This window comes from Vulpes vulpes, chromosome 13, assembly GCF_048418805.1.
Source record: "Vulpes vulpes isolate BD-2025 chromosome 13, VulVul3, whole genome shotgun sequence".
Lineage (NCBI taxonomy): Eukaryota > Metazoa > Chordata > Mammalia > Carnivora > Canidae > Vulpes > Vulpes vulpes.
In genome coordinates, this window is record NC_132792.1 from 124767678 (window position 1) to 125056035 (window position 288358).

Here is a 288358-nt window from a genome sequence, read left to right on the forward strand (position 1 = left end):
ATAAATAAGCCCTGGAGGGCTACTGCACAGCATAGTGATTATAGTCAACAATACCACATCATAAATTTCACAGTTGCTGAGAGATTAGATCTTAATTGTTGCCATCACAAAAAGTGAGATGATTATTATGTGACATGATAGAGGTTAGCTAATGCCACAATGGTGATCATATTGTAACACATAAATTTAGCAAATCAGCACATTGTACATCTTAAACAATTACACAATGTTATACGTCAATTATATTTCAATTTAAAAAATACATAATTTAAGGCACCTGGGTGGCTCAGTTGGCTAAGCATCTGCCTTCAGCTCAGGTCATGATCCCAAGGTCCTGGGATCAAGCCCCACATGGGGCTCCCACAGAGCAGGGAGTCTGCTTCTCCCACTCCCTCTGCCCCTTCCCCTCACCCCCTGCTTGTTCTCTTGCTCTCTCTCTCAAATCTTTAAAATACATACATATGTATATGTATGTATTTTATATATATTATATATATACAACTTAGCTGTAACCCACAGACTTTGCTGTCTTTGTCAGCCAATGTTTTTCAAACACTTGCTTCATTGCACCTGCTAGCACTCCCCTTCACCAGGACATTTACCCAAGTCACTACCAATGAAAAACTTTAGAAACTGAACCACCAGCTTGAGCCAGAAACTATTGGGGCCCCTCATATTCTCCAGGATGGTGCTGTCTCTGCCTGCTGGATGCTGGATGCTGGATGCTGGATCAGTCTCAAATGCCCTGTGACCGCCTGTTTTCTCAAACCACTTTTGTCACCACTGTGTTACTCCAGGTCCTCTGAGAAACAGTCACCAACATGGAATTAAATATGCAGTGATTTTATCATAGGAAGTACTTGAATGAAAGGAAATAGGAAGCTGTGGAGGGTTGGGAGAATGGGGGAGAGAAAGGGTGAAAGATGGGGATTGGATGGATGTGTCCCATATCACCATGCAACGGCCATTCAATATACAGAAGGTTTGGGAAAGCCTTGAGGAGTCATTGAGACAGGGTGGCAGGAGTCCTGGTCTACCTAGGATCTAGTCTGCTGAAATAACCCCACTGTGCTCAGTTACTGGAGGGGAGCAGCCTGGGGGTAGGTATGTGGTCTTGGGCAAATGTGATGGTGGATGCTAGAGCTCAGCTGCCAATGCCCTCCGACAATTGCACTCTTGCAGCAGGGGGCCTGTGAGGAGCATTCTCAAGGCTACCACAAACCACTAATCTTCCTACCACCCCACCTACATCAGCACCCCAGAATTCTGGCTTCCCTCCTGCAACAGTGAGGAAGATGTTCCATTCTTAGTCTCAGCTCTGGATCTCAGCTATCTTGCCTGCTCAAGGATTTTGGCCCAATAGTTACCCCTTTCTCTCCCAAAGATCAATTTTCCCCAGCTACTGGATTATTCCTGTCAATATTTGATAACATCTTCCTGGCCTCAACTCTGCCTCTGGTTGGACTTCATTTCTTTGCTTCTTGCCACAGAAAGAAAGTAATTCCCTGAAAGAGTGATCTCCACTTACTGTCTGTACTTCTTCATTTCCCATTCTTTTGTTCACAATGAAAAGATTTTTTTTTAATAAATAAAAATCATATAAGTTTGGGCATCTGAGTAGCTCAGTTGGTGAAACATCTGCCTTTGGCTCAGGTCATGATCCCAGGGTCCTGAGACAACTGAGCTTCACATTGGGCTCCCTGCTAAGCAGGGAGTCTGCTTCTTCCTCTCCCTCTACCCCTCCTCCTGCTTATGCTCTCTCTCTCTCTCAAATAAGCAAAGTCTTTCAAAAAACGGTATAAGTTCAATGTGGTGGGAAACAATAGCAAGAAAGCAAGTATCACCTGTAATTACATCATATTAAGTTGGGTGATGATGATTGTTTCATTTGCTTTGTGCACAGACACCCTGTTCTACGTTAAGGAGAAAGTTTTACGTGCTGTTCCTCTTTTGTTTCCCTCTTCCATGGTTTTCAGGGTTTGGTTTATAACTTCCTCTCTACATCTCTTGGTATATCCCCACTCCCCCTCCCACAGTGACATACATGTGTGCATGCACACAATGTTAACAAAATGATAAGTATCTTTCCACACATTTCTTCACACCCTTGTAAACAGAGCTCTTCTTTTGTTTATAAAGTCATACTGTAACTACTTCTCTGCAGCTTGCTCTTCTCAACAAAAACTGTGGAAAATCTTTTAAATCAACTAGTACAGATTGATCTATGTGATCAATGTACAATCATTTATTTAACTATTCACTTATTAATAGGCTAATTCTTTGTTCGTAGAGTTTTGTCATGACAACCAATGATACAGCATGTATATATATAGGTCCTCCCCATCCCCTCTCATTCCATAAATAGATTACTAAGAGTGAAATTTCTGGGTCCAAGAGCATGTATATTTTTAATACTTACCGGATTACTTTCCATAAAAGCTGAAATAATTTGCTTTTCTTTCTGAAGTGTGAGAGAATTTCCTTCCTGGGGCACCTGGGTGTCTCAGTTGATTGAGCATCAGGCTCTTGGTTTGGGTTCAGGTCACATTCTCAGGATCATGGAATCAGCCCCATGTCAGGCTTCAAACTCAGTACAGAGTCTGCTTGGAATTCTTTCCCTCTCCCTCCCTCCCACTGTTCCCCCCCCCCCATATGCACACTCTTAAATAAATAAATAAATAAATAAATAAATAAATAAATAAATAAATAAATCTGAAAAGGGGAATTTCCTTCCCATCCCTGACTCTCATTCCTTCCTAAGGGTATTATTCTTCTAAGTTTGTGCCCCCAGGCGAAGAGTATAAGCTTCCCTGTAACTTTAGTTTGCATCTTTTTTTTTTTAATTTTTTAATTTTTAAATTTTTTTTTTTTTTTTAGTTTGCATCTTTCTGACTGCTGGTGAGGCCGAGCATTCTCAGAGGATAAATGTGGGATTTGGAGCCAGTGTGCCCAAGTATGAATTCCATCTCTTATCAGTTGTGTGACCTTACTAAAATTATTTACCCTTTTTGTACCAGTTTCCTCATCTCTATAATGGAATAATAATACTCCCATCTGAGAGCATTGTTGAAGAAGGTTAGGTAAATTATTAGAACAATTCCTGGCACATAGTAAGCACTAGAAAACAATTGTTTTAAATATGTTAATTGGATATTTGGGTATGCTCCTTTGTAAAATGACTATATTCTTAGCTCTCACTTCTATTAAATGGTTTTGCTTTTTTTTTCTATCAAATATTTTTATCGGATTTTGTCTCACCTCCTTCGATAAATATTTTACAGATTTTTTCCTGTATGTCATACACATTTTATATTAAATTTAATTCTATATAATTTGTCACTACAATTAATAAATTACTTTTTATTATTTCTATTGCTGTTATATAACCTTTTAGAGAAAAGTTTCTTTCTTTCTTTCTTTCTTTCTTTCTTTCTTTCTTTCTTTCTTTCTTTCTTTCTTTTTTTTTCTTTTCTTAGAAAGAGAGCACAAGCAGGGGGAGGGACAGAGGGAGAAGCAGGGATCCCGTGGAGCTTGATCATGACCTGAGCAGAAGGCAGACAGTTAACTGAGCCACCCAGACACCCCTAGAAAAAGTATTAAGTTTTAAATATTTATCTCATATTGAACCATCAAATTATTTTAATCTAGTATTTCTTTTGGGTTTCCTAGGCATATGATCTTATTAGTGAAAGAGAGGATTTTATCTCCTTTATCCCAGTATTTATAGTGGTTATTTTATTTTCCTCACGTAATGTCAGAACTTTCAAAACAGTGATGAGTAGCAGGTATGCTTGTCTTGTTCTTGATTTTAGTAAAATAAGAAATTCAAGTTATGGACAACAGCTTTGATCTGTGTCCATGGAGTTCCATCTTGCTCTTATATTTTTTGTGATCTATTCTGGATTTCTGTCCTATAGATTTCAGACTAGTTTAGCTAGTCTCAACAATCACATAAGCCAGTTCTTTTAAATAAATCTCTTTACACACACATATGCATTTCCCACAAATTCTGCTTCTCTAGTTGAACTCTGACTGTTACAAACACTAATTGTTTGAAAGCTGTGGTAATATTTGGACAAGTTAAGAAGCTTATGTTGAACATGAAAATCGTATTTTATTTTATTTATTTTTTTTGAAAATCGTATTTTAAAACTTAAAATTAAAACTTAGAGCATCAGCTTCTCATTTTCAATATAATTTGTACATTTCATGTGTGAATCTACTAAAAAAAACTTCTGAAATATATTTCAGACTATTTAGGACACATTAAGTTTTTTATACATAAATTAGCTATAGCCATATAAGGTTTAAGACACATTAAGCTTCTTTCATAAGGTTTCATATGAAAAGTTTCGTGCAAAATAATAATATTTCAGGGGCACTTGGGTGGCTCAGTTGGTTAAGCGTTCAACTCTTGATTTTGGGTCATGTCAAGATCAGGTCTTGAGATCCAGCCTTTCCCTGTATCCCTCCCCCACCCCACTCAAAAAATATTTGACACACTTATACACTTTCAAAAATTTACATTCATTCTTAGGAAGTATTTTAATAGCTAAATTTAGTTTTCTTTTAATTTGTAAAAAGCCATGTAAGAATATATAGAATATGTTAAGGTAAGGGCAAACACCTTAAAATTAATTTTATAACACACAATAGATCTGAGAATATTTGTCTTGAGGTAATTTAAAAACATTTTTCAGGGGCTTGAGTGTGTTGATAAGCTTGTTTTGTTGATAAGCACATACTATCTGTTTATTCTTAGTATTTCTTGGTCACATACACACTCGTAATATAAACATATATACACACACTCTATATATATATATCCATACTAAACAAACTTCCATTTTTCCTAATTATTCTTTTGTTTTCTTTCATATCTGTTAATTGGTTCATAAATCTGTTGTTTATAAATCCTCATATAATGGAAATAGCTCAGAACTAGAATACTGAAGAACAGTAGCATCAGGACAAAGAGGAAAGCAGCAACCAGGTAGCCACTTGGACTGAAATAAGAAAAAAAAGTCATTAGAAGTTATCATTCACTTTGTTAATTTATTTAGTCAAACAACGTTTGAATGGCTAGCTCTTATGCCACTGACAAAGTTGCATAAAGGTAAAGTGTAAGGGTAAGACATCCTGTCTACCCTCGGGATGTTTGCCTCTTAGTGTTTGAGGTCAACTAGGGAGGGAAATAGTGTGATCAATAGAATTAGAGAAAAAATAAAATTCATGGGGGCCAGACATCAAGGAAGACCTTCCAGTGCACATGACCTTTGAACTGGGAATTGGTAGGAGTTGGATGGGTAGGAGTAGGATTAGGGGCATTAAAATGGCTTCGCTAGATAAAAATACCTGGAAATAGAGGAAGAAACAGGTGGGCATAGAGTTTTAGGCTAAGGGAGATGCACACACAAAGTCACAGAGGTGTGGGAAAACCTTAAGATCACTCTAGATATTCTGGAACTAAAGCGAATTCAGCATGATTAGAACTCAGGTGGTAGGCAGAGTAGTAGAGATGAAGAATGAGAGGTGGTTAGAGACGAGAGAGACAGCTTTTTTTTTTTAATATTTATTTATTCATGATAGATGTAGAGAGAGAGAGAGGCAGAGACACAGGAGGAGGGAGAAGCAGGCTCCACACCGGGAGCCCGACACGGGACTCCATCCCGGGACTCCAGGATTGCGCCCTGGGCCAAAGGCAGGCGCCAAACCACTGAGCAACCCAGGGATCCCCGAGAGACAGCTTTTATTAAACTACAAGGTGTGGATTTTGGAAGGATGATTCTGATTGTAGGGTGAAGAATGGATGAATGGGAAGTATGTATGTAGAGGGAGGAAAACCAGTTATGAGGTTTTTGTAATAATGCAATTATGATGGTGATCTTTAGTAAATTAGTGGCTGAGGAAATGGAGAGAAGCAGACAGATTTAGAAGTTAGACTGGATTGATCTTGGATTTTTGAGATGTGGGGTTTGCAAGTAACGGATGTCTCCCAAGTTTTGGAATGAGGTGACTATGATGCTATCCATCACCATTCACTGATAAAATTCAGAGGGAAGAACACAATAGTGAGAGTGTGTAAATACATATGGTTGGTTTACTTTAGGGTATATTGAATTGGAGGTGCCTGAGGGTCAACCAGGGTTGTGTGTGTGTGTGTGTGTCTGTGTATACAACTTATTAGATGCTATCTTAAGCTGGGTGCCAGACATCTCCCTCTTCACCTGGCACTCTGCGTGGGTGCCTCCCCATTTATTTATTTATTTATTGCTTGAGCCAAACATTGTGGTACTTTCTATTTGGTGTCCTGGTATCTGACTTTAGTTTTTGGTTCCCTTTTAAGCCATAGTTATTTATTTGCAGTGTTACAGTTTCCTAAGATCCCTAGTCCTCTTACTCTGACCTTTCTCCTGTGGGAATACATGCTTAGCCTGGTTCCAGTGAATGGTTTCCTTCTTGCAAGTTAATTAACTAACTCAACAAATCATCTGATATAAGCCAGGTTTGCTTGAAAAAACAATGTGTAATAATTGACATGGTCCCCATCCTTAGAAAGCTTGCATTTTAGTGGAGACATAATTATTAATCAATGATGAGAAAAGTAATATAAACTTACACTTGTCATAAGAACTAAGTAGGAGAGATATACAACACAATGAAAACTTACTGTAGGAAGGATTTAACCTGGTGATACAGTCAAGAAATGCCTCCATGGGGGAAAAGATGATTATCCTAAAATTTGACGAATTAAGTAGAAATGTGGTTCATGAAGTTAAGTAGATAAAGAAGGGAAGGAAGAGTTGCCAGATAGAAGAAATAGCATGTGCAAAGGTCCTGCTGTGGGACAGAGTATGGAGTATGGGACCTTCTGAAAGAAGGTTGGTGAGTCTAGAGCAGAAAAGATTAGGGGAATATAATATGAGATTAGAGAAACAGGTCAGGGCCAGATCATGGAAGGTCTTGTAGGCCATGTTGAAGAGTTAATCATTTTATGGGAAGAAACTTAAAGATTTCAAGTTATAAAATTAGCATTTGAGAAGATCACTTTGGCTCCAGTGAAGAAAGTGGACCAGAAGAAATAGAAATGAATGAGGGGAAATCTGTCAGGTGTCTACTGCAGTAGTTCCCATCTGAGACTATGGTAGCTTGGATTGGAGTGGTGGTGATGGGGCTGGTAAGAAGTGGATTTGTTCAAGGGCAATTCAGGAGATTAAATGAATGGGAGCCAATGACTGTTTGGATGAGCTGGAGATAGAGAAATGAACACAACCCCAGGTTTTGTTTGTTTGGGTTTTTTTTCTTTGACTCATAGGTGTTTGGCTTGTATGGTTCAATATGCTCTTTCCTGAGATAAGGAAATCTGAAAAATGGGTTGCCACACAATGTTCATCATCAGAAGGCATCATTCTTATTATAGCCCATGTGAATGGATTCTCTTGGAGCTGTGCAATGACGACCCATAGGGCTGTATGCAATTACCTAGATGGATTCCTTTTAGAGTGGGAGAAATAAGGGGGAAGGGAGTGGGTGATAAGATCATGAGATCATTTTTGGACATGTGCAGTTTGACTAGTCTTTGAACCATCTAAGAGAAGAAGTTAATAGACGGTGGGATGTATGGCTCTGGATGGGTTAGAGATATGATTCAGGAGTCATGTGTATATAGATGCTTACTGAAACCATGAGTATGGATGAGCTTGCCAAAGTGAGAAGCTCCCAAGACCAATGCTGAGCCCTGAGGGAAATCAATATTTATTGGATGGTGAAGGAGGTCAAGCCTCTCTTTACTTGAGAAGGAGTGGCTATAGAAGTTTAGGAAAACCCATAAAGCAATACAGCAGTCAAAGGAAAAGTAAAAAACAAAACAAAACAAAACAAAAAAACAAAGGAAAAGTCAACACCAATGAAACATGAGATAAGATGAGGACAGGAAAATATCTATCAGGTTCAGTGTAGGCCAGTTCCAGTTCAAGATGGTGACATAGGAGGTTCCTGAACTCATCTCCTTCCATGGTCACACCCATGCCAAAGCTACCTACGGAACAGTTCATTCAAAAGAAATCCAGAAACTAGCTGAGCAACATCTACACATTGGGCAAATGAGAAAAAAATCTACCCACATCAAAATGGGTAGAAGAAACTAGGATAGTCTCACTGTAAATCCCACACCCAGCATAGCAACATACAACTGGGAGGGAACTCTCAACTCCAGCTTCTCCTGAAGAGTAAAGAGTTTGGACTCAATGTTTAGAGGCCCAACTTACACGAGTTCCACCTGAGGGACGGGTGCCTCAAACACTTAGCTCTGAAAGCCAACTGGGCTTGTGTCTATGAGACCCACAAGGTTATAGCAAATAAAAAGGGTCCCATGGACTTGCAGTGGCTAAGCCCCCCTTTTGCCCCTCAGCACAGAGACAGCAGACTGAAATGCCCATCTCTGTCTTTCCATGAAAGAGGACTATTTGTTTATGTTAAAAGGTTGCAGCTTTAAACCTGAAGTTTAGGTTCCTGATTTAACACAAATCAAGGGACTGGCTACAATCCTCTCCAGAGACTGGGGACTGTGGCAGGTGCCATCTTGATGTTCCCTCTCTGCTTCTACCTAGGTCACCGGTATCTTTCTGAAAGGAGCTGTGAACACGTCTGGTGCCCCAACTGCTATGGCTGCTGGCTAGGGGACATACCCTTTATTGCGTGGCTCTGGTGGCTGGCAGAGCTCACATTCTCTAGTAGTATAGGATTAACAAACAAACTCAGTTTAACTGGCTATTAACCCAAGACTTGGTGCAGGGGGAGCAGATAAAAACACTCATCTCCTAGTCTTTTCCTGAAAGAGCTCTATTTGCATACTTTAAAGGCTGCTGCCTGAGGGTCCAGCTTCCAATTAGCTTGCATCTAGGTGCTGATTGAGGGTCTTCTTTGGGACACTGACAGGTCTTGGCACACCTTCAACTACTAGGGGACCCTAAGAACTAAGAAGGTATCTTGGACAAGCAAAGGTTTGAGAGACACTAAACAGCTAGGGCCAGGCTGAATAAGAAGGTTCATCTCCTTTCTTGAGACCAGTGCTTCAAGACTGGGAAAGGGGGCTGTTTTATTTAATTCAGAAACCAACGGCAGGCAGGTCATTGGTGGAGTAGTAAGACAAAGAGCTGAGTGAGTGGATTAGGGAAAAAGGAATAAAATATAGGGGAAAAATAAGTTATGTAGACAAGCATTTGGAGAACTTTGTCTCACAAAAGAGGAGGGAGAGAGAATGGCAGCTGGAGGGGGATAGGAGGTTGCGGTTTTATTTATTTATTTAAATTTAAAACATGGGGGGTGGGGGCACCTGGGTGGCTTAGTGATTGAGCATCTGCCTTTGGCTCAGGGAGTGATCCCGGGGTCCTGGGATCAAGTGCTGCATCGGGTTCCCTGCAGGGAGCCTGCTTCTCCCTCTGCCTATGTCTCTGCCTCTCTCTCTGTGTCTCTCATGAATGAATAAAATCTTAAAAAAAAAAACTTGGGGGGTGATTAAAAGCCTGTGGGGAGGATCTTATTGAGAGGGAAAGTTGAATATATAAAAGAGAAAAGAAGTAATTGCTTTGAAGTTTCCTTAGAAAGTGGAAAGTAAGAGGGTTCAAAGCATAAGTAGAAGAATTATATTTAAAGAGGAGGAATAATCTTTAATTGTAACAGGATGGAAAAAAGAGAATGGATATAGATGATAGTAGGTTTATGAGTTTGGAATCAGGAATCAGGAGTGTTCCTGCCTGCAGCCTCCTAATGTCTTTGTAATGGCGAACAAGCTCACCTGATGTTTGTTAAGGAAAGATGGTCCAAGGAGGAAGCTGATTCGATAAGGTCTGAGGTAGTTATGGAGAGTGGGGATATTGGTTGACCAGAGAGAGACTCAGGTATTGCTGGCAACCTATATGAAGTTGGTGATTAATCTGCCCTGTTGTGTAACTTTCTTTACCAATCCTTGGCTGCTCAGGTGTAATCAGAGAAAGTAGGTAGTTGGAGGTTGGCGGTGGGGAGCAAATCCCAGAGGGGTAAAGAAGTACTAGTAAGTATTGAAGTAATACACTTTGAAATGTAAGGAAATAGTAAGTAAAAAAAAAAAGGTGTGTGTTTAAAAAAAATTTTTTTTGGTTTTGTTTTAATAGACCCAGAATAGATAATGGTCGGGAGGTGGTAATGGCACCCTGAGGCACCCAGGGATCAATGGAAAATAAACAGCTATTACTCTAGAGGGCTAAAGGTGAAGCAGTGCCCTCTGGGGTTAGAGGGACCTAGAAGGAGAGTTCAGAGGATGGTTGAAGATTTAGGTGAGTTGGTTGGTTATATGCTAACAACTCCAAAGGACACAGTGAAAAATTTGGGGAAGTGTTTGAGTACTGGACTAGAGGACAAGGAAGTACCAAGATCTTTGCCTCCTACAGCTTGATCTCCAGTCTCTGTTTGCTCATGAAAAGGGCTTTCTCCGTAGGAAAGTGGTCACCACTAGCTAACCCTTGCTCTGCTTCTGTTCCCACTTCAAGGCTCAGGTGTAACGGAGACCAAGCTGCAGTCACTAACCTATGGAAGACCCCTAGGCTGCACTATATTCCCTGGAGCTGCTGGAATCCAGCTCCAGGAGATGAGTTGGGGCAAACAGGTGAAATCCTCCTTCACTGTCCTCTCTCCAACTCATCAAGTCCCCTTCTGGTGGGGGGTACTTGGATGCACGTATGTTCTTAATACTCATCTAAATCAAACATAGCAATCTAGTGAGGAAGAGAAGTCACTGCCAAAGGCCACAGATGTTTCCCAAAGTCACTTAGAAATAACAAGTGGCTTATCTCATTTGTAGATTATTTACACTATTAATCTTCCACTGGCACAAAACATCAAGGAGTCAGTAATATTTAAAGTAGGGCCATGCATAACTTCATTGTTTGTCTTTCATTTTGTTTAATATTTTACAAAAGGGCAAAAACAAAAAAACAGGCGTAGGACAGAGAAGCAAAGTCATTTGTGATCCCAGTGTTAGCATTACGACCTTTTACTCTGCTCTCCAAGGAAACTGGAATCCAGGAAAGTGCCTTTACTACCTGATTCCTGGATGCATTGGAATGATGGCTCAACATCCAAAAAACAAATAATCCAGTCAAGAAATGGACAGAAGACATGAACAGATATTTCTCCAAAGAAGACATACAAATGGCCAACAGACACATGAAAAATGCTCCACATCACTTGGCATCAGGGAAATACAAATCAAGACCACAATGAGATACTACCTCACATCAGTCAGAATGGCTAAAATTAACAAGTAAGGAAATGATGGATGTTGGCAAGGATGCAGAGAAAGGGGAACTCTCTTACACTGTTGGTGGGAATACAAACTGATGCAGCCACTCTGGAAAACAGTATAGAGGTTCCTCAAAAAGTTAAAAATACAGCTACCCTATGACCCAGCAATCACACTACTGGTTATTTACCCCAAAGATACAAATGTAGTGATCTGAAGGGGCACCTGCACCCCAATGTTTATAGCAGCAATGTCCATAACAGCCAAACTATGGAAAGAGCCCAGATGTCCATTGACAGATGAATGGATAAAGATGATGTGGTCTATATACAATGGAATATTACTTAGCCATCAGAAAGAATAAAATGCTGCCATTTCAATGACATGTTTGGAACTAGAGGATATTATGCTAAGTGAAATAGAGAAAGACAATGATCATCTGATCTCATTCACATGTGGAATTTAAGAAACAAAATGGGATCATAAAGGAAGAGAGGAAAAAATAAAACAAGATGAAATCAGAGAAGGGGACTAATCATAAGAGACTTAATCATAGGAAACAAACTGAGGGTCACTGGAGGGGAGGGGGGTAGGAGGAAGGGGTTACTGGGTGATGGGCATTAAGGAGGGCATATGATGTAATGAGCACTGGGTGTTATATAGACTGGTGGATCACTGACCTCTACCTCTGAAACTAGTAATACATTATATGTTAATTAAATTTAATAATAATAATAATAAAAAGAATGATGGTCAGTGGTTGAGGACTGACTCAGGGTCAATGGGGCACGGCTACTGTCTCCTCACAGTCCTCCCTTCTGTAGCCTATGATCTGCAGCCTATCATCTCCTTAAGGAGAGGTTAGACCTGTGTGATGGGAAGACAGTGGCGGCTAAGGGGATGGGACCCCAGCTGTACAAACAATTCTCAGAAATTCCTTCCTGCTGTATCCCTGGGATAATTGATACATACAATTTGAGGATGTCACACATAGGGTCCCAGATAAATGGGGGACAGGTGCCTTTGCTGTTTTGGCTGTCACCCCTTGTTTTACAACTTCCCTCACAAAAGTCTGATTAGGCAGCAGACATTACCTGGGAATCATTCCAAAGGTCTCTATTGCAAATATAGTTGTCAGGTTACAAAAACTGCAAATGAGAAAAATAATATTAAAGATTAAATTAAGTTCAACATATTAAAAGACTCCCTCCAAATCTTAATGGTAATGATCTATCATTAATCAAGATAATCTTAATGAAGATGTCAGTTTCTCAGTAATGAAGAGAATAGTGACATCATAGCTGTGGTGATTTTTCCATACGTGTGACCTGTTGGTGGGAATACAAACTGATGCAGCCACTCTGGAAAACAGTATAGAGGTTCCTCAAAAAGTTAAAAATACAGCTACCCTATGACCCATAGGTAACATTGGGCAGCTTGCTGCACGATTTCTGAGTTTGTCAGGGTAAACTCACTGCTCTTCTAATATCTTCACATCGTTTTGATAGTGGGTCCCAAGGGGACAGCAATAATAATAATAATAATAATAATAATAATAATAATAATAATGTTTTTCTGAGCATTAGTACTTATTGAAAATGAATACTAACTGAGCATTTGCTGTGTACCAGGCAGCGTACCAAATGCTCTACATGAATTATCTGCTTAATCCTCATAGCAACCCTTTCTTTTGGATGAAGAAACAGAGGCTCAGGTAGATTAACCTACTTGCAAAAGTTTGCACAGTTGTTAGTAGCAGAGCTGGGATTTGAATTTAGGTTGTTCTAATCAAAGAGCCTGTGACATTTACCTGATATAGGCTGACTCAGGAAGCTAAGAGTGTTGGGAACTTGATATAGGGCACCGTGTATTATTTCTAAAGTTACTGAGTATCTTTCATGATTTAGCAGATTGCTTGGGATGAGACAAGACAGAGCTAAATAAACATTAATGATAACATTTCACCTATTTTCATGTGGAGGAGAGAGAAGAAAGAATTTTAACTTGATTGAGCAAAATTAGGGATTTTTACCTGGGTACTTTAATTCTCAGAATATTATGAGATAAGTTTTATAGACTCATTTTACAAATAAAGAAAGAAGCTCAGAGACTAGGCAAGTTGCTTATGATGGCATATCTGCCAATGGCAAAATTAGGATTCAAACCAAAGTAGACTCTAGAATAATGCCTTCAAGGTCCATCCATGTTGTAGCAAATGACAAGATTTCCTTCTTTTTATGGCTGAATAATATTCCATTATATATTTAGATATAATGGAATCTTTTTTTTTTTTTTTGATATAATGGAATCTATCTCACATCTGCTTTATCCATTCATCATTGATGGACACATACATCGTTTCCATATCTTGGCTGCCATTAATAATGCTGCAATAAGCATGAGGATGCATCTTTTCAAGTTAGTGTTTTCATTTTCTTTCATTTTCTTATCTAGGGGAGGAGTTGCTGGATCATATGGTATTCTATTTTTAGCTTTTTGAGGAAACTCCATAGTGATTTCCATAGTGGCTGTGCCAATTTACATTCCCACCGAGAGTGCACAGGATTCTCTTTTTTCCACATCTTTGCCAATACTTGTTATCTCTTGTCTTTTTGAGAATAGCTATTCTAACTGGTATGAGGTGATATCTTACTGATAATACCTTAGCTTTTGATTTGCATTTCCCTGATGGTTAGTGATGTTGAGTATCTTTTCATATGCCTGTTGGCCATCTGTATGTCTTGGAAAAAGGTCTATTCAGATCTTCGCCTATTTTATAACTGGATTATTTGTTTTTGTATTGTATTGTAGGAGTTCTTTGTATATTTGGTATACTAACCCCTTTTTGGATGTGTGATTTCCATAGGTTGACTTTTCTTTTTGTTGATGGTTTCCTTTGCTGTACAGTAGTTTTTTTTTTATTTTTATTTTTATTTTTTTTTTTAAATTTTTTTTTTAAATTTTTTATTTATTTATGATAGTCACACACAGAGAGAGAGAGGCAGAGACACAGGCGGAGGGAGAAGCAGGCTCCATGCACCGGGAGCCCGATGTGGGATTCGATCCTGGGTCTCCAGGATCGCGCCCTGGGCCAAAGGCAGGCGCCAAACCGCTGCGCCACCCAGGGATCCCAGTTTTTTTTTTTAATATATATACAAAAGCTTTTTCATTTATTTAGCTTATTTTCATTTTTGTTGCCTTTGCTTTTGGTGTCAAGTCCAAAAAATCATGGCTAAGACTGAAGTCAAAGGGCTTACTCCCTATGTTTTCTTCCAAGAGTTTTATGGTCTAAGGTCTTACATTCAAGTCTTTAATCCATTTTAAGTTAATTTTTGTGTATGGTGTGAGACGGTGGTCTAGTTTCATTCTTTTACATGTGGCTTTCCAGTTTCCCCTACACCACTCATCGAAGAGATTGTCCTTTCCTTGCTATATATGTATTCCTGTCTCCTTTGTAATGAATAGATACATAAGAATGGTTTATTTCTGGGCTTTCTATTCTATTCCATTGATGTATGTGTCAGTTTTTCTGCCAGTACCATACTGTTTTGATTACTATAGCTTTGTAGTATAATTTGAAATCAAGTAGTGTGATGCCTCTCCTTGTGTTCTTTCTCAAGATGGTTTTGGCTGTTTCGGTTTTTATTTTGTCTTCCATACAAATTTTAGGATTGTTCTAATTCTGTGAAGATTGCCATTGCAATTTTGATAGGGATTGCATTGAGTCTGTATTGTAGATTGCTTTGGGTAGTATGAACATTTTAACAATATTTGTTCTTCTAATCCATGAGCATGAAATATCTTTCCATTCATTAGTGTCTTCTACAATTTCTTTTATCATGTCTAGGTCTTTATTTGTCTAGGTTTCTCATCTCCTTGGTTAAATTTATACCCAAGCATTTTATTCTTTTTGCTGTAGTCATAGATGAGGCTGTTGATGAGAACAGGTTTTTTGTGGAGTCTTTAGTGTTTTCCGAATATAATGCCATATCATCTGCAAATAGTGAAAATTTTGCTCCTTCCTTTCTGATTTGTATGCTTAAAACATTTTTTTTCTTGCCTAATTGTTTTGGATAGGACTTCCAATTCTATGTGGAATAAAAATAAAAGGGGGCATCTTTGTTTCTCATCTTTGTTCCTGATCTTAGAGGAAAGGCTTTCACCTTTTCATCATTAAGTATGATGTTAGCTGTGGACTTGTCATGTATAGCTTTTATTATGTTGAGGTATGTTCCCTCAAACTCACTTTGTTGAGAGTTTTTATAATAAATGAATGTTGAATTTTGTCAAAAGCTTTTTACATCTATTGAGATGATCATATGGTTTTTTAAAATTTTATTTATTTATTCATGAGAGACACAGAAAGAGGGGCAGAGACATTTCTCAGAGAGGCACAGGGAGAAGCTCCATGCAGGGAGCCTGATGCAGAACTTGATCCCAGGTACCCCAATCATATGATTTTTATCCTTTATTTTGTTAAGATGGCATATCACAGTGATTAATTTGCAGATGTTGAATCATCCTTGCATCCCTAGAATAAATCCCACTTGATTATAGCATATGATCCTTTTTAATGCATTGTTGAATTTAGTTTGCTAATATTTCATTGAGGATTTTTATATCTATGGTCATCAAGGATATTGACCTGTAATTTTCTTTTCTTGTGGTATCCTTGTCTGGCTTTTGTATTAGTAATGTTGGCCTCATAGAATAAGTTTATAAATATTCTTTCCTCTTGTATTTTTGGAAGGGTTTGAGAAGGATATTGTTCTTTAAATGTTTGGTAGAATTTACCAGTGAAGCCATCTTGTCTTGGACTTTTGTTTGTTGAGAGGTTTTATTTATTTATTTATTTATTTATTTATTTATTTATTTATTTATTTATTTATTTTCTTACTGATTTGCTCTCCTTACTAGTAATCAGTCTGATCAGGTTTTCCTTTTTTTTTTTTTTTTTTTTTTTATGATTCAGTCTTGGTAGGTTGTATGTTTCTAAGAATTTACCCATTCTTTTTAGGTTGTCTAATTTATTGGTATATAGTTGCTCATAGTAGTCTTTTATCCTATATATTCTTTTGGTATCAGTTGTAACTTCTCTTTATTTTCTGATTTTGAGTCCTCTCTCTTTTTTTCTTATTAGGGCTACCTAAAATTTTGTCTATTTTATTTATCTTTTCAAAAACCAACTCTTAGTTTCATTGATCTTTCCTATTATCTTTTTAGTCTCTATTCAAATTTATTTCCTCTCTGATCTTTGTTATTTCCTTCCTTTTACTAACTCTGGCTTTGTTTGTTCTTTTTCTAGTTCTATGAAGAGTTGTTCATAGTCATTCATCTTTGTTCCTGATCTTAGAGGGAAGGTTTTCAGCCTTGCTAGTTCAAAGTTGAGTTGTTTGAGATATTTCTTCTTTCTTGAGATAAAGGATTTCCTTCTTCTTTATGGCTGAATAATACTCCATTGTATACTTATATATATACCACCTTTATCATTTATTCATTAGTGGACACTAAGATTGCTTCCATGTCTTGGCTATTGTAATAATGTTGTGATGAACATGGGGATGCAGATATTTTTTTGAGTTGGTCAACCTCTTCTAGTAATGGTGACCCCAGATTCTATGGCATTTTAATTTTTCCTACTAGGCATTTTCTTCCCTCTTGCCTTATGTAATGTTGCCATGTTTTAGTGTAATACATTTTTTGGACTTTGTAGAGTAGAGCAGAAATTTCATTTGATCTCATCATTATCCCTTTAAATAAATGTTAAAACTATAACAATAAAATATTTATATTCACCTATAGTTTGGATCCAGGATCTTCACACGAAACACATACATTCCAGAATGGTCCTCGGGCCAAACTAAATGGTTATAGTTAGACTTGTTGATTATCTCATATGGTTGATTTAAGTCTCCTGGTTTTCCAATAGCATAAGAGAAACAGTGCTTATAGTTCTGAATGGGAAACAAAGACAAAAACCTTGAGGTCCTTCTGTAGGGGAAGAGGTGTTGGAGATTGTAGAGAGGAGAAGGTATGGAATATCTAGAAAGGAAAAGGGAATGAACTGGAGAAATACTTTTATGTTTGTTGGGCAGTATTACAGAACTGTTTTAATCATGAAATCAAGGTGAAATAAATCAATATTCCTCTGACCACAGTCAGCTGCCAAGGCAGATAGTTGAGATTTAACTAGGGCTGTGACTTAGCCACACAAGTCTGAAGAACTGAGATGGAGGAAGGAATTGAGGGCACACATTAATAGAGTGATATAATTATTGACCATGGAATTTCAGCTGCATAAAAAGCAAGGAGAGAACCTGGGGCTGGGGCGAGATGGGCAGGGTCATTTTGAAGGATTGTTGAAAGGATTGTTAGAGTCAAGGTTCTAGGGTTATGTTGCCGGAAGGATAGGGAGTGGTGGATGGAAAGTGGGATGTTTGGAGCTAGGACTACAGAGGATAGTACAATTGTATGTATCTCTGTCTTGACATGCACAGATTCTGATGAAGAAGCAAAGTAACATTCCTATTGTAGGGTTTAGATTTTATAGGCTAGGTATCATAGAGGTCACTTTTATTTATGAGATATTATTATGAGATACTGATTCTCCAAATAACATAAATTAATTTCAATTCAAGAAAGTTTGATTGCAAAAAATTGAAAGCAGTATAGGAATAATAGCTGGCATTCATAAATGATCTTTCAGTTGTATAAGAATTGAAAGTTCGGGTGTTTACTTTACAGTCAATGCTTCAATATGTTTGTCAGATATTTAGTAAATCTGTAAACACAGATTTTCAACAGAAAAAGATTAATACAAAATTGTTAGTAACACAGGAGCACTGGAAACTCAAACAGAAATTAAGGTGATGCATTTTTGAAATTACAGTATTAATCCAATAGAAAAGTTGGATTTGATTTGCAAAATCAAAAAAATTAAATCCAAAATGTTTCCATCAAACTTTTGTTAATGCTGAAATGCCAAATTAGTTATTGTAAATAAGATTTGCTAGGTAATATTTTCCTTACCTCAGGTCCCCAGGCTTCTTCTAGTGGGAGGTGCTTGTTAAGCTCAGTCATTGACTTCCACGTCTGGGCTTCATTTAAACAGCCACTCTGCCAAAAAAAAAAATTGTACAAATAGGAATATAAGAAACAAACCATCAAAGGAAAAAAAAAGAGAGACAAACCAAGAAACAAACTCTGTAGAGAGCTGTAGAGAACAAACTGGTGGTTGCCAGAAAGGAGGTGGGTGAGGGATGGGTGAAACAAGTGATGGGGATTAAGGAGTGCACCTGTTGTGATGAGCACTAGCTGTTGTATGGAAGTGTTGAATCACTATATTGTATACCTGAAACTAACATTACACTGTATGTTAACCAACTGGAGTTAACAAAAATGTAATAAAAAATTGCACGCACATTTAAGTATATAAATTTATTCCTAAGTATTCATTTAATGTCATTGAAAAATATATATTTCTTTTCATTATTAAATGTTTGCTGATATACAGGGGATATATTGTATATTGACCTTGTATGAAAAGAATTTCTTAAACTCACTTATTAATTTTAAGTGTTTCACATGAGGTCATGTTATTTGTGAATATGGCAGTCTTATTGCTTCCTTTCCAATTCTTATACTTTTAACTGTTTATTGTTTGCTTATTACAGGGATCAGAAACAATGTTGTAACAAAAGTGGTGATAGCTGGCACCCTTGTTTCACTCCTGACTTCAGAGAGAAAGCTTTCAAATTTTCACTATTAATTAAGATGCTTTATAAGGGTTTTTTTTTTTTTTTGTACTTACGTACTATTAGGTCAAGGAAGTTACCATATACTTATAGTTTTCTAAGAGTTATTTTTGGTGTTATTCTCTTTTCCTTTCTTTCTTTCTTTCTTTCTTTCTTTCTTTCTCTCTCTCTCTCTCTCTCTCTCTCTCTCTCTCTCTCGTAGGCTCCATGCCCAATGTTGGGCTTAAACTCAAGACCCTGAGAATTCCAAGACTTATTTTAAAAGTAATGTTATGTATAAATAATTTTTAGTAGAATGACTTTTCAACTACTATAATAATCCATGCCTATTCTTCTTTATTCTGTTAGTATAGTGGATTTTTTAAACTTTCAAATGATATTCCAACTCTTCATTTATGAAATAAAACTTGTCTGGATGTGTGATTTTTAAATATATTGCTGAGTTTGATTTGCTAGTGTTTTGGTTAGGTGCTTTGAATCTGTGGTCATAGGTGAGATTAGCTCATAATTTCCTTTTCTTTTAAGGTCCTCATCAGGTCCTCCTAGATTCACAAAATGAGTTGGAAAGTGCTCTTCCCACCCAAATACTCTGGAAGAATTTTTAGAAAGCGGAAGGAAAATTTTCCTTAAATGTTTGGTGGATGGGAAAGCCATCTGAGAGTAGAGATGTCTATTTCTTTCTTAGTATATAAGAAACTTTGGGAAAAAAAGAAGAATATAAGAAACTTTGGTAAATTCTTTTTTTTCAAGGCATTTGTCTATTTTATCCATTTCTTCATTGTCAAATTTGTTAAATCTGTTTATAGTAACCTTTATTATTTGGGTTTAAAATGGGTATATTCTAATTCTATCTTTTTTTTTATTCAACTAGAAACGTAAAGAGATGCCTCCCCTTTTCTACAATTTGGTTACCCTCTGGTATAGTTCATTTGAGGATAAGTATTGGTGACTTTCTCTTTATTTGACAGTTTTAAAAATAAAGAGTTGATTTCCTATCATTTTCCAAAGGTGATCTTTTTGAAAAAATCATTATGAACTCATAGGTTTAACATATTTAATGGATTTTAGCAATATTGCAATAACTACCCTTAAGAAAGCTCATCTTAATTGTCCCATCTTTGGCCAACCTCTTCATGTTAACTTCTGATTACTTTTGACAAGGCCCTAGTAGTCTTTGAAACTTCCTTGCTATTGGATATGTCAAAGTATTCCAAACTCATTGTGTACATTTCCTCTCCCAGGCTTGGAATCAACTATCTATTTAAGAGTCCCCAGTTATTTTAGCCGGAAATGATATTTCAAGACAACGATCTGGGAACTGAGAACACTCACTGCTATTGATTAGTTATGTTTCTAGGGATTTTAATGGACAGTGTAGGAAAATTTGTCTCTATCTCTCTGAACAATATATTTATGTATTTATATCCAGATCACATAAGTTTCCAATACCTCATGAGTTTACATTGAGTCCTAATCAAATTCAGGATGTTTTGTCTAACTTCTTCTATATTTCATGCATATCTCCCTGCTTTTATGCCAAAAACATTTGGTGAAGAGTGATAGTATTAGAATATCTCACATTACATACCTTACAAGATCAGAATAACTAATACAAATACTACTCCCACTATTGTGATTGCTGAAAAACAGTTATATTTCCCCCAGGTAGCTGTATTATACCCATACTGTCAGAGAATACATCTACTATATACTATCCTCTTTCCCTTTCCATCCTCACTTTGCTTCAGTTTTGTAACTCTATACTCCATTATGCTTCCTCTGGTTCTTATGTTGATATCTCTTTAGTGATTTTGGTGGTTTGAAGGTTATTATTTAGCCTTGGGCTCATGGGAACAATATCATCTGAGCTTTTACATATTAATAGCAGTTTGTGCCTTTTCTAGAGTCATTGGTTTTGCTGAATATAAAATCCTTAGCTTATGCTTATTTTCCTTTAGTATCAAACATTATACTCCATCTTTTCCTGGCATAAAGCATTGCTATAAAAATTAGAGTTTTATTTTCTTTATATGTAAGTTGCTTTCTTTCTTTCTTTCTTTTTTATTTTTTGCCTACATGGTCACTTGGGTTGGCTGTTCTGATCTGATATTCTTGATTATCTGCTATGGTCTTTCAATATGAAGCTTCAAGCCTTTTTTTTACTTACAGCAGGTAGAGATGTTTTCTTGAATATAAGCAATGGTTTGGTTCCTTTGTTCTGGTTTTCTTTTTCAGGGCATCCATTTACTTATGTATTGGATCTTCTTTGGCTGTCTTCAGTATTTGTCACTTTCTCTTGAATCTTTTTTATCTCATTGTTTCTTTTAACTTTAAATTTTTTCCTCTTCTAATTTCGTATGTCTTTTAGAGCATTATCTGTTGTTCATTTTCATCTTTATTGTTTTTTGTTTTTTTTGAAATTCGATTTGCCAACATATAGTATAACACCCAGTGCTCATCCCATCAAGTGCCCTCCTCAATGCCTGTCACTCAGTTACCCCACCCTCCCACCCACCTCCCCTTCTGCAACCCTTTGTTTGTTTCCCAGAGTTAGGAGTCTCTCATGGTTTGTCTCTCTCTCTAATTTTTCCCACTCATTTTCCCTCCTTTCCCTTATAATCCCTTTCACTATTTCTTATATTCCCCATATGAGTGAAACCATATGATGATTGTCCTTCTCCAGTTGACTTACTTCACTCAGCATAATACCCTCCAATTCCATCCACGTCAAAGCAAATGTTGGGTATTCGTCCTTTCTGATGGCTGAGTAATATTCCATTGTATATATACACCACAGCTTCTTTATCCATTCATCTTTCAGTGGACATTGAGGCTCCTTTCACAGTTTGGCTATTGTGGACATTGCTGCTATGAACATTGGGATGCAGGTGTCCTGGCGTTTCACTACATCTGTATCTTTGGGGTAAATCCCCAGCAGTGCAATTGTTGGGTCATAGGGTAGCTCTATTTTTAACTCTTTGATGAAACTCCTCACTGTTTTCCAGAGTGGCTGTACCAGTTCACATTCCCACCAACAGTGCAAGAGGCTTCCCCTTTCTCCACATCCTCCCCAACATTTGTTGTTTCCTGTCTTGTTAATTTTCGCCATTCTCAGTGGTGTGAGGTAGTATCTCATTGTGGTTTTGATTTGTATTTCCCTGATGGCAAGTGATGCAGAGCATTTTCTCATGTGCTTGTTGGCCATGTCTATGTCTTCTTTGGTGAAATTTCTGTTCATGTCTTCTGCCCATTTCATGATTGGATTTTTTTGTTTCTTGGGTGTTTCATTTTCATCTTTAAAAGGCTATTTTCAAAAAAAGGGCTATTTTCAATGCATATAGAATTTTAGATTTGGGATTTCTTTCAGTAATTTATTTTTATGCAGGGGCACCTGGGTAGTTCAGTGGGTTAAGCATCTGACTTTTGATTTTGGTCAGGTCATGATCTCAGGGTCATGAGATCATAGCCCTGTGTTGGGTTCCATGCTGGGTATTGAGACTGCTTCAGATTCTCTCTCTCACTCTCCATCTGCCCTTCCCCACTAAAAAAGAGGGGGAGGAAAAGAAAAAAAATTTGTTCAAAGTTTTCTGGTTTGCATTATTTCTATAGAGAAACCAGCTTTAAGTCTTATAGCTACTCTTTTGAGGGTAACTTCTTTTTTTTTGTTTTGGCCACTTTTAAGGTTTTTCTTTTTAGAAATTTTACTGTAGTGTTTCTGGATCCAGGTTACTTTTTCTGTGCCTTGATGTCTTTTATCTTTTGGGAAAATATTGCTTCTGGCCAATACTCTCTCCCCTTTCTCTTTAGGACTCCAGTCCTTAGATGTAGGCAGTGAATCTACATTATGTTCTTGTCTATATTTTCAATCAGTTTATCTCCTTATGCATAATTTTGGGCATTTCCTTCTGACCCCTCTTCCAGTTGACTAATTCTGTGTTAAGTCATCACTCCCAATAGTTGAGTTCCTAATTCCAGTTATTGCAGTTTTGATTTGTTTTTTTTTTTTTCTAGAAGTGATTGGCAGCTCAGACAGAGGCATGGATAAGGCAGGATGATTTGATGCTTAAAGTTGCCATTTGGTGCATAGGAGCAACACCAGGGAAGGTGACTTGCAGGTGATGGCAAGATGGTAGCTGGAGGGCTGACCCATGGAGCTAAAGTTAGACAGGAAAAGGAGAGAGAAGATGGGCTGGCAGGGAGGGAAAGAGCAAAGGGCTCAATGTTGAGGATATCTAGACAGTGTGAGGAAAAGAGGAAGAGCTAGAGAATGGGAGGTTGAAGTCAGAGACCAGAGTGTTTGAATTTAAATGTAATTATAACAGGGGGCACTGCATTGATCAAGGCAGCCTCTGCTATACTGCAGTAAACCCCACCCCTCAAGGCCTTAACACATTGCAGTTGAATTCCTGATCACACATAGTCCAGTGCAGATGGCCCTGCTGAGATGGCTCTTATGGATGACTCTCCTCAGAACAATGGATTTGGCTTTTCTGTCTAATGGCTCCTTGAAGAGTCCCCTGACTGGACACTTCTCATCCAGCTTGCATCTATGCCATCTCTAATTGTTGCTGGGATAGACTGATTCTGGAGGAAGACAGGAAGCATGGGGTTCATATGATCCCTTCTTCAGCACTTAATCCTGGAAGGGACACATATCGTTTCTGCTCATTCTCTGGCATGAGCGCCAGTCACATGGCCCCACCTAGATGCAAACAGGGCTGGGAAAGGTCATCCCTGTGTAGAAAGCTTCTTAGCAATAGCCCTACTTGATGGCTTCAGAACTGAGGAGTCAACTGTAATTGTTTTCAGGGCAGGAGGAGAACTCATCAAGTTCTCAGTATGTGACAGCAGTAGGTAGGGTTGAGGTACATGGCACCTGGATGACAGGGGCTGCAAACAAATGACACTGTGATTAGGGTGAGGAGATAGTAGTCTGGAGATGATACTGTGGGTTAGGGAGCACTTCAATTCCACAGCTCATCCCTACATACACGGGGTGAGAGAAAGAGTACCCTTGATTTGAGAGAAAAACGGAGAAAATTATATTCTCTTTGGAATGTTTGCTGAATAAGGGTCTAGGATCATTTAACCCTAGAGTATATTAGAAAAGTTTGAGAAGATGGAGAGTAATGGGAATCTGGGCCCAGGTGTGAGAAGGATTGAGACTATGAAGAGAGAGTAGACTGGAAGGACTCACACTCTGGATGTGACTTTTGGGTGTGACTGGACAATTGTACGAGGAATGTGGTGGGGTGGATTTGTTTGACCACCCGATTGAAAGACAGTTAGTTCTTGCACATTCTGGAGAGGGTATCAGGTGGAACTTACTGCCTCTTGGCTGCTATCAGAGTGGGTTCTCCTTGGAGAATTAAGGTCTCTGATAGATGAGAAAATTCCTTTGGAAGGAGTTATCTCTAACTTTATTTAAGCATGAGATTTCTGGGGAAAAGCAGGAATCAATGCTGGTAACTTTGGAGAAGCTCTGCCAAGATGGAAGGCCCTTAGGCCAGAACACCACACATGGGAATGAAATCTGGTGGCTGGGAGTGGTAGGGCTTTTCTGCCAAAGTGGAAAGAGTTGTCAGTGAGGAGGCCGAGATCAACCGGTCAGAGGATGGAGGGAGACCAGGCGAGTGTGGGGACAGTGAAGCCAAGGTCAGTGGGTCAAATGATGCAAGGAAGTCAAGTGAGATGAAGCCTAGAGAGTGTGCTTTTAATGTAGCACAAGTGTGATGAATGTGGAAGCTAGAGGAAGATCTATAAATAATCAAACACTGAATACACTGTGGAGAAAAAGGAAAATGTTCACCTATAATTGCGTCACCCTACTATAAACATTATTTTATTTTTCTGACTCCTTTAAGTCTGTTTTATATGACCAAGGCTTCTTTTGTCATAAATGAATTTCAGTAGTCACAAAATTTAATACACAGGGCATTTTTTTTCCTACCCACATGTAACTGGTTCTATTTTCCTCAGATAATTTACATATAGATTTAAAATAGAACAGCAGGTCTAATTGCATACTAAGTTCTGTTTCAATTCAAAGACGCCATACCTTCTTCATAGTATTATTAAAGCTGTAGTCATTCCGGCCATGTATTTCCCACACAATGAAATTGACTTCTACATCTTCAACATAGCCATTGTTGTCGTATCTGAACGAGACAGCAAACACAACAACAGTAGTTTAGAGTAGAAGAGAGAGGGTAAGAGCTGTAGCCCTCCAGTTTGGTGGGCTTCTCTGAACAGCGCTGCCACCCTGGTGAAGTGACTTAATGTTCTTGAAGCCTTGATATTGTCACTTACCTGTGAAATAACAACAGAACCTCTTGTATAGTTTCCTTCAGCTCTCAAAATCAACCTCATAGTAATAAAGCAGGAAATGTTCACCTTTTTAATAGTGGGAACCTCAAGTGCTCTTCACTTTGACAGGAACAACGTGTTGACAAGGTGAGGGTAGCGGAGGCCCTGCTTTGTCACCTGGTAGCAGGGAGAAAGAATTGAGGGGGGAGGAAGGGCACAGCAAGGGGCCCCTGGTGTCATTTAATCAACAAATATTCATTGGGTGACTATTGTGTGCCAGGGAATTAAAACACAACATCATTGTGATGAGAATGGAGATGTTCCAGAACTCCCGGAGGACCCTGCTGGAAGATGGGAATGAGTGTCAGGGGATTGGTAGCAGCAGTGAGAGCTGAGGTGGGGCTGGAGAAGTATAAGTGGTCACCAACTCCCAGGAACCACAGTCATGAACAGCTCATGCCCAGAGAACTTGTGATGACTTTCACCCACAGCAGACCTCAGCAGACAGTCCTGCATGGACAGGGTGCCCAATCCCTGGATGGTAGCATGGGAGACAGAAGCCCCATTGAGCTTATTCACCCCAAAGTCAGTGAGTTTCAAAAGAGATGCTACTTAATTGTTAAGATCATTTTCTTTTCTTGCTACCATATGAAAATAGAGGCTTGAGACCAAAGCTAAAATTCAGTTAGTGGCAAAGTTACACCTGTGCATAGCAGCACCTGCAGTTGTTTTAAACATGGTCACATCTTCCTTCTCTGTCACTGCCAGTTTTTTTTGGATGGGATTGTCCCCCCCCCCCATAGATGGAAATCTCACTTAGGACTTCGGTCTCAGGCACTTGCTCCTGGGCTCTGACTCTTGGACTGTTACCCCAGGGTCTGATACATTCTCTTGCTTTGCATCTCTGAGTCTATCTGTAAGATCAGGGGTCCTTACCCACTGCCCACGTCTCTGCCTGACCTCAGAGTCCCTCCCCCTGGCTTTCCACGTCTGCTATAACTTGGGACTGACCATCCATTCCTGCTGATAAAAACCAGCTCTTGCCTCATTCACAAACTGGGCAGGAAATTTGTACACATCAGAAAGTGGTATCTGAGAAGGTATTTTATTTTCATCTTAATTCATTTTTAGAAATCATAAAGACATGAACTCAGGTGTGAGTAACTAGGGATTAGAATTGCAGTAGTCCACTTTCTAAATGGCTCAGGAGGAGGGTCAGAGGAAACTCTAAACTCTAATTAAAATTCTTCCCACAGGAAAATGCACACACGTGTGTGACACACTCGATTTTGTATGCACTTTCGGAGCTTTGGGCCAGCTTTAGCAAAGCTTTCATTCTAGGAACTTTGGAAGGTGCACCATCTTCTGAACGCCATCAGAGTCTTGAATTATTAAGAACTAGTTGTAAAGCCATATGTTTTATTTAAATTTAAAAAAGATCTTCCTTGAACTAGGAGCTGACTTTGGGTGACACTCACAAAAGCAATAAGCTATAGTGTCATCTAGTGGCAATAAGGATAAATTACATGACCCATACTTCCTGGGTTTATTTTTATTTATTTATTTTTAAATAAATTTTTATTGGTGTTCAATTTACCAACATACAGAAAAACACCCAGTGCTCATCCCGTCAAGTGCCCCCCTCAGTGCCCGTCACCCATTCCCCCCCACCCTCCGCCCTCCTCCCCTTCCACCACCCCTAGTTTGTTTCCCAGAGTTGGGAGTCTTTATGTTCTGTCTCCCTTCCTGATATTTCCCACACATTTCTTCTCCCTTCCTTTATATTCCCTTTCACTATTATTTATATTCCCCAAGTGAATGAGAACATACACTGTTTGTCCTTCTCCGATTGACTTACTTCCTGGGTTTATAATGACGTTTGATGCTGCTTTATTTATTTCATCGAGAATACGGACAAAAATGCTTGCCTGTGTAAGCATGGCTTATTTTCATTAATGTTAACAGGATGTGATACCAATAAAACCTGAGAAATTCAGAAATGTCACCAGCTGGCACCTAGCTTCCCTATAATTTGTAACTTCTCCATTGTGACAGTTCCACTGTTAATCTGTTGGACACACATGTTTTCACTTCTGTGTGACCACTCAGCTAGCCCATGGCATCAGCCATGTCTCTTACTTTGTTTGGTGATGCTTTAATTGCTGAGTTAATTGTCCCAGGAAAATTGGAAGCAATGTGGTTCATTGAATGAATTCTGGTAGCAGAGACATAGTAAGTTACCCTGAGAAGAGAAGGACATGCTGCCACGTGGCTCAAACTAGTGCTGCCACTGGCCCCTTTGACCCCTACCCACCTCCTGCACCACCACAGCCTCTCACCTGCCCCTTGACCTCACCACACATTGGGCCCTGACTCTCTCTGCTTTCCTCCTATAGGCGGATCCCTCCTTGCCCAACATCCTGGATTTACCCAGGTGCTCTCGCCCGGCCTCCAGCATCTCACCCCAACCCTGGATGTCACGTGATGCCTTCTACATTAGTGCATATACTACCTGAGAAGCTCAAATATGTGGCACTGGACCTGCTTGTGGTGTCTTAAGTTGATTGAGCCTTTGGTGTTGCCTGATAATCCTTGCAAGGGTCCTTAGCCAGCCCTTCTCATGTTGCCCTCAGTGAGCCCTTGACCCCCTCCTCAAACACTGTGCTTCCAGTGTAGATGTGGCCCTTTCTGCTTCATGTAAGTACATGGAGGCTGTCAGACACGACTGCTTTTAACTCCTTCACTCCTGTTTCCAAACCAGTCACTTCCTACATTTAGTTTTACTCTCCTCTAAGCACCCTCTACTCCCCCCATCCCAAGTCTCAGAGGATCAACTCTTCTTTTGTTAACGTTGCCACCTGGACCTTTGATCCTACTTCTCTAGTTTTCTTCACCTGGTTCCTATAGCTTATTTTATTTTAATTAGGAAATATTTCAAATATGCAGAAAAAAACAGGGAATAATGTGAAATTGTTATATATCCTTTCCACCCAGGTTTTATACTTTACTTATCCATAAATCATATATAGTATTGCTTTATATATTTTCAAATATACATACATGATATTATACTGTAAGTACATTTGGCAACTTTATTTCTCCACTCAACATTTGCTTTTGAGATGGATTCTTAGAAGTTTCCAGTTTCTTGGTCTCTGTTTTCCTCATCAGCAGCTCCCTCCTGGCTATGCTTCCTTCCCTATCCAACCTGAACTTCCTGGAGGACCTCCTGATTCCTTGTTAACAAGCATTTTAACTGCTGTGCAGTATTGCATTGACTAGCTATACAATGTATATATCCAAATTTTCACTATGTTTCATTATGTATATTTCACCACCATTAATAAAATCTATACTTAAAGACAACACAAACAAACATTTCAGCCACCTGTCTTTTTCACTTGGTTTATGGTAAGATACCATGAGGTAGCAGGAAAAGTGGAAGGGTGTAATATCCTGGAAGCCAAGTGAAGAAAATATTTCAGGTAGAAGAGAATGATCCGCTGTGTAATTCTGCTTAACGAGATCAGATAGGCTGAGTCCTGAGGACTGGCTACTGGATGTAACGATACGGAAGCCACTGGTCACACTGGCTGTCAGTGCCAGTGGAGTGGTGGCAGTAAAAGCCTGTTGGGAGGGATTGAGGAAGAGCAGGAGGAGAGTTGGTGATAGTGTGTAGGAGTGAGACGGGTAGAGGGTTTTTTCCTGGTTTTGTTTTTGGTGAGAGAACTGCGGATTTCTTGACGATCCAGTAGACAAGGGAAATCTGATGATGCAGGAGAAGGAGGGGGGAGTTTCAGGAGCAAATATTCTTAATTAGGACATTTAGCAGGTGGGGATCCAGTTCACACACACACACACACACACACACAGAAGCCTTAGATATACATATGTTCACCTATGATCATAAGACAGGGTTCGTGGGGACAGTTCAGGTGGTGAAGTTTGAGGAAGATCTCTTCTGACTGATGTCACTTGGACTCATTCATCTTCCTCATCCTCTCTTCTCATCTATCAGTTTTCAATTATCTATCAATTATCAAGCCTTGCCTATTATAATCACTAATTTTTCTCATAAAGGATTCCTCTCTTTTGTCTGTGCTGCTATTTCAATCATTTGGTTTCTTTCCTCCATGGACTACCAATACAGTTTACTACCTGTCTTCCTAGTTAGACTTGTTGCCCTGAAGTTCATCTGCTCACTGCTCCCAGAGAGGACTAATTAAAGCAATTATTTAATCATGCCACTCTACCATAATATGGACAGAAAGTCCTCCATGACCTAGACTCCACTGAGCTAGTTTCCCACTCTCTTGTCCTGACACTTCATGCCTCATTTTATGCCCCAACAGCTTTACACTGAACATTTCCCTCCTCAAACCATCATTCTTGCTTGAAAGACTTGCCCCATGGAGTTCATTCCTACCTCCCCATTTCTCTTCTTCTCTCTCTGCCTTTATCTAAATATTTATTCTCCTTTGAGACTCAGTGGCTCAAATCAAATGCAAGTTTTCTGGAAATATTTCTCAAAGCGCCTCTCCCTTCTGCAGCTAGGTTGGATTCTTTTCTTTTGACTTTCCTTTTTATTATTCCATGTCAGCTCATATGTTTATCTAATTCATCAGACTCTTGAGCCCTTGAGAAAAGAAATCCTGTTTTGTTTTTGAATTCCCAGTGCCTAGCATAGTAAAAGGTTCAAAGGTGTTTAATAATAATGAATTGAAAAGGAGAATACACTTCTCTGGGAGGGAACATTAAGATTATTTATCCCTGGAAGATTAAGACACTACATAAAATAAAAACAAAGTAACAAGAAGCCTGGGATGATGGTGGAGTAGGAGGACTCTGAGCTCACGTCCCATGTTTTCAACTTCACTAGTCCCAAGTCAATAAACAGCAATCCAAAGACTGGAGGAACAAACTAAATATAGAGAAGAAGAGATGTAGGAAACACAAAAATGAGTATTTCTGTAAAAAAAAATAAGACAAAGAACTCACAAAAGAGGGTATAAAATATAATAAAATATACCTAAAACATGGGGAGGAGAAAAGAATGGGTTCGAACTTAAACAACCACAAACTTAATTTAGACTGCTATATGCAGAAGAGGTTATATACAAACCTGATGGCAACCATATATCAAAAACCACTAATAAAAATGTGGAGAATAAAGAGAAAGAACTCCAAATATGTCACTAAAGAAAATCAACAAAACTTGAAAGAGAGAAAGACAAGAAAGGACTAGAGAAAATCTTCAGAAACAACCACAAAACAAGTAACAAAATGGCAATAATGACATATCTATCAATAATTCATTTGAATGTAAATGACTAAATGCTCCAATCAAAGGACACAGGGTGTCAGAATGAATAAAAAAACCCAAGATCCTTCTATATGTTGCCTACAAGGGAACTCATTTTAGAACTAAAGACACTTGCATATTGAAAATGAGGGGATGAGGACACCTGGGTGGCTCAGTGGTTGAATGTCTGCCTTTTGCTCAGGTCATGATCCTGGGGTCCTGGTCCTGGGATGGAGTCCTGCACTGGGTTCCCCACAGGGATCCTGCTTCTCTCTCTGCCTATGTCTCTGCCTCTCTCTATGTCTCTCTCATGAATAAATAAATAAAATATTAAGAAAAAGAAGGAAAGTGAGGGGATGGAGAGATATTTATCATTGCAAATGGAAGTCAAAAGAAAGCTGGAGTCACAATACTTATATCAGACAAAATAGACTTTAAAACAAAGACTGTTATAAGAGACAGGGAAGGACCCTATATAATATTAAAGGGGACAATCCAACAAGGAGATAAAAATTGTAAATATTTATGAACCCAATATAGGAGCACCCAAAAACATAAAACACTTAATAACAAACATTAAGGAACTATTCAGTGATATACAATACTAGTAGGGAACTTTAACACCCCACTTGAATCAATGGTTAGGTCTTCCAAACAGAAAACACATAAATAATGGCTTTGAATGGCACAGTGGACCACATGAGTTTAACAGATATGTTGAGAACATTCCATCCTAAAACAGCAGAATACACATTCCTTTCAAGTGCACATGGAACATTCTCCAGGATAGATTACATATTAGCCCAGAAATCAAAGCTCAACAAATTTATGAAGACTGAAATCAAACCATGCACCTTTTCTGACCATGATGCTCTGAAGCTAGAAGTCAACCATACACACACACACACACACACACACACACACACACACACACACACACAAAATCTGGGAAGAGCACAAGTACATGGAAGTTAAATAACATGTTAGTAAACAATGAATGGGTCAACTAGGAAATACAAGAAGAAATAAAAAAGTACACAGAAATGAAAATGAGAACACAACAACCCCAGACCTCTGGGATGCAGCAAAAAGAGTTTTTTTTTTTTTTAAATCTTATTTATTTATTTGTGAGAGACACACAGAGAGAGGCAGAGACACAGGCAGAGGGAGAAGCAGGCTCCATGCAGGGAGCCCGACGTGGGACTCAATCTGGGGTCTCCAGGATCACGCCCTGGGCTGAAGGTGGTACTAAACTACTGAGCCACCCAGGCTGCTTACAAAAAGAGTTTTAAGTGGGAAGATTATAGTAATACAGGTCTACCTCAAGAAGCAAGAAAAATCTCAAATAACCTAATCTTACACCTAAAGGAACTAGAAGAACAACAATAAATAAAACCTAAAGCCAGTAGAAGGAAGGAAGTAGTAAAGATTAGAACAGAAATAAATGATATAGAAACTAAAAAAATGATAGAAGAGCTCGATGAAACCAGGCGCTGGTTCTTAGAAAAGATCAACAAAATTGATAGACCTCTAGCCAGAATCATCAATGGGAGAGAAAAAGAAGAGAGAGAGAAAGGTTTCAAAAATCACAAAAGAAAGAGGAGAAATCACAACCAACACCACCTAAATACAATTTTTTTTCCTAAATACAATTTTAAGAGAATATTATGAAAAAACAAAATGCCAATGAATTGGACAACCTAGAATAAATGGATAAATACTTAGAAACATATAAAATACCAAAATGGAAACAGGAGGAAACAGAAAATTTGAACAGATCAATAAGCAGCAAAGAAATGAAGTCAGTACTCAAAAACTTTTCGAAAACAGAAGTCCAGGAACACATGACTACACAGGTGAATTCTACCAAACATTTAAAGAAAAGTTAATATCTATTCTTCTCAAACTGTTCCAAAAAAAAAAAAAACAGAAAAGGAAGGAAAACCTCCAAATTCATTCTTTTTTTTTTTAATTTTTATTTATTTATGATAGAGAGAGAGAGAGGGAGAGGCAGAGACACAGGCAGAGGGAGAAGCAGGCTCCATGCACCGGGAGCCCGACGTGGGACTCAATCCCGGGTCTCCAGGATTGCGCCCTGGGCCAAAGGCAGGCACTAAACCGCTGCGCCACCCAGGGATCCCTCCAAATTCATTCTATGAGGCCAGCATTACTCTGATACCAAAACCAGATAAAGAAAGCACAAAAAAGAGAACTACAGGCCAATATCCTTGATAAACACAGATGCAGAAATCCTCAACAAAATACTAGTAAACCAAATCCAATAATACACTAAAAAAAGTATTTACCACGATCAAGTGGGATTTATTTTTGGGTTGAAAGTCTGGTTAAATATTCACAAGTCAATCAATATGATACATCATATCAATTAGAGAAAGGATAAGAACCATATGATCATGAAGAGACACAGAAAAAGCATTTGACAAAGTACAACATCCATTCATGATAAAAACCCTCAAGAAAGTAGATTTAGGGGAACATACCCTCAACAAAGTAAGGTTAGATGGAACATACACTCAACAAATAAGTTTAGATGGAACATACCTCAACAGAAAAGCCATATATGAAAAACCTTTAGGTAGCATCATCCTTAATGGGAAAAAACTGAGCACTTAACCCCTAAGGTCAGGAACAAAACAAGGATGTTCACTCTCACTTTTATTCAACATAGTACTGGAAGCCACAGCAATCAGACAACAAAAAGACATAAAAATCAGTAAGGAAGAAGTAAAACATGCACTATTTGCAGATGACATGATATTATATATATAGAAAAGTTGAAAGACTCCACCAAAAACTGCTAGAAATGATAAACAAATTCAGTCAAGTCACAGGATACAAAATCAATATACAGAAATCTGTTGCATTTCTATACACCAATAATGAAGCAGCAGAAAGAAAATTTAAGAACAATCCCATTTATAATTGTACCCAATATAATAAGATAATTAGGAATAAACCTAACCTAAGAGGTGAAAGACCTGTACTCTGAAATAAAACACTGATGAAAGAAATTGAAGATGACACAAAGAAATGGAAGGACATTCCAAGCTCATGGTTTGGAAGAACAAATATTGTGAAAATGTCCCTATTACCCAAAGCAATCTACACATGTAATGCCATCCCTATCGAAACATCAACACTTTTCACAAAGCTAAAACAAAAATCCTATAATTTGTTTGGATCCACAAAAGATCCCAAGTAGCCAAAGTAATCTTGAAAAAGAAAATTGTAATTCTGGATTGCAAGTTAATATTACAAATCTGTAGTAATCAGAACAGTATGGTACTGGCACAAAAATAGACGTATAGGGACGCCTCAGTGACTCAGTGGTTGAGCATCTGCCTTTGGCTTAGGTAGTGATCCTGGAGTCCTGGGATCGAGTTCTGCATTGGGTTCCCCACAGGGAGCCTGCTTTTCCCTCTGCCTATGTCTCTGCTTCTCCCTCTGTCTCTCATGAATAGGTAAATAAAATCTTTTAAAAATAGACATATAGATCAATAGGATAGAATAGAAAACCCAGAAATAAACTCACAATCATATGGTTAATTAATCTTTGACAGAGCAGGAAAGAACATCCAAAGGGAAAAAGACAGCCTTTTCAACAAATGATGTTGGGAAAATTGGTCAGCTACATGTAAAAGAATGAAACTGGACCACTTTCTTACACCATACACAAAAATAAATTCAAAATGGATTAAAAACCTAAATGTGAGGCCTGAAACCTTAAAAATCCTAGAAGATTGCACAGGCAGTAACTTCTTTCACATCAACTGTAGCAACTTTTTTCTTTTTAAGATTTTATTTATTTATTCATGAGAAACACACAGAGAGAGGCAGAGACATAGGCAGAGGGAGAAGCAGACTCTCTGCAGGGACCCCGGGACCCCGGGATCATGACCTGAGCCAAAGGCAGACGCTCAACCACTGAGCCACCTAGGTGCCCTGTAGCAACTTTTTTCTAGATATGTTTCCTGAGGCAAGGGAAACCAGAAACAAAAAAAAACACAAAAAAATAACAACTATTGGGACTACATCAAGATAAAAAACCTCTGCACAATGAAGGAAACAGTGAACAAAGCTAAAAGGCAACCTATGGAATGGGAGAAAATATGTGCAAATGATGTATCTGATAAAAGGCTAGTATCCAAAATATAAAAGGACTTATAAAACTCAACACCCAAAGAACAAATCATCCATTTAGGAAATAGGCAATAGATATGAATAGATATTTTTCTAAAGAAGACATACAGATGGCCAATAGATACATGATAATATGCTCAACATCACTTATCGTTAGAGAAATGCAAATCAAAACTATGATGAGATTTTATCTCATACCTGGCTAAAATCAACAACACAAGAAGAGGTTGTGTTCACAGGTGTTCACAAGGTTGTGTTCACAGGTGTTCACAACAACACCAACAGGTGTTGGTGAATATGTGGAGAAAAAGGAACATTCATGCACTGCTGGTGGGAATGCAAAATGATGCAGCCACTGTGGAAAGCAGTATGGGGTTTCCTCAAAAAGTTAAAAATAGAAGTACCTTATGATCCAGCAATTTCACTACTGGGTATTTACCCAAAGAATACAAGAACATTAATTCAAAGGGATACATGTACCCCTATGTTTACAGCAGCATTATCTACAATAGCCAAGATATGGAAGCTGCCCCAGTGTCCATGGATTGATGAATGGATAAAAATATGGTGTGTGTGTGTGTATGAAAATATTCCATTATATATTATATATCCCATAGTAAATTGTTTTCCATTATATATACACATATGTACATACACATATACACATATATAAGATATATATATATATATAATAGAATACTATTCAAGTATAAAAAAGAATGAAATCTTGCCATTTGCAAAGACATGGATGGAGCTGTAGAGTATAATGCTAAGCAAAATAATTCTGTCAGAGAAGACAAACGCCACATGATTTCATCCATTTGTGGAATTTAAGAAACAAAACAAAAGAGCAAAGGAGAAAAAAGAGAGAGACAAATCAAGAAACAGTCTCTTAATTATAGAGTACCATCTGATGGTTATCAGAGGGGAGGTGGGCAGGGGAATGGGTGAAATAGGTGATAGGGATTTAAGAGTGCACTTGTGATGAGCACAGGGTGATGTATGGAACTATTGAATTACTATATTGTACACCCGAAACTAATATAACATTGTATGTTAACTAGCTGGACTTAAAGACTTAAAACAAAACAAACAAAGGAAAAAATGAGGCTGCGGTGGGGGAAGAAGTATCCAGGGCTGCCAGGAAAAATAGTGGCATCATTAGATGTCTAGAAAAAGATCAAAACTTAAGAAGACAGCAGATTAGCCTGCTAGCCCAGATGACCCAGGACAGAGGGACTGTAGGACAGTGATGTAGGGAGCACAGCACAGAATCTCAGAACTGCGGTGGGTGAGGAGTGGTAGGAAGGACATGATGGCAGAGACCTTCTGGGTCCCAACAGGGAAAGCTCCCATAGCAAAACTAAATTGGAGCACCGGAATCATTATGCCTGAGAGATCTAGAAGTTGTATCTAGCCTAAGAGATCCCCAAAAGCTGAAAGCCTTGACTAAAATACTGATATTTTATGCATAGGAATTTCACTTCCAATAATTTATCCTAATGGCATATCTGGACTATTGTCCAAATGTGTATATAAGTGGATTTTCATTACCATTTTGTTTATAATAGTAAAAGATTTTAGAAAATTGGTTGTCTCTTATTTTTTCTATATTTTAAATTTTCTAATATTCCGTATAACTTTTATAATCATAAATCAAAACTAAAATTAAAAATGCAGATAAAGTAATTGAAAATTACTTGAAAAAGCCTTCCTCAGAGCATTTTATTCCTATTATTATAAAATATTGTTTGTAAGACTTAAGTCTTAAGTGAGAGATAAAATTTTTGAAATCTCCCTGATGTACCATTCCTGTTAGTAATCTAGTTTCTTTTCCATGCAAGCTTTCAGTTATTGTTGGTCCATGGAAAGAAAAGTCTTAGGTCACCTGGGGAAGGTAGTTCCTATCAAACAGGCAGAGGTGCTGGTAGGAACCTGAGGAGAGATTAGAAAGAATAAAGTAAGGGTGAAGAGATCACCTGTGTTCCTGAGAACAGCCTCAGTTCTCAGGAGAGAAATTATAACCTCCCTCAATCTGCAGGCACCATGAGTAGTCCAACTTTGTAAAACTAGTACTGAAAACTTAGAGATGCATATATCAGGTGCTCAAAAATGTGTATTATTGAGCGCATGATTAATTAGCTTTGTTTTCATACCTTCATTGGAAACTTTCAAAGTAAGTTAAAAATTTTAGTGCGAATATACTTACAGCTGAAGCAAAGGGTGAAACTTTTCTCCAAAATCAAGTCTCAATGGGCAGCCATATTTTTTCCAATTATATTTTACTCTCTAGAAAAGGAAAAATGCTGTAGTTATTTTCTGTATTTGGCTGATTGATAAAATTATAGCTTTCTTACCAAGTTTTTAGATGTTTGATTCCTCAGATATGACCTATAAAAAAGACATTTTTCATTACTTCTTCTTTTCACACTTAAAAATTAAAACCACTACTCTGTTCGGGTAAGGAGGTATCATGAAAGTTAAAAAAGTAAGTTTAATTTAAAAATACTCTCCAATTGTGTGGAGGTTAAACACACACTTCTAAACACACACTTCTTTCTAAAGAAGAAAGAGAAATTTAAAAAGATTTTGAACTAAATGAAAATGAAAACACAACTTATCAAAACTTGTGAGATGCAGCAAAAGCAGTACCTAGAGGTAAATTTGTAGCAATGAATGTATATACTAAAAAAGATTGATGTTAATAGGAATAAAAGCTAGCTGATTCTAAATTATTGGTACTAATCATATAAAACAATTATGTTAAAAATCTTTCTTACTTTTCAATAACGTAAAAGAAATCATGCTGAAGACAGTCCTTTTTATTAAATCTACAAAAAATAAAACACAATGAAGTTGTAATATCATTCCTTATGTACTTGCACAAACATTTAATAATTTAACTCATGATTCTCAAACTTGAGACTATCACAGAATCATCACTTACTGAATTAGAATTCTGGGGTTAATGTGTGACCCTAGCATTTCTTTCTTTTTTTTTTTAAAGAAGTATTTATTTATTTTAGAGAAGGAGACAAGAAGAGAGAATGAGTGGGGGTAGGAGCAGATGGAGAGGGAGCGTGGAGCCCAACACAGGGCTTGAACTCACAACCCTGAGATCATGACCTGAGCCAAAATCGAGAGTCAGACATTTAACCAACTGAGCCACCTAGGTACACAATGGCCCTAGCATTTCCATGTTAAAAAATAAATGTTTCTGAGGACATCAGAATTTGAAATATATTGATTTATCTGTATTTAATATATGTGAAGAATTCAATGAAAATCTATCAAAATAAAGATAAATTTCTTTGAACCATTTTATTCCTTATAATTTTTTAACACACATTTCTAATTGCTACTGGAGACTGCTGTGCAGGTAAGGAGTTACTTTAAGGATGCACATAATTTCTGGTTAGTGTTTATGCAAACATAAAGCTATCATGATCTATACATTGATAAAGTTTTCACTGAGTTAAATTATTCATTTGACCACTTTGCTGGCTGGTTTCAGTGTAACTCAGAAGGAACCACTACTGTGGTTAGATAGATATTGGAAGTCTGGACCATTTCCCACCCTGAAATCCAAAATAGACCCCATGAGATGTTCTCCATCATGAAAATCTTTCCTGTCACAGTTATCTTGGACCCTATAGATCTTCTTTTGTGACTGTGAACCTGAGGCCCACCACAACCTGAACTCAAGATATTAGGGCCATTTTTAGGGTTGCAGAACAGTGGGTCATTGATTAAGAGGCCTAGAGTAAGGTTCTGAAATTTGTGTCTTTCAAACATGCTCTCCAGGTGGGTTTAATGAACAACCAGCTTTGACAGTTGCTATCTGGATCCTCCCAGAAACACACTGATTTAACTGCTTTACATTTCCCTCAAGAAGGAAATCTAGACTCAGTGGTCCTGCTTGTGGTGGTACTGGGAACTAATTGGGTAACATTGCTTAGAGCAGTTGTTTTCAAATTTTAATGCTTATGCTAATCTCCTGGAAATTTAGTTAAAATAGATGTTTTGAATCAGCAGGTGTGGGATAAAGCCCGAGATCCTTCATTTCTAATCAACCCCCAGCGATGCCAGGGCTGGTCTACAGACCATTCCCTAAGAAACAAGGATATAGATAATTCCAGAAGCAGGTTGCCATGCACCATATAAATCAAAAAATTACCTTTTGTGTGTCCTGGAAAAGGAGTTATGGTAAATGCAAATTCCTTGCTGAATGAAATGGGAAAGCTTGATTGTCAGCCCAGCAACTGATTATTACAATTTCATACTCAAATGATTATTAGAATGGCAGGTGAGTAGACATTTATTTAGGATGAGAGCAAGTCATTTCATAAATAGGCTCAGATAAGAGTCACTGCTCCGCTGCTCACTCCCACTCCTAACCACAGGAGGGGAGTTGTGGTACATTGCTGTCTGGAGAATGCACTCCACCTGCATTGAAGGGATTGTGCATGCTGACCTTGATTCTCCCCTTATAGGAGAGAGAGAGCTGTGGCAAGTAGATGACAACATCCAGTGTGCTTCACTGTGAACCACGGTAAGATCAATGAAAGTCATACCTTGGGGTTTTTTGGAGGAAGCCCTGGTGGTTCTGTGAGGTTTGCTCTAAAAAAATTTCCCATGAGAAATGGTGCAGAAAATGGAGGCTTCTCTGTCATGAGGTAAGCAATTCGCTGACAGAAATGATATTATAATTGGTTTGAATTGGGTGGAAAGTAGGTATAAGTGTTTCTGCCTCCCATTTCTCTGGGAATGAGGTGCAGTCCGAGGAGCCAAGAGAGGGAATGGTGATAGATGGAAATGGGATTATTAAAAGGGGAGGTGGAAAAAAATGCTGGCAATAGGGAAAGAGGTTAATCCTTTTTGCCTATTAGTATAATTCAGATGTAAGATTTGACTTGGCAAAAAAGTTCAAACAAATTCGGTTTTGACAAACTGTCAATGCAGTTTTTGGATGCCAATGTCAGTTCAATTTTCAGATTTCATTATGAACAGGTCAGTCATTAGGCTAATAGTACCACCAGTAATTACCATGTAGTTCCCCATTTGTTTTAAAATGTAAAGAATAATACAGGTCCAATGCAAATATACTTGCCCTTTAACAGTAATGAATTTATTAGAATCACAGCCAACGGCTATTTGGAACACCTAAAATGAAGTAATTTAAGTGGTTAGATGAGTGATTCTGATTCACATGATCTAAAATGCTGCTACAGCTAAAAGCAATTACATTTTAGATTTGAAATAGTAACCTTTTAAATCTAGAGGTTTGTTATACTCTTCTGTGCTGTTTTACTCCTTTCTGATCATGTTTTTTCTTTGTTTTTGCTTCTTGTTGCCCTTATTGCTCACAGAGCCCAGAGGTTATTTCTCTGCTTTTTGACATCAGTATCTTAGAGAACTAAACCAATCTCATCTTTTATTGGCACTTCTACAACCATGATCATCAGCTCTGTTCTTCCAGCTTGCATCTGATTCAGATGCAGCTGAGTAGGTATGCAATAAACTCAAATTTCAATTTTTTAATGAAGAAATTATTAATACAGACATGATTAGCTATCTTCTCTGACAAACCATATCCAGCTTTATTAATATCTAACTATTAATTTAACTTCTTTTAACCAGAGATCTGGTTCTTCCCTAAGCTGCCTATTTCTATTTCAACCTGGCTCCAGGGCACTTACTGCTGTCTACCCTGCCACCCCATCCCCAGGCTTCCTAAATGGGATCTAGACATTTCTGTCTTAAACATGTCCTGTATGTTGCATTTTTCTACATGGTAAATCTGGAAAAAGCTCTAATACTCCCCACCCTGGAGAAAGACATGGGGATCAGGAGGGTTGGGATATCCAGACAAGCTTAATGGATTTTAAGAGTTATACCTGCTAAACCCAGACCTTTCAGCCTTCATTTGAAAGGCATGCTCCATAGCAGAAGCTCAGGGATTTTATTGCCTGAACCACCTGACCTTGGTCACAGGACCTGATTTGTTCTGTCAGCAACTCTACCCACAGTCCTTGGTATCCATCATCATGCACCAAATGTTTGTTTGGTTTTCCCACCAAATGTGTTCAGAAGCATGAGCCTGCCCTTCATCTTTACTAAACTATCCATATGACACACTTGGTTGACCAAGGTCCTCAAATCTTTCTGTCAAGACTCACCATCACTTGATCCCTTCTCTTTGGGCACCCAGTTGGCAAAAATCAACAACCATGCCTAGGATTAAAAATCTGAGTTGACCTGCAGGTGAATCTTGAACAGAAGCATGGGTAAAGAATATGAAAAGCATTAATCAGGCTGTTTTCTAGGTTACCCACTACTATGGGGCGGACAATATTCTCAGGACTGGATACCTAATTAGAAAAATCTGACATACAGCCCAAATGAAAACAATGAGTGTACTAGTCTTTTTCTTGTTATACTTACTAATAATTGTTAGTATTAACAATAATCAATATATTTATTAATTTTTAAAAATTATTATTCTCTGAAGTGTGGAGACAGGCAGGACTGCTCTTCACCTAGCTCAGAATCAGACATAGTACATTCCCTCTAACTGGACAGAACAATTGAACTGAGACAGGAATTCTAAAGGCCCTCAACACAGAAATGTTGTCAGATAATGCACTAGAGTGTAGTCACCTCTCTCTGGGAAAATTCTTGCTGGAAGGAATTACTACAGCTTTCTGGGGACTGGCCCATTAGGGTGGCTTCACTGCACTCCACACAAACTACCTGCAGTGGACACAGAGTGGGGCTAGATTTGAGCTGCCCACGTTTTGGAGTGTGGTGAGAAGGAAAGAGAAGAAACAAACTGGTATTATTAGATAGTTATTTTGAGACAGGCACTGTGCTGGGCACTTTACTTTTTTTTTTTTTTTTTTTTAAATTTTTTATTTATTTATGATAGTCACAGAGAGAGAGAGAGGCAGAGACACAGGCAGAGGGAGAAGCAGGCTCCATGCACCGGGAGCCCGACGTGGGATTCGATCCCGGGTCTCCAGGATCGTGCCCTGGGCCAAAGGCAGGCACCAAACCGCTGCGCCACCCAGGGATCCCCTACTTTTTTTTTTTTTAACTTAAATTCAATTTGCCAACATAGAATAACACCCAGTACTCATCACATCGTGTGGCCTCCTTAATGCTGGTCACGCAGTTACCCCATCCCTCCACCTACCTTCCCTCCAGTGACCCTCAGTTTGTTTCCCAGAGTCAGGAGCCTCTCACGATTTGTCTTCCTCTCTAATTTTTCCTCCCTCAGTTTCCTCCCCTGCCCTTATGGTCCTTTTCACTATTTCTTATGTTCCATATATAAGGGAAACTATATGATAATTGTCTTTCTCCAATCAACTTATTTCACTTAGCATAATACCCTCCAGTTCCATCCACCTCATTGTAAATGGTAGGCATTCATCCTTTCTGATGACTGAGTAGTATTCCATTGTATATATATATATATACCACATCTTCTTTATTCATTCATCTGTCTACACATGGCCAACAGGCACAAGAAAAAGTGCTCCATATCGCATGTCATCAGGGAAATAGAAATCAAAACCACAATGGGTACTTTATTTTAATGATCTCATTTAATACTCTCAATGGTAATAGATGTTACATTTCCCTTTTATGGAGGCCCTTGAGAGTCAGTGTTTAGTGGCTTGTCCCAGCCAGCAGGTGGCAAAGCTTGGATCCAAACTCAGGTTCCATTAACCTGCTTTTGGAATGTGGGGGGGGGGGGCTTGGCGGAATGGTGTGGGTGGCATCCCTAAGAGATCTATTGATTAGACAGGAGAAGGGATGGAGGAAAGCTTCAGGAAGGTGCTTTAGGAAGGCATCTTGTGTGGAACATGCAGCTGATGATGGAAAAGCACAGGCCAGGGCTGGGGAAGAACTAGCCACATTGCTGTTTCTTGCTTTCTGGGCAGGTGAGGTGGGGTGGAAGGCAGGGTAGGCAGACAGGGGAGGGGTTGGTATGCACCTGCTGGCAGTTTCCTGGGGAAGCCATGTATTATCAGCAGTGCTCAAGCTTGCCTCACCCTGGCCTCACAGTTCAGGGTTCCCTCCAAATTCATGGAAGCTTGCCCTGGTAGGAACAGCCTCCTTGTGCTGGGATCCTGAAGTGCAGGGACTGTGTATCATGTACCTTTGAATTCTTCTTGTAGGTACTCCTCATTGGTTTATGCTTGGTATACAGTAGGTGCTCAATGTATACTTATTGGTTGTTAGTTAGGCTGAGAAGGAATAAAGAGAGAGGGCATCCCTCAGAGTAGAACAGACTCAGGAGAGGTGGTGGCAGTAAAGTATCTGTGTTCAATTTCCTGGCACTTGAGGGTACCTGGACACCCCTTGCTCTTTCATGGTGCTGTGCTTTTTGTAAATGCATTTTCCTGGAATTCTCTTTCTTTGTATCAGCCTGCTCAACTTCCACTTACTTATCAATGGTCATTTTATGCTTCCCCTACCCCTCCTAGTCAAAATTGCCCACTCTTTTGGGCTGATAACGCTGTATTTCACACTCCCTTATGCTAGCTTTTGTTTGCCCCTAGGGAAGAGGCTGTCTTTTCACCTTTGTAACTTCCATTGCCTAGAATACAGGCTGAAACAAAGAAACACAGTAGGTATGCAATAAACTTTAAATTTCAATTTTTTTGATGAAGAAATGATAAGTGCAGATATAACTAGCTATCTTCTCTGACAAACCATATTCAATTTTAGTTCCCATTCATTTCAGTTTTCCTTTATACAGTTTTATCTCCAGAAACTAATCATTTTACATTTTTGTATGCATTTATATATCTCACTTTCGATGGTAAACCCAGGGAGGGCAGAACTGTGATCTGTCTCCAAAGTAAAATAATGCCATCCCTACAGTGAGACATTACCCACGCTGCCATGCATGAGGGGAGTGCTATTGCTTGGAGGTCTTGTAACAATTATCTAGCTTACACTTGTCAAGTTACTGAAGTAAAGGTGTTGACCCACCTATGTCACTTACCTTTTGGGCTATTGGACATGCTCTTGCATATTCATTAGGCCGAACCTGCACAAGCACAAGCCCTGTGTTCTGGTGTCTAGGAGAAACAGCACATGCAGGTGATTACAGAATCACAAGGGAGGCAGGCACGAGTCCGCCCTCCTACTCTAGAACTCGTGGAAAGTCCCATGTACACAGGGTGATAGAACCCTGGGACGAATTCTAGAGGCCTGGGAGGCAATGGTGGTGGTGACTGCTCCTTGCTTCTGCTAAAGCAGCTGTGCACTGTGGTCCCCCCTTGAAGTCACTCCCATCTCACTGTGGGCCAGTGTAGGGTCAGCCCAGTGGGAAACAGAGATGGGTATGTATCAACATTTCCACCCTTCTGCCCATTTCATTAACACCCTCTGTCCCTGGAGGAGGAGGCTGTGCTGCTAACATCTTGTCCTGCTTTCTAATGATCTTAGAAGGCCACAGCTGCTCTATTTGTTCTTTCTCTAGCCTCTACGGATCTTTTCCTCCTATTGATAACACTTTTGGAACAATAAAGAGCAAGTTAGGAGATTAGTTTTCCAAACCACATTATCTGGCATACCATGATCTGACTGAAGCAAAAGTGAGATCAAATTTCTAGGTTCTGAAGTGCACAAGAATAGTTTTGTGCTCAGAAACATCATAGAAAAAAATTTGAAAGCATTATGTATACTCTGCCCCCACTTAGGTTTTTATTTTTTGAAAAAACTGGGAAAAACAAACTAACCACAAACAAATGCTCTTTTTTCCCCAGTATTCAACATTTTAATATTTATTTATTTATTTGTCATGTCTTAGGTATAAAATGTAGTAAATGAGGATACAAATAGCACATTTTTATATTTTTAAATCACTGTACCATATTTCCTCAGTTCTCAGATATTTTTTCTCATTTAACACCTTAAAAATCAGGAAGCATCTTATAATTATACCAGTTATGGTTTGTTTTCCAGTGCAATGGAATCTTTGCTTTGATAAATACAGTAATACAGTATAGATCCATGAAGGACACTATAGTAAATATTGCATCTACAATTTCCATACAATTTTTCTTATAGGTAGGTGTTTTCCCCCCTACCACAGCTGGCTTCAAAGCTTTTGGTATGTTTTCTCAAGCCTTGGACTGATCTGAAATATCCTGGACAATTTGATGTGTATTCTACAGCAACAGAATTTTGAGTAAATATTCACAAAACCAAAAATACCCCAAGGAACCCACAACATTAGAAGCATCAAGAGAAAAGTTGATGGGTGAAGGGGTGAGGGATGAATTAATAAGCCTCCCTTGACTACAATCTCTAGAGTACCCTTTTCTCTCTCCCCTTCCTGGTCACTTTCTGCCACTTCGTTCTGTTTTATCATCATTCTTTTGTTCTAGATTTATTTATTTATTTTAAAGAGAGAGAGCAGGGGAGGAGGGGCAGAGGAAGAGGGAGAGAGAGAAAATCTCAAGCAGACTCCCTGCTGAGCATGGAGCCTGACAAGGGGCTCAATCTCATGACCCTGAGATCATGATCTGAGCTGAAATCAAGAGTCTGATGCTCAACTGACTGAATCACTCAGGTGCCTCTCTGTTTTCTTTTCTTTTTTTAAATTTTTATTTATTTATGATAGTCACACAGAGAGAGAGAGATGCAGAGACACAGGCAGAGGGAGAAGCAGGCTCCATGCACTGGGAGCCCGATGTGGGATTCGATCCCGGGTCTCCAGGATCGCGCCCTGGTCCAAAGGCAGGCGCCAAACCGCTGCGCCACCCAGGGATCCCTCTGTTTTATTTTCTTAACTGCACTTATAACTATTTGATTACTTCATTTATTTGATTACTTGTTCTTCATCTCCTCCCACTAGAATACATCCCATGACAGCAGTACTTCATCCTACTTGTTCACCATGTATTTTGAATATGCAGGAAGTGCTTGGCATAAAGTGAGTGTTCAAACTCACTTGGATGAGCAGCAGACTAAGGAAAAAATGATCCTTTTCCTAGAAAAACTGCTGTTTTTCCAGAAAAACCGCTGTTTTTCCAGAAAAACCTATGGAGTCAGGACATAATGACAGCCATAGATGTCTCAAGACCAATTCCAGATAAGTTGCTACCTCCAGAAATTATGAGCTCAAGTGCTACTGATTCTGAGTCAAAGATGGTGTTTTCTCTGATATACTCATAGTTAAGGATTTTCTTATATTAGAGGTCTAGTCTGCCTAACGACAGTATGCAAATACTTTGGGATGGGAATGAATGGTAATACATGGTTAAAAATTATTGAATTAAGAAATAGTCCATTTTTCACTTGATGTAACAAGCCCTAGGTCTTATATGCAACTGATGAATCACTAAACTCTACCTCAGAAACTAATAATACACTATATGTTAATTAGTTGGTTTTAAATTTAAAAAATAGCCCAATTTTTACATCTTTTGGTGGACGAATGGAAACCTCCAGATATATTTCATTTAATTACAAGGAGTATTTTACATTTTTATACAGAATATTAATTTCACATCTAACCAGACATTTAAAGAAATTTGAAATCTAGATATTTAAAATGATATGAGGCCATTTAAGTAAAAGAATACCTGCAAATCAATATTCTCAATAGCACAGTTCACATCGAGTAGGTTCTTTTAAAAGCCATACTTACTGCAACTTGAAGTAGTCATCTACTGCCTCATAATTTATATTCTGAAAAAATGTTACTGTCTGGAAAAGAAAATGAAAGTTTATGTAAAATAGGAAAACCAGGAATGGGGAAAATGAATACTTTCGACAGATTTAAACCTTTCTCTAGGTAAGAAAAAGAATAGATTTAGCATTTTTTCCAGTTTCTTTTCTATCTTACGAACTCCAATTATGTACATATTAGATTTCCTTTGTTACATTTTCCTCATTTTCTCTGCTAATTGTATCTTATCAAGTCCTTTTATTTATATTGCTTCTCTCTCCCCCTTCATTTTCTTTTGTCATTGCGATATTCCTATTTTCATTTTTCACTTATGTCCTGATGTGTAGCCAGCTCTCTCTTGTTTCCTAATCACCTTGTCTCTGGACCTTTTCATTTCTTCTTTGAGGTTTTTAAATAATTACAGATATCATGTTGTCAGTAATTTTTGAGACTTTGAGAAATTATTTGCCTGAACCTTCTTCTCTTGTTTTTGAGTAATTAGATAAATAATCTATTTGCTTTTTTATATATTTTCCTTGCTATTTTCTTCTATCTGGGGCATGTTTCACCTCAATTTTCAGCATTTGAGAAGGTTTGTATCTTTTCAGGATAAAGCCATTTACTGAACACATATAATATTAGAGGCAAAAATGATAAGCTTCACATTTTTAAAGCATTGAAACTATAATCATTATATCCCCCAAAGTGCTTTTTTGGTGGTAGTTCCTTGATAGATAGATAGATAGATAGATAGACATAGATCTCTTCAGAGAGACAGCAATTTGGTCCTGGCTAATCTGGTGAGATTAGAACAGAAACATTGGACCTCTAAAAACAACCTTTGCAAAAAATCTTACTTCTGAGACAAGGTTTATTTATTCATATGTTAGATGCTAAGTGGCACAAAATATACAATCTTTTGTGATAAAGTTGAAGGCTGTGGAGGTGATTACATTAAAAATAAATCTAGTTCATGTTCAAGGAAAGGAACTAATTGTCAAATTTATACTTGTATTCTATTGCATACCATATTTTTCTTCATATGTAATCATAAAAATAATTTTATAAAAAGGTTCTTGCACATAATTAGGCTGGAAGATTTTAATATTATCTTTCATGAAATGTTAGCATATTCTCCAAGTTTTGTTTAACAATTGTCACTTAAGTGATACTCAAACCTGGGTCTGTAACTCAACCAACATATTATGTATATTATTTTGGATTATAATCTCTGAAAATATTTACCCAGTGGAATGATTTAAAAAATATATTTTGTGAATGTGATCATCTCTTTAAAAACCATTTCATTATAAATAATTAAGAAATGATTTGGAGACTTTCGTTTCTATGGACAAACTTTTGCTCTTAAAAACAACAAGCATATGAGCACTGGGTGTTATATACAACTGATGAATCACTGACTTCTACCTCTAAAACTAATAATACACTATATGTTAATTAATTGAATGTAAATAAAATTAAACTTAAAAAACAAAACAACATATCACAAAACCTACAAACAGCAGCCTTTTAAGAAGTCACTTTAAAAGCACCAAATAACAAGAGAGTAGGGAACTACTAGCCCAAAGACTGAGGGAAATTAGGAATCTTAGGAATAAAGCAGAACACCAGAGCCCATAGTCTACTTTCAGCCTAAAGGTGTTTATCAACCTAGTCAGGAGTGGGGGAATTCAAGATAGAGAATCAAATTGGATAGCCTCCCTACCTTGACCTATGTTATCAGAAGAGTAGTATGTTCTTAGGGTGAGAGTAAGCCAGAATTAAATGTGTGCCTTCCTTAACCCCACAGTGACATTGGTAACTAAGTGATCAGAAAAAGCAAGAAAAGGAAAAGTTTGTCCTAACAATTGGTGGCTATGGGTAGGTTCACATATGGTGTTATATCCTAGAATTGTTTGCCTGGAAGACTCGGGTTTTAAAGAAGTTTCAAGGTAGTAGTGGCCCTAGACAAACCCTTGACAGTGGCAAACACAGATCATTTTAAGATCAGAACATATAGGACTTCAGGGAATTCTTATAAATACTGTTACAAATGGGGTGCTTGGGTGGCATAGTTAGTTAAGCATCCAACTCTTGGTTTCAGTTCAGATCATGATCTCTGGGTCCTGAGATTGAGCCCTGTGTGGGGCTTCATGCACAGCAGGGAGTCTGCTTCCTCTCTCTCTCCCTCTGCCCCTCCCCTGCTCGCGCGCGCACGCACACAAACACTCTCTAAAATAAATAAATAGATCTTTTAAATAAATGAATGAATAAATATTTTTACAAATGTAACAGCACACAGCCAAGAATAATCAAGCACACAAGGAAATAAGGTATGTGTGAATAATAACCAGCATAAACAATGATGAGGGAGGAGAAATAGATGAAATACACATGCTTAGACTCCAGTAATAGGTGCAGATTATAAGATAGATATGTTTACTAGTTGTGTGGGAATAAATGGCAAGTGGAAATCTCTGTAGTGTAAAAGAAACTATAAATGTGTCAGGGTATTTTTAAAGGAACAAATCAAATCTCTAAAAATTAAAAAAAATACAACAGTCAAATTAAACACACAATGTATAATTTTGGCATCAGATTAGGCATGACAGAAGAAGTGAAGTGAAAGACACATCAGAAGAAATTATAAGAATGTATCCCAGACATAAAAGGAGAAATGATAAAGAAGAATGTTAAAAGATATGTGGGGAATAGATGGAAGTTTAGTTTTGTTTAATCAGGGTTTCAGAAGAAATGACAGAAAAAGAGGCAAAGAGAATATCTGACAAGATACCTGATGAAGATGAAGACAGTGATCCACAGATTCAAGAGGCCCAAGAAATCCCAAAGAGTATGAAAGTAAACATCTAGACACATTCACAGTAAAAGTGTAGAAAGCAAATAATAAAATTGTAAGAGCAGCAAATTGGAAAAGTAGGAGTTAAAATTACATGTGACTTCTCAACAGCAACAACAGAAGGCAAAAAATAATGACATAATATTTTTAATGTGCTTTAAGAAAATTATCACTAAACCAGAGTTCCGTATCTGGAGAAAATGATTTTCAAGAATGAGAGTAAAATAAAATATTTTTCAGACAAAAAAACAGTTCTTTTTTCATGAAAAGAAATGTAAAAGGATGCATCTAAATCGGAAGGAAAGATGGGGATCCCTGGGTGGCTCAGTGGTTTAGCACTGCCTTCAGCCCAGGGCGTGATCCTGGAGACCCAGGATCGAGTCCCACATCAGGCTCCCTGCTTGGAGCCTGCTTCTCCCTGTGTCTCTGCTTCTCTCTCTCTCTCTCATGAATAAATCAATAAAATCTTAAAAAAAAAAAAAAAAAAAAAGAAGGGAAGAGATACAAGATGGAAGCACTCAAAAGAAAAAAGGTCAGGATAGGGCAAACACATTGCTGTATAAAATAATGATAATACTAATAGTGTAAAAACAAGGTGAAATTAAAATGTAAATTCAATATGAATTAAAATATGAATTCAATGATATCAATTGTAAGAGAATGAAATAATTAAATTTAGTCTTGCATAAATTAAATATTCATGTTATAGTTTCCAAGAAAAACTGAATAGAAATACAAACAGAATGTATAGGAGTCCCCATTTATCCATAGTTTCATGTTCTATGTTATCAGTTACCTACGGTCAAGTTCCAGAAGCAAATTATTGTCAGACCTAATGCTACACGACAATGCATACACCATTTCCCTCACTTCATCTCATCATGTAGATAGGCATTTCATCAACTTACATCATCACAAGAAGAAGGGTGAGTACAGTACAACAAGACTTTTAGAGTGAGCGAGCAGGAAATGGCATTTACATAATTTTTATTACAGTATATTGTTATAATTATTTTATTATTGCTAATTTCTTACTGTGCCTAATTTATAAATTATCATAGGTATGTACGTATAGGAAAAACAGTATATACAGGGTTCAGTACTATTTTTTGGTTTTAGACATCCGTGGGGGTCTTGGGAGATACCCCTGTGAATGGGGAGGGCCTACATATAACTGCTAAATAAGTAAAAGGGGAAAAATGGATTGACAAAAGATATGCAACTAAACATAAAAAGGCAAGAAATAGAAGGGAAAATATAGAGAAGATGGGAAAAAATAAAATCACAAAATAAGATGGAAAGCAAGACCTCAAATATCATTAATTATAATAAATGGAAATAGACTGAAAGCTCCAAATAAAAGACAAAGATTTTCAGACTGGTCAAAATAACAACAACAACAAAAAAATTAAAATGCAAATATATGGTGCTTATAGGAAACAAGGCAATAGAGAGGTTGAAATATAAAGTATAGGAAGAGTATAGAAATACTAAGGAAAAGAAAGCTGATATAGCTATATCAAATATGAAACAAAATAGACTTCAAGGCAAAGGTATTACTACAGAGAAAGATGATCACTTCATAATGTTTAAGTTTCAGTTCACCAAGAAGAGATTTCAAAACCTGAATTCGTTTAATAGCATATTTTCAAATATACAAAGTAAAAGTTGATAATCACAAGGAAAATGATACAAGATGGAAACTTAGAGCTACACAAAATAATGAATAGCACTAAAAATGACAAATATGTGTATAAATATAAGATTTTGTCTTTTAAAAATCTCCTTTAAAAGATGACTATTTAAAGCAAAACTAATAGCAATGCATTGTGAAGTTTATGAAATATTCAGAAATAAAATGCATAGAATCCATAGCACAAAGGCTATTGAGGAAAATTGGAAGTTTTCTGGTGCAGCATTGTAAGGTTATTATACTCTACATTAACTGATGTAATGTCATTTTGCGGGAAAAGGAGATAACTTAAAGATGTGTACCACAAACCCTAAAGCCTTGTTAGAAGCCAAAACAAATAACCAACAAAGAAGATATAATGGAATCATATAAAAATAAGCAAAAAAGGACAGCTCGCGTGGCTCAGCGGTTTAGTGCCTCCTTCTGCCCAGGGCGTGGTCCTGGGGACCCAGGATCGAGTCCTGAGTCGGGTCCCTGCATGGAGCCTGCTTCTCCCTCTTCCTGTCTCTGCCTCTGTCTCTCTATGTCTCTCATGAATAAATAAATAAAATCTTTTTTTAAATTTTATTTATTTATTTATTTATTTTTCTTATTAATGATAGTCACACACAGAGAGAGAGAAAGAGAGGCAGAGACATAGGCAGAGGGAGAAGCAGGCTCCATGCACCGGGAGCCCAACGTGGGATTCGATCCAGGGTCTCCAGGATCGCCCCCTGGGCCAAGGGCAGCCGTTAAACCGCTGCGCCACCCAGGGATCCCAATAAATAAAATCTTTAAAGAAAGAAAAAAAAAAGCAAAAAAGAAGTCAGAAAAAGTAAAAAAAAAAAAAATTGTTAAAACCAGAGAGCACAAATAGAAAACAAGTGTCAAATGGCAGATTTAAACTCAGCCATATAAAAAAATTACATAAGTGCACCCAATGAGAGGGCAAAAATGTTCAGATTGGATAAATAAATAAAATCCAACTTAAAAAAATACCTTAAAGACACAGATGGTTAATTTTAAAAGAATATTAAATATTAAAAGAAAAGATATGTTGTGCTAACATTATTCTAAAGAAGGCTGGAGTGGTTCTATAAATATACAAAGTAGATTTAAGGCAAAAATTATCACCAGAGAAAAAGGGGTCATTTCACAGTGATGAAGGAGTTCTAAATGACTATGCTGAGTGAAAGAAGGCAGATAAAACAGAGTACATACCCTATGTTTCCATTTATATAAAAGTCTAGAAAAAGCAAACCAACGTATAATGACAGCAAGCAGATCAGAGGTCGTCTTGAGTGATGGGGAATGGAAGGAGAGATGGTTCATAAAGGAGCATGAAGAAACTTGGAGGGGTGGATGTGGACATTATCTTGGGTGTAGTTACAATTTCATGGGTATATACATATATCAAATTTTATCAAACTATACACATTAAGTATATGCAATTTATTGTATGCCAATTATACACAAATAAAATACTTTAAAAAGACAATTTTTGAAATGCAAAAAAATTCAGTAAGAAAAGGCACACAACCCTATAGAAAAAGTGACAAAAACTTGAATTTCACAGAAGTGGGACTCCAAATAGCCAATAAACATTGGAAAATTGTTTAACCTCATCAATAAGAAGGGAATACCACATAAAAAACTTAACATGCAAACATTAGTTGGGCAAATATTAAAGTCTGACTATACCAATTATTGGCATGAATATCAAAACTTTGAGATGACATCATGGGAGAACATTTCCATGACTTAGAGATAGGCAAAGATATCTTAGGACAAAAAAACTCAACAGTCATAAATCAAAAATCTTTATCAAACTTTTAAATTCTACTTATTAAAATTCACCATTAAGAAAATGAACAGGTAGGGTCTGGTTCAGGATGGTGACCTAGGAGGATCCTGAAATCACCTCCTCCCATGGACACACCAAATTTACAGCTACATATGGAGCAATATCCTCTGAAAGAAACCCAAAGACTAGTTGAGCAATGCCTACACATTAGGTGAATAAGGGAAAAAAACCCACACACATAGAAATAGGTAGGACAGGCCAAGACATAGCTTCACTACAAACCCCACCCCCAGCACAGCTACCCACAGTTGGGAGGGAACTCAAATTCCTGAGATCTACTGAGGGGAATGAAGGGTTGAAACCATCTGGCATTATTTTTGTTTTGTTTTGTTTGTATATTTTTTTTTTAAATTTTTTTTTTTAATTTTTATTTATTTATGATAGTCACAGAGAGAGAGAGAGAGAGGCAGAGACACAGGCAGAGGGAGAAGCAGGCTCCATGCACCGGTAGCCTGATGTGGGATTCGATCCCGGGTCTCCAGGATCGCGCCCTGGGCCAAAGACAAGCGCCAAACTGCTGCGCCACCCAGGGATCCCTGTTTGTATATTTTTATTGGGGTTCGATTTGCCAACATATAGTATCACACCCAGTGCTTCTCCTGTCAAGTGCCCCCCTCAGTGCCCGTCACCCAGTCACTCCATCCCCCCGCCCACCTCCCCTTCCACTATCCCTTGTTCGTTTCCCAGAGTTAGGAGTCTCTCATGTTCTGTCATCCTCTCTGATATTTCCCACTGATTTTCTCTCCTTTCCCCTATAATGCCTTTCACTATTTTTTATATTCCCCGTATGAGTGAAACCATATGTTTGTCCTTCTCCGATTGACTTACTTCACTCAGTATAATACCCTCAAGTTCCATCCACATTGAAGCAAATGGTGGATATTCATCTCTTCTAATGGCTAATATTCCATTGTATACATATACCACAGCTTCTTTATTCATTCATCTTTCAGTGGACATTGAGGCTCCTTCCACAGTTTGGCTATTGTGGACATTGCTGCTATAAACATTGGGGTGCAGGTGTCCCCGTGTTGCACTGCATCTGTATCTTTGGAGTAAATCCCCAGCAGTGAAATTGCTGGGTCATAGGGCAGATCTATTTTTAACTCTTTGAGGAACCTCCACACAGTTTTCCAGAGTGGCTGCACCAGTTCACATTCCCACCAACAGTGTAAGAGGGTTCCCCTTTCTCCACATCCTCTCCAACATTTGTTGTTTCCTGTCTTGTTAATTTTCCCCATTCTCACTGGTGTGAGGTGGTATCTCATTGTGGTTTTGATTTGTATTTCCCTGATGGCAAGTGATGCGGAGCATTTTCTCATGTGCTTGTTGGCCATGTCTATGTCTTCTTTGGTGAAATTTCTATTCATGTCTTTTTCCCATTTCATGATTGGATTGTTTGTTTCTTTGCTGTTGAGATTAATAAGTTCTTTATAGATCTTGGATACTAGCCCTTTATCTGATACGTCATTTGCAAATATCTTCTCCCATTCTGTAGGTTGTCTTTTAGTTTTGTGGACTGTTGCTGTGCAGAAGCTTTTTATCGTAAGTCCCAATAGTTCATTTTTGCTACTTTTAAGACCTTTCCTGAGAGACAAGCTCCCCACACATCTGGCTTTGAAAGCCAATGGGGCTCACTGCCACAAGACCCAGAAGGCTATTTTGAACTAAGAAGCAGTTCCTAAAGGGTTCCTATGTATGATTCATCCACCCCAGGGTCCAGTGCAAAGCAGCTGACTGTGAGAGACTGTGAGTGGCCAGGCTTTCTGTGAGAGAGGCTTACATGCTTATCAGGCATTGAATTAAACACATCTAGGGAGGAACCTACCAAAATGCTCCAAAGGGGAGAGGCCAGAGATGCCATATTTCTTATTTCCCTCTCCCTCACTCTGGGCTCTTATATGTCTCAGAAACGAGCTTCTACACTTTTGTGGCACCTTGATTTTTGTGGTTGCTGCCCAGAGGACACCTCTAGGTCACCTGGCTCTGGTGGCCAGTGGGGCTTGTGCCCATGAGTTCTATAATGGATGTAATGGTTGTAGGGGGAAGTCGTCTTAACTGGCTGTAACCCCAAGGCACAGCAGAGGCAATAGATTAAAATACTCAAGTCTTTCTGTGCAAGAGAGCTAGTAGCTTATCTTCAAAACTGTGGCCTGAGGGGTGGGCTTCATTTAAAGTGATATCTAAAAAAAAAAAATAAAAAAAAAAAAATAAAGTGATATCTAGGAGCCAATTATAATTTTCCCAGAGACTTCAGAGGGGTGGCACTATCTTTGCAGTCTTCCTCTGCTTTTTTCTAGGTCACTGGTATCTCCCTAAAAGCAGTTTGTACATACATCTGGTGCCCTAATTTTTGTGGCTGCTGCTTAGAGGACACCCTTGGATGCCTGGATTTGGGAACCAGAGGGGCTTATGTTTGGATTCATGGGACTGTTACAAATGGAGAAACAGTTCTTAACTGATTATTTACCCCTCCCAGGGTGCAGTGCAGTGATGGTAGACTGAAATGTACTCCAAACCTTTCTGTGAAAGAGGTCTATTAGCTTATCTTTAGGCTGTGGCCTGAGGGGTAGGCTTCTAATTTGACACACATTTTAGAGGCTAACTACAATCCTCTGTAGGGACCAGAGAAGCCAGGAGGTACACTATAATTGTGTTTTCCCTCTGCCTTGCCTTAGGTTGTTGGTACCTTTGAGAAAAGAGCTTATATATAGGTTTGGTTCCTCAGTTTTTGTGTCTGCCACCCAAAGAACATGTTTCTTGATACCATGGCTCTGGTGAACAGGAGGACTTGTGTTCACAGGTTTGACAAGATGGTAGCAAGCAAAGAGTAATTCTTACCTGACTATTAACCCAGGGCTCAACACTGAGGGAGCAGACAAAAATGTCAATCTCACCGTCTTCTTCAGATAGAGGTATGTTTGCATATTTTATTTTATTTATTTTTATTTTTAAAAAGATTTTATTTATTTATTCATGACACACACACACACACACACACACACAGAGAGAAAGAGAGAGAGAGAGAGAGAGAGAGAGAGGCAGAGACACAGGCAGAGAGAGAAGCAGGCTCCATGCAGGGAGCCTGATGTGGGACTTGATCCTGGGTCTCCAGGATCAGGCCCTGGGCCGAAGGCAGTGCTAAGCCACTAAGCCACCCGGACTGCCCTGTTTGCATATTTTAAAAGCTGCTTCCAGTCAGCCTGCATCTAGATGCTGACTGAGACATTCCTCTTTGAGATGCTGATAGGTCTTGACATACCATCAAATACTGGGAGCCACTAAGGATAAAGTAGGCTGATTGGACAATCACAGAGATTTGAGAGGGTAGGGTTCAATGATAAGGTTAATCTCCTACATGAGACCACTCCTTTAAGATTGGGAGACATGGCTATTTTATCAACTGCATAGAAACCAACACAGTCAAGAAAAAGAAAAAAGAAGAAACAGAGGACTATGCTATAAATGAAAGAACAAGATAAAACTTCAGAAAAAAAAAACCCACCTTAATGAAATGGAGATAAGTGATTTACCTGATAAAGTGATTAAAATTATGGTCATAAAGATGCTTACTGAGCTCTTATGAACCATGTGAAAATTTCAACTAAGAAAATACAAGAAAGTACCAAGTAGAAGTCACGGAATGGAAAAATACAATAATTGAACTGAAAAATATAATAGAGAACTTGAAGACAGGGCAGTAGAACTCACCTCTTTATAGTTAGAGTAACAAAAAGAAAAAAGAATGCAAAAATGTGAAGAGCTTAAGAGATTTATGGGACAACATCACGCAGATCAACATTTGCATTAGAGGGGTCTCAGAAAGAGAAGAGAGAGAATACAGGGCAGAAAACTTATTTTTAAAAAATATTTTATTTATTTATTCATGAGAGAGGCAGAGACAGGCAGAGGGAGAAGTAGGCTCCGTGCAGGGAGCCCAATGTGGGACTCTATCCCTGGACTCCAGGATCATGCCCTGAACCAAAGGCAGACGCTTAACTGCTGAGCCACCCAGGCGTCTTGCAGAAAACTTATTTGAAGAATAACCAAAAAGTTCCCTAATCTGGGGAAGGAAACAGACATCCAGATGCAGGAAGTCCAGAGTTTTAAGCACAATGAATCCAAAGACAGCCACATCAAGACACGTTATAATCAACATATCAAAATTTAAAGAAGCTCTTAAGAGCATTAACAAAAAAACAACTTGTGTACAAGGGAGTCCCCATAAGAGTAAAAGCAGATTTTTAGCAGAAATATTGCAGGCCACAAGAAAGTGGCACAATACATTCAAAGTGCTAAGAGAAAAAACTGCTATGCAAGAATACTGTCCTTGGAAAAATTGTCCTTCAGAATTGAAAGAGAGATAGTTTTCCAGATAAGCAAAAGCTAAAGAAGTTCATCATCACTAAGCCAACCTTACCACAAATGTGAAAGGGACTTTGAAAGTTGAAATGAAAGCGTACTATTAGTAACAGTAAAACATAGGAAAGTACAAATCCAACTGATAAACATGAATGGTGAAATTAAGAACTATCTAATATTGTAAATGTGGTGGATTAATAACTTATAAAGCTAGTGTGAAAGTTAAATGACAAAAGTAGAAAAAATTACTCTGACTACAATAGTTTATTACTGAAGATACAAAGATACATAAGATAAAAAGATGTAAATTGTGACATCAAAACACAGAACATGTGAGGAGACTAAGACTTATACTGTGCTTTATCAACCTGAAATAGACTATTATGAACATACGTTGTTTTATGTAAGCCTTATGGTAACTGCAAAGCATAACTTACAGTATATATATGAAAGGGAAAAAAAGGAATCTAAGCATATCACTACAGAAAAATATCAAATCACAAAGGAAGAGAGCAAAAGAAGAAGGAACAAAGGAATTATAAAACAGCTGGAAAACAATGAGCAATAAGTAGATACCTATCAATAATTACTCTAAATATAAATGGACTGAATTCTCTACTAAAAAGACAGAATGGTTCAATGGGTAAAAAAGAAGACCCATTTATATGCTGCCTCCAAAGACTCATCAGATATAAGGACACACCCAGGCAAAGTGAAGGGATGGAAAAGATATTCCGTGCAAATGGAAATAAAATGAATACTGGCATAGCTATACTTACATCTAACAAGATATATTTTACAACTTTATTTTTTTTAATTTATGATAGGCACACAGTGAGAGAGAGAGGCAGAGACATAGGCAGAGGGAGAAGCAGGCTCCATGCACCGGGAGCCCGACGTGGGATTCGATCCCAGGTCTCCAGGATCGCGCCCTGGGCCAAAGGCAGGCGCTAAACCGCTGCGCCACCCAGGGATCCCCAAGATATATTTTAAAACAAAGACTGTAATAGAGACAAATAAGGTTATTATATAATGAAAAGGGGGTAATCTAACAAGAGGATATAATATTTATGCACCCAACAAAGGAGCACCTGAATATATAAAGCAAATATTTACAGACCTAAAGAGAAAAATAGACAGCAATACAATAATAGTAGGTAACTTTAGTAACCCACTTTATCAATGGATAGATCATCCAGACAGAAAATCAATAAGGAAACATTAGCCTTAAACAACACAGTAGATCAGATTGGCTTAATAGACATAGCCAGAACTTTCCATCCAATAGCAAAAAAAAAAAAAAAAAACCAAAAACAAAAAATCCCACATTTCCCTCAAGTGCACACAGAACATTCTCAAGGAGAAATCACATGTTAAACTACAAAACAAATCTTAATATGCTTGAAAATTAAAATCAAGTATCTTTTTTAACTATAATGGTATGAAACTAGAAATCAATTATGAGAGGAAAACTGGAAAATTCACAAATATGTGAAGATTAAACAATATGTTACTGAACAAACAATGAATAAGTCAAAGAAGAAACCAAAAGAGAAATAAAAAATACCTTGAGACAAGTAAAAACAGAAATATAACCACCAAAATTTATGGGATACAGCAAAAGCAGTTTTAAGAGGGAACCTCATAGTGAGAAATGCCTACATAAGTAAACAAGAAAGAATCAAATAACAAAATAACTTTACATCTCAAGAAACTAGAAGAATAAATAAAGCCCAATGTTAGTAAAAGGAAGGAAATAACAAAGATCAGAGAGGAAAGAAATGAAATAGAGACTAAAAGAACAAAAGAGATCAATGTAACTACGAGCTGGTTTTTGAAAAGATAAACAAAATTGAGAAGCCTGTAGCTAGACTCACCAATTAAAAAAAGGAACTCGAAGAAATTAAATCAGAAATAAGAGGAGATGTTACAGCTGATACTATAGAAAAACCAAATATCATAAGGTACAATTAAACACCAGCAAATTGTCCAACCTAGAAGAAATGGATAAACTTCAAGAAACATGCAACCTACCAAGATTGAATCAGGAAGAAAGAGAAAATCTGAACAGACTGAATACTAATAAGGAGATTGAATCTGTAATCAAAAACTTCCCAACAAACAGAAGTGCAAGACCAGATGGCTTCACTGGTGAATTCTACCAAACACTTAAAAAAGAATTAATACAAATCCTCAAACTCTTCCAAAAAATTAAAAAGGGAACACTTCCAAACTCATTTTACAATGCCAGCATAAGCCTGATACTGAAATCAGACAGGAATGCCACAAAGAAAATAAAATTATGTCCATTGCAGCATTATTAACAGTAACCTAGACGTGAAAGCAACCTATCTCTCTCTCTCTTTCTCTCTCCATACACACAGAGGAACATTATTCAGTCATAAAGAACAAGGAAATCTTGCTTTCTCTCCCCAAATCAATCAATCAATCTTTATTTATTTTTTAAAAGATTTTATTTATTTATTCATGAGAGACACAGAGAGAGAGAGAGAGGCAGAGGGAGAAGCAGGCTCCATGCAGGGAGCCCAACATGGGACTCAATCCCAGGTCTCCAGGATCACACCCAGGGCCGAAGGTGGCGCTAAACCGCTAAGCCACCATGGCTGTCCTCAATCAATCGTTAAAAAGAAAAAAGAACAAGGAAATCCTGCCATTTGCAACAACATGGGTGAATCTTGAAGGCATTATGCTAAGTGAAATGAGCTAGGCACAGAAAAATAAATACCATATGATCTCACTTATATGTGGAATCTAAACACTCCTCCTACCAACAGAAACTCCAACTCCCTGCCACTGAAACTCAAAGGTACAGAGACCAATTTCATTATTGCCAAAGATGAAAATGGTGGGTATACAAATTGAAGATAGTCAAAAGGTACAAACTCCCACATATAAAATAAATCATGGTAATATAATGTACAGCATGGTGACTATAATACTGTGTCGTATATTTGAAAGTTGCTAAGAGAATAGACATTAAAAGTTCTCATCACAAGAGATAATTTGTGATTATATGTAGTGATGGATGTTAAATAGATTTATTGTGAAAAAAAATGAAAAAAAAGATTTATTGTGGTGATCATTTCACAACATGTGCAAATATCAAATCATCATGTTGCATGCCTGAAACTAAACTAATGTTATATGTCAATTATAAAAAATATACCTCAATTTTTTTAAAAAAAGGACTAGGTCACTTAAGATGTTTGAATCATTTTTAAAATTTCAAAACTAACTTTTGGTGTAAATATCACTATGAAACCAGCTGGTAGCTCTTAAAAACTTTTCAAAATTAAAGTTATTCACTTTTATATATATTCACCTTTGTATATAGGTGTTATATTATTTTTTTTCAAAATCGAATAATTAGTTATGATACTTGGCAAATGTAATAGTACATGCAACGATTAGTTTGTGAAGTTACATTGACTCAATCTGCACAAAATAAACAAAGTTATATTACTACTATAATTCATCAAATCAAGATGCCCCAGGATGTAAGACTCATCCTGATTTCATAGATGTTAAAAAAATATGCTTTAGGATTGATGAAATGTGAGGTAGGGACAGCAGTAGCAGCAACAACAGTTGTGACTATAGTTGTAATACAAACATGGTGTTTGCTATGTACCAGATGCATCTCTATGTCCTTTATGTATATAAACTCATTTAATCCTAATAACTTTATGAAGTATATATTATGATAATAATTATATTATATAATACATAGATTAACTATATAAAATTATATTAACATGTTAACATAGTTGTATTTTAACTATATATTATATATGATATATTGTTATTATATCATCATTATGCAGATGAAAATACTTAGGCATGGAAAGATAAACTTGTTTATCCCTTTGAATTAGTGTTTTTGTGTTTCTTGGGTAAATGGTAGTGTGATTACTGGATCATAGGGTAGCTCCATTTTTAGCTTTTTGAGGAAATTTCATACTGTTCATAAAGTGGTTGCACCAGTTTGCATTCCCACCAACAGAGCAAGAGGGTTCCCCTTTCTCTACATCCTTGCCAACACCTGTTGTTGCTTGTGTTTTTTATTTTAGCCATCTGACAGCTGCGATACATGCACCCCTATGTTTATAGCAGCATTATTTACAATAGCCAATTATAGAAGAAGCCCAAGTGTCCATCGATAGATGAGTGGATAAAGACGTGGTGTATGTGTATATTATATATATATATATATATATGTATATTATATATATTCCATTATATATATATAATGGAATATTATTCAGCCATAAAAAAGAATGAAATCTTGCCATTTGCAATGACTTTTTGGACCTAGAGAGTATAATGCTAAGTGAAATGAGTCAGAGAAAAACAAATATTGTATAATTTTCCTCATACATGGAATGTAAGAAACAAATGAGCAAAGAGAAAAAAAAGAGAGACAAACCAGAAAACAGACTCTTAACTCCAGAGAATACACTGATAGTTACTGGAGAGGGAGGCAGGGGGATGGGTGAAACAGGTGATGGGGATTGAGGAGTGCACTTGTAGAGATGAGCACTGGGTGATGTATAGAATTGTTGAATCACTATATTGTACACTCAAAACTAACAAAGCACTATATGTTAACTATACTGAAATTAAAATAACTTAATACAAATTAGATGTAAAGCAACCTTAATAAAGTAAGACTTTTATGGAATCAAATTTTTAAAAACTTGCTTAATGTCATCTGCTGATAAATGACAGTATTTTATCAAAACACACAAATTTTAATGTTTCATTGTCCTTGGTCATTTGTATATTTTGATTATTAACTATTATTTTGAAGTTCTGAATTGCAAAAGGGCAAATGTACATTTTACAGCCCATTTCTGGAAAGAAAACTTATGAGAGCTTATGCAGATATTGGGGCTACATAATCAAAGAAAACTTTCCTGGACTGAAGGAGAGTGTAAATCTCTTCTGTTCTTGTTCTGGAAGAAGCAGGTATCTCAGTTTCAGAAAAATGAGCTAAATATACTCCTTGTTTCTTGAACCATGATACATCCAGTCTCATTTTATTATATTTTACTTTTTCTTTGTATCTTTTTCTCCCATTCCCTTCCCCCATAGTAGACCCCCATAATATATATCAAACAAGTATGATGTAATCATACTCGATGATGTCATATTGTCTGATATCTGTCCTTGGGTATTTTTGTGCCTGTGGAAAATGAATAGTGCTTTTCTTTTTGTTGCTTGTGATTTGTGTGTAGGTGTTTGCAGTTTTCATAAATGTTACTATGTGATGGATCTCATTCTCTTACTCAACACTATTTTCCACTTAACACTGAAGAACTATCCATATGTCTGTATGCAAATCTAAATCAGCTTTCTTTGTTTCTAAACCTATTTTTTTGCCAGATTGTGCTATTACTGTAGTTGCAGAATTAAATATTATGGATTGATGAAATTGAGTGTAAAAGAAAAGTACAGTTACTATTTCCCTGAGAATAAAAGTGATTGCTTTGGAAAGTTTTATTTGTTTATTTTTTTTAATTTTTTTTTTAATCTATGATAGTCATCAGAGAGAGAGAGAGAGGCAGAGACATAGGCAGAGTGAGAAGCAGGCTCCATGCACCGGGAGCCCGACGTGGGATTCGATCCTGGGTCTCCAGGATCGCGCCCTGGGCCAAAGGCAGGCGCCAAACCGCTGCGCCACCCAGGGATCCCTGCTTTGGAAAGTTTTAATAAAGCAAGTCCCTGAATAAATTGCTGAATTAGGGATGAGCAAGATAATAGTAAAAAGTTGGGGAAAAAAAGAAAAAAATATAGAACTTTTGTAGCTTTGCCAGTGTCATTCATTTTTCCCCCTCCTCTCCTTTATTTATTTTTTAAATAGATTTTATTTGAGAGAGAGAGAGAGAGAGAGAGAGAGAGAAAGAGCGCACAAGCGGGGGAGGGTGGGGGGAGAGGAAGAAGCAGACTCCCTGCTGAGCAGGGAGCTCCATGCCCAGATGCTGGCTGATCCCCAGGGTCCTGAGATCATAATTTGAACCAAAGGCAGAGGCTTCACCAACTGAGCCACCCAGGCGCCCCTCCCACTTCGCTCCCTTTAAAGAAACAGAAATGGGAACTCAGAGATAATGTATTATGAATAAGGTTATGGAAAAAAGGAGAGGAGATGCTCCAATAATTTGACTTATTTCAAAGAAAAGTCTGTGGTCCTATATTAAAAGGTTGACCAATGAGTATACATTCATTCATTTAAATTGAAGTACAATGTTTCATTCACATCAGTTTCATTTTTTATGATTCTCTGCTTTAACTGACTTTGGAATTAACTGGACATTTCATTCTATTGCATCTATTTTTCATGATAGGATAAAAATATGTAAACATTATAATTTTACATTTATTACAATCAAATGAAGAAACTTTAAAATATTAACTTACCATCGTTTTTGTGCAGTATCCTAGGGCAATTTCATAGTGAGTTTGATCTTTCTCTTGTAATATATTTGGGCCATATGATTCCACAACAATATACAGACCTATATTTTCTGGATAGACTACTTGAGTCCAAATGGACAGGTTCTGTCCCTTGTCCAAAAAGTAAAATATACTAAAAATATTATTATGAAATGCCACATAGGGGCATTTTTCATTTGTATTGAAGTTTACACTTAGTGATTCCAGTTTTAAAGGATATTCCCGTGGATATATTGTGCCATTTTCAAAAACATATATGAGAGATATTTGACCAGAGGAATTCAATAAAATTAATGACTTCATTGTGCTATTTGTCCATAAATGTAGTTTTATTGCATCTCTGATATTGATCTTGAAATAAAACATTATGTTGTTTTCCATTTTTACCACAACATTTCCATAATAATCTGGAAAAGAAGGGGAAAAGTTAGTGTTATCCTAAGTATAAATCCATGGACTTTTAACCAAAATAATTTCTTTTGTAATAATGAAGGATTTATCTATTTTGAGAAAAATTGGAGTGTGCAGGCACAAATCTGCAACTTTACATGATGCTGGAGAACTTCTCTCCCACTTCAGAGTAGAGATTTTTTTTTTCCTGGATATATGTCTTTTATATAATTTTATATATATATGATATCACTTTTAGATATGACATTATTTATATAAAAAAACTGGCATTAGTGCAATAAATAATAGGCCTGCTTCTCCCTCTGCCTATGTCTCTGCCTCTCTCTCTCTGTGTCTCTTGTGAATGAATAAATAAAATCTTTAAAAAAAAATTCCCATCCTGACCATTGTTCTAATTTTTCTAGTATGTACCATTTTTCTGTTCTCAGTTTAGAACGCATTTCCTCTGTGCAGACTTTCCTTATCTCATATATTTGGATTAGATGTCCCTCCCATGTGCTTTCCAGCATTCTCTCTTCTGCCTATCATGCTGCTTATTCAAACATTATTTTTTTTAATTAATTTATTTATTTTAGAGAGAGTGTGAGAAGGTCAGGGGTAAAGAGAGAGGGAGACAAGCAGACTGCTTGCTGGGGAGGGAGCCTGCCATGAGGCTGGATCCTAGGACCCTGAAATTATGACCTAAGCCCAAATCAGGAGTCAGATGCTTAACTGACTGAGTCACCTAGGCACCCTGTTTATTAAAACATGATTAAATGAATTTAGGATTAAATATGAAAATGAAATTTAGGGATGATTTTAAAATAATGAGATTAAAAACACTATATATAAAGGTTTGTGGATGCAGCTAATGCCATAGTGAGAAAAAATTATAGCTTTATGCTTCTTTGTAGTTTTAAATCCTTGGAAACAAGACTGAAAATAAATGAACTAATCATTTACCATTAGAAGCAGGCAACAAACAATAAAGTCACAAAAGGAAAGCACAAGTGAAGAATCAAGAATGACAAAAGCAGAAATTAAGGAATTAAATAGAAAGATTTGATAAACAGTTATTTTCAAAGGAAAACGAAACCAAAAAAATAATTAAAAAAAGAAGCAATATCTTTAAAAGTGGTGGGGTACAGAGAACGTTATAAATGAGAAGGAGAATACTATTACAGATAACAAGCAATCTAAAAATTAAAGTGGGAAGCTTTGCCAATAAGGTTTATTAGAAAATCCAGATAAAATGAGTGATTCTCCAAGGAAACACAAACTTCTAAAATTGACTAAAGAAGAGATGGAAGATTTGAATAGACCAATTAGAGAAAATAAAAATAATGAAGCACACAACATTCCTGGTTGAGAAGACCTAATATTACACACATGTAATCACCTATTCAATAAATATATATGGAATGCCTGGGCTACACAGTGTTCTAGATACCTGGGGGTGGGGAGATTTCACTAATGTATCTCTCCTGGGGGGAGATACATTAGTGAAAAACCCAGAAAGATCTCTTTCTTATGTAGCTTACATTCCTGTAGGAAAGGCAGTCAACAGACATAAAAATAAGTGAATTGTATGATATATTAGAAGATTAAGGCCATCATCATCGAAACAACATAGAGCTAGTGCAGATAGAGAGTGGAACAAAATAGCCTAGAAAATGAACCTGGTTAACTTGAGTTAACCCTCTCCCCCTGCCCTTCTCTTTCAGAAGTCCAGATAAATTCATAGCAACATTTTTTTTTAGGATCTTATTTTTAAAGAATCTCTATATCCAGTGTGGGTATAGAGGAACTCATGGCCCTGAGATCAAAAGTCGCATATGCTTCTGAGCCAGCCAGGCACTCCATGGAAACTTTTTAATAGTGGGTTATTTGAGTAATGGAAATGCTGCAGGCCGAAAGCTTTTTTTTTTTTAAAGATTTAAAAAAAATTTTTTTTTATTTATTCATGAGAGACAGAGCGAGAGGAGAGAGAGAGGCAGAGACACAGGCAGAGGGAGAAGCAGGCTCCATGCAGGAAGCCCGACATGAGACTCGATTCAGGGTCTCCAGGATCAGCCCTGGGCTGCAGGCAGCGCTAAACTGCTGCGCCACCGGGCCTCCCTGGCCAAAGGCTTTTAACATTGTCTTTCATATGCTTATGGACTGTTTAGACTTTTTATTTCAGTGTTTCCAAATGGCCTTCAGTGCAACATTCAGCTTTTAAGGTCCCTCTAAAATCTATTCCCAGTTGATTATTCTAACCTTATCTCCTTATCACTATGGCCAGTGGCCTTTTAAAAACACAAATATGATTCTGCTTCTCTTTTGCTCAAAACTCTTTAGAACTCCCTATACAAGCCTTAGGAGAAGGTCCAATTTCTTGACATGGCTTATGAGGACTTTTATAACCTGAACTTTATTTCTCCAGGAGAGATTTCTCCTTTTTCTCTCTGGAGAATTCTGTTTCACCAATGGATTCTTTCTTTCTTTCTTCTTTCTTTCTTTCTTTCTTTCTTTCTTTCTTTCTTTCTTCCTTTCTTTCTTCCTTTCTTCCTTTCTTCCTTTCTTTTTCTTTCTTTCAAAGATTTTATTTATTCATGACAGACACACACACACACACACACAGAGAGAGAGAGAGAGAGAGAGAGAGAGAGATATGCAGAGACACAGGCAGAGGGAGAAGCAGGCTCCATGCAGGGAGCCTGATGTTGGACTCGATCCCGGATCTCCAGGATCACACCCCGGGCTGAAGGCAGCGCTAAACCTCTGGGCCACGGGGGCTGCCCCTGGATTGTCTTTCAAGGCCTGGATTGTACCCTGTTGTCTCTGAGTCATTGGGCACACCATCCCCACTGTTGTTTTCACTGCCTAACTAACCTCTACCCATTCAGTAGGCCTCAGCTTAGACAGCACTTTTTCAAGAAAGCCTTTTGTTCCCCTCTGTTCCCCAGGTTTGGGTAAGGTACTCCATCTGTGTGCCTCTGTGGCACCTGATATTAGCTCTGTCATAGCATTAGCCATGTTGCTTTATGTGTTTGTCTTTATCCTCTGCAATTTTGTAAACTCTTAAGGGGTAGAAGTTCCTGGACACCTGGGTGGCTCAGCCAGTTAAGGGTCTAATTCTTGGTTTCAGTTCAGGTTGTGATTTTGGGGTTGTGAGATCAGCCCCATGTGGGGCTCCATGCTCAGTATAGAGTTTGCTTTAGAGTCTCCTGCCCTTTCCCCTGTGCTCATGTAAGCACATATACTCTCTCTCAAGTAAATAAATAAATCTTAAAAAAAAAAAAGAAGAAGAAAGAGTGGGAATTATGTCCAATTTCCATGCTATCTCCACCTCCCAGCAGAGCATGTTCAATGAATAGTTGCTCGTTCATTTATTAAAAAAAGGGCCTATTATATGTTATTCTAGACACTGTGGGTAAAGCAGCAAATATAACAAAGTCACACAGAGCTTGTTTTTTTGGTGGAAAATCTGGCTACTGAATAAGCACACATGTAGTTTGTTGGGTAATGAGAAGCATTGTGAACAAAATAAGGAAGTGTAAGGAACAGAGCATGGGAGCTAGAGCAGAGTCAGGTAAGAGCTCTCTGATCAGGTGGCAATTGGACTTAAACCTGAATTAAGAGTAGGAGTCTTGTAGACATCAAAGTGAAGAATGTTTCTGGCATATGTAACAGTAGATATCCAAGGAACAGCAGAGCCCAGTCTGCAGCTAGGTAAACAGTGAACAGAGGGTTAAGTGATGAGAGATGACATCAGAGTCTGGAGCCACACCACATACTGTTTTTCAGGCCATGGTAAGTGTTTTGAATTTTATCCTGAGTGATAAAGTGAGCCAAGTGAGGTTTTCAGCAGAGATACAAAGTGATTTTGCATACTTTCAAAAGCTCACTCTAGCAGCTAGGTGGACTCTAAACTGGTGGGGCTGGGAGTTTAAGGGTGGAGGCAGAGCATGTAAAAGGCTCTTGCATGTATGGGCTGGAGAGGACACTGGCTTGGACTAGAGTGGGAATGGTGGAAAGGGGTTAGGTTTTAGGTAGACTTTTTAGACAGAGCCAATAGGAACTGCCTATGGACTAGTTGTGGGATGTGGAAGGGAAGGATTCAAGGATGAGATCAAGGTTTTTGTAGCTGGAAAGACTGGAAGAGGTGATATTTACTTATTAGGAAAGGACTAGGCAAGGAGCAGACGAATGGTCATGGCCAGAGGGCAGAGTGCATGTAAACAGAGCTCAGATGTCTGAAAACCAAACCCTGAGGTGCTTCTCTAGGAATCAGGAAGATGAAGGATCAGGAAAATAGGCTTAGAAGGAACAGCTAGCAAAGTGGCAGGAAGGGCAAAAAAGAGACACGCTAGAAATCAGGTGAAAAAAAAAAGTATTTCAAGAGTCAGGCATGCTAAATGCCAGTTCATGGAAGATGGCTGAAAATAGGCCACTGTGTTACCAAAGTGGAGGTCCTTAAAACCTTGACAAGAGCACTTCTTATGGAATATTTGATTAGAGTGGCTTCAAGAGAAAGGGAGGAAAGAGGAAAAAGTGAAACTAGGCAATATTTTTTAGAGTTTTATTGTAAAGGGGAGCATAAAAATCAACTGTTTGGGAATTGCTGGGTGATAGGTGTCAAGAAAGACATTATGCAGGGTGCCTGGGTAGCTCAGTTGTTTAAGTGTCCAACTCTTGATTTCAGCTCAGGTCTTGATCTCAGGGTCCTGGAATCAAGTCCTGAGTTGGGCTCTGGGCTCAGTGTGGACTCTGCTTGTCCCTCTCTCTCTGTTCCTCCCCCTGCTCATGCTCTTTCTTTGTAATTAGTAACAAATAGATAAACAAAATCTTAAAAAGACATTATGAATTACAGTGACATTTCTTTTAAATTCCATGATTAGGACTATCTCCTAACCAGACTTTTTGAGGATCAAACTTCCTATTTCTTTGCATTGCCTATAATGTTTAGTATACTACCTTGGAAATAACAAGATCAAGAATAACTACTGTTAGCTGAAGGGTTACCATGCGCCCAGTTTAATCTAAGCATTTTACATACAATCCTTTATCCAATCGACACAGCCACCTTAATTCTAGATTAAGACTTGGAAAGATTCAATGACTTCCTCATGGATGTGAATATGGGTCCACTCAACTTGACAATACCTGCTATAGGTTGAATTGTGTCCCCTTAGAAAAGATGTTGGTGTTCTAATTCCTAGTACTACTTCAGAATGTGAACTTACTTGGAAATAGAATCATTACAGAGATAATTAGTTAAGATGTGGTCCCACTGGAGTAGGGTAGGCCCTCTGTCCTTGCAACAAGATGGCATGTGAGGACACAAAGAGAATGTTACATCGTGATGAAGGCAGAAGTTGGAATGAGGCAGCTGTAAGCCAAGGAATGGCAAGGTTTGCCAGCAAGCCACCAAAGGCTAGGAAGAAGCAATGAAAGACACCCCCTTTGGGTTTCAGAGGGAGTATGGCATTGCTGACACCTTGAATTCTAATCTCCAAAACTGAGACAATAGATTTCTGTTGTTTTAAGCCACCTAGTTTGTGGGTAGCCCTAGGAAGCCCTAGGAAATGAAGACAACATCCTATCACCTTCTTTGCTGAAAATGTACATGTAGGTTGCTTAGTTGGTATCTGCTGACAAACCAAAATGAATCTATGGGAAAAAACTAAAACTTGAGTTTGCCATTTCACTATGTGAGATCATAGTTAACCTTAGTAAAACTTAAAAGATATCCATTTTTAGGTGGTAAACAGTGCACCTTTACCTACCAAAAGCATCATATATTAGTGCATTTATAAATGTTACATCTTCATAAGGAAGATGTCTACTATAAACTCAAGAATAATTTTTGCAGAATGAGAATGGCTCACCCATGAAAATGTCATGAACAATGCTGTTATTTGACAATCTTGATAGATTTCCAAATTCTGTAGGTGTTTGTATAACTCCAGTCTCAGTGAAGTTGTGATAACAATAGTAGATCCTATGTTTATCCCGCAGTATTAATTCTGGCATTGCTGCATATATGAAATGCGGAGTTAAAAAACTGTCAATAGAGACGTCTAAGGCAAAGTCTTGGTACACCCACTGTTCTGTATCTTCATTGTACATTACCACATAAATTGTTTTGTTGACTCTACATGTAGTGCAGTAATTTAATAATAAGGCGAGTTCCAATGGGTGTCCTGGATACTCAACATTGTGTATAGTCAGCGTAGCAGCTGGTGATATATTTAGAAGGTTTTTAAGTTTTTTGGTAGTTATTATTTTAACAAACTTAAGGAAAGTGTATCCAAGATAAACTTCATTTTCTGTCCAGATTGCCATGCTACTTCTTCTTTTGGCCTGTAACAAAATTGAACATAATTAGAAAATCTTTGGTTTTAGGGATAGTTCTAACAATTCCAGTCTTCTCTATATTTAAAATGTAGTAATTACTAAGGTCTAACTTTTAGTGTATTTCTGAATAATACTCCAGGCATTGAAATATACTACATAGAGATATATTCATAAATATAAATTATTTCAATAATTTTATTCTTTGATAAATTGTTTCCATCTGTAGAAATAATTCCCTTTTAAAGCCTCAGAGAATATCAGCCTTTTCTTTTCTCTCTTTTCTTTTCTTTTTTTTTCTTTTCTTCTCTATTTATCCACTCTGGTCAGGAGTGCGCCTTTGATGTTAACTATGGTCAAGATACACTTCAAACACTGAGTTAATTTTGGAATTATAGTTTCCTTGGATATGAGATTATCCAAGGAAGACAGAACTGAAAACCTTAGATAACTCGATACCACCCTTTTATGAACATAGGCTGTTAGAGTGGAAGGCCACTGAAAGACTGCTATGTCTGAAATTCAGTGGGCCTAATTTCACTGAGAGAGCCAAGGTTCCCCCTGTCTCCCCTTCCCAACTGATTCTAATACTTAGAGATTTTTACTTATTATATAACTTCTATGTTCACAGCAATTAAAAGGAATCTCTTCGGCACATCTTGTCTCCTTAAGTTTATGTGATGTACAAATATTTAGTATTGGATATACTCAGGATGTAGACAGGTATCAAACCGGTAACCAGAGAAACAGACTATTTGCTAAAGAGTCATTTCAGCAAAAAGCCATTTTATCAAATGAAGATTCAATTTTTCTTTAAGATTTTTTAATTTATTCATGAGAGACACAGAGAGAGACACAGGCAGAGGGAGAAGCAGGATCCCTGCAGGAGCCTGAAGAGGGACTCCATCCCGGGACTCGATCCCGAGACTTGATCCTGGGACTCGATCCTGGGATTCCAGGATCATGCCCTGGGCTGAAGGCAGGTGCTGAACGACTGAGCCACCCAGGGACCCCCTGAAGATTCAATTTAAAATTTAGAGCTTATGTTGCTTTAAATGAGTGTGAAACAATCCTGGAAGAGGAAATATATAAGAAACAAAATGATGAGCCCTTCATAGAAAAGATTCATAGTTATTCCCATTCTTGGCAGAGGGATGAGAATCCATCATAAATAGGACAGATGGGAATTCCAAGGAATGAATTTTTACCCACCCACAAACTTTCCCAGAGATCTTCACTTAGTGCTTGGGTATAGTAAGCCAAATATTTTTGGGACAAGGTGGGAAGCTAATAGAACCTCCTGAAACATTTGGGGCCTCTGCCAAATATAAAGCAGTAATCCTCTGAAGACAGGGAGGGGAGCAGGCAGCAAGGCAGCAAAGTTGAGAGAAATCCAAATGCATTCTTGATTCTCAGCTACCATAGGCTGGGAGTGGGTAAGAGAGCTGAGAGAAACTCTCCCTCTGACACATGGTTGGCCTTTACAGAGTGTAAAGAGTCTCCCTGCCATGACTTGGGGCAGGGAAGCAGGAGAGAGAGATAGAGAGATCTCCCAATGCAGAAAAATCCAGAGCAAGATGAGAGAGGAAAGAGAATCCCTTAGTAATCAAAAAGCTGGTGGTGAGGCTGTAGAGCAGAGACAACTCTCCTTGGGTTTGGAAAGGTGGTGGCCAGTTGTAAAGTATGAAGAGATCTCTGGAATCTTGTCAGTGCTAAGAGCCCAGCACGGCTAAAGAAAAAACAACTCATAAAAATGCTGAAGGACTTAATAGAAAAGATGAGCAACATGAGGGCAGACATGGGAAATTTCAGCTGAGATAAATGATAAAAAAGAACAAAGTGAAAATGCAACATATGAAAAAGTATGATATCAGGAATAAAAAATTATTCAATGGATTCAAGAGTAAAGTAGGAAAAGCCTCGGAGTAGAGAACTTAAAGACAGGTTAATATATAAACTAAAATACAAAGAAAGAAGTAGGGTAAAAAAAATGAACAGATTGCCTGAGATCTGTGGGACAATATTAAAGGGCACCACGTATGTGTCTTTAAACTCTTAGAAGGAGAAGAAAAACAGAATGGTGCAGAAGAAATATTTGAAGAGATAATGTCCAAGAACACCCCTAAATTAATGAATGACATAATCCCAGAACCCAAGAAGCTCAGCTGAACTACAAACAGGATACATACAAAGGAAATCATACCTAATCACATAATAAAAGTGCTGAAAACCAAAGATAAAGAGCAAATTCAGAAGGTGGCTACAGATAAAAAGACATATTGTATATATGAGAACAATGGCATGAATAGTGGCTGACTTCTTACCAAAAATGATGAGGCTATGGCCTCTTAGATAATGGAATGATGTTTTTATAAATTGCTTTACAAACAACAAAAAACATCTGTCAACCTATCATTCTGTATTCAGTGAAAAATGTCCTTCAAAAATGAAGGTAAAAATAAAGACACTTTTATGCAGATGAATGCTGAGAAAACTAGTTATACAAGAAAATTCAAAGACCCTGTTCAGGCTGAAGGGAAAGGAGTTCAGGAAGAACTCTGGATATGCAAACAGAAATAAAGCATACCCAGGAGGATACATATATATATATATACACATATATATACACACAATGTATATACATATATATGCTTGTATATATATGTATATATATGACTTAATTTGTATATGTATATATGACTTATTTTGGTATCAGTTGATATTTACATGCCTATATATCTTTATGACAATTGATATTTTTTTAAAAAGATTTATTTATTTATTTATTTGAGAGAGAGAGAATGAGTGAGAGTGACAGAGGAAGAGGGAGAGAGAATTTCAAGCAGATTCCTCACTAAGCAGGGAGCCTGACACAGGTCTCAATCTCATGATACTGAGATTACAACCTGAGGTGAAACCAAGGGTTGGACACTTAACTGACTGCACCACCCAGGTGCCCCATATAACAACTGACCTTTTAAAGCAAAAATATTAACAACACATTTTGATATTTATAGCCTATTTAGAAGTAAAATATGAGAGAAGAGTACAAAGGGTGGGTGGGTATAAATGAAATCACACAGATAAAAGTTTCTTAACACTGTTGAGATGTATGTATTATTTGAAATTAGACTCTGATAAGTTAATGATTATGGTATAGCCAAGTGCAACCAATAAAAAATAGTTTGGAATAAAAAAGAATCATCACAGTAAAAAACACAGAGATACTGAAAAATATATGATTATTTCAGAAGACAAGAAAAGAGAAACAAAACAAGTGAGGTTAATAGAAAACAATTGCCAAGAGGGTAGACCTAACTCCATCCATAGCAATAGTTATGTTGAATCTAAATGGACAGAAAGCTTTAATTTTAAGGCACATGTTGTCATCCAGGAGAAGAAGCAAGACTCTGCAGTTTATAAGAAACATAAAGTCACAGACATATTGATAGTAAAAGGATCAAAAACAACCATGCACCATAAGGCATGAAACAAGACAGCCTAGTGCATACCCTCTAAAAAAGTTCAGATAGTAAAAGATTGAACATTGGGTGACGGGCACTTAGGAGGGCCCTTGATGGGATGAGCACTGGGTGTTATACTACATGTTGGCAAATCAACTTCAATAAAAAAATTAAAAAGATTGAACACACCCCAAATTGGTGAGATATGGAACTAAATGAAAAAAGCCGCTTTAAATATTTTATGCCTAGCTTTATAATAAATTCTGATACATGATAGAAGAAATACTTTGCTACTCCATCTGCTTCCAACCCTCATCTCTTTACTCTTTCATATATTTTAGTATCAGCATATTGAACTCCACAAAGTAACGTTGTGATTTTGATTGGAATTGCAACAAGTCTATAGATAAATCTGGGAAGAATTGAAAAGCTTATAATATTCTGTATTATAATCCATGAACATGATATAGCTATTTATTTATTCAGATCTTCATTAATATATTTTTTAAAGATTTTATTTATTTATTCATGAGAGACACACAGAGAGAGAGGCAGAGACACAGGCAGAGGGAGAAGCAAGCTCCCTGCAGGGAGCCTGATGTGGGACTTGATCCCAGGTCTCCAGGATCAGACCCAGGGCTGAAGGCAAACGCTAAACCGCTGAGCCACCTGGGCTGCCCTTCTTTAATATTTTTGATAATTATTTTTTATCTCAAACAAGATCTCAGGCGTTTTTAGTGGCATTTATTTTTAGGTATCTGTAATTTTTTTGTTCTATCTTGAATTTCCATATGACTTTTAGAATCAGCTTCTCAATTTCTTTTGTATAATGGCTGCCCATTGGGATTTTAACTGATGTGTGCTGAATTTCTCAAGCATAGACATCTCACCATTAACAGATCTCTCCATTTAAGTCTTTTATTTCACTCAGTAATGTTTTGTGGCCTCTGTATGTGTGTGTGTGTGCACGTGTGAAGTATATGTGTGATGTCTGTGGTATGTGTGTGTGATATGATTTCTTTTAAGTTTTAATTTAAATTCCAGTTAGCTTCAGGTGTATGATATCTTCCATGCATCATCTGGTGCTCATCATGACAAGTGCACTTCTCAGTCCTCATCATTTATTTCCCCCACTCCCCCTCCCAACTCCCCTCTGGTGACCATCAATATATTCCCTGTAGTTAGGAGTCTGCTCCTTGGTTTACCTCTCTTTTCTTCCCCACTTTACTCTCCCAGTATCTGGTACTTTTGATTGGATAAGAGAAATTGTGACTATTACCTTGTTGAGTGCTGAATATTCTTAATAAATACTCGAGTTTTTTTCTGAGATTTAATTAAGTTACTGGGAAACAGTTGGATCCCTTTGGGTCTTGTTTTTAAGATTTGTTCAATAGGACCAGAGAAGCATTTGGTTTGATGAAATTTATTCCTCAGTACTGAGGCCAGACCTTTAGAGCACTCTACCCGACCTCCCATGAATCACTATGAGCATTTTCAATTTGGCTGGTTAGAAGACGTACCATTCCTATCCCTGTGTAAGTTATAAATTCTATTGCCTAGTCCCTTCAGCTATCTCCCAGATTGGACAGTTTCCCCCAGATTGGACAGTTTCCTCACATACATACACTTATTAGTACTCTGCTGAATACACAAGGGGAACCCTTTGCACATATCTGGAATTCTATGTGCAGTTCTTTCATCTCTGATATTCTGCTTTGCAAACTCTGGCCACCTTGTTCTCGCCTCTCAGTTCCACTTCCCGAACTCAGGGAATCTGCTAGACTCTGCCTGAGTTTCCTGTGTCCTCGTTCCATGATCTGGGAACTTTCTTAGGACTTTAATCTGGGACAATTGCAGGGCTCATCTTGATATACAATGTCTTGAGAGGCACCGTTTCATACATTCTGTTCAGTTTTTTTGTTTTTATATATTATTCAGGAAGGTAAATATATAGTCCCTGCTTTTTAACTTCATCTTGACCAGAAGTGGAAGTTTCTAATATAATCATTTAACGCTATAAATTTCCCTCTAAGAACTGCTTTAGCAGCATCCCATAAAATTGGATACCTTATACTCTTATTTATATTCAGTTAAAAGACTTTCTAATTTCCCTTGAAATATCTTATTTAACACAAATTATTTAGAGGTGTATTGTTTAATTTCCAAGGATTGGGGTATTTCCAGATAGAGTTCTGTTTTTGACTTCTAGTTTAATTCCATTGTGTTTAGAGAACATTCTTTCAAATTTGCTGAGGTTTACTCAATGACTCTGTATATGGTCTATCTTGATAAATGTTCCATGAACACTTGCCAAGAAATGTATTCTGCTGCTGTTGGGTAGACTGTTCTATACATTTTAATTAGATTCAGTGAGCTGCTCAGTTCTTCTACACCCCTGCCTATTTTCTGCTATTCTATTTTCAACTGTAATTACAGACTTGTTCATTTCAACTTCAATTCCATCAGTTTTGATATAGTTTTAAAATGTTGTATTTGTATTTTGATTTTCAGTTAAATATTATTTCTAATTCCCTTAAAACTGTCTTTGTTCAGAGTTATTTAGATGTGTATTTGTGAATTTTCAAATACCTGAGGGCTTTGTACATATCTTTTTTTTAAAAATTGATTTCTAGTTTAATTCTGTTAAGATCAGAGAACATACTTTGACTTCTATTCTTTTAAATATGTTAAAGTTTGTTTTAGGTTCCAAAATATCGTCTATCTTAGTTAATAGTCCCTGTCTACTTGAAAAGTATGTACTTTCTGCAGTTGATAGGTAGAGTATGTTTTACAAATGTACTATTAGGTCAAGTTTGTTGATAGTATTACTTAGGAGTCAGCAAACTTTTTCTGGAAAGGGCCATACAGCAAATACTTTAGGTTTGGGGCCATATAACCTCTGTTGGAAATTTTCATCAGTGCTGTTGTAGTGCAAAAGCAGGCAGATATTATACATAAACAAATGAGAATGACTGTGTTTCAATACCATTTACAAAACCATTTACAAAAAAGGTGGCAAAGTGGATTTGACTGATGAGCAATAATTTTCTGATCCCTGCTGTAGTTTCTTTGTACATCCTTGTGATTTTGTCTTTACTTGTATGTTTTATCTATTCCTGAAGGAGTGTGGACATCTTCCAAAAAATTTGTAGACTTATCTATTTCTTTTTTCCATTCAATTAATTTTGGTTCTTGTGTTTTGAAGATTTGTTGTTAGGTATGTCACATTTAGGATTTTTATGTCTTCTTGATGAATTGATCCTTTTATCATTATATAATGCCCCTTTTTATCCTGATTGTTTTCCTAGTTTGATACTAACAAGCCATTCTATCTTTCCTGTAATTAGTGTTTTCTTGATATATCTTTTCTAATATTTTACTTTTAATTCAACAGCATCATTTTAAGTGGACCTCTCATAGAATGCATACAGTTTGATCTTTTTTAAAAAATCCAATTTATCCATTCTTCAGTAGATGGACACTTGAGCTTGTTTCCATAATTTGGCTATTGTAGATAATTCTGCTATAAACATTGGGGTGCATATATCCCTTTGAGTTAGTGTTCTTGTATTCTTTGGGTAAACAGTAGTGTAATTGCTGGATTATTAGATTTTTAACTTTTTGAGAAACCTCCATACTGTTTTCCAGATTGGCTGTACCAGTTTGTATTCCCACCAACAGTACAAGAGGGTTCCCTTTTCTCCACATCCTTGCCAATACCTGTTGTATCTTGTGTTGTTGACTTTACCCATTCTGATGGGTGTGAGATGCCACCTAATTGTAGTTTTGATTTGTATTTACCTGGTGATGAGTGATGTTTAGCATCTTTTCCTGTGTCTGTTGGCCATCTGCACGTGTTCTTTGGAAAAATGTTTATTTATGTCTTCTGCCTATTTTAAAATTGGATTATGCATTTTTGGGGTGTTGAGTTTTATGATTGATGAATGGATAAAGAAGTTGTCACACACACACACACACACACACACACACACACATTGGAAATGGAACATTACTCAGCCATAAAAAAGGAATGAAACCTTGCCATTTGCAACAATGTAGATGTAGCTAGAGAGTATTAGGCTAAGTGAAATTAGTCAGAGGAAGACAAGAACCATATAATTTCATTCATGTGTGGAATTTAAGAAACAAAACAAGTGAGCAAAGGGAAAGAAAAGAGAGAGAGAGAGGCAAACCACGAAATGGATTCTTACCTATAGAGAACTGATGGTTACCAGAGGGGAAGTGGGCGAAGTAAGTGATGAAGCTTAAGAAATGCACTTGTGATGAGCACCAGGTGTTGTATGGAAGGGCTGAATCACTATACTGCACACCTGTAACTAATATCACACTATATGTTAACTACTTGGAACTTAAGTAGGCTCCACATCTGTCCACAGTCTGGGGCTGGAACTCAGGACTCTGAGATCAAGACCTGAGCCAAGATCAAGAGTTGGAAGCTCAACTCACTGAGTCATCCAGGTGCCCCCAACTAACTGGAACTTCAAAAACTTAAAAAAAATCCAATTTGACAATTGATGCCTTTTAATTAGTGCTCTGGCCATTTAAATTTAATGAAATTATTGATATTTTTCTATATATCTCTATTTTATTGTTTAAATTGTATCCTCTGTTTTTGTTCCACTGTTTCCCTTTCTGCTTTCTTTTGGATTATTTGAAAAAAAATTTTAGTATTCCATTTTAATTTATATATTGGGTTGTTTTTTATTCTATCAGTTAAATTTTGTTAGTGGTTGCAGCCCCTAGTGCTCTAGGGGTTGCAATTTATGCCCTTACTTTTCACCTACTTAGAATTAATACTTTAACATTCTAAGTGCTATAAAGACACATCACTACTCCATAGGTTCCTTTATCCTTCCCCATTACGTTGTAATTATCCTATATATCAAGATACATTAAAAGCTCCACCAGAAAATATGTTTTAAATTTTGATTTTGGGCAGCCCGGGTGGCATCTGCCTTTGGCCCAGGGCGTGATCCTGGAGACCCGGGATCCGGTCCCATGTCGGGCTCCCTGCATGGAGCCTGCTTCTCCCTCTGCCTGTGTCACTGCCTCTCTGTGTGTGTGTGTCTCTCATGAATACATTTTTAAAAATCTTTAAAAAAAATAAAATAAATTCTGCTTTTATACATTTTTTGTCATATCTATTTTAAGGAACTTAAGGGGATAAAAATAATCTACTATATTTACTCATATATCTACCATTTCTGTTGTTCTTTATTGATCTGATGTTTTAAATTTTCCATTTCATTTCTTCCTGAGCTTCATTAGGCATCTATTTCTTTTAGAACAGATCTGTTGGTAACAATTCTCTTAGTTTTCTTTTTTTTTTTCTTAGTTTTCTTTCATCTAAAAATGTCTTTTTCTCCTTAATTCCTGAAAGATATTTTTGTCTAGAAATAGAACTCTAAGTTGATATTTCTTTTCTTTCAGCATTTAACATTGTTTCATTGCCCCCTGTCATCTATGGCTCCAAATGAGAAATCTGCCATCATTTGAATCATTGTTTTCCTATATATGATATGTCATTTTTCTATGGGTGCTTTCCAGTTTTTTTCCTTTAGTTTTTAGTAGTTTGATTGTGAATTTCTTTGCAGTTACCTTGTTTGGAGTTTGCTGAGATTCATGACCCCATACATTTATATTTTTTGCCAAATACAGGAACCTTCTAACCATTAGTCATTCTAATCTTTTTTCTACATGATACTCTTTCTCCTCTCTTTCTTGAGACTTCAATGACATGAATGTTAGACCTTTTGGTATCAAACCATGGGTCTCTAAGACTTGGTTCAATTTTTTAAAAAAGATTTATTTATTTTAGAGAGAGAGAGCACACACAGTGGCAGAGGGAGTGGAGAGAGTGTCTCAGGCAGATGCTCCACGGAACAGGGAGCCTGACATGAGGCTCGATTTTATGACTCTGAGATTAGACTTGTGCCAAAACCGAGAGTTCGAGACTTGATCAACTGCACTCCCAGGTAATCCAGACTCGGTTGAGTTTGACAATTTTTTCTACTGTTTAGATTGGAAAGTTTCTATTGATGTCACTTGAGTTTTGCTGACTGTTTCCTCTATCATATCATTTCCATTTTGCTATTGAGCACGTCTAATATGTTTTCATTGCAGTTATTCTATTCATATTCTAAAATATCTGGTTTTGATTCTCTAAAATAGTTTTAAGCATTCTTCTTCTCAAGGATAGTTTTACTGAATGTATATAATTTCAGGTTGACAATAATTTTATTTCAGTTGAGTGTTTTACTCTTTTCTGGCTTCCACTGGTCCTAATTATTTTATTGCCTTGCTTATGATTTGTCTTCTCTGAATGGATACTTTTAATATCTTATTAGTCTTTGATACCATGCAATTTGATTATTTTGTGCTAAGTGGGCCATATTTTTTATCATATCAATTGGCATTTCTTAGTACTTCTGGACTGAGGATTGGTATCTTTAAATCTGAAAAATTCTCAGTTCTTTCTCATCTCTCTAATCTTTCTTTTTTTCCCTATTAAGCATATGAGGTTTTTTTACATTTTAAAAATTTAAATTCAATTTGTCAACATGTAGTATAACACCCAGTGCTCATCCCATCAAGTGCCCTCCTCAGTGCCTGTCACCCAGTTACCCCATCCCCCCACCCACCTCCCCTTCTGCAACTCTTTTTTTGTTTCCCAGAGTTAAGAGTCTCTCATGATTTGTCTCCCTCTCTAATTTTTCCCACTCAGTTCCCACTCATTATCCTTTATAATCCCTTTCACTATTTCTTATATTCCATGTATGAGTGAAACCATATGATGATTGTCCTTCTTCAACTGACTTATTTCACTCAGCATAATACCCCCCAGTTCCATCCACATTGAAGCAAATGGTGGGTATTCATCTCTTCCAATGGCTGAGTAATATTCCATTGTGCGTGTGTGTATATATACATATACATACATACCACATCTTCTTTATCCATTCATCTTTCGATGGACACCGAGGCTCCTTCCACAGTTTGGCTACTGTGGACATTGCTGCTATGAACATTGGGGTGCAGGTATCCCAGCATTTCACTACATCTGTATCTTTGGGGTAAATACCCGATAATGCAATTGCTGGATCATAGGGTAGCTCTATTTTTAACTTCTTGAGGAACTTTCACACTGTTTTCCAGAGTGGCTGCACCAGCTTGCATTCCCACAGACAGTACAAGAGGGTTCCCCTTTCTCCACATCCTCTCCAACATTTGTTGTTTCCTGTCTTGTTAATTTTTGCCATTCTCACTGGTGTGAGGTGGTATCTCATTGTTGTTTTGATTTGTATTTCCCTGATGGCAAGTGATGCGGGCACTTCCTCATGTGCTTGTTGGCCATGTGTGTCTTCTTTGGGGAAATTTTTGTTCATGTTTTCTGCTCATTTCATGATTGTAATTTTTTGTTTCTTGGGTGTTGAGTTTGATAAGTTCTTTATAGATCTTTGATACTAGTCCTTTATCTGATATGTCATTGGCAAATATCTTCTCCCATTCTGTAGGTTGTCTTTTTGTTTTGTTGGCTGTTTCTTTTGCTAGGCAGAAAGAAGCTTTTTATCTTGATTAAGTCCCAATAATTCATTTTTGCTTTTGTTTCCCTTGCCTTCATAGATGCATCTTGCAAGAAATTACTGTGGCCAAGTTCAAAAAGGGTGTTGCCTGTGTTCTCCTCTAGGATTTTGATGGAATCTTGTCTCACATTTAGATCTTTCAAGCATTTTGAGTTGATCTTTGTGTATAGTGTAAGAGAGTGGTCTAGTTTCATTCTTCTGTACATGGCTGTCCAATTTTACACCACGTTTTGAAGACACTGTCCCTTTTCCAGTGGATATTCTTTCCTGCTTCATCAAATATTAGTTGACCATAGAGTTGAGGGCCCATTTCTGGGTTCTCTATTTGGTTCCATTGATCTATGTGTCTATTTTTGTGCCAGTACCATCCTGTCTTGATGATCACAGCTTTGTAATACCGCTTGAAATCTGGCATTGTGATGCCCCTGGCATTGTTTTTTTTTTTTTCAATATTCATCTGGCTATTTGGGGTCTTTTCTGATTCCATACAAATCTTAAGGTTATTTGTTCCAACTCTGTGAAGAAAGTCCATGGTATTTTGATAAGGATTGCATGGAACATGTACATTGCCGTGGTAGCATAGACACTTTGACAATATTTATTCTTTCAATCCATGAGCATGGAATGTTTCTCCATCTCTGTCTTCCTCAATTTCTTTCAGAAGTGTTCTGTAGTTTTGAGGGTTTAGATCCTTTACCTCTTTGGTTAGGTTTATTCCTAGGTATCTTATGCTTTTGGGTGCAATTGTAAATGGGATTGACTCCTTAATTTCTCTTTCTTCCATCTCATTGTTAGTGTATAGAAATGCCACTGATTTCTGGGCATTGATTTTGTATCCTGCCACATTGCTGAATTGCTGTATGAGTTCTAGCAATCTTGGGGTGGAGTCTTTTGGGTTTTCTATGTACAGTATCATGTCATCTGCAAAGAGAGAGAATTGGACTTCTCTGCCAATTGGGATGCCTTTTTTTTCTTCTTTTTGTTGTCTGATTGCTGAGGCTAGGACTTCTAGTACTATGTTGAATAATAGTGTGAGAGAATGGACATCACTGTTGTGTGTTCCTGATCTTAGAGGAGAGGCTCTCAATGTTTCCTCATTGAGAATGATATTCTCATTTATGAGAAAAGCTGTGGGCTTTTCATAAATGGCTTTTAAGACACTGAGGAATGTTCCCTCTATTCCTACACTTTGAAAAGTTTTAATCAGGAATGGATGCTGTATTTTGTCAAATGCTTTCTCTGCATCTATTGAGAGGATCATATGGTTCTTGTTTTTTCTCCTGTTGATGTGACCTATCATGTTGATTATTTTATGAGTGTTGAACCACCCTTGCATCCTGGGGATAAATCCCACTTGGTCATGGTGAATAATCCTCTTAATGTACTATTGGGATTCTATTGGCTAGTATCTTGGTGAGAATTTTTGCATCCATGTTCATTAGGGGTATTGGCCTACAACTATCCTTTTTGGTGGGGTCTTTGGTTTTGGAATCAAGGTAATGCTGGTCTCATAAAACGAATTTGGAAGTATTCCCTCCCTTTCTATCCTTCAAAACAGTTTTAGTAGAATAGGTATTATTTCTTCTTTAAATGTTTTATAGAATTCCCCTGGGAAACCAACTGTCCCTGGACTTTTGTGGCTTAGGAGGTTTTTGTTGACTGCTTCAGTTTCCTCACTGGTTATTAGCCTGTTCAGGTTTTCTGTTTCTTCCTGTTTCAGTTTTGGTAATTTGTGGGTTTCCAGAAATGCATGCATTTCTAGATTGCCTAATTTGTTGGCATATAGGCTTGTATTGTGATATATTTCCCTCTTAGGACTGCTTTTGTTGTATCCCAAAGATTTTGAGCAGTTGTATTTTCATTTTCATTAGTTTCTATGAATCTTTTTAATTCTTCTCTAATTTCCTGGCTGACCCATTCATCTTTTAGTAAGATGCTCTTTAACCTCCATGTGTTTGAGTTTCTTCCAAATTTCTTCTTGTGATTGAGTTCTAGTTTCAAAGCATTGTGGTCTGAAAATATGCAGGAGACAATCCCAGTCTTTTGGTATCAGTTGAGATCTGATTTGTGACCCAATATGTGGTCTATTCTGGAGAAAGTCCAATTTGCACTTGAAAAGAATCTGTATTCAGTTGCATTTGGATGGAATGTTCTGCATATTTCTATGAAATGTATTTGGTCCAGTGCATCATTCAAGGCCCTTGTTTCTTTAGTGATGGTCTGCTTATAGACTCTGTCATTTGCTGAAAGTGCCATTTTGAAGTCTCCTACTATTAGTATATTATTATATAAGTATCTCTTTACTTTGGTTATTAATTGATATACTTAGCAGCTCCCACATTAGAGGCATAAATATTCATGATTGTTAGGTCTTCTTGTTGGATAGACCCTTTAAATATGATATAGTGTACCTCTTTATCTCTTACTACAGTCTTTGGTATAAGCTCTAATTTATCTGATATGAGAATTGCTACCTCAGCTTTCTTTTGAGTACCATTTGAATGGTAAATGGTTCTCTACCCCTTCATTTTCAGGCTGGAGGTGTCCTTAGGTCTAAAATGAGTCTCTTGTAGACAACATGTAGATGGTTCTTGCTTTTTTATCCAGTCTGATACCCTGTATCTTTTGATGAGATCATTTAGCCCATTCATGTTCAGAGTAATTATTGAAAGATATGAATTTAGTGTCATCGTATTACCTATTCAGTCCCTGTTTTTGTGGATTGTTTCTTTGAGCTCCCTATTTCTTTTAGAGGATCCCTCTTAATATTTCTTGCAGAGCCAGTTTGGTGCTTACATATTCTTTCAGTTTCTGACTATCCTGGAAGCTCTTTATCATTCTTTCTACTCTGAATGACAGCCTTGCTGGATAAAGTATTCTTGGCTGCATGTTTTTCTCATTTTGTACCCTGTATATATCATGCCATCCCTTTCTGGCCTGCTAGGTCTCTGTAGAGGTCTCTAATTGATCTGACATTTCTCCCCATATAAGTTAAGAATCTCTTGTCTCAAGCTGCTTTAAGAATTTTCTCTTTATCTTTGAAATTTGCAAGTTTCACTATTAAATGTCCAGGTGTTGAATGGTTTTTACTGATTTTTGGCGGGGGAGGTCCTCTATATCTCTTGGATCTGAATTCCTGTTTCCTTCCCCAGATTAGGGAAGTTCTCAGCTATTATTTATTCAAACATACTTTGTGGTTCTCTCTCTCTCTCTCTCTCTCTCTCTCAGCCTCTTCTGGAATCCCAGTTAGGCATATATTCTTCCTTCTCAAGCTATCATCTATTTCCCTAAGCCTTTCCTCATGGGCTCTTAGCTGTTTTTCTTTTTCCCTCAGCTTCCTTCCTTTCTATCAACTTGTCCTCTATGTCACTCTTCCACTTCGTTAACCCTAGCAGTTAGAGCATCCAGTTTGGGTTGCATCTCAGTTAATCTATTTTTAATTCAGCCTGTTTAGATATCAATTCTGCAGTAATAAAGTCTCTAGAGTCCTTTATGCGTTTTTCCAGAGCCACCAGTAACTTTATAACTGTACTTCTGAATTGAATTTCTGACATCGTATTTAAATCCAGATTCTGTAACTCTGTGGCAGAGAGTATTGCTTCCAGTTCTTTCTTTTGTGGTGAATTCTTCCTTATAGTCATTTTGTCCCGTGCAGAGAGGCTGTATGAGTGGGCTGAATCAAAACTATCAAACTATGACCTAAGTAAAATACACCATAGATGATTGTGAAGAGGTCAGAGACCAGAAAATAAAAGAAAAACAAGAACAGAGCAAAATAAAACAAAAAGTGAAAAAACAACTTTTAAAAAAAAGTAGTAAAAAAAAAAAAAACAAAATAAAAAAAATAAAAGAGAAAAGAGAAAAGGGGGGGAGGGGATGGTGGTGGCGAGGAAGTGGTAGTGGAGAGAGAATGTAGTCTCCTTGAGGTGTCCTAGAGGGTGATCCTCTTGTTCTGAGTGTATTTTGTTCTGTATGTTAGAAGATGCTCAATCCCAAATTTATATAAGCCAGCAATACTTATATAAAGACCCAATATGACCACAAAAACAGAAACAAGATAAAAGAGGGGGTCAGAATGGGAAGAAAGAGAACTCACAGAATGAACCAACATGGTGTTCCATTTGGTTCTGGGTGAATTTGGTAGTGCGTTACAAGGTACTAACTTCCACCACTGTAAAACAAAATGAGACAGAAAAAACAAAAAACAAATACCCATATCTCATATATCTACCAAAATTAAATTGAATACACTGAAGGGAGTCCAGAAGTGAAAAATATATCTAAGACATGTAATTGTAGAAATATGAAAGTCAAAAAGGAAAAAAACTTAAAAATGAGTAGTTGGTAGTTAAGGTGGGAAAAGAAAAAATATTGGAAATTTTTAGCCTGATATAAAAACAAGTTGTAATGAAAAAAAAAAAAAAGGACCCTCTAGTTCTTTTTTTTTTTAAGATTTTATTTATTTATTCATGAGAGACAGAGAGAGAGAGAGAGAGAGAGAGAGGCAGAGACACAGGCAGAGGGAAAAGCAGGCTCCATGCAGGGTGCCCAACGTGGGACTCCATCCCTGGTCTCCAGGATCACGCCCTGGGCTGCAGGCAGCTCTAAATGGCTGAGCCATGCCAGCTGCCCAACCCTCTAGTTCAATATACTATTTTCACTCAGTCCTGGAGCTTTCCAGTGCTGCTTGTTTAGTAAATTTCCATTTCCCTTGTTCTTCCAGCATTTATTCTGGGGGAGGGGTCTGCTGCACTGATTCTTAGGTGTTTGTGCCTGGGCAGAATTGTCCAGCCCCTTGCCTAGTGCTTGGCTCAGTATGAGCTGTTTATCCTGTGAGACCTTTGTTCCCTAAAGGCCCCACCTCTCCAAGGTACAATGTGGAACAAAGAGGAAAGAAAAAAAAAGGCCATGGTCAGATTTCCAGCTGTGGAGTCAAGATCTCCAGGAGTAAGTAACCAGTCTCCCAGTCTACACTGGGCTACATGCTCCTGGGCCAGGCCTGGTGCACTGATCCACTGATCTGCACAGCTTGCGGGGTGCCCAGCAGAAGGAAAGGTCTCGCTTTCCTGTACCCTCCACACTTCTGGTCCCAGGGGGAATGGAGGATCTCCGGCTTTGTCCTCTGGTGCCCTAGGATCCAGAACCCTGTGCCGCTGGACCCACACTCCCAGGGACTGCCTCTCCCGAAGGGAATGGAGGACAGCCACCTCCATCTGTTGCCAGGCTCTAAAGTAACAGCAGCTCCAGAGCCAGCCCCTGTAACTGGCGGGCTTCTCCCAAATGCCCTGGAGGGCTGTGGCGCTCTAGCCCTTTACCGAAGGGGACCAGTGAGCTATCCCCCAGGCACCCCTCCTCTTATAGTGACTCCGGGAATCTTGATGCTTCGACCCCTCCTGCGATTCTGCCCAATTTCCCTGCTAAGCCCTTTTCCATCAGGGAAAACTCAGGCATGGATTTTTAAAATTCCTACTTCTCCAGGGCTGTGCTTTTGGGCCCTGGAGGCATTTGCTGCTCTGCTTTAGCCCTGCTAGTCTTGGTTCCCCCACTTTAGTTCTTTTTAATTTTTTTCACCTTCATACCTTATTAGTAGTGAATACATTTCTTTCAGCATTCCAGCTGTTCTCTCTTTACATCTCAGGTCAAATTCATAGGTGTTCAGGATGTTTTAAAAGTTATCTAGGTAAGTTTGTGGGACCAGATGAGCTGAGGACCCCTACTCTTCTGCCATCTTGCCCCCATTCTAAACTTTATTTTGGAATTCTAATTAGACATCTTGGATCTTCTCCACTGAATTTTACATTTCAATTTTCATTAGTTTTACCAAAGCTTATTACATAAAATTTAATATTTTAGCATTTATTTTTACATATTAAAATTTTTGAAGTACAATCCACATACAGAAAATGGATTGAATAGAAAAATATATAGCTGGAAGATTTATGACAAAACAGAGGTCTGTGTAATGACCTTAGAGATTTAGAAATGGAATATCATCAGAACTCCTGAATGCCACCCATGCGCTCTCACAGTCACTATGTTTTTCCTTTCCGGGATAATCACTATCCTAAATCTTAGAGTAATGAGTTTCTTGCTTTTATTTTTACTAATTGCCTTGCCATTTGGTAGATTCCTTTCTCCTTATGTCTTCCATTTATTTAAATCTATTAAAGATATTTTATATTTTGTCAACTTTAATACCTGATGTCTTTGCAGGAGTGATTCTATTCTTTATTGTTTCTCCTGACTCCCATGGCATCTTGTTTCTTTGTGTGTTTTGTCATTTTTTACTGTGAGGTCAATTTTTTTCAGAATGTGGAAAATTTTCAAAGCCTGACTTGAGGCTTAATTTCTCCAGAAATTGTTGTGTTTACTTCTGCTTGGTGCTAGCCTTAATGTTTTTTGAACTACACAGGTGCTGGGACTCTGGGCCCCAAAGCCCATGTGAGTCAGTTCCTGATGACAAATTTTATTTTATTTTATTTTTTAAAAAGATTTTTTTATTGGAGTTCAATTTGCCAACATATAGCATAACACCCAGTGCTCATCCCGCCAAGTGCCCCCCTCAGTGCCCATCACCCAGTCACCCCATCCCCCGTCCACCTCCCCTTCCACTACCCCTTGTTCATTTCCCAGAGTTAGCTGTCTCTCATGTTTTGTCACCCTCTCTGATATTTTCACTCATTTTCTCTCCTTTCCCTTTATTCCCTTTCACTAATTTTTATATTCCCCAAATTAATGAGACCATATAATGTTTGTCCTTTTCTGATTGACTTATTTCACTCATCATAATACCCTCCAGGTCAATCCACGTCGAAGCAAATGGTGGGTATTTGTCGTTTCTAATGGCTGAGTAATATTCCATGTATATATAGACCACATCTTCTTTATCCATTCATCTTTTGATGGACACCGAGGCTCCTTCTACTGTTTGGCTATTGTGGACATGGCTGCTATAAACATCGGGGTGCAGGTGCCCCAGCGTTTCACGGCATCTGTATCTTTGGGGTAAATCCCCAGCAGCGTAATTGCTGGGTCACCTGATGACAAATTTTAAAGACAGACTTTTCTCTCCTTTGAAGAGCTAAAGCTCACATAGATTTCATTATTTTGGAAAATTTTTGAAGGTTCTTGTTTTATGAAAAAATGATTATCAGATGTCCTACCTTGCACAGGCCCAAGGCCTTGTGTCCAAGTACCAGAGATCTAAATATCTAAATTAGTATATGTGCTTACAGAAGGTGAGATGTTAGAATTGGCTTATGCCTCTGGATTAGTGATCTAGGACTACCCCATTCCTCTCAGGATTTCCCCTACTTCCATATAATCCAACTATATCCTTAAAAAAAGTTTTAAAATTTTTACACAGCATTTTAGGTATTTTGTAACGTAATAGCTTTAGGATACCTTATTTACTATATTGTCAAAAGAGGAGTTAATTCATTTTTGAAAGTACACAGTCTTGGGGGAAATAATTTTTTGGACCTTTTGCCCATATCAAGGTAAAACAAAATGTGATAATATGGCTAACTTATTCTTCATAATAATATACAAGATTTGTTTTATTCTCTTTTGTTGGAAGTGTATCTCTATAAAGAGGCCTCTGAAAAGTTAGGTTAGGAAAATGGACTTATTTATAACCATAAATTAAATAACTCTGCAAAAGCTGCATAGTATAGTATCTTATATATCACTGAATTTCATAACACAGTAGGGACGCCTGGGTGGCTCAGCAGTTAAGCGTCTGACTTTGGCTCAGGTTGTGATCCTGGAGTCCCAGGATTGAGTCCCGTGTTGGGCTCCCTGCATGGAGCCTGCTTCTCCCTCTGCCTATGTCTCTGCCTCTCTCTGTGTGTCTCTCATGAATAAAATCTTTAAAAAATAATACAGTAAATCTATACAAACGTGTAAGTGTAATATACATAATATTTTACTGACCTTTAATAAATAGTTGATCCAACACCATTTTCTTGATGTAATGCCAATAATTCCACTATTGGGGAGATTTTCACTTATTCCCAGTCTTTTGAACTCAGTAAAACTCTTTATGTAAAGAACACCATTTATTAGAAAAAATATTCCATCCCTTGATAGGTTCACATCAGATATGCTGTGTCTTTCATCATCAGTCAAAATGTTTGGAGGCACTCTGATTCTGGTCCAAGTACGGAATGAATCATTTGTTTGAAAGGTTTCCATATCCGCTACCACAACAATATACGAAGGAACACAAGCAATCCAGGTTGCCATTAACTGACTACCAGCTGGTGAAGAGATCGGTAAAAATCCAGGAATCTCAGGTATTGTCAACAAAGGAGAGGTCAGCAGGAAAAGAAAATCTGCAATAAAGCAATCTTGAAAAGCCACTTGATTTCCTTTAATCTCCTTTAGCACATCTTCTGACGTCATTGGTACCAAAATACGCCAGGTCCTAAGAAAAAAAACAGAAAACATAAAAATAAAATGGTCTCTCTCTTCTCTCCTCCATCTCGTACATTGTTGACATTTATTATCTTAAAAAATTTTTTTTATTTTTATCAACATGAATCTGGGTTAAATTAAGTAGCACTAAAACGCTACCTCTGCCCCATTTCTCCTCATTCTTCACTCTTGTTTCCAAAGGAAAACAATCTTGACTCTTACACCTTTTTCATCTGCATTGTGTCTCCAAATTCTTATGCTTCTCTCTTAATATATGATTTTTACATATTATCTATTGGCTTCTTATATGACAGATGAAAATGTATTTCTCATAACAATATAACTACCAATATATCTCTTCTCCCAGTATCACATCATTTAACTAAATCTATAGTGTTTACATTGTTTTACTATGTGAATATTGTTTACTACTGTGTCAGTTATTTTGCTATAATTACATTTTCTTTTTTCTTTTTTTTTTTTTAAAGATTTTATTTATTTATTCATGAGAGACAGAGAGAGAAAGAAGCAGAGACACAGGCGGAGGGAGAAGCAGGCTCCATGCAGGGAGCCTCACGTGGGACTTGATCCCTGGTCTCCAGGATCACACCCTGGCCTGAAGGCGGCGCTAAACCGCTGAGCCACCCGGGCTGCCCCATACATTTTCATATATACATATATATTCATATTTCTTCTAGAGTTCATCATTATTTCATTTTGAAAATCCGTTGTTTCCTAAGTGTTCCAAAAGATAATGTGGTGGCCCATAATTTTTTCCATGTTTTAAATGCAGAGGTAATTTAGTACTTGTTTCACTTCATTACTTTTTGGGCTAAAGGCATCATTCACTGGATCCAGCACTTTGATCTTTCTTGTTTTGCTAAAGTACATTCTTCAGTACCTCTCTGTGAAAGTATATATGAACATAAATTTTTGAGACCCTGAATATCTGAAAATATTTTACACACCTGCTGGATAAATTCTCTAGGCAGAGAATTCAGAAATAATATATCCTTTTTTTTCTTAGTATTCTAAAATTTGACAGGGTTAAGTTTATCTTTTGAGTGGATATACAGAGGAATTCATGAAAATAAGCATTCTCCCATGTATCTTGGAAACTATGAAAAATTCTAGGGAGTTTCTCATCAGGGCAATCCAGGAGACATCAGGTTGTAGATGTTCAGTAAATGTCTCCTGAGTTTCCTATTTCCTCAATGTATACATACTTGGATGACGGCATTTTGCCCACTCAGAATGTGGTCCTGGCAGGGCAGGGGGACCCATGTTGGGGCAGTTGTAGGGTTGTCACCACACCTCTATACCCTAAACCATGCCACCATGAAACTCAATGCAACTACTGCTTTATGCAAGCCACACTACTGACTCTAGAACATCGGTTTCAAGTACAACTTCTACAATCATCAGTACCCTTTTTTTACACTGTCCACTGGCTATATGATAATCTCATATATGTGTAGCCACATTATAATGAGGTATTGGTGACTCTTCTTTTTGGATGGAGATCTATTTATCTACAAGGCCTAGAAAGGAGCCAGCACTCAAGGCCTGGTCAGGACATACCGACCATTTCAATATTCCATATCTATCATTTTGGTTTCAAGTGTTGATTTTTTTTTAAATGATTATACACTTTTCAAAATTATTTTCTTGGGAAGCCTGGGTGGCTCAGCGGTTGAGTGTCTGCCTTTGGCTCAGGGTGTGATCCTGGGTCTGGGGATTGAGTCCCTCATAGGGCTCCCTGTGAGGAGCCTGCTTCTCCCTCTGCCTACATCTCTGCCTCTCCCTCTGTGTCTCTCATGAGTAAATAAAATCTTTAAAAATTATTTTCTTACTTCTTTCCCATTTTATAACATCTTAGTTTTCTTTTACATATATAATATCTTCTCTTATTTCTGTGAAGATGTTATTTATGCTTTTTTGTGATCTTTTCTTTTGCTCCCTGCTATGTTTTGTTTCCTCTGAGTTCTATTGTTCTCTCTATTGATTTAGGTGTCTGATGTTCATGTTGGAAGCTTTCTGTAATTCTGATAGTCTCTGGATTTCCTTTAATATTTAAGAGGGAAGTTGTAACAAGTTGTGTCTCAGTTCGGAGGGATACTTCTCACCCCTCTTGTACTCCATCATGCTTCTCCCCTTCTGACTCCAAACTTCTTTTAATTAGGTCTGATCAGCTAATCAAATAAAAATCATCTTCTCTCTTGCCAGGAGGATATACACTAAGTTTCCATATTCAGGGAGCAGAGCTGGAGGAAAGAACTGAAGGCACACCAGAGGGTTCCCATCACTTTAGAATTCCTTCTGCAAGCCCTTAATTAATACAATTTCATGTTTTACTAAGTCAGTTACTTCTTTATCTCCTTTTACCTTCTGTTCTTGCTTCCCTTCCCATTGGTTCTCCTTTTAGGCTTATAACTACCTTAGTGAGATAATGGGAGAGAATAGGGACAAATAAATGCATTTAATCTGCCATGTTTAGTTTATCTCATTTAATCTGAATTTTATTAAGTCATGTTCTGCTTAGAAACTCAGTGGCCCCTTAATTATATCCAGGAAAAAATTCAAGCTATTCCAAATTATTTTCAGGGCATCTCTATATTTTTTCCTATTCAATTTCACTTGCCATATTTTATTTCAGGTGTGTTCTTCCTGTTTGCCCACCAAAACTGTGCTCTTCATCTCTCTTGGAGTGCTGATTTCATCTTCCTTGTGTTTATTTCACTGCCTTTTAATTCTCCCCAGAACTCTCTTCTATTTTGCTTTCTTATTTTTTTTTCTTTTTTTGCTTTCTTGTTTTACCACAAAAATGTATCTTTAATAAGGACAATCTTTTCTTTTTTTTTTTTTTTATCTATGATAGAGAGAGAGAGAGAGGCAGAGACACAGGCAGAGGGAGAAGCAGGCTCCATGCACCGGGAGCCTGATGTGGGATTCAATCCCGGGTCTCCAGGATCGCGCCCTGGGCCAAAGGCAGACACCAAACCGCTGCGCCACCCAGGGATCCCTAAGGACAATCTTTTCTAAACTCAGACTAGTCAATCATGTGAATGGTATTTTATGGCATCCAAGGCAATTTTTTTAAAAAAAACTAAACCTCTAATATTCTCTCCATATGCATGTTTTCTTTATGTTTCTATTAAAATACCACTTATTTAATAATTTTATTATGAATTTATCATATATACAAAAGAGTATATGACATACACATACATTTAAAGAATAATACTAAGATGAACATCTGTGTACTAATCACCTAGATCAAGAATCAGAATGTTACCAATACCTTAGAAATGTCCTATGCCTCTCCTTCTCCCATTCCCACCTGCTTACACATAATCACTGGCCTGATTTTGTTTGCATTTGTATTTACATTTCTGTGCTTTTTTAAAAACTAGTTTTGCCATAAAATGTCTTATTAAACAATATGCAACTGCATGGAGAAATAGAAAAATCTACTATATAGTTAGAGATTCAAAACTCCTCTTTTAGTAATTGACAGATCCAGCAGGCAGAAAATCAGTAAGGACATAATTGAACTGAACAGCACCATCAATCAAGTGTATCCAATTGACGTTTAAAGATTATCTCTTCCAACAACAGCAGAGTACACATTCTTCTCAAGTTCATATGGAACACTGACCATGACACATCATATCCTGGGTCATAAAATACACTTTAAGAAATTTTAAAAAATATAAAGTATATAAAGTATGCTCTCAAAATACAATGCAATTAAGCTAAGAATCAATAATAGAAAGATAACTGGAAAACCCCCCAGAGATTTGGAGATTAAACACTTCTAAATAACACATTAGTTAAGGAAGAAATCACAACTGAAGGTAAAAAATATTTTAAACAAAAAGAAAATGAAAAATGTTTTGAACAAATGAAAAAATAAAACAATAAAATTTGAGGGCTGCAGTGAAAGCAAGGCTTAGAGGGAAATGTATAGCATCAATGCATATATTAGAAAAGAAGAAAGATCTAAAGTCAATACTCTAAGTAAGCTTCCACCTTGGAAAACTAGAGGAAAAAAAAAGCAATACAAACCTAAAGGAAACAGAAAAAAAATTGCAGCAGAAATAAGTAAACTGAAAACAGAAGAATAGTAGAGAAAACCAGATGCCTTAATACCAAAACCAGATAAATACATTACCGGTAGAGTTGCAGACCTTTTGAATTCAACAATGTATAAAAAGAATTATATATATACCATGACCAAACGGGGTTTATTCCAGTTATGCATGTCTGGCTCAGCATTAAAAATCTATTAATATGATCCATCATATAAAAGATTTAAAAAGAAAAAAAGCATATAATTACATCAACAGATGCAAAAAAAAAAAAGCATTTGACAAAATCTGACACCCATTTGTGATAAAAGCTCTCAGATAACAAGCAATGGAGGGAAACTCCTTCAACTTGATAAAGGAGCATCTATAAAAAACCATACAAAATACTTAATAGTGAGAAATTAGATCCATTTCTCCTATGAACAAAAGCAAAGATGTCTCCTCTTACCACTCCTATTCAGTATCACACTGATAGTATCTTACTATCTACCATAGTAAGATAAAAAAATAAAACAAAAGGCATACATGATTGAGAAAGAAGTAACAAAATGTTCTTTATTTGCAGATGACATGATTATCTATGCAGAAAAAATTTCTGAGAACAAAGAACACATTTAAAAAATCCTGGAACAACAACAACAAAAAAATCCTGGAACTAATAAGTAATTGTAGCAAGGTTGCAGGATACAAGGTTAATATACGAAAGTCAATTCTTTTGCTTTACAAAACTAGTTAACTGACATAAATGTATTATTAAACAATATATTTTTTTTAATTTTTCAGGTTTGTACCTTGTATAGATGGAATCATACTGTATTTTTCTTCCACGACTTGCCTTTTTCATTCAATGTTATGTTTGTGAAATTCACTCATGTTGATTTGTATTGCTGTATTTGATTCATTTTTACTGCTGTATAATGCATATATTCTATAGCATAACTATAAGATGCTTACCCATCTCTCCATGAAATGGAAATTAGAATTTCAGGGTTTTTTTTGTTATTAGAAACAATTCTGGTACAAATACACACATCTCCTGGTGCACTTGTGCATGGATTTCTGTAGAATATATGCTGCTATTGAATTGCTGAACTATTGGTATGGGCATCTTTAACTTTGCAGGATAATGTAAAATTACCTTTCAAATTGGTTGTGCAATATAAGTGTTCCCATTGTTGCAGTGTGCTATATGTATATGGCCAGCCCTAGATGATAAACTAAGAAAATATTTCAAAATGCAGTGAGAAAATTAATGTAATTAAATTGTTACACTAGGAAATATTCACTTAATGCAAAGAAAACAATAGAGGAACAGAGGAAGAAAAAATACAGGAGAAATAAATAAAATGGCAGATATAGAATCAACTATCAATAATAACATTAAATGTGAGTATACTAAACAGTCTAACCAAGTGGCAGGGATTATCAAGACTGATAACAAAATAAGTTCCAACTATATGGTGTCTATAGGAGATACAGTTAAGATTAAAAAATACAAATACATTGAGGGGCACTTGGGTGGCTCAGTCGGTTAAGCACTTAACTTCAGCTCAGGTCATGATCTCAGGGTGCTGGAATTAAGCCCTAGGTTGGGCTACCTGCTCAGCAGGGAGTCTGCTTCTCCTCCCTTTGCCCTTCCCCCTGTTTGTGGGAAAGGCTCTCTCTCTTTCCCCCTGTTGTGGGAAAGGCTCTCTCTCTTTCCCCCTGTTGTGGGAAAGGCTCTCTCTCTTTCTCAAATAAATAAACAAATAAGTAAAATCTTAAAAGAATACAGGAATGTTGAAAGTAAAGGGCAGAAAAATATGTTATGCAAAAGCAACCAGAGAAAGCTAGACTGGCTATAGTAATATTAGAGATGATAACCTTAAAGCAAAAACAATACAAAGTAAAGAAGAACATTTTCTAATGTCAAGATACTCTGTCATTCATCAGGAAAGTATAATAATTACAAACATATTCATCTGACAACAGAGACCCCAAACACATGAAGTAAAACCTGACAGAATGAAGGGGAGAAATAGACAATTTAACAACAATAGTTGGAGACTTTGATATACCACTTTCAATAATGGATAGAACAACTAGAAAAACATCAACAAGGAGATAGAACACTTAAACAGCACTCTATACCAACTAGACCTAACAGACATCTATAGGACACTCCACCCAACAACAGCAGACTATACATTCTTCACAAGTGGACAAGGAAAATCCTCCAGGACAGGCTATATATTAAGCTATAAGATAAACCTCAATACATATAAAAGAACTGAAATCACAAAATATTTTCTCGGACAACAAAGAAATGAAATTAGATGTCATATGGCTCACAATTTCAATCCTAGGTATACACCCAGGAGAAATAAAAACATTATGTCTAGGGATGCCTGGGTGGCTCAGCAGTTGAGCGTTTGCCTTTGGCTTAGGGCATGATCCTAGCTCGGAGATTGAGTCCTGCATTAGGTCCCGCCTGCTTCTTCCTCTGCCTATGTCTGTGCCCCTCTCTGTCTCTCATGAATAAATAAATAAAATCTTAAAAAAAACCCATTATGTCTACACAAAGACTTGTAAATAAAAGTTCACAGTAGCCTTATTCATAATAATCCAAAAGTAGACACAACCAAAATGTCCATCAACTGAAGAACAATTTTTTTTAAAGTTGGTATATCCATATAATGGAATATTATTTGGCAATTTTTATTCCTTTTTAGGAATGAATACTGAAACATGCTACAACATGGATGAACCCTGAAAACATTATGCTGAAAAAAGCCAGTTGCAAAAGACCATATATTGTATGACTCTCTTGATATGAAACATTCGGAATAGGCAAATCCATAGAGACAGGAAATAGATGAGCCCTCCAAGGGCTGGGAGGAGGAGGGAATAAGGTTTCTTTTTGAGGTGATAGAAATGTTCTAGATTTAAACAGTAGTGATAGTTATACAACTCTGTATGTATACTAAAAACCATTAAATTGTACACTTTAAAAGGGTGAATCATGTGTTTATGAAGTTCCATAAAGATATTAACAATAGAGAAGAAACAAATGATACCTATAACCTTCCTACTTGCCTGCTAAGTCAGACAAGCCTTTAGTTGGTTTTATAATGACTGTTTCTCCTACCTCCCCATCTCCCAAGGTTTTATAAAATCAGCAGGAATTTTAGCCCCAGATTATTATGATTATTTAAAAAACATCTCCTCTTTCTGAATGTCACCCTTTACTTTACCCATGGATTCAACTTCTTTGCATCTCCTGAAATATGTCTGCTTTCTCAGGTCTCTGCTTGAAAGCTTTTGTATATGCAGCCTCTCTGTTTGGAATGCTCTCCCAATTGGCTTTTATTTCTTTTCAAGCATGCAGATGTCACCTCTTTAGAGAAGTCCTCCTTGATTCCCTTTTATCTAAGGCTTTGTTGGTGCACACTCTCTTCCATTTCATCTGGGTTCACCTCTATCGTAACATCTATTTATCTGTCTCCCCAACTAAGGGAAGGTTATTGAGGGTAGGAATTGTATCTTTTAGTTATAATCACCTTGCCCTGTGCCTAGTTGTAACAGAGTAAGAAAGGCTGTCTTAACCCTATAATCATTTCCTAATTTAATAGTAACAGATTTTATCTTTCAGGTGGAATTTGTTTTGTGTATGTGTGTGTACTGACAGTGGTAATGATTGTAGCATCAGTTACACCACTATGGTTCATTTTTCTGAACTGGCAGGAAACATTTTGAGATATTTCTAGGATTTGCTGACATCCTGAATGAGGCTCTTGAACTGAAGTTTAGATATTAATACCATTTGTAAAACTATAATCTAAGTTGATAACTAGTTCTGATTATTACAATTTTTTTGTGTATCATGAAAGAAGCTACTTGGAAACTACATATAAGATATATGGAATTCCACTAGGGTTTTAAAATTTCTTTTACTTTAAATTTCTGACAGTTATTTTATAAATTTAAAAAATAAAGTTTATATATGAAATTTTAAAATTAAATACCCATTCTTCATTTTATCATGTGGAAAATAAACTTTTCTCTTCAGAGTTGTGTATATGATAGGCTTCTGTCCCAAAGTGGCCAACTGCCTGCTAAGTATTAAGGAATACTGTAAAAAAAAAAAAAAATCATTTTTTCACTTTCTGTAGACAAAATTATTTTGAAATTAAATCATGATATATTTAATTTGTTATTTTAGCTAAGACATGATTTATATTTATACATTTACCACATTTTCAGGATCAGTTTTTTTTAATCATATAGCTTCTTCCCTGTTGAACTTTATGAATCATAAAGAAGGTATAATATCATTTCCAACATGTTGAAAACACTATACATAATCAGATTCCTGAATGAACTGAGATTATGGGGACCTTTAAATAAATATCCTCATGTTTTAATTTTAATGAAATAAGTAATGGAGTTTCTAAAACGAATCTGTTAGAATTATGTCTATATGGATCTGACTTCAAAACAACATATTCTTTCTTTTTTTAAAAAAAATATTTATTTGGGAGAGAGAGCATGAGCAGGGGGTGGGGCAGAGAGAGAGAGAGAGAGAGGGCGGAGCAGACTCCCTGCTGAGTGCAGAGCAGCGGGGACCTTACTGGGGCCCCACACCGGGGATCCACTAGGGGATCCACCCCCCGGGATCCATGTGGGGCTCCATTCCAGGACTCTGAGATTATGACCTGAATCCAAGTCAGACAATCAGCTGAGCCACCCAGGGGCCCCCAACATATTTTTTCAAGGTAGGTTTCAAATGATATCTGGAGGCTTTAACAAAAATTCTTAGTATAACAATGGATCTGACATCTTTCTTTTTTTTTTTTTAAAGATTTTATTTATTTATTCATGAGAGACAGAGAGAGAGAGAGAGAGAGAGAGAGAGAGAGACAGGCAGAGACACAGGCAGAGGGAGAAGCAGGCTCCATGCAGGGAGCCAAACCTGGGACTTGATCCAGGGTCTCCAAGATCATGCCCTGGACTGAAGGCAGCGCTAAACCGCTGAGCCACCGGGGCTGCCCTCCTCTTTTTCTTTCTTTCTTTCTTTTTTTAAATGCTATTTAAGGAGAAGTTGAATTGACTGGAATTTTTCCTAATTGGCATTTTTGGAATAGAGACAATGGTGTCATTATGGGGAATCCTTAGAATAAAAAAATCAGATGAGGGCCAGTCTAAAATTCCATGGCTTCTGGGGCACCTGGGTGGCTCAGATGATTGCGGGTCAGACTCTTGATTTTGGCTCAGGTCATGATCTCAGAGTCATGAGATCCAGGCTAGCATGTGCTCCATTCTCAGCATGGACTCTGCTTGAGATTCTCTCTCCCTCTCTGAGTCTCTGCCCCCTTGTTCTGCTCATGTGCTTTCTCTCTCTCTCAAAATAAATAAATAAAAATCTTTAATTAAAATAATGTAAAAAAAATTCCATGGCTTTCTTCTGTCCCAATTCTCCAATAAAGTTCCAGTAAATTTCCTAGAAATGTCAACCATCAACAAAGGTTGCTATGATAAGTGTCAGAGTATATTCATTGAGACTATGGGATTATCTAATAACCTAATTTTGGGAGTGAATGTGGTTAGGTAAGACCTCCCTGAAGAATATACATTTATTGATTTTGATAAAGAAGTATAGGTTTGCCTGGCATATAAAAAATAATGGATATTTTAAATTTTATTTCTGAAAATCTTATTCACTATTTAGAATTTAAAATACAACTATTTTTCATATAACTGCAAAGGAAAGGAATAAATGTAGCATAGCATAAGACAGGAAGAAAATATAGTAAGTGATGTATACCAAGAAAATAATAGAAAAGAGGATAGGTTAAGAAAAGGTTAACACAATCATACAAACAAGCTTAAAAATGTTTTTCTGTTAAGAGGATAATTCATTGTCATTAAAGATAATTTTATTAGATGGCAAAATTTAAAACATAGAAATTATAAAAATTAAAAACACATTTAATATATTTCTAGAATTTACCAAATGTAGGCTACTGTTATGTATCCATGTTTTATAACTAGAGGTCTATATAAACATGATTTTTAATGTTAGCATAATAATCCATTGAGTGAATTATCATCTATTTAACATACTCCCCTACTGGATATTTAGGTAATTTTAGGTTTTCACTATTATAAATATTATTGCCATGGATATCATCAGATGTAGTCTTTCCCAGTAAGAACTATTTCTTTAATCTTAGATTCTTGGAAATGTGATTACTGGGTCAAATGCTATGAACACTTAAGAAATAATTGATACATATTATTGAAACAATTTCTAAACGGATGGTGCGGGGATCCCTGGGTGGTGCAGCGGTTTAGCGCCTGTCTTTGGCCCAGGGCGCGATCCTGGAGACCCAGGATCGAATCCCACATCGGGCTTCCGGTGCATGGAGCCTGCTTCTCCCTCTGCCTGTGTCTCTGCCTCTCTCTCTCTCTCTCCGTGTGACTATCATAAAAAAAAAATAAAAAAATAAAAAAATAAACGGATGGTGCCAGTTTATTTTATTATTAGTAATCTATGACAGAACAACTTTTACTTATGCAGATGTCAAACTCTATTATTATTTTAAAAAGTATTTTTCTAGTTATAACATCAATATATGGTTATGGAAACTTAAAATACTTTTTGTTTATCTCACCTGTTTTTTCAGCAGCATTTGATACATTGGACCAATCTTCCCCTTTGAAACACTCTTACTTTGCTTCCGTGGTACCATTTGCTCCTTGCTCTATTAGAGATCTCCAGAGCTTGGTCCTACATTCTCTCCCTCTCAGTACCCTTCTCATAGTACATTTTCTTCCTAGGTAATCTCATTCAATCATATGGCCTCAAGTATCATTCAATTCCTATAAAACTGCTCAAATTGTTTGGCCCAGATCCCAAATTTTATATCTAGTTCATGATCTGTATACCTAACTAGACTTTTAACAGTGATTTTGCTTGTCTTAGAAACACTTCAAATCAATATGTACAAAACTGCACTGCTGCCTCAGGGCTCTGCCTTCTAAGCCTGCATTTGTAAATATTTGTTGAATGAATAAAGAAGAAAAAAATCTCACCACCCAGAAGAGAGTATAGTTCTTTCAGAATATAGCTATGAGAAGAGCATTCTGTATAGAATGAACAACAGTTACAAAGGCTCTGAGGGAGGAGAGGAATTATGGCTGAGGAATTGAAAGGAAGATAATGGCTAGAATATAGTAAGAAAGAAATAGTACAGGAAAAGGTTAGATAAAATATAGACAGAAATCACACCATGCTAAACGTTGTCGGTCCTGGAAAATAGTTTGGATTTTATTCTTAGTACCATAGGCAAATGTTAAAGACATTTTAAAATATAACTATTTTATTTAGAAATAGTTTGACTCACAAGAATTGAGTCAGCTATTCCCAATGACAGCAGCTTATATAATCTTAGTGCATGTCAAAACCAGGAAATTGATGATATAACACTATTAACTTTGGTACGAACCTTATTATGATTTCATCATTCTTTTTTTTTTTTTTACAAGTGCTCCTTTTGCATAGTTCTGTGAAATTTTATCACGTCTAGTTTTATGTAACCATCACAATATAGAGCTGTTATAGAATACGGATTATGGAACTGTTCAATCACAAATAAGAAACTCCCTCAAAAAAAAAAAAAAGAAAGAAAGAAAAAGAAAAAGAAACTCCCTCATGTTAACCTTTAAAAGTCACAACTGCCTGCTAACTCTAACTTCTGGCAACCACTTCTCTGTTTTAAATGACTGCAGTTTTGTCACCTCTAAAATCTCCTATAAATGGAATCATACAGTATGCAACACTTAAAATTGGCTTTTTAACTCAGCATCCATCCAAGTTGTTAGGTATATCAATAGTGCATTCTTTAAACATGAAAGATATAACTATAAAATCCTTAGAAGAAAACAAATATTGAGTCTGGCATTGATTTCTTAGATATGACTCCAAAGGCACAGGCAACGAAAGGAAAAACTGACAAATTGGACTTCATTATACAAATAGCCAAAAAGCACACCAAAGGATACTCAACATCCCTAATCATTACAGAAATGCAAATTAAAACCATGGTGATATACAACTTCACCTCCGTTAGGATAGCTATTATTAAAAATAAATGTTTTACTGACAAATTTTGCCAAACATCTGACAAAGAATTAATGCCCATCCTTCTCAAACTCTCTCAAAAAAGAAGGGAATGCTCCCAACTACATTTCACAAGGCCAGCATTACCCTGATACCAAGCCAGAAAAGGACACTAGCAGAAGACAAATTATAGTCCAACATTCCTGTGAATATAGGTGCAAAATTCTCAACTACAGACTAGCCAACCAAATTCACTTGCTCATTAAGAAGATCACATGTTAAAAAAAAAATCACACGTGATGATCAAGTGGGATTTATCCCTGCAATGCAAGAATGGTTCAACATATGCAAATCAACAAATGAGTTACATCACGTTAATAGAATGAAAGACAAAATCATATGATTATCTCGGTAGACATAGAAAAAACATTTGACAACATTCAACATCTGTTTATGATAAAAAACTCTTTTATAAATTCCATGTAGATGAAATGTACCTTAACATAACAAAGGCAATATCTGACAAGACCACAACTAATATCGTACTCACTGGTGAAAGGTTGAAAATTTTTTCTCTAATATTAGGAACAAGACAAGGGTTCCCACCCTCAACTCTTATTCAACACAGTACTGGAAGTCCTAACCAGAGAAATCAGGCAAGGAAAGAAAAGGCATCAGAATAGGAAAGGGGAAGGTAAAATTGTCTCTGCTGATGATATGACCTCCTAAAATTCTACCAAAACCCCCATTAGATCTAATCCAAAAGTTATTAAAGTTGCAGGATACAAATTAAAATACAAAATCAGTGGTATTTCTATATACTAACAATAAATAGAAATAAAGAAAATGATCTCATTTATAATAGCATCCAAACAAAAAAAATACTTAGGAATAAAACTAGCCAAGAAGGTGAAAGGTCTGTGCTCTGAAAACTATAAGACATTGATGAAAGAAATTAAGGAAGACACAAATAAATGGAAAGATATTTTCGTGTTTATTAGAAGAATCAATATGGTTAAAATGTCCATATTACTGAAAACCATCTATAGGTTCAATGTAATCTCTATTAAGAGTTTGATGGCATTTTTCTGCAGTGGTAGAAAAAAAGAATCCTAAAATTTCCATGGAACCAAAAGAGATTCCAAATAACCAACGCAATCCTGAGAAAGAATAAAGCAGGAGGCATCACACTTCCTGATTTCAAACTATGCTATAAAGCTACAGTAATCAAAACAGGGTGGCACTGACATAAAAACAGACAAATAGATAATTGGGACAGAACTGAAAGTCCCGAAATAAACTGAAGCAGAGGTAGTCAACTAGTACTTGACAAAGGAACCAAGAATACTCAATGGAGAAGAGTGTCTTCAATAAATGGTGCTAAGGAAAATTCATAAGTAAAAGCATGACACTAGACCCTATCTTACAATACTCACAAAAATTAACTCAAAATTAATTAAAATATTATATGTAAGGCCTGAAACTATAAAATTCTTAGAAGAAAACAGGAAAAAAAGCTCCTTGACATGGGTGTTGGCATTGATTTTTTTTGTGGTATGAAGCAGCACAAGAAACAAAATCAAAATTAAATAAGTGGGACAACATCAAATTTAAAAAGCTTCTGCACAAAGAGAGAAACAATCAATAAAGTGAAAATACAACTTATGGAATGGGAAAATATTTGCAAAGCCCTACCTGATAAGGGATTAATATTCATATCATTTAAAGAACTCATATAATTCAACAGCTAAAAGCCAAATAATCTTATTGAAAAATGGTAAAAGAAAAAAAGCCTGAACAAGCATTTCTCCAAAGAAGACATAAAAATGGCCAATGGGTACTTGAAAAGATCCTCAACATTACCAGTTATTAGGAAAATGCAAATCAAACCCACCTTGAGATGATACCTCATGCCTGTTAGCATAGCCTTAATAAAAAAGACAAGTGATAACAAATGCTGGCCTGGATGTGGAAGAAAGGGAACCCTTGTGCATTGGTACAACTGGTACAGTCACTACGGAAAACAGTATAGACGATTGTCAAAAAAACAAAAATAGAATGACCATATGATCTAGCAATTTCACTTCTGGGAATATATTCAAAGGAAATGAAAACACTAACTCAAAAGATATATGCACCTCCATATTCATAGCAGCATTATTTACAATAGCAAACATATGGAAAAAACCTGTTTCCATTGACAGATGAAATAGATAAAGAAGTTGTAATATACCATATATATAGTTATTAAACCACAAAATCCCCAAGGAAATCCTGCCATTTGTGACAACATGAGGGCATTATGCTAAGTGAAGTAAGTCAGAGAAAGACAAATACTGGATGATTTCACTTATATGTGAAATCTTCTATAAAAAACAAACTTATGGAAAAAGAGATCAGATTAATGACTACCAGAGGCAGGCAGTTAGGGAAGAAGAATTGGAGAAAGGTGGTGAAAGACACAAACTTCAGTTATAAGATAAAGTACTAGGGATGTGATGTATAGCGTGGTGACTACTGCTAACACTGCTGTATGGTATAAGGGAAAGTTGTTAATGGAGTAAATCCTAAGAATTCTTTTTTTTCAAAGATTTTTATTTATTTATTCACGAGAGAGAGAGAGAGAGAGAGAGAGAAAGAGAGAAAGAGGCAGAGACATAGGCAGAGGGAGAAGCAGGCTCCATGCAAGGAACCCACTGTGGGACTCAATCCCAGGGCTCCAGGATCACGCCCTGGGCCAAAGGCAGGCCACTAAACTTCTGAGCCACCCAGGGATCCCCTAAGAATTCTCATCACAAAAAGAAAGTACCTTTCTCTCTCTCTCTCTTTCTTTCCTTTTTCTTTTTATTGAATCTATATGAGATAATGGATGTTAACCCAGTGTGTTGTGGTAATCACTTCACAATATACATAAGTCAAGCCTTAAACTGACACAGTATATCAATTTTATCTCAGTAAAATTGGAAAACATTAAAAATAAAATTTAAAAAAGAGGAGTGACTTCAGCAAGATGACAGAATTTCTCCCACAAAAACAACAATTTGACAACTCTCCATGAAGAAAAATAGCTTTGGGAGAGCTCCAGAGTATAATTAAGAAATTTCAGCAACCCAGTGGAGCACAAAAACTGAAGATGGTGCACAGAAAAGTACAGGAAGCATTTAACCTGCATTATTCTAACTCTCAGGCCAGCACAGTTCAATGCTAAGAGGAATTCTGCTGGCTACAACTCCCCATGGGAGAGAAGGAGAGCAGGGAGACCCCAGCAGTTCTCACCACCACCGTGGACCTCCACAGCTTTCTCTACTGAGGACACTCACAGTCTCCACCAATGTGGACCCCAGTATATGAAAGCATAAATCTCATTGGCAAAGAAAATTATGTAGACAAATACAGAACAATGTGAAATTGTAATGGTGATGCACAAATTACTTTTAATGCTAATCTAAAAGTTAAGGAAGAAAAATTTGTTAAAGGATATACAACACAAGAAGAAGTAAAAACTGTATCTGTGGGCAGCCTGGGTGGCTCGGTGGTATAGCGCCACCTTCAGCCCAGGGTGTGATCCTGGAGACCTAGGATCGAGTCCCACATCAGGCTCCCTGCATGGATCCTGCTTCTCCCTATGCCTAGGTCTCTGCCTCTCTCTCTCTCTCTCTGTCTGTCTCTCATGAATAAACAAACAAACAAACAAACAAACAAAACTGTATCTGTGAAGTCCATCTGGTCCAGTGTGTCATTCACAGCCCTTGTTTCCTTGTTGATCTTTTGCTTAGATGATCTGTCCATTGCTGTGAGTGGGGTGTTAAAGTCCCTACTATTATTGGATTATTATCAATGTGCTTCTTTAATTTTGTTATCAATTGACATATAACTGGCTGCATCCATGTTAGGGGCATAAATATTTACAATGGTTAGATATTCTTGTTGGATAGACCCTTTAGTTATAATATGGTATCCTTCCTCATCTCTTATTACAGTGTTTGGTTTAAAATCCAATTTGTCAGGACACCTAGGTGGCTCAGTGGTTGGGCATCTGCCTTGGGCTCAGGGCATGATCCTGGAGTACTGGGATCGAGTCCCGCATTGGACTCCCTGCATGGAGCCTGCTTCTCCCTCTGCCTATGTCTCTGCCTCTCTATCTATCTGTGTCTCTCATGAATAAATAAATAAATAAATAAATAAATAAATAAATAAATAAATAATAAAATAAAATAAAATCTAATTTGTCTGATATAAGGATTGCCACCCCAGTTTTCTTTTGATGTCCATTGGCATGATAAATGGTTTTCTATTCCATCATTTTAAATCTGGAGGTGTCTTTGGGTCTAAAATGAGTCTCTGCAGACAGCATATTGATAGGTTTTGCTTTTTTATATAATTGATACCCTGTGTCCTTTGATTGGGGCATTTAGCCCATTTAATTCAGAATAACTATTTTTTTAAGATTTTATTTATTTATTCACAGAGATGCAGAGAGAGAGAGATAGAGAGAGAGAGGCAGAGACACAGGCAGAGGGAGAAGCAGGCTCCATGCCCAGAGCCCAACGTGGGACTCATCCAGGATCACGCCCTGGGCTGCAGGTGGCGCTAAACTGCTGCGCCACCGGGGCTGCCCCAGAATAACTATTGAAAAATATGTATTTAGTGCCATTGGATACCTAGGAATAAACTTAACCAAAGGGGCGAAAGATCTGTACTCAGAAAACTACAGAATGCTCATGAAAGAAGTTGAGGAAGGCATAAAGAAATGGAAAAATGTTCCATGTTCACGGATTAGAAGAAAAAATATTGTTTAAATGCCTATGCTATCTAGAGCAATCTAAACATTCAATGTAATCCCTATGAAAATACCATCAATTTATTGCACAGAGTTGGAACAAACAATCCTAAAATTTGTATGGAACCAGAAAAGACCCTGAATAGCCAAAGGAATGTTGAAAAAGAAAACCAAAACTGGTGGCATCACAATTCCTGACTTCAAGCTCTATTACAAAGCTGTAATCATCAAGACAGTATGGTACTGGCACAACTGACACATAGATCAATGGAACAGAATAGAGAACCCAGAAATGGACCCTTCTCTCTAGTCAACTAATGTTTGACAAAGCAGGAAAGAATAGCTAATGGAAAAAATATAATCTCTTCAACAAATGGCGTTGGGAAAATTGGGACAGCCACATGCAGAAGAATGAAACCAGACCACTTCCTCACACCACACAAAAATAGACTCAAAATGGATGAGAGACCTAAATGAAATAAAGGAATCCATCAAAATCCTAGAGGAAAACAGATAGTAGCCTTTATGACCTCAGCCACAGCAACTTCTAACTAGACACATCTCCAAAGGCAAAGGAAACAAAGACAAAAATGAACTATTGGGATTTCATCAAGAAGAAAAGCTTTTGCACAGCAAATAGTCAACATAATTAAAAGACCACAAACAGAACAGAAGATATTTGCAAATAATATATCAGATAAAGGGCTACTATCCAAAATCTGTAAAGAACTTACCGATTCAACATCCAAAGAACAAATAATCCAATAAAAAAATGGGCAGAAGACATGAAGAGACATCTCCAAAGAAGACATACAGATGGCCAATAGACACATGAAAAAATGCTTCACCTCACTCAGCATCAGGGAAATACAAATCAAAACCACAATGAGATATCACCTCACACCAGTCAGAAATGATAGGAAATGATAGATGTTGGTGAGGATGTGGAGACAGGGGAACCCTCTTACACTGTTGGTGGGAATGAAAGCTGGTGCATACTGGAAAATAGTATGGAGGTTCCTCAAAAAGTTGGAAATAGAGCTACCCTGCAACCCAGCAATTGCACTACTAGGTATTTATCCCAAATATACAAATGTAGTGATCTGAAGAGGCACCTGTACCCTAATGTTCATTAGCAGCAATGTCCACAATAGCCAAATTACAGAAAGAGCCCAGATGTCCATTGACAGATGAACGGATAAAGAAGAGGTAGTTGATATATACAATAGAATCCTACTCAGCTATCAAAAAAATTGAAGTCTTGCCATTTGCAATGACATGGATGGAACTAGAGGATATTATGCTAAGTGAAATAACTCAATCAGAGAAAGACAATTATCATATGATTTCACTCATATAGAGAATTTAGGAAACAAAACAGGATTACAAGGGAAGAGAGGAAAAAATAAAACAAGATGAAATCAGAGAGAGAGAAAAACCATAAGAGACTCTTAATCACAAGAAACAAACTGAGGGCCACTGGGAGGGTGGTGACAGGGTAACTGGGTGATGAACATTAAGGAGGGTACGTGATGTAATGAGCACTAGGTATTGCATAAGACTGATGGATCATTGAGTTCTACCTCTGAAACCAACAATACAGTATATGTTAACTAACTGAATTTAAATATAAATAAAATAAATAAATGTAAAAAAGAATACAAAGGGGGCATAGTAAAAATGTAGAGTTTCTATATGCAATTGAAGGTAAGTTCTATCAACTTAAAGTAGACACTTTAACTACAAGATACTTTATCCAAGCCTCAAGGTAATCACAAAGAAAAAAACCTATAGTAGATATACAAAAGATAAAAAGAATAAAAGCAAAGCACTACAAAAAAACGCCCTCATCAAATAGCAAAAGAATATATGAAAAGAGAAAGAGAGGAACAATGCAGCTGCAAATTAGACAGAAAACAATGCACAAAAATGGTAATATTAATTGATGGGTCCTCACCTATCAGCAATTTCTTAACTGTAAATGGATTAAATTCCCTAGTCAAAAGTGTCTGACTGGTTGAATGTCTGAATGGTTAAAAACAGCAACAACAAACCAAGATCCAGCAATTTGTGGTCCACTATAGATTCACTTTATATAAGACACACATAGGCTAACAGTGAAGGGATAGAGAAAGGCTAGGATGGGCAAATTGGGCATGATGGCTCTAGCCTTAATAGGCAGCGCCTCCTCCTCTTCACCTAGGTGCTGGTGGTGATCAAAGAGTAGCCATGTCCCCTCATGAGACTGTTCCCAGGCTTTCTGTGCCTGAGCCTGGTGACCATATAGCTAGTGCAGAGGATGTGGACTCTGCAACTGTTCACCCATCCCTATAAGTGAACATGATAAGTGGTACCATGGTGGCAGCAGATGGCAGGAAGGGGAACCACCAGCAGTATGTGTGCAATGGAGGGAAACTATGCTATCCAGGCTATTTTTGTTCAGAGTTACCTTGATCAAGGGACACTGATCTTAAAAAATAGCACTGAGAAATAGGGCTATTTATCCAAATATATCACCTTTTTGTGTCATCTGTTTTTAACCTGTTTATGTCTAGAACATCTTCATTGGGTTTCTAGGAAGAGGCTCAATGTTTGTGTTTTCACCAGACCAGTTTCAGGGACTGCTAAAAATTAATCCAGACTGGAAAACCCATAGACTTCTTGATTTCAGTGCTGGAAATGGAGAAGTCACAAAAATTATGAGCCCTCACTTTGAAGAGATGTATGCCACTGAGCTATCTGAAATTATGATATGGCAGCTTCAGAAGAAGAAATACAGAGTACTTGGTATAAATGAATAACAGAATAAAGGCTTCCAGTACAATGTCATCAGTTGCTTCAATTTGCTAGACTGCTATGATGAGCCCATAAGTTATTAAAAGATATCAGAAGTGTCTTGGAGCCTACCAGAGGCAGGGCTATTCTTGCCCTGTTTTTACCCTTTCCTCACTATGCAGAAACAGGTGGCAAGTAGGAAAAACCATCAGAAATTTTAGAAATCAAGGTACAGAATTGAGAAGAACAAGTGAGTAGTCTGCCTAAAGTTTTCAGAAAAGCTGGTTTTGTAATTGAAGCTTTCACCAGACCACCATACCTGTGTGAAGGCAACACGTATAATGACTACTACATTCTGGATGATGCAGTTTTTGTTTTTAAACCAGTACAAACACATGGAGGCCCAAGTCCTTAGAGCCCATTCCAAGAATGTATATTCCAGAAGAGGGTCTGTGTTTGCATTACATGGAGGGAGGACCTTTGGGGACTGCCATTCTGAATATCATGTAGGAATTTAAAAAGCCAAAATACTAATTATTTCTTTGTAATGTGCAAAAGCAGTGTTTTTAAAAAACAAAAACCTAACTCTTTGAGGATTCTTATCAACTCTTCACTCAGTAATATAGGTCATGCTCTGATTATGGAAGATATTTTCTCTACTTAATTCCCAGTCAAAGCAATGGTCATGAATTCATATGGAACCAATAAATATGGATTGCTTTTAATAAAATGAAGACTGGCAATAAAGCTGTCCATTCATTTGCAAATATTTGTTATAAAATATAGCCAATGATATTCTTTAATATTAAGAAATTCTGTCATTATTTTAAAAATGTCTTAATCATGCTAATAAACTTTTTTGGAGGTGAAAAAAAAGTGAAGGGATAAAAAAAATATTCCATGCAAATGGTAACCAAAACAAAGCAGAAATGACCCAGTTATATAACAGAAAATAGAATTTTAAGTCAAAAACTGTCTTTAGAGATAAAATTATTATATAATGATAAAAACATCCATTAAACAGGACAATATAACAATTATATATACACTCAACATCAGAACACCTAACTATATAAAGCAAATACTAATTGGAAGACAGATACAGCAATACAATAATAGTAGGAATCTTTAATGTCCCACTTTCAATAATGGTTAAAACATCCAGATAGAAAAACAATTTAAAAAAAAACAGCTGACTTGAACACTATAGACCAAATGGACCTAACAGACATATACAGAACTTTTCACCAACAGCAGAAGAAAACACATTCTCCTCAAGTGCATATTTTCCAGCATAGATCATGTGAGGTCAAAAAACATCTTAAAAATGTAACAGGATTAAAATCATTCCAAGGGGACGCCTGGGTGGCTCAATCAGTTAAGCATTTGCCTTCAGCTCAGGTCATGATCCCAGGACCCTGGGATTGAGTCCCACACTGGGCTCCCAGTTCAGTGGGGGAGCCTACTTCTCCTTATGTCTGCTGTTCCCCCTGTTTGTGCTCTCTCTCTCTGACAAGTAAATAAATAAAATCTTTTAAAAAGTAAAAATAAAATAAAGCCATTACAAGTATTTTTTCCAACCACAGTGCAATGAAACTAGAAATCAATAACTCTAAGAAAATATGAAGATTCACAAATACAGGAAAACCAAACAACATACTCTTAAACCATTGGACCAAGGAAGAAGTCAAAGGGGAAGTTACAAAGATCTTAAGATGAATGAAAACAAAAACACAATTTATGCTACGTATCAAAGCAGTACTTAGAGGGAAGCAATAAATGCCTATATTAAAAAAGAACAATCTCAAATAAACAACCTAATTTTACACCTCAATGAACTAGAAAAAGAACAAGCTAAGCACAAAGTGAGCAGAAGGAAATAAATAATAAAGATCAGAGCAGAAATAAATCAAGCATAGAACAGAAAATAGGGATAGGGGAAAAAAATCAATGAAACTAAGAGTTAGTTGAAATATAAAGAAAATGGACAAATCCTAAACTAGACTAAGAAATAAGAAGACTCAAATAAAATCAGAAATGAAAGAGGAGACGTTACAACAGATGCTTCAGAAATAAAAAGAATCATAAAAGACTATTATGAAAATTATATGGTAACAAATTGGGTAAATAAGAAGGGATAGATAAGCTCCTAGAAACACACAACTTACTAACATTGAATCAAGAAGACAAAGCCTGAACAGACCAATAAGAAATTAAAAGATCAGTGTGATATACTATATTAAAAGAATGAAAGATAAAAGCCATATGATCATCTCAATAGATGCAGAAGAAGCATTTAATGAAATTCAACATTCATTCATGATCAAAAGTCTCAACAAAATAGGTACAGTAGGAACTTACATAATAAATCCTTAATGTATAAGGGATTATGTATATAGGATCTCCACAGCTAGTACAAAAACCAATGGGGAAAAACTGAAAGCTTTTCCTCCAAGACCCAGTACAAGGTAAGGACGCCCAATCTTACCACTTCTATTCAACATTGTACTGGAAGTCCTTTAAGCCATAGTGATTAGGCAAGAAAAAGAAATGAAAGGCATTCAAAGTAGAAATGAAGAAGTAAAATTACCTGTGTTTGTAGATGACATGATCATGTATGTAGGACATCCTAAAGAGTTAACAAAAGACCTTGCTAGAATTCGTGAATTAATTTAATAATGTTGCAGAATTTAAAAAAAAATCAACATTCAAAAATTAGTTTCATTTATATTCACAATGAACCCTCTAAAAAGGAAATAAATAATATAATCTCATTTACAATAGCAACAACAACAACAAAAAGACAGGAAAGATGTGAAAGATTTCTATACTAAAAATTGTAAAGCACTGGTGAAGGAAATGAAAGAAAATACAGATAAATGTAAAGATATTGCATATTCATAGATTGAAGGAATAATGCTAAAATGTCCTTACTATTTAAAATGCTTTACATATTCAATTCATTCCCTATCAAAATCAGTGTCATTAGATATAAATAGAAAAAACAATCCTAAAATTTGTATAGAACCACCAAAGACCCCAAATAGCAAATGCAATCATGATCAAAAAGAACAAAACTGGAGGGGTGCCTAGGTGGCTCAGTCAGTCAAGTGTCTAACTCTTGGTTTTGGCTCAATTCATGATCTCCCGAGATCAAGCCCCACACTGGGCTTTCCACTCAGTGATGACTCTGCTTCCCCTCTCCCTCCCTCTGCCCCTCCCCCTGCTTGTGCTCTCTCTCTCTCTCTCTCTCTCAAATAAATAAATAAATCTTTAAAAAAGAAAGAATAAAGCTGGAGGCATGATGCCTCCTGATTTCAATATATATTACAAAGCCATAGTAATAAGAACAGTATAGTACCACCCTCAAAATAGATTTATAGACCAATGGAACAAAATAAAAAGTCCAGCAGTAAATCCACACATTTATGGTCAAATGATTTTTGACAAGAGTGCCAAGAATGTATATGGGGAAAGGATAGTTTCTTCAACAAATGATGTTGGAAAAACTGGATATCCACATGCAGAAGAATTAAATTGGACCCTTATCAGGCATCATATTTTAAAAACCCACTCAAAATAGAATAAAGACTTGAACATAAGACTTAAAAAACTATAAAACTACTAGAAGATAACATATGGGAAATGATTCTTGACATTGGTTTGGGCAAGGACTTTTTTGGGTATGTCACCAAAAACTCAGGCAACAAAAATAAAAGTAGACAAATCAGATTGCATGAAACTAAAAAGCTTCTGCACAGCAAAGGAAACAACAGAGTGAAAAGAATGAGAAAATATATTTCTAAGCCAGATAGCTATAAGATATTATATATATATATATATATATATATATTTCAAACAATTCAACAGCAAGAAAAAATTAATAAAAATGAGCAAAGAAACTGAATAAACATTTCTCCAAGTAGCTTTTTATTTATGTATTATTTTTTTTTGAAGTAAGCTGTATGCCTCACACAGGGCTCGAACTCATGACCCCGAGATCAAGAGTCACATGCTCTACCAACCAAGCCAGCCAGATGCCCCTAACGTTTCTCCAAAGAAGACATACAAAGGGCCCTAACAGGTATATGATAGGTATTTAACATCACTAATCATTATAGAAATACAAATCAATCACAAAATTACAATATCACCTCTCACTTGTTAAAATGGTTATCATCAAAGAGATAAAAGATAAGAAGTGTTGGCAAGATGTGGAGAAAAGGAAATCTTTGTGCACTGTTGGTGGGAATGTAAATTGGTACAGCCATTATGCAAACCAGTATAGATGTTCGTAAAAAAAAAAATAAAAATAGAGCTATCATATGATCTGGCAATCCCACTTCTGGGCATGCATCCAACAGAAACGTAAAAAGGAATGTCAAAGAGACATATCTTCTTTCTTATATTTACTGTAACATTATCCACCATAGCCAGGATATGGAAGCAACCTAAGTGTCCACTGATAGGTTAATAAAGAAAATGTGGTATATATATTCAATGGAAAATTTTTTATTCTTTTTAAAGAATTATTTTATTTCCAGTGTAGTTATAATACAGTATTATATTCATTTCCACTGTACAATACAGTGATTCAACAACCCATATATTACCCCATGCTCATCAAGGTGAGTGTACTCTTAATCCCCATCACCTATTTCATCCATACCCCTACCCATCTCCCTTCTGGGAACCCAACAATTTGTTCTCTATAGTTAAGAGTTTGCTTTTTGGTTTATCTTTTTCTTTTTTTTTTTTCTTTATTTGTTAATTTATTCTGTTTCTTAGATTCCACATATCAGTAAAATCATATGGTATTTGTCTTTCTCTGACTGGCTTATTTTGCTTAGCATTATACTCTCTGGATCCACTCATGTGTTGTAAATGGCAAGATTTCATTCTTTTTAATAACTGAATAATATTTCATTGTAAATATATATACCATACTTCTTTATCCATTCATCAATCCATGGGCACTTGGACTGCTTCTGTAATTTGGCTATTATAAATAATAGTTTACATTCACACCAACAGTACATGAGGGTTTCTTTTTCTCCACATCATCACCAACACTTGTTTCTTACGTAGTTGATTTTAGCCATTCTAATAGGTGGAAGGTGATATCTCATTGTGATTTTGATTTGCATTTCCCTGATGATGAGCAATATTGTGCATTTTTCATGTGTCTGAGGGCTATCTGTATGTTTTCTTTGGAGAAATGTCTGTTTATGTCTTCTACCCATTTTTATTGGATTATGTGGGTTTTTTTGATATTGAGTTTCATAAGTTTTTTTTACATATTTTGGATACTAACCCTTTATCAGATATGTCATTTGGAAATATTTTCTCCCATTCAATAGAGTGTCTTTTCTTTTGTCTTTTTTTTTGCTATGCATACAACAGAATATTATTTAGAATTAAAAAGAAGGGAAATCCTGACACATGCTACATGGATGAAACTTGACTATATTATGCTAAGTGAAGTCAGTCACAAAGACAAATACTGTATGATTTCACTTATATAAGGTACTTAGAGTCATCAAATTCTTAGAGATAGATGTGCAACCATAGGAATGTACTTAATGCCACTGAACTGTACATTTAAAATAGTTATTAAAATAGTAAATGTTTATGTCTATTTTATATAATTTTTTAAAAAGTGCATTCCTTTAAATATCTAAGGGATCCTGAGGTGGGCCTGTTAGACAGTTCTCCAAAATGACACTGAAAGAATATGCAGTCATCTTTTTGCCTTATTTCTAAGTTTTGGATACTTTTTCTTAATACATATAAGTTCTTAAGAGATTTCACCTCTGAAGGTAAAAGACACTTAGAAAAATATTTAAGATTGCAATTAATATAAATTCTACATACATGTTTACTAAAGCATTTAAATATATTTAATTAGATTTAATTTTATGTTTATTTATAAATATATATTTATATTAATTTAATTTGATACAACTAAATATATATCTAAACTTAATTATATAAAATTAAATGGTATCTAATACAACCTAATAATTAGATAAATATTTAATTATAATTAGAAAATCTTAACTATCTCAAAATTCAAAAGACATCACTGAATTCTAAACAACAAAAATTTTTTTTTTATTAAAGATGTTTAGGGCAGCACGGGTGGCTCAGCGGTTTAGCGCTGCTTTCAGCCCAGGGCCTGATCCTGAAGTCTGGGGATGGAGTCCCACATCAGGCTCCCTGTATGGAGCCTGTTTCTCCTTCTGCCTGTGTCTGCCTCTTGCGTTCTCTCTGTCTCTCATGAATAAATAAATAAAATCCTAAAAAAAAAAAAAAGTTTAAAACCTGTGTTTACTTTTAGAGTAATTTTCCACAAGAAACCAATAGGAAGAAATTGGATCTATAGCCAAATATTTATAGCAATAAGTCACTATTAGAAAAAAAAATCCCGGGACAATTAAAACTGGAAATTATTCAAACTCAAAAGAGATTAAATGCAAACATACATGATATCTCCTTGCTACTAAAATAGCCTATATCTTTAAAGATTTGGCTACAGTTTAGAAATGTTTCCTTTACTTCACTGTTTGTTCTAAACACATGACATTTGTTATATGATAAACATTGATTGTTTTTTCTCTTTTAAATTGAGACTTACCTTTTTCTTGGTCTGATGAGTAAATTTTGGACTGTTATTCCCTGAATATTTTAAGTATTATAAGATTTTAATTCCTGTTTAAATCTTTCATGTTATCAGGTAGCCAAACTGTTTAGGATCAGAATGCATGTCCTAGATCACTTTTGTAAATTGTGGTTCAAATGTCAATTTAGTTTATAGAGCTACTGCAGTGCTATTGTGTTCCACTTTTGTGTTAATAAGAATAGAGGACTCCGCCCAATAGTCCCCACAGCACCAGATGGGGAGCGGAATCTGTGTTTCCTTGTTACTGTAGGACAGAGGTTAGTCAGAGTCCTGCCTACAAGGACCACAGAGAAGGGGTACTGCCTCACTACTTAATTATTTCCTTATATGGGGGGGGGTTGACTTTGGAATTCCATCCACAGGCTCTGTGGAGGAGGGGTCCCACATTATAATTGGAAGGCAGAGGTAGAAGTCAGGGTTCCACCTACAGGTGCTGCAAGATGAGGCACTGCCTCATTTTCTTGTGTATGCGTGTGTGTGTGTGTGTGTGTGTGTGTGTGTGTGTGTGTGTGATATGCATAAATAGAAGTGGTAATTAGCTTGGCCTTGTCACTGTAGTGTGGGGATGAAACTCAAGAGTTCTGCCTACAAGCACCATGAAAGAAGGGCACTGCCTCATTATTGTAGAGGGATGGGAGTCAGATTTCCAGCTTTAGGCTCCACAGGGGAGGTAATATTTCTCATTACTGCAGGAGGTGGGAGGAAAAACAGGGTTCTGGCCAATGGCTCCATTATTGCAGCACCTGTTATAGTGGGAAATGGGAAGAGCTCTTTTTTTTTTTGTAGTGGTTGGTTCAAGAATAGGCAGGTATGTTAAAAGATTTCTGTCCTTCTGGGCCACCAATGGGTCTTTTTGGTCTTTTGGATAAAGAATGCAGGCCTTTCTTGGGGCTTGTTTTCTTCTGTGTTTGCTGGAATTTGAGTTTCAGGTATCTCTAGTGCCTGGGCTAGAGTACAGAGGAGGCAAGGAAAAACTTCAGGGAACTCATTGGTAGGGTGCTCTTAGAATCTCAAGGTCCCTAATCACATCTACTTTCTTTGTCTTTTGGTCTCTGTGGGTAAAATGTATTTTGTCTAGGATTATTTTTTCATTATGAACAGTGACAGAAGTAAAATGAAATGCATTTAATCCATCTTGTCTTGAACTGGATACCTGACATAATATATTTTAAAACTACTGTCATATGGAAAATGGATTGTTGGGTAGGGACAGAGTGGGGGCATTGAGATTGGTTAGGGAGCTCTTCCTTGAGCAACTAGGATGATAATGGTGTCATGTACTGTTATGGTGAATCCAGTAGAAGAACAGATTTATAGGGAAACTGGAGGGTCTGTTTAATCCACAGTATATAGAACCTGTTTATAAGATCTCTAAACAGGAATGCTAGTGGTCAGTTGAATTTATGTTTGAAAGGGTAAGGGGAAAGTGCTTTGCTGGAAATATAAATTTGTAAGCCATTATCATATAATTGATATCTAAAACCATTGGGTCTAAGTGAGATCACCTGGGGAGTAAATGCAAAGAATCATTTAAAGATTAGAGAAGGAAAAGGAGTAAATAGAGGAAATGGCAAAGGGTAACAAGTAAAGTAAGAGAGAAACCAACATGTTTTGGTGCCAGGGAAGCCATAAGAGGAGAGTGTTTCAAGAAAAAAGAAATGGTTAAACATGTTAAATGCTGCCAAGTCGTGAAAAGCATCTATTAGATTTCATGACATAGGGATGGACTTTGGTTACACAATTCAGTGGATTAAAAGCAGAGTCACCACAACAGCTGTCCCATTCAAGCTGTACAAGCATATATGGAAGTTCTTGGTTGTAGAGACTGAAATTGCATGATAAGAATTGAAGAATGAATGGAAATAAAACTATATTCTACAGAGTTTTAGCTCTACCATGTAAAAAGCCTGGAAGGTGTTACTTCCATCACCACAACAAGAAAAAGTTGGACAAATTAAAAATCAATGACTTTTCTTGAACCCTTTCAGGGAACTGAGTTTGCAAGTCAAAGTACCATCCCAAGATCTGGAGAGACAAGTGAATCCAGAAAGTCATAGCTGAGATATGCTTACAGAGAAGAAGCTATTAGAGCCATAAACTGGTGGTAAGCAACACTTAACTAGCAATTTTGACAAATTGGGAAAAGCTGAGTATGAGGTCAAGTTATGGTTGCAGTTTTAGGGGGAAATCCACCAGATCTCACTGTGAATATTATAGAAAGATCTGTCACAGTGAAGACTATAGAAGGATTCCCTCATGGCTCTGGCAGGGGGAGAGGAAAAGTAATCTTTTTGAAATATACCCAGAGCCTTTTCCACAGCAAAGGTCTATTCTCCAGGGAGAAAGACTTTACCAGATCCCTGTCCCAGAGCCATAGGGATGGCATTTCTTTCACTCCCATCTCCTCTATACTTCCAGTCTCAATAAGTTAAGGGGGTGGTGGTGGGGAGCTATACAAGAATAAACATTGCTGAAGGCCACATACCAGAAATGCAGGCCCACTAAAAGACTGACATTTATTTTTATTTTATTTTTTAATTAAAATTCAATTTGCCAACGTATAGTGTAACACCCAGTATTCATCACATCAGTGTCCTCCTTAAGGCCCATCATCCAGTTACTCTATCTCCCCTCCCCTTCTACATGGTTTGGAAAAGACTGACATTTAAACTCCTTCACTCATACCTTACCATATCAAAAAGACTTCAGTATAATAGTGGATCATAGTTCAAAGAGCTGTAAGACACATACAATCTCTGAAGAAGGGAACTTAGGCAAGTCTAAAGTCAAAGGAGGAGACAAAAACAAGAACCTTAAAGAAATTTAAAGCTTCTGGTACCTATAGCTACATCAAATACCAAACCAAGCCCAATTACTGGTCAAATTAATATAAATCCACATAGAAGTGGCCTATTTACCTTAATTCCTATTACCCAATGTAATGCATATGATCTTCATCAACAACAAGCAAAATTATAAGCATGCCAAAAGGCAAGCAGAAACAAAGTCTGAAGAGAAAAAGCAAATTTCAGGACCAGAATCAGAAATGACACACATATTAGAATTATCGGGTGGGGAATTTGTAGATTAAGGGCTCTAATAGAAAAAGTAGAAAATATGGAAGAATGGATGGGTCAATGTAAGCAGAAGTGGGAATTCCAAGAAAGAGTCAAGGAAATGCTAGGAATAAAAACTGTATAATAGAAATGAAGAATGACAAATTGGGAAAAGCTGAGTGTGAGGTAAAGAAACTCCTTATGGTTGCAGTTTTAGGGGGAAACTGCCCTTTGAAGGGCTCATCAGCAGACTCACCAGAGCTGAGGAGGGAATTAGTGGCTTGAAGGCATGTCAAAAGAAAGTTCCCAAACTCAAATACAAAGAAAAGAATAAAAAAAAGACAGAACTTCCAAGAACTGTGGGATATTTCAAAGATGTAACACATACAAAACTGGAATGGCAGGAGAAGAGAGAATGGAGTAAAATAAATATTTGAGGTAATGATGGCCAAGAACTTTCCAAAATTAGTGACATACACCAAAACACAGATCCAGGAAGCTTGGGGAACACCAAGAAGAGTAAATGCAAAACAACTACTCCAAGGCATACCTTAGTCAAGCTGCAGAAAATTGAAGGCAAAAACAAAATCTTGAAAAATAAAACATAACCACTCAGCTTAAAAGTAAATACAGAAAAATATACTAAGCTAAAAGTAATCAAAAGAAAACTGGAGGACTATAAAATTTCAGACAAGGCCAATTTAAGCATAGGAATATTATTAGTGATGAAGAGGGGCAGAACATAAATATGAAGAGGTTAATTTTCCAAAAAGTTGTAACAATTCTAAACATGAATGCATCTAACAACAGCACATCAAGGCAAAAAAAAAAAAAAAAAAAAAAGACAACTGAAAGGAGAAAAAAAAGAATCTACTATTATAGTCAGAAAATTAAATGCCCCCCCCCCCCCCATCAGTAGTTGACAGGTCAATCAGGCTGAAAATTAACCAAAGTATCTACTTAACACTACCAACCTAATCTAATTATCTTATCTTATATAGAATACTCAATTCCACAACCATAGAATACATATTCTTATCAAGACCACATGGAACATTCACCAAGATAAACCACATTCTGGGCCATAAAATATTCCTTAACAAATTTAAAATAATAGAAATCATAGACTTCTGGGGAAAATGGTAGAATAGAAGGATCCTAAACTCACCTTGTCCCTTGAATACAACTAGATTGTATTCAGACATAGAGAAAATGACCTGAAGCTAGCAGAACAGATTCTTCACATAAAGAAGAGGCCACATTTAAGAGGGTAGGAGGCAGAGATGTGGCTGGGAATGAAGCTGACTTGCCAGACTTTTCACAGGAGTAAGGGCTACCTCAAGCAAGAAGGGAGAGGAGCAGACCCCACACCAGGACCCTAGGCACAGAGAACCCAAACTAGGAAGATGAATCTCAACCATAACATTTGGCTTTGAAAACCAGAGGGGCTTAACTTCTTAAGTTCTTCTAATCAGTGAGGCTTAACACCTGGAACTTTAGAAATCTGTGGCTGGACTCTGGAAGAGTGAGAAGAAACAGAGTCCTAGCTATTAAAGAGGCAGCACAACAGCCCTGGTGAGATACAGCATAGAAGCAGCAGTTTGAAAAAAGCCTGGGGTATATGGGAGGGAGATGTGGTTACTAATCTCACAACATATGCTGGAGGGGCTGAGATTTTTGGGAGACTTCTCCAAGAACAAAAAAGCTGGTGGGCACCATTTCCTTCCCTCACCCTTGCCCCCCAGCTTAGATACATGGACACTTGCAGGAACCAGGGCAGCACCAACACTTTCCACCTAACTGCAACCATGTCCTCCTGCAGACTTGCCTCCAACCCAGCCTTGGCAGCTCTCCAAATCAGTGCCAAGCATCCTCCCATGGCAGATCTCAGCAAACCTTACCAACACTGCACACCCACACCCTAAACTCTTCTGATAACTCACTCTCTCCAACCTGTGCTTGGCAGGTCCCCTACCTGCAACTACCAGGGAAAATCCACAGTGGACCAGCATGGATCTTCCTGGCATCCACCCCAATAAGGTTCTCCTCAGGATTTGCCCCCCTCCAAACTGGCTTCATAAGAGTACATCCAAAGCATCAACACAAGTATGGCATTGTGCAAGCAGCCCTGAATGGGCTGGCATCACTCCAAGTGAGTCCTGACCTATGGCCCCAACTTGGTTTGGGGACAGAAATCTGGTCTCACTGCAGACCCCACTCATGAATGAAAGATTCTCATGGGACACACCAGGGGAGTACCCTGTAGTTTGGTTCAACTGCAGCTCAGTCAATGCCTGGTCTGACACAGCTCAAGCCCAAGGTGGTCCCAGACTGGCCCATTGACAACATAGGGCCTAACCTTATAGACAACAGGCAAAGACAGCCATTGCAGATGACTGGACTGAAGGAAAATGTGGCTCAATCAGGGAAGTAGAGTACATGCAACACACCTTGAAGACATCTCTGAAGGGCCAGGTTCTGGTGAACAGGAGACACAGCACTACAGGACACAAAAAGACCCTTTCTTGCAAGAGTAGGCAACATAGCTGATTTTCCTAACACATAGAAATATACACAGAAAGCTACATAAAATGAGGAGACAGAGAGAGGAATATGTCGCAAACAAAAGAAAAGGACAAAAATCACAGCAAGAGAGTCAAATGAAACATAGATAAGTAATATGCCTGATTGAGAATGTAAAGTGATGGTAATTAAGATACTCACTGGACTTGAGAAAAGAGCAGAGAATCTCAGTGAGACTCTCACCAAAAAGATAAAAAAAAACATTAAAAAGAACCAATCAGAGATGAAGAACTCAATAACTGGAATTAAAAATACACCAGAAGGAATGAGCAGTAGAGGAAGCAGAACAGATTAGCGACTTGGAAGACAGAGTAAAGGAAAACAATCTCACTGAACAGGAAAAAAAAAAGATTAATAAAGAATGAGAATAGATTAAGCGAACCCCACAACACCATCAAGTGTAACAATATTCACATTATAGGAATCCATGAAGAAGAGAGAGAAAAGAAAGCAGAAAATTTATTTGAAGAAATAATAGCTGAAAATTTCCTCAGTCTGGGGAAGGAAATAGAAATCCAGATCTAGAAGGCACAGAGAACCCTCAGCAAAATCAACCAAAGGAGAGCCACATACAGCTGATGCTGTAAATCTCAGTCTGCTTTGTGTGTATATATCTTTCAGGTATTTTTATTTAAGGAATATGATCCACTGATAGGCTTTAAAAAACAATAAGAAGGTTCAACTAATAAAAATGGAAGGATATGAATGTAAAGTGGAAAATTCTATTAACAGGAGTCATGTTATTTGATTGTGTTCTCCCGTCACTCTAGTATATTTTAAACGCTGTATGTAGAGATTTTGAAAATGAAACTAGGGATCCCTGGGTGGCGCAGCGGTTTAGCGCCTGCCTTTGGCCCAGGGTGTGATCCTGGAGACCCGGGATCGAATCCCACGTCGGGCTCCCGGTGCATGGAGCCTGCTTCTCCCTCTGCCTCTCTCTCTCTCTCTCTCCCTGTGTGACTATCATAAATTAAAAAAAAAAAAAAGAAAATGAAATTAATTTCTGTAAAGTTTAATTCTTTTACCAAAATCATGTTGTCCTTAACAATAGAGTAATCATATAAGAGGAAATTTCATTATAGATCTATCCTTTACATGTTTAATGAGGATTATATATTGTTGTAAAGATAATTTTTGTATAGAATGGCAAAAGACCATGATCTTGCATGCGTGTTAAGTATTCTTGAGGCCATCTTTGTCTGAAAGGAAATAAAACAGTGCTGATAAATGTTAAATGACCAAGAAAAAAAAATTCATTTAATAAATTAACTGTGTTGTGTTTTTCAAAAAAAAAAAAAAAAGACACATAGTAATGACATATAGTAATGAAAATAACAAAAAGTGGTTTTAGAGAATTTTAAAAACAGTAAGAGAAAACAGTTACATACAAGGGAAACCCCATAAGTCTATCAGCAGATTATTCAGCAGAAATTTTGCAGGCCAGAAGAGAGTGGCATGACATATTCAAAGTGCTGAAAGAAAAAAACGGAAACCAAGAATATTTTATTGCAGCAAGACTCTCATTCAGAATAGGAGAGATAAACAATTTCCCAGACAAATAAAAGTTAAAGGAGCTCATTACCACTAAACCAGCCTCACAAAATGCTAAAGGGGGTTCTTTGAATAGAAAAGAAAGAACATAAGCAGGAGTAAGAAAAGCAGGAAGCACAAAAAATGTACAATTAAGTATGTCTATAAAAATCAGTCAGGGGATTTGCAAAATGAAAGGATATAAAGTATGACACTATATACCTAAAATGTAGAGGGAAAAGTACAAAAATGTAGTGCTTTCAGAATAAGTTTGAACTTAAGCAATCATCAAATTAATACACACTGTTATATGCACAAAATGTGTTTTTTATGCACAAATTGTTATATAGAGACTGTTTTGTGCACAAACTTAATGGTAACCACACATTTTTAAAAACCCAGTAATATATATGCAAAAAAAAATTTAAAAAGGGAATCCAAGTATATCACTAAAGAAAGAAGCAAACCATGAGAGAAGCAAGGAAGAGAAAAAAGAAACAGAGAAGAACTACAAAAATGATTGTAAAACAAGTAACAAAATGACAAAAAAATACGTACATTTCAATAATTACTTTGAATGCAAATGGACTAAGTGTTCTAAACAAAAGACACAGGGTGATGAAATGAGGAAGTCTTATCTATATGCTGCCAACAAGAGACTCATATCAGACCTAAAAGACATACGCAGATTGAAAGTGAAGGGATGAAAAAAGCATTTATCATGCAAATGGAAGTGAAAAGAAATCCAGGGTAACAATGCTTATATTAGACAAAATAGACTGTTTTAAAGACTGTAACAAGAGACAAAGAAGGACATGACATAATGATAAGAGAAACAATACAACAAGAGAATATAATTGTAATAATTTATGTACCCAACATGGGAACATCTAATTACATAAAGCAACTATTAAAAGAAGAAATTGGCATTAACAATTGGGGCTTTAACACCCCACTTACATCAATGAATAGATCATTAAATAATCAACAAGGAAACTGACTTTGAATGACACATTCAACAAGATGGACCTAACAGGTATATAGAGAACATTTCATCCTAAAACAGTAGAATATACATTCTTTTCTAGAGAACATTGAACAGTCTCCAGAATGATCACATGTTAGGCCACAAAACAAGTCTGGGCAAATTAAAAAATACTGAAATCATACCATGCATTTTTTCCAGCCACAGCATTATGAAACTAGAAATCAATCACAAGAAAAAAATCTGGAAAGAGAAGAGAAGGAATAACAACTGATACCTCAGAAATATGCCAAGAAATTAGATAACCTAGAGGGAATGGATAAATTCCTAGAAACATGTAACCTCCAAAAACTGAATCAGGAAGAAATAGAAAATTTGAACAGACTCATAACCATCAATGAGACTGAATCAATAATAATAATAATAACTCCCAACAAACAGAAGTTTGGGGACAGATAGCTTCACAGCTGAATTCTAGTGAACATTTAAAGAAGAGTTAGTATGTTTTCTCCTCAAACTATTCAAAAAATATAAAAGAAAGCTTCCAAATTCATTCTAAGAGGCCAGCATTACCCTGATACCAAAAGCAGATAAAGACACTACAAGAAAAGAGAATTACTGATGAATTTCTGATGAACACAGATGCAAAAAATCCTTAACTAACCAAATCCAATACATTAATAAAAAATCATTCACTCAGATCAAGTGGCATTTATTTCTGGGATATAAGGGTAGTTCCATACTCATAAATCAACCAACATGATACATCAACAAGAGAAAAGATAAAAACCAAATGATCATCTCAATAGATGCAGAAGAAAGCATTTCACAAAGTATAAGAAACATTCATGATAAAAACCCTTAACAAAGTAGTTTAAGAGGGAACATACTTCAACATAATAAAGGTCACATAAGAAAAATCAACAGTTAACATTATACTTAATGGTGTAAAACTGAAAGCTTTTCCCTTAAGACCAGTAATAAGACAAGGATGTCCTTTTCCACCATTTTAATTGAATATAGTACTGGAGGTCTTAGCCACAGCAATCAGACAAGAAAAATAAATACAAGACACTCAAACTGATAAGGAAGAAGTAAAACTTCCACTATTTGCAGGTGACATGATATTATATAGAGAGAACTCCATAAAGGGGCTCCTGGGTGACTCAGTTGGTTAAGTGTCTGACTCTTGATCTTGGTTCAGGTCTCAATCTCAGGGTTGTGAGTTCAAGTCCCACATTGGACTCCATGCTGGGTGTGGAGCCTACTTGATTAAAAAAAGAAAAGAGAAGAAAACCCTAAAGACTCCGCCAAACCTACTAGACCTAAGAAGTGAATTCAGTAATGTTTCAGGATACAAAATTAACATACAGAAATATGTTGCTTTCCTATACACTAATAATGAAGTAGCAGAAAGAGAAAGAAAACAATACCATATACAACTTCACCAAAAATAATAAAATATCTATAAAGAAACTTAACCAAGGAGGGAAAAGACCTGTGCTCTGAAACTATAAAACACTGATGAAAGAAACTGAAGATGACACAAATAATTGGACATATATTCCATGCTCATGGATTGGAAGAACAAATATTGTTAAAATGTCTGTACTATTGAAAGCAATCTACAGATGTAATGAAATCCCTATCAAAATACCAACAGCATTTTTTACAGAGCTAGAATAAATAATCCTAAAATTTGTATGGACCCACAAAATACCTTATATAGCCAAAGCAATCTTGAGAAAGAATAAAGCTAGCATTATCACAATACTAGATTTCAAGGTATATTACAAATGTAGTTATCAAAACAGTATGGTAAAAGCATAAAAATAGACATAATAGTTCAATGGGATATAATAGAGAGCTCAGAAATAAACCCACAATTATATGATCAATTAATCTATGATAAAGGAGGCAAGAATACACAATGGGAAAAAGTCTCTTCAACAAATTGTGTTGGAAAACTGGACAGCTACATGCAAAAGAATAAAACTGGACCACTTTCTTACACCATACACAAGAATAAACTCAAAATGGATTAAGAACCTAAATGTGAGGGCAGCCCAGGTGGCTCAGCAGTTTAGTGCCACCTTCAGCCCAGGGCGTGATCCTGGAGGCCCAGGATCGAGTCCCACGTTAGGCGACCTGCATGGAGCCTGCTTCTCCCTCTACCTCTCTCTCTCTCTGTGTCTCTCATGATTAAATTAATAAAAATCTTAAAAAAAAAAAAAAAGAACCTAAATGTAAGCCCTCAAACCATAAAAATCCTAGAAGAGAACACAGGCAGCAATATCTTTGACATCAGCAATAATAACTTTTGTCTAGTATTTCTCCTAAGGCAAGGAAAAAAAACAAAAATAAACTATTGGGGCAATATTAAAATAAAAAGCTTCTACATAACAAAGAAAACAATCAACAAAACAAAAAGACAATCTTCTGAATAGAAGGCATTTGCCAATGATGTGTTTCAGAAAGGGTTAGTACCCAAAATATATAAACAATTTATAAAACTCAATACCAAAAAACCCCAAACAGTAGTTAAAAAATAGGAAGGGGCAGCCCGGATGGCTCAGCGGTTTAGCACCGCCTTCAGGCCCGGGCGTGATCCTGGAGACCCGGATCGAGTCCCACATCGGGCTCCCTGCATGGAGCCTGCTTCTCCCTCTGCCTGTGTCTCTGCCTCTCTCTCTCTGTCTCTCATGAATAAATAAAATCTTTAAAAAAAATAGGAAGAAGATATTTCTGCAAAGAAGACATACAGATGGCCAACAGATTCTTAATATTACAAATCATCAGAGAAATGAAAATTAAAAAACCACAATGAAATATCACCTCACACCTGTTAGAATGGCTAAAATTAAAGAAACAACAAGTGTTGATGAAGATGTGGAGAAAAAGTAACTCTGGTGCACTGTTGTTGGTGGGAATGAAAACTAGTATAGCCACTGTGGAAAATGGCATGGAGCTTTCTCAAAAAATTAAAAATGGAATTACCATATGATCCAGCAATTTCACTACTATGTATTTACCAAAGCAAACAAAAATACTAATTTGAAAAGATACATGCACCACTATATTTATTGCAGCATTATTTACAACAGTCAAAATATGGAAGCAGCCCAAGCAAGCATCCATCAATAGATGAATGGATAAAGATGTGGAATATGTGTACAATGGAATATTACTCAGCTGTAAAAATGTTGTCATTTGTGACAACATAAATGGACCTAGAAAGTATAATGCTAAGTGAAATAAGTCAGTTAGAGAAAGACAAATACCACATGATTTCACTCATATGTGAAATTTAAGAACACAAATGATCTAAGGGAAAAAAGACATGCAAAAAGCCAGACTCTTAACTATTGAGAGCATACTGGTGATTATCAAAGGGGAGGTGATATAGGTGATGGGGATTAAGGAGTGCACTTGTCATGATAAGCACTGAGTGATGTATAGAATTGTTGAATCACTATATTGTACAGCTGAAACTAACAGAACACTGTACATTAACTATAGTAGAATTAAAAAAGTAAATTTTTAAAAAGAATAGATATTATAGAAAATATGTTGTCAGAGTATAATAGAATAAACTAGAAGTCAGTATGGAAAAGTAACTGAACAATCCCTGAGTACTTGGAAATTGACACACTTTTAAATAACATATTGATCAAGGAAAAGACTCAAAAGAAATTAAAGATTAAAAATTTTTTGAACTAAATGGAAATACAACAGCAAATAGAATCCAACAATATATAAAAAGAATTATATACTATGGTCATATAGTATGGCCAACTAGGATTCATTCTAGGTATGCATGGCTGATTCAACATTCAAAAACTCAATCAGTATAATCCACTACAACAAAGCAAAGAATAAATCATATCTGCACCAGCAAAAGAAATCAACAAAATGAAAAGGTCACCTACATAGTGGGAGAAAATAATAGTCAACAGGTACATGAAAAGATGACTCACCTTACACCTGTCAGAATGACTAAAATAAAAAAAGATAAGAATAACAAGTGTTAGGATGTGAAGAAAAAGGAACTCTTGTGCACTGTTGGTGGGACTATAAATTGGTGCAGCCACTGTGGAAAACCGTATGGGGGTTCCTCAAAAAATTAATGAGAGAAATACCGTATGATGCAGTAACTCCACTACTGGGTATTTACCTAAAGAAAATAGAAACAGTATTTTAAAAAGATCCATGCACCCCTATGTTTATTGCAGCACTATTTACAATAGCCAAGATATAGAAACAACCAGTCTATCAGAGGATGAAAGGATAAAGAAGTTGTGGTATTTATATACAATGGAATATTATTTGACGATAAAAAGAAGGAAATGTCTTCATTTGCAACATCGATGGACCTTGAGGGCATTATGCTAAGTGAAATAAGTCAGACAAAGACAAATACTCCATGATGTGCTTTAAAAAAAAAGATTTTATATTCATTTATTCATGAGAGACACACAGAGAGTGGCAGAGACATGGGCAGAGGGAGAAGCAGACTCCTTGCCCGGAGCCCTATCTGGGACTTGATCCTGGAACCCCTGAGCCAAAGGCAGATGCTCAACCACTGAGCCACCTTGGCATCCCTCTATGATGTGCTTTTATGTGGAATCTAAAGAAGCTGAATTCATAGAAACAGAGTAGAATGGTGATTGCAAGGTCTGAGGGGATGAGCAAAATGGGGATGTGATGGTCAAAGGGTATAAACTTCCAGTTATAAGATGAATAAATTCTGGGAATCTAATGTATAGCATGATGAGTATGATTAATGATACAGTATTAAGTACTTGGAAGTTGATAAGAGAGTAAATCTTAAATAATCCTACCACTGAAAAGAAATGGTAATTATGTGAGGTGATAAAGATGTTAAAAAATCCTACCATGGTAATCATTTTACAATATATAAGTGTATCAAATCAACAGTTACATCTAACTTACATAATGTTATATATAATTTGCATCTCATTAAAGCTGAACAAAAACAGAAACCAATACTCATTACGAACAGAACAAAACATAAACCAACCCAAAATTCATCAACTGGTAGAATGGATAAAAAATGTTGAAATGTTGAAAAATCATACAAGAACAAAAATGAATAAACTGTAAGTACATTACAAAACAAATAAATCTTATATTAAGTTGACCCCCCTAAAAGCAAGTGCACAATATATATAAAACGTGATTCCATTTATAGAAAACAGAAAAATAAACACAAAACTAAAACCCACTAAACTGCATTGTTTAGGAATCATGAGGCAAACTAAAAATAAAAGAAGAGCAACTATTATCCTAAAATTCAGAATAATGGTTACCTTCAGAAGGAACAGAGGGATTATATCTATCAATTACTTCTAAGGTGCGGGCAGAAATTATGTTCATGTGAGTGGCACATGTACTATTCTGTACATGTTAGTGTGGGGGGGCCTTCTGTACTATTGTTAGTGTGGCTAATTACTATTATTCATTAAACTGTACTAAACTTTTATGCTTCTTTCTTTATAACTCACAGTTAAAATGGTAAAGAAAAAAACCCTCAAAATAAAACCCTGAATTTTTAAATGTTTCTGAACCAAATTGTACAAATAAATTATTCTGTATCTCACTTCTGAGCTGCACCCCTCTGCTGGTCCTCTTTTCCCTGGTGTGGGTTTTGGGCACAAGGATAAGGCTCACTGAGGAAGTTAATGAGAGATAGGGATGAGGTGAGGTTCAAAGATGGGATAAAATGCAGGAATGAATTAAAGATAAGGGGATATTTAGAGTTCAAAGTCAGAGATGGTTCGGGAAGAGAATGAAGAGTAAAGTGTGGAATTATGATTTGAGTATCTGTCAGTCATGTTACATACTGGGTGATAAAAGCCCAAACAGACAATTTAAATTTTGCCAGAGCTGTTTTGTTGGTGATTTATGAAAACTGTAGCATTAAAATAATGCCCTTAAACTACTCATATGAAGAAATCTTGATATGGTTAAGGCAAGCATCTTCGAGGCAGTGATACCTGACTTGAGATGGAAAACATGAGAAGATGAAGGGAATGATCAATTTACCAAAGAAGGAACAGCATAAGCAAAGACTGAGAGACATGGAACAGCAGGTATGTGCAAGAAAACAGCAGAGTACTGATGCTGAGGACAGGACATGTGGACAACTGAGGCCAGGGATGAGTAGCAGAAGCAGAATATGCAGGGCTTTGTGTACCATGTTAAGTGTCTTAAGAATCCAGACTGCTGTTGGTAACTGAAAGGTATAGAAAGGTTTTATGGAAATGACATGGTCATGAGTGCACATGAAATAAAAAGCAAAGTACTAGGTATGCACGAAAAAAAATAATGTTAAAATGTATTTATTTTTATTTAGAAAGATTAGAAATTAAGTAACAGTAATGCTTAAAGGATTTAATTACAATTAATTGTATTCCTCTAAAAGCCACTTGCCAAATAAAGCAATTAATTGATAGGTTGTCATTCTGATTTTATTAGTCTATCTCTTGTGAATTTGATTATCAAGAGGCATGTACATGCTATTCAAAAATCAGATACTGACTCATTAAGTAGTCTCATAAGACAACAGCCCATTTTATGTTTCTCTTCAATACATTTTAATTGTAACAGAAGACAGAACTTAAATCTTAAGAGTTAAATTTATAACAAATAAGATAAAGGACTTACAGATCTTCCTTGAATTAGGATGGGGTATGTCCTGGTAAATCCATCATAAATGGAAAAAAACCTAAGTGGAAAATGTAACCAATGCATCTAACCTACCGAATATCACTTAAATGTGCTCAAAACACAGTGTTTTGCAGTAAAAATCATCTAACGCAAGGTCTGTTTTATGATGAAGTCTTAAATATCTCATGTAAATCATTGAATACAGTACTAAAAGTGAAAACAATGGTTGTATGGGTGCAAAAATAGTTTAAATGTACTGTTTGCTGTTGTGATCACGGCCGCCACCCAGCGTCATGCTATGGTATCACACCACGTATTGCTAGCCAGCTGGATTGGGAAAAGGTCCCAGTTCAGAGCAGTGTCTCTATCCAATGCATATCATTTTTGCACTATGGTAAAATAAAAAAGCTGTAAGTCAAACCATCATAGGTTGAAAACCACATGTATTTATCTGCTGTGCTGCACCTTTACGAAATTCGCTAGTCTCCAAGTGGTAAAGAATTCAGTAAGGGACTAGACAGATTTTTGAAGGATAATTTCAAGATAGATGCTCAAGGAACACCTTTGAGGCACTTTGAAGGTTAGCATCTACATGATTAATGCAGTTCATAAAAAGTATGGACAATGTTCAATAGAATTCAATAGAAAGATATTTATAATTATGGAGATTAAGCCCTAGCTCAAAATCACTACAATGGCTAAAGGTAATGGATAATTAAGGTGTATTTAGTTAGCTCTGGAATACTTAAAATAGATTATTCAAACCCCTTAAAAAGGAAATATAGCATATTATTTTATTTGTGATTATAATAACAATGTTTCCACCTACTAGTGAAGGTTCATTTGCATTCCATAGCAACTCATTGGTGTCTGCATTTTCTGGATCATATATCCATATAACAATAACCTACAAAATAAAAAGGGTTGCATTTCTTTACATTTTGGAAAAATTTCATTAGTTTGTGGCAAAACATAACCATAAAAATATTTTTATTTATTTAAAAAATTTTGATTATCCCATTAAAAAAAATCAAAAGTGATATGTGCTGCTTTTAACAAGTAAACAAATCAAAGACCTATGAAAGAAGAGTTAATATCCTTCTACACTCCTGAAGTAACCAATGTTAAGACTCTGAATCCACATCTCTTTCTCTATAATCATAATTAGACACACATAGCAACCGCTCACCTACACACTTTTCACAAAAAAAGGAATCACATGATGCATGTTATTTCTAAACATGCTTTTGTCACTTGTATGCCATGGTCATTTCAATATATGTAGATCTGTTTTCTTTAGTATTTTTCTTGAATATACAATTTATTCAAATAGTTAAAAACAAATTATATTAAACCTAAAGTGAAAATTGTCTCTCCCACCCTGTACTCCATTACCTAATCCCCACAAGCCCACCACATCCCACAAGAATCTACTATTAGTAAGTTTTGTTTATATTTCTGTAAAATTTTTGTGCATAACTAATTAAGACATTTTTTCTTTTTATATAAACGTAAGTATGCTAAACACATTTTTTCAAACATGATATTCTTCACTTAAAGTGAAGATCTTAGAGATCTTTACATATTCTCATTAACTTTTCCACTGCATATTGTTCCAAATTATGGAAATTATAACTAATAACTAGTAACTTACTAATAAACATTTGTTCTCAATCCTTTGCCATTATAATCAATGCTGTAATGAGCAATTTTGTGTATGTATATACTATTTTGTACCTTGGAATATATAGCATATACATTTGTAATTTTCATAAATACTGCTAAATTGTACTCATAGCAGTTCCACGAATATACTGTCACATCAGCAATGTATGAGATTTCTTTCTTCTTCACAGCCTTCCCAACATCATGTGTTGTCACATTTATAATTTTCCAGTCTGATGGGTGAAAAATGGTACTTTTGATGCACTTTTAACCTGCATCTCTTTCATTATAAAAAAGTTTGAGCATATTTCCATATGTTCAAGTTCCACTTGTATTTCCTGTCTTATGAAATATTTGTTTATTTCTCTTGCTTATTTTCCACTTTTCTAAATTGGATAGTCTTTATTACTTTGTGGAAGTTCTTTATGTTAAGAACTTCTACATGTATATGTTTTATAAAGTCTTGATCTATGTTTTGGTTATGTGGATATATATACACGTATATGAAGATTTTATTCCTTTTATAATTACATGACATTCCTACTTATCCTAGTTCATCTCTTTGCCTTAATTCTATATTGTCCCTATATATTGCTGTCCTCCGTCCCTTCTTCCTTTCCTTCCTTCCCTTTTACAGCATGGCTTTATTTCTCCTTTTATTCCCTTCCCTTATGAAGCCTCTATCTATATAACTTTATTTAAATACCTAATATGTATCCTTCCCTATTTTTCTCCACACTATGTGTTTGCAGACATGTACACAAGTACATATTTACATGTATTTTTTTAAAAAGCCTTTTTAAGAATTTTAAAAACAAAACTGGATCATATTATACACACTTCTGGGTGATCCCTGGGTGGCTCAGCGGTTTGGCGCCTGCCTTTGGCCCAGGACGCGATCCTGGAGTCCCGGGATCGAGTCCCACGTTGGGCTCCCTGCATGGAGCCTGCTTCTCCCTCTGCCTGTGTCTCTGCCTCTCTCTCTCTCTCTCTCTCATAAATAAAGTCTTTAAAAAAATATTATACACACTTCCCACATTTTTTAATGCAAGTATAATACATCATTGAAATTCTCCAGTGCCAACCCTTATAAGGCCTAAATAATATTCTACAGTTGTACAATATAGTAATTCAATAGTTCCATACATCACCCAGTGTCCCTCATTCAACAAAATTTGAGAATGGCTCTTGCTACAGGTTCTGTGTCTTTCTTATTAAATTTATTTGTAAGTATTTTATAGTCTTCATTGCTATTATAAATTTGTAATACTGTGCTTTTTTCTAGTCTTATTATTTACACTATTATGTTCAAGACAACTTTAAATAATAATGATGATACCGAGTACATTAGTCCAGTTCCTGATTTTAGTTGAGTCAGATGTATTTGTTAATTTATAATAGTCATTTTGTTATTTGAAATATTAATGTCTTTATTAGAGTCAAGTGGTTCTCTTCTAAACTTATTTTGCTTGATGTTTTCTTTAGAAATGGTTATTCAGTTTTTAAATTTACTACGTGATAATTTATTTTCTTCTTTATTGTGTTGATGGAATGAATATTGTTGTCAGCTTTTTTGGTATTGAATTAATGTTGCATTCCGGAAGATGCTGGCCCTTTTAAATGTATTCTTTTAGTATATTGCTGAACTCCACTTGCCAATATTTGTGTAGAATTTTTGCACGTATGTATACAAGGATATTAGTCTATGCTTTCTTCCCTCTCTCCTTTCCTAACTTTCTCTTTGTCTGCTTTTGGTATAAAGTAGTGTTGGGGATCCCTGGGTGGCGCAGCGGTTTGGCGCCCACCTCTGGCCCAGGGCGCGATCCTGGAGACTTGGGATCGAATCCCACGTCGGGCTCCTGGTGCATGGAGCCTGCTTCTCCCTCTGCCTGTGTGTGTCTCTGCCTCTCTCACTCTCTCTCTCTCTCTCTGTGTGACTATCATAAATAAATAAAAATTTAAAAATAAAAAAAAATAAAGTAGTGTTGGAGGGACACCTGGGTGGCTCAGCGGTTTGGCGCCTGCCTTTGGCTCAGGGCATGATACTGGGGACCTGGGGTCGAGTCCTGCATCGGGCTCCCTGCGTGGAGCCTGCTTCTCTCTCTGCCTGTGTCTCTGCCTTTCTCTCTGTGTCTCTCATGAATAAATAAAACCTTTTAAATTAATTAATTAAGTAAGTAAGTAGTGTTGGATTCAGTAAACAAATTGAGACAACTTTCTATCTTCTTTATGACTAGGTGCTATATTGTTAAGCACAGATGATATCATCGTTTTCCTCTTTGTAGATTTTTCTGTTATCATGAAATAATTTCCCTTTTTATGCCTCTTAATGTTTTGGGGGTTTACATATTTTTTATTTGACATTCATATCATCACCAGTTTCCTTTTGATATTAACCTGTTTGCATTCTTTTCCTTTCAAAGTTTGTGTTACTCTTTATTTTAACTAGGTAGCTTTTATTAAAATCAGATTAATGGAGTTTTGGTCATTTAATGGGTGAATTTAATCCAATCACAAATTTGATTACTAATTTAACTTAAATGATTTTGAAAATCTTATTTTGTGTCTCTATATTTTGTTTTAATTTCTCTTTATTTCATGTTTCATTATTTCCTATTAAACTGTTAGCATTTAAAAATTTCTTCTTCTAGAACTCTTCTTCTTAGAAATTACATATTTGTTTCTATGACTTTAATGGACAGTCTTACATTTTTACATGCATATTTAATGTAGGCCAAAGTTAATCCAGTATCCTTATTCTGAATACTTATAAGGACCTTCAACAATTTCAAACCCAAGTCCCCCTTCATTTTCCACTCTTTTGTTGGCTAGCTTTTTGTTTTAAAAAATCATTATTGAGGAATATTACTCAGCCATTAGAAACGACAAATACCCACCATTTGCTTCAACATGGATGGAACTGGAGGGTATTATGCTGAGTGAAGTAAGTCAATCGGAAAAGGACAAACAGTGTATGTTCTCTTTCATTTGGGGAATATAAATAATAGTGAAAGGGAATATAAGGGAAGGGAGAAGAAATGTGTGGGAAATATCAGGAAGGGAGACAGAACATAAAGACTCCTAACTCTGGGAAACGAACTAGGGGTGGTGGAAGGGGAGGAGGGCGGGGGGTGGGGCGGAGTGGGTGGCGGGCACTGGGGGGGACACTTGACGGGATGAGCACTGGGTGTTTTTCTGTATGTTGGTAAATTGAACACCAATAAAAATTAATTTATTAAAAAAATAAATAAAAAAAATAAAAAATCATTATTGAAAAATTTTGATTGTCAATGCTTAAATTTATTAGCATATTATACATTGGCTCACCATCATTTACTACATCCTGTACTTTAGTTTTTCAATCTGAGTACTCATGTCTTCAATTGTGAAGAATTCTCCATAATCATCTCTTTTGGTATTATGTCCAATTCATTTTATTTCCATTTTGGAACTCCTATTATATGGATGATAAATTGTCTCAGTCTATCTGTTATGTCTCAGTCTATCTGTTATGTCCAGTTTCACCTCTTCACTTTTATGCACTGTATTCTGCAGGATTCCTATTCCAAATCACTAATTCTCCAATTTTCTCAACTGTATCAGCATATAGCTGAAACTGTCATTGAATTTTTATTTTCAGATGCCTATTTTTTCAAGAAATTTTAGTGAGAGGTTTTTCAATTTCTGAATGTTGTGTAATTGTTTTTTACTTCAATTCCTTCTTTTATCTCTTTGAATACTTTAAACATGGATTAAATAGCCTTTCAGATGGTTCTCATTTTTAGCTTTCAATAGTATGAACTTTCCTCATTGTATGTGTCTATTCCAGAGTGTTTTTTGTGGTTTATACCTTTAACTTTGAGGTTATTTTTTACTTTGAGGGTTTGTTTTCTATGAAAATCTTCTATACTCCTGGTTATCTTCTGTACTCTTCTATACTTTTGGAAATGGATTTTGCAGTCACCTCTGACAGGGCACTATGTGTTTCATTGCTTGCATTTTTGTGTTTATTACTTGGCATTAGGTTCTTCAACCTCTTGGGCTACTAAACTTGGACATCTACCTGACACTTCATGTAGCTTACTCCTTGTCCATTTATAGCCCCAAAGGATGCATCATTTCTTTGGAATTACTGTAAGCCAGTGATGAAACTTTACTATTTCCCACTTTACAGACATTTTATAAATCCTAGTATCATATTAGGGGATAAGTTTCAATGCCTCCTTTTTTAAAAGATTTTATTTATTTATTCATGAGATACACAGAGAGAGGCAGAGACACAGGCAGAGGGAGAAGCAAACTCCTCACAGGAAGCCCCATGTAGGACTCTCTCCCCAGACTCTGGGATCATGCCCAGGCCGGAATGCAGATGCTCAAATAATGAGTCACCCAGGCATCCCTCAACTCCTCCTTCTCTCATAGGTTGTTGGTCTTCATTTTCTATCCCATGCATACAACAAAACATCATCCCCATTTAGTAGGGCTTATATTCTAATACTCCTAGTTCCAAATTCAACATTATAACTCTGGCCTTAAATTCCTTATTTCTGACACACATGTACCTTTGTTAATATAAAAGTGTATGCTAGCATTCTCCACACATTTCTAAAAGCATTTCTATATTTCAAGTGAGGTGGACGTTATTCTACATTATTTGGGTCTGTAATATGTATTCAACTCCTAGAATTTTTCCTCTATTTTCTATGTTAAGGTTATCCATTGATAAACACTCTCTTGCTTTTTTTCATGGTTATAGTTATACCTTTAATAAATTCTATAACATCTATTTGATTTAGGATAAGGGTACACATGGACACATGGGCTCATTCAACTATTTTGATCTACTATAGGAGGTTGTTTGTTTATCTTTCACATGCTAGGAAAACACACTATCTAAATTATGTTAATTTAAAAATTATGTACATTTGTGCATTTTGCTGAGGCACTTGCTGGGGAGCTGGGCAGAGGGGAGCAGACAGCAACTCCCTGGGATGGGAACAACAGCAAGAGCTGGGGGAACCAATATCCTCTATCATGCTTCCATAGCAGGGCCTACACTTCAAACCTTGAAGTGTTGGCACATTACTTCTGTATGCTTCAGCTGAATGGCTCCAAGGCTATAACTTAGACAATAGTTTTGCCAGCCTCCAGTTCATCACTCTCAGGAACCACATACTGGAGTGCAAGGAAATAAAAAAACAGAAAGCCAGAGAAAATGTGCTGTTTTCACTTCTCCTTTGTGAATTACTTTCCAGTTCAGGCTGAGCAGGAACAATCGGGAAATGAGCAAAAGCCTTGTCCTTAGCTTCTCTCTTGGGAATTCCTTTCTCATTCAGGCTCTTGGTCGAGTCCTCTTCAACATTTCCCTGGGTGTAGGAGTCATGGGATGATCCAGAATTTGAAGAGAAATTACTGGCTTATAATATAAACATGTAACTCAGGAATAGCCAGATGGAAATGATACAGAAGGCAAGGTCTGGGGAAAGCGAGGAGCTTCCATGCCCTCTCTTGGTGCTCACTTTCCCCAAATCTCCATGGTTCATCAACTGTGGAAGCTATCTGAACTCTGTCCTCTTGGGATTTTATGGAGGCTTCAGTATACTAGGAGGTTTATTAATTATAATACCTATTATTATTAATTTACTACCTTTATAGTAAAGCATTCCTTTGTTGTTGTTTTTTTAAGGATTTTATTTATTCATGAGAAACACAGAGAGAAAGGCAGAGGCACAGGCAGAGGTAGAAGCAGGCTCCATGCAGGGAGCCCAACGTGGGACTCATCCCTGGTCTCCAGGATCACCCTGGGCCAAAGGCAGGCGCTAAACCGCTGAGCCACCCGGGCTGCCCTAAAGCATTCCTTTGCAAAAACTAAACTATCTATAGGGCTTTAATTTCCAAATATTATCACCTTATTTCAATGTTTTAAGTTTTCAATGTATCTACCATACTTGTAATCATTCTTTAATCCATGTGTTAAAAACTTTTTTTTTGGCTTTTTAAGTTTTTATTTTATTATTATTTTTAAGTTTTTAATTTAAATTCCAGTTAGTTAACATACAATGTAATATCAGTTTCAGGTATACAATATAGCGATTCAACAGTTCCATACATCCCCAGTGTTTATCACTAGTGCGTTCCTTAATCCCCCTTAATTAACCCATTTCCCCACCCACTTCCTGTTTGATAACCATCGGTTTATTCTCTGTAATTAAGAGTCTATTTCTTAACTTCTTCCTTTGCTCTCTTTTTTCCCCTTTGCTCATTTGTTTCTTAAATTCCACATGTGCAAAATCATATTTGTCTTTCTCTGACTTTTTTTGTTTAGCATTATACTCTCTACTTCCAGAAATGTCATTGCAAATGGCAATATTTCATTCTTCTTTTATGGCTAAATTATCTATATCTATATCTATATCTATCTACTATCTATCTATCTACCTATATCTATCTATCTATCTCCTCTTCTTTATCCCCTCATCAATTGATGGACACTTGGGCTACTTCCATATCTTGGCTATTGTAAAAAATGCTGCTATAAACATAAGGGTGCATATATCTCTTTGAATTAATATTTGTATTCTTTGGGTAAATACTCAGCAATGTGATTGCTAGGATATAGGAGAATTCTATTTTTAACTTTTTGAGGAAACTTTATACTATTTTCCACAGTGGCTGCACCAGTTTGCATTCCCACCAATAGTGCTTGAGTGTTCCTTTTTCTCCATATCCACACCAACATCTGTAGTTTATGTGTGGTTTTCATCCATTCTTACAGATATACAATGATATCCCATTGTAGTTTTGATTTCCATTTCTGTGATGGTAACTGATGAACATCTCTTCATGTATCTGTTGGCCATCTGTATGTCTTTGGAAAAATGCCTGTTCAGAACTTCTGCCCATTTTTAATAGGATTATCTGTTTTTCTGGTGTTGAGTTTTAGAAGTTCTTTATATACTTTGGATACTAACCATTTATCAGATATATCATTTGCAGATATCTTCTCTCATTCTGTATGTTACTTTTTAGTTTTGTTGTTTACTTTGCTATGCAGAAGCTTTTTATTTTGATGTAGTCCCAATAGTTTATTTTTAGTTTGTTTCTGTTGTGTCAAGAAATATGTCTAGAAAAGTTGCTACAGCCGATGTTAAGGAAGTTACCTCCTGTGTTCTCTTCTAGGATTTTGATGGTTTCAGATCTCACATTTAAGTCTTTAATCCATTTTAAGTTTATTTTGGTGTATGGTGCAAGAAAGTGGTCCAGTTGCATTCTTTTGCATGTCGCTGACCAGTTTTCCCAGAACCATTTGTTGAAGAGACTGTCTTTTTCTCATTGGATTTTTTTTCTTGTTTTGTTGAATATTAATTAAACATATAAATGTGGGTTTACTTCTGGGCTTTCTATTCTATTCAATTGATCTATGTGTCTATTTCTGTGTCAGTACCATACTGTTCTGATTACTACAGCTTTGTAATATAACGTGAAGTCCAGACTTATGATGCTACAAGCTTTTTTCCTTTTTAAGATTTTATGTATGTATGTATGTATGTATGTATGTATGTATTTATTTATTTATTTATTTATTTATTTATGAGAGACTCAGAGAGAGAGGCAGAGATATAGGCAGAAGGAGAAGCAGGCTCCCTGCAAGGATCCCGATGTGGGACTCGATCTTGGATCCTGGAATCACACCCTTAGCCCAAGGCAGAAGCCCAATTGCTGAGCCACCCAGGCATCCCTGCTTTTCTTTTTCAATTGCCTTGGGTATTCAGAGTCTTTTGTGGTTCCACGCAAATTTTAGGATTCTTTGTTCTAGTTCTGTGAAAAATGCTGTTGGTATTTTGATAGGTACTGCATTAAATCTGCAGATTGCTTTGGGTAGTATAGACATTTTAACAATATTTGTTCTTCCAATCCATTAGTATGTATTATCTTTCCTTTTTTTGTGTGTCATCTTCAATTTCTTTCATCAGTGTTTTATAGTTTTTAGAGTACAGGTCTTTCACCTCTTAGGTTAGATTTATTCCAAGTTATCTATTACTTTTGGTGCAACTGTAAATGGGATTTTTAAAAAATTTCTTTCTACTGCTTCCTTATTCTTGTATTAAAATGCAACAGATATCTATACATTGATTTTGTATCCTGTGACTTTACTGAATTCATTTATCATTTCTAGCAGTCTTTTGATGGAGTCCTTTAGGTTTTCTATATATAGTACCATGTCATTTACAAATAGTGCAAGTTTTACTTCTTTACTGATTTAGATGCCTTTTATTTCTTTTTGTTGTCTGATTGCTGTAGCTAGGATTTCTAATGCTATGTTGTAGAAAAGTGGTGAGAAAGGACATCCTTGTCTTTTCCTGTCCCCACCACCCCCACAAGGGGGAAAAGTTCTCAGTATTTCTCCATTAAGTATTATATTAGCTGTGGGTTTTTCATAAATGGCCTTTGTTGTGTTGAGATACGTTCCTTCTAAATCTACTTTGTTGAGGGTTTTTATCATGAATGGATGTTGTACTTTGTCAAATGCTTTTTCTGCATCTATTGAAATGATCACTTTGTTTTTATCCTTTCTCTTGTTGATGTGATGTATCACATTGATTCATTTGGACATATTGAGCCACACCTGTAACCCAGGAATAAATCCCACTGGATTGTGGTAAAGATTTTTTTAATGTAATGTTGGATTTGTTTTGCTAGCACTTTGTTGTAGATTTTTTCATAGAGTTTCTTCTTCTTCTTCTTCTTCTTCTTCTTCTTCTTCTTCTTCTTCTTCTTCTTGGTGGTGTCTTTATCTGGTTTTGGTATCAGGGTAATGCTGGTCTCATACAATAAATTTGGAAGTTTTCCCTTCTTTTCTATTTTTTGGAATAGTGTGAGAAGAGTGGACATTAACTCTTCTTTAAATGTTTGTAAATTAGAATTCATTTGTGAAGCCATCTGGTCCTGGACTTTTGTGTTTGGGAGTTTTTTGGTTACTGATTCAATTTCTTTGCTAGTTATTATTGCTCTGTTGAAATCTTCTATTTCTTCCTGTTACAGTTTTTGTAGTTTCTATGTTCATAGGAATTTATCCATTTTTTCTAGGTTGTCCAGTCTGTTGGCATACAGTTTTTCAGAAAATTCTCTTATAATTGTTTGATTTCTGTGGTATTGGGTGTTATTTCCTTTCTTGTTTGTGATGTTATTTATTTGAGTCCTTTCTCTTTTTTTCTTGGTAAGTCTGGCTAGAGGTTTATCAATTTTATTAATTTTTTTTCAAAGAACCAGTTCTTGGTTTCATTCATATATTCTATTTCTTTTTTAGTTCTATGTGCTCTAATCTTTATTATTTCCTTCTTTCCCTTGGCTTTAGGTTTTGTTTGTTGTTCTTTTTCTAATTCCTTTAGATACAAAGTTAGTTTGTTTATTTGAGATTTATCTTGTTTCATGAGGTAGGACTGTATTGCTGTAATCTTCCCTCTTAAAACCACTTTTGCTACATCTCAGAGGCTTTGGACCATTGTGTTTTCATTTCCATGTATTTTTTTAAAGATTTTATTCCATGTATTTTTTTAAAAGATTTTATTTGACAGAGAGAGAGAGAGAGAGAGAGCAAAAGAGCACAAATGGGGAGCAGCAGAGGGAGAGGGAGAAGCAGGCTCCCCACTGAGCAGGGAGCCTGACTAGAGGCTTGATCCTAAGATCTTGGGATCATGACCTGAGCCAAAGGCAACTTTGATTTCCTGGTTGATCCATTCCTTGTTTAGCAGCATGTTTAGTAGCATGCTATTTAACCTCGTTCCAGATTTTTCCTTCTGTGTGACTTCTAGTTTCAGTGTTGTGGTCAGAAAAGATGCATGGTATGGTTTCAATCTTCTTGAATTTGTTGAGGTTTGTTTGTGGGCTAATATGTTATCTATTCTGGAGAATGTTCCATGTACACTCGAAAAGAATGTGTATTCTGCTATTTTAGGATAGAATGTACTCATTTTATCTGTTAAGTCAATCTGGCTCAATGTACCATTCAAAGCCATTGTTACCTTGTTGATTTTCTATTTACACTATCTATCCATTGATAGAAGTGGGGTGTTAAAGTTTCCTACTACTAGTGTATTATCAGTTTGTTCCTTTATGTTTTTTATTAATGGTTTTATGTATTTGGGTGCTCCTGTGTTGGGTGTATACATATTTACAATTGTTAATATTATCTTCTTGGATTGTCCTCTTTATTATTATGCAGTATCCTTCTTTGTCTCTTGTTACACTCTTTGTTTTAAAGTCTATTATGTCCAATATAAGTATTGCTAGTTATATTTAGGTCTGAAGTGAGTCTTTTGTAGGCAGCATGTAGATAGGCGTTTGGTTTTTTACATATTCTGTCACCCTATGTCTTTACATTGAAGCATTTAGTCCATTTACATTCAAAATAATTATTGATAGATATTTGCTTATTGTCATTTTATTTTCTACTTTGTGATTGTTTCTGAAGATTTTCTCTGATGCTTTCCTTTTCTTTTTCATGGTTTGCTGATTTTCTTTAGTGATATGTTTGGATTTCTTTCTCTTTATTCTTTGTATATTTACTAGTGGTTTTTTATTTGAGGTTACCAGTAGGTTTGTATATAACCTTTTCTTCATATTACAGTCTATATTAAGTTCATGGTCATGAAAATTTGAACCCATTCTTTACTCTCCTCCTCCCCACATTTTAGATATATGTTGTTATATTTCACATATTTTTATTTTGTGAATTCCTTGACTGGTTTTCTACAGAAATATTTATTTTTATTGCTTTTGTATTTCCTACCTTTATACTCTCACTTTGGTCTTTCCTTTCTACTCAAAGTGTTCCCTTCAATATTTCTTGCAGGGCTGGTTTAGTGGTCATGAACTCCTTTAGGTTTTGTTTGGGAAATTCTTTGTCTCTCCACCTTTTCTGAATGATAGCCTTGCTGGATAGAGTATTCTCAGGTGCAGATTTTTCCCCTTCAGCACTTTGAGTATATCATACTACTCCCTTCTGGCTTGGAATACTTCTGCTGAAAAATCTTCTGCTAGCCTTATGGGTTTTCCCTGGTAAGTTACTGACTTATTTTGTCTTGCTCCTTCAAAATTTTTTTTCTTTACCACTATATTTCACCAACTTAATTACAATATGTCTTGGTGTGTGTCTGCTTTTGTTTGATATGGGTTCTCTGTGTCTCTTGGACCTGGATATCTGTTTCCTTCCCCAGATTAGGGACATTTTCAGCTCTTATTTCTTCAAATAAATTTTCTGACCACTTTTCTCTCCCTTCTTCTCCTGGGACTCCTATAATACAAATGTTATCATGCTTTATGGAGTCTCTGAGTTCCCTAATTCTATTCTTGTTTTGCATAATTCTTTTTTATCTCTTATGTTCAGCTTGATTACTTTCCATCATTCTGTCTTCTGGGTTGTCAATTCATTCCTCTCCTTCTAACCTCTATTCATTCCATGAGGCATGTTTCTCATTTTCTTTATTGTGCCCTTTATCTCTGCTATGTTATTCCTTATCTCTGTGTTAAGGGTCTCACTCTTGTCTTCTACTCTTCTCAGGTCCAGTGAGTATCCTTATGATCAATGCTTTAAATTCTCTACCAAGGCATGTTACTTATATGTTTCACTTAGATCTCTGGCTGTGACCTTGTCCTGTTCTTTCATTTGGGATAAATTTCTCTGTCTTCTCATTTTGTCTACATCTCTGTGCCTGTTTCTCTGTGTTAGAAACATTAGCTATGTCTCTTGTTCTAAGGGAAATGGCCTTACAAAGAAGAGGTCCTGAAGTGCCCTGCTATGTAATGTCTCCTATTCCCCAGGGCTTGGCGCTTCTGGGAATGTCTTCAATGTATGCTGCATATTCTCTGCTGTTTCATCCTGACTGCTTTATCTTTCAAGCCAATTATCTGCAGAGTCTTTCTTTGCCTGTGGTAGGCAGTGTTTGGTCCCTAGATGTTTTAACTAGGTGTGCTTTGGTCTGTTTATGAAATGAGACCTGTTACCACTGCTGGCAGAACAGAGGCCCTGCAAAACTCCCACAATGGAACGCATGGTGAGAACAGGGGTTTGGGCTGGTCTTCTGGGGGAGGTGGCCTGCTGCACTGGGACTGAGCAAGATGTTTTTGTTCTTGTTTTTAATTAAATTCAATTAGCCAACATATAGTACATCATTAGTTTCAGATGTAGAGTTCAATAATTCATCAGTTGCATACATCAGTTTCAGATGGATGGTTCCACTGGAGTGTGTGTGTGTGTGTGGGGGGGGGGGGTGGGTGAAGTTTGGTATACATAAGTTAGTTAGCAAATATTGGCACTGCACTGATTTCCCACAGGTAGCCCTGTGCTTATGCTGAGGGTCAGAGGAGGGAAATGGTTCTGGCCAATTCCTTTATTCCCAGAGGTATCTCTCCATGAATGTGGCCTCTCTAGGACTCACTCACAAATGAGGGAATAATCTTTCTAGTGTGTGCTGTAGGGAATCTTCCTAATCACTGTTTCCATGCTGTATGTCTGCTAGTTGTTTGCTTGACTTCTCCCCAAGAGCAGTGCAGTACCCTCTGGGCTCTATCCCAGTCAAGCCCACCAACCTTTAAAACTCTAGACTTTAAGTCCCACTGGTAGCAAGAACTCATAAAATTCAGCTCCTTTCACTTTCTGAGCCAAATGGTATGGGGATTCATTTTTTCTGTGTGCTCCCCTGTGTGTTAGTCTATTTCTCACCCTTCTCTGGAACCATGGCTCCCTCCCTGATCTATTCTCTCCCAAATTGCATCTCTGCACTTCCTATCTTCTTCAATGTGGCCTCTCCTCTACCTGTAGTTGTGGAGTTTATTATGACAGTCTTCAGGTCAATTTCTGGTGTATTTAGGATAATTTGATAGTATCCAGTTGTATTCATGGAAAGAGGCAAGCCTAGGATCCTCCTACTCCATGGCCATCTTCCATCCTTGGACCAGATGTTTTTGTTTTTGTTTTAAATTCAATTAGCCAACATATAGTTGGCTAAAAACATCATTAGTTTTAGATGGTGAGTTCAATAATTCATCAGTTGCAGATAATACCCAGTGCTCATCACATCACATGCCCTCCCTGATGCCTATCACCCAATTACCCCATCCTCCCGCTTCCCCTCCAGCAATCCTCAGTTCATCTCCTATAATTGAAGATTCTCTGGACCAGACATTATAACCTTTTTCTCTCAAGATCCCTTCGTTGCCTTAAAAATTATTGAGAAGCTCACAGAGCTTTTGCTTTAGGTGGGTTAGATCTAGCAATATTTACCATGAGACAAATTAAAACTGAGAAATTTGAAGATATTTATTAATTTATTTTGAAAACTATAGTAAACCCATAAATGTTAACATGATATATATTTTATGAAAAAAATTTAAAAATAATTGTTTTCCAAGACAAAAAAATGAGAAAAATGTTTGTTTTACATTTTTACATTACAAAATGTCTTTAATATCTGTCTTAATATAAAACAACTGAATTATCATCTGCCCTCCTATATTGAAGCTATCGGTATATGTTGTTTTGGTGGAAGGAAGCACGTTGTTTTGGTGGAGAGAATCTATCCTCACATAGATATATAGTTGGAAAACGGTAGACCTCATGAACTTCTGGAAAAGGTCTGTGGAGCTCTCAAATATATCTGAAGTATCATTGTACTCTAAGCAAATTTTGCTGAAAAATTAGTTTGGAAAATTCTCCTTCTAGAAAACATGACAGATTAGAAGGAAATAATATAGTAGTGATATATGAGGGATATATAAAATTTTAAAAAATGTTTTACCTGGGTTAAATTGTGAAATAAATTTCTGTTGGGAAAAAGAGGAATCATATTTTAGTAAACAGCACACTAAATATTAGTTTGAATATTCCACGTTCAATATACATGTTTCTAAGTCCTTCAATATATTCTATTACAGATACATAAACAAATACCAAATGTTTAAAAAAGCTACATATGTCTATGATTAAACATAACTATTGATTCTCACATGCCATTATGTGTCAAAAGACTGAGAGTCTTGGGACGCCTGGGTGGCTCAGCGGTTGAGCGCCTATTTTTGCACAGGGCCTGATCCCGGATTCCCAGGATTGAGTCCCACATCAGGCTTCTTGCATGGAGCCTGCTTCTCCTCCCTCTGTCTGTGTCTCTGCCTCTCTTTCTGTGTCTCTCACGAATAAATAAATAATATCTTTAAAAAAAAAGACTGAGAATCTTGAATCTGCATGCTGCCTTAACAATACTACAATTTTACATAGGCAAAGTTGTATGAGAAATCTTTAAAATGTGACATGATCATTTTGCCTAAGAAAACCTGTAGTGTTTACCTGCTGTAATTTATGTCAAAAACGGGTTCATCAATTAGCACTGCAAATCCTTTGTTAATCAGCCTTTCAATGTAAATTTTCTGAAAGGGACAACATTCATTTATATGTTAGGTTGCGTGTTTTTTGGAAAGTGATTTTTTTCATTTAAAGATATCTATATTTTCCTTATCATATAATCTCTAAAATTCAGTGCCTCAGAACTATGTTCTCTTATTTGCTGATTGCTGCACAATGCCCAGTACACTGTTATGTATAAAACAAATGAAGATATTTTGGGAATCAGTAAATATGTGTGCAGTGAGTTTCTGAGACCATATAACGAAAATAATATTTCATATGATCAGTCTGATTTTAGAAATAATATAAGTACTATAAATCTTGATAGGCAAATGTGTTAAGAGTTCACAAAGGACTAGGTTGATCAAAAAGATCCATCGCTCCAGGGCTGGTATGTCTGCCCTGGGTTATGCTACTTGTCAGAGGTACAGGAAATAAGAACAGAAGTAGGTCACTGAGTTACCTGTCTATCTGGGAAGGAAAATTTAAAGGTAAAAGGAGAAATGTACTGATAATACGTGAAAGACTTTATTTAGTTTTAATTACTCAAAAGCTTATAAAAAGTAACCTGGTAGAGAAATCGACTTGGTTGATGTTAAAGTAACAATGATTCCCATGGAAAATTAGCAACAGTCTGCTGGATCTTTTATCAGTTTGCATAGCTTTCTTGACGTGGTGTACAGACTGAAGTGTAGAGTGAGAAGAGGGCCAAGGAAAGAAACCTGAAGGGAGCTGACATTAAAGTTAAGGATAGATCATAAAAAGGCAAAGAAAAAACTGAGAAAGCATAATTAATTACAGAAATAAAAAAGGCTGATGTCACCAAGATGGTGCAGTAGAAGCCAGCCTACTTGCCCCCACAAAGATCAACAATTAGACAGCTATCTACAAACAGAAACAGTTCTGGAAATACTCAAGAGTCCACTTAAGAAACTTTAACATAGTGGAACAAAAACCTGAGAACAACTGCACAAAAAAGAAAGAAAGAATGCTTCATTTTGTCCTTATCACCCTATCCACTGAGCTGGCACTGCTCAGTGCCAAGAGGGAACTCACCAGCTAGGGTTCCCCTCCCCAGGAAAAGGAGAGCAGAGAGAGTGACCAGCTTCCTCAGCCTTTCTGGGTACTGCATGAAGGACCTGTTTGGTTTCATCGCACCCAAGGACTGGCAGAGCTGAGATGTATAGAGATGACTAGAAGCATGGAAGAAGGGAATGGGCCACCAGCGTCAGCCACACAATGGGAGCAACCAGTGTTTCCAGTGACCTGCTCTCTGCAGAGGACCTGGAAACTTCCACCACAGAAGAAACCAGTGATCAGTACAGCCACCAAGGACCTCTGCAGACTTCACTGGTTTTTACCCCACAAATTTTTGCACTTGCATATGCCAGCTGTCTGCATCCCTTCTCACTCCCCTACCCTCACCACTGCCAGAGAATGGGATCCACACAGGCAGCTAGCCCCATGCCTCTAAGCTGTGCAAGTATAAGATGCAGCCTAGAACCCCACAGCTGACCTCCACTCCCTTGTGGGTACTTGGAGCTAGCTTCTCCAAATGTGTACCTATAATAAGCTCCCTATCCCAATTCCCATTATTTGTTCTGCTACCATGGGCATGTCTGTGACAAGACCCTACAGCTATGGGAATGGATCCCAATGGCCAAGGCTCTCAAAGCTATTTATGAGCCTAGATCTGGCACTGTCTACTATCACTTGCCTCCACTGCTGTGCCTACATCTGTAGTGAGACTCCACAGCCACAAGAGAGCACATAAATAGTCAGGGTTCCTACAACGGCCAGTTTGCCTATTCAACCACGCCCTTGCCCTCAACATTATGTGTGTGTCTGAAACAGTTCACAGAAAACTATGGCAGGCCCCCACAGCTGAGTATGTGCACATCACTGTCTTGGGCCACTATCACTTCCTGCTCTGGTCTCTAGTCACTGGACCTGGAGGAGCTGCTGAGAACCCTAACAGCCCTTGTAGTCACTGTGGACACACAGTGCTTGCCAAATACCACACAATTGTTGATGTTATGGACCCCAGTGACCTGAGCTAATGAGACATCATGCCTCCCTGGACCCAAAGATTCTACATGCTCCTGAGGTGCCCTACATCACAAAACCTGGGGTCATAGCATGCTCTACCCACAGGTGACTTTTCTTAGCAAAGTCTATCTCCCAAAGTTTGGAAGAGGTGACTGCTTCTTTAAATATGTAGATACTTATGTGAGGCCAAAAGGAACATGACGAATCAGGGAATCCTTATATTACCAAAGGAACACAGTAAATTCCTGTAATGGGTCCCCCCAAATGGAGATAAATATCCTAAAAAGGAATCCAAAATATGGTTCTAATGATGACCAAAGAGCTACAAGAGAAAAAAGATCAACAATTTAATGAAATCAGAAAAATAGGAGAACAAAATGAGAAATTTAAAGATAGAATACGTAAAAAGAAAACAACAATCCAGAAATTTTCAAGCTAAGGAATATAATGACTACACTGAAGAATTTACAAGAGAGCTCCAACAGCAGACTGGACCAAACAGAAGAAAAAATCAGCAAACTCAAAGGCAGAATATTTGCAAATACTCAGTTCAGAAAACTAAATAAATAAATAAAAAGGAAAGACCAAAAATTGTGAGGCTTACGGGATACCGTTAAGAGAAACAGTCTATGTATCACTAGGATCCCATAAAGAGAAGAGAAGGAGAAACTTAAAGATAACATGGCTGAGAACTTCCCAAACCTAGGGAAAGATTAAATATTCAAGTCATAGGGATGCCTGCGTGGCTCAGTGATTGAGTGTCTGCCTTTAGCTCAGGGTGTGATCCTGGAATCTCAGGATCAAGTCCCACAACAGACTCCCTACAAGAAGCCTGCTTCTCTCTCTCTGTCTATGACTCTGCCTCTGTCTGTGTGTCACTCATGAATAAATAAATAAAATCTTTAAAAAAATAATTCAAGTTCATAAAGTTGTTCCCCCAACATTTCAATCTAAAATGATCTCCTCCACAACATTATAATAAAATTGTCTAAAGCCAAAGACAAAAAGAGAATTTTTAAAACAGCAGGAGAAAAAAATTCCTCTCATACAAAGGAATCTCATTTAGGTGAAGAGTGGATTTCTCAGCAGAAACATTACAGGTCAGAAGAGCATGAGATGATGTATTTAAAGTGCTAAAAGAAAAAACTGCCAAGCAAGAACACTTTACCAGTAAATCTGTCCTTTAGAAGTGAAGGCAAGATAAGGACTTTCCCAAACAAATTAAAATTGAGGGGATTTATCACCACTAGACTTGCCTCATAAGAAATGCTGAAAGGATTTCTTCAAGCTGATATAAAAGGTCTATAGTAAAAGAAAACATGAAAATATATAACAAACTAGAGTAAAGGTAAATATATAATGAGATTCTGAATTAAGTTAATATCATAACAAGGTGGTGTGTTAGCCACTTAACTTTAATATAAAAGTGAAAGGACAAAATTATTAAAAATAGTTATACAATAATTTGGCAATGGATACACAACATAAAGAAATAGAGAGTTCTGAGATAATGGCAGAATTAGAGGATCCTAAGTTCACTGCATCCCACATAGAACAGTCACACGAGTGCAACTAACACAGAAGATGACCCAAAACTGACAGAACAGACTTTCCACAATTAATCACAGAGAGGAAGCTACATCAAAAAAGGTAGGAAGGGCAGAAACATAGTTGGGAACCAAACACTTTGGCAAGATTAATCAGAAACAGGAGGGACACTATAAGCATGGAGAAGCAAGAGCATCAGACTCCACACCAGGCACCCCAGGTATGGGCAACCCAAACTGGGAAGATGAGTACCCAGGACATTTGGCTCTAAAACCCAATGGGGCTCAATTTCATGAGTTTTTACAATCAGCAATTAACCTTGAATACTATAAAAATCAGTGGGCTCAGCTCCAGGAGGGCCATAGGGCAACAGGAAACTGAATCCCCACTCTTAAAGGGCCAGCATAATAAATAAATCCAGTCACAATACAGTATAGAAGCAGTAGTTTGGAAAGTGCCTGAGGTATACAGCAGATATTTACTGAGGTATAGATTTATTTACTAATCTCAGAATGTACACTGGAAGGGCAGGGAGGATCTTTAGGAGACTTCTCCAAGAAAAAAAGAGCTGGCAGTCATCATTTCTCTGACCCCCACCTCCGCCCCCGCACCAGCCTAGACAGCTGAAACTTGTGGGAACCAGCATGAAGACAATCCATATATCTTGCTAACACTCCATGTTCTGCTTCCACACTCTCCTGAATGTCCACCCCATCCAACCTATCCGACTTGGCAGGTGTCCCTTCAAAGTGGCTCCTGCTCCAACACACCTTGCAAAAGCAGTCTTGGCAGGGACCAATGGCTCTCCAAAGTGACTCCAGCCCTGGGGAGAGGGGAAAATAGACACACACACACACACACACACACACACACACACACCAGTGTTTCCACAGTCCCAGCAGCTGAACCTTGTAGCTGGCAGTGCAAACTGAGTGCCCTACTGATCAGTCTGGTCTGACTGTGGCTCCACTCACAAACAAAAAACTCTCAGGGGCAGCACAGGAATAAAGCCCTGTAGTTCAATGTGACTGCAGCACCCAAAGTCTCACTGTCAACTCCACCCACCAACAAAAGCCACTGAAGGGACTGGCAGGGAGAGGACCTTGCAGTTGGTGCAAGTGCAGCCTCAGCAAACAGAATTGGGGGCACATCTAGTCTGTCAGATTCCACCCACCAATGGAGGCCTTTTGGGATAAGGCAGGAGAGTGCTCTATAGGTTGGTGAGACTACAAGTGAGGATAGGCACCTACTCTGACTTCTGACATGGCCAAATTGGAAAACGACAGTTGCTCCAGATTGGCACAGGGACTAAATCCCACCAGGTGCACCCACAAAAGGCAAAAGGCCCCAGTGCGGCCAGCTGGACTAAAGGCAAATGTGGCTCAGCCACAACAATAGGCCACACACAACCCACATAGGAGAGAGCCCTGAAGTGCCTGGTTCTGGTGAACCTAGTGGCAACCACAGATCCAAAACCTTAAGGAGATGCACAATAAATAAAGAGAAAGAAATCCAAGTTTATCACTGAAGAAAGCCATCAAACCACCAGGGAATTAAGAAAAAGAAAAAGAAAGGAACCAAGAGGAACTACAAAAACAACAAGGAAACAGGCAATAAGTACACACCCATCAATAGTTACTTTATATGTAAAAAAATGTGTTTCAATCACTTATGTTAAAAGACACAGGGCGACTGAATAGATAAAAAAGTAAGATGTAAAAAAAAAGTAAGATGTATCTATATGCTGCCTACAACAGACTCACTTTAGACCTCTAGACACATGCAGATTGAAAAATAAAAGGATGGGAAAACATTTACTATGAAAATAGAAGTGAATGGAAAGCTGAGGTGGCAATACTTATATCAAACAAAAATAGACTTTAAAACAAAGACTAACAAGAGAGAAAGAAGGATACCATATAATGATAGAAGGAACAATGCAACAAGAGGACATAGCAATTGTAAATATTAAAAAAAACTTTAAATATTTATGCACCCAATATGGGAGCACATAAAATATAAAGCAACTATTAACAGATATAAAGGAAGAAGTTGACAGTAACATCTTAATATCACACTTTAATCAATGGATAAGTCATAGAGACAGACATCAACAAGGAAAACAGTGGCTTTGAATACACATTAAGCCAGATGGATCAAACAGATGTTCCGAACATTCGATCCAAAACCAGCAGAATACTCATTCTTTTCAAGAGCACATTACACATTCTACAAAATAGATCACATATTAGACAGCAAAACAAGTCCCAATAAATTAAGAAAAGATATCATGCATCTTTCCTGACCACAATGGTATGTATGAAACTAGAAATGAATCACAAGAAAAAAATCTGGAAAGGACACAAATACACGAGGCCAAATAATATGCTACTGAACAATTAAATGGGTCAAAGAGGAAATAAAAAAAATACAAAGAGACAAGGAAAAATGAAAACGCAACGGTCCAAAATCTTTGGGATGCAGCAAAAGCTGTTCTAATAGAAGCCTAATTAAAAAAATAAGAGCAATCCCAAATAAAAAAGCTAACCTTATGCCTACCAGAACAAAGCCTCAGGTCAGTAGAAGGAAAAAAAAAGATTAGAGCAGAAATAAATGAAATCAAGACTAAAAAAACAATAGAATGGATTAATAAAACCAGGAGCTGGTTCTTTGAAAATATCAACCAAACTGATAAACAGTTTGTTGAACTCATCAAAAAGAGAGACAGAAAGACAGACAGATAGACATACACACAGAGGGAGAGAGAGAGAGAGAACTGAAAATCAGAAATAAATGAGGAGAAATAACAACCAACATCACAGAAATAAAAACAATTATAAGAGAATATTATGGAAAATTATATGCCAACAAATTGGATAACCTAGAATGAATGGATAAATTCCTCGAAACATAGTCCATATTTTCATGGATTGGGAGAACCAATATTGTTAAAATATCAATACTGCACAAAGGAATCTACAGATTTAATGTAATCACTATCAAAATACCAACCACATTTTCCATAGAACTAGAAAAAAAAATCCTAAAATTTGTGTGGAACCACAAAAGATCCCAAATAGCCAAAGCAATCTTGAGATAGAAGAACAAAGTTGGAGGTATCATAATTCCAGATTTCAAGATATACTACAAAGCTGTAGTAATCAAAACAGCATGGTACTGGCACAAAAATAGACACATAGAGCAACAGAACAGAATCAACAGCCTAGAAATAAACCCATGATTTTATGGTCAATTAATCATGACAAAGAATGCTAATGTATACATTGCAGAAAAGACAGTTTCTTCAACAAACAGTGCTGGGAAAATTGGACAGCTACATGTAAAACAATGAAACCAGACCACTTTCTTATACCATGCACAAAAATATACTCAAAATGGATTAAAGACTTAAACATGAGACCTGAAACCATAAAACTCTGAGAACATAGGCAGTAATTTCTTTTCATCAGTAGAAACATTTTCCTAGATATATCTCCTCAGTTGAGGGAAATAAAAGCAAAAGCAAACTATTGAGATTACATCAAAGTAAAAAACTTTGACACAGTAAAGGAAACCATCAACAAAATAAGAAGACAACCTACTGAATAAGAGAAGATATCTGCAAATCATATATCCAGTAACAGGTTATTATCCAAGATACACAAATAACTTACACAACTCAACACTATAAAAACCCAAATAATCCAGTTTAAAAAGAGGACCCAAATAGATATTTTTCCAAAGAAGACATATGGATGACCAATAGAGACATGAAAAAGATGTTCAACACCATCATCAGGGATGATCATCAGGGAAATGCAAATCAAAACCACAGTGAAATATTCCCTCACATCTGTCAGATGGCTAGAATAAAAAACAAAAACAAATAATAAGTGTTAGCAAGGATGTGGAGGCAAATGAACTGTCATGCAGTATTGATGGGAATGCAAATTGGCACAGCCCCTCTGAGAAAAAGTATGGAGGTTCCTCAAAAAAATAAAAAATAGAATTACCACATGATCAAGTAATTTTACTACTATTTACCCAAAGAATAGGAAATCATTAATTTGAAAAGATATATGCACCTGTTTGTGTATGTTTATTGTAGCATTATTTACAATAGCCAAAATATGGAAGCAACCCAAGTGTTCACAGATATGGTATATACATAATGGAATATCACTCAGCTATAAAAATGAAATGAAACCTTGCCATTTGCAACAACATGGGAGGACATAGAGAGTATAATGCTAAGTGAAATAAGTCACTCAGAGAAAGACAAATATCATATAATTTCACTCATGTGCTATTTAAGAAACAAAGACAAACAAGCAAAGAAATAAAAGAGACAAGCAAAAACCAGAATCTTAAATATAAAGAAGAAAATGGTGGTTGCCAAGAGTGGGTGGGGGCATTGGTGAAATAAATAAGGAAATTAAGAGTGCACTCATCTTGATGAGCACTGAGTAATGTACAGAATTGTTAAATCATTATAGTGTACACCTAAAGCTAATATAACACTGTATGTTAATTATATTTGAGTGAAAAATAACATAAAAATATATTAAACATTTTTAAGAGATGTAAATAGTGACAGCAAGACATAAAATATAGGGTGGAAAATAAAACAGTAGAGTGTTTGCATATGATACAAGGTAAGCTGCTAGCAGCCCCAAATAGACTGCTGTTATAACTATATGATGTTTCAAGTAAACCAAAGGGTAATCACAGCAAAAAAGAAACAAAACCAAACCAAACCCAGCTATCATAGGTACATACAAGATAAAGAGAAGGGACTCAAAGTATATCATTGTGGAAGATCATTAATTTACAAAGGGACAGCAAAAAAAAAAAAAAAAAGAGTAGGGACATAATTAATAAAATGGAATTGGTAAGTCCTTACCTAACAATAATTACTTTTAATGTAAATGGATTAAATTCTCCAATCAAAAGGTATAGAACGGGCGCATGGATAAAAAATAAGACCCGATTATATGCTACTTATGAAAGACTCAGTTCAGCTTTGGGGACATACATAGGCCCAAAGTGAAGGGATGGAAAAAGGCAACTCATGCAAGTGGAAGCCAAAATAGAGTGGGGTAGCTATATTTATATCAGAAAAATAGATTGTTAAGTTTAAAAGTTTAATATGAGACAAAGAAGGTAATTACATAATAATAAGCCAATTCACCAAGAGGATATAACAGTTGTAAATAAATATGCACCCAATATCAGAGCACCATGTATTAAACAAATACTAACCAATCTGAAGGGAGCAATACACAATAATAGAATAATAGGAGACTTTAGTACTGCATTTTCAACAATGGACAGATAATCTAAATAGATAATCAATAAGAGAAAGTTGACCTTGAACTAGAGTTTAGACCAAATGGACCTAACAGACATATACAGAATATTCCATCCAAAAGCAACAGAATGCAAATTTTTCTTAAGCACACATGGAATATTCTCCAGGAGAGATCAAATGTCAGGTTAAAAAAAACATGTCTCAGTAAATTTTAAAATATTGAAATTATACCAAGTATCTTTTATGACCACAAGAGTATGAAACTAGATCAATAACAGGAGGAAAACTGGAAAATTCACAAATACATGGGCATTACACAACACACTGAACAACTAATGGGTCAAAGATGAAATTAAAAGAAAAGTCAATAAATATCTTGAAACAAAACACAACAAACTTGTGAGATGCAGAAAAACAGTTTAAGAAGGGGCGTTTATAGTGGTAAATACCCACATTAAGAAAAAAGAAAGATCTCAAATAATCAACCTAACTTTATACCTCAATGAACCAGAAAAAGAAAAATAAGTTAAGCCCAAAGTTAGCAGAAAAATGGAAATAACGAAGATCAGAGCAGAAATAAATGGAGACCAGAAAACCATAGAAAAGATCAACAAAACTAAGAACTATTTTTTGAAAAGATAAACAAAAGTAGTGAAACTTTAACTAGATTAAGGAAAAAGAATACTCAAACTATTAAAATCAGAAATTAAAGTAAAGACATTACTACAAATTCTACAGAAATGCAGATGACCATAAGAGACTACTATGAACAATTATAGACCAATATATTTGACAATCTAGAAGAAAGAAAGAAATTCCAAAAAAAGAGGGGTACCAAGGTGGTTCAGTCAGTTAAGTATCTGCCTTTGGCTAAGGTCATGATCCTGGGGTTCTGGGATCAAGTCCTACATCTGGCTCCTTGCTCAGCAGAGTGTCTCTTCTCTGTCTCCCTCTCCCTCCCTCTGTGTGCTTGTGTTCTCTCTCTCTCTCATTCAAACAAACAAACAAACAAATAAATCTATCTTTTTAAAAAGTTACTAAAAAGATATCATCTACTGAGACTAAATCAGGAGAAAGTAGAACATTTGACAGACTAATAATGAGTCATGGGATTGAATCAGTAAGCACACATTTTTATCAAAGAAAAGCCCAGGGATAGATGGCTTCACTAGTAAAGTCTATCAACTATTTCAAGAATAATTAATGACAATACTTTTCAAACTCTTCCAATAAAACTGAAGAGGAGAAAACTCCCAAACTCATTTCATAAGGCCAGCATTACCCTGAAATAAAAGTTAGGAAAGAACACTACAAGAAATGATGATGAATAGATGCAAAAATTCTCAACAACATACTAGTAAACTGAATCCAACAGCATATTGAAAGGATCATACACGATGATCAAGTGAGATTTATTTCTGGGGTGAAAGGATGGTTCAACGTATACAAATCAATAACTATGATACACTACATTAATAGAATGAAAGGCAAAAATCATACAATCATCTCAAAACATGCAGAAAAATATTTGACAAAATACAACATCCTTTCTTAATAAAAACTCAACAAATTGGGTATAGAGAGATCACACCTCAGCATAATAAAGGTAATATATGACAAGCCCATAGCTAACATTATAGCCAATGATGAAAGGTGGAAAATTTTCCTTTAAGATCAAGAACAAGACCAGAATTCCACTCTCACCACTCCTACTCAATGCAGTATAGGAAATCCTAACCAGAGCAATCAGGTAAGAAAAATGAAAGGCATCCAAATCAGAAAGGAAGTAGGAAAATTATCTCTGCTTGCTGATATGGACTTGTATATAGAAAATTCTAAAGATTCCACCAAGAAAATGTTAGAAGTAATCAACAAATTCAGTAAAGTTGAAACATATAAAATCAACATGCAGAAATCAGTTGTTTCTATACACTAACAATAAACAATCTGAAAAAAAAGGAAGAAAACAATTCCATTTACAATGGCATCAAAAACAATAAAATACTTAGTAATAAGTTTAACCAAGGAAGTGGAAGATCTATATACCAAAAACTATGGCATTGATAAAAAGAAATTGAAGGTGACCCAAATAAATGGAAATGTATCCTATGTCCATGGATCAGGAGAGTTAATATTGTCACAGTATTCATACTACCCAAAACGTATAGATTCAATAAAATCCCTATCAAATTTCCAGTGGTATTTTTTTTTCACAGAAAGAGAAAAAAACAATTCTAAAATGTGTATGGAGCCAAAAACGACACCAAATAGCCGGTATTCACAAAACATATATCTGACATATGACTTGTATCAAGAAATTCTACAAATTAATGGTAAAAGGACAAATAATCCAATCAAAAACTAGATAAAAGACTTAAACATATAATTTGAAAAAGGCTATTTGGGAGTGTCCAATAAGCTCATGAGAATATACTCAACATCATTAGTTATCAAGGAAATGTAAATATAAACAACAGCTGGGACTTCTTCAAGATAAAAAGCTTCTGTACAGTGACAGAAACATTAAAGAAAACTGAAAGACAATCTACAGAATAGGAGAAGATATTTACAAACGACATATCTGATAAAGGGTTAGTAGCCAAAATCTTTAAGGAACTTTTCAAACTCAACACTGAAAAATAGGGATCCCTGGGTGGCGCAGCGGTTTAGCGCCTGCCTTTGGCCCAGGGCGCGATCCTGGAGACCCGGGATCGAATCCCACGTCGGGCTCCCGGTGCATGGAGCCTGCTTCTCCCTCTGCCTGTGTCTCTGCCTCTCTCTCTCTCTCTCTCTCTATGACTATCATAAATTTAAAAAAAAATTTAACACTGAAAAATAAATAATCCAGTTAAGAAATGGGCAGAAGATATGAACAGACATTTTCCCAAGGAAGCCATACAGATGGCTAACAGACATATGGAAAGATGCTCAACATCATGCATCATCAAGGAAATACAAATCAAAACCACAATGAAATATACCACCTCATACCTGTCAGAACAGCTAAAATTAACAATGCAGGAGACAACAGATGTTGGGGAGGATGGGTAGAAAAGGGAATCCCTTATACTGTGAGTGGGAATGCAAACTGGAGCAGCCACTTGAAAATAGTATGGAGTTTCCTCAAAAAGTTAAAAATAGAACTACCCTATGTCTCAGAAATTGCACTACTAGGTATTTACCCAAAAAACACAAAAATATAAATTTGAAGGGGCACATACACCCTGATGTTTATAGCAGTATTATTAACAATAGCCAAACTATGGAAAGAGCACAAATGTCCATCAATTGATGAATGGATAAAGATTATGTATTTACTCAACCATCAAAAAGAATAAAATCTTGCTATTTGTAACAATGTGTATAGAGCTAGAGTGCATTGTACTAAGCAAAACAAGTCAGTCAGAGAAAGACGAATACTATATGATTTCACTCATGTGGAATTTAAGAAACAAAACAGATCAACATGGGGGAGGGAAAAAAAAAGACAGAGGAAAGCAAACCATAAGACTCTTAACTACAGATAACAAATTGAGGGTTGCTGCAGGAGAGGTGGGTGGAGGATGGGCTAAATGGGTGATGGGTATTAAGGAGTGCACTTGTGATGAGCACTGGGTATTACATGTAAGTGATGAATCACTAAATTCTACACCTGGAAACAATATTATCATATATGTTAACTAAAATTTAAATTAAAAATTGAAATAAAAAACCATACCATTTAATTACCATTATAATGAAAACACTAAATATTGACAAAAATACGGAGCAATTGGAATGCTCATACATTGCTGGTAAGTAATTGCTTTGGAAGTGATTTGGCTTTTTCTTAAAAAGTTTAATATTTGCCAATTCCATGATCCAGAAATTCTACTCGTGAAAAAGAAATGAAAATTTATGTCTGCAAAAAGACTTGTACAAAAATGTACACAGGAACTCCCTTCATAAAAGCCCTAAACTGGATAAAACCCAAATGTGCAACAACAAAGAAGAATGAATAAACAAATTCTATTCTATTTAAAAACTATTCTATTTAAAAACAAAAAGGAACAAACTACTGAAACATACAACATGAATTTGTCTCAAAAGTCTTATTATATGGAAGATAAGCCAGATACAGGAGTGTCTGGGTGGCTCAGATGGTTAAGTGTCTGGCTGTTGTTTCCTCTTAGGTCATGATCTCACAGTGATGAGACCAAGCCCCATGTCAGGCTCTGAGCCAAGCTGAGCATGGAGCCTGCTTAGGATTCTCTCTTTCCTCTCCCCCTGCCCCTCCTCCCTCTGCTCACATGAAGGCTTGCCCATGTGTGTTCTCTCTCGCTCTCTCTCTCAAAAACTAATAAATAAATAAATAAATAAGTTAAAAAAGAAACCAGATACAGAAAAGTACATAAATTATAATTACATTTATATGGAGTTCAAGAATTGGAAAACTAAATTATGATGATATAAATCAGAACAGTGGCTGCCTCTAAGGGTAAGGGATTGTCTGTAAAAGGAAACTTTCTGAGAAGGTTGAAATATTCTATACATTATTTTATGTGATGATTGTATAGGTATATGTAGTTGTCAATTCCAAACACAAATCATGGCAATTTAGCAAATTTTTAGCAAATGTGGAATATCTCAAAAGCACACATGGGGAAAAAAAGATAATCTACAAAGGAAATGTAACTATCTCCTCAGGAATAATAATATCAAAGTGGAAAAATGTCTTTATAATCTGAGAGAAAATAACAAGGAAACTAGAATTATTTACCCATCAAAACTCTTTCAGGAATTAAATTTAATAAAAAATTTTTATGACAAACAAAAGCTGAGTGTTTACCATTGACAGATTACTTCACTAATTGAAATTCTAAATGAAGTATTTCAGGCAGAAGTAAACTCAGTATGACAGATCAGAGAAATTCTTATATAGAGGTAAAACACAGTAATAATAATGTCAAATTTGAGAGTATTAAAATAAACTAGAACGAAAATACAGAATACAATGACATACAAGTTGAAAGAGGTATAATATAAAATTATTCTAAATATTCTTGTGTTGAGAGAAGAATAAATGTATTGATTAAATTTAGACTTGATACATGTTAAAATTACTGAAGTATCATATAAGATAGACATACAATTCATGATTTCTAAATAAGCATGAAGGAAAATTGAATCAGGAAAAAAAGAAAGTCAAGAAAAAAGGAGAAAGGAACTGATTGGAATGAAAATATTGACCAAGTCTGATCAGGATTAAAACATTTTGAAGATGTAAAGGGTTTTAAGCAGGTAAATGGAAAGTACATTTATTTCATCATGGATATAAATTTAAGTACTTAAGTAACCACAGTAAAGATAAATGCACTAAATTGCCCAATTAAAAACGAAAGATCATCATACTAGAAAACATAGCAAATCTAGTTTCACAGCATTCATAATGGAAACATTTAAAATATAAGTTTATAAGAAAACTCAAAAATCAATGGATTAAGGCCCATGAATAAGACAGAACAGAACATAAAGCAAAAAATAAAAAGTGTGACAAGTGACAAGCAAGGTGACTACAAATAAAGTTTCAATTCTTTAAAAAGGCTCAATAATTCTGAAGTTACATACACCTAAAAGATAACCTCAAAAAATAATATAAAAACTTAGGTATCTACAAGGAAAAGTGACATATCTACCATAATAGTAGGACATGTGAACAGAGCCCTCTCATTAATTGATAGATCAAACTGACAATGAGTCAAATAAGTACACAGAAGATCTGAACAATTCGTATAACAAACTTGAATACAATCGTGGATACAATATTTGACCCAACAAGGAAAACAATTTTCTTTAGGTATGCATGGGACATTTATAAAAACTGATTACATGCTAGGCCAAAAATTAGACTCTGGCCCTTCCCTGATCACAATGTAATTAGGTTGTAATTAAAAAACAGTAATTAAAAATTCTCTTGTGTTTGTAAATTGAAAAGTCCATTTCTTTCTTTTTAAGATCTCAAGATTTTATTTGACACAAGGAGAAAGAGGGAGAGAGAGACAGCACAAGCAGGAAGAGTAACAGAGAAGGAGACACAGATTCCCCGCTGAGCAGGGAGCCTGTCCTGGACTCCATCCCAGAACCCTGGGATCATGACCTGAGCTGAAGGCAGACACTCAACTAACTTAAGCCACCCAGGTGCCCCTAAAAAATGCATTTCTAAACAACTCATTGGTCAAACAAATTATAGCAGGGATTAGAGAATTATTTCTGAGCAATAACAAAAAGAATCACAATTAGGAGGTATTCATAATACTTGAAGCAGTTATGAAGGTGCTTAGAAGGAAGCTGATTGCCTTAAACATACACATTAGAAAAAAAACCCCTCAAGCCTAATGGAATAAATAGCCAACTTAAGTTTTAGAAAAACAAATTCAAAGACGAAAATAAGGGAATGTATGAGTTGAGATAAAATAGATTGCAATAGAAAAGCTCAACAAAGCCAAAAGAGTTCTCTGAAAAAAGTAATAAAAAAGAAATACCACAAGGACATAGAAACAAAGGAAGGCACAAATAAAATTATTAGAAATGTTAAAACAGAAGCATAACCACAACTACCTCAGAAACTAAAATATATAGAAGGATAGTACAGACAACTTTATATTAAAGTTGATACTAAAATTTCTAACTGAAGACATGGATAAATTTCTAGAAAAATACTACTTACAAAAATGGATTTTACAAGAATTAGAATTCTCTGACCATTAAAAGGGTGAATTAACACTTAAGAAATCCTTCTACACACACATAGATGTGCACACACACACACACACACAACAGATCTAAGTAAACTTCCATGCAAGTTTCCATCAAATGCTCAAGGAACACGTATTTCAATCTTACACAAAATCTCTCCGAATGGAAAAAAATGACTACTCCTATTTTATGTTTTGAGTCTAGCACAGTCTCCCTCCATAGCAAATGTGGGAAATGGTTGTACCAAAAAGAAAATCTATCAATGTATATGAAAGAGAATTCATCAAGACCAAGTTGGCTTATTCTAGAAACACAAGGTTAGTTTAATGTAGGAATATTAATAACTATTTTTCATCATTAACATAGTAAAACAGGAAAACCACATAAACTTTTAAGTGCAAGCAGAAAAACTTTTAATTTTGGCACTGAGTCATAAGAAAAATTCACTACCAACTTGGAATAAAAGGGAACTTCCTTAACTGGGTAAAGGTTAATTAATAATATTCATAATTCATAATATCTATAACAAATATTCTACAAAATAGTGGAAAATAAGAGTCTCCCTTTTAAGATCAGGAATATGATAAGGAGGCCTGCTTTCACCCTTCTAGCCATACAGTAAGAATGCTGAATATTCTAGCCATGTAGTAAGAATGAAAGAAACAAAAGGCATAGTTACTGGAAAGGGATAAACAAAACCACCATTATTTGTAGGTGATGATTTGTAAAAATTCCAAGAGAATATATAAATAAATTATTAGAATTAATGTAAGAATTTAGCAAGGTTGTTGAATACAAAAATCAATATCCAAAAACAAGTTGTGTTCTATACAACAGGAAGTTCTGGTTAGAAAAATGCAACTTTAAAAAATTGAGTATAATAGTAACAAAATTATAAAGCATCTCAGAATAAGTCTAATAATAATGTCTTGGTACTTTTATGAAAAATTATTAAATTTTATTGGTAGACATGTAAGAAGACCTAAATAAATGGAAGGTTATATATTACTCTTGAGTTAAAAGACTCTCCAATTTGATTTAAATATTTAGACAAATTATAAAAATCCCTACTAGAGTTTATTTTTTGTGGAATTTGACAAATCAATTCTAAAAATTCATACGGAGTTAAAATAGGCCCAATATATAGCTAGGATACTCCTGAGTAAGGACAAGAGTTGAGGTCAGAATGATGCAGGTACTTGCACTGTCCCTTATCAAGATTTGCAAAATGAGATCATAGTAATAAAGATAATGTAGTGTTTATTTAAGTACACAAACAGATCAGCTGAACAGAATAGCCAGCTGGGAAGAAACCTACATACATGAAAACTGATCTATGACAAAGTAGGCAATATATTTTTCAATAATTGGGTCTGATAAAATTAATTATTCACATCAAAAACATAAAATTGGATCCCTATCTCAAAGTATATACAAAAACTAATTCCAGATGAATTAAGGACTTAACTGTAGAAGTCAAAATTATGTGGAGCTTTTGGAAAACAACCCATTTCTTAAAATGATCTAAAAATTCACAAACCCATTAAGGTAAGAGCTGATAAATTCGCCTACAATACTAAGGATGCCAGTTATCAATAGAGCTCATGAGAAGGGAAAAGCTGCCTAAACTGGGATAAAATCCTTTCAATATATATGTTGAAATGTAAAGATAATGTCCTAGTAATTAAAATGTAATGAAATCAGGGATCCCTGGGTGGCTCATTGGTTTAGCACCTGCCTTCAGCCCAGGGCGTGATCCTCGAGTCCCTCGTCAGGCTCCCTGCATGGAGTCTGCTTCTCCCTCTCTCTGTGTCTCTGCATCTCTCTCTCTCTTTGTGTCTCTCTTTTTTTTTTTATAAATTTATTTTTTATTGGTGTTCAATTTTCCAACATATAGAATAACACCCAGTGCTCATCCCATCAAGTGCCCCCGCCTCAGTGCCCGTCACCCAGTCACCCCCACCTCCCCGCCCACCTCCCCTTCTACCACCCCTAGTTCATTTCCCAGAGTTAGGAGTCTCTCATGTGCTGTCTACCTTTCTGATATTTCCCACTCATTTTTCTCTTTGTGTCTCTCATGAATAAATAAACAAATTCTTTTAAAAATGTAATGAAATCATATAAATTATTATGAAACTTAAAATAACTCAAAAATGGGTAAACATTTCATTTAACACAGAGGGAAAAAATTCCTCATTAATAACTGACTATTTGCACCAAAGTAATCAAGGAAATGCAAATTGGAAGCACAATGGCATAATTTCACACCTACTAGATTGACAAACTAAAAAATCAGATTATATTAAGTGTTAGTGAGTATGTAGCACAATGAGAGTTTCCATCAACTGCTGGTGGAGGCTCAGATTTGAACTATCTTTTCAAAAAGCTTTTAGGCATTTCCTAGTAAAGTTGAACAAATGTATATTCTACTTTTAGTCAAAAGGTCATATCCTAGAGGAACTTTCATTTATGTGCATCAGAGTGGTGCATCCTAAGCAATAATATACATAAAGTGACTACAGGATCTTGTTAAAATGCAGATAATGATTTAGGAGATCAGGAAGCAGGCCCCAGATTCTGCATTTCTAAGTAGCAGATTTTAGGGTACTGTAATGTTTTAGTTCTTGACTCGTGTGATGAATACATTGGTATTAGTTTCATTTTATTCACGCTCATGTTCAAATGGGTTTGAGAAACTATCCAAAACAAAGAGAATCCTTTGGGAACAGGATGTGTATGATGGAAATCAAAGAGCCCAGTAGTCTGAAAAACCAGTCAAATCCCAAAGCTATCTTTTAGTAGCTGTGTATTTTTATCCAAATTATTTAACCTATCCAAGCTCACATTTCCTTGTTTATAAAATAAAGATAATAATAATTACATTTGTGTGTTTGTTATGAAAAGAGATAATTTACATAAAGTCTGAACATTAGAAACATATGTTCAAATAGTTGTTGCTATTGTTTTTATTGTTTGTTCCCCAATATTAGATTAGCATCTTATTTGAGGATATCTTGATTGGTGAATGAAAAGCTTATATGGAAATTATAATCCAGATAATCAATTTGTAGTTTAGTTAATTTAAAGCTAAATACTCTCTTTTTAAATTTAAAAATTTAAACAAATGTTATTTGTTTATTTGAGAGAGAGAGAGAGCATGAGCAGGGGGGAGGCAGAGGACAGAGGGAGAAGCAGACTCCTCACTGAGCAGGGAGCTTTATCCTGGGCTGCATCCCAGGATCCCAGGACCCATCTCAGGACCCATGACAAGGATCATGACTTGAGCTGAAAGCAGACACTCAATTGACTGAGCCACCCAGGCATCCAAAGCTAAATACTTTTAAAAAGCACTAATTATCCTTGTATTCAATATTACATTACTTACATAACTTTATAATACCACAGGAAACAAACATGGGAACTATCCACAGACAAATTACGTTCTTCTTCTGAATCCTGAAAGAAAATGGAAAATCAACTATGATATATAATGGTAACTGTAAAATAAACACAAATTTGGATACTGGCATAAAAGTCACAGAGGAACTAAATTATCTAAGATCAGAAGAAGTATAATGAACAAATTTCTGAATAGAACTAATGAATATTCATATAATATTAGTTCTATTCTTTAGCTACTCACTATCATGAGTGACAAATTTAGATAGCTTGTTGTTTCTGTTATATATGTCTTTGTGAAATAATAGAACATGTACATATGGCCTTTGCACCCATTTCCTGCTAATATTTGGCCTTTGATCCTGGTGCCTGATGCAGAGCTCCTACAACTCTTATAACCTCCTGAATGATAGGAGGGTCTGACATAGAGCTCCCTTTTGTTCTAATGAGGCGACTCTAGGTGGGCTTCGGGATGGGCACTGGTCACTAGAAAGGCTAACCCATGATTAGAGGCTTGGAACTTTTAGCTCAACCTCCCACCCTTTGGAGACGGGAGAGAAACCAGAAAATGAGTTAATGATTGAAATGACTGACTATGCCTATATGATGAAGCCCTCATAAAAATCAGAGAGCTTCCCAGTTGGTAAACACATCCACATGGTGGCAGAGTAACACAACCCAACTCCATAGGGACAGAATCTCCTGAGCTCAGGACCTTCCAGACCTTGCCTCTTGTACCTCTTCTCTGGCTGTTGACTGTATCCTTTATCATATCTTTTATTATTATAACTGGTAAGTGTGATTTCCTGAGTTCTATGAGCTGTGCTAGCAGATTATTGAACCTGAGGAGAAGATGACATGGATTCATAGCCAGGTGACAAACTGGAACTTGCAGTTGACATCTGAAGTGGAGCAGTCTTGTGGAACTGAGCCCTTAACCTGTGGGATGTGAAGTTGACTCCATGTAGAAAATGCCAGAACTCTGAACTGTAGGACACTCAGCTGGTATCAGAAATAGTACGGAAATCAACACCCGCACACCACATCTGGTAATAGAAGTGTTCTCTGAGTGTGTAAAGGAAAATAGTGAGTTTTCCTAGACAGCCTTATTCATCAAAACAATTCAATTAATTTTTTTCTTTAATGGTTCTGAATCAGAGATGATTTTGTTCACAGGAAACAAATATGGGAACTATACACAGACAAATTGGCAATGCCTCGAGACATTTTTGGTTACTGGATCTGAGTGCTTTTGAGCGTATTTCAGAGATCAGCATGTACATACATTCTTAAAAGTTATAAGATCTGATGGCACTCTACATAAATGACAAAGATATTCTTATACATGTGTATATTTGTGTGTACATATTTTTATATAATATTACACATTTGGGCTTCCATTATACAACAAAAGGAAAAGGAGTAAGCCTTTACTGGCTGAGAAATTCTGTCCATGAACCTGGCAGATATTCATAAACTTGAAAGCCAAATTCAAATATTTTTTAATCAACAAGTTTTGAAAAAAATGAATTAATATTCATCTGGTCTTTCCCACATCACTCTACTTATTCTCTGAAAATACAGATTATTAATTAAAAAGAAGGCACAAGTCCCAAAATAAAGACAAGATTTGTCACAAGGAGTCTCTATAGCAGTGGCTTTAGACACACCTATGTGGGAATATCAGCTATGAGGTATGTGGCCAGTAATTGTTACTAATTAGTAAAGGGCCAATGTTTTTAATGCTTATTTTTTTCTTTTTTTGTAAACAAGAAAGGATTCAACATCACTTTCGTGTATTTGCATTCACATGTTTTTTCTTGAATTAAAGAAAATATTTAAGAACAAACTTGCTAGAAACAGAAATGGTCTTTATTCCAGGAAACTGTCATAAAGGTATGTGACATGACACCCACTCAGCAGAAAGTACTATTATCATTAAGATGGTAGGTAACTGGGGCTTTCTTTGCTCATTGATAAAAAGGCTAAAGTAAAAATCACATATCATTTCCTAACTTATAATCTGCTATGAGATATATCTGAAAATTGCCATATTGACAATAATTTAAAAATACCTCTTATTTATACTTAACACTTACACTATTTAAAACAGATTGAAAGCCCAAATAAGTAAAATAAAATGTAGTAGAGAAATAATTTGCAAGATGTAATAATTATCATTAAAATCAACTTACTGGGCCCGTAACAATTGGTCTTATAGTCTGAAAACCAGGAGAAAAACAACGTAGTTCTGTCTTGGGTGAACTAGTATTTAAAAAGAACAGGAAGAGAAATAAGCATAGAGACATACAAGATTAATAAAATCTCCCCTACTACTTTTTAAGCCTAAAAACATTAATTGTATGTTAATTAGAAAAATAAAAAATATAACAATACTTCTTTTGTCAAAGAGATTTTGTCTTTTTTTTCACACCTATGCAATGGGAAGAAATTTACATTCAATCACAGCCTTGAATCTGAATGTTCACACTATATGAATACATTTTTATGTGTAAATACACACATTATATTGACATTCATGGAAAAAATCTTACCTTTTATTTTTCACAGAACAAGTTCCTGGCACACTCCACTCAGAAAATGATGTTCCTTCATACTCTAACGTAATCTAAACAAGAAGGTAAGATAGTTCAAATAAAAAAATCTGATCCAAAATTTTTGTCTCCGTATTCTGATGTAAGGCTCAATTTCCTGGGTCCTTACAATTAAAGACAGAATAACTAAAATTTAATTCCTTTAAAACTGTACAAAGTAATGTGACAAAGGAAAAGTAACTTTTCCAAGACACTTCAGATGTCTCCCCCCAGAGACTATAAGACTCTTATTTTATTTTACTTCAAAAATAATCTACCAAGTGTCTAGCAGGTGACTGGAACTCCGCTAGATGAAGAAAAATGAGTGAGACAAGATCCTTCACTTAATAACAAGTCATGGTAAATTCTGAAGTCCTACTCTTCGCATATCCCTGACTCTACCACACTAACTTACATCAGTCACATTTTCCTTATTCCTTAATCCTTTTTTTTTTTCCTTCTTCCACATTCTTTCATTTATAAGTTCTTTCCCCTTTTGAAGGATACTGATCCACTTTCTAACATCATTAGTCTTAGTCTCAACATTGGTCCTCTTCTTCCTTTCTTATGGAAGCCCCAGGCCCAGCATGGAGCCCAATGTGGGGCTTGAACTCACAATCCTAAAGTCAAGACTGGAGCTGAGATCAAGAGTTGGACACTTAGCCGACTGAGCCACCAGGTGCCCTTGTCTTCTTCTTAAGCCAGGTTTGGAACCCAGTATCACCTTTATAGTAACAATTATGTATATACACATATGTACACATTTCATGTAAATATATATACATAAACACTTTTTCAGTGTTTTTAGTTGTAAAATGGGGATTATAATACCAGCTATCTCATAAATTTGAAATTATAGGATTAATGACAGTGTATAAGAAGAAAAAAGAGGAAAAAAATCACCAGAAGATATAGCCCTGAAATATATAGAGCAAAAAAAAATTTTGAGTATGGTTGACGTACATTACAATAGTTTTAGGTATACAACGTTGTGATTTCACAAATTTTTATATTATGCCATGTTCACCACAAGTGTAGCTACCATCTGTGAAGATACATTGCTATTACAATATCATTGACTATTATCCCTTATGCTGTGTCTTTTATTCCCCTGATTTATTCATTTCATAACTGGGACACCCATTCACCCATTTTGCCCAACCCACTATCCTTTCCTCTAGCAACCATCAGTTTGTTCTCTGTATTTATGGGTCTGATTCTGCTTTTTGTTTATTCGTTTGTTATTGCTATTATTTTTTAAGGTTCCACTTGTGAGTGAAATCGTATGGTATTTGTCTTTCTCAGTCTGATTTATTTCACTTAACATACCCTCTAGTTCCACCCAGGTTGTTTCAGATGGCATGATCTCATCCTTTGGTATGGCTCTGTAATATTCCTGTGTGTGTGTGTATTCCTTAACCATTCATCTGTTGAAAAGCAATCTTACTTATCTATTCATCTATCGATAAATACTTAGGTTGCTTCTGTATCTTAGCTGTTTTCAGTAATGCTGCAATAAACAGAGGGGTGCATTAATCTTCTTGAGTTAGTGTTTTTCATTTTCTTTGGGTAAATACCCAGTAGTGGAATTATTAGATCATATTTCTATTTTTAGAAATAGTATTTAGTATTTCTATTTTTAATTTTTTTAAAGATTTATTTATTTGACAGAGAGAGAGCTTAAGCAGAGGGAAGGGCAGGAGAGAATCTTGAGCAGACTCCATTCTTTTTTTAAAAATATTTATTTATTTACTTATGATAGACATAGAGAGAGAGAGAGAGAGGCAGAGACACAGGAGGAGGGAGAAGCAGGCTCCATGCCAGGAGCCCGACGTGGGACTCAATCCCAGGACTCCAGGATCGCGCCCTGGGCCAAAGGCAGGCGCCAAACCGCTGAGCCACCCAGGGATCCCCGAGCAGACTCCATTCTGAGCACAGAGCTCTACATGGGGCTCAATTCCATGACCCTGAGATCATGACCTAAGCCCAAACCAAGAGTCTGATGCTTAAACTGACTGAGTCACCCAGGTGCCTGTTTTTAATTTTTAAAGTAACCTCTATACTGTTCTCCACAGTGACTGCACCACTTTGCATTCCCACCAACAGTGAACAAAGATTCCTTTTCTCCACATCCTCACTAACACTTGTTATTTATTGTTTTTTTATTCTAGCCCTTCTGACAGGTGTGAGATGATATTCTCACTGTGGTTTCAATTTGCATTTCCCTGATGATTAATGATCTTGAACATCTTTTCATGTCTCTGTTGGCCATCTGTATTATCTTCTTTGGAAAAATGTCTATTCTGGTCTTCTGCCTATTTTTTACCTGGATTATTTGATTATTTGTGGGGTTCTTTTGGTGTTGAATTATATAAATTCTTTATATAATTTAGATATTAACTCTTTATCGGATAGCTCATTTGCACATATCTTCTCCCATTCAGTAGGTTATCTTTTTGTTCTGTTGATAGTTTGCTTTGTGATGCAGAAGCTTTTTATTCTGATGTAGTTCTAATAGTTTATTTACACTTTTGTTTCCCTTGCCTAGGAGACATATCTAGAAAATGTTAAGGCTGATGTCAGAGAAATTACTGCCTGTGCTCTCTTCCAGGACTTTTATGATTTCAGGTTTAATCCATTTTGAGTTTATTTTTGTGTATAGTGTGAGAAAGTGGTGCAGTTTTATTCTTTTACATATTGCTGTCCAGTTTTCTAGCATCATTTGTTGAAGAGATTGTCTTTTTTCCATTGGATATTCCAGTATCCTTTGTCAGATATTAATTGACCATATATTCATCAGTTTATTTCTGGGCTTTCTTTTCTGTTCCATTGATCTATGGGTCTATTTTTGTGCCAGTACCATATTTTTTTGGTTGCTGCAACTTTGTAGTATATCTTGAAATCTGGGATTGTGATACCTTCATCTTTGTTCTTTCTCAACATTGTTTTGGCTATTTGGGGTCTTTTGTGGTTCTACACAAATTTTAGTATTATTTGAAAAACGCTGTTGGTATTTTAATAGGGATTGCACTGAACCTATAGATCATATAAAGCAAAATTTGATAGAAGTACCAGGAAAAAATTTCAAAGCCACAAATATAGTGGTAGATGTTTGACACACTTTTCTCAAACTACAGATAATCCTATATATAAACCTACAAAATTAGCCAATATAAAATAAAATACATTCTTTTCAATCTCACATAGAACATTTGCCAAAATTGATCATATTTACAAAATAAGTCTTACCCAATCTCAAAGAATTATCTCACATACTATGCCTTTGATATTAATAAAATAAAATCAGAATTTCTCATAAAGTTAGCCAGAAAAAATTCTTAGGGTATTTATAATTCTTAAAACAAAAAACAAAAAACAACCCAAACTTTACTTCTGAATGATTTATAGGATAAAGGAGAAATCACAATGCAAATTACAAAATATTTCTAAATAAAGAATAAAAAAATTCAATGTTCTCAAAACTTGTAGTATATAGTATGTTAGTCCCTAAAATGAAATTTATAGCCTTAAATATATATATGAAAGAAATAGGGTAGTTTGAAAGTGAATAAACTTGGTTTTTAGTGTAAGATGCTAATAAAATAACAGAGAAAACTGAAAAAAGTAAAAGGAAGGATACAAAAAAGAAGGAAAAAGAGGCATTTACAAAAGAAAACAAACTGGGGAGAGTTAGTGGTGATGTAGTCTTTCAATCTAGTCAAATTCCCTAGTAAGCACAACTAGGGTAGTACCAATGAAACAGACAATAAAACAGCACTGGACAAGGTCAACAATAAAATTAAGTGACAAAGTATTCCTCAAAATCCCAAAATAAAAGTGGGCTGGAACAAACCAGCTAAAACAACCAGATTCATGGGGTATCAGCATAAGGAAGCAAAAGAAAGCAAATATGGCAGACCTTAGCAGAGAAGAATATTTAAATCAGTGATAGGCATTCATTGGAAACCATGGCAGGACATTTAGACAATAGCAACTCTAAACCAGAACAGTGGTTGTACTTTTCAATTTTTAAGTCAGTCCAAGAGATCCATAATAATATTTGAAAGGGCAAGAGAACCTGGGATCTATGAATACCAAAACAAGGACCTATAGATACCTTCTAGGACATGGTTCTGTAGTGAAAGGAAAATAATTTCAATTGAGCTGGAATGGGATAATAAAGGCAAAGAAAAGAAAAACTACAGATGAATGAGAAAAGGAAACAGAATCTGGAGATCTCAAAAAGTATTAGCCTTATTTTTGGACACTTTACAAAACAACAGAAGAGAAAGCTCTAAAGCCACAAAGTTAGAAAAGTTATTTTGACTCACCCCTCTTTAAAGATCAGGAAAATAAATTTCATGTTAAAAAAAAAATAAGGCAACAGAAAAAGGATTACAGTCTAATTTCACACAGCTATTATACAAAAAAGAAAATACAAAGCAGAATAACAATCTCTGTAAGAACATACCTAATAAGTAAATGAAAGCTACGACTTAATATGTGGGTTTGTCTTACATATCAACTTGGCTAGATTACAGCACCCAGTTATTTAATCAAACATAGGTTTTGCTGTGAGGATATTCTATAGATGTGGTTTACATCTACAATCAGTTGAATTTAAGTAAAAGAGAATACCTTTGATAATGCGGATGGGGTCTCTTCCATCAGTTGGAAGTGCTTGGAAAAAAACGGAGGTTTCCTAGAAAATAAATTCTGCTTCAAGACTGCCGCATTAACTCTTGCCTGAATTTCTACCCTGCTGGCCTGACCTAAAGATTTCAGAGTTGCCTGTTCCCACAATTATATAAATCAATTTCCTAAAATAAATCATATATATATATATATATATATATATATATATATATATATATATATTCTATTGGTTCTGTTTCTCTGTGAGAACACTGGCTGACACACCTACTATCTCAAAATGAGGCAAAATAAATAAGAGAATGATAGAAGTTATGAAAGAACAATATAAATCAGAATTTCAAACTCATAAGTAAGCTAGAACTCTGGAAAAACCTAGAAATAAAAAGTCACATCAGAAATAAACCAAATTAGAAAAATCACAATTGTGAATAAACAATAGATAAGGCCTTGAGATAAATAGGTTTTTAAGAATAAAAGAGATAGAAAAAAAAGAATAAAAGAGATAGAAAGTAATTCAAAAGTAAGTGACAAATATAAAAGATAGGCAAAGAAAACCCAATTTATGTATAGTTGCAGATCCTGAAGAAGAAAACCTAAGTGTTTTGAACAGAACAATGATATCAATATTAACTGTAATTCAAGACCAATATATGAACTAAAATAATTTGAAACAACATACTGAAAAGGCACAGCTTATACCTAGGAAAAACAATTAAGAATGATTAAAAAAATAAAAGCAACTAGGATTTATATTAATAAAAGCACTGGGCTTAAAAATAAACACTTTGGGGATCTTGACCAAAACAACAATAAGAACAAGAAAACACATGTTATTCATAAAGGAAAGAAAATCAGATTTCCAGCAGAGTTTTTGGAAACAATACTTTATGTCAGAGACAACAAAGTAGCATAAATAAAAAGAAATAAAAATCGCTCAGTCTGTTAAGCATCTGACTCCAGATTTCAGCTCAAGCCATGATCTCAAGGTCTTGGGATAGAGCCCTGTGGTAGGCTCCATGCTCAGCAAGGAGTCTGCTTAAGATTCTCTCCCACTGCTCCACCACCCACTTACACACACACTCTCTCTCAAATAAATAAACAAATCTTAAAAAAGGAAATAGAAGAGAAGCCAATAATCTTTATATCCAGATACACCAACTTTTATTTTAGGGATCTTTCAAACCAACCCAAGCTGCCAAACTGTCCATAAAATTCAAAGATATAATCAGACTTTATACAGAGCTACTATAAGAGAATAGAAAATAAAAACCAAAGCATTCTAGTTAATAAAAGTCCCTTAAAAAAAACCAAACACAAAAGAAAACTGCAAACTAACATCCTAAACTGAATTAAATATCCTCAAACAAGCATTTGGTGATAAGAGAAAGAAAAATCTTGAATTATAAATTCATAAACTAGGTGAATCACTATACTGTATACCTGAAACTAATAAACTAATATAATTCACCATACCAGAATTAAAATAAATTGATAAGCTAGGAACAGAAATTGAACCACATATAGAAATAAGAGTTGACTAAACCAGCACATGAACTATGATGATAAAGGAATGAAGACTAAAATATAGTGGTGGGAAATTATATGTGAATAAAAATTTAACAAAAGGCATTGAAGACCAGAAAAGACCCCGAATAGCCAAAGGAATGTTGAAAAAGAAAACCAAAACTGGTGGCATCACAATTCCTGACTTCAAGCTCTATTACAAAGCTGTAATCATCAAGACAGTATGGTCTTAGATGCACAAAAACAGGGAACATAGATCAATGGAACAGAACAGAGAACCCAGAAATGGACCCTCCACTCTATGGTCAACTAATCTTTGACAAAGCAGGAAAGAATATCCAATGGGAAAAAAGACAGTCTTTTCAACAAATGGTGTTGGGAAAATTTAACCGCCACAAGCAGAAGAATGAAACTGGACCATTTCCTCACACCATACACAAAAATAGACTCAAAACGGTTGAAAGACCTAACTAAATGCAAGACAGGAATCCATCAAAATCCTAGAGGAGAACAGGCAGCAATCTTGGTGACCTAGGCCACAACAACTTCTTACTAGACATGCCCCCAAAGACAAGGGAAACAAAGGCAAAAATAAACTATTGGGACTTCATCAAGAAGTCCCAATTTGACTTCATCAAAAAGTGTTTGCAAAGCAAAGGAAACAATTGACAAAGCCAAAAGATGACTGACAGAATGGGAGAAGATATCTGCACATGACATATCAGATAAAGGTCTACTATCCAATATCTATAAAAAACTTATCAAATTTAACACACAAAGAACAAATAATCTGATCAAAAAATGGGCAGAAGCCATGTGCAGACATTTCTCCAAAGAAGATATACAAATGGCCAACAAATGCATGAAAAAATGCTCCACATTGGGATTCCTGGGTGGCTCAGCAGTTGAGCATCTGCCTTTGGCTCAGGGTGTGATCCTGGAGTCCTGGGATCAAGTCCCACACTGGGCTCCCTGAGTGGAGCCTGCTTCTCCCTCTGCCTATGTCTTTGCCTCTCTCTCTCTCTCTCTCTCTGTCTCATGAATAAATAAACAAAATCTTTAAAAAAATGCTCCACATGACTCAGCATCAGGGAAATACAAAACCACAATGAAATACCACCTCAAACCAGTCAGAATGGCTAAAATAAACAAGTCAGGAAATGACAGACGTTCAGGAGGATGCAGAGAGAAGGCAACCCTCTCACACTTGGTGGGAATGCAAACTGGTGCAGCCACTCTGGAAAACAGTGTGGAGGGTCCTCAAAAAGTTGAAAATAGAGCTACCCTATGACCCAGAAATTTCACTCCTGGGTATTTATCCCAAATATACAAATGTAGTGATCTGAAGGGGCACCTGCACCCCAAAGTTCATAGCAGCAATGTCCCCAATAGTCAAACTATGGAAAGAGCCCAGATGTCCATCGACAGATGAATGGATAAAGAAAAGGTCCAATGAATACTCCTGGAATTCATTGGAATATCTCCAATGAATACTACTCAGCTATCCAAAAAATGAAATCTTGCCATTTGCAACAATGCCAACGGAACTAGAGGATACTATGCTAAGCAAAATAAGTCAATCAGAGAAAGTCAATTATCATGTGATCTCATTCATATGTGGAATTTATTTTTTTTTAAGATTTTATTTATTCATGAGAGAGAGAGAGAGAGTCGGAGACATAGGCAGAGGGAGAAGCAGGTTCCATGCAGGGAGCCAGATATGGGACTTGATCCCATGATTCTGCAATCACGTCCCGAGCCAAAGGCAGATGCTCAACCGCTAAGCCACCCAGGTGCCCCCATATGTGGAATTTAAGAAACAAAAGAAAGGATCATAGGGGAAGAGAGGAAAAAATAAAACAAGATGGGAGACAAATCATAAGAGACTGATAGGAAACAAACTGAGGGTTGCTGGAGGGAAGGGGGTTGGGGAGATTGGATCATTGGGTGTTGGGCATTAAGGAGGGCATATGATGTAATGAGCACTGGGTGTTATAAAGCTGATGAATCACTGACCTCTACCTCTGAAACCAATAATAATTATATGTTAATGAACTTAATTTAAATTTAAAAAAATTTTAAGAGGCATTAAAAAAAGTAGAAAAACAACTAAGATACTGTAAGTGGAATAAGTAAAAAGAAGAGAGAGAGAAAGTGATTGAAATGGAAGGCAGACAAAATCCAACTCTTACATAACTGGAGTCCTTGAAGTTGAAAAACAAAACAGAACTAATATTTAAATCTGTATTAAGAATGCTTTACGGAAAGAAAAGTAGATCTGAATTTATCTATATCTATCTCTATATCTCTATATCTCTATATCTCTATATCTATCTATCTATCTATCTATCTATCTATCTATCTATCTATCTTTCTAATTATATAGAGAGAGATTACTGGTACCTGGAAAAATGTCCAACCAAGCTCTCCTTTCAGTACTAAAGTCACAGAAAAAAAAAAAAAAAAGGTTTTAAGAATTGAGGAGGGGCACCTGGGTGACTTAGTCAGTTAGCCATTGGACTCTTCATTTCAGCTCAGGTCATGATCTCAGAGTCCTGGGATTGAGCCCCACATTGGGCTTTGCACTCAGTGGGGAGTCTGCCTGAGGTTTCTCTCCTCCTCCCTCTGCCCCTCCCTCTCTCACATGTTCTCTCTCTCATTAAAATAAATAAATAAATCTTAAAAAAAAGAACTCAGGAAAGACTATATCGAGGAGCCTTTTATGAGAAATTTACTATAGCAAGGGACAGCAAACTATGGCCTATGTACCAAATCCAGCTCATCACCTGTTTTTGTAAATAAGAATGAGAATTTCATTATTTAGTGTCCATAACTGCTTTCAGATTATAATAGCAGAGTTAATTATTGTAACAGGGATCATTTGATTTGCAAAGCCTAAAATATATGCTATCTAGCCATTATAGAACTTTATCAACTACTATGCTAGAATACAGTACACATTGGCAAAAGGATTAATGGTGAGCATTAATATATTTGATTGTAGATAAAAGATAACACGTGAAGATAAAGGTTAAAGGATAATACATGTTATATATATTCTGACAAATAAATAATGCACTAAAATTTTTGATGGAAGAAGAATAAAGAAAAGAATAAGCTCCTTAAACGTTGGCCAGAAAGACTCAAGTGTAGGTGACCTTTGGTTTAGCAATGACTTTTTAGATACAACACCAAAGACATGATGCATGGAAGAAAACTTTGATAAATTGGACTTCATTCAAATTAAAAACTTCTGCTTTGTAAGTCACTATTAAGAGAACGAAAAGGGAATCCATAGTCTGGGAGAAAATATTTGCAAGATTACTTGTATCTGATAAAATCTAATATTCAAAATATTAAAAAAAAACCTTAAAACTCAACAATAAGGAAACAAGACTCTGATTTTTTAAAATGGACAAAGGATCCAAACAGGCACCAAAAAAAAGATATATAGATAACAAATCAGCTCATGAAAAGATGCTCAACCTCATGTCATTAGGGAACTGCAAATTATTTATTTTTTTTGGGGGGGAACTGCAAATTAAAACAGTGATATAGAACCAGACACTTATTAGAATGGTGAAAATCCAAAACACTGACATCACTAAATGCTATTTAGGATGTGGAGCATGAGGAACTCTCCTTGCACAAAAACACCTCTGCGTTCTTTACCCAAACCTCCATATCTCCCAGTCCCAGGCAATAACTAATCAACTTTCTTTTATATATTTGCCTGTTCAGGATATTTCATATGAATAGAATCATACAGTCCTTTTTGACTGGCTTCTCCTGCTTAGCATAATGTTCTCAGGGTTCATCCCTATAACCAGGCATCAGTCCTTTATTCATTTTTTATTGCCCAATAATTATATAATTGTCCATCATATGTACATATCCATATGCCATATGAATTTACCATGTCCATATCATATGGTATATCCATATACTCAATTTTATTTATCCCAGTTGTTGGACTGTTTGGGTTGTTTCTACCTTTCGGCTATTATGAGTAATGCTTCCATGAATGTTCAGGTATGAGATTCTGTGTGAACATAATATTTTAATTTCTCTTGGATGTGTACCTAAATGTGGATTGGTGGCTCATAAAGAAGCTATCAAAGTGTTTTCCAAAGTGGCTGTACCACTTAACATTTGACAGAAATGCTTCAGGGTTCCAATTTCTCCATGTCTTCATTATTACTTATTTTTATCTATCTATCTACCTTTATCTATCTTTTTGATTATAAAAAAGATTATCAAAATATTATTATTTGTATTACCTTAAGTAATCTCTACACTATGTAGGACTCAATCTATCTTTTTGATTCTAGGCATCTAAATGGGTGTGAAGTGGTATCTCATTGTGGTTTTGATTTGCACTTCTCTAATGGGTAATGTGCTGATTGGCCATTTGGATATCTTTTGAAAAATGTCTATTCAGATCCTTTGGCCATTTTTCAAAAAAATGGGTTGTCTTTTTATTATTGAATTATAGCAACACTTTATATATTTTAGATACATATCCTTTATCAAATAAATTATTTGCAAATATTTTGCAATTCTGTGGATTGCCTTTTCATTTTCTTGCCAATGTCGTTAGAAGCACTAAATTTTTAAAATTTTGACTATGCCAAATTTATCTTTTTTCTTTTGTTCCTTGTGCTTTTAAGGTCACATCTAGGAAACCATTGCCTAACTCTGGGTTATGGAGATTTTTCCCCATGAGTTTTATAGCTATAGCTCTTATATGTAGGTCTTGGATCTATTTTGAGCTAATTTTTGGATATGCTGTGAGGTTGGGAGTCCACCTCCATTCTTTTCCATGCAGATATACAGTTTTCTCAGCAAAACTTTTCTTTTCCTATTGAATTTTCTTGCAGTCATTGTAAAAAAACCAATTAACCATAAACAAGATTTTTTTCTCTCTATTCCACTGATCTATTTGCCTATCCATATTCCTGTCTCACACTGTCTCAATTGAAAGCTGTAGCTTTGTAGTTAAGTTTTAAAGTCAGGAACTGTGAGTCTTCCAACATTGTTCTTTTTCTTTATTTTTTTAAAGATGTTATTCATTTATCTCACACACACACACACACACACACACACACACACACACACACAGAGGCAGAGACACAGGCAGAGGAGAGAAGCAGGCTCCATGCAGGGAGCCTGACATGGGACTCGATCCCAGGTCTTCAGGATCACGCCCTGGGCTGAAGGTGGCACTAAACCTCTGAGCCACCCAAGCTGCCCCAACATTGTTCTTTTTCAAAAATATTTTGTCTATTCTTGTTTTCTTGAACTTCCATGTGAACCTCTGCATGAATTTCCTTATGAAAATACTAAATTAACTTAGTGGTTTTAATAGTTTTTTTAGTGGATCCATTAGGGCTTTTTATATATAGATCATGTCATCTGCAAATAGAGGTAATTTGTTTTTTCCTTTTCTTTTTTTTTTTTTTTGTTTTTTCCTTTTCAATGTAGATGTCTTTATTTCATTTTCTTGTCTAATTGCCTTGGCTGTGTGTGTGTGTGTGTGTGTGTGTGTGTGTGTGTGTGTGTGTTAATTTAAGAGTCTTAGGGATGCCTGGCTAGCTCAAGTCAGTAGAGCATGCCAGAGTCCTAAGTTTGAGTCCTACATAGTGTAGAGATTACTTAAGGTAATACAAATAATAATAAAATTTAAGAATCTTGGCATTTTTAACACACATACTAAAATATTTATGGATGAAATAATATATTTGGGAAAGCTCTATTTGTTTATTCACATTTTTTAGAGTCCATTTTGAGTGGAGTCATAGAGTATTTGTCTTTCTCAGTCTAACTTATTTCACTTAGCATGCCCTCTAGGTCCATCATGTTGTCTTAAATGGTGCAATCTCAACCTTTTTTTATAGTTGTGTAATAGTCCATTGTGTGTATATCAATTCATCTATCAATAGACACTTAGGTTGCTACTACATCTTGGCTATTAAAATGGTATTAAAGGAAACATACCTCAACATAATAAAGGCCATATAGGAAAAACCCACACCTACCATCATACTCAATGGTGAAAAACAGAGCTTTCCTCTAAGGTTAGGAACAAGACTCTCATCACTTTTATTCAACATACTGGAAGTCCTAGCCACAGCAATCAAATAAGGAAAAGAGATAAAATGTATGTATATTGGTAAAGAAGTTAAACTGACACTATTTGCAGGTCACAAGATACTTTACATAGAAAATCCTAAAGAAAAAAAAAGAAAATCCTAAAGACTCCACCAAAAAACGATTAGAAGTAACAAACCAATTAATAAAGTTAGAGGATACAAAATTAACATATAGAAATCTGCCCTATTCCTATACACTAACAATGAAGTTGCAGAAAGAGAAATTTGAAGGTGTAGATTTCTTGGAGTTGTATGGTCATTTTAACAATATTAATTCTTCTAAACCATGGTGTCAAATATCTTTCCATTTATTTGCATTTTCCTCTATTTCTTCCATCAATGTCTTACAGTTTCAGGGTAGGGGGTCTTTTGCTTCTGTTTAAATTTATCCCTATGTGATTTTCTTTCTTTCTTTCTTTCTTTCTTTCTTTCTTTCTTTCTTTCTTTCTTTCTTTCTTTTCTTTCCTTTCTTTCTTTCTTTCTTTCTTTCTTTCTTTCTTTCTTTCTTTCTTTCTTTCTGATTTTATTTCTTGATGCAATTGCAAATGGGATTGTTTTCTTAATTTCTCTTTCGAATTGTTATTAGTATACAGAAACAATGGATTTTTGAACGTTGGCTTTGTATCCTACAGGTTAACTACATGTATTTATTAGTTCTAACAGGTTTTTGGTGGAGTCTTTAGGGTTTTCTATATATAATATCATGTCATTTGCAAATAGAGATAGTTTTACTTCTTTTCCTATTTGGATGCCTTTTATTTCTTTCTCTTTCCTAATTGTTTGGTTAGGACATCCAATGTTATATTGAATAAAAGTGGTATGAACGTGTCCTTATCTTGTTCCTAATCTTAGAGGAAAAGCTTTCAACTTTTTACTATTGAGTATGATGTGAGCTGCGGACTTGTCATATGTAGTCTTTATTATGTTGAGGTATGTTCCCTTTGTACCCACTTTGTTGAAAGTTTTTTTTTTTTATCATATATAGATATTGAATTTTATAAAATGCTTTTTTGCATCTATTGAGATGATCATATAATTTTTATTCTTCATTTTATTAATGCTTTGGAGACAGGCTAGGTAGCATGCCTGGAGGGACAGCTGACCTCAGGAACTGATCCCATGGGCTTTGCAAAGACCCTCTCAGTTTTCTCAGTCCAGTCTCTGCCCCTAATCCCCTGTGTGACCTTTGGGACACATACTTTAATTATCACAAAACCCCTATATGGCAAGTATTACACTGACTGATTTGTAGATGTTGAAGTATTCTTAGAATAAATCCTGCATGCTCATGGCATATGATCTTCATTTATTGTTGACTTAGGTCTGCTAATATTTTGTTGGCAATTTTTACATCTATATTCATTAGAAAAATTGGCCTGTAATTTTCTTTTCTTGTAATGTCCTTCTCTGGTTTTGGTAGCAGGGTCTTTTTATATTTTGGTAGAGTATGAGAATGGTTGGTATTAATTCTTCTTTGAATGTTTGGTAGAATTCACCAGTGAAGCTGTCCAATCCTGGACTTATTTTTGCAGTGAGGGGTGGGGGAGGGGTGATTTAATCTCTTTACTAGTAATTGGTCTGTTCATATTTTCTATTCATAGTCTTGTTAGGGTGTATGGTTCTAGGGATTTATCCATTTCTTCTAGGTTGTTCAACTTGTTAGTATACAATTGTTGATAGTAGTCTCTTATGATTCTTTGTATTTCTATACTATCAGTTGTAATGCATCCTTTTTCATTGCATATTTTTGTCTTTTTTCCTCCTTGGTTAGTCTAGTTAATTTTGTTTATCTTTTCAAAGAACTCGTTCTTAGTTTTATTTATTCTTTCTATTATTATTTTAATCTCGATCATTTATTTTTGTTATCTTCCTTCTACTACCTTTGGGCTTCATTTCTTCTTTTTCAGTTCCTTGGTGTAATATTGTTTGAGATTTTTCTTGTTATGAACCTCCCTCTTAGAAGTGTTTTTGCTGCATCCCATGTTTCAATACATTGTGTTCCTATTTTCATTTGTCTCAAGTTATTGTTTGAATTCTCTTTCAATTTGTTTTTTAATGTATTGGCTGCTCAGCACCATGTTGTTTAATCTGCACATATTTATAATTTTCCAATTTTCTATTTATCATTGATTTCTAGTTTTATACCATCGCAGTCAGAAAAGATGTTTGATATATCAATCTCCTTAAACTTACTAAGATTTGTTTTGTGGCCTAACACACGACTGATCTATTCTGGAGAATGTTCCACATGTTTGGATGAGAACGTGTATTCTGCTGATTTTGGATGGGATGTTCTGTATATACCCATTAAGTCCATCTGGTCTAAAGTTTAAGGCCAATTATTTACTTTATGATTTTTCTGTCTCAATTATCTATCCATTAATGGAAGTGGGGTATTAATGTTCTCTACTATTATTGTGTTGCTGTGTATTTCTCCCTGTAGATCTATTAATATTTGCGTTATATACTCAGTAACCCCTATGTTTAATGCATATATATATATACACACACATATATATGTATGTATATATATACATATATATATATATCGGTTATGTCAACTTATTTGATTGACTCCTTTATGTAACACTCTTGTCTCTCTCTTTAATCCAAAAAAAAAAAAAAATCCACAGGCAGAGGGAGAAGCAGGCTCTGTGCAAGGAGCCCAATGTGGGACTCGATCCTGGGTCCCGGGATCATGCCCTGCGCTGAAGGCAGATGCTCAACCGCTGAACCACCCAGGCATCCCAATACTCTTGTCTCTTATTGGACTTCGTCTTAAAGCCTATTTTGAATGATACAAGTATAGCTAACACTTCTTTCTTTTGGTTTCCATTTGCATGAAATATCTTTTTGCATCCCTTCACATTCCATCTGTGTGTGCCCTTATATCTGATGAGTTTCTTATTAGCAGCATATAGATGTTTTTTTTTTTAATCCATCCAGTCACTCTGTCTTTTTATTGGAGAATTTAGTCCATTTACATTTAAAGTAATTACTGATAGGGGCAGCTCAGGTGGTGTAGCGGTTTAGTGCCACCTGCAGCCCAGGGTGTGATCCTGGAGACCTGGGATCGAGTCCCACATCAGGCTCCTTGCATGGAGCCTGCTTCTCCCTCTGCCTGCCTCTCTCTCTCTCTCTTTCTCTCTGTGTCTCTCATGAATAAACAAAATCTTAAAAAAAAAGTAATTACTGATAGGTATGTACAGGCATACCTCTGAGATACTGCAGTTGCATTTCTAGACCACTGCAATAAATTGAGTATCCCAAGAAAGTGAATCATATGCATTTTTTGATTCCCAGTGCATATAAAATTTGGTTAGACTATACTACAGTTTATTAAGTGTGCAATAGCATTGCCTAAAAAAATTTACATACCTTAATTTAAAAAAATATTGTGAATAATGCTAACCATCATGTAAGCTTTCAGCAAGTTATAGTTATTGATCATAGAGTACCTTAACAAATATAATAATGATGAAAATGTTTGAAATATTGTGAGAATATTTCAAAATATGACATAGACACATGAAATAAGCAAATTAAATTGGGAAAATGGTGTTGATAGGCTTTCTTAATGCAGGGTTGCCATAAATCATCAATTTGTTAAAAAAAAAAAAGCAATATTTGTGAGGTACAATAAAGTAAAGTACAGTAATATGAGGTATGCATGTACCTTGCCATTTTGTTAACTGTAGTTGGTTTGGTGGTTTGATTTTCTTTTGTGGTATACTTAGATTTCTTCTTTATCTTTTGTGTATTAAGTATAGGTTTCTGCTTTGTGGTTACTATGAGGCTTACACATAAAAAGTTATAACAGGGATCCCTGGGTGGCACAGTGGTTTGGCGCCTGCCTTTGGCCCAGGGCGCGATCCTGGAGATCCGGGATCGAATCCCACGTCGGGCTCCCGGTGCATGGAGCCTGCTTCTCCCTCTGCCTATGTCTCTGCCTCTCTCTCTCTCTCTCTGTGTGTGTGTGTGACTATCATAAATAAATAAAAATTAAAAAAAAAGTTATAACAAATCTATTTTAAGTAAATAATAACTCATTTAGTCACAATCTAAAGCTCTACATTTTTACTCACCCTTTGCACATTAATGTCATATTAATTTTTAATATTTTTAAATCTTGTGCATCCCTTAAATTGCAGTTATATTTTTTACTACTTTAATCTTTTAACTTTGACACTAGTTTTATAATTAACACACTACCTTTACTATGTATTTATCTTCCCAGCAAGATTTATTCTTTCATGTTTTCTTGTTACTAATTAGAACCTTTTTTTTTCTTTTTCAGCATAAAAGGTCACTATTGCATTTCTTGTAAGGCTATTTTAGTGATGACAAACTCCTTTAGCTTTTGCGTATCTGAAAAATTATGTATCTTTAAATTCTGTATGAAAACTTTGCTGCACAGAGTATTTTGTATGGAAATATGGAAGCTTTTTTCTTTTTCTTTTTTTTTTTTCTTTTAGCACTTTGAATATCTTGTGCCACTCTCTTCTGGCCTGTAATGTTTCTCCTGAAAAATCTACTGATAGGTTTATGGTGTTTCCCTTGTATGTAACAAAAGTTGTTTTTCTCTTGCTGTTTTAAAAAATGATTTTATTTATTTGAGAGATAGCACATGTGTGCGAGAGTGAGCATGAGTGGGGGTAGGGACAGAGGGAGAGGGAGAGACAGGCTCCCTGCTGAGCAGGAAGCCTGATATGGGGCTCAATCCCAGGACCCTGAGATCATGACCTGAACAGAAGGCAGGTGCTTAACCAACTGAGCCACTCAGGTGCCACTTTTGCTTTTAGGAAATCTCCTTGTGTTTAGCTTTTGACATTTAAATTATAATTTAAATAATTTGGGTTCATCTTATTTGGAACTCTCTGGGCTTCCTGGATCTGGATGTCTGTTTTCTTCTCCAAGTTAGGGAAGTTTTCAGTCATTTTTTTTTTTTCAGTCATTATTTCTTAACAGACTTTTTCTGCTCCTTTCACTTTTCTCCTTTTGGGCTCCTATAATGTGACTATCAGTCCACTTGTTGTTATTCTATAAATGCCTTAAGATATCTTTACTTTTTTCTGCACTCTTTTTTCTTTTTACTGCTCTGTCTTCAGGTTCACAGTTCTTTTCTTCTTCCTTGTCTAGTCTGCTCTTGAACCCTATATACTTTTCAGTTCAGTTACTGTATACTTTAGCTCTGTGACTTCTATTTGGCATCTTCTTTTTTGTATCTCTTCGTTGAAGTTCTTACTGTGTTCATCCATTCTTCTCCTGAGTTCATTAAGCATCTTTATGACCATTACTTTGAACTCTTTATTAGGTAAATTACTTACCTCCATTTCATTGAGGTTTTCTCTTATTCTCTTATTTGGAACATATTCCTATGTTTCGACTACTTCCTTGACTCTTGTGTTCATTTTTATGCATTAGATAAAACAACCGCCTCTCTTAATCTTGAAGGAGTGGCCTTAGGTAAAAGATGAGCCTTATCATTTAACCTTGCCCTAGTTCTGAGTTGTTCCTTCAAAACTTTGTGATTGTCCAAGCAATTTTATTTTTAATAACTTCTAGTAGATGAGGAAGTGCCAAGTCCTGTCATTGTCCCAAAGAGAGGATTTTAGTCAGCACCTAGATTCATGCCGATTGAAAGCTAGACACTCAAGTAGTAGCTTTTAAAGTATACAAATATATACAGTACTAGAGGACTACAAGTGTAAGTCTCCGTGGCCACTGGAGGTGGCAATCTGGAGGTGTTCTGAGGGCAGCAATTATAAAGACCAGGCTCTAGACAAATACATAAGCTCCTTTCTAGGAGATACTGGCAAGCTGTATGAGGCAGAGGGTAAGCTTAGAGATGGCCTCCACCAGTTTATGTTCCCTGAGAACACCTTCATAGGTTCCTGGATTTGTGTCAAACCTGAATCCTGACAGTCATGCCAAAGCTCCAGGAAAAGCAAATAGGTAGACAAAAATGGTTTTAAACTGCGTTCCATTAAGATTTATGAACTAATTCCTAAAGCATCTTCTGTGCAGTCAATATTTTCTTTCTTTCTTTAAATATCATTTGCAAGCAAGCTGCAATGCCACTGGTTTTACCATCTACTCTCTTGCGTTCTGTTTACTTCCCTGTTAAGAATCAAACTCTGGCTCACAATTTGCTTTACTATAATGACATAACTCCATTATTTTGGTTACCAATTATCAATTACACATGACACATTTCTGTCACCTCCATAAAAATGATAAAGGAATAGCAGAGATCATAAAAGATTTTTAGGGTGTGTGGCATGAGACTTTTGATCTCAAGGTTGTGAATTTGAGCCCCATGTTGGGTATAAAGATTACTTAGAAAAAAGAAGATTTTAAAAATGACTAATAAAATGGCCAATTATAGAGCAAAACTATTCAAGAAGCAAAGATAAAATACATAAATAAATGATACTAAGAAATTAGTGCAAGTGACAATTTAAGTGTGAAGTACAGACTTAAGAAAGGGTAGCAATGAACTTAAAAACAAATGACACTATAAAAGAAAATATAGTTTATATAGATTACTTTTGCCTGATTCTGAATAATGTAAATACAATGACATATATAAATACAGAAGTGTAAACTGATACAATTACTTTGTAAAATCTTTTGGCACCATCCACTAAAGCTGAACACATGCATATAACCTATGACCAACCAATTCTACTCCTAACAGCAATGCAGATATATGTTAGCCAGAATTAGGCATAAAAATGTTCATAGTAGACTACCACTTCTAGTAGTCTACTAATCATAATAGACTAAAAATAGAAACAACCTAATTGCTTACCTAGAGTAAAATGATGCATATATTATGGTATATTGATTCAAAGTAAGAGTGTATAGCACTGAAACAAAACTGCAACTATTTAAAACAAGAGAGGATCAATCAACTCTACCTGGAGGAAAGAAGAGAGTTCAGAAGTTGACATCTCTATTTGGAAAAAAAAAGATAATACCAGAAAAACAATAGAAAAAAACAGTCAGTTGTTTAATAGGTAGTGGTTCGTTATGTGGAGAAATTAATGTGAATGCATACCTCACATGATATACAAATGGACTCCAATGGATATATGACCTATATTTGAAAGGTCAGGATTTAAGGCATATAAAGGAAAAAATAGAAATGTCTTCACAACTCTGAGTAAGAAAAGATTTTTAAGACTCCAAAAAAGTAGAAAATATGAGGTTAAAAAAAGCAGTATGTCTGGGGGGGTGGTCAACAAAAGTCAGCTTTTTCTTAAACAATAAAATATCCACAGACAACATTAATGGTTAGATGAGTAGACAAGAGACAAAAAAAAAAAAAAAATGAAACACTTAAAACCAACATTCAACTAATATAGAGGGTGGAATGCATATAGCACTTGGTAAATCAACAAAAAGGACACAAAATTAAATGGAAAATGGGTCAAAGGTATGACCAGGCAATTCAGAAGAGAAACCTGCATAAATATGGGAAGAGATGCTCAAAATCACTAGTTATCAGAGAGCTGAAGATAACAACAGTGATAAGCCATTACACATAATAATAAAATTGGTAAAAAAAAAAAAAGTAATAATACTAAACTTTGGTGAAGATGTGCAGTAGGTGGGAATAGAAATTGTGATTGCCATTCAAGAACAATCATGCAGAATTTAGTTAAATCAAGTGTCTGCTCTCCCTACGTCCCAGCAACGATAGCTGAAAAATTATTGCACAGTCCCATAAAGGGAAATGTAGAAGGGTATTCACCACAGTGTTGTTTGTGAAGATAGAAAGCCATGTGCCCATCATTGGGAAGCTATACAGATAAAATGAAATAAATACTAGTAATCAGGCAGCATTAAGAAAAAATGATCTAGGGATGCCTGGGTAGCACAGTGGTTGAACATCTGCCTTTGGCTCAGGGTGTAATCCCGGGGTCTCCGGATTGAGTCTCGCATGGGGCTCCCTGCAGGGAGCCTGCTTCTCCCTCTGGCTATATCTCTGCCTCTTTGTGTGTCTCTCATGAATGAATAAAAATTTAAAAATCTGAAAAAAAAAAAAAAAGAAATGAGCTAGACAAAGTATTGAATAAAAAAAAGAGAAGTAATATAGAGAATGAAGTCTACAGCTTTGGTGACCATTCATCCTGGTTTGCCAAGGCAGCTGCAATTTGTATCTGTTGTCCCAGCATAAATATTAATAGGACTTTCATTTTCAGTAGTTTACACAATGTATTGTATGGCCATTCTATCTGTGAATATTAAATCACAAAAACTCAAAACCACACTACTTATGTTTGGTACATACATATTTAAGGACGTTTATTGGTGAGGGGATTTATATTAGGATGATAAAGGAAATAAAAATAAATGAATGATACTGTGCTATAACTGAGTATAGGGGCACCTGGGTGGCTCAGTGGTTGAGCATCTGCCTTTGCCTCAGGTCACGATCCTGGGATCCGGGAATGGAGTCTAATATAGGGCTCCCTGCAGGGAGAACTCTGCCTATGTCTCTGCCTCTCTGTGTCTCTCATGAATAAATTAAAAAAAAAACAAAACAAAAAAGCAACTGAGCATAAAATACTGTTCTCTAAGGTAGATAATAATATTTAACTCTAGTTTGAAAATAGTTAAACACTTACAGTACTTCTGGTACTAAAAATGTGGTAGTTTGGGCTGTTAGTGGAATACCTATGGAGAAAAAGGTCAAATATAAGTATTAAAATAATTTCTCCTCCAAATAAGAGGGATTCTATAGTAAACCCGGAAGTGGACATAAGTCCATAGGGAAGTTTTGTATAGGACAGAGGTGATACTCAATAAATGGAGCTGGAAAATGGATCTGGATTCATAAGGAGAAAGAAATAATCGCAGTCCTACCACAGATCATTTATGAAAACCAACTCCATTGGGATAAGAAATATCAAAAACATTAATACTCTTAGTAGAAAATTTAGGTAAATGTCTCTCAGATGCTCAGGAAAGAAAGAAATCATTGAAATAAGACATCTACCCTGAATTCTCCACCCCTCCAAAAAAGCTAACAATAAAAAAAAAAAATCATTACATCAAATTTAAGAAATTTTGTCCTTTAAGAGAACACCTTATTAAGAAATAAAATTCAAGGAGCCAGTGACTACTATGGGAAACAACAACATGTTTGTCTTCATTAAACTCTCTCTGAAAATTTAGGGAAGGGAAAGAAATTTAGCATCTCTTTCATTTATGAACGTAGAGCAGGGGTTAGCAAGCTGGGGTCAAATTCCTCCTGTTTTTGTAAAGATTTTCATTGACACACGGCCACACCCATTGGCTTACTAGTGTGGAGTTGTGCATTACATCACCCGAAAGGCCTTACTATCTGGCACTTGCAGAAAGTTTGGTAACCTCTGGTGTACACCATAAAGTCTATAAAGTCTTTGAATTCACGGGCCATGCTTGATAATATCCCCTATCCCTATACTGACCCATTTGCCAGGCACATGTTGGGAGCTAAATATATCTTTGCATTCAAGCCTCGCTACCACCCCACGAGACAGGTTTTATTTTCTTTACTTTATAGAGGAGAAAACAGAGGTTGACACAGTTCTGCCAGAATGCTACCTTTTTGCTTTCTCTCAAGGCTTCTCTATCTCTCTGTTCGATCTCCCCCGTGGGTCTGTCCAAGGAGGGGCTGTGGATCCCTTCCCTCGGCAGTCTCTGGAATGGTTGATTTATTGTCGGGGTTCTTACATCCTAATGTTAGAGGGTAATACTTACAGCCAAACCTCCATGGAAGAGAATAGTCACAGAAGGCTAATCATCTGTTTTTTTGACCCATGTTAGAAACATTTCTAAAACATTTCGATCCATTTTCCAACCCAGCACTTGCTACCCAACCGAAGAAAACGCACACTTGGCACTGAGGATTTCTCATAACTTTTGAAGTTTTCACTCCGTAAATCCCATCACAGGAAACAACTCCCATTCCTTATGCAGGAGTTACACCCCCTTACATTTATTTGTTTAGCTTATAAAGCACTTTGTCACAAATCAAGTGCATCTGCCTCCCAGGTAACTTCCGCCACCTAGTTACCCCAGGGAAGTGCCCTCGCCCCGGCCTCCCTCCCCGGGAGCGGCTTGTGGGTTCCCCCTCCCTCCTGAGCTCAAGCAGGAGGAAACGAAAGGCTCCGCTGCCCGCAGGGGCAGCGACGCGAAGTGACCGAGACCCGGGAAGAGCGAAGCCCTAAAGCTGCGCCCTCGTCCTCCGCGACTCTCGGAAGGGGGCGGCGGGGGCGGGCCGGGGCTGCGTCCCCACGGGCGACCTCCGCCGGAGCCCCCGGGCGCCACTGGCATCTCTACCTCCACAGGGCAGAGCCGCAGCAGCTCAGCCACGACAGCAACACCGCCAATCCCCGGGCTGACATGGCGCACAGCCGGCCTCCGCCCAACCGCCCAACCGCCCGAGCCGTGCCAGCCCCGGCCTAGCGCGCTCCCGGGGGCGCCAGTGGACCTGGGAGGAGGCGGCAGCTGCTGGGGCGGGGCGGGGCGGGGCGGGGTCCCGGGCCCCGCGTGTGCGCATGCGCGCCAGGGCAGGCCGCTACCTGCGCCACCCGCAGCCTCGCCGTTGGTGGGAGTCGAAAATGTAAACCAGACTTGAGGAAAGGCAGGCAGAAACCAAGCCTGTTTGGAATGAAAGAGCAAAAACCACTTCGGAAAGTCCCAGTTGACTAAACGAAGGTGAAGCTTTTAAATGACTACCTTTTAGCCCAAATTTTCGTTGTGACTATAGAAATACTGCGACAACGAATACATATCTGGCAGTGCTTTCCAGGCACTCCATAGATGGTTTTCAAGTTCAACAGACATGACAGTAACGTGTTGTTACTGAGCACTTGCTTTATGCCCAGCACTACCTTGCGCACTGGAGTGCAAAGAAATATCACAGCTTTCTGGTTTACAGAGGGATTGTAATCTTGTAAAGCCAAGATAAACACCAAAATTGTCACATGGTATTACCATTTATCTGCTTATTGGTTGTTAGACCAAATCATCTGAATCCTTGAGTGCTGCAACAGTATCTTTACTCCTCTTATGTCATCAGGGCCCAGTGCCACCAGTTTGGAGTAGGTCCTCAGTGTTTACTGACAACCAGTCATCGGGTAATAGTTTAATACTGCACTCTGTTCCTGGGGCCATTAGAGAACGTGACTGTGCGTGTGTGATGCGTATGTGGTACACACTGCATTTAATGCGATTCTGTTCCCACTTTTTTATGAAGCTATTTTCTATCAGATTCGACATCAGTTGCTGTGAGCTGCAGTTGGAAGAGCATTAGTTCAGCAGTAGGAACACTTTACTCCGGAATCTCGCTGCAGCTCAAACACCAAGGGATGTGGAACATCCCCAGAGGGTCTGGGCTCCGGACTCTCCCTACCGATTCAGTCAGCCAGCACCAGAGCAAGTCAGTTTTTAAGTCCTGTAAAACAAGGGTAAGACACTATTACTTACTTATATGGTTGTGGGATTTAAAAGAGCTAAGAGTATCACAGTATTTGGCACAAACTATGCATCAGTATCCCCCTCCTCGTCTCGGAGCCTGTTACTAATGTGCAAAACGGGAAGGGTTACAACCTTACTCGGGTTCTAGATGTTCGGTTCCAACATCCTCTCTTGCTAGACTTTGGAGTTTGCCCTTTCGGATCCCGGTCCCATCTCTGTTCTTATTGCCCTCTAGTTACCCCCCATTCTCAATCTGTACGTTTCCATTCCATCCTACTTGCATTTGGGAATTCCACCCTTCGTATTTCGTACACATGATCTCGTCCCTTAATAAAGACAAGTCGTGTAAGAATAATCTGAAAACGTCTTGGGAGACCCAGACCTGCACACTGCAAACAGCATGGCCCCAAAAGGCGTCGCCTCCGCGCGGAGCGTGGCATGCCGGGAGTTGTAGTCCGACGCTCGAGCACGCACCTCCGCGCCTCTCCGGTTTGAAAAGCGGGAGCAGGGCGGGTAGGCGGGGCGTGGAGGCGAAGCGCCCTCGAGGCCCCGCCCCCGCCGCCTTCCGCTCGCGGGGCGCGCCCCGGGGTGGCGCGCCGGGCTGCGGAAGGGGCGTGGCCTCGGTCCGGGTGGCGGCGGTTGCCGCCACCGGGGCCTCTTCCTGCGGGCGGTGCTGCGGCGGCCGGCCTGCGCGGGGCAGTCATGGGCGCCCGGTGAGCGGGCTGTGGCGGAGAGCGGGGCGGGGCCTGGCTGGAGGGTGGCGGCCCGGCGGGGGCGGGGGCGGGGGCGGGGGCGGGGCCGGCCTCTGGCTCCTTCTTCCTCCGCATGTGGCTGGCGGCCGCAGAGCAGTTGAGTTCGCGCACTCCCCGCCGCCCGCGCCTCTCTCGGGCTCGCCTCGCGTCACTGGAGCCATGGCGCTCGCCGAGACCAACGCGGCGGCATCGTCCCTGCCCAACGGCGACTGCGGCCGCCCCGGGGCGCGGCCCGGGGGAAACCGGGTGACGGTGGTGCTCGGCGCGCAGTGGGGCGACGAAGGCAAAGGGAAGGTGGTGGATCTGCTGGCGCAGGACGCCGACATCGTGTGCCGCTGCCAGGTGAGGCGACCGGGCTCTGACGGGAAGCCGGGCCCCAGAGCGCGGGCGCGGAGCCCGGATCCGTCGTCCAGAAGGTGTCACCTTGAGCTTGCCTCCTCGGGGCTGCGGCGACGTGGAGCCATGGCGGGAGGTCCGAGACCCCCGACCCGCTGTCTCGGGGTGTGGGGTTGCGGCGGCCCCGGAGGAAGAGCAGGGGTGACCGGGAGCCTTGCAGAGATGCGCGAAGCCCCGGCAGCTGCCGTTTTCCGTCTGGGGGCCAGTGCCCAGCCCCGAGCCCGGGGCCGCGGTGGCGGGCAGGATGGGGTCCGGGTTGGAGGAGCTGCCGCCCGAGGCCTGCTCCCGACTCCGGGCGGAGACCCCGCACGGCGCAGAGCCCCCCCCCCCGCCCCATCTCCCACCCAGCGAGAGCGAGTGGCGGTGGATTGTTCCAAAGCGTCCGAAAACCCCCGCGGACCCCCCCCCGCCCACCTGCAGGCCCCCGGCGCCCAGTCCGCTGGCTCCTCGCTGGCTCCTCGCTGGCTCCTCGAGTCCACTTTGTGGACGTGAGAGCCCACCGCCGGGCCGTGGACCCTTCCTGGCCGCGGTCTGCCACTCCGTGCCCCGCGTGTTCTTATTACGGGTAGATTATTCCTGCCCGTTGGTCCCGGAGGAAAGAATCCCGGCTCTTTCGCGAGCGAGGCAAGTAAACACACGGTTGTCAAATCTGGTATTTAGAACTATATTTACATTGTTAGGCTCACCGGGAAAGTGAACTTTCGGGAAATGGGTTGGTAATGTACTTCCTACCGGGAGACACGTGGTTTTCAGTGGGAGCTTTCTTCCTATTTGTCGCTCTCTCTGAAGCAGCCTCTAGGCTACGCCTTTGTAAGGGCTCTTAGATAACTATTACCAATTTCAAAATGCGAAATAACCATTGAGCAATAACCATTTTGAAAACAAATTGTAACGCATCTGAAGTTAACTGCTGTTTATCTTGCAAGAGGGTTTCTTCACGACGGGGCACAATATGATGGTGCCGTGCTCCGTGCGCTCTAACAAGTTCGCAGGCCCGCTTGACAGAAAGCTTTCTACCTGAAACCCGAGTATCATTTTAAGCACGCAGAAACAAGGTAATCACAAGTACAGAAAAGCTAAATGCAGGGATTCTGATTTATCTTGTTTTGTTTTTGAAAGCAGAAACTCCCCCTGCCCATTCCTTAGCTAAGATAGTTGTTGCCTCTTGGAATCACCACCAGCACCACCACCTCTCCCTACCTTCAGATCTTTATTCCTCCACCCCTCTGCAGACACACTGATCTTACTTAATACCTTTCTCCTAAGTGTGTTTCCATGGAAGTCCTGCCCCCACTGCCTTAGGAGCTCCTCCAGAAGCTAGCTTTCACCTTACTTTTGTCTTAAAACCAGGTCTGGCCATGCTATAGGGAAAGAAGTATGGGAATACCTAACTCTCCCTGGGTAGAAAGAGAGGCTGGGCCTGTTTGTCCCCTTCCATGTTGTTCCTGACATCTTCCTTTCCTGGAAATAATAGCAATTAGGCCGAGTTGCACCATGGGACGTAAGAAGGTTTGGAGAAAGTAAAGATCAGTAGCATTTATTCTAAAAGATCTTTGATTCTAATAATTCTTTGAAAAATAGTAGAATTAGTGTGTAGATTAGAGAAGGTGTTACTATGTTTTCTTGAACGGCCTCTTGAAGAAGGTCAGGGACCAATCTCATCTGATGCCCTTGGAAAGCCTAGAGAGAAGTGATTGAGGAGGAGCCAAGCTTGGCTTTAAACTAACTGTTCCCTGATGATAGAGAAGGAACATTTGAGTGACCCCGTTAGGTAGACTTTCCTCTCCTGTAAACTTTGACTTAACTGCAAACTTTATATAGTTCTAAAAACTTCATATTCTAGTGCCTTTTAAGAACTTATCATTAGGATTTTTACTAGTTTTATTAGTGAAAGTAGATACAGAATGAATAAAGCATGTATCTTGTGGTTCACCTTCGTAACTGAGTTGGTCAGCCCTAGCTAGTAACCTGACTTCTACTTAATGAAGTTATCCTGGCTTATAAAACCAAAGAATATGAAATGTTAAAATTCCTAGTGAGTGTGTATAAAGCACTGGGGAAAGTCAACATTAGAAAAGACATTTTAAGCTTAAATTGTCCTGTTTGATGATTTAGGTTCTCTGTGCTACTGAAAATACGTACTTTGTTAGAGCTTAATATGTATTTTTGGTCATATTCATGCCAAAACCTCAAGTTTTATACAGATTGATCCTTTAGGAGTGCCATACACATAATGTATCCATAGTTTAACAATGGAATCATAAGGAATTTTTTCCAAGAGATTTTTTAGAAGAAAAACTGACATTGCATTTAATTGTATATTTTAACATGTCAAATGCCTTTTGGAAAGAATAGATGCAAAGCTATTGGCATTTTCATCATCACTGCACTTAAAACTGTATTTCAGATTCAGGATTTACACGGAGTTATTTATTTGGTAAATTCTCTAGATCCATAGATAAGTGTGTAGGGCTTGCATCAAACGACAGCCACTAGAGATATCTTAATTTTATGAGTCTGAGGCACTGCCTACTGTGCTAAGAAAGGCACTGAGATATCTTAATTTTAAATTGATGTCTTTTAAGAAAAAGAAGTAGGCATAGGACCAATCCCAGGCCTACTTCATTTATCCAGCAATCACATAATGAGGATCCACAGGTGATACTCTAAGGGGGACCACTTGGCCCCAGAATTCAGAAGCTGAAAAAAGGCAGGGATTGTATCCACAAGGAGCTTACAGTGTGCTGAACAACTCCATAAGCAAGTATGGCCAGGGTGGGAGTAGAGAAGGATACTACTAGTACAGGTTTTTCAGAGAGTTAAAGTATGGGCATAGCATAAAGGTAGCTTTGTTATGAAGTCTCTTACTGTCTTCCTCACCCCCCACAAATCCTCCAAAGTAAACTGTTAAGCTTTATTGTCTTTATTTTGTTGGTGGAAACTACAGAGATTTTAACTGTTGGACTTTCTACTTTTTAAGCAAGGGCTTACTTACTGTCTCTTGGAAAGCAAACATGAGTCTTGGAAGTTGCTTGTGATTGGGAATAGCTAAAACAGTTTTTCCTTTGTGTTCCCCCCCCCCCCCCAGGGTTTTAAAGTTAATATAAAAAGAAAATATTAACTAAAATTACTTATAAAGGGAAAATCTATCTTGTCACTAGCTACATATGTATATATATATATATGTATGTATATACATATATATAAAAGATTGCTGTAAAAGTACAATGAAAAAAATGTTAATTTGTAACTAGATGCATCCACAAAGGCTCTGAAACCAGCTATTACTAAGTAAAAAAAAAAAAAAGTATAAAAGACCTAACAGTGGCAAACTGAGACTTTCTCTTTGGAATTATCACAAAAATTGAGAGATAATTTAAAAGGGATAAATGAAATGTCTTGACTTTACACAGCTAAAATGACCTCCCAGACCACTTCCCATCATTTGGAAGATGGTAGAGAATAAACATTTAAGGTACACACCATTCTTCCAGGTTTATAACAATTGCTGTTTCTGTGCCCCCAACAGTTGTTTTTTATATAATTCATAGTATTTCCTAATACTATGTGGTGTACTGAGCTAAATCTTCCTTTCTTGTATTTCTGTACTATGTACAGAAAGTACTCTGTACTTCTCTACTATGTTTTCTCAAAAAGAAGACTTAATTCTTTTTTTGCTGTTGTTTTCTATAGCACCAAGTACTCTGTAAGGCTGAGAGGAATATTCAACAGATATTTATTAGGTAACTGGATCACCTCTAGAATTTTTTTTGAAACCAGTAGTTTAATAACCTTTTCTTGTAAATTATTAAAATCTCCCTGGATAAATTAACTGGCTGATGGCATGAGTCTAAGGTGGAATCCCCAGCATTTGTTGGATTAACATTTGTTACTTAGTATTTTAACTAGTACTTATATTGTATCATTATGTTCAAAGGCTTTAATAATTTAAAGTCTTATCTCTTTTATCTGTTTGAAAATAGATAACTGATATTTGTATATTTTTGTGTATTTCCTCAGCATATTTTGGTTAAATGCCATGTAATTCTAGTAATTGTTTTTGTCTGCTAAGGGCAGTGTATCTGAAAGTTTAGTTAATGAGGATGTCCCAAGTTGTTCACTATGTAAGCCTGTTTTATTGATATACATAATGTGTAGAATCTTGTCATTTGGATATACTAGTACAGTAGTATGTAACAGCATATGTAATATATAGCTTATTAAAAATGTCTACTCTTGCGGTATAAATTTTTAAATTATGAGATCATCTTAGTGGTGTCTGATCAATATTATTTTGGTTCTTTAGTTTTGGTGGGAATGTGTGGGTTAGTTAGGTAATTTCAAGTTATCTCTAGGACAAACTGTTGCCCAGAACAAATCTAGAGTGAAATGGTAAATTGGTGAATAGTTAATAGCTTACTATAACTGGATGCAATTTTAGCTATATTATCTTTTGGGGACTATGTCAGATTTTTGACACTAAAGATCACTGTAGATGAGCCATATACCAATAAGGAAGATTGGTAAATATTGGAATACCTCTACTAGTGGAAAAAGGGATTTTGAGGTATTTAGTATTGCCTGGCAAACACAATTGAAAAGAGTAAATAGTTCCCAGGGCTACTCTGGCTCCAACATGGGTTGGTTCTTTGCACTGAACTAACTTTTAATTGTATTTAATACAATGCAATAGAATTCTTGTAAAAATGGGATTTTTGACTGTATCAACCTTTTTAAAGGAAGGGTTTTATTTATGAGAATTCTTTTTTTACTTGAAATCTGTTTAATTTTAGTGTTTTTAAGAGGATGTCTTTATAAATAAAGAATAGGTGGTTTTTAATCAAGCATTTACAAAGAGCTGCATCACACATCATTGGTTTATGCAGTTTTTGGTTGTAGGTCTGATCTTCCCATCTGTGACCCTCATTTAGTAAGTGTGTATATTAAATTTAGGTACCTAGAGTCTAAAAGCTTCTTGATTAGGACCTAAGATTCTCCAAAGCTTTTCATTATGTGTGTTTATCTGTGTAATGAAACTGGAAGGTAACTATAATAATGTAAGGTAAAGCAGGTCTCTTAAGCCTTTAAAAGGTAACTGAGCAGTGTGCTTGGATGTCTTTGCTAAAAAGAAATTCAGATACCCTGTATATGTTTTCTCTTCCTATCCAGTGTGTCTGGTTACCCTTGAATGGTTTAATTGATCAACTTACTGGTAGTAACTTAACCTGTTCTACTTTGAAATCACAAGTTAATTGCAGTTATATATGACTTTTCATAAAACTACAGTCATTCTTGGGGGACCTGGGTAGCTCAGTCAGCTAAGCATCCACCTTTGGCTCAGGTCATGAGCCCAAGCTTCCTCCTGGTTGAGCTCCCTGCTCAGCAGGGGGTCTGCTTTTCTCTCTCCCTTTGACCTCCTCCCCGGGTCCCCCTCCCTGCTCATGTTCTCTCTTGCTTTCTTTTAAATAAATAAAATCTTTAAAATAATAATCATCTTTGTTTATAATTACTTTATTGCTGTGGATTGACAAATGTTTTCCTTTTGGCAAATAGTGAAATGTTTCATCCAGAAAGATACAGGTCTTCTAGTTTTTACCAAGAAACCAGCACAGGTAATAAGCATTATCTCAAAACATTGTTAGGTTTCTAAGATGTTTTAAGACTCTAGGCAAGAAATAGGGACCCCTTTTTGGTTGCCGGAATAATTGTGAGGCATGACGTCTGAGGCATTTGCTGCTCTGTGCTGTCATCCAGAGCAGTAACTGTTCTGGATAGATGTTCACTTTGAGGTCTCTATGATTATAGTACAGTGTTCTTGTATTCAGAGCAGACAGGACAAAGAAAAGACATAGACCTTTTTAGAGGCCTGAGTGGCCTGAGAAATGCCTCCAGGCTGTGTGCATGAAATTGCTAGCCCCGGACTCTTTGGCCTCTACTGTTGCTGGCAGAGACACCATTGTTTGAGGTTTAAACACTGCAGGAGGCTGTTGACATGTCTTTACCTCCTCTATCACAGCAGGAACTGGGGGAGGGGTAGTTTGGGGAAGAGGAAGACCTCATAGCAAACCAAGTTAAGAAAGGGAGTCACTTTTTTTTTTTTTTTGAGTCACTTTTGCAAACTAATGTCATTTCATTCCCCTTCCAAACCTTTTTCCTTTTTTCTTTTTTAAATCTTCCCTAGACCTTTGGAGCTTTTAATTAGAAACTCCCACATATCAACATTTCCTGATCCAAACTTTTATTCTAGAGTTGGGCTTAACAGTCTCTGGTTCCCTCAGAACCAGACATTCCTTAAGCTATGGAAAGAAAATATCTTTTTTTTTTCTTGATATTAAAGCCAAATTGGTAAGTATACAGCTGAGAACAGTTACAATATAACTAAATACTATTATGTCATTTCTGTAGTAATTTAGAGGTTTGTTGCTGACAGCATAAATATTAAAATTTGAAGTTAATCATTTTTTATATTCAGTTTATCACCAGGACAAGATGTGAACTTTATAGAGAGCCAGCTGTATACATACCATGTTGCAGTTAGTGCTGGAAATCATTTGGATTCCTTTGTTTGCAAGCAGTGGAGAGAGACTATCTTAAGCAAAATGGAGATTTGTTTGAAGCAGGGACAGGATGGCCAGTTCTTAGAGTGGCCTCAGGTAAAAGTAACTCCTGGGATCTCAGTAGGCAGAACTGGCAACCTTTTTTTTTTTTTTTTTTTTGAGTACGCTGGGGTGAGGGCCAGGCAGTCCCTAAACTAACTGCTGGCCTTACTACTCAAAATCAAATTCCCAAGAGGGGAGGAGCTTGATTGTCTCAGGCTTGGTTGGATCAGGTTTCCCAGTATGGATCAATTACCAGGGCCAGAGGGAATGATTACTGATTTGCAGAGTAAGGGGTTTGGGAGGAGAGGGGGGGAAGAAGACAGACTGAACAAATAAAAAGTACAAATGACTGAGAGTTAATTTCACGTAGGAAAATATGGAAGGAGGAGATATTCTTTCTGGGTTATTCTTTTTTTGTGACTTGTTCACTAACAGTGTGATATACTGTAGGTTTTTCTAGAGGGAAGAATGTTAGGAATTAAATAGGTTCTTACTGTTTTAACTATAATGAAAACGAGCTATCTCAGTATGTTAAAAAAAAAAAAACAACTATACAGGTGGCTCAGCGGTTGAGCGGGTGGCTCAGCGGTTGAGCGCCTGCCTTCAGCCTAGGGTTGATCCTGAAGTCCCAGGATGGAGTCCACGTCGGACTCCCTGCCCGGAGCCTGCTTCTCCCTCTGCCTATGTCTCTGCCTCTCTCTCTCTCTCTGTGTCTCTAATGGATAAATAAATAAAATCTTAAAAAAAACAAAAAACAAAAAAAAACTATGCATCAGAAACTTTGATTTTTTAGTTTTGAGAACATAGAAATTTTCGTTCTGGGTTTTTTTCCCCCCATCATCATGTTCTAGTTTATGTCAGTGAGACACATTTTTTTTCATAGTCATTAAGCTTATTTAATATTTTTACTTACATTTAATATTAATGTAAGAATAATAGTCAAAATGAAGGAAATGTTTTGTGACTGATGAGACCTGATTGGGTTTTTTTCCTATATTTATTTTTTAGTATATTGAATTTGCATTTATTCTTGGTATTCAGTATAGAAAAAGCCATCAGTAAGGCATTATAAATTTATATTTTTCCTCAAAGAAACTTGCCACATAATATGCAGTCACTTTGGGTTCATGCTGGTTTTTTTTTTGTGTTTTGGGGTTTTGGAGGGTATATTTCAAAATTTAAAATGTTTAAAAAATTAAGACATCTGAGAATTTGTTAAGAACTATTTTCTCTCTTGATATGATTTTCTTGGAAACAACATAATTGCTAGTCCACAGTAGTCTGTACTATTTACATGGTACTCTCTGGCCTTCCCAGTTCTACTTACGAGAATTATTAAACATGATTAAATGTATGTGTTCCTGCTACTTGTTCTGTCACACACTCATAGAGTTACCCATGTGAGAGGCAGTACTGTCACAGATGTAGAAGCCTGCAGCTCAGACTGTCTGCCCTTGTAATTCACTGGAGGGGGTGGGTGGGAGGGTGAGGTGGTGGTTGGCAGTGGTGCTCTATCGAAACCTTGTTCTGCTGTTTGCTTATACATGTGACTTCTCCTTGGACCAGTATAATCTGTATTTGGAGACAATTGCCTGAGTTCTCAAGGTGGATTTTGTATATTCCACACAATTTATAAATATTTTAGGTTAGCATCCAAATGGACACTTCAAATTTGAAGCTTCATCTGTTGCATTTTGTAAAATGTGATGGTATACTAAAACTTACTTCATGTATAGATCGCCTTGTCAAAAAACTTCTAATGAGTAGCTCCTTTTCACTTCACCTTGGGAATCTTTTCTCTGCACAGTCGTGTGTTTTAAGATTCAAAGCCCTATACCCCAACTCTCCTTAGGGCACTAATGACCAGACACACTAATAAGCACACTTGCATTTTTCTCCCTTAGCTCCTTAATAGGATAATCTATGGTTATTCAGGGTATATTTAACCATATTTTCTTGCTCAACTAAATAGAACTTAAATGAGATTTAAATCATATTAGTAAGCCTTAATAGGGCATTGGTTATTATTGAAAAGGTTGGTTAATGTTGGAGTGAGCTCAGCTGTTCACTGAAGTAATTAAAGCCTTTTGCAGCCCGAACCATCACCTGTAAGCTTGGAAGAATTTACAGATTAAACCAATTTATCCCCCTAATGTCATCTATCACAATTGGGTACAACTACCTGCCTTACAGAAAGAAACATCTCTTTATTATGGTTACTGTCAATCTCAGTGAAGTATTATTTAAGAGAGCAGGGGTTTGTTATGCAATAAGAACATTATTGGGCACCACTAAGTTAGTAATTGTTTCAGCACAAGATTTATATTGCTATTTCTATAAAAATAATTTTGTGTAAGTTAGGGAGACTTACTTTAAAGGTCTACTCCAAAGCTTATGGTGTATCTTTTTTTTTTTTTAATTTGAGAGTGAGCAAGTGCAAGTAGGGGGAGGCGCAGGGGGAGAAGCAGGCTCCCCGCCAGGGGAGCCTGGCGACTCAATCCCAGGACCCCAGGATCCTGACCTGAGCTGAACGCTGATATTTAACCAGTTGAACCACCCAGGCACCCCTATGGCGGAGTTTTTACTTAAGCAAATGATGGATTAAAAAAATAAACTGATTTTGCTTAGATAATTATACTTGACTTTTTTGTGTGACAAAGTTAACTAGTACTTTAAACAATTTTAGTGAAAATTTGTTAGGCTTAGTGATTTAAAAAATTGAGAAATAATTCTAACATTAGCATCTTTGTAGGCCCTTAAGAAATTTTAAGGAGCTTTATATTCTGAAAAGATTTTTCCTGAAAGTTTGGAGTAGGTTTCCTAAATCATAAAAGTTGTAATAAAAAGGCTAATATTGATAGAGATAAAGTAAAAGGAAAGTTAAAGAAACCAAGTAAGAATTGTCCTGTGAGTTATTTTTATTTTAGGACTCTATCAGAATGGGTGATAAACTTGCACAAGTATGGAGCAATAATAAAGTGTGTACCAAGAAGTGTATTGTGACATTTATAATGACAAAAGGTTGGAAACAACTGAGCTACCTCTCTTGAGGGACCAGATAAATAAATTACACGTGTCCACATAGGAAGCAATATAGTGTTGCTGTTGAAAGGAGGAGGTGGTTTGGTTTACAAGATTAGGAATCTGTGCTTAGATTTGCTAAGTAAAAACAAGCTGTCCAGGTGTATATAGTTTGCTACCATTTGTATGCATGGAATAAAACAATATGCAAATAACTGTTTGCTTATGCAAACTTAACCTGGAGAAGGACACCAAAAACTCCTGGGAGCTTGGAAGGGCAGGTGGGGAAAGGATTTGAGGAAGACTTCATTTTCACTGTGTATCCTTCTGTGCCTTTTGTATCATATGCAGATGTTTCCTATTAAAAAATTAATAGGAAAGAGTCATTGGTGTACCAGGGGAGGAGGTATTGCTTATCACTCCTGCCTCTGCCCTACTGTTTCTTGTGCTCTCCTGCCTGGTGTGTCTTCCTGATTGCTGCCCCCCATCCCCCCCCCCCCCAGCTGTCAAGTCTTTTTATTTGTTTTGTTTTAAACACACTCAACATACGCTATGTTGCTCTTCAAGCAAGGAATTCGTCGCTTTTCATCCATGCAAAACAGTGTAAATCAGCATTTACTTTCTTGAGGGTTTTTTTTCTGGAATTTTTTTGTGAATTTGTGATTGGTGATGATTTGGTAAAAGTAAATAACATTCATTTTGTAAAAAATAGCCACGAGATAAAGTTAAACTAGTCATTCTCGGGAGACATAGTTTTGATTGGTATTTTTTAAAAGTCTAACCCGGATACTGTTAAAGTTTTTATTTGTTGCAAGTATGTTCCTGGTTTGTTTGCTTTAAACTTTTTGTTACTATCATGTAGAAGTTTAAACATATAATCAGTTGATTTGTGTTTTCTTCTGTGCTTTTTAAACTTAGAAAAATTACCAGTCTGCTATACCTAATTTTTATAATTAACTTCATATCTTGCTTTTTAGTGACCATTTTAGGCATGAGCTTCATGGAATGGAAGTTTCACTATGGGTTTATAGTATGTTTCTCAGCTTAGAGATTCCTTCACCCAGCGTATTACTTTATCCAGAGCTGAGTGGATTCAGGGATTGGTGCTAAACACACTCACAGGATTGACTTATAAATTTAAACATTAGAGTCTCAGGGTAGCCAATATTTGAGGGAGTTCCTTTGGAGATTTCCTAATTCATAAGTCCATGTATGAATACAAATTTCAGGTCACAAAGCTGCTTGACACCCTCCCTCTTTAGTGCAACGGGGGGAATTATGTGAATGTTTACATAAATTAGGGTAACTAGATAGATTACTTTGCTAATTTAGGGATTTTTCTGTGTTTGGATAAAATATCAGTGGGATTTTAATTAGATTGCTACATGTTGAGGTACCTGAGTGGCTCCTCTGCCTTTGCTCAGGTTGTGATTCCGGAGTCCGGGGAATTGGCTCCCAGTAGGGAGCCTGCTTCTCCCTCTGCCCAAGTCTCTGCCTCTCTGTGTGTCTCTTACGAATAAATAAATAAAATCTTAAAAAAAAAAAAAAGATTACTACATGCTTTACAGAGTGCCGAGGAGAAAATAATTTGTTCCCTATACTTCTTTCTAAGTTTTTTCTAAGAGGAGATACATCTTTCTCCTTTATAGAAACCCAAATTCCTCAGTTTTCTAGGTCCTGTCTGGAAAGAAACACTCAACATATTATGGTGGGGAAAGAAGAGAGGGTAGCCAAACTGTTGTGAAGCCGAAGCCTCTAAAGAATAAGTATTTGTGGCAAATATATACTTGGGTTTTCTTAGGTTATATTGACATTTTAGAAAGAAATTGTTAATTCACTTTGGAACGGAGATGTGTTACTTGTCATATTTATTGTCAGGTGCAATTTTCCCCTATCTTGTATTTTCAGGGAGGAAATAATGCCGGCCATACAGTTGTTGTAGATTCTGTGGAATATGATTTTCATCTTTTGCCCAGTGGAATAATTAATCCAAATGTTACCGCATTCATTGGTAAGTGTATAAACTGATCCACTTGGGTTCTTTTCCCCTCTCAATTGATAATTGTATTTATTTTTCATTATCTGAGCTGATTTTGTCTCTCACTATTCATTGATCCCTTATTAAACTTGACCTTGGTACCCTCTGGAATATACCTAACTGGCTATTTTACAACTTTGTATTTTAGCATTAATAGTTTTTGTAATAATTTGCATTTAACTGAGGATGCCCGGGTGGCTCAGTGGTTGAGCATCTGCCTTCAGCTCAGTGTGTGGTTCCAGATTCCCTGAATCAGGTCCCATCCGGGCTCCCTGCGGGGAGCCTGCTTCTCCCTCTGCCTTTGTCTCTGCCTATTTCTGTGGGTCTCTCATGAATAAATATATAAAATATTTTTTTAAAAAAAATTTGCATTTAACTGTAGTCATTGGCCATCATAATTTTATAAAGTAGAGCATCAAGTTAGCTTTCCACACACTGATGCCCAGTAGGCAATACAAGAGGTGTTTTCATGGATTGATTCTGAGCCCTTAAAACATGATGCAATCTGCAATCTTTTACTCTAGTTTTTTTTTTTTTTTTTTAAATTTTATCTTTAAAAGTGCTAATGACAATCCACTAAATTGATTTTATGACCACTAATGGGGTGTGATTCCCTAATTTGAAAGGCATTGATTTAGCATCTACTGTAACCTGGTTCAGTTTGCCTAGAACTACATAACTTGGTTCTTTCAAAAGAACAGTTTCACTTGGTTTCAAAGAAGTTTCAAATTATACCAAATATAAGGGTAATGTTTTATGCTCTATGTATTATGTATTTACATTACACTACTGTTTAAAACTACTGTTTAAATCATTTCTGTGGTAACTAACTCCCTGATAAATCAGATGTCCCATTTGTCAAAGTCCTTCGCTCTCACTATTCTAGATATATGGGTTATTGTAGATGTCCGTATTATGAGTATAGAGATTTAAGGTTGGGATTTCTTTGTTTTCCTTTAGGAAATGGTGTGGTAATTCATCTTCCCGGATTATTTGAGGAAGCAGAGAAAAATGTCCAAAAAGGAAAAGGTATGAAAGAATGACAGCTTGGCCTGGGGAGTAGCTTCTTGTTTTTGGAAACTTGTTTTGGAAAGTTCGCTGGGATCTCATGCCAAACAAACTTAACATTTTGTCTTATACTTTAAAACTGCAGGTTAGGGCAGCCCAGGTGGCTCAGCGGTTTAGCGCTGCCTTCAGCCCAGGGTGTGATCCTGGAGTCCTGGGATCGAGTCCCGGGATCGAGTCCCACGTTGGGCTCCCTGCATGGAGCCTGCTTCTCCCTCTCTCTCTCTCTCTGTCTCTCATGAATAAATAAAATCTTAAAAAAAAATAAAAAAATAAAAAAATAAAATTGCAGGTTATCATAGGACAAATATTTCAAGTCTATTAAATTGTATTCATTTTAATCAGTATTTTTATTTTTTTATTTAAATTCAATTTGCCAACATATAGGACATCATTCGGTTCAGATGTACAGCATGTGATGAGTACTGTGTTATATGCAACTGGTGAATTAGTAAACTCTTCATCTGAAATTAATCAGTATTTTAAACAAAAGACACATAATAAGGTCATTGTGTAAGCCTTGATGATTTTTTTTTTATTTTTTTATTTTTTTTTACACCTGGGTCATCTGCAGAGTGTCTCTTTAGGCTGTTGAATTACTGTCCGCTGGTGTTGAGACTCAGAGATTCTTGAGTTCCTTTTGTCTTTTGGGCTCAAGTTGGCATCCCCATCTCCCAAAGCTCCATGAGCTTTCTGAGTCAGGAAACCAGCGAGGTCCCCTTTGCGCACTGTCAGGCAGTCTCGTTTCCAACATAACGACCTGGGGACATTAAAGAAGGTTGTTGATGTCCTTCCCTCCAAGTGAAGGAAATGCTCCTTCTATGACGAGTATTCACTTCCGTCTTCTCAAAACAGTTTTTTTAAAAGCTTAATTTCCTGCCTTTCCTAATCTCTTGGATTTTTGGAAATCTGTTTACAGTTCAGTCTGGCCGCCTTGCTGGGGTTTGAAGGGAGTCTGGCCCTGCAGGTGCTGCGCAGTTGAGGAAGAGCATTGCTTCCCCTTGGCTCATACTAAAAATACTTAATTCCATTACGTTGTTAAAGTTTATTGTTCAGACTTAAAAGTAGCAATCTGACCTCAGGTGTTCTGACAACTAAATCTGACATCACAGAGTCCTGCCTGCTGTCCTGCCATCTCTGTTGTCCTGTGTTGCTGTCTGCTTTTTAATGTGGTCAATTTGGGGTCGTCATCCTGCTCTCTGTTCTCCTTCATCCTCTTCAAACATTTTTCCCTTCTTTCTTTTTCCTTCCAGCTTGTCTAATCCGATGGAATCCACTTTACTGATTTTCTTTGTAATATTTTCTGTATAATCTGCCTTAAGCTAACTTTAGAATACAGACTTACCTGTCAAATTGACTATAAGAGGGGGAGGCTTAATATTCCTGTTTCACTTTTAGCACAACCTCTTTATAAGGAATCACTTTTGAAACACATCTTTGGATATTATCAAAAAAATTACAGCACATTTTTAATATCCAGATAGTTATGAAAATGTTTGGAGCCTGGCAGCTTATTCTCAAAATGCATGTACTTAGTAAGGTTTTTAAACCTTATGTTTTAAAGAAACATATCCATTTAGATTCATGTATCCATTCAGCAATAGTTCTTTGAACATTTTTGGGATGATAGGCCTCGTGCTATGAAATTCATGGCCCCTTCTCTCAGGGAAGATACATACATCACATTACAAGTCAGTTGGAGGGATTAGTGAGAACATTTTATTATTTTGTTTAATCCCACTTTTATAATTGTCTTTTGGGGAAAGGTACTAGTCCCCAAATTAACCCTTTTCTTGAAATCCTCTTCCTCCTACTCAGCAGCTGGTTCCTCCTCCCCTGCCTCTAACAAAAGTGACCTTTTCCTACCATTTACTTTTGGATTCTTAGAAGTATTTTATGTGGATTTGACTGGCTTGACTTTGGAGCTTTTTAGAATAAAACTTTTAGAAGGATAGAATTTGTGAATGAGTATAAATGTAATGAATGACAGGTGAGAAAATTATTGTTAAACTGGTTTCCTAAGAGGAAGACAAGATGTGTTAAGTGTTTGCTTCCGTGAAAAGCACTTTTAAACATTGTATTTCTAAAGAAATTAAGATTTAAAAATTATACAAAGTGTTCAATTAGCTGTATCTTTTTTCTCCTTTCCTCTAGGTCTGGAAGGCTGGGAAAAAAGGCTTATCATATCTGACAGAGCTCATATTGGTAAGGGGCATTTAACTGTCTAATGCATTTAACTGTCTTATTGTCAGAAACTTGTCACATGGAAGCATTTAGTAGCCAATTTTTCTTTAATTCTAGTGAAAACTAAGTAGGATGGATTATAATAGTTGGGCTCCAAATACATGAAATCTTAGTAATTTTTTTCTTTTTTCTCTTCTGGTAAAGGACTAGGCTAAATTTTACCTGTTTCCGAAGAAAGAATTAGCTAACCAATTGAACCATAAAAGCAGTATCTCAGGAGACATCTCTAATTCTATTATTAAATTAACTGTATCAAAATACGAAGCACATTTATTTGCACATTAATAATCATGTAAAAGCAGTTTTGCTATCTGGCAAATCTGTAGAATGATTCTGTGTCTTAAGTGTAATAATGCAGCTTTATCAGTGGTTCAGGCTTTATTCAGAGTAGTCTTCTCCTCTATGATTAGTTAGAGCAAACTGGATTCTAAAATTAATTTCAACCACCACTAATAAATATGAAGTTTGTTTCCCTGCTCTTATCCTATCTCTGATAGAATTGTTAATTATCAATAATATGATTACAAGACCGTAACCAGAAAGAATAGACTGGTGCAAATTCTTCAGTTGCATTTAAGTACAGATGACCCCTGAGGCAGTGGCTACTGTGGTTGTAGCACTGACCTCCATTTAAGAGCAGCCTCAGCAGGGCACCTGGGTGGCTGGGCTGAGTCCTTTAGTGTCAGACTCTTGATCCCATCTCAGGTCTTGTTCTCAGGGTCGTAAGTTCAAGCCCTGCATTGGGCTCCACACTAGGCATGGAGTCTACGTTAAAAACAACAAAACAAAACAGCCCTTCAAAGTCCCTTTTAAATATCAGCTAAGTAACAGTGCCTCCAAATAATAGAGGCTCGAAGCCTCTGTGTAGCCTCAGTAATCCAATGAAATAATTTCTTTGAAGCAAACTGCTGGATAGACATACTTTGGGGGCTTTACTCACTTTTTCTAGCTGCTTTAGAAGTTTATTAGATTATTGACTTTAGACCTTTCTTTATATAAGCATTTAAAGGTGGACACGTGCCTTTAATACTACTTTAGCTACATTCTACAAATACTGACATTTTGTATGTTTATTTCCATTCTGTTAAAAAGACTTTGTAATTTTTTTTTTGTGATTTCTGTTTGTCTGTCGTATGAGTTTTGAGAAATATGTTTAAATTTCTAAATACTGGATGATTTTTCTGATTTCTCTTATTTCTAATTTTGTTGTAGACAGAGAATATGCTCTATGTGTAGTCTCTGTCTTTTCAAATTTGTTGAGATTTGTTTTATGGCCCAGGACAGGGTCTGTTTTGGTTCATGTTCTGCCTGCACTTAGAATACGTGTTCTGTTGAGTAGAGTTGTTGAGTATTCTTTAAGTGTCCGTTGAACAGTGTTCAGACCTTCTGTGTCCTCGCTGGTTTTATCTGCTTGCTGTCAGCCATCTAGAAAGAGGTGTCTTGAAATCTCCAACAATAATTGTGGATTTGTCTATTTTTCTTTTCGACTCATGTCAGTCTTTGCTTTGTCTGCTTTAAAGCTCAGGTAGATTGCATGTATATTTAGACTTAAGTTTTTGATGAGTTAACTCTTTCATCATGATGAAATATCCTCTTTTCCTATGGTAATATTCCTTATTCTGAAGTCTGCCTTGATGTTATATAGCCAGCAGAGCTTTCTTCAGACTGGTATTTGCATGTTGTATTTTTTCAATCTAATAACCTTTATCCTGTCTATATCTTTATATTCACAGGGCATTTATTATAGGTAAAATGCAGTTGGGTCTTGCCTTTTATTCATTGTGACAGTGTCACTTTTAATGGGAGTGTTTAGATCATTTATTTTTAATTCTTTTATTTTAGATCATATATATAGTTAATTGTCAGTATGGTTGAATTTAAATTTGCTTTTTGTTTTCTATTTGTTCCTTCCATTGTTTTCCTTTTTTCCTGATTGCTTTGATATTTAATGTTTTAAATATTATCTGTACTATTAGTTTATTAGTTATACCTTGTGTTTTGTGAATTTTGGTAGTTGCTCTGTAGTTGCTCTGAGACATACATAATATGCATCTTTAAGTTATCATTATGTACCTTAAAATGTTATATTAAACATTTAACCTAAGATATTTACAAGGAAATGTTTCCATTTCACTCGTCCAGTCCCTTGTGTTACTGTCATACATTTCATGTCTACGTTGTTAAAAACTCTACAATGCATTCTTAATATTTTTGAACAGCCAGTTTTTTTATAAAGAAGTTTAAAAATGAGTCCATTGTTGGCTAATTCTTTACATTAATTAGCAATACTGAAGCAAGTATGCAAGAAACTATCTATTAGAATTGTGCCCTGTCTCATTGAAACCCATAACAAAATTTGGAATGGAAGAGATTCTTATTGAGGGAAAGAGACCCAAGAAATGGCTGAGATTAAATTTTTTTAAACATTGGAAATCCAGGTTATTGGGTATCCGTTGACTCAAGAACTACCAGTTAAAAGACCATTCTGTACCAGGCATGGTGGTGAACACTGAGGACTCAGAAAAGGCCATAAAAATTCCTAATGGAGCTTCTACTGTAGTAGGGTAAGACAGATAATAAGCAAGAAAAAAATATAATACATGTACCATGGCACGTAGTGATAAGTTCTAATGAAAGGAGCCACGTGTAATGTCTGGCAGTTTGGAGGAGCTGGGTAGGCATCTATAATTTTAGATAATGTGGCTGGGGAAGTTGCACTGCAAAGATGACATTCATGTCACCTCCTGAAGGAGATGACAGATGAGTAAGTTCTAGAGGCATGCTGTTCAGCACCCAGGCTGGAGATAACAATGCTGTATTGTGACTTAAAAGTCTGTTAAGAGGTCAGATATCGGTCTTAAGTGGCCATAATTTAAAAAACAAAAATAAAAACAAAACTCTCTGGGGGAAAGAAGACCTGAGAGGAGGTATGAGAAGCAGGCAAAGTGGAAATTACAGATACCGAGGTTCTGACTGGACACATTAATACAGTGCAACATTAATAGTGTAAATAAAACCTAACTATGATAATAATTTAAAAAAGAAGATGGCATTAATAGAACTTATCTACTGAAAGCGCGTAATTATCTCTTATTTTAAAAATTAGATGGAGTCCCCGAGGCAGCATTTTTTTGTTTTGTTTTGTTTTCAGTATCTAGGCTGTAGAAAATGGAAAAGATAAAGCAACTTCACACAAAGATTGTCCTCTCAAAAACAGTATTAGAAAACAAAAACAAAAACAAAAACAGTATTAGTGGAGGGGAGGTATCAGGGCTCCGTGCCACGATGAAGCTTTATGAAAGTAATTCTTCTGATATCACTGATAGCTCCCTGGGGCCTAGAAAAACCCAAGAAAATGTTAGCTCTGTGGCAAGGTACTAAATTAACTTCTGAAAAATAGGATGTACCTGCTTTCCATCAACCATTTACTTGTGATTTGCCAGGTGCCTTTGTAACTTCTTTAAATGTAGAAAATAAAGGAAATATTTAAATGCAAATTGTTTCTTTATTCAAAAGAAATGACCTCCTCCAACATCTCAATTTTTGTCATCACTGATCTGCAGAGTCTGAGTTTAATGAAACAGTTTCTTAAGAACTATTCTGTCTTCTCAAAAGTAGATGACAAACACTAAATTGGGGTATGACAATAAACTTAATCCCATAGTATATGGTAGCTATTAGAAATTTTAACATAGTACATGATACAGCAATATGCATAAAAATGAGCCATATTTTACCCCTTTAGCCACTGCCTACCTTGTTATACAGAACCTTTCTAGTGCCTGAAAAAGCTACTCTGCTAGCCAAGCATGTAAAAGACCTATACACTGATAATTCTAAGACACTGGTGGAAGAAGTTAAAGCAGACACAAATAAATGGAAAGACATTCTATGCTCATGGATCAGAAGAATTAGTATTGTTAAAATGTCTGTACTACCCAAAGCAGTCTGCAGATTCAGTGCAATCCCTATCAAGATTACAGTGGTATTTTTCACAGAAATAGAACAAGCAATCCTAAAACTTGTAGGAACTACAAAGAACTAGAACAATCAAAGCAGTCCTGAAAGAGTAAAACTAAAATCCCCACAAACTCAAAGATAGAACAAAGATAGAACAGAGGCAGGCAGCTGGGGGGTGTGCAGAATGGATGGGGGTGGTAATGGAGATGTCATGGACAGCTTGGTGACTGTAGTTAATTATACTGTATGCCATATTTGAAAGTTGCTAAGATAATAGACCTTAGAAGTTCTCACCATGGGGCACCTGGGTGTCAGGTGGGAGAGCATCTGACTCTTGATCTCTGAGGGTTGTGAGTTAGAGCCTCATGTTGGGCATGGAGCCCTACTTAAAAAACAAAAGTTCTCATCACAAGAACAATTTGTGGCTATTTATGGTGATGCATGCTAACTCACTGTGACAGTCATTCTGTGGTATATAGAAATATGTAGTCATTAAGTTCTACACCTGAAACTAATGTTATATGTCAGTATATCTCAATAAAAAAATAAAGCTACTCTAATGACCTTTCCTAGTCACTATCTACTCCCCCTCACCAAGGGTAACCACTGTTCTCTCATCATAGATTGGTTTCGTCTATGTCTGAATTTTATACAGATTACACATTTATATAATTTGTCTGACTTTCACTCAACAGTATGCCAATGAGATTCATCCTTACTGTAAATGAAACTCTTATTTTTCATTGCTGAATAGTATATGCCATTGTATGAATATGGCACATTTTTTATCATTGGTGAAACTTTGAGTCCTTTCCAAGTTATTACAAATACTATTGCTCTGAGTGTTCCTGTAAATATCTTTTGGTGTACAATATGCCAGTGTAGTTTAGGGATGTCCCTGCTACCCAGTTCTGTGGCATAGAGACGGATAATGATTTAAGGGATAATTTTAAACAAAATTAGTTTTGTCAACAAAATTAATCAACAAATTTAGTTTCTGTATTGTAGTTACCTAATGTTAGAAATGTCCGAACTCCTCTACTAGACCACTAGGGAAACCTGTTAACCATCACGGCTGTGCTTATCAACCTTGCCAAGCAGAAGGGAGGACTGCCTTGACAATTTTGCAGTGTCTCAAGAGGGGAGTTAGGGCAGAGAAGGTTTTAGAGGCTGGGGTTAATCAGAGGTGGCTTACGGTCTGATTTCCTCAAATTTTTCTAGTTTCAACATCTATGACTACAATTTGAGTCTTCTGGCACTGCCAAGTAGTTCTTTGATACATGCTACCACCAGTTCTAGGAAACTTACCAGTTATTCTGTTTAAAATTTAGACATTTCAACTAATTTGTTTGGAGCAGTAACAATCGTTAGTGAAAAGAAGCCATGGTTTAATGTACGTAAGATGATTAAATTGTACACTTCAAGTGGGTGAATTTTATGGTACTTAAACTATATTCCCAAAAGGCTTTTTTGAGACCAAAGAAGCCTTGGTTAAAAGTTCGAAGACAAAATTATAGGCCTGCCTGTTCCATAAAATAGCTATTTATTCAGTCAGTAAATATTTGAGAACTTGTAGGCACAGGAAATCAGCTGGTAAGCTAACTGACATGGTCCCAAGACTCACACAGTAGTGGTGGGAGAAGTGAGTGTGTGAGTGTGCTTGTGCATGCTGGCGGAGGAAGAGGCACATTCAGACGGAAGCCTGTAGTTGGGGCTAAGGATGTGAAAGAATGCCTGTGTGACCCAAGGGCAGAAATAGGGCCAGAGCACAGTGCCAGATGAAAGAGCATGCTACGCAAGGAGGCCACATGGAAGAGTTGTTTCTTTTGAGCAACAGGAAGCCATTGAGTTTTATAGGCAAGAGGATAGTGATTTCATGTTTGTGTCTTGGAAAGATGGCTTTGCTGCATTAAAAATTATGAATTAGAAGTGCCCAATAGGGAAAACATGCACACTCATTAGTTGGGTACAGTTTTGGTGAGAGACGGTTGAGAGAGAGAGAGAGAGAGAGAGAGATCAGAATAAACCAGAGATGTCTGGAGGGGTAGAACCTGAAGGAAAGAGGGTATCCTAGTAAACTGAGCTTGATAGAATTGTGGGGTAGGCTGTTCCAAGATTATCCTCTTAACATTTTTTAAAATAATACAGGTTACGGTTAGCTGAAATGAACAATCAGGCATACCTGTTGGCATTATAAACCTTCACTCCTACCATTGTTTTTGCTTTTTAAAATATATACATTTGGAGCACCTGGATGGCGCAGTCAGTTGAGCCTGCAATTCTTTGTTTTGGCTCAGGTCGTGATATCAAGCCCTGGGTCAGGCTCCACACGCACCCTCCTGCTTGTTTTTTTTCTCTCTCTCTTTCTCTCTCTCATAAATAAATCTTTTTAAAAATAAAATGTGTCCATTTGATTAGTCATGATGAAATTAGGCTGAAGGGATTTATAACTTAATTAATTTAAAATGCAGTGTGTTTTGCTCCTATATTACCTTTGTTTCAACAACAACTGTGATTTGGTTTTTTTCCCCTCAGTATTCGATTTTCATCAAGCAGCTGATGGTATCCAGGAGCAACAGAGACAAGAACAAGCAGGAAAAAAGTAGGGTTTTTTGTTTTTGTTTTCGGTGCAGTTTAAGCAAATTCAAATCCTCATGTTTAAATTCTATGGCAGAGGTTTAAGAAAAATCATTAGAATATCTTGTTTAGATTTCAGAGAAAATCAGTAGGATTGTGAAAATAAACTTAGAGAAAATAGCAAAAAACAAAAAAAAACAAAAAAAAACCCCAGAAAATAGTTAAAGTAGCTTTATTCATTGTGATGATCTGACCACAAGCACAGCATCTTTCTTGTCTAACTCAAAGCTTGTTTTGATTTATTTTTAAGTCTGGGTACCACAAAAAAGGGCATTGGCCCAGTTTATTCTTCCAAAGCTGCTCGGAGTGGACTGCGGATGTGTGATCTGGTTTCTGACTTTGATGGCTTCTCTGAGAGGTAACTAACTTGTGTTTCAGAGTGGAAAGAGCAAATGGGATTTTTGGAATTTCTGTACTCCAGGATGCAAAGTGGTAAAAATCAGTGTTCTAGTTGAATAATGGTGATTGGCTTTTTTGCTTTATTTGGACTTTAGAATTATTTTTAATTAATTAATTTCAAATTAACTAAATGAAAAGTAACCTCATGATGATACCACAGCAGTACCTAAAGAAGGCAAAGCCAAAATTGTATTTAAGGATTGGAGTTTTTAATGGTTTGCCGAGAAACAGAGATTCCAGGGGGTACTTTGGTGGGGTTACCACATCCTAGAGTCTGGGCCCTCAGAGTTTCAGTTCTGAGGCCCCCTCCCCCCTACCTAGACATCATTAGGCTCGCAGGTACTGGTGAACTAAACAATAGCAATTGCCTCATTGACACTTACTCTCTAGAAAAATCTGCATGAGAAACCTAATCATCTTCAAAGCCATATGATGACTCAGTGACTGGGAGTTAATTGGTTGCATCTAATAACAGGTGGCATCAAAGGTCCTGCCTCTGTCTCTTTTAAAAAGCATCATATAGACTGTCCCTTTTTATTTTTCACATGATGTGATAGAATTCACATTTAAGTCTTGTGGTTTCAGATTTTAGTCCTTTTCCTCCTCTCCCCTCCACACACATTACCCTCATTATATTGTTGTTATTCCTAAATTTGAATAAAAAATACTGTTTCTGAGTGTATCGTTTATTCATGACTGATCTCCTGTTATAGGTTTTATTTCTTAGAATGTAGCTTCCGTTTGGGATTCATTTGTTATTAATACCACTTATCTGCAGAAACCATTTGAATTGAATGATACTATACGGACTGTTTCTAAACCGAGCTAATGTCTTGATTTATCTCTATTTCTCAGGTTTAAAGTTCTGGCTAACCAATACAAATCTATATACCCCACTTTGGAAATTGACATTGAAGGCGAACTACAAAAACTCAAGGTAAAAAAAAACAAAAACAAAAAGAAACTCAAGGTAATGCTTTCTGGCCTTTGTAATGTCCTTTTTAAAACTTGTTTGCCAGATTGGCATCTAAGATCTTTCATTCATAGTTGGCTTTGTGCTAGGAACTACAAACATAAGAATGAAGAACATAGAGTGTTTAATTTCCTTTATGGAAATTACACTGTTACTAAGAAGTTACACATTAAATAATTCATAGTGTAATAAATGCCACACAGATGTATATAAAGCATTGGAAATAAGAACTGGTAAAGCAAATGACTTGTCCTTTTTAAGTTTAAAAGCATAGAGGGCTACCTAAAAGGACATGGCATGTTTGAGTCACTACACATGATATGACTGAAATAAAATATTGAGTGGGGAGCAGCAGGGAGTAGGAGTTCATAGGTCTTGCATTGGTCTTATATGGAGTGAGAGGGAGTTTTTTAGCATTTATCTTAGAGTTCATGAAAAACTGTTGAGTAATTTTTTTTTAAGATTTATTTATTTTTAATTATTTATTCATGATAGATGTAGAGAGAGAGAGAGAGGCAGAGACACAGGAGGAGAGAGAAGAAGCAGGCTCCAAGCCAGGAGCCCGACGTGGGACTTGATCTGGGACTCCAGGATCGTGCCCTGGGCCAAAGGCAGGCGCAGTTTAGCGCCTCAGCAGTTTAGCTGAGCCACCCAGGGTTCCCCTATTGAGTAATTTCTAGCAGAAAAATGACTAGACTTGTATTATATAAAAATCCCTCCTAGCAATGTGGAACATAGATCAACAGAGGGGCAGCAGGAGATAACCTGTAAAGCTGGCTGACCCATTCTGGAACGATGCCCCACAGGGCCAGTGCCTTTAGCACTTTGTCTTAAGAGACGAAGAAGGTGATTGGCCCACATTTGGCAGGTTTTAGGTGTCAGTGGTGCTTGACTTTCAGTAAGCAAATCTCTTACCCTATCCACCCTTATATTTGACCCTGATGTTTAGTGCTTTTCAAGCTGGGTCCTATGTATCTGATTATTACTCCTTGTCTTCTATAAATAGGTATGAACATCAATTCCAGAGCTGAATAGGAATTTACAAACCTCATATGCCATCCTAGAATGGTTGTAGACCTTGGGCCAATCTACTCACTAAATTGCTTTAAAAAAAAGAAAAAAAGACTTCCAAGGAAGATACTGAATGTTAGGTATTTAGACTTCAGTGTATTGGTCATTGCTTACAATAGACTGCCATTGTCTTTTCATTCTGTCATGCAACAAATATTTTAAATTTATTATTGGCAACTTGGAAATAATCGCTGAAGTGTGGTATAGCTTTTTGGTTCTATTTTATCCATGTTTCGTATGAATGTAAAGTAGATGAATAATCATAAACAGAATTGGGTAAGAAGATTCTTAATAGGTGGTGTATGTCGAAACAGCACTTTAAGGAGCAAGGGACATGATGAATGGCATGGTCATTCAGGCATAAAAAAAAGGACTAAAATAGGAATAAGCAGGAGACTAGAACCAGGGGCAGGGACCAGACTTTCATCAGGGGTATAACATATTTGGTGAGTTCATGAGTGGATCCTGGAATTTCCATACTAGTCTGGCTAAATATGGAAACATAGTTAAAACTAGGTTTTATTGTAGTTATACTTCAGACCTTGAGGGAACTCTTGTTTATATTATATTTTTAATTGAATTCTAAAATTTAACAGTATTATTAATACTTTTAATATGTTTTGTAAAAATTTTATAATGCTCATGTGTAAAATAGTATTTGACATTATCTACTAATACTGCTGAGATATTGCTGTAATGGAATACAATGACAAAAGAAAATTAACAGTTATCAATATTTGCATGCTCAGCAATGTCACTTGTGACCTGCATCCACATATTGACAGTTTCCCTGATGGCGTGTTTCAGAACTCATGGTTACATGGATTATAAATGAGACTTTCTAAATACCTCACCAAGTATAAAAGCACGACGTAATATACTCCATTCTTCTTATTTTCCTGAGAGCTGGTTTATAAAGAATGGAAGGTTGACATCATTACTTGCAGTGAGGTTAATGTAGAACCTTTGAATTGCATCATTTCTCTACTGGTCTTGAGCTAGGGTCTCTCTTCTGGTTCTGGAGAATCAGGACAAGAGACCAAAGCTAATCCAAATGTTCAGTAGGGTGACTACCATCACTAACACCCTTCTGCTTTGAATGAGTTAAGTGTTTCTTATCACAGAGTCAGGTGAGTGTTACTTGTACTGATCATGTTGTAAATTTATTGGTATATATTGAAATTGGTTTTCGTCTTTGTAGGGTTATATGGAAAGGATTAAACCTATGGTGAGAGATGGAGTTTATTTCCTCTATGAGGCTCTACATGGACCACCAAAGAAAATCTTGGTAGAAGGTGCAAATGCAGCGCTACTAGATATTGATTTTGGTAAGTGAAATACGACTTGCAGAAGCTCATCTGAACCCTAAAGTACTAAGGATATACATAATTCCTGTTTGCCTTATAGGGTTTTAAAACAAGGCTTTTAGCTTGTATATTCAGGAATGATGGAAGTTTGAGGCACCTGGGTGGCACAGTCAGTTGGGCCTCTGCCTTCAGCTCCAGTCACAATCCCAGAGTCCTGGATAGAGCTCAGTGGAGGAGCCTGCTTCTCTCTCTCCCTCTGCCATTCCTCCTGCTTCTACTCTCTGGCTGGCTGTCAAATAAAGAAAAAAAATCTTTAAAAAAAAAGGAATGATGGAAGTTTGTCATCTACTAATCTTTTTTTTTTTTTTTTTTTTTTTTTTACAGCAATATTATAGAATACACAATCCATGTGTTAAGTTTTGTAGTTCATTAGAAAAATGAAATCACTGCTTGGGTCAGTGGGTTTGGGATTCTGTAAACTGGTTTTCATTGTTTGGGTCATGCTCCATTTACTTACCTGTGAGATTAGAGGAATCCTGTGGAAGGATCTTTAATTTAGCCTTTTTTTTTCTTTTTTTAATATTGAGAACTAAAACATGCCTCTTAAGATCTGTGGAAATTTGTTTAACTCCCTGGGCTTGGGATCCCTGGGTGGCGCAGCGGTTTGGCGCCTGCCTTTGGCCCAGGGCGCGATCCTGGAAACCCAGGATCGAATCCCACATCAGGCTCCCCGTGCATGGAGCCTGCTTCTCCCTCTGCCTCTCTCTTTCTCTCTCTCTCTCTCTCTCTCTCTCTCTCTGTGACTATCATAAAAAACAAAACAAAAAACAAAAAACAAAAAAAAAAAACTCCCTGGGCTTGAGATCCTGAATGGATTAGGGCATTTCTTCCATCTTCAAAAAGTTAACCCTTTAGTGTCTTCCAACTACCACCTCATTAGATTGTTGGCCTTTCTCTCTGAATGTGATATCAAACAGTAAGTCTGAGTGTTCTCAGCTCTTACTGACATTTCATTGGCTTTTGACTGCAAGAAAACTAACTAAATTATATTTCTTTTGCAGTAGATATGTATTTTTTACTCCATAATATGCCTGTGCAATCTGGAAAGAAAACAGTGTCTTATTGGCTTAGTGGGTAGTTTAGGAACAGGATTTGAGGGTGAGGTGGGGATGAGGGAGTACACTCCCCTTAGCTTCTCTTGTCATTTTTGGGATTATTCCCTGAATAGAGTTGAGAAGGTAGGATATTGAATACCACAAAATTCTTAGTATATTGGTATTATTCTAGGTTGTGGCTGTATCTTGAAAATCTGTATCAAGGGAATAAAATAAATTCATTTTTAAACTAACAGGAATGTGTTAAAAATACCTAGGTTATAAGTCTACGTAGTGGAATAACACAAGGGTTTTATCATGAAATTATTTAGCAATCCATTAGGTGAGTACGTACCATATAATAAAGGAGCCTCTCCAGAATGAGCAACTACATTAATAGCTCTAATTAGCTGTGTTTTTTATCTCACTACAAACAAAAAGGATCAAGGCTAAAGGTTGAGGTTTAAGGAGGGCAGTTATATTCAAGTCTGTCCAGTACCTAGAAAGTATTCAAATGGGGATTTTTCACAATAATTCTGTTTCAGAGTAATGTATATCTCTATGTGTGAATAATATTTGTTTCTTTTTTTAAGGAACTTACCCTTTTGTGACCTCTTCCAACTGTACAGTTGGAGGTGTCTGTACTGGGTTGGGAATGCCCCCGCAAAACGTTGGAGAAGTGTATGGGGTCGTGAAAGCTTACACAACTCGAGTTGGCATTGGTGCCTTCCCTACAGAGCAAGACAATGTAAGCCTATTTTTCAGTAGATCCAATTCTGAAGATTTTAAAATAAAACCTTCTGGGGTGCCTGGGTTGCTCTTTTGGTTGAGTGTCTGACTCTTGGTTTTGGCTCAGGTCATGATCTCAGTCAAGATCCTGGGATTGAGCCCTGTATTGGGCTCTGCACTCAGCATGGAGTCTACTTCAAATAATCTGTCCCTCTCTCACCTACTCACACTCGTTCCTCTTTCTCTCTCAAATAAATCATTTTTTAAAAATTGAAACTTCTGCTTTTTTTCCCCTTAATGAATTCTTATCTTACTGTGCATTTCACTTATGTGGGAACAGATGGGCAAAAAAAGATGAAGGGTTAGAGAGTACTTAAAGGTAATTGTAAGCACCAAGCTACATGAAGGTGGGTTTATAAGGGAGATTGAGATAGTGGAGGAGAAAGAAGTAGTTAAAAATAAGAACTGCCTCTCACTAAGAGCTTATTAGGAGCCAAGGCCGAGGAGAGTGACCTCCAGACTTGGTGTGATCCTAACCAGCACTTTCATGGTGGTGACATCGGGACAGGCACTGTCAGAGTGTTGTATACTCAGAAGCTCTTTGGACCTCACGACAGCCCAGGGAGCTGGGTAGTGGTCACTATCCCGCTTCTACACTTGAGAAAACTGGCAGGGAGAGCTGAAATCACTTGAGCAAAGTCACACACAGGGACTGGGCTGGGATTCAAACCTGACAGAGCAACATTTTAAAAAACACATAGTTGTATTGATGTCAGAATAGAAGAGATAGTGAAATGAAGACTTTAATCAGAAAAGTATAAATTAGGAAATAGATAATAAGTGAAAAATTAGGTTCTGGGGAATGGCTGTGGCTTAGATCTTTCAGCATTTTTTTCAACCTTATTTCTCTTTCTTTCTTTCTTTTTTTTTTTTTTTTGTGGATATATATTTTTTTTAATTAATTTTTATTGGTGTTCAATTTACCAACATACAGAAAAACACCCAGTGCTCATCCCGTCAAGTGTCCACCTCAGTGCCCGTCAGCCATTCCCCTCCAACACCCGCCCTCCTCCCCTTCCACCACCCCTAGTTCGTTTCCCCAAGTTAGGAGTCTTTATGTTCTGTCTCCCTTCCTGATATTTCCCAACATTTCTTTTCCCTTCCTTTATATTCCCTTTCACTATTATTCATATTCCCCAAATGAATGAGAACATACACTGTTTGTCCTTCTCCGATTGACTTATTTCACTCAGCATAATACCCTCCAGTTCCATCCACGTTGAAGCAGATGGTGGGTATTTGTCGTTTCTAATTGCTGAGTAATATTTCATTGTATACATAAGCCACATCTTCTTTATCCATTCATCTTTCGATGGACACCGAGGCTCCTTCCACAGTTTGGCTATTGTGGCCATTGCTGATAGAAACATCGGGGTGCAGGTGTCCCGGCGTTTCATTGCATCTGAATCTTTGGGGTAAATCCCCAACAGTGCAATTGCTGGGTCGTAGGGCAGGTCTATTTTTAACTCTTGAGGAACCTCCACACAGTTTTCCAGAGTGGCTGCACCAGTTCACATTCCCACCAACAGTGTAAGAGGGTTCCCTTTTCTCCGCATCCTCTCCAACATTTGTTGTTTCCTGCCTTGTTAATTTTCCCCATTCTCACTGGTGTGAGGTGGTATCTCATTGTGGTTTTGATTTGTATTTCCCTGATGGCAAGTGATGCAGAGCATTTTCTCATGTGCATGTTGGCCATGTCCATGTCTTCCTCTGTGAGATTTCTCTTCATGTCTTTTGCCCATTTCATGATTGGACTTATTTCTCTTTCTAAGGGTATTGTGCTTTCTACAACTCCTGAGTAGCTGAGAGTTTGTCCTATGGTTTTCAGGAGATCATCAAACTATAGTAGTTCTTGGAATAATTGCTTTGACTTATCTATTTTAATAAATATTTACTAACAACTTTGTTTTTAATATGTAGCATTTTATATGTTAAAATTTAAGAAGTTAGCTAACATCATAAAAAAATACTGGTTTTAAAGAAATGGTAAAAAATGAAGCCAAAGTGGATCTCTTTCAAATAAAGCCTACCTCACATAATATCCATCATCTGTATAGAATTCTGTCTTCCCACAAAGAGATGGAAAAATATTCCATGCTCATGGATTGGCAGAATTAATATTGTGAAAATGTCAATGTTACCCAGGGCAATTTACACGTTTAATGCAATCCCTATCAAAATACCATGGACTTTCTTCAGAGAGTTAGAACAAATTATTTTAAGATTTGTGTGGAATCAGAAAAGACCCCGAATAGCCAGGGGAATTTTAAAAAAGAAAACCATAGCTGGGGGCATCACAATGCCAGATTTCAGGTTGTACTACAAAGCTGTGGTCATCAAGACAGTGTGGTACTGGCACAAAAATAGACACATAGATCAATGGAACAGAATAGAGAACCCAGAAGTCGACCCTGAAATGTATGGTCATCTAATATTCGATAAAGGAGGAAAGACTATCCATTGGAAGAAAGACAGTCTCTTCAATAAATGGTGTTGGGAAAATTGGACATCCACATGCAGAAGAATGAAACTGGACCACTCTCTTTCACCATACACAAAGATAAACTCAAAATGGATGAGAGATCTAAATGTGAGACAAGAGTCCATCAAAATCCTAGAGGAGAACACAGGCAACACCCTTTTTGAACTCGGCCACAGTAACTTCTTGCAAGATACATCCACAAAGGCAAAAGAAACAAAAGCAAAAATGAACTATTGGGACTTCATCAAGATAAGAAGCTTTTGCACAGCAAAGGATACAGTCAAAAAAACTAAAAGACAACCTACAGAATGGGAGAGGATATTTGCAAACGACATATCAGATAAAGGGCTAGTTTCCAAAATCTATAAAGAACTTATTAAACTCAACACCAAAGAAACAAACAATCCAATCATGAAATGGGCAAAAGACATGAAGAGAAATCTCACAGAGGAAGACATGGACATGGCCAACATGCACATGAGAAAATGCTCTGCATCACTTGCCATCAGGGAAATACAAATCAAAACCACAATGAGATACCACCTCACACCAGTGAGAATGGGGAAAATTAACAAGGCAGGAAACAACAAATGTTGGAGAGGATGCGGAGAAAAGGGAACCCTCTTACACTGTTGGTGGGAATGTGAACTGGTGCAGCCACTCTGGAAAACTGTGTGGAGGTTCCTCAAAGAGTTAAAAATAGACCTGCCCTACGACCCAGCAATTGCACTGTTGGGGATTTACCCCAAAGATTCAGATGCAACGAAACGTCGGGACACCTGCACCCCGATGTTTCTATCAGCAATGGCCACAATAGCCAAACTGTGGAAGGAGCCTCGGTGTCCATCGAAAGATGAATGGATAAAGAAGATGTGGTTTATGTATACAATGGAATATTACTCAGCGATTAGAAACGACAAATACCCACCATTTGCTTCAACGTGGATGGAACTGGAGGGTATTATGCTGAGTGAAATAAGTCAATCGGAGAAGGACAAGCAGTGTATGTTCTCATTCATTTGGGGAATATAAATAATAGTGAAAGGGAATATAAAGGAAGGGAGAAGAAATGTTGGGAAATATCAGGAAGGGAGACAGAACATAAAGACTCCTAACTCGGGGAAACGAACTAGGGGTGGTGGAAGGGGGGAGGAGGGCGGGTGTTGGAGGGGAATGGGTGACGGGCACTGAGGTGGACACTTGACGGGATGAGCACTGGGTGTTTTTCTGTATGTTGGTAAATTGAACACCAATAAAAATTAATTAAAAAAAAAAAAAAAGAATTCTGTCTTCCACTTACTTTTTGGAAGATGTTCATCTCTGAGACTCTGACTTGTTATATGACCTTACATGTAATTCTACTGGATTTATAGCATTGGTATTATAATCCAAAGTCCTATTTTCTACTTCTAGGAAATTGGAGAATTATTACAAACAAGAGGTCGAGAATTTGGGGTAACCACTGGAAGGAAAAGAAGATGTGGCTGGTTGGACCTTGTTTTGCTCAAATATGCTCATATGATTAATGGATTTACTGCGTGAGTATTCTTAGAAACATTTATTTCAGGAAACTAAGGTATCATTCATGACCACAGGTTAAATTTTGTGGAGTGCAAGCTTGAAAAGTAGTACCCTGGTAGAAAAATTTCAGTTTAGCCTCCAGATGATACTGTAGCCCAAGGTTCAAGTAGACCCAAGGGAGAGGACCCCAGGTTGTCTTCCTAGATATCCACGGTTGGGAAAAGGGAATCATGATACTCCCACATGCATGTAAGTATAGAGGGAAGTCAGATTAGGTTGGTAGATGGATGGTGCATTTTGTTTATATGGAAGGGAAGCAATATAACTGATTTAGTGCATGGGCTTGATGAATGTAACTTCTGTTTTGAAATCTCAGATTCATGTGTTGTGGCATCACTTTGGACAAGTTAATCTTTCTATGTTTTTTTCATCATTAAAATCTAGATAATGTTATCTACTTCATGCGGGTGTTCTGAAAATTAGGTGAGAAATACAGTGAGAGCATATAGCACGCTGCCTGGCTCACTGAAACTGCTCAGTAAAAAGTTGCTATTAACACATGTATGTAAATAAGTGTACTCCTGTTTGTATTAATTTGGTTTAACTTCCAGCAAATAACAGAATAAAAGATTAAAAAGTAATTGTGGATAAGAATTTCAAACCTACTGTTTTATTTAAGCATAGATTTTCCCTTAAAACTGTTTCCTAGTTTATTGGGAGATTTGACATGTCTTGAAAAGGTCCTGAATGTGGTGTCCTTGCTTTGCTGTGACAATTTGTGAGCAGGAGGGTGGAGGTGATAGTAACCGGAGGGAAGGAATGAGGGTCAGTGGCCTGTGTGTAAATATACATGTATCTTGTAGTCCTCCATGCAGAACAATGAGTACAGCTGTGTCCCACAGAGTGCATCCATTCCTCTAGGCAACTGTCCCTCAAATATGTGTGGATCCATCATAAGAAAGCTAAGCGGGATGCCTGGGTGGCTCAGTCGGTTAAATGTCTGACTCTTGGTTTCAGCTCAGGTCATGGTCTCAGGTTGTGAGATTGAGTCACAGGCTGGGCTCCACGCTCTGTGTGGAGCCTGCTTGAGAGTCCCTCCTTCCCTCTGCCTCCCACTCACTTGTGTGCGCAAGTGCACGCTTTCTCTTTCTCTCAAAAAAAATTTTTTTTTAGTTAAAAGGTATATATAAATAAAAGAAAGTTAAACAAGATGGCATGGATCAGGGAAAATACAATTATTAGAGAAGTAACGCACAAGTAGATCAGTTAAATCTTTTTTTTTATTATGAGGAAAATGCACGCTTTATGTGTGGCACACTTTAGAATATAATCCTAACCAGTTTTTAAATTGCTTTGGAATGTTTAGCTTTGTATGAATTTTTCTTTACTTCCTTAGCAGATTAGATGTTACCGCCTTTAAGAGTCTGCTGTTTGAACACTGCCTTTTCTTCCACTTAGGTTGGCACTTACCAAATTGGATATTTTGGACATGTTTACGGAAATCAAAGTTGGGGTTGCTTACAAGTTAGATGGTGAAATCATACCTCATTTCCCAGGTACTTTTTTCAGTCTGTGATATAAAGAATATTATTAGGTGAATGTGTTCGAACAACTTCATAAAGCTCTTTGGTGTATAGTTTATGATCTATAGCCACAGGGTTGATATGCTCTTTGTGAATGGTGGGAATATATTCACATCTCATCAGCATTTGTTCCATAGCTGCTATGCATTTGGGTTCTGGTTTGCAGTAATAAGCATGTGTTCAGACTCAAAATAGGAAAAAAGAAACATAGTACCTCTGAGCCCAGCCCGCTGTGCTGCTCCTGAATTTCATCTTCCCTGTTTTGAAAGTAACTTCTGTGTAGGCATTCCTCTCTTCCTTGAGCAGTGTGGGATAGAAGGGAAAAGTACTGCTTACACGTGTTTAGCAGGCTCTTAATATATTAAGCTACGCTGTCCTTCAAGCCACACAAATGATTTTTTCTGATACTCCTATGTCAAAAGTAGTTGGTTGTAGGAAGACTTCCTACATGATGCACTGTTTCTTCAGGCATATCGTTAGTTACAGGATTTCTTCAGTACTCAGGAAGTTCCTTAAATGTTTCCAGCTTTCAGAAATAGGAACCGGTCATTTATTTAGTCATCCTGTAAGGCTGGGAATATGCCAAACAAAGGAATATTGACTAGTTTAATGAAACTTGGTAGGCTGCTAGGTCTTATGACTTGCTAGTGACAACCAGTCCTTAGGAACTGAGGATCACCTCAAGATCTTAGAAACACATTTAGTCATTATCTGTTAGTCCACATCTGGGCCATTTCCAGTTTTGTTTCTCTTGACCGTGTTTTCCTTGATTGTGGATCACTGTTTCTGTGACGAATGACTTCTGATTAAATGCACTTCTGTTGTAGTGACTCCTATTCTGTTATCTTCCTCTGAAGAGTATTGTTTCTTGTTTTAGGGGACAGTTAAATTACTGGGTAATCATCTTGAATTTGTATGAGCTTGGTTTTCTGCTGTGTTCGTATAGTTATGTGAAAAGCCCAGGGTGTTTCCCAAACCTCCAAACTAGTATGGGTCAGCCTCCAAATTCTGTCTCCTCTGTGGGTTGTATAGAGCTGAGTTTTAGGTTTTGTTATGGAAGGTCTGTAGTCCGCTTTACTCTTGAGCATGGTTTTTCATTTTAAGGAACAGCCTTTCTGCTATCTCAGCTGGATGCCAGGAGAGTTATCAAGGTATAAAGAGCTCTCTCCAATCTGGCAGTCCTGGAGCTCCAGTGTACCCTACCTTGTCCCTTTCCTTCTTGTTAGCACAGCTTGAAATCTAGAATCTGTCCCACTCAACTGTGTGACAGCATCTATCCGGAAAGCCTCCAGTGGTCCCGCGGGTCCCTCCTATGTAAAGTTGAATGCTAGCCGTGGGATGTCTACATGGACTTGTAAGGAGTAGGAGCTCTCTGGATAGCTCTGTCCTCTCTAAAACTTGACCATGATGAATCTAGCTGCTTCCACTGCACTGAAACCAGTTACCTACCTTCTCAGCTCAGTGGGACCACTGTTCTCTGGTGACTAGTGTCCTGACTTCCAGTGGCTGGGAAATTGCCCCTGGGCAGAGTTGAGTAGTTTCAGGACTTGTTTGTAAGTTTTATTTTTCTCAGAAACTGCAGTTCTGTGCTGCCTGCCTGTTGTCCACACTGACCAGTCATGGGATATGGGCTGCTCCAGGGAGGCAGCTCCCTTCAGACGAGGGCAGTTTCTGAGGAAATTCTGAACAAGCATCCTCAGTAGGCAGTGCTTCCAGAGCTGAGGGGAATGAGTGTCTAAATCCTGAACTGGGAAGTCTGGACAGTATACCTACAGTATCCACTATATGGTCTCTAGTCAAAGAAACTGTTGTTATTTCTGTACATTCTTCGTTTCTATTAGGGAATACAGTGAAAATGGTTAAGTGAGATAATGAAGACAATTTCCAGCTAAGCTTTTGTACAGTTACAAAATCAGTAGATTTTCCAGATGAGAGCAATATAATAAGTCTCCTTTCTGTGAGATTGCTGCCTTTATGCAGGGCCACAATCTCTAATCCACAGCACAGAAATCTAAAAAGCTCTAAAAATGGAAAGTTTAAAGTTTAGCACCAGAGTCCTTTGACAGCAAAACCTGACTTGGGTTGATATTAGAATCAATAATCTGTCTGCTTACAGTGAATAATCCTGTTGCTGCAGGAATGTGTTTGATTATGAAAATATTGCCTCAGGTGGTAAATGTACTGTCTGACCTTCCTACACTCTGGGAAACTGCATTCCATAACATATCTGACTCCAAGGATTTTTTTTTAAAAGGTTTTATTTATTTATTCATGAGAGACACAGAGAGGTAGAGAGAGAGAGGCAGAGACACAGGCAGAGGGAGAAGCAGGTTCCATGCAGGGAGCCTGACGTGGGACTCGATCCTGGGTCTCTAGGATCAGGCCCTGGGCTGAAGGCGGCACTAAACCGCTGAGCCACCCGGGCTGCCCTGACTCCGAGGATTTTGACAAGATTATGAACCTATAACATAGCAAAAAGTTGTTTGACAATAGGCAGTGTTCTACCAAGAGAAAACAGACTTACCCTTTAACTTTCAGCAAACCAAGAAGTCTTAAATAAAGTTGAAGTTCAATATAAGACGCTCCCAGGTTGGAACACAGATATATCAAATGCAAGGACATTTAAAGAACTACCTATTAACGCACAAAATTACGTTCGATTTATTGAGGATGAGCTTCAAATTCCAGGTAAGTATACTTTATGAACAACTATCTTTACTTTTCTCTACTTCTAACTTAATTGTCTACCTTTGAGATAGGATCAAAGAAAGATCATTGTTACTTTGTAGAGTGTTCACAATTTGTACGAATGCCCAGGAAGATACAAAATAATCTTATCTCTTAGAGTAAATATAATCATTTGTTTTTAATCTTTCATATGCCTGAAGACCTATGCCTCACACCATTTTGACCCTGTCTTAATTGTCTGCCACTCTGATTTTTACCCTGTGACATTCATGCTTGTTGCTTTCTCCCTCTTAGTCACAAATCCTTTTGTATCTTTACCTCCACCAAAAATGGTTTGTGGGTTTGTGGTTTTTCCATTTGGGATTAAATCACCCTTGGGAGTTGAAGTTTGTTGAATAGTTAGGAAATAACAGGTATAGAAACAACAGGAAATCCAATTTGAAAAAAATAGAAGAGGAGAGTAAAGAATAAAACTTTATTAAAAAAATCTAAACTGGCCAGGGAGTTAGGCATCACCAGGTAATGGCTGTCACTAGTCTTTCTTTTGACACATTGCTTTCTTCCTTCTACTTGCACTGGTAGAGATTGGAGAAACAAAAGTGAAGTGGGTAGAAGGTGTCCTCTATGTAGAATCCATTATTCACTTATTCTGATTTGTATTGTGGTATGTCTCAAATATGAGTCTCGTTTTCCAGATTGCTAACTGTCCCTACCAGCGTGATGTCAGATTTAGTCAGCATGTTTGCTCTGGCTCTTAGTCAACATTTTTTTGAAATACAAGCAGTAGTGAATTTAACAGTGACCTGTGTAAAATTCCATAAAGGTTCTCCCATATGGTACAATATTTAGAGATTCCTATGGAAAGGTACAGGCTGTGCAAGTTAAAATAGTATTCTTTTCCAGATGGTTCTACTTTTTTGAGATAAAAAAGTTACACTGTTACCTCTTAGCATCCTGCATTTATCAAATATGCTTATCTAGTTATTAGGGACTTCATCAAGGATTCTTTAGGTCCCTGCTGGTTTGGGCCAGTATTTTGCTGACCTAATTATTAGGCATTGAGGACTTGGAAATACCACACGATTAAAACTGGAACGAGTAAGGCACAACACCTGTGCTGGATCCTGACTGCACGTTCTTCCAGCAGGACAGCAAAGGATAAAACAAGTGTTGCTAGAATGCAGCTCACAGCTAGCACCTAATAAAAGGAAGTTATTAGAAGCTATCTCAAAAGAATGTGTGAAAGCATAAGGGTGGTGCCATATACTATCACAAAAGGCCCCTGGCACTGTTAAATAGTGACCCTGAGAAAAGTGAGGGTCTTTTCTCTCCAAGAATTGAACATTATAAATAATACTATTCTTGTACCTTTTTCTCCCCTCGCAGTTAAATGGATCGGTGTAGGTAAATCCAGAGAGTCTATGATTCAACTCTTTTAAGGATTTCCAGTGACGCAAGAAACACTCCTTGAGGGGAGGGGAAAGGACTTTCTTAAATATTACATTTACAATCTGCGAAGTTCAAGAATAAAGACATTGAATTGAGTTTTAAGCCCTCCAGTTGTTTCCAGTCATTCAAGATGGCTAGCTGGTGAGGAGATACTTTGGCGTGTTCCAGTGTCAGCTGCCTTCGCTGGCAGAATCGCCGAGTCATGTGTTGCTCCTGCTGCTCACGGTGCCACGTTTTCTGTCCGTGTTTAGTCATAGTATGATCCATGTTGTTTGAAATCTAAGATAGAATTCCTTTCAGTGTAGTTTTTCTTCATTATCGTCACTGTGTGTTCTTTGGTTTTACCTCTATTAAATGGGAAGAACAATTAATGCAGTTTTGCACAAATATTTTTTACATTCTGGTCATTCAATTTGTCATTGTGATCTTTGCTCTTCGACAAAAATGATGAGAAGAAGGGTCTGTAAACTTTTGTAATGCTATAAATTCTGTTTCACTTGTGAACTGTTTATTTTCTGCTGAGACCATTGCAAATTTGAGCTTTGGCAGGGGGGGAGGGGATTATGTTCATGTATCCTTGAATTTGTACAGAACACAAAACTTGTTTCTGTCTGTAAATTATTTAATACATTGGACATTTAATTAAATGTTCAGAGAAAGATGTTCCCTAAAGCAACAATCTTAATGTTTAAAAAAAAATTAGTCATTAAAAGATCATTGTGATAATTGGTGGATATTTTACTTTAATTTCAGACATTAACTATGAAATGTATAGCTGTCCTTTTCTATCTTACCATTATTTCTAAATCTAGTGGATTGATTTTCAGCATTGTGCCTGCCAGTATGCCTACAAGATTATCTTATATAATAAGTGTCCAAATGAACCCAAATTGTCAGTCATAATTTTGATCATGCCTTTATTTTTTCTTTCTTGGAAAAAAAGAGGTTTTGTTTTCACAATTAGGCTTAACATACTGTGTTGTAGATTATCCTTCAGTGAACTCTTTTAAATGTTAAAATTAGGTGCCACTTAAATTTATTTTATTATGCCATCAATAGCTGATTAAAAAGAACCAAATATTTCTAGTATGGTTTGTGTATTGTGTTTTGTTCTGGTAAGAGAAGTACTGGCAATACTAATATAGAGAAGATGAGCTTTATCCCTGTAGTATGTAAGGATGAAGTGAGGAGAGAGAGATCAAAACAGAATCTTAGAAAATAATGTAAATATTTTTTGTCTTCACTAGACATATTTTAATTAATACTTAGTTCAGAAAATTCTAAAACAGAGCCAGCCTTGTTGGATTCAATAAACCAAAAGGATAGTACAGAGGATCTTACAAGCCCATCGCCAATCAATAATGACCTTTATGTAAAATTTATATTTAATATACAATAAATAATTTTTATTTATCATAATGGAAATTGAATGGGCTTTTATTTCTTCTTACCCTTTATCTTCCTACTTGAACTTCAAATCAGGTTGAGTTGAAATTAGGTTTTTAAGTCCTTATTCTCATCTTGGCTGAAAGTCTGTTATGGAAACATAATTTTAATAATGGTCCAGAGGCAGATGTGAAGAACTCATTCTCCAAAGAGATTACTAAAAAATAAATGAGTAAACTTAAAGAAATATCTTAGGGGCAGCTGGCTCTCTCAGAAGAGCATACAACTCTTGATCTTAGGTTGTGAATTTGAGCCCCCTGTAGGGATTATCAAAAAAAGAAAAGAAACTAAAAAAATTCATTTTCTGAGTCAGTGCTTTTTTTTTTCTTTTTTTAAGATTATATTTATTTATGAGAGACACAGAGAGAGGGAGGCAGAAACACAGGCAGAGGAAGCAGGCCTCCTGCAAGGAGCCCAATATGGGACTCAATCCCAGATTCCAGGATCACGCCCTGAGCCGAAGGCAGATGTTCAACCACTGAGCCACCCAGGCGTCCCAGTGCTTTTTTTTTTTAACCAAAAAAAAAAATACAGATATCCTATTGATTTGATAGGCATTTACTTATTTCTGACCAGAGTAATTCTCTCCTGTCATTACAAGTGAGCTGTTTGCTAATTAAGTTGGTTAAGAGAGAGGTTCTGCTCTTCAGATACAGTTCAGTTTTTGAAATCCTGGATAACAGTATTACACTAATAAATCTTTATTGAACAAGAGTATATGCTAGAATCTACTAGGTGTTGGGGGATGTGGTATTGTGGGGCAGCATGTCAGACAGCATGTATTTGTAGGTTATCTGTGCTACAGTGGGAGAGTGCAAGATGAAGGAGAACTTAATCTAAGTTTGGAGGGAGTCAGATGCAGCCTTTAGCAGAAATAGCATTCAAACAGACCAAAGGGCTGAGTCGTCAGAGGGACAGTGCAAAGGCATGGAGGCTGGAAACACCTCGGAAAGTTGGAATAACTGAACAAAATGAGTGAGGGGCTGGTGAGGCAGATAGGCTGGCAAGAAGTTGGAGGAGGATTCTGCCAAATAACCAAAATATGTTTCCACTGAAAGAAAAGGACAAAGCCAAAATGTAATCACTATGCTTAAAGGGGCATAATGACACAGAAAAACTGAAAGAGAAGCATACCCTTCAAATCTTAAAAATTCAGTAGAGGGGCACTAGGTGGCAGAACAAGGTATTTCAATGGGGTGATGGCCTATTTATTTACTTTTTATATATTAATGGATTGATAGAAATGAATGTCCTTCACAAATGAGTATGAATTGAATGCCATTCCAGTCAGAATTGCCAGGGGGTTGTCTAACTGGACAAGAGTGTATCAAAACTTTAGTGGAAAAATGAATGTGCAATAATTTCTAAGATATTTTTGAAAAAGGAATGTGTTGAGACTTTTCCCCCCACTAGATGTTAAAACATTGTGAAGCTCCTGTTGTCAAAGTATGTGATATTGTCATGGGAATGAGCAAATATACAAGGGGAATGGACTGGGCATTTCGGAAGTAGATGCAACATGTTTGGGAACTTGGTATGAGCTAAAAATGGAAATTTTGTGTTAATAGGAAAAGTGCATTAAAAATGATAATCTTAAAATAGGAACTTCAGATTGAATAAAACTCAAATCACAAAAGTTTTAATGAAAGTAACATAGGAATATCTTTAGGAGAGCCTTTATTTTTAATTTTTTTTTTTATTATTTATTTATGATAGTCATACAGAGAGAGAGAGAGAGAGAGAGAGAGCGAGGCAGAGACACAGGCAGAGGGAGAAGCAGGCTCCATGCACCGGGAGCCTGATGTGGGATTCAATCCCGGGTCTCCAGGATCGCGCCCTGGGCCAAAGGCAGGCGCCAAACCGCTGCGCCACCCAGGGATCCCCTAGGAGAGCCTTCTAAAGAAAAATCAGGAAACTTAGAAACTATAAGGAAATATGTGCAGATTTGACCAAATTAAAAAAATTTTAAATACTTATGAACAAAGCTCCTTTAAAAAAACAAAGAACACAAAAAAATCCTGAGAAACCAAAAAGCAAACTGGGAAAAAATATTTCAACACTAATCCCTTGACACAAAGAGCTGCCACAAATAAGAACATGACAACTAACAGAAAAGATGGGTAAAGCAATACATACCAATCAATCCACAGAAAAATAAATGTAAATGGCCCAGAACATGAAAAGGCATGCCTTGTCCCCTACAGACAGGAAAATGGGAATTAACATTATGAGATACCACTTTCCATCTCAGAGTGGTAAATATGTAAAATCAGTGCTATGGCCCTTTCATATACGTACTCCTGGCAGGGGGTAATTGCTACAATATGGGGGAAGCAATTTGGCAATTTCTGGTACAATTTGTATTTGCAAATGCTTTGACCCACCAGCAATCCCATTCTCCCCCACCCCTTAAAAAACACAGCCCTATTTCGCATATAATTGTATCAGTGGAAACACAAATGTCCATTAATGGTACACCATGATCCTCTATGAAATCTTTAAAAATATCCAGTTAGATCAATGCATGTTGATTATAAGATGACGGTGAAACACTGACATGACCCACAGCAAGTTTTCTGTGTGACTCCATTTGGAAGGAGAAGGGAAGGAGAAAATTGAAAACTATTTGTTGATCTAAAGCTAAGACAAAGTATGTAGGGGGATATGTCAAATAGTTAACATTGGTCACTTGGAGAGGACTTGGAGGATTCCAAGTCTTTGTATTAAATTTTGTAAAGCATACTATTTTAAGTATTTTTAAGAAATGAGCAACAACAGTTTACTGAGAATAATTTGCTGTGTCAAGTGTACCTGAGAACCGAGTATATTTAGTGATTAATACTTTCAGAAATCCACTTTATATGTCATAGTCTTTACACCTTTGGGAAGTATGGTTGGAATGCTGGCATTTGGCATCACTTTATAGGCTCAATCTTTAGAAACCCTGTGAATGAACTTCCACAGTGACACAAAAACAAAGATAGTGAATGCAGGGAAAACTGCTTTCACTGGATTCTGCAGCCACATAGTATACATTAGCCTCCAGAATTGCCTTAGCTTCCAGAATTTGGAGGGAAGAGATGACTATACCCCTGTAACTCTTTCCCACTGCTTTCATTTATTTGTTTCTCCAAAACTGAAGAAGAGTATTGTTTGGGAATATCAATGTATATACCATTAGCCTAGCTTCTCATTTATAACTGCATCCACCTGTATAGAATCTACTTGAGAAGGAAAATAAGATTTGGATCATCTTTATGCACGATGTCAATCCATCTTCCTTAGAGACTTCTTGGTCTGATTTTGTTTTATTTTTGTCAGTTATCCATACATACATAATGGTTTTTATTGAAACAACTTTATTGAAGTATAATTTATATACCATAAAATTCACTTGTTTTAAGAATATAATTTGGTGATTTAGTAATCACCACGATCCAACTTTAGAATGTTTCCATCACCCCATAAAAATTCTTTGTGCCTAAGACACTTGGGTGGCTGAGCTGGTTAAGTGTTTGACTTCATGATCTCAGAGTCCTGGGGTCAGGCTCCCTGCTTATTAGCAGGGCGAGAGTGGTCGCGAGAGTGGTCAGCTTGCCCCTCTGCCCCTCTCCTGTTCTTTCTCTCTCAAATAAAATCTTTAAAAAAAACTCTTTGTACCCATTTGTAGCCACTCCCCGTTACCACCTCGAACCTCACAAATCTCTCTCCCTCCATAAAATTGCCTTTCTCAGACATTTCACATAAATGAAATCATGTAATATGGAGTCTTCTGCATCTGGCTGTTTCCAGTTAGTGTAATGTTATGAGGCCATACCAGGGACTTCATTCCTTTTTATTGCCGAACAGTAGCCCGTTATGTGGCTATACCACCTTTTTCTTCATCTGTTCATGGATACTTTATTTACAATTTTTATATTTTTATGAAAAATACTGTTGTATTTTCTTTTTAAAAGAAATTTCCAAAACACACTAGTTTACACTCATACCAACAATGTATGAAGGGTTCCTATTTCTCTATATCCTTGTCAATACATATAATAAATAGTATGTCTTTTTTATTGTAGCCATTTTAATTGGTGTGAAGAGTTGTGTTGTTTTAATTTGCATTTTTCTAAGGTGACTAATGATGTTGCAATACCTTTTCATGGTTATTTATGTATCTTTGGTGAAGTGTCTGTTCAAATATTTTGCCCATTCTTGAGTTAGGTTATTTTCAGTAAAAGAATGGAAAAAGATATTCTAATATCATATATGATAGACTAAGTCAAAAACTATTACAACTGACAAAGGACCTTATGTATTAATAAAAGGGTCAAATCGTCAAGAGATGTAGTAATTATAAACATATACTCATCAAACAACAGAGCCCCCAAATACATAAAGCAAATGTTGACAGATTTGAGGGGAGAAATAGTTCTTTGGTAATAGGAGTTTTCAATACCCCACTTTCAGTAATTCATAGAACATTTAGGTAAAAGGAAATTGAGAGCTTGAACAATACTACAAACCTGCCAGACTTAACAGACATTTATGAAACCCTTTACCTCAAAATAATGGAATACGCATTCTTTTCAAGTGCACATGGGATATTCTCCCGTATAGACCCTATGTTAGGTCACAAAACAAGTCTCAGAGTTTAAAATATCGAAATCCTACAAAGTAACTTCTTTGATGAAAATGAAATGATGCTAGAAATCCTTTAACAGGAGGAAAACTAGGGGCACGTGGGTGGCTCAGTACTTGAGCATCTGACTTCAGCTCAGGTCAGGATCCCAGGATCCTGGAATCGAGTCCTACGTGCAGCTCCCTGCGTGGAGCCTGCTTCTCCCTCTGCCTATGTCTCTGTTTCTCTCTGTGTCTCTCATGAATAAATAAAATCTTGAAAAAAAAAAGTGGGAGGAAAACTGGAAAATTCACAGTAGAGATTTAAAAACACTCTTTTAACCAGTGGGTCAAGGAAGAAATCCAAGGGAAATCAGGAAACACTTAAAAGTTGAATGACAACAAAAACACAACATACTAAACCATGGGATGCTGCAAACATGAGTGGTGCTCCACAGGAAATTGATAGCAGTAAAAGGTCTCCCATCAACAACCTAAGTTTATAACTTAAGGAGCTAAAAAGGAGTAACTGAAACCCCAAGCCAGTAAAAGGAAGGAAATAATAAAAATGAGAGTGAAGAGAAACAAAATAGAGACTAGAAAATAACAGAGAAAATCAGTGAAACCGAAAGTTGATTATTTTTATTTTCTGTTTTCATGTGTAAGGCCACAGCATACACACTGCATTTGAGGTTTCTAGTCCCTTGATGATTTCCTCTGATTTTCTGTTCAGTCTCTAGGATGCTTATTAGTCAGATAATAGACCCTCTGATTTATTATTCTGTCTCTTTTTTAAAAAGATTTTATTTATTTATTTGAGAGAGCGAGCCCTTGAGCAGGAGGAGGAGCAGAAGAGGGAGAAGCAGCAGGAAAAGATCTCAAGCAGACTTCTCGCTGGGTGTGGAGCCTGATGCGGGGCTTGATCTCATGATCTGAGCCAAAACTAAGAGTGGGACACTTAACTCACTGAGCCACCGAGGTGCCCCTCCGTGTCTCTTCTCTTAAAACAATAATTTTCTTTGCCTTTCTCTTCTATATAAAGTTTTTCTGAATTTTCTTCCAATCCTGTCCAATTTTTAACTTTAGCAATCACAATTTTAATTTTCTTTATTTTAAAGATTTATTGATTTATTCATGAGAGAGAGAGAGAGAGGCAGAGACACAGGCAGAGGGAGAAGCAGGCTTCCCCACAGGGAGCCCAATGTAGGACTCAATCCTGGATCCTGGGATCACGCCCTAAAGCTGAAGACAGACACTCAACTACTGAGCCACCCAGGCATCCCCACATTTTTAATTTCTAAGAGGTTTGGAAAATTGCTCATATTTGTGGATGTAATTATTTTGACACATCCCTTGTCAGATGACAGTGTTACTTTGTTAGCTTGTTTTAGATTCCTTGGTGTTCCCTGAATTGTTTCCTCTGGGATAATTTCTTTATTTTGGTCTTTGTCTTTTATCTTCTGTTATTTTTCCAACTCTGGTGATCCTTGATTGGCTCTTCACATCTAAGACTATGGCGGTGGAACACTATCAGAAATTGTGTTCCTGGGGAAGTTTGTCAACTGGGAGGCTTCACTTTGGGGTGTTGAGTAGGGATCCTAACTTGTACGTTGGGTGGTTACTAAGGGCAGAATGTAGGATTCTTTTTTTGGAATCGTTAATTTCTTTAGAAAATACCCTCTAACTTTTTGCCTGGGGAATCCATGCCCTGTTGTTCAGATAGGGGTATTAACTCTGTATACAGACTTTCAATTAATCCTTTTTTTTTTAAACCAGTCTCATAGCTCACTACAGCCCTAAACTGTATCTACATCCAGAGCACCCTTATGGTCTGTGGTGCCTGCAGTCTTCCTCCCTGACTACATCACAGGTTCTTTTTTTTTTCTTTTCAATAGTGAATGATGCAGTTATTGAGCAGATTGTATCCCTACCTGGTCCCCTGTATAACCATTGAGTTATATGTAAGATGCTTTGTAAGCGCCAGCAATGAGACTGGTGTTGGGGCTGATGTGAAAACAGATGACAAGTTCTCTTAAACTTGACTCTTGATTCCCTGCCCTCGGCTGATTACCTCAATCTGAAAAGAAATTGCAATGTGTAAATGTTTCAGGATTGTAACCATTTGGATACACACTTAAAATTAGTCCTGTTATCATTATTTTCATCTTAAAGAGTCACGTAAGAATTCCAAATGTTTTGTTCAAATGCCATGATTATTTTAAATGCAAAGGTTTTCCTTCAAAGCTGCCTCTCTTCGCAACAGTAGAACTCTGGCAGTGAATTTAGTGGTGTAGGATTCGATGAAACTGTGGCTAATTTCTGGTTGCAACCTGGAATTTAAAACAGAATAATGATTTCTTTTAAGACCATTCACTCCTAAGTTTTAACATGCTGTCAATTGTGTACAATAAAATAATTCGAGGGATTTAAGACAAAGGAATATAAGTAAAAGATGTGAGAGAAAAACAGTCAAAAGGTTATTTCTGTGTTTCAATCTCTGATCAAGAGGCATATCACTGAATTAATGCCCAAATGTAAATAAAATTAAATCAATCATAAATTTGCATTTTGACATATTAATTATAGACCCCCAAACCCTTTAACAATATATTATTAATGGGCCAGTTTGTATGATGTTTATATCAAACTTCAGTTGTTAACCATCACTAAATTCATACCCACTGGAGTTCCCTTGTACTTTATAACCTCTTATCTACAATCACAGACAGTCTTTGAAAAATAAAATGAATCATTAGTTGAGAACAACAGGGAAAATTTAACCAACTTGCCAAATCCCATTTATTCCAACTACTTTAATAATATAGTATCATTTAATATTATACTAATTTAAGAGATGTTCAAGAATAACTTTGATTATACGTGATTATTACCTTATGCACTGGTTTGAGAACTTAATCTCCGTATAAGATACAATTCCATTGCATTAGGGTTTTGTTGTTGTTGTTTACAAATATTTATTATGGCACATGTTAATTAATTCTTTGATCAACAACAATAATAATGTAATAGCTAACATTTTTTTGAAGGCTTATTAATGTTACGTACAAGCAAAATGCTGAAGTCTTTATATGGATATCTCAGTTCTGGTAGGTAGATACTATTTTTACCCTTTTTGCAGATGAGAGAACTGAAGGTCAGACTGCTACCGAGATCATGTATTTTATTCTTTTAAGTATTTGGCGCCAGGGTGAGTAATACAAGGGCAAGTTTTGTCTGAGGGGCCATCCTATCCTACAGTGCTGTAAGTTCTCTGAGAATAGAATCTGCTTTCCTTATACTATGTCTTGTACATAGTCCGTGCTTGATAAATATTTCCTAAATAAATGAATGAACCCCTATGTGCTGAGAAAGAATTTTTACTGAGGAAGAATTTCTTGAGCAATAACTGATCTATCACGATCTGCATGTAATCTGTTTCTCACCAATTCCCAAAAAGAAATAAGAACTGAACGTGAACTGCAAATCAGTGTTCATCAAGACGTAAGCCCTACCCTTAAAATCTGATCACAAAGACTGTCAGATGGTCAAGAGAAAGAACCCCACACCTTGATACACAACTTAATGTCGATCTTATTCTGTGAGAAGCCCTTCCCTGCAAAGACTCCTTTAAGGAATCAGTTTCTTGATTCAAACAAAAGCTTGAGTCAGCAGCCACTGCTGTGTTCTCTCTCAGAGCTCAGATTTGTGACCTCTCTGCTGAGTCTTTTGCAGACCAGACCTGCCTGATTGTTGTTTACAAAATAGGCATCAAGTAAGTATCTTGCAAATTCTCTACTGTTAACAGCTATCCTCAGCTGCGTGAACCGCAGAGTCTAAACTTGGCTGCATGGTGGAAGAATCTGGGAGTTTTTAAAATTACTGATGCCTGGGACCACTCCCTTCCCACCAGGAGATCCTGGTTTGATTGGTCTGGGTCTATCCTGGGCGTCTGGATTGCTAAAAGTGATGTCACTAAAGTTAAGCACCTAACCACTTTTAGCCTAACCACTGCCATGGCCTACTGATGCACCATATTCGATCTCTGCCCCACCCGACACCCCACCCTGCTACCTTTTCCTTCTCCACAGTTAGAGCAGTCTTTTCAAAATGTACTTTTAATCATGGCACTTCAACCCTCCTTTAAACTTTTCAGCGGTTGCCCATTAATCTCAGACTAGAGGGCACCTGGGCGGCTCAGTGGATGAGCATCTGCCTTTGGCTCAGGTCGTGATCCCCAGGTCCTGAGATCGAGTCCCGCATCTGGTTCCCCACAGGGAGCCTGCTTATCCTTCTGCCAGTGTCTCTGCCTCTCTCTCTCTCTGTGTCTCTCGTGAATAAATAAATGAAATCTTAAAAAAAAAAAAATCTCAGACTAGAGGATGCTAGAGCTGAAAATGACCTGTAAACACCCTCTCCCCTTCCTTGTTCCTATGTTTACATCTCTCTAGTCCCTCCCTACTCCACCCTTCTGGATTTCTGTGCTTTATCACATTCTTAATTTTTTTGGTTCTTCAAACATGTCCTATTCCTGTCGCAGGGCTTATGCACATGCCACACTTGCTGTGAAGCTCTTCCCCCCTCTCCCCCCACTCCTTGCCTAGTGAACTTTTAGCTCATCATTTCCTCAGGGAAACCTTTTCTGATCTATTAAATGCTCCTATATAGCACCACATAAACTCTGCTTCATAGCATTTATGACAGGTGGATTTTATGCTGATTTCTATCCTGGTTCCCCATTCTTCTTGATTGTAGAAACTTGTGTCTATTTTTGCTTGTCATAGTATTGCCAAAACCTTGGACAATGCCTGGCTTTCAAATTATTTACTGAAAGAATACAGACAAATGAATGAAAATGCTCCCTGCAGCAGATCTATCACCAAGTCCAATTGATGTCACCTCCAAAATATCTCTGGAATCCATTCATTCTTTTTCATCTTCTGAAGCTCCAAGCCACCATCATCTCTGTTCTAAACTAGTAAACAGCTTCCCCACTGGTCTGCATGCCCTACCTCCAAACAAGGTCTTAGCAGCAGCCCAAGTGATTTTTTAAAAATACAAGTAATAAGTCACTCTTTTTGGAACCCTTCCCTTTGTTCTTTGACTGGAATTCAGGCATCTTACCACACATACCCTCACTGACTACACAGAAGCTCTGCTGGGCTCCTTTTGTCCCTCAAACATGTCAAGGCTTTCCCCACTTTCAAACTTTTGCACTTACTGCTCCTTTCTCCTGAATGCTCTTTATGTGACTCATTCCTATATTCCAGGGCTCAGCTAAAATTGTATAGAGGTTTTCCCTGACTGCCCCATTAAAAGTAGCCTCCCTTAGTGACCCTCATCACCCTGCTTATTTTCCATACAGCACCACTACAGTCTATAATTTCAAATTTTTAAAAAAATGTGCTTGGTTATGCTCTGTACTCTGCTCTTCCAAAGAATGTCAGCTCCACAAGAGCAAGTATCTTGTCTGTGCTGGTCACTGTACCCCAGCAGGCAGCATAGAGGCTAGTTCATAATGAGAACTCAATGAATGAATTGTCTTATGGTTCCTAGCCTCCAAGATGGGCCCCAGTAATTCTTCTTCCCTGGTATCCGTGCCTGATGTAATTCCCTTGCACAGTGCCTCAGGGCTGGCTGTGTGTTACTAGTAGGGCACCTCAGAAACAACAGTGTGTGACTTCTGCATCTAGGTCATAAGAGGCATTGCAATTTCCCCCTTCATCTTGGATTGCCCATTCTAGGGGAAGCTGCATGCCTGCAGGGCACTTGGCACCCCTGTCGGTTGGCCACTTGGACCACAAAGGCCCCCCATCACCAGCCAGCATGTGAGTGACACCCATGTAAATGAGCCGTCTTGGAAGTGGCTCCTCCAGCCCCAGTCAAGCCTTCAGATGGTGTAGCACTTGGTGACATCTGGCTGATACCTTGAAAGACTCTGAACCAGAACTGCCCCGTTAAAAAATAAAAATAATCATTTATCTTGTAAATCACTAGATTTTGGAATGATATGTTACTCCACAAGAGAGAGCTAATACTCACTCAGTGATTCAATGAATAGAGCAGTGACTATTTCATCATAAATTACCTCTTGAATTGGTCAGGCTTCAGACCTCACTGAGGACGTGACTATCTGACCCTGTTTCCTGCCTGCACTTTCTAGCACCTTATTCTCAGTCATCCACAGTTGCCAACCTCACACCTCTTCTGCCAAAACCATTATTTCTATTAGAGGCACCAACAATCATGCTATATAGAATCAGAAGGCTGAGAAGTGAGCTTTAACTTCCCTCATGTGAATTCTCTCTTAATACCACCCTTTCTCACTCCAAATGCTACACCACATGAATCTTCTTTCCATTTCCCATGAAGCCTCCTCAGTCCAATCCAAGAGCAAGGGTCGGGAGTATGACCTATCTGGATGACCTGGATTGACGACTTACAAGCTGCTTGAGTAAGTTTCCTAAAATCTCTAAGACTCGGTTTTCTCTTCTGCTACATGCAGTAAATAATAATACCTCCTTCATGGGGGCTATTATGACCCATTGCAACCGCGAGTGTATGTATACACATGTGCGCATATCACTTAGCACAGTTCTGAGCACGTGACAGATATTGTAAATCCTACCAGCTATCCTAAAATATAGAGCCTTTGCATCTCTACTTGACAGAGGCACAGATCGGTTCAGAGAAGCCAAGTGTCTTGCCCGACATGGCAGAGCTAGAATGTGCAGGCCTGCAGCCCCCCAAGGCCTGAGTCCTGCCCACATTCCCACAGCTCCATCCTGCCTGACTGCCAATGTCGTCATGTCTTCTCCAATCCATCCTGAGCAGGCTGACAGGCCAACAGCCTCCGGGTTCTCCTCCTGTCCTAAGATGGCTCTGATTGTCCAAATTCAACTTTCCAGATTCCCTCCTGGAGCTCCTCTTCATTTGCAGCCATTCTGTCCTACTCTGCTGCCACAGGTGATTCCCCACTTCCTCCTTCTGCCCGGCCTAGGCGGGCCAGCATCCTCATGTCTGGAGTCCTTCCTGCTCTCCCACCCTCCACAGCCTTGCTATACCCCCTACCCTGTCCCTGGCTGCAGTGTACACCACTTCTCCTCTGCCTCAGACCTCGTCCACTGGGGCCCAGCTTGGGTCCCCATGGCTACAGGTTCTAGATTCCATCTTCCTGTTCTACTAGTTCCTCCTATCCCTGATAGGCTGGTTGTTGCCTTAGCTTCCTGATTAGATTGGGAACTCCCCATGGCTGAGGTCAAAACCTGGACTTGGACTTGCATTCACCTCCTCCCATGGCACCCAGCACGGTGCTGGGGACACAGTAGATGGTGAATATCGAACTGTATTGCTAAACACCTGGTTCTGTAGATTTGGAAAGAATTAGGGATTGTCATCTAAAACTAGCAGGGGGAAAACCTTTTGTGTCTGTCTAACTGGATTCCCTCACAGTGGAGGAATTCTAAAGAAGGTCCTATTTACTATCACTTTGGTAAGTCGAGGATTGCCTGGATTCCCACATGAGAAGGAAGCAGACTTCTTCATACTCAGTGAGTATTGAAAGGCAAACTGCTTTGCTGGAGCCCCACTGACACCTCCTGGCCACCTTTTCTTTCCACTTCAGACCCTGGTGGCTTCTGTCCCCCCAGGCTTCACCCTTCAGCCCCTAACCTGCACCACCACCCACTCCATCCTTTTAATACAGCCCTCCCAGGACCCCCATGGAACCCAAACTTCTACCATCCCACACCCCTCCTGGCACCTTCTTCCATAAATGAGCTCATCTCAGCTGCCTGCTTCCTCTCTCAGCTCCCTTCTCAGCCTCAAACTTTCTCTGCCCTCCCAGACCCCAGTTTTGCATTGCTGGTAGGTAACTTCTTAGGCCAGATGCCTCCTGCCCATATTTGGCCCATCCTGCTTCATCTACTGCCCCTTTTTGTTGGCTCCACTGTCTGGAGATGGCCTGGTTCCATCTGCTTCCCATCTTCCTGACTGCTGTTGTTTGAGGTTCCTTTGGGCCCCGAGCCCCATCCCTGGCCTAGCTTTCCATCTGGGCTGCTGCTCTCCTCGGGGGAGAACAGAAGGAAGGGCCACTCCCCCCACCATCCTTCTCCTCGTTTTCTTTTCCAGCAAAAAGAAAGTGGCTCACTCTCAAGCAAACTATTAAATGAATAGTAGTGTAAAGCACTCTGACCAGGTCAAAGGCAGCATGGCTTAAGGGTCAAGCCCCGAATTCTATGTTTCAGATGGCCTTGGTCTGAACTCTGCTTCTCCTGCGGACTGCAGTGTCATCTGAGGCTGCTTAATTAATTGGCTCTGCAACTTCATCTCCCTTATTGTAAAATGGGGAAAGTGATAGCACCTACCTGAGAGCTGTCAGAAGGACAGAGTATGTGTCTGCCACCGCAAAAGAGCCCCAGAAAGAGTGGGGCTTACTCATTTAGAAAGCAGCAACTCTCCCCTCCTCTCTAAAATTCAAAGCACCAAGAACGACAGGAATACAAGTAATGTCTACATTGCTGTCTGCCTGTATACTCTCCGGGTCACCTCTGGGGGGAGGAGGGTTGGGCCCTTCATACTCACCTGTTACAACATACAGGGAATGTAGAATTTTTGAAACATACCTTCAAATGCCAAATAATTGTCATAAAGCCATTTAAAATGGGAGAACAAGAGGGAAAAAAGTTCCCTCAACAGTATGTTTAGGCACAATAAGGAATTTGTTGACTATAACAAAGGGCTCAGTGAAAAATAGGCCCCCTCGAGCCTGCTTCCTACCAAGGATGTTTGTGCATTTTTATCCTTGAATTTTCTAAGGACTAGAATAAAGAGGAGAGGAGGAAGCAGCCCTTGGGCCAGCCTCTACATTCTTCCTGCTTCTAGACACATGCACACCCTCCCCCAACTTGACTGATCCCAGACACCCTCCCTGATGGCGGTGAGCCCATGAGAGAGGCTCCTGTGAGGCAAAATTGATCTCAAGAGAGTCAGAGCAGTGGACCTGACTTACCCATGTTGTAAAATGGCAGGGAATAGTCTCTTTGATAGGTGGTTTCCTTATACCATAGTTCCGCAGGCTGCAAATATCTTCGAAAACAAATATATCGAATGAGAGTTTGTTGGTCAAATTGAGGCTGATGTTGACTTTCTCTCTTGGGTGGAATTGCCAAGTCTATGAGATGTCTAAATAAAAATAAAAAAGAGCTTGCTGAACACCCAGAAGAAGAAAAGCATTCCATGTTCTCATCAGCTGACGTCCGCTCTTTGGAAGTGGCCAGGAGGTTATTGGCAAGACTTCATAGCTCCAGGGTCAGCCCAGCAGTTTTCAGGAGGTGACTCAGGAATCCTGGTCCACTGTTCCCTGGCATTAGCATCCTCCTCCTCCCCAGTCACAGCTTATAGAAGGTGACCTGCATTGAAACTTCCACTGGGTCTGCTCATGCGTGGCTACTTCCTATACTCCAGATCTCCCCAGTATCCTCTCCCACTGTAATTTTTTTTATGGACGTTTGGTTCCCTCGAGGAATCAATGCTTTCTTTTGACCAGACTCCCCCCTATGGTGCACATTGGTGTTGGACAAACCTGAAATCAGTTCCAGCCTTCCTGTACCTCCACTCAGATAAAAACCCTCTGAAGATAAAAGTAAAGAAGAATCAAAATGTAATGGGGGAAGTATCCTCATGCCCTTATGAGGGTACACATTCCCTGGTGCAACTTGTTGGAGAATGATTTGGCGATGAGTATTAATAGCTTTAAAATGGGCCTATACTCTGTCGCAACCATTCCAGAGATCTACGTGCTCATTAATGGATGAATGAATAGAGACGTTGTGTATGTATCTAAAACGGAATACTATTCAGCCATAAAAAGAAGGAAAACCTGCCATTTGCTGCAACATGGATGGACCTTGAGAACATTGTGCTAAGTGAAGTAAGTCAGATAAAGAAAGACAAGTATTGTATGATCTCACTTATACATGGAATATAAAAAAAAACTAAAATGCATAGAAAGAACAGAATAGTGGTTACCTGGCTACCAGGGGCAGAGTTGGGGGATGGGGGAAATGAGTGAGTCAAAAGGGACAAAATTCCAGATAAATAAGTTCTAGAAATGTTATGTACTGCATGATGATAATAGTTAATAATACCGTATAGTATAGTTGAAAGGTACTAAGACAGGTAGATCTTAAAAGTTCTCATCATGAGTGAGAAAACTTGCAACTATACAAGGTGATAGATATTAAATAAATTTATCAGTGATCATTTTACAATATGTACATATAGTAAATCATTATATTGTACACTTTGAATGAATACAGTGTCATGTCAACTGTATTTCAATAAACTAGGGGAAAGAGGGGGTTTCAAAATATTGTTCATCCCATTTTGTGTAGATCTGGAATATTCTGATGATAGTCTGTCTCTGAGTGATGACATTATAGGTAATTACAATTCGGTTTTTATTAATGTTTTCTTAATGTTGTAATAAACATGCGTATTTAAAAATTTTGTTTTACTTATTTATTTTTTTAAATAATCTCTACTCCCAATGTGGGGCTTGAACTCACAACCCAAAGACCAAGAGTCACATGCTCTACCAGCTGAGCCAGCCAGGTGCCCCAACATGGGTATTTTTAAACTATAAAATACATGAAGTGAGCAAATACGAGATGTTGGGTGAGATTTAGGAACATCTTACCCAATCATTTAGTAGTAAGATGTAGTCTTACTTGATGGGATCACCATGATTGAGCACACTTAAACGAGGTGACCGAAACAATATAATCATAATGTATTGTGTTTCCATATTTGGGTAAAAACTTGATTATAATGGACCTTCTCTGAAGAGTGGTTAGCAGAAATGGAGTGGTTCTTCCTGAAGTTCAGAAAAAACAAGAGCAGTAATGTGAGGGTGAGGGCATGGTACTGGTGGGGGAGAAATACTGGTGGGCAGATGGTGCATAGACATGAAGAGACCCCGAAAATTCCTGCCTGCATCTACTTGCTCTTATTTCATGCCTAATAGGCACTGGGTCTTGTAAGATGGGCACCTTAAATGGTGGGCAGGAACACTCCTTTCCCTATGAAAGCATGTCCCCCACAGTGGATCAAACATTTGCTGCCTAATGAACAGGTGAGTCTCTTGTGAGGTTGGGCTCTGTGTAACCATCCCTGACATCAGGTCACTTTTGTGCCACTGACAGCTCTGGCTTCTGAACCACATCCTAGAGATTGTCCCTAGATCTACCCTGCTGGACTAGAAGACTGTGCTGTCTTTGCTTTGGGTCTTTTGACAGAACCAAAATATTCTCCATCTTCAAGTAATACATCAGTGTCCTGAAGAAAAGACTTTGATTCAAGGGATGGGATTCTAATACTGAAACCATTAAGTTGGTAGAGGAATATATCTGGGGGAGATAAGCCATTAGACACCTATAAAATTATACTACAACCACAAAAACTGAAGTTAGGACTTGTCCCAAGAATTGTATTATTTCTTGTTTTTTGGAGAGTGGGGCAGGTCAGGGTCTTGTCTTGCCTTTTCCTTCTTATTTTTAACTGGAAGTTGCTAAAATCACTGATTGCCATCTGCACTAAGTTTTCCCCTTAAGGCTGATCTTGGGCAGACACTGATCTTGTCAGAGTCAAAGTGGGTCAAGGTTCCCTTTGCCTTAGCCATACTATGGGGAGAAGGACTGACATTTGGGTACTGGATGTTGGAGTTGGGGGTGTCATCAGAGCCTACAGAGTACACGTGAGGAGAGCCCTGGTGGTGGGCTGGCCCCAGCAAGAGTTCAACATAATGTGTATCTGAGGTAGAACAAAGCCTTGAACTGAGAATCAGAAAATGTGCATAGTTCCAAGTACCAGCTTTCACACCAACCAACTTCTCTGGGCTCTGTCTTATTCACTGACTGGATCAGAATGACCTCTAACACTACTTCTAGTTTGATCTTCTATTAAGACTATGTGCTCTTTATAGCTGCCATGGCTTCCTTTTCTTTGCATAGAGGATAATCAGGAGTTGACTATATCAAAGGCGATTAAGAGAAGAACTTTGTAAAATGTATTAGACAATGAAGTCAAAATAATCATATTTCAAGTGCTTTCTATGTTCTGGAATTTTATGTCAGTTATTTTATTTAACAGGTAAGGCAACTGATTCCCAGAGAAGGAGTTAAAATTGCCCAAGATCAACCACTTCAAAAGTTACTCATATTGCTGCTTCTAACTATTGTGGTTTCTAGCCTCCCAAAACTAGAAAATAACGTCCAAGTGACTGTTTTTTTTGTTTTTTCTTTTTCTTTTTGTTAAACATCACATCTGGAAAGGCAGAAACCATTCAGGCCAAACTCACAATTTTACTGAGAGGGAAACAGAGTCTCGGGAAGGGTATGTTTTTGAACAAGTTGAAACTCTGAATTCACGGTGTTTCTTAAATTTGTCTAATGATTTCATAACATTTTATATTTGTTGTTGATTATAAAAGTAATATATGTTCATTAGAGAAAATCTGGAAAATGAAAAAAAAAAAGTAAAATACAAATACTAACATCTTACCACTCAGAAAAAGCCATTGTTAACAGTTGGGTATATTTCCTTCCAAACTTTTTGAATCCACTAAATAACAACTATTATTATTTATTGTTATTATTATTATGGTTACAAATTGTGACTCCCATTTCTTTTTTGTTTGTTTGTTTATTCTAACTTAGTGAAATTTTTGAAAACAAAGATTTGGAAAGGTGTCTCACCTGGATGGTCTCTTCACACTAGACTCGAAATGGACTCTTGCCAGCTGCCCGGTGTAATATCCTTGGATGTCCTTTCCTTGATGAGTGATGAATATACTAGTGGAGAAAGTAAGAGGGTCATTAAAAATAAAAAGCAATTACTACAATTATTTTTTTACAGAAGAATGCCAGCTGTGGTCTAATAAAAGATCCATGTACTTTGCCCCCAGGTGCTGGCACAGAGCTCTTGAAACCCTTGGAATTTCTTGACAGGAGCATCTTCTGTTACCTGTTTTTCAAGATTGGGTTCTCAGTATTCATAAGAAAATATTTGATGTGTTAGGCATTAGGTTCGAAAAATCAGGAAAAGAAATAGGATATATAAAACCATGGGAGCAAATGCTAATAATAATTGTCAAAATGTGAAAATGGATAAATGGAAGCTCCTTATACTGTTTTTTTTTTTTTTCCTACTTTGGGTAGGTTTACAAACTTTCACAAGTTTTTTGTTCTTGTTTTTTTTTTTTTTTAATTCTGTTGATTAGGTGTATGGGATAAGAAATGAATAGGCACTATGATGGCCAAAGCACAGGGCACATCTGTGCTGGAGGAGGAAGCCTCGCCTGGCTGGGAAAGGCTGTGTTTTGAGAAAGTTTTGAGGCACAAAGGGAGTAGGAGTGTTTCTGGGAGTGAAGGTGAGATGAAGCTTACAGCTGAACCCCAGAGCCAGAGGGAGGCGAGGTGAGACAAGGCGGGGTTGCAGTGAGGGAGTGGCAATGCCCAAACCTCACCTTTTCAAAGACATCTTATTTTATAATCATAGTCCTTTTAGAATATAGTGATTGTGTTATGCAACTACTTTAAAATTATGTGTGGTTGGATTATGTTATTTGCAGGTTTTATTTCAGAAGAATAGTAGGAGTAGTAGGAAATATTTGTTCTAAATAAAGGGAGCATTGTGTCTTGAAATGTTGAGAACCACTCATATAGGTGACAGGGAATCTTGGTAGAATTTTAAAAAGATTAATGACAGAGTGCAATTTTTATTTTAGAAAGGTCTTTGCCAGTGTGATGTGGACAACAAAGTAGAGGACAATCTGTCTAGAAGTACAGAGACTGACCAGGAGGCAAAAGTGGTCATTTATGTGGGACCCTGTGTGGTGGGAAGGTGGCCAGACAGGATAAAAGACGCTGTGGGAGAAAGGGTTGAAACTGAGAGGAAGGTGTCAAAGACAAGGACAGCTCTTAGGCTTCAGACATAAGGAAGAAGGCTGCCATTCCTTAGGAGACAGAGGGGACACAGGCAGGTGACCATTGTGGGGAGAATGACTTTAGAGAGTTTGTGACATGTAGGTCTTTGGGGACCTGTCACAGATTCTGAGTACTCAGTGGGTGTCATCAGAGATCCAAGGGAAGAGTCAGTAGAAAGGAGTACATAGTTTTGCATGAAGGAGCTTGCCAAAGCTGCATTGGGTTTACTGAATACGTGGGACATGCCTGCATGCTCTGTGTTCTGCACTCACAGAGCTTGTCCTCACCATGCTTTTATGTGTGAAATAGTGATCTGAATAAAGGGTCAGTGGGGGCACAGATGAGGGAGTGATGCCTAGGATTTGGGCAGGCAAATACGATGGCAAAGAGATTCTAGGTGAGGGGAATTTGAGAAGCCAAGATGTGGCCAGAGTTGGGATCAGAGTGGTGGGGTGGGAATCTTGCTGTCTAACTAGTAGGAAAGGCAAGAACTGGGAACAGGGTGGGCCTGTCTATACAAACAAGACCTCAGGAAGCTCTGATTTTCAGAAAACCACAGACTGTCTGGGCCTGCCCCGTGGCTGGGATAATATGACTGAGCCCTGAAGAGTAAATAACAGCAGGGATTAAGTCATAAGAAGAGGGAGAAACTGGCATGATAATAGGGGAAAATGACGTTTCTGAGTGCATGGGAGTGGAACGTTCTTGGGCACCCATCCTGCTCTGAAGCACTACATTGGGAGAGATTACCCTAGGGCCACGTTACAGGTTGTTGAAAACCCAGCTGGGGTTCCCAAACCACACTGGTTACTCGAAATAGCTGTGCCGTTTCACTGGCTGAGTTTTGACCATGGATTCTTCACTAGCTTGAATATAACTAACTGAATATAGGTGAGCAACCTAAGAATATACCCTGCTTTTAGTCCCTGAGGATCTCTCTTGGTAGGTTTTGGCCGAGGAGCCAGGAGAGGGAAGGAAAATGTGGAAGTAGGTGCTGGAGGGAAGGAGTGCTGTGTGGAGAGGCAGAAAGCTTTTCTTTTTGGGGGAAAATAGTGGTACATTTTGCCTCCAACTCTTTGGGTTGACTTTCCAAGCTCCCCATGTAGCCTAACTTCAGCTCACAGGAGGAAGCTCCCAATCAGGAGGTTTGCAAGGGGGCAGTGCCTAACCTGGCTTGTCATTCAGTATTCCTAGAGGCTCCACAGTAGCTGGCCTCTCCTGAGGGTACTAGGTGCATGAGCAGGGAAGCAGTGCTGGCTCTCCAGGCCTGGCTGAGGAGCCCTGCCGAGGCTGTGCTCAGACCTGTCAATTAACTTGGTTTTCAGGGTTCCTGAATGAGTGTAGGGAGGTCTTTCCTTCTTGGGTGGGAGCAGGAGGCCAGCTTCGTCTGATTCCCCCATACATTGTTTACCAGTCCCTGATAGTTTGGCTCTTCAAGGTGATGTATTCTATCCAGACAAGAGCAAACTTGTCCCCTGGGAGGGTGCATGTCATCAGAGCAGAAATCTGGGTTTAGCTATAGACAAAATTCAGTATGCACAGGGGAGGCCAGGAGTGTCCATCCCTCCTGAGCCTGGTCTCGTGGCCCAAGATGGCCCATGCTCCTATGTGGCTCTGTAGTCCTCTGTTATGTCTGTGTTGAGCCTCAGGCTTTAGGATGATGACCGCATCTAATTCCCAGTCACCTTGCCAGGGCAATATTATGAACATCTTGTTACAGAAGACCGAGGCTCAGAGAAGTCAAGTAGGCTCTCCAAACTTCATCTGGCTGATAAATGCCAGAGCCGTGGTTCAAACCCCATTCTCTGAACTCCATGTACATCCAGAGTCACCTCTACATATGCAGGATGGCTTTTGTTCAAGAGTTCAGTGCTGTTTTTATATAACGTTGTGATTCTCTCATGGGCAGACAGGAAGTAGAAGTCATGCACCAAAGGTCTAGAAGAAGAAATAACCCAGCCATGGTAGCTAGGAGTGGCCTTCAGTTCAATGAGGTGAGTCCATTGAAGGCTCTATGATGTCCACTATGTGCTAGGTGCTAGGGACACAGTGTTGATAAATATTGTCTTCTCCCCAAGAGTTGATGATCTGGTAGGGAAAACCACATTCAGGCACTAATCATACACAGTGAGTAAGTGCTGTGCCAGTCAGGAGCTGGCTCAGGAAAATGAGTCACTTAGTAAGGACACAAGCTAGTCAGCACAGAGGATGGGACACTGCCATGCCCACTCTGCCATCTCCCAGACTTATCATCCCCTCCAGGAAGAGGCCAGCCTTAGGTTCCCCATCAGGAAAGTAGGGGGCACACCAACATCACTGATTTGTGACTGGGTCAATGAGACACTGTGAACGCACATGGTGACCTGTGGTAGATGTTGCCATAGCTCTGGGCAGGAAGAGCTGCTCCTCACACTGCCTCTGGGTCCCCCAGACACCACTTCAGTCAGTGTTTTAAAGATTCATTTTAAGCCTGACACAGATTCCACATCTTTTCTCTTCCACACCACACTGCAAGTACTCCACAAGAAACAACCTCAGGAGTGTCCTGCTCTTGGCAAACCAACTCAGAGCTCAGGCCTGCCTGAGTGACGGGCCTGTGGCTTTGGGTGGCAGCAGGTCACATTTGCATCTTATACAATTCTGATGGGAGTTGTGTAATCAGTCCTGCTGGTGAACCACAGAATATTTAATTTTATTGGGTGCCCCTGCCAGTGTGTGATTCAGTTTTCCCTCAAGTGGTCCCAAGGTCTGGGCATGCAGGGAGTGACTGGATGATTGTCCGAGAGGCAGGAGGCTGTCAGGCCTTCTACAGGTACCACCAGCCAGCAGGAGGCTACGCCACAGATCCACGACCCAATAATTGTAGCTCACTGATTCATTCATGTTTTTTTTTTTTTTCAACAAATGTGCATGGAGGAACTACCAGAGGTGGCAGTCTGCTCAGCAGAGGTGCCAGTGATGGGCAGAGAGAGGCAAGTAAGCCTAACTGGACATGTGGCCAGGTGCAGGGATTAAGAGCACAGATGTTGGAGCCAGCCCTGTGGGTTCGAACCCTATCTCTGCCAATTTCTTCCTAGCTGTGGGATCTTGGGACAGTCACCTTACCTCTCTGTGTCTCCGTTTCCCCTCTCTCTCTCACAGCTATGGTGAAGACAAAATGAGTGAATATATACCAGGTGTGAGCAAGACTGGCCTGTTGGAGGAACAAAGGAAAGACAGTGGGGCTGGCCAAAGAGGAGGCCACAACAGGGGCAGGAACAGTTCATGGAGGGCCATAGAGGCCCCAGCAGAGGTTAGATTTTATGCAAAATGCAGTGATTGCAGGGTTTTCTGCAACAGAGGGCTTTGATCCAATTTACATTTTATGAGGTGCCCTCTGTACAATGGGAGGAGGAGGATGGGAGTGGGTGGCCATTGGAGGTAAACGGGGAAAAGATAGCATTCCTGTGGGAGATACATCCTGGAGGTACAAGTGAGGAACCTACGGAGGGGTTGGGTCCCTACTGTTGCAGAGGCAGGCAAGGCGTCAGGTAAATGAGGACCAGCTCCACAGTGAGTATGGTGGGGAGCCCGGGACCCCAGCCTGGTTCCGGCTGCATGCCTCCTGGTGGGCCTCTGATGGATGAGCACGGAGAACAGAACCAGCTCTGTCTTAGGACTTCATGAACCCCATGCCTGCTGTGCTTTGTTCCACCCAAACCCTCAGGCTCCCCCACGGACTGGCTTAGGCCAGGCCCAGTGACTCTGATTGGTTCCACAGAACTCCAGGCAGCAGCAGCTTAGAGAGGTTTGTTTCCATTTTGCCCAGGGGATAACCCACAGTTAAGTAACCTGACAGTGGACAAGACAGATCTCAAACACACTCAGAAAGACCAAGTGCTTGTGGGGAGGCAGAAATCAGGAAATAGGGAGACCCATCCCGGTTTCCCTCTAGCTTCTCCTCATGGGGTTTCCTAGAGGGAAGGGTAGACTCCATACTTTCTCTGAAAGAGGACTCAAAGCAACCTTTCCTTGCCCCTTCTTCAGTAATTTATGGAAGCAAAAGAACTTATCTTTGTGATTAAACATAGTTGAAAATAACTAGATGCTAAAACATGAGGCTTACTCAAAACCACGAAGCCAAAGAGGCTAACCTCAAAATCACTTTACAGTGTGAGGGTTCCTGCTGGAATTTCATAGCTTCTGAACTTCTGCAGACCCTATGGCCAGTGGTGAAGGGAAACTGGGTTAGGATTTATGGATTATTATCCAGTATCTCTCAGCAAGATGAATTTAGCATAAAAAACACATCTAGGATTTGTTGGTCTTGGGCCATCTATGAATTTGGAGAAAGAGTAAGAATCCTACTTGGTTTTAACCTGTGCAACCACCTCCCATATGACAGAAACACAAAGGGATTTGTTTGATCCCAAGCAGAGTAAAGGGGCCCCTGCTAAAATTTAGGCTGAGATTCCTCATACTTCTTGCTGAAGCCCTTCCCAAGCCAAACCCAATAGGCTTCCAATCTTTTTGGAGTTTGGATTTTGTCATGAGTGTGGGATTTTTTTTTTTTTTTTGCAACTTTCTCCAAACTCAAAGAAATGTCACTGGAATCTCTGACAGAAGTCTGTCAATCAGAGAGCAGCCAGTGAGCAAGTCTGCCCCACCACAGCTCTGGATGGCATCTGTGTCTGGAAGAACATTACCTGGGTGGGACCACTGGGCGGTGGTCAATAAATTCTCGAAGTCGGATGGCAGCCATGGGGGATGGGAGTCTAAAAAATATTATAGAGTGAAAGATGAGGTTGCAAATTTATACACACTACATACTATATTACATATTACACATATACACTATACACAGTCCATTTCCATGCAGGAGCTGTGTAGTGCCACCAAGTCTGCCTTGAAAGAAATAATAGTAAGAAAACTGAAGAGTAGATAGATTATCCATGGCTTTGGCTAGACCACTTAGAGAGGAAATAAACTAGTAAAGGGGTGGGGGGCGGGGAGTAGGAAGCATAAGCTAATACACACAGATGCACTTTTTAAAACAGAAACTACTGAAGCACCTGGGTGGCTCAGTCAGTTAGTGTCTGACACCTGGTTTTGGCTGAATCATGATCTCAGGCCCCATGTTGGGCTCCTCGCTTAGCAGGGAGTCTGCTTGTCCCCTTCTCTTTCTGCCCCGCCCCCCCCCCCCCCCCCCCGCTTGTCTGTGCTCACTCTCTCTCTCTAAAATAAGTAAATAAACTTTTTTAAAAAACTAAAACTAAAAATAGAAACTACTGTGCCAATTTTCATCCTGATTAGGGTGTTCCTACTGCACAAGCTTGCAGGCTCAGTGTTACACACCAGATTCCCTGGCACCTAGAGCTCTGGATAGGAATTAGACTCCTCCAACTCCACAGACTGGATTGAGACTCAGAGGCAGAAATGAGGCTGAGGCCATTTCCTGCTGCTTGGACTTTTTCTACTGGCAGGCAAGGCTGGGAAGCCATGGTGTGGTGAACTTCTGTAGCACAACTGCCGGGGCCAGCCTCCAGCATGGGCTGTCAAGAAACAAGTGCACTGAGGCAGTGGCTTAGCCCTGTGTTCCAGTGTTCAAATGCCATTTTTGGGAGTGTGAAGAAGGCACTGCAGTGGCAGTGGTGGCAGCTTTGGGAAGAGGTTCTGGAAGCAGCTTCCTCAGTAGGGCACAGGTAGCTGCTCCCATGATGGGTCAGTTTTCTGGTGGCGTTCTAGACGCTTCTTGAAGGCCTTCCCCAGAGTGTTTCTCATGGTCTCTCCAATGATTTTGGAAGTGCCCCATCATCTATATCAAACCTTTTCTGTTTCCTAGATGTGAACATACAATACATATTTCTAGTGAAAAATTCATATTGCATCTGATTGCCTACTGGAGTAGAAGATGTGCCACAGAAAACTCCTACATCTAAATATTCACTTGAGGAAAACTCAACACTGGGGAGAGAAACAGAGTGCCTGGGGGGACAGAGGTGGTTGAAAGCCTTACTTTTCTTTACAGTTTACCTTTTGTATACCTTATAAATTTTGTACTATGTGTTTATATTATGTGTCTACAGAGACAGCTGGTTTTCTGTTTGCATAAATACATGATGAAGAACAATGTAGCAGGAGAACATCGGAAGGAAGGAGATTCACACTCCACACCTGAGCCGCTCGCATTCACACATTATACTCTGATCCAAGAAAGTAGTGATACTTGGAGGCAGAGTCTTTGGGAGGTAGTGAGGGTGAAGAACCCATGAGTGGAGCTAGTGCTCTTATGAAAGAGACCCCTGAGAGCTCCGTTGTCCTCTTCCTGTCATATGAGGAGGACACAACAGGAAGATGGCAGCCTGGAAACCAGCAGAGAGTTCTCATCAGAACCTGACCATGCCGGCACTCTGATCTTGGACTTCAGCCTCCAGAACTGTGAGAAATAAATTTCTGATGTTTAGAAACCACCCAGTCTATGGTAATCTGGTGTGGCAGCCTGAACAGAGTAAGGCGCTCGATCTGTATATGTATGATTACAATACCTCTCTGCAGGGTTAAGGGAGAAATAATGCATGTGTGCATTCTGTAACAAAAACAGCACCTTTGAGGAAAGAGAAATATGAGTTTCTATGTATGGTCACGTATTCTGTATCAGGTGATATGAATGAACTCATTTTAGCCTTCCAGAAACCCTGTGAAGTATTCTTCCTATTTTACTGATAAGAAACCTGAAAGAGTGAGAAGTAGAATAACTTGTCCAAGGTCACTGAGGAACCAGCATGGGAACCCATTTGGTACTAGAGACATTTACCTTGACAGTATTCTATGCTTTATTGAAACAACCGCAGAGCACTCCAACCACCAGCCAACATGAAACTGGAAAAGATAGGAAAAAGATAGACAGGAGAAAGATAGATTAGGAAAAAGATAGACATTTTCATTTATTTAGGCACTGATATAAAACAGATTATATAATGAACAAGCTCCATTGGATAGCCCCCAAGAAGCAGTAACTGAGAGGGAGATGGGTTTCCTTGGGAAGGAAAATAGTGTGTGGGGCCTCCATCCCCCTTCTTCTAGTCAAAGCTAGTCAATGTATTGCCCACAGGCCAGCTAGCTGTTATTTCATATCTCAGTGTGTTTTTCAAGCAACTTGAACATTTTCAAGCAAGATTACATTACAATAGAATAATTTGGCTATCCAATGGAGCCTGTTCATTATATAATCTATTTTTTCTTTTAGCACTAGTGTGATTATATTAAAAAAAAAAAAAAGGAAGAAGAAGAAAGAACAGAAGAGAAAATCTGAGTAAATACTATGGAGCTTTTGCTTACACTGGGAAAGCTTTGTGACTGCTGGGATTTTCCCTCACTGGAAGTGACATGCTGGAGAGAAGAATGCAAGATATTCAGGACATTTGCGTTTCACTAAGACAACACCACGTCTGCCTTTGATGATAAAGTGATTGCTCAGTGCCTAGAAATTCTGAATCAACACCAGAGGGAATAAACCAGGCCTGGGCTGCCATACTTTAGCCAGGCCACAGAAACATTTTCAGAGGAACACGTGAATAGCCCACATGGAGTCTAAGCATAAGCTCCCGGAGTCATCGGAAGATGTTGTCTGGCAATGGTTGCAGCCTGTCGTTCTGAATCTTTAGGGAACTGAACTACTACATAGATACCAAGTCACATCTTGTGTGATTAGTTGTCATCTCTTGAACACAGAAGAAAATGTTGTCTGCAGTAAGATATGTCAGTACATTTTATTTTAGTCAATCTTAAAAAATAGATTCACATGCCAAATCTAAATAAGATAAATTATGAACACATGTTAAACTTGCCATCATTTCCAAGCTCACAGCCAACACTGCACAACCACTGTTCTCGGCACCCTGAACGTAACTTTCATCTCCTTTAAAATATATATATTTTTATGAGATTCCTTAGTAGAGATTCTTCCTCAGCTGTGCCCCAAATAGAATTTTTCCAGAGCAAATGTGAGTTCTATGTGTATCCTCATCACACATTTCATTCAATTTCAAATTAGCCTTAGGGAACCTTAAATATTTTTCTTTTCTTTTTCTTTTTTAATTAAGATTCATCTATTTATTTGAGAGAGGGGGAGGGGCAGAGGGAGAGAATCTCAAGCAGACTCCCCACTGACTATGGAGCCCAACTTAGCTCAGTCTCACAACCCTGAGTTCATGACCTGAGCCAAAACCAAGAGTTAGACACTTAACCAACTGAGCCAACCAGGCATCCAAACATTTTTCTTGTTTTAAATGGAAAACATAATTACGCTCAGAGTAAATAATGCTGTAAAACGATATTAAAACTATCCACAAACAACTGTTTACATTTTTATATTTTATATGTATTTTTCTACTTAAATGCTTGAACCACAGCAGACATCTTATTTTGTATGCTTTTTTTTTCATTTAATAAGATATCATGAAAAATTTTCCACATTGCTACAGAGTATTCTTAATTCTAATATTTCATGTTCCTTTATATTGTTTGGTGAGGCCCACCCATCACTTTATTTAAAATAGTACCCCATTCCACTCCCATGCCTGGACTTCTTATTCATGCTCTCTGCTTTATTTTTCTCCAAAACACTCATCACCATCTGCCATATTATGTTTACTTATGTATCTTATTTATGCCTGTCTCCCCAATGGAAAGTAGTCTCCGGGAGTGCAGCGATGTGTCTCTTGTGCTCATTGCTGTAACCCTAGGGCCAAAGATAATAACTGGCACAGAATGGACATTTCATAAAGGTTTATTAAGGAACTGAATATGCCATAATTTATGAAACCCAGCCCTAATATTGGACATTTTGGTTGTGCTAAATAAACTATATTTTGATTCTATAGAATTTATATTTTCAGATACATTCCTAAGAATGAAATAAGATTTGGACATCTTCATGGCTCTTATTTAGGAGAATTTTAACCACTTCCACTTAGTTAAAACTGACCCATAAACCAGTGCAGTTAGACTCCCAGGGCACAGAAATTAAAGTTTAATAATAGAATTTTTTTTATTATGCTGATGTTCAGAAGGTGAACTAAGCTAAGTTCACTTCATCTTAGCCAAAAGGCCAAGAAACAATTGAACTAAGGTAAATAAATAAAGGAAATACATTGCAACAAACTTCTTCAACTTTAATATTCAACATACAGACTTCAGGGACAAAGATATAAGATTTATCTTGTCAACTTTCTCAGCCACTTTTGCGAACTATAGACTATATTATGGATCACATCAGAATTCTATAAAATAGGATAACAGCCAAAAACCTGATAAAATCTGTCCATTTATTATAAAATTTCTTAGTCAACCATAAGGCAAATTTTTCAACCTGATAAGGTGCATCTATAGGAATTTACAGCTAACATCATACTTAATGGGGAAAGACTGATTTCTTCCTGAAATCGAGAACAAAACAAGGATGTCTCTTTCACCACTCCTATTCAACATAGTGCCAGCAGTCCTACCCAGTGTAATAAGGCAAGGGAAGGAAATATAAAGCACACAGATGGAAAGGAAGAAAACTGTCCCTATTTACAAATGATATAATCATTTATGTAGAAAATCCCAAGAAGCTTACAAATAAATTCTTAAAACTAATAACTTTTTTAACAAGATCATAGGATACAAGGTCAATGCATACAATTACATTTCTATACTTTATTATTTATTTAAAATTTTTATTTAGTTATTTGAGAAAGAGAGCATGTGAGAGGTGGGGAGGGGCTGAGGGAGAAGCAGGCAGATACCTAACCAACTGAGCCACCCAGGTGCCCCGCATTTCTATACTTTAAATAAAAAATTGGAACCAAAATTTAAAACACAACTATTGGGGTGCCTGAGTGGCAGTCAGTTGAGCATCTGACTCTTGGTTTAGGCTCAGGTCATGATCTCAGGGTCATGAGATCGAGCCCCATGTCAGGCTCTGCACACAGCAGAGTCTGCTTGTTCCTTTCCTTTTGCTCCTCCCCACCACCATGCTTGCTCTCTTTCAAATAAATAAATAAAAATTTAAAATACCACAGCTATTTACAGTAGCTAAAAAAGAAATATTAGGCACAAATCTAACAAGACGTGTACAGATGCTGGATGCTGAAGGTTACAAAATGCTGATGGAAGAAATCAAAGAAGATCTGAAAGATACACTGTGTTTATGTTTTGAGAGACTTAATATAGCAAAGATGACAACCTCCCCACACTGATCTGGCTTATCTGGTCAAACTTCCCAGGAGGAGTTTTTGTAGATCTAAACCAGTGTATTCTAAAGTTTATTTGGAAATGCAAGGGAGCTAAAATAGCCAAAACAATTTTGAAAAAGAGCAACTGCCCTCTGTTGGAAAGGGACGGGAAAGATCTTGTCCTGAACGAACGCTTGTCAGCCACCAGACAGTTGGCACCATACACTACTTCACTCAGTCCTCACAGGAGTCCTGGGAGTTTTCCATCATTATCCTGAATTTCTAGAAGATGTTAAATTCCATGTTGAAGGTTACACAGCCAGTAAACAAGCAAAAAAAAAAAAAAAAAAAAAAAAAAAAAAAAAAACCACAAATCTGCCTGACTCCAAAACTCTTCTTCTGCTACAGTGCCACTGATTCATTGATTCGCTCAACAGATATTCATTGATAAACTACCTTTGGTTGGCATTATACCAGGCACTAGGGAAAAAGCAAGTGACATGTGGTTCTGCTCTCATGTTACTTATCTGGTGGAAGAGATGAAGTCAGATATTAACCATAGTGTTGCACAAGTTGATATAAAATTAAAGCTCTGTAGCTGCTAAAACAGAATCCTTCACAAGTTGCCTTTCAGAGAGATAGTTGAGCGGCTGTGTCCCTGCCCCTACCCACAACCTCTCTTTCAGAATTTTAAAGGAAACGTTTCCAAGAATAGATGTCACATCTGCTTCAGAAAACCTGAACCTTTTCCCTGATATGAAGTATGTGATAAGCTTTCCTCATGGAGATGGGCTTTCTGAGGTTTAAAATTTTAAGTTGGCATCAATGTTTATGGTAGAAAAGAGCTAAAAGTATTTGTAAAATTGAAGGTTAAGCCCTCTCAGTACGATAGTGAGTGGAACCAGTAGTAACTGCCTGGTAAGGTTATTTAGGTTGCAAACCTCAATTAAACAACTAGCAAGTTTTATAATTTAATTAATCTGTCCAAAAAAAGGGTGGAGGCAGGATACTAGTCAGGGTCCCAAGATTTTGTTATTTATCAAAATTTGGGGAAAATTCAGGAAATAGAGAGTGACATTTAGACAGGTATATAAGCAGCAACAATTGATTTTCCAAGTGTACTTTATAACCTCAGAGTCCTGGGGCAGGGAGGGGCTTTCCTTGGAGGTGTAGAACCAGTATGCAAGGCATGGGGGTAAGTTAGGGCCCTGGAGATAGCCACTCCCTAGTGCTATCTCCTACAAGTCCTCTGTTCTGGATTCCAAATGGTCCACTGCCCACTTCTAGAGCCTTTGATTAATCTTATAATGCATTTTGGTTCCCAAGCCTATTCTCATTGGCTTTATGAATTCATTTATTCATTCTATCATTTAGGAAAATATTTAATTAGTAAAAACTTTGTGCCAGGCCTCAGATAAGGCTCTAGAGATTCTTCAAAGAACAAGACATGAGTTTCATACAGAGTCTGTCCTGTCCACCTGAAGCATAAGCTCCTAGATGTTGGAGCCATATTGCTTTGGCAGACACCACCTTTACTCTCCTTGTCCTTCTCCTGCCTTACTAACTTGCAAAGTATTCCCCATCCAAGGAAGTACTCTTTGCATACTTTGGAATGAATGAATATATGAACTCAGTAACCTGGTAATCTACTTAACAGTGTTTAATCTTTGTTCTTTTTGTGTTGCAGAAAGCCAGATGACTTAATATGGGTATACTTCATTTCTTTTTTTTTTTTTTTTTTCTTTTAAGATTTTATTTATTTGAGAGAGAGAGAGAGAGAGAGAGAGCACAAGTAAGGGGGAAGGGCAGAGGGAGAGGGAGAAGCAGGCTCCTCGCTGAGCAGGGAGCTCGATGTGAGGCTCAATCCCAGGACCCTGATATTGCAACCCAAGCTGAAGGCAGATGCTTAAGTGACTGAGCAATCCAGGTGCCCTGGTATACCTCATTTCTAAGAAAAAAAAATATTGAGCTAAATCTACTCAAATAATTTAAAGTTAAGAGGTATGAATATATACTTTCCAAAAGAATTCTAGACTTTACAAAATGATTTGTCATAAAGTTTCTCTAGTTGTGAGCTCTTGTCTCCAAAACCTTCAAAATTCAACCAGCTATTTAGTAATGCAACGACTAAGCTAGAGGAGAGAGGTTCAGGTGGTAATGACCAAATTGGTGTTACCTGGTTTGGCTGCAGTGGTTAGAGCCCTCTTTGTTCTTAAATGCAGTCTTCCGAGGACAGCAGTTATTTCAACTGCCTCCTGGTGTTGGATACACTGCAAAAGCACACTGCAGAGTTATAAGACTTGATCCTTTTACATCACTTAAAGGGTATTGTGATGCACTGTGGGACAGAAAGTTTTCCTAGGTAATGCCTTTCAGGACTTGGCCTTGTAAAAAGGAGGGATGCTTTGGTCTCTGTGAGAGCCCAGCTGCACAAGAAAGAAAGGATGAAAAATCAGTATGTAAAACAAAACCATGTGGGCAAATCACCCAGACTATTTAAGCACTAGAACTTTCTTTTCTGTAAAGATTATTCCAAGAACAACATAAGGTTAAAGATCTGGATGATGCTGCATTGGGAAGTAACACCCTTTTCAAGCTAGAATCGAAAAAGTAGGGCACACAGGGGACAAATAAGCCCAGGTAAGCTTGGTCCAAGACCAGACTAGGCTCCATGCAGCTCCTACTGAAACCGCCAAAGGAAGCTTTTAATTATTTACAACTACCGTTCATACCAATCCATGGAGCATCACAGTAGCACCATGATATGGGACAGCAAGTTCTCAGAAGAACAGAATGGCAAGTGTTCTCATTCAAACTAACCTCTACTAAAAACAAAAACAACATAAAACACCAGTATTATGTGTAGGAGCCTGACCTGGAAACAGGAACACCTCTCAGTTAAATAGTGTTTGCAACTGGGAAGTGTTTGTAACCAGGAAGTTTTTGTAACTATCCCATGAAATTTTAGATGGTACTTAGGAGAGACCAGGGGTAAGGCTAGGGCTCTCACTGGGAGCCTCACCCACATAGAACAGACACAATAGTAGTTTAATACAAAATTCTTGATGACACAGCACTTTGTTGAAAGTAAACAGATGGGGAAAAATTAAAGATAAGAACAGAAGCAACATACTGGGATTACACTAATAGAAATGATACATAGTTCTCATTTGTTGGGTAATCAGCTTCTATTGACAGGCACTGTGTTAGATGTTTGACGCATATCATCTCAAATTCCAACTATGGCCATTGATGGTAAATATCTCCATTTGAATTGAAGGCTAGACGAGGCTAGGGAATTTGCTTGAAGTTACACAACACGGCCATAATAAATCTAGGATTTGAATCTAGCTCTGTCTTATGCTGCAGTCCAGGTTGAATTACATTTTAATTAAAATATGTTAATTTTTAATTTTAAGAATAATAATCCATATTCTTTATGAAGGAAAAAACAAAAAAAATCCTCATGTTATTCATGGAAATGTATCTGACAATATAAAAAGAATACAAAGAAAAAATTTAAAAATGAACATAAATCTCATGAGTCAGAAATTATCTGTGCCTACGATTAGTGAACACTAGTTTAGATGACATTCTGGACATATAAACAAATTGACATTAAGAATTAGATAGCTGAGTTTGGGGAAGATGGTGGAGTAGGAGGACCTAAGCTCATAACTAGATACCACTAGAATATGATCTGAAGACCAGCAAAACAAACTCCACAACTAAATAAAGAGAAGAAGCCACATTGAAGAGGGTAGGAAGGGCAGAGTCTCAGGGGGTAGCTAAATGGACTGTGGTCCTCAGCAGGAGGGAGAGAGCTGCAGTCTCAGACTGGGAGGAGAAAAAGACCATCACACCCTGGAGCCCACACGGTGAAGACAAATCCCCATAGCATTTGGCTTTGGAAATTAGAAGGGCCAAATTTCAAGAGTTCTTGCAACCAGTGGGACTTAAAACCTGGAACCATAAAAATCAGCAGGCTCTGTCTGGGAGAGCCTGGAGAATGATAGGAAACAGTCCCTACCCTTAGACAGTATGAAAAACAGCCCCTGGAGATGTAGCTTAGAAGCAACAGTTTGGGGATCCCTGGGTGGCGCAGCGGTTTGGCGCCTGCCTTTGGCCCAGGGCGCGATCCTGGAGACCCGGGATCGAATCCCACATCGGGCTCCCGGTGCATGGAGCCTGCTTCTCCCTCTGCCTGTGTCTCTGCCTCTCTCTCTCTCACTGTGTTCCTATCATAAATAAATAAAAATTAAAAAAAAAAAAAAAGAAGCAACAGTTTGAAAAATGCCTGGGGCATATGAGCAGAAGAGTTATTTACTAATCAAAGAGCAATTCCACCTGCTGGAACCAGTGGGATCCTAGCATTTGCTACCTAATGTGCTTACACTGCACCCCACTTCCTCCAGCTGGGCTTGTCCCAGTCCCCACCCTGCAGCTTCCCTCCCTCAGAAGACCCATGCAAACCTTGTCAACACTGCCTCTCTTGACCACACACTTTGTGGGACCTTGATCCCTGCTGCAATGACCTGTCCCCTCTCATGGAGAATACACACACCTTGTTAAAACTGTGTGCTCCACCTGTGCACACTTTCCAGATGCACCAGCTGGCCCTACCTTGGCACTGGAGACATGTTCCCTCTGGCAAAGGACCAATGTCACCTTGTTAAAGTTGCTCACTACTTTCAAGAGCTGAGTTTCCTCACACATTGAAACAGGCAAAGAGAGTTAGACAAAATGAAGAAATGGAGAACTGTGCTTTAAATGAAAGGACAAAATTATAGCAAGAGACCTAAGCAAAACTGGTATAAATAATATGCCTGATAAAGAACTTAATGATCATCAAGATACTGGATTTGAGAAGAGTGGAAAACATCAGTGAGATCTTTTAACAAAGAGATTTTTTAAAAGAGAGAGAGAATAGACTTAGGGAACTCAGCAAGTCTATCAAAAATTGTAACATTCATAGGATAGGGATTCTAGAAAAAGAAGAGAGAGAAAGGGGACAGAAAAATTATTTGAAGAAAAAATAGCTGAAAACTTCCCTAATTGGGAAAGAAAACAGAAATTCAGATCCAGGAGGCACAGAGATTCCCCCAACAAAATCAACAAAAGGAAGTCCACACAGTAATTAAAATAGCAGAAAGTAGTGATAAAGAAAGATTTTAAAAGCAGATAAAGAAAAGTTACATACAGGGGAATACCCATCAAGTTATCAGTGGATTGTTCAACAGAAACTTTGCAAGGCAGAAGAAGTGGCATGATATATTAAAAGTGTTAAGAGGAAAAAACTACATATGAAAATATTCTGATCAGCAAGGCAATTGTTCAGAATAGAAGGAGAGATAATAAGTTTCTCAGATAAACAAAGGTTAGAAGAATTCATGACCACTATACAGGCCCTACCAAAAATGTTAAAAGGGACCGTGAGTGGAAAGAAAGGAAGCACAAAAGCAGGAAAAATAAATATAGCTATAAAACTCAGTCAAAGGACTCACAAAATTAAAGGATGTAAAGTATGATACCCTATACATAAAACGTGTGTGGGGGGGAGGGGAGAGGAGTAAAGAATGTGTTTCAACTTAAGTGATCATCAATTTAATATAGACTGCTATATGCAGAAGATGTTATATATAAACCTCGTGGTAACTACAAATCAAAATCCAGTAATGGATATGCAAAGCATAAAGAGAAAGAAATCCAAGTATATCACTAAAGAAAGACAGCAAACCATGAAAGAAAGACAAAAAAGAATCAGAGAAAATCTAGAAACAACCACAAAACAAGTAACAAAATTGAAATAGGTATATACCTATCAATAATTACTTTGAATGTAAATGAACTAAACACACCAATCAAAAGATATAGGGTGATGTAATGAGTAAAAAACAAGACCCATCTATATACTGCCTAAAAGAGACTCATTTCAGACTTAATGCAGATTGAAAGTAAATGGATGGGAAAGCACTTATCAGGTAAATGGAAGTGAGAAGAAAACCATGGTAGCAATACTTATATTGAACAAAATCAACTTTAAAACAAACAAAGAGGGATCCCTGGGTGGCTCAGCGGTTTAGTGCCTGCCTTTGGCCCAGGGTGTGATCCTGGAGTCCTCGGATCGAGTCCCACATCGGGCTCCCTGCATAGAGCCTACTTCTCCCTCTGCCTGTGTCTCTGCCTCTCTCTCTCTGTGTATCTCTCATGAATAAATAAATAAAATCTTTTAAAAGACATGAACATAAATCTCACAGAGGAAGACATAGACATGGCCAATACGCACATAAGAAAATGCTCTGCATCACTTGCCATCAGGGAAATACAAATCAAAACCACAATGAGATACCACCTCACACCAATGAGAATGGGGAAAATTAACAAGGAAAGAAACCACAAATGTTGGAGAGGATGCGGAGAAAAGGGAACCCTCTTACACTGTTGGTGGGAATGTGAACTGGTGCAGCCACTCTAGAAAACTGTGTGGAGGTTCCTCAAAGAGTTAAAAATAGACCTGCCCTACGACCCAGCAATTGCACTGTTGGGGATTTACCCCAAAGATACAGAGGCAATGAAACGCCGGGACACTTGCACCCCGATGTTTCTAGCAGCAATGGCCACAATAGCCACACTGTGGAAGGAGCCTCGGTGTCCATCGAAAGATGAATGGATAAAGAAGATGTGGTTTATGTATACAATGGAATATTACTCAGCAATTAGAAATGACAAATACCCACCATTTGCTTCAACGTGGATGGAACTGGAGGGTATTATGCTGAGTGAAATAAGTCAATTGGAGAAGGACAAACATATGTTCTCATTCATTTGGGGAATATAAATAATAGTGAAAGGGAATAGAAGGGAAGGGAGAAGAAATGGATAGGAAATATCAGAAAGGGAGACAGAACATAAACACTCCTAACTCTGGGAAAAGAACTAGGGGTGGGGGAAGGGGAGGAGGGCAGGAGGTGGGGGTGAATGGGTGACGGGCACTGAGAGCACTGGGTGTTATTCTGTATGTTGTAAATTGAACACCAATAAAAAATAAATTTATTATTAAAAAAATAAAAATAAAACAAAGACTGTAACAAGGAAGGACACTATATAATCATTAAGGGGAAAATCCTACAAGAAGACATAACAATTGTAAATATTTATGCACCCAACATAGCAGCACCCAAATATATAAACAGCTAATAACAAATACAAAAAAAACGATAATAACACAATAATAATGGGACTTTAACACCCCACATACATCAACGGGCAGCCATCATCTGAACGGAAAATCAACAAGGAAATGGTAACTTTGTCCACAGTGGACCAGATAGATTTAGTAGACATATTCAGAATATTCTGAAATAATAAAAGTTAGATAGCTTTGTGCCATATATGTAAAATACAAAAATATAAATTAAGTAAATTTACAAACATTTAATTAAAGAGTCAAACCCAAAATATGATGAGTAATCTACACAGTATAAGAGGTCATGTGGATTGTAAATCATCATAAGTTACTCTAAACAATGAGGACCGGGGATCCCTGGGTGGCTTAGCGGTTTCGTGTCTGCCTTTGACCCAGGGCGCGATCCTGGAGTCCCGGGATCGAGTCCCACGTCAGGCTCCCGGCATGGGCCTGCTTATCCCTCCTCCTGTGTCTCTGCCTCTCTCTCTCTCTCTATGTCTATTGTGAATAAAGAAATCTTTAAAAAAAAACAAAACAATGAGGACTGCTTGTGCATAAAAATGTTCATTGATAGAAATTTCTTCAAGCTTATGCCAAGCTTAGTGACCTCTTGTATATAGTCCTCTATTCTCTTCGCCTCTAAAATGTTCTCCATTTGCCCTCTGGGTTTTGTGAATATGAAACTTCCATTTAGAAGTGTATTAGTTGGATCATCCTATAAAGTTGGTCATAATGCTATTAATCTCTCATTCTACCATGTCATATTGTCATGTGACTCTCTCAAAAGGCTAAATTTACAAGGTCACCTTGACCACTACCTGGGGAAGCAATCATCACATTTCTTATAACACCCAAATCTTACCTTCAAATTTAATGCATTAAATAGCTCTTTTCCAGGATCACTGTTAGCTCTCTATGGCATAATCCTCTCTCCACTTAAATCTCAAGTTTGTCCCCTGGTGACATCAGAGAGCTCCGAGACCTTCCTCAACTGCACAGGATATGGAAATATTCTCTTAAAATAATACATTTCTCATAATTCAGATGGCATAGAAAAATATGGTTAGGAACATTAGAATAATCTTTCAATCTGGGGACACTGCTGTTAATATTTGATCTCATTAATTATATCACAGATATTATTAGGTCAGGGGGCCACAGGACACTTAGATCCCCATGAGGGTTGGTACGAGAGAAACCATGACTTGGAGTGACCTTTCAGACAGATGAGCTCTTTAACCACAAAAGCGTAATGATCCCACATTCTCTCCTTTAAGATCAAAGCATTCCCACATCTGCTTAGAGTGTGTAGTTGCCTCTTTTTTCTTTTTTTAAAGGATTTTGTTTATGTATTCATGAGACAGAGAGAGAGAGAGAGAGAGGCAGAGATACAGGAAGAGGGAGAAGCAGGCTCCATGCAGGGAGCCCAACATGGGACTTGATCCCAGGTCTCCAGGATCACACCCTGGGCTGAAGACGGTGCTAAACCACTGAGCCACTTGGGCTGCCTATGTAGTTGCCTCTTGATAACTCACAGCTCAATCCCTCTCTGAGAATTGCCTTTGGCTAAAGCTAACTGTCTTCTGTGCATTATGCTCCCACTTCCAGGCAGTCCACCTCCAATGACTGGGCAACAGGAGGACACAAAGGCCCAGTCCCCTGGCCTCAGTTTGGACAGCTCTCAAGGGCTGTTCCAGCTCCAGTGACCCCTATGGAATCAGCTGGCTGGGGGTGAACTATTATTTCTCAATTCAGTTTCTCCCTCTACCTAATTCTGGTCCCTTTACTCTGTCTCAGAGTCTTTTACCCAGTGAACCTGATTTGAAAGAGTCGGCCCAAGAAAGGCGATCCTGAACTGAACTTTGCAATTCCATCACCCACTGGCAGACTATGGGTGAGGACCTCACCACTGGTAGTAAGTAGAGCAAGGATAGCCTCTGGATCTCTGTAGTGGAGCAACTGTTAAGACTTTCCTTACTGTACAGAAGGACAGGGTATGAGTAGGATAGACTCTGACATGTATAGTCTCTTAGGCATTTGAGAGGTCAGAGGAAGAAGTAGTTATAAGGCAATGATATTGGATAGCTCTTGGTGAGTACCCATGTATCTTGCAGTAAGATAGTGAATATCTCAGGATAATTAATCATTAATTAGGCAACATGTGAAAGCAGAGGACCCCCTTTGCAGCATATGTAGAGACTGATTTGCTATAGCAGGAGGGCAGAAACAGGTGAAAATCAGGCTCAGTTCTGAAATATAAGGGTATCAGAGCCCCAGAGAACAATCCCAAAAGTTTGCTGTGCCAATGTCAAGGCCATGGTTGGAAAGGAGTGACAACCTAAGATTTGGAATAAGGAAAAAGGGGTCCTTACACTTCAGGACCTTGAAAACTCAGACTCATCTGAATTCCCTGGGCCAGCAGAGGTGATCCATTCCTCTGTTAAGGATGGTTGTTTCTCCTCTGCTTGATTGCTAGGAGAAAATGCAGAGGTCACCCCTTGTCTTCAGAGCCTACCCTCTTCTCCCCTTCTGGCCACAAGACTAATGAGACCGAGTAACATCACCTGCGGGGTAGCACAGAATCTGTTAAGAGAGGAAAGATGCTGAGTCAAAAGAATATAACCTGAACTTTAGTCATAAGGCAAGATAGACAAGCTTCCTTATAACTCGCCTGAAATCTTTAAAAATGATGAAGTCAAGAGAGAAAAGAAAGGCTGAGAAACTCTTGTAGATTAAGAAGGGTAGACAAAGATAATAAACAGTATGGCTGGATCTGAGCTCAGTAGAGGCAGACTGCACCTCCTGGATCTCCATTTAGGTTCTAGTGCTCCAGCTGAAACTATTGCCTTCTGACAGGTCACAGTTCAGTTCCTCCCCAAAGAATTTCCTTCAACTAAAAAGAGTAGCCTCTCTCAAGACTACACATCCTTCCTGGGACAGCCCACATCCAATGAGTGGTTAATATGGGGGTATGGAAGTCTAGCCTCCTGGCCCAGATTGGGACATTTCTGAAGTTCTGTAATAGCCTTGGAGCTCTCCAGGGCACGGGCTCCCCTTTCAGCTTATCCACTTATTAGATCCTCCAATCATCCTCCTGTCCACTGCAATAGACCTTCCCATGCAAATTTCTGCCTCAAACAGTGTTTCCCAGGAAGCTCTGTCTGAGAGATGCATCCAAAGCCCAAATTCCTCTCCCTCAAAAAGAACCACAACCCCTGCATGCTCCTTCTGCCGCCAATCAAATGCTGGGAAAGGGATGGAGCATAGACACTAGAGACTGCTCCAGTAAAGGAAGGCTTAAAAGAAGGCCCAGGAGAAAGAAGATGTGTTTTTGTTTTGTTTTGTTTTGTTTTGTTTTGTTTGCAGTGTTTCAGAAGTTATTCTCAGGTTTCTGGTGTCCTGGAATCTTACTTAAAAATTCAAAATTTCCACAGTAATCAGCAGGGGAATGCAAATCAAAAGCATGATAACACATCACCTTATACTTGCGAGAATACCTAGAATCAAAAAGACAAGAAGTAAGTATTGGAGAGGATGTGGAGTAAAAGGGACTCTCATGCACTATTGGGAATGCAAATGGATGCAGCCACTGTGGAAAACAGTGTGGAGCTTCCTCAAAAAATAAAAAATAGAAGGGTGCCTGGGTGGCTCAGTCAGTTAAGCCTCTGACTCTTGATTTTGGCTCAGGTCAGGATCTCAGGGTTGTGAGATTGAGCCCTGCATCAGGCTCTGTGCTCAGCATGGAGTCTGCTTGTCTCTCCCCTTCCCACCACCACCACCCTGCTCTCTCTCTCTCTCATAAATAAATAAATAAATAAATAAATAAATAAATAAATAAATAAAATATTTTAAAAGATTAAAAATAGAAATACCATGCAATCCAGTAATTCTACTACAGCATTATTTACAATAGCCAAGATGGAAGCAGCCCAAATGTCCATCAACACATGAATAGATAAAGGAGTGGTCTATATCTACAATGGAATACTACTACTCAGCCTTAAAAAAGAAGGAGTTCTGGCCATTTGCAACAACATGGACAGACCTGGAGGGTTTGATATCAAGTGAAATACGTCAAACAGAGAAAGAAAAATACCATATGATTTATTTCATATGTAGAATCAAAAAACAAAACAAACCAGTAGACAAAAAGCAGAATCAGACCCATAAATACAGAGAACAACCTGATGGCTATCAGAAGGGAAGGGTATAGGGGATGGGCAAAGTGGGTGAAGGAGAGAGGGAGATACAGGCTTCCAGTTATGGAATGAAGGGTATAGCATAGGGAATGTAGTCAATGGTATTGTAATAGCATTGTATGGTGACAGATGGCACCTACACTTGTGTTGTAACATAACATAATATATCAACTATATGCAAATTTAAAAAAATTTTAATCCCAAAATTTCAGAGCTCTCTAACACAATACACCTCTAACAATTTTAAAATGTAAAAAAGGATTAAAGGGTACAAACTTCCAGTTATAAAATGAATGAGTCACAGAGATGAAAAGTACAACATAGAGAACATAGTCAATAATATTGTAATAATGTTGTATAGTGACAGATGGTGACTACACTTATTGTGGTGAGTATAAGGTCATGTGTGGAATCATCCAATCACTGAGTTGTACACCAGAGACTGATGTGACACTGTATGGCAACTATACTTCAATTTTAAAAAATAACAAAATTAAAATAGAAATTTCTCTTTGCCAGCCAAATGCTACATCATGTTGCAGCAGGACCTGCCAGGTGTTTCTTCCTGAACTGGCCCTGAGGGAGTAAGTAAAACGAAGGTGGCTCATGGTCAGACACAGGCCCCAGTCCTGAGGCTCTGCCAGTCGACTCTGCACCCTGGCTATACAAAGTAGGGCAATAAAACCTACCACGTGAGGCTCATTCCCATTAGGATTATAAGAGATAATGCCTGTGGCAGCCCTTTGATAGTTAGCAAAGGTTAATTATAATTCTAGAGGTCAGTACCACCCTCAAGAACTAGGTACAGTAGGCATGTCACTCTCATTTGTTGACATAAATCTGTTCTGTAAGACATTTGCATGACACTTTCCCTGTTTTTGATTTAGAAAATTTTCAAACTTACAGAAAAGTTAAAGGAATAATGCAATGAACACCCATATGCTTTCACCTCATTTTGCTGGTTTCTATATATTACCGTGTTATCTATATATTTTTTTCTGAATCATCTGAAAATAGACATCATAACACCCAACCCTAAACATTTTGACACTTCTCCAAAGAATCAGAATATTTTTCATTAACCCCAGTATATTGTCCCACAGAAGAGAAGTAACACTAATGTAATAATACCATTCATACAAAGTCCAAATTGACCCCAAAATGTTTTTAAGGCTAATATATATTTTTAAATGATCCAAAAGCCAATCAAAGCTCATACATTGAGTCTGGTAATTACACTGGCCTCTTTTAACCCCTAACAGTGACTTTGTTGGCATTCTGTGATAATGACTTACTTTATGAGTCCACATTAGCTGACATATAGCATGTCTCACAGTCTATGTATTAATCTCATTTTCCCTCTCACTTCCTCATGATTTGATGCTAAGTAAACATTTTTGGCAAGAGTACCACATATGAGAGATTGTGGCATATTATATGCTTTGGAAGACAACGCAGGTGTATGTTAATCATACCTTATAAAGTGATTTAAAAAAAACCTTATCAAGTTGGATAAAATTCTTTTGGTTTAAAGTTATATAAATGAATACCATTAACTTGATGGAAAAATTAATTTCTTGGAAGGCCATTAGAGTGGAGAAATGAGGAGAGTCACCAAACCTCAAGAGGCAGGCATCAGGGCAGGTCTTGGGACCCCAGACACAGGGCTTCCTGGCACCCTGGGGCATCAAAACTGATATGACAATACCACAGCCTGTCAGTCAGGGGTTGGGATCATATAGCATCAATGTAGCCACTGAGGAAATAGGATCACTAGGTAGTCACTCCAACTGCTTTCTATTTAAGTGAAAGTGCTTTCTATTTAAGTGATGATGACAACTGATTGTTATAGGGAGGCTGATGTAAAAACACTTTTACTTGCTTTATTGGTTTGACCCTCCCAATAAACCAAGAGATAAGAAAGTCTCTGAAGAATCCCAAAACAATAGAATGTCTCCTAAGTCACAAAATCAACTTTTGCATGTTGTGATGGAATATTTGCCACCCCAAAATTTGTGTGTTGAAGCCCCAATACCCAGTATGATGGTGTTTGGAGATGCGGACTTTGAGAGGAAATTGGGTTTAGATTGGTCATGAAGGTAGGATCCCCATGATGGGTTTAGTGCACTTAGAGGAGAATAAGAAATAGAAAGATCTCTCTTTCAACATGTGAGGATGCAGTGCAAAGGCTTCCACCTGCAACCTGAGAAAAAGCCTCTGGCTAGGAACTGGATCTGCTGACACTTTGATCTTGGATGTCTCAGCCTCCAGTATGGTGAGAAATAAATTCCTATCGTTGAAGCCACCTTGCCTGTGGAATTGGCAGCCCAAGCTAAGACAATGCATCTCACTAGCCTGCCCTCCAGGGATTAATTTAATCACTTGACATCCCAGTCACCGAAGCTATACATTTGGGAATCATCTAAAAATTCTTCCCCTTCAGCCCTCATCGCTAACACCTCACTAAGTGATTTCTGTCCTTCTCTTGTTAGTCTCAGGAGGCTGCTCTCATCTCACCCTCCACTTCAGTGCAAAAGTGTCAGGCTGAGCCCATTGGTTGCTTCCCACCACCTTCCCCCTCCCTTCCTCCTTCTTTGCTGACATGACCCCTGTTTGGTTCCAATTCCAAGGGGTGCAGCCCCAGTGGATGATTCATGGCCTATCTCAGCCAACTGTAGCTTTTCTGTCTTTCTTTGTGGCCAATGGCCGGTAACAAAACATACACTGGGGGGTTGCTGAGGTCTATCTTCCTCATGATAAATGAAGCACTTCCCTCACTGATTCTTTCTGATTGAGAAGACAATGTCTGGAGCTCAGCTTCCACTGCACAATCAGTGATGGCCGTGCCATTTTGTGTGCTGCTTTCTGGGTCTAGAACACGTTTCTCTTTTTGTTTGATTAGCTGATTTCCATCCAGTCTTCATCTAGGGAGCCTTCCTCACCCATCTGACTTGTACACAGCCGGTCACTATGTCCTGTTTACCTGTGTGTCAGCCCTGATGTTTTAAGGCCTGCAAGTATTTTCTCTTCTTTGTGAGAAGCAGCTTAAGTTAGTAAGTTAGTTAAGAGCAAGAAATTTGCTCTCTCAAAGACCTGGAGTCAAATTCTCACTGTGCTGCTTTCCCAGTTCCATTGGTTTATCCTTTCTTTCTTCCTTTTTTCCTCCTCCTTCCTTCCTTTCTTTCTTTTCTTTCAATATTTTACTTATTTATTTATTTAAAAGAGAGAGAACGGGGAAGCTTGAGCAGGGAGAGTGAGAAGAAGAGGGAAAGAATCTCAAGCATCTTCCATGCTGAGCACGGAGCCTGATGCAGGGCTCCATGGAACCTGATGCAGGGCTCCATCTCACAAGCCTGAGATCACAACCTGAACCAAAACCAAGAGTCAGATGCTTAACTGACTGATCCACCCAGGTGCCTCTTCATTCTTTATTTCTTAATCTCTAGTCCCTAATGTCTCCTATTGGTTGGCATGTGGCAATAATAATAATAGTATTATCTATAGCATAGGATGGTTGTGGTGAATAGAGAACCAATACATATAAAATCTGCACAGTGCCCGGCATGTGGTAACATCTCATCAGGTATTAGTTGCCATAACTGTTATTTCTGGCCTGGCACCAACACAAAATCACTCACTCACTTAGATGGCTGAGCTTTGGTTCCTAATTCAGCTCTGAACCCCTGACCTCAAGACCAAGTGCTCTTTTTACTGGACTGCAGGTGGAAGAGTTAAAGAAACAAGTGCTTCCCTGTTTTCTCTGGCTCCAGTGACAGGTGTCTATGCCCCATGGCCTCATTTAGTTAAACACGAATGTCACTTGGTCATCTGGCCACTTAAGACCTAGATAATATTGCCCCAAGCCCACAATATTATTACACAAAGAAGTGCAAAACCCCCTCAAGATCTTAGCAAGTTTGGGGAAGAGGAGGATGTAGGAGTGTGGTTATGTATTTATGTCATTGTTTAAACTCCAGCTTCTTCAGTTTTGGGGTATGATAAAGGCTACTATTTGTCCCCCAATATCCAGTCTGTTCTTCCTCTTCAGTAATAGAATCCTCAATTTTTAGCTGAGGTCAGGATTGACTTAACCAAAGACCATATTTCTCAGCCTCCACTTCATCTGTTTAAGAAAATATGTATAATAGGCACCTAGGTGGCTCAGTTGGTTCAGCATCTGCTTTTAGCTCAGGTCATGATCCTGGGGTCCTGGGATCAAGTCCCTCATCAGGATCCCTGTTCAGTGGGGAATCTGCTTCTCCCTCTCTCTCACTTTGTCTCTCTCAAATAAATCAATAAAATCTAAAAAAGAAATTCATGTAAGGACTAACAGACTATGGATGAACACTGAACAGAAAAGTTGTTGGCTTGAGCAAGGATGGATCCCTACTAGCATAGAGTCTAGGCTCTGGGGGATTAGGTTCAGGCAAAGAGAAATGCAACAGGTTTCTTAAAGCCCAAAGACTAAGAAGTGCTTCTGTCTCATCTTAGAAATTCAATGTCTGAGGTTTTTGATTGGCTAGTGATGTCTTGGTTGGTTGGTTGGTTGGTTGGTTTTTAGGTAAGCACTGAGGTGGCTGGAAGCTGTTGACGTGAGGTACCTGCCTTGGACCATGGCCTCTAGTGGCTCCTGCTTGAGCAACGATTATAATGCTCAGGGAGGTCTGCTGCAGTGTCAGCAGGCTGGGTGGCCAGGGCAGTATTTGCCACATGTGTGTGTGGCTGTGTGTCTAACTCTGAGCCACTGGAAGTGTTTGGTACCCTCCCTGGGACATACCTTTGAAGGAGGAGGCATGGCCTTTTCTTACCTAAGAATGCAGGTAAGATGCTGGGATTTGAGTAGTCTTGGCACCATGCGTTGGAAGCCATGCATTTAGGAGGGTGGAAAAGCAAGCTTGAAGAAGGCTAGCTTCCTCAGGATCTTGAAGCTACCAAAACACCCTTGACTGTCTACCTTTGGACTTTGTTTAGATAAAACACAGGGAGCCCCTATCTTGTTTGAGCCCACCTCTGCAGAGCCAAACCCATATATGTGGTGAGCAGGACAAGATTCACCTTCCTTAAAGGAACTCTTATTTTTAAAGGAGTTCTTCCACCCATCCACCTTTCTCCATTCATTCATTTGTTGAAACAGTGTTACATAGGTATAACAATGCATCCTTCACTTTATACTGTGGAAAGGACAGGAATTTGACTACAAAAACAGTGGTACTGGGAAAGAGCCAGGTGTCATTGTCACTAGCATCCTTTTTAGTGTGGCCTCTGGGAAGCAAGGGCTGACAAATAACATGCTTGTCACAGTGCAATTGAAGCTAAAAGACTTGTGTTGAGGGCTACGAATGACCAGGGTAGGATATGACCGTACCAGGTAGGCACTGTTTTATTGTAGAAACCTGTTTTCTTTCTCTTCTGCTTCTCTGCAGCAACATTGAACATGGCATCTTCTTGCCTTGGAGAGGCTTTGAAAATTAGATCCAGTTTTTCTGATGCTAATCACTTGGACTCTGGCTCCCTGAATCAATGTTATTAGAAAGTGGCAAGACCTGAGAGAAATGCCAGAGATGGGAACCTGGAAGGTAGACTATGATCAAGATTCAGTTTACAGAAAAAAAAAAAAAAAGCAAATTTATTTACAGTCATTTTGGAACGAGAGTCATGCTTTCTATGTGACTTCCATTTGCTGACCACTCACCAGGAGCCTGATGTGTTGCTAAGGCACTTTATAAGATGTTTTTTTGTTTTTGTTTTTTTTTAATTCTTGAAATATTATGAAGTGGCTACAGCAAAGTCCTTTTCGGCAGAAGCAAATGAGGCCAGGAAGCATTTGAGAACATGCCCACAGTTACACACGTAGAAAAGGTAAAGGAAGGCTCTGAGCCCTAGGCCATGTGACCCCAAAGTTTTTGCTTTGACCCACCATTCTTTTCTGCCTCTATGGAGCATCTTTTGTGCACAGTGGGAAGACGTGAGGTTAGAAGCGGGGTTGGCACTCGGTAGCTCTCGACTTTGGGTGTGTTTCCTCTTGTGCCCCCATGACCCACACTTTCTGCTTTTGTGGTTTCCTCTCTCTCTGGCTCCGGAGACCGGAACTGCAGGTGAACTGGCTTCTTCCCCATCCTGTCTCCTCCAACAGCAGCCCTTTGTCCCTGAGTTGGGTGACTCAGCATTTGTGAGGAAAGCCAAGGCTGAAGTTGCCAGAGGAAACCAAACAATTCTTATTTACCAAACTGTCAAAATCCTATCATTGCAATTAAGGAGATAGGCAATTAACTGTGTCTTAATTACAGCAGCTGCCACTTCATCTGAATGCTGTAATTTACAGAGAGAATGGGAGGAGACTTTAAATTAATGTGTGTCTTTAAACAACGGAAAACATTGATGGAGCCTGAAGAAAACTGTCAGCAGTGGTCGCTGAGGCCCCTCCTGAAAAGAGGCGTTGCTATGACTAGATGTGTGCACAGAACCCCTGATTTTCCTCTGCCTTTGCTGCCTGTCAGCTACATTCTTAACAAATACCGGAGTGACATTGTTATATCCTATTCTTTGTGCAGTGTCCTGATTTCAATAGTAATATCATCTGGGATATTGCAAATGTCATCTCAGTTCTGTTTAATTTTTTTTACATTCAGCTTTATATGATTTTATTTTTAAAAAGATTTTATTTGTCTGTTTGAAAGAGGGAGAGCACATGTGCACCCAAGAGCTGTGGTAGGGATTGGGGTGGGGAGGGAAGGGGGCCAGGGAGAGAGGGAGAGGCGGCCTCTTGGTTGGCAACACAGAGTTAGGTCATTGTAGGGAAGGACTCCAAACAAAAGGACAGGACTGAGTTGTGGCAGATCCTTCTGAGCAGCGCTTAGAAGTCACTGGGCTCAGGGGAGGGATTGGTGGCTGGCAGGTAGAGGCCCAGATTCAGTTGCATTTGGAGCTGTGCTTCAGTCCCTGGGAGTCTGCAGGGTGGAGAGATAAGAACAAAAAGCCTGTAAGCCAGGCTGACCATGCTTCAAACCCCTGTTCTTCAGCTCCCCAGTTGGGTGATCTTGGGAAATGGTCTTTTGCCCTGAGCTTTAATATCTCCACTGTTCATCTCTACACTGGGGACTGGATCAGCCTTGCACAAGGCTCAGTGGCTTCAGTGTGTCACCACTGGTGCAGGCACTTTGACATGTTACCCCTTCCTGTCCCCACAGCCATCCCAGCTCTTCCCCAGAAGGGGGCTCAGTCGGTTGGGTGTCCTACTCTTGGTTTTAGCTCAGGTCATGATCTCATGATCTCAGGAATGTGAGATCAAGCCCCATGTCCAGCTCCCTGCTCAGCAGGGAGACTGCTTTTCTTTTTCTCTCCCTTTCTCTCTTTCTGTCCACCTCTCTTGTGCTTTCTCTTAAATAAATAAATAAGTCTTAAAAAAAAAAGGAAGGAGGCTGGGAAGACCTGGATCCCAGAGGCATGGATGGGGTTCAGGGAAGGGAAAAAGGAAAAACCCAGTGGCTATAATAAGAACAGGACCATATGTTAAGGGGAGAAACTCAGTCTTAGGAACAAAGCAATACCAGGGACCAGACTAATGCTACATGGCAAGTACCACAGATTTCCTGTTGAGTCTCAGAAAGCTGAGTTCAAGGATGTTAAAGCCCTCCTGCTTCATTCAGATCGGAATGAATCCCTGGGCCTGTGCAGGACACTAAATGGCATAGCCATAGGGAAGAGGGGATGCTGAGCTATGGTGCAGAGCAGGTGCCAGCCGGTATCAGAAGGCCAGCTGCGTGGCCCTAGGGCTGGGCTTTGGGTGAGCCATGCACATCTCAGACCACACCCCATGTGTGAGCACTGCAGAGAGGTTAGGACAGCCCTGCAAGAGACAACCAAATGGAGCACCTGGCTGGCTTAGTGGCTGAGCATCTGCCTTTGGCTCAGGGCCTGATCCTGGGGTCCTGGGATTGCATCAGGCTTCCTGCAAGGAGGCTGCTTCTCCTTCTGCCTATGTCTCTGCCTCTCTCTGTGTGTCTCTCATAATAAATAAATCTTAAAAAGAAAAAAAAAAAAAAAAAAAGAGATGACCCAGTGAGGGTGTGGCTTTGTGCCTGCAAGACTCCCCACTGTAGTTTGGTTCATTTGCAATAGTCTTCTCTGGTCTGGTTGAACTTTGATCCCTTTTCAATGCAATAGATCAGTTTAGGGATAAGATTACAGAAAAGTAGGCTGATGCCTGTAAGTACTTTGACAAGAGTTGACCATAAGCTGAGAGTTACCTGGTAGCTTGCGCACTACAGACAGAAGCTTCCCTGTCCTTGCTGACCTGAGGCCCTGGTGCTGAGCCACTCCCTCTGCTTCACCTTCACTCCCCTGACCAAAGTCAGCATCCAGGAAATGAGCTGCTGTTAATCATGCAGATCCTAATGCAATCTGAGGTCTGGATTGCCTCTCCCAGAGGAATAAGCATTTTAGCTTCTCTGTTTGTAACTAATATCATTATAGAGACTCCATTCTCCTAACTGCAAGTGGAAGCTCTTAGCCAGGGGACTGTGATACTCTGTCTCAGAGTTGCTAGTACTTTCCCAGAGGGAAGGTCAGAAGACAAAAGAACACAAGGTGATATTGGTACAAGTGTGCAAGAGGTAAGGGCTTAGGGGTTGTGTTAATAACTGATTTTCTAGTCATCAATCACAGGAGATTGCCCAGAACCAACCCTGTATCTTGTTAATCTCTGTATGTCCAGACTAAGCACAGAAGCAATGAATGTTTATAGGCTCTAGCCAACTGAAATAACATCAGGTGGACTTTCTAGTCTTTGCCCATCAACCTGTCATTCTACCACATGAAGCCACCAGAAAATCGCCCTTGCCCTTACAGAGTCACAGAAACCAGAGCTGGATGAAACTTGAGGACCAACTGGTTAAGTGGCAAATCCCGGAGACCCTGGTAAGGTGTGTAACCAAGCATCTTCTTGTTGCTAGGCGTGGTGCTGTCGCCAAGGATACAGTGGTTACCAAATAGGCTGCAGGCAGATCTAGAGCAAAACATCATTTCTCTGGACCCTTGGTCTTTTACTTTTTTTACACCCCATAAGAAAGTCAGTGTGAGCCCTGTCCAAGTTCTATCTATGGTGTTTCATAAAAATAATTTAATGAGATTCTCAGGACAAGAAAACCACTTTTGGCTGTTATGAGTGAAGAGGCTGGAAAAAGAGCAGGAGATGAAAGAGAGGAAGGTTTACAAAGAGCTAAGGATTTCATTCTTTTTAAAGACTGAATAATATTCCATTGTATATATATATGCATATTTGCCACATTCTGGGTTAAAATTAAAAAAATAAAAATGAAAATACATTTACTTATTTCCTAGAAAAATAATTTTTAAAATAACAGGAGCTGAGGGATATTTGACTCAGGGGTCAGAAAGCTCAGCTGCCTTGCAGTGAGGAGCCAGGCAAGTACGCTTCCATGAGCAGCATGGTCAGGAGCTGGAGATGGGGCCATGCTGTGGGGTCTGGAGGGTGTTCAAGCCCCACAAGGGGCAGCTGCCATCAGCTTTAATCTGCTGAGCTGTCATGGGAAAATGGGTCCAGTGATGCCAGGGCTTCCAATTTTTTGAGAGAAAACAGATTTTTAATGGGAACTTTCCCGACTTGTAGTTCACTGAGCAAGCTGAACAAAGCAGGCGGTGGAATTTATCCTATCGGCCATCTGTTTTCACCCTTGTGAATTTCAAAATTAAAAAATGACTTAGATGCATCCAGAAAACCAGATTGCCGCCTCTCCTCTCCTTTAATTCTGCTTTGCCTTATCCTGCGGTGTCACATGCTTTGCTTTTAAGAAAGGTCCCTGAGTTAATTATTCACAGTGATGTAGCTGAACATTTTAATTTAGTGGTGGAACTCCATTGGCAGAACCTGTTCCAGGGGTATTTCGGGGAGGCCTTCAGCAGCTGAAGAGATGAAGCCACGAATGCCAAGGGAAGCCCACCTGGCAGAGACTCGTGCTCACAAGAGCAGTATTGTCCTTTACTGTGTTCGTCTCTGGACGAACATTGCTTCTGTGGCAATGAGAAAATGTCCAAGGAAATACTACCCTTTCCATAGACAAGAGGACTTCACTGACTCAGAGCCCTGTCTTGGCCTCTGGGGACGGGCACCCGCTAAGCTCCAGGCCTCCTGAGGCTGGCATGCAGTGGAGGGTTTGTTGGTGCCCTGGGAGAGGGGATCCTAGGGAACTGGTGTGGCCCTCATCAGTCAAGCAGAAAAACTGGGCCTGTCTAGGCTATCAAACATTTTAAATATTTGTGGAGAGTTAATCCATTCTTTATTTGCAGTGCTAAAAGTTTATTTTTTTAAAAGACTTTATTTATTTGAGAGAGAGAGAGAGAAAGAGAGCATAAGTAAGCACAAGTTGGGGGAGGGGCAGAGGAAGAGAGGGGGAGAGAGAGAATCTCAAACAGATTCCATGCTGAGTGTGGAGCCTGACACAGAACTTGATCTCAGGACTCTAAACTTGTGAGTTGAGTCAAAACCAAGTGATGGATGCTTAACTCATTGAGTCACCCATTCGCCTCATTAAGAGTTTTATTTTAAAAACGCTTCTCAGCTGCAGACCTGGAATCTAGGAAACTCTACTGTGGGACTGACTTGCTCACAGTCATGTTTTGCAGGAAGCAGGGGTGCCTAGAGAGGGCTGCTCTGCTAACTGGCCTGTGGCTCTCCCGCACTGTCTGCATTCACCATCCTCCGTTAGCTGGTGCCGGCCTGTCTGTCCCAGTTCTTCACAGGCCACATGCCACTCCAAGCTCACCAGACTACTGGGGGTTCCCCAGACACAAGGTGAAGTTTGTTCCAATGCTTTTATTGTTCTAAATTAATACCCAGCCCTCTCTTTAATTTTCCAGTTTATTAAATTTCACTCATTCGCCACCTTCAACAATTACCAAACACTGGGAATACAAATATGAATAAAATGTGGAGTCTGTCCTCCAGCGGTTTAGAATCTAAAAAGGGAGACAGTCATAGAAACAGATAAGCTTATAGGTGAAAGGAGAGAAAATGAGTGGGAAATATCAGTGGGGGTAACAGAACATGAGAGACTCCTAACTCTGGGAAATGAACAAGGGGTAGTGGAAGGGGAGGTGGGCAGGGGGTTGGGGTGACTGGGTGATGGGCACTGAGGGGGGCACTTGACAGGATAAGCACTGGGTGTTATACTATATGTTGGCAAATTTAACTCCAATAAAAAAAATATACAAAAAAGAAAAGAAAAGAAAAAGAAACAAGCTAAAACAAAAACAAAAACAAAACAAAACAAAACAAAAAAAACAAAAAAGGAAGGAAGGAAGAAACAAATAAGCTCTTACCACCTGGTTAACTTGTTCTTTTCCTCAGGGCTCTGATATTCCTGTCCTTCTGGAAAGTTTTCAGTGACCAGTAATGGTTGGGTCATGTGCCATAATTATCCTAGAAATTGCCTGATTTTCTAGGTTGTGACTAGAGTAAGTGCAGGGTGCCAGGAGGGCACATAGAGGGGACACTTAACCCAGGCACAAAAGTCAGAGAATGCCTAAGCCAAGTCCAGAGAATGCCTAAAAGTAAAGATAATTAGTCAAGGATTTTAGGATTCCAGTTCCATATATAAAGAGCTCAGAAGTCACCACTCACCCCCTCATAACAAGAAAAGCTGAACAAACTGAGTCAGTGACCCCTCTCCTTAGGCCTGTCTGAGAAGTGAAGTCACAGGACAAGTTGCTATGAGAGGAAGTTGAATCCAGGGAATCAAAACTTCTTGGAACAGAAACTTCCATGGGACCCGATGCAGGGGCAGGAAAACCTGCACTGTACTGGAGACATTGTCAGGGTCTCAGTGTGGACAGGAATGAGCCACAAAACATCAGGGGGACCCAGTCAGAAGACCCCCCACACTTTTGTGAGTTTTACCCTCCAGTTTTGACGAGGTTCTTACAGTGAATACCAGAGAACATTCCCCTCGTGCTTCTGACAGAGGGAGGGGTAAATGAACCATTTGAAGCAATAAGAGCATTCTGTTCTTAACAAGATCTGCCCTCAGGGAAAATTATTTTACCAGAGCCTAACCTGCTGGGGTAATATCAGAGCCTAACTGACCTGGAAGAAGGGAAATAGCTTGTTTCCAGCTCCCTCTGGTCATCCTGTCTCACCTGAGAGGGAGGGGACTGAGAAGCAGCAGTGAAGCCCATAGTCCTGGGGCACAGGCTCCCTGAAACTCCAAGACCCAATCACAGGATCATAGAATGCATCCCCTTCCTGTACCACATCACCCCATTACTCAAGGCCTATTTATAGCAGTTGTTTTACCTGGTACATCAAGTGAGGTATCAAGAAAAAAGTCACAAGGCACACACAAGGCAAAAATCACAGTTTGGAGAGACCGAACAAGCCTCAGAAACAGACTCAGAAATGACAGGAATGTTAGAATTATCAGAGCTGGAACTGAAAACAACTATAGTTAAGATGCTAGGGGCCTTAATGGATAAAGCAGCAAGTATATGAAACAAGCCTAAAAGCAGAGATGGAAATTCTAAGATAAAAACAAAAAAGAACTGCTAGCCATCAGAAACAGTATAACAGAAGTCAAGGATGCCTTTGATGGGCTTGTTAGTGGACTGGGCATGGCTGAAGAGAGACTCTCTGAGCTTAAGGATGTAGCAGTAGAAACCTCCAAGTCTGAGAGGCTAAGAGAAAAAAAGATTGAAAAAAGCAGAACACAATATTCAAGAACTGTGGGACAACTACTGAAATATAACATATGGGTAATTACAACACCAGAAGGAGAAGAAAGATGGAAAGAACAGTAGAAATATTTGTAGTCTATTTTTCTGATAGAAGTATGGCTGCCCCGGCTTTCTTTTCACATCCATTTGTATGATGAATGTTTCTTCATTCCCTTACTTTCAGTCTGCAGATGTCTTTTTTTTTTTAATCTTTTAAAAAGACTTATTTATTTATTTTAGAGAGAGCACAAGTGGGAGGGGCAGAGAGAAAGGGAGAAAGAATCTCAAATGGACTTCTTCTGAGTAGCATGGAGCCTGATGTGGGGCTTGATCTCATGATCCTGAGATCATAACCTGAGCTAAAACAAAGAGTCAGATGCCTAACTATGCCACCCAGGCATCCCTGCAGGTGTCCTTAGGTCTATAGTAAGTCTCTGATAGGCAGTATATGGATGAGTCTCGTATTTTTATCCACTCTGTCACCCTATGTCTTTTTGGAGTGTTCAGTCCTTTTACATTCAATGTAATTGTACACAGATATGTGTTTATTGCCATTTTATTAGTTATTTGGGGGGTTGTTTCTGTAGTTTTTCTCTGACCCTTTCTTCTCTTGCTCTCTTTCATGGTTTGTTGACTTTCTTTAGTGACATACTTGGATTCCCTTCTGTTTATTCTTTGCATGTTTATTAGTGGTTTTTGATTTGTGATTACCATTAAGTTGGTATTTAACATCTGCACATAGCAGTCTCTATTAAATCGATGGTTGTTTAAGTTTGAGTCTTTCTTTGTTCCTTCTCCCCCCCCCCCACTTTTTAGGTATATGGTGTCATATTTTATATCCTTTTATTTTATGAATCCCTTGACTGATGTTCTGATGTTTCTGGATATATTTATTTTTACTGCTTTTGTGTTTTTTACTTTTCATACTCTCACTTATGTTCTTTCCTTCCCAAAGAGTCCTCTTTAATATTTCTTGTAGGGCTGATTTAGTGGCCATAAACTCCTTTAGTTTTTGTTTGTCTGAGTAACTCTCTTCTATTCTGAATGATAGCTTTGCTGGAGAGTGTATTCGTGGCTGCAGATTTTTTCCTTTTAGTATTTTGAATAGATCATGTTGCTCCCTCTGGCCTGCAGAGTTTCTGCTGAAAAATCTGTAGATAGCCTTATGGGTTTTCCCTTATATGTAATTGTCTTCTTTTCTCTTTCCGCTTTTAAAATTCTCTCTTTATTGCTACTTTTTGCTATTTTAATTACTATGCGTCTTGGAGTGTACCTCCTCAGGTTGATTTTCTGGGGGAATCTTTGTGCTTCCTGAATCTAGATGTCTGTTTCCTTCTCCAAGTTAGGGAATTTTTTAGCTATTATTTCTTCAAGTAAATTTTCCACCCCCTTTTCTCTCTCTTCTTCTGCTGGGATCCCCATAATGCAATTATTATGCTTGGAGGAATCACTGAGTTCTCTAAGACTATTCTCAATTTGCAAATTTTTTTTTCCTCTCAATTGGTCAGCATGGTTACTTTCCATTATTCTGTCTTCCAGGTTATTAATTCATTCTTCTGCTTCATCTATCATGCTATTTATTCCACTGAGTGTTAATTTCATTTATTGTATTTTTCATCTCTGGTTGGTTCTTTTGTTATCTCTTTGTTAACAGTCTTACAGATCTCCTCCACTCTTTTCCCAAGTCTAATGAGTATCTTTCTGATCATTACTTTAAATTCTCTATCAGGCATATTACTTATATCTGTTTCACTTAGGGCTCTTCCTGTGGTTTGGTCCTATTCTTTCATTTGGGACATATTTCTCCTCATTTTGTCTAATTCTCTGTGTCTGTTTCTTTGTGTTAGGAAAGTCAGCTATGTCTCTTGCTCTTGACAGTAATGGCCTTATGAAGAGGTCTTGTCATGCCCTCTAGTGCAGTGTCTCCTGTTCCCCAGGGTCTGCACTTCAGGAAGTGTCTTCTCTGTGTGTTGTGTGTGCTTTCTTATTGAGTCCTGGCCTCTTTTTTTTTTCCTTTGGTCCAGTTGTTTTAGAGGCCCTCTCTGTCAATTGTTAGCAGTGTTTGGTCCCCAGTAGGGGTGGTTGTAATTTTTTTAAAAGATTTATTTATATATTTGAGAGAGAGAGAGAGAGAGAGAGAGGGAGAGAGAGAGGGAGAGAGAATGAGTGGAAGGGGCAGAGGGAAAGAATATCCAAGCAGACCTCCACTAAGCATGGTGCCTAACATGAGGCCCAATCCCAGGAGCCATGAGATCAAGGGGCTGAGCTGAATCCAAGAGTTGGACACTTAACTGACTAAGCTACCCAGGTGCTCTGGGGTGGGGAGCATTTTAATAAGGTGTGCAGTGGTCCGTTTGTGAAATGAGACCTTCCACTACTACTGCCAGAACTGAAATCCTGCAAAATATGCAGGTCAGGAGACAAGATGTTGGGGTTTGTGCCAGTCTTCTGGGGGAGGAGGCCTGCAGCACAGAGACTGAGACAAGTATGACTAGGAAGGATGGATCTGCTGAAGTGCAGGGGAAGGGGGAGGTTTGGTGTAAGCAAGTAAAGTAGAAAGAATCAGTGCTGTGCTGGTCCCCACAGGTGGTCCTGTGTTTATGCTGGGGGGTGGAGGAAGGAAATGGCATGTGTTAGCTCCTTCATTCCTGGAGGAGTCTCCCCATGATCCCTGCTTCTTCAGTTCTTGCTCTGAGATGGGTAAATAACTCCTTCCCATCTATCTCCAGGGTTTTTCAAGCTGCTGGTTCTACATTGCATCTGAATGGGCTGTTTGTCATGCTGTCTCTTTAAGGGCAGGGACTCGGCTTTTTTTGCCCTCTGGGCTCTCCCAGAGCTCAGGCTGCTGATTTTTAAAATTCTAGGCTTTAAGTCCAACTGATTGTAAGAACTCACAAAATCTGGCCCCTCTCAGTTTCAAAGACAAATGTTATGGGGATTTGTCTTCCCTCTGCTGGCTCCCCTATGTCACAGTCTGTTTTTCACCCTTCTCTGCAACACTGGCTCCCTCCACACCATGAACAGCCATGATTCATTTCACTCCCAAACCATGTTTTTGCCCTTCCTTACTTCTTCAGTGTTGCCTCTTCTCTATTTTTATTTGTGGAATATTTTTTTTGCCAGTCTTCAGGTTATTTTCTGGGTTCTTTATGTTGATGTGAGTATAACTTGGTTGTATCTGTGAGATGAGGCAAGCTTAGGGTCTTTGTACTCTGACATCTTCCCAGTCTCTTC

General features: G+C 37.9%; 3 protein-coding genes and 1 pseudogene across 3 annotated transcripts; 2 read left to right on the top strand and 2 right to left on the bottom strand.

Annotated features, from left to right (window-relative positions):
• Positions 1–4613: 4613 nt before the first annotated feature.
• CATSPERE (catsper channel auxiliary subunit epsilon) lies at positions 4614–191570 on the bottom strand. The gene is made up of 22 exons (XM_072733729.1): positions 191311–191570; positions 189878–189926; positions 168871–168944; positions 168511–168580; positions 166302–166372; positions 146672–146696; positions 132040–132117; positions 98033–98139; positions 89455–89947; positions 69986–70460; positions 63687–64129; positions 46473–46531; positions 43818–43893; positions 39912–39964; positions 37582–37632; positions 37159–37192; positions 37011–37090; positions 25091–25190; positions 18308–18394; positions 17075–17232; positions 12373–12426; positions 4614–5006 (listed from the first exon to the last, which is right to left on the bottom strand). The coding sequence occupies exons 1-22, from the start codon at positions 191568–191570 to the stop codon at positions 4853–4855; spliced, it is 3051 nt and encodes a 1016-aa protein (XP_072589830.1). The 3' UTR covers positions 4614–4852.
• On the top strand, positions 109149–110099 carry LOC112923408 (protein-L-histidine N-pros-methyltransferase pseudogene; annotated as a pseudogene).
• Positions 191571–193350: 1780 nt separating the features above from the next.
• On the top strand, positions 193351–231873 carry ADSS2 (adenylosuccinate synthase 2). Its single transcript, XM_026003410.2, has 13 exons — positions 193351–193810; positions 205393–205495; positions 206483–206551; positions 208742–208792; positions 215327–215393; positions 215679–215786; positions 216683–216764; positions 219073–219199; positions 220866–221020; positions 224957–225081; positions 226523–226620; positions 229186–229335; positions 230722–231873. Exons 1-13 carry the CDS (start codon positions 193628–193630, stop codon positions 230772–230774), a joined length of 1371 nt encoding a protein of 456 aa, XP_025859195.1. The 5' UTR covers positions 193351–193627; the 3' UTR covers positions 230775–231873.
• Positions 231874–239073: 7200 nt separating this feature from the next.
• On the bottom strand, positions 239074–255558 carry SPMIP3 (sperm microtubule inner protein 3). The gene is made up of 4 exons (XM_026003409.2): positions 255503–255558; positions 249588–249683; positions 245843–245919; positions 239074–239165 (listed from the first exon to the last, which is right to left on the bottom strand). Exons 1-4 carry the CDS (start codon positions 255556–255558, stop codon positions 239074–239076), a joined length of 321 nt encoding a protein of 106 aa, XP_025859194.1.
• Between the last annotated feature and the right edge of the window lie 32800 nt (positions 255559–288358).

Bases quoted from the DNA above. Each gene is read 5' to 3' on its own strand.
- CATSPERE (XM_072733729.1), bottom strand. From the start codon at position 191,570: ATGCCAGTGGCGCCCGGGGGCTCCGGCGGAGGTCGCCCGTGGGGACGC. The intron at 168,581-168,870 runs GTAAGATTTTTT...TTTAAATACTAG, and splicing joins TGTTCTGTGAAAAATAAAAG to TTCACCCAAGACAGAACTAC. The intron at 17,233-18,307 runs GTAAGGAAAATA...TTTCCCATTCAG, and splicing joins AAGAAGCCTGGGGACCTGAG to AACTATAAGCACTGTTTCTC.
- ADSS2 (XM_026003410.2), top strand. From the start codon at position 193,628: ATGGCGCTCGCCGAGACCAACGCGGCGGCATCGTCCCTGCCCAACGGC. The intron at 205,496-206,482 runs GTAAGTGTATAA...GTTTTCCTTTAG, and splicing joins AAATGTTACCGCATTCATTG to GAAATGGTGTGGTAATTCAT. The intron at 221,021-224,956 runs GTAAGCCTATTT...TTCTACTTCTAG, and splicing joins TCCCTACAGAGCAAGACAAT to GAAATTGGAGAATTATTACA.
- SPMIP3 (XM_026003409.2), bottom strand. From the start codon at position 255,558: ATGGCTGCCATCCGACTTCGAGAATTTATTGACCACCGCCCAGTGGTC. The intron at 249,684-255,502 runs GTAATGTTCTTC...TTTCTCCACTAG, and splicing joins CGCCCAGTGGTCCCACCCAG to TATATTCATCACTCATCAAG. The intron at 245,920-249,587 runs GTGAGACACCTT...TTGTTTTCGAAG, and splicing joins AGTGTGAAGAGACCATCCAG to ATATTTGCAGCCTGCGGAAC.